This window comes from Papio anubis, chromosome 10 (genome assembly GCF_008728515.1).
Source record: "Papio anubis isolate 15944 chromosome 10, Panubis1.0, whole genome shotgun sequence".
NCBI lineage: Eukaryota > Metazoa > Chordata > Mammalia > Primates > Cercopithecidae > Papio > Papio anubis.
Window position 1 is genome coordinate 22,157,759 of NC_044985.1, and position 288,358 is coordinate 22,446,116.

Genomic DNA, 288,358 nt, shown 5'->3' on the forward strand with positions numbered 1-288,358 from the left:
GTTTAACAATAATTGAATTTTTATTGCGTATATGGTTTCCCTGAATAGATACTACATTTTTCTGTCTTCCTTGCAAGTATGTATGGCCATGTAATTAAGTTCTGACCAATGAGATAAAACCAGAGTTTTTATGTAGGAAACTACCAAAAGTTTTCAGGAACCTACTCTGAGACAGCTGACATATGCCCTTGTTTCTTCTTCTCTATGCTTTCCTTCATCCTCCTATCAGAAACATCATGCCACTATCTCGGACAATGAGGATGAGGACCATACCTGGAGATAGTAGAGCACTGAGGCAAGGAGGTTGTGTTCATGGGGCAGAGAGCCACCATACCAGCCCTGGAAAACAGGAGATGGCATTTCCAGACATTTTCACATGTCTGGCACCTGGACTGGGGTGGGTAGAAAACTGGGAGGTGAATGGGCATCGCTTTGTGGCCTTTTCATGGAAGGTGGCTTAGCCAAACTATCTTCTGGCTTTTCTTCTATCCCGCCAATTACTCCTTCTTCATCATCTTAAATGGACCACTTTCCTCAGCTTTCTAGCCATTTCCCAAGGGTCTGCCCTTTTGATCCTATGTATTTGACTCCTTCCTCTACAGTCTCTCCCCAGGTAAATTACCTCCGAAGGCTGCTAAGTGACCTAGCTCTGCCTAGAATGGAATTAAACACTTTTGCAACATAATTCCAAGCTTTCCTTCCTCTTCTCTCCCCAGAAATCCAACAGCACTTTGGAGTAAAAATATACATTGAAATTCCCCAGCTTTTATTTAGGCTCCCCTCTCTGAAATAACCTGCTTCTCCTTTCAGTCGTATGTGAACATGTGTGCCCAGTGTTCAACACGGTCAGTCCTCAATGAATATTAGTTTCAAGACAGAAATAAAATTCTTGTCTTTTTGGCTTGGTGAGAGTATTCAATATGCCCTGAAAGAACTAAGCAGCACCACTTCCTGCCTTCCTAATAGTTAACCTTGTGCTTGTATTTACTAGAACAGATATGATATTGTATTAGACTTGGTTGCCTGTCTGTCCTTTTTCCCTTATCCTTTGAGCAAAGATTACAAAAACGACCATCCCAGGGGTCAAATCATGCTGCTGACTGGTTTGGTCATCACAATATTACTAAACAATTAAATTGGAAGGATCTGGCAGCCACTATCCAATATCTCAAGACCCAGCCCTCTCTATTATCTTATTCTTGCTTTTCATATATTCACAAATAAGTTCCTGCCCCAACCTCCACTTTCCAGACCCTTAGAGAACAAAGACCAGTCCTTAATAATCACAGTCCCTATAAATGGGCACTCAATAAGTGCCAAGGGGAAATGAGATAAAACCTTCTTTGGTGTTTCTACCCTACCTAGGGCCTAAGCTGAAATAAATAAATAAATAAATGAAAGAAAGAAAGAAAGAAAAAAGGAAGAAAAGAAAAAAAGAGAGTTACAGTGTATCTCTGGAGTATTTGCATTTTAACAGATTTCAACACTGCAAAACCTTCAATACTTCCTCAACATAAGTATTTAAGAATAGAGCTCTTTTAAGGTACACCACAACTAGATACAGGTTGAGTATCCCTCATCTGAAAGGCTAGGGACCAGAAGTGTTTTGGATGATTTTTTCAGATTTTGGAATATTAGCATATACATAATGAGATATCTTGGGAATGGGACCCAAATCTAAACACAAAATTTATATTTTATATACACCTTACACACCGAGCTTGCAAGTAATTTTATACATTTTCAATAATTGTGTGCATGAAACAATGTTTGTGTACAGTGAAGCCTCAGAAAGCTAAAAGTGTCACTATCTCCCACCCACATGGACAATCAGTGGTTGTTTGGCATCACCATCTTTCCTAACTCTGAATTTATGTGCTACCGATAAGCAATCGTTTTCTTATACTTATTCACACATATATATTTAACAGTAAAAAATATGACACACCATTAATACAGTAGAAAGATACCGTGTTCAGGGTAACTAAGCAGCACCGTAGCATCACCACAATACCTGCATCAGCTACTGGAAACAGCAACAGCAAACAACGGCAGGCTTTCAGTTTCCACGCATGATGCTGTGTTTCAATTACAAAGGTTATTGTAGGTTATTGTACACTGTACTTATTTTTATATTTTTTTTAGGTGAGAAGAAACATCAGAGACATTTGAGGGGCCACGAAGTGAGTTTTCTAGGAATGAGGAGGCGTTCTGTTGGATGGCTTTTTAAAATGTTTTCTCCACAGTAATCTGCTTCATTTACAATAATTTACAATAATTTTTGTCTTAGAAGTCTCCCTTTGATTTTATAAACTGACATGATTTCTTGCTCTGTTATAAATGCATGTTGTTCTAGTCCTTCAATAAGATCATCACACATTTTCACCATGTCATCTATAGGCACTCTTTCTGCAGTGTTAATATCTTATCATCACTATTACAGTATCATGATTACCTTGATTCAGAACCATTTCAGCTATTTCACCATCGGTCAATAAAAAAACAACTAGAGCCTCCTTACCCATGTTAAAAACATTTTTGATATCCACTTCTTCCAGCTTACTGATAGATTCTGAAGGTAGCCAGTCTGGGCGACAAGAGCAGAATTCTGTTTCCAAAACAAAAAACAACAACAAAAAAAATTTTGTATTTACTCTTCATTGATCTAAGGATTCCCTGCCAACAGGGCTAAATCAACAAAATCACATTTTGTTGAAAGTATATGATATGAATATTATTTTTGATGAGAATTTCAGCTGGGTCATGACACACAGTTGTCAAAGAATAACAAAATCTTGCAGCCATCATCTAGCCCACCTTCCTTGTAGTGAGCACAAGCTACTGGTACAAAATATTTGTGAAACCAATCAGAAAAGATATCCCGAGACCTGCCTTTTTGTTAGAGTAACAATGGACTGGTAAGAAATTCCTTTTCTGAAAACAGTGAGGACACAAGCTTTTGCCTATCACATGTCTGCTACATTAGCACATCCCAGCACAATTGTTCTGTCTTTGGCATCCTTAATTCCTTTAGGGGCTGTCTCACCTGCTATAGACCATGTCTTTCTGGGACAGTCATGCCAAAACTGTGATGAACTGAAAATTGAAGGGAACTGTGTTTTATAGAATGTAAAGGGAACAAGTCAGTATTAAGACTTGTTCCAATGTCAGATTTTCATCAGCAATGACCTTGGCAAACTCACCAATGAATTTCTCTGCTGCTTTGTGATCAGCAGACGCTTTATTACCACAAATCTTTTAAAATGTAATGGCGTGTCTTTAGTTAAGTTTCTGCAACCAGCCTGTTGAATATTCACAGTGCCCTTCAATTTTCAGTTCGTCATGATAGATCTTCACTTGTTTCATGAGAACATACCATTAAGTGGCATGTGTTCACTCCTATGTAGATGTATCTCTACACATTTGAGATCTTTACTTTTAACATTGTGCAGTGTATTTCCACTTTTCATTAACTTCTCTTTCTCTTGTGGTTTCATATCTTCACTCAAAAAGTTTTGAATTTTGGAGCATTTCTGATTTCAGATTTTCAAATTAGGTATGCACAAACCCATTAGGTATGCTCAACCTGTATTGAAATAGTTCCAGTGCCTCCCTGAGTTCTTCACTGAACCTTGGGAAAACCAGAACAGAATGTGGGAGGACAGGGAGCAGGATCTGCTTCTGTCCAGTTTTGTAGAAGGAATAACAATCACTACTGCATGCCCAGTTAGCAATGGAAACTCTCAGTCAAATCATCACCTTCATCTTTCTTTTGTTCTTTAAAATGGTCACAGTGGTGCTCAGAAGTGTCTCAAAACACAAAATTACTTTTACTAGCCTTTTTTTTTTCTGTCTTCATAATCTGTTCCCATGCTAGCCTTTTTAACATTAACATAGAAGATGATCTTCCTTCCAGCATACATTTGAAAGTGGGGAATTTTACATAACCCAAATAAACTTGGTATATCTCATTATATTTAAAAAAGGAGAAAAAAAGAAAGATATACCATCTAGGAATATGAATACATTTGTACAATTGCTTTGAGATTCAGAGCGTGCATTTTTTAATACTTAATATCTTAAGTTGTTTTCTTCATTTTCACAGAAATAACTCTTCAAGTTCAGAGTTTATTTTTTAAACCACCTTTTTTGCAAATCAGTGGGATAAAATTACCATATCTTTCAGCAATATAAAATAGTTTTATAGTTTAGCACTCGAAAAACAACTCTCATCAATCACTAGCAGTAACTGAGGCACTTCATAAACCAAACAACTTAAGCTGAAATTGAAACATCACTGATTGGCAACAAAACAATTTTTGCCTTGTTAGTTTCTAGCATGTCTTCTCATCAATAGGTGTTAAATCTAAAGGAAAGTCAATCTTTGGCCCTATTTAAAATATTTCTAGGGCCTCGGAGGTGGGTGACAGAAAAATCCTGTACACTTATTAAAAACTACAGCTGTGGCTGGGCATAGTGACTCATGCCTGATTTCCTAGCACTTTGGGAGGCCAAGACAGGTGGATCACTTGAGCCCAGGAGTTTGAGACCAGTGTGGACAACATGGTGAAACTCTGTCTCTGAAAAAGCAACAAAAATTAGCTGGACATGGTGGTGCACATCTGTAGTCCTACCTACTCGGGAAGCTGAGGCAGGAAAATCATTTAGCTCAGGAGGTGGAGGCTGCAGGGAGCTGTGATTGCACCACTGTGCTCCAGCCTGGATGACAGAGTGAAACGCTGTCTAAAAAAAAAAAAAAAAAAAAAAGGATAACTATAAATGTTTTCTTGCAAATATTGCCTGAGGAAAATTCCTTAAGGTCATTACGATCTTTCTATCACTTTCCCAAGAACTATTTAGTGATTTTATTAAATATAAGTTGAATCTGCTAAATAATAAAAGTACATGCTGAAAAGAATACAGTTGTTTATTCCTTGCAATTTGGCACTATACTAACATCCAAACCAGATATCCCTGAACCCCCAAAAGAGGAAAGTCTTCTGTAATACTACTTTCTGCCAAAGTGTTTATTTCTGTCCGGCAGTTAAGTACAAAGTTATTTTTGTGGGGAAACATTGCTGAGACAGTATTCTACAACTTTATTGTTAGCAGATACCAATCTTCAGTATAACAAAAGCTGAACTCTATATGAACAAATTTAATTTTTAATCCATATTATAATATGTATACATGTATTGTTAATACACATTTGAAAGGAATAAAAGGAATGAATGGAATCATATTTTAAGTACTTTTCTCAAGCCAGTAAACAATTTGTTTTTCATTTCTTCTAATGGGAGAACAGCCAAGTTTACAGTCAACATCACTGGAGAAATACCAAGAAAGGGAAAGAAGCGGGCTAAATAGAAGATTTGCTATTAGTTTATTTATTCAATCAACAAATATTTATTTAGCATCTTCTCTGTGCCAGGAAGTGTGCTGGATGCTGACGCATTGTGATATCTAAAACTTATAGTCTAAGGAATAGTTTGTGATTCCATGAAGCTAAATAGTAACTTACGAAGGCCATTCCCCACATCTCCTCTAAGGTCTGAAGAGAAAGATTCTCAGACACATGAAATAAATGAACTAAATAGTAACTTAAGAAGTCCATTCCCCACATCTCCTCTAAGGTCTGAAGAGGAAAATTCTCAGATACATGAAATAAGTCTCATTTCCTCTCTGTCTGCAACCTATTTTTTTTATTATATATTTACCATTTTTTTCCAACAAAAAAAGTGAACTGTGGATGTAGATTACATTGAAACCATGGTCAAAGTGAAGCATTTCTGGTAGGTAGTATTTTTAGTTGGTTTTGTAATAAATTATAGAGGTGGTATTAAAAAATTGAACAGTTTATTAATGTGAACCCTCATTAGCATTAAATATTATATATTAGAATGTTAATAATTTATTAGTGTTTAAATTAATCATCAAATCACTTTACACAATTAAGTCTAATTAATGCAGAGAAATTTCAGAGGGAGGATGTTCTAAAATCCTCTTTTCTAAATTAAGGAAACAGCATGAGTCCAGGTTGTTACACTGCCCTTAAGAACAGCTCAATTATTGGGCAGAGGGGGAGTTTTATATAAAAGCATTTTCACTGTTTGGGTACAAGGATTGTTGGGGCTCAGGAACTAAAGTGCTTTCAGGGCAATCATTGTGGTAAGATGAGAAATCAAAGGGTCCCTTGAGTGGCTGTTAGTTTGGGAGAAAACCTCACAGGCAACTCGAATGTTCCTTCCTTTCTCTGTACTCAAGAGTTAAAAACTGCTGCACTAAACTCTAAACTCCTTGAGGACAGGAATGGTGTCTTATTCATCTCTGCATGCTGGTGGCCATAACTATATCTGACAGTAAGATTAACTGTCAGATAGACAAATAATTTCTTCAAAACATCTCAGGCTTTCTTTTTTATTTATTTATTTATTTATTTATTTTGAGGTGGACTCTTTCTGTGCCGGACAGGCTGCAGTACAGTGGCGTGATCTCAACTCACTGCAACCTCTACCTTCTGGGTTCAAGCAGTTTCCCTGCCTCAACCTCCCAAGAAGCTGGGATTACAATTGCACACCACCATGCCTGGTCGTTTTGTATTTTTAGTAGAGATGGGGTTTCACCACGTTGGCCAGGCTGGTTTCGAACTCCTGACCTCAAGTGATCTGCCCGCCTCAGCCTCCCAAAGTGCTGGGATTACAGGCGTGAGCCACTGCACCTGGCCGGGCTGTCTCATTTATTAAAACATTTTTTTGAGTGCCCACTGAGTGTCAGGTACTCTGAAAGTTAGAGGGTTATAAAATGAAAGACAGCTGCAGTTATCTGTTTCTGCAACTAAAAAATGGGAATGCTGTGAATACCTTCTTTGGGCTAAAAGGCATACATGAGATAAAGATAACTTAGTGTAGCGCCCACACATAGGAACCACTCTAGCGTCCACACATAGGAACCACTCTAAAATTTTAGTTATCGTCATGTCTCAGGGTGTTGCTGCATCACAGATGAAAATTATAGATTTGTTTCTTTTTTTTGACAACAGAGATGTGAGAAATGTTGCTTACTTCATCTGCCATTTCTTTAGGTGTATCTCTTGGATTATCTTGGGGAGTAGGGCTGGGACTAGGAGAATGCAAGAAGAGAACTAGGACCCCAAAAGTAAGGAAGAACCCACTGTCAAGGCTGTATAAGTGTAACTCTGCACCTCTAGGATATGGAGAAGGAGCACCTCCTCAAATTTTATACTCCAGGTGCCTCCTTGACTTCCAACCCTATTGGAGAATCTCCTTTATATGGATGAGTCACCTTAGAACTACTGAGAGTACACGTCTTTTGGAGTGTGGGAAGCTATCCCCAATGTGTGAAAGAAGTGTAATATGACCGTTTGGATTTTGAGCATTTAAGAGAAAACCGCTTATAATGGGTTAAAGAGTAGCCCCTCAATATTTATGTCACCTGAAATTTGTAAGTGTGATTTTATTTGGAAATAAAGTCTTTGCAGATGTAAGTAAATTAAGATGAAGTCAACATGGATTAGGGTGAGTCCTAAATCTAATATGATTAGAGAGAAAATTTGGACACAGAGACAGACACACAGGGAAAAGGCCATATGAAGACAGAGGTAGAGATTGGAATAATGCATCTGCAAGTCAAGAAACACCGAAAATAGCTAACAACCACCAAAGCCTAGAAGAGGCAAGAAAGAATTCTTTCCTAGAGCCTGTGAAGGGAACATGGCCCTGCTGACACTTTAATTTCAGATGTGATGTCTAACCTCCCAAACTGTGAAACAATGAATTTCTATTGTTCTAAGACAACGATTTTTGTTTTCTATTTTATTATGGTAGCCCTGGGAAACTAACACACTCTTTAGCCACTAGATGTCAATGCCCAGTGAGAGAAGGAAGAGAGTGGTCTGGATGTGTGAAGTGTAGGACAGAAACAATCATGACTTAGTGTTGTGGGGCCTCCTATTTCCCTGGGAGGAAGCTATACCTGCAAATAGAAAGACTGAGCACTAAGATCTGCACCCCTGGGAGCCAAGAGTGAGAGAGCTGTGACTGAACTTAGCACTGATCTGGCTAAGTTCAATCCAAAGATGCATGAAGTCCCTGGTGGAATCTTGTCATCAATGTCAAGAGCATGAAAGAGCATCTTCTGATAGCTCTACAGGGCCTGTTGCTCATCAGAAATAAGTGCCGGCAAGGACCTGTGGGAACAGCAGGTGTCTCCCTATATAAGTATGAAGCTGGACTAACCACTCTCCCTTCCTTTGCAACTCTAGGTGTGGCTAACTATACTCTTGGAGGTTCTGGGCAGTTTGAAGATGGATTCTAATTGTACTTTAGTTCTAGTCTGCAAGACAGACTTGAAGTATGAAAAGGAGGAACCACAAAAGGTTTTACAGAGAGATGACACCCACACTGAAGAACAAACAGGAGTTAGCCAAGAGATGAATGGCTGGAGAAGCATTTCAGGTGGAGGAGCTGACAAAAGTGAGGGCCTAAACTTGGAAGAAAGATGGCACATTGGATTTCTGAAAAGAATTGAGAAAAACCAGAGCATAGACTAAAGTGTAGGAGTTTCAAACTATGTAATGAAGAAGTAAACATGCCTATGTGGCCAGCTGGGGAAGTGATGGAGTTGGTAGAGATGAAGAAAAAAAAAAAAATACTGAATCCTAAAACCAGGGCCACAATGGAGGTAACTGAAACTCCAAACACATTTCTAAATCTAAATGGTTGTTTTTTCATTAGTACTATTGTGCCACCCTCCAATTGCATTGTGAGTTAAATGGGTGTTATTGGGCTAGCCTAGGAATTATAATACATATATTATATATTTTAAATAATGTTTCTATAGATTATTATCCTCCTGAATTCCAAACAACCAACTTACAAAGAAGCCCAATCTATTTCTAAAAGGCGAGCTAGCTATACTAGCTATCTGCCACATCCTGAAATGGCCTTGAACCTAGAGAGGTGTTGCAATTCAGTATAAATTATCCTCTGCTACCTTTGCCTTCTGAATTGCTGATGAGCAAATTCATCACTTTTCTTTAATTTTCACATGCTCTTTTTCATTGAGATAGCCACAAATGCCACAATCGATCTTGATAAAACTGATCTGGAGACAAGAATCAAAATATAATTAAAAGTACTCCCTTACTCTCATCCCTATTATGCAAAGCTGTAATAGTGCTGGGTAGCAACTAGACAGACAACCCCTTGCCACACCCTTACCATGAATTAGTGATCCTTGGAAAACTCCAGAGACAACTGTATTTTCATAGGAAAACCCACCCTTTCAGTTTTAGCATAAGGAAATGACAAGCCTGTGCTACTACACTCACCAGTAAAAAGCAATGGAAATTGAATAAGGATGACAGCGGCCTTCCTTGAATTCTCTCCCTGTCCATGAATTAAATCCTCATAGAAGTGAGACTCTCATCACCACACAGCCCCAGGAAAGGACATGACTGATTGAGTTCATATTATAATACCTGGTACTTCTCCTGCCTCTGGGAAAGAAACATAAAATAAAGATGCCTGTACCATCAAATACTCAAATATGTTCTTCAGAATTCAAGGACTTAAATTATTCATTCACTGGGGCTTTTTTTTGAAGGAGAATAAAAGAGAAAAAAAATACCCTAGTCTTTCTGTCACAAAATAAAATATCAGCCCTAATGTTCAAATTCACCCGCAGAACACAGTGTAATCCCGTATTATAACCAATTTTGTAAAAATTGAAAGTATATGCAAAATAAGATAAACAAAAGGAAAGGAAAGCAACTGAGTGCAAGAAAATAGCTCACAGCAAATGACATTTAGAATGAAAGATAGAAAACCCATACTATTTTGTTCTATGTTTAAATAGATCGAGAGCAGAAATGCACCAGAGACATTTGATAATCAATATAACATTACCCCAAGGGCACCATATACAACTATAATTTTAAAAACAAAACTCAAGGAAATGGAACATTTAAATCAGAAGAACTTTTAACAACAAAATGACCCAAAAAATGGTTTAATGTTCTTTTGTATCAGGGAATTCTTAACTTAAGGATTATTTTTCACAGACATTTTTTGCCAAGCAATGAGAGAACAGAAAAAAATATATATCTTAGGTCTTTCCTGTCACTGTAGCCTTCATAATCACCACAATTCAACATGACACCATAACTTGTAAGAAATTCTCCCCGGCATCCATTTAAGTGAACACTAATTGGAAAGTTCAGTGAACAGAAAAAGGCTGTGAACAATACATATTTCAACATGCTGTGCCCGATCCTGACCTTAAATGACGAGGAGGAAAAAATTAATTCAACACAGCCTCTGAATTCAGTCCTGTATTGTGAAATCATGATGTGGATTAGCTCCAGGAAAAACGCCAGGCTCGTGGTGAAACCTCAATAAAACATGGAAACTCCATGTGAATCAATCTGCTCCACACACACGGTTTTATAAAAGAGCGTCTGGATCCTCTGCACTGAAGTCAGGAACTCCACAGGTGAGAGGCAATGATAAGATATTGCTGAAAACATGAGCTTTGAAGCCAAACAAACAAGGGGTTCAACCTTGTCTCTATTTGTATTCTTGGGCAAAGAGCTTTGCCTCTCAAATTTGCTATCTGTAAAATGGGGCTCGTGATAACAATGTCATGAGCTATTGTGAGGAACAACCTTGATGTAAATATAGCACAGCCCTTGCCACATGATAAGTGCTGCCTTAATGATAGCTAGCGCATACTGAGGGGTTACAGCATGTCACTGAAAAACTTTTCTCTCTGACATGAGCCAAATATTATGATTATCCCCCCTTTACAGAGAAAAAAGCTGAGGCGTAGAAAAGATTAAGTAGCTTGCCTAGGGTCACATAGCTGTTGAGTGGTAAACTGACATTTAAACCAAACATTTTGGTTCTGGTTTGCACATGCTACTTCTCATGTAGTTTTATTGAATAAATGATAGAATAAATGAATAAATCATAGTTATTCATTCCTGAAAATTTGATAAACTAATCTGGAAGTGATAGGCAGAAACACTATACTCATAAAATAAGATAGTATACAATTCATAGCTACCTTCAAATCTAAAGCATCAAGTCCTACAAACAAGCGAAGACAAAGTTTTGTAAAAATCCAATAGGAGAGTCTCTGGTCATCATTTATCTATGGTACTGCACTGGAATATCAACTCTGTGGAAGCAGAAATCTGATGTGCTCTGTCTCCCGCACCTCAGTAAGAAGTGGTGAAAGGGTGAGTAGATGGATGAATGGGTGAATCAGGCAGTGCCAGGGTCCAAGACCCCAGAGCTGTCTCCTCAGAGGTGCTCCATGAAGACACACCAGCTCCAAAGCTGACCAGGTACGAGAAAGCCCACTGGGGCTCTGTGCGGACATAGCCACTCTAGGACTCACAGAGGCAAACCCTCTGTCCCATTGAGTGGGAAGAGACTGAGCAGGGTTTTCTCCAGCCACTAGGTAGCCTCAAGTACACATTTACCGAATAGGTAAGAGGTCTTCAATAATGGGCTTCTTCCACACATAGAACCAGAAACAAATCCAGAGTCTTTTTGAGGTTTGTGCAAAGTGCTATATGATAATACAATGAGGATCACCCAGCTCTTAACCACTATGCAATTCAACCCTGCCCTTCCAGAGCACATACCACATGCAAACTACAGAATTTGGAAGTGAACTACTGAGCAGAAAGTATCTTCGCCCTGCTGTGATGGAGCCTTAAGGAGATAAGATGTGGAAAAGATCTCACATATTGGGCAGTAAAAGATAGTGATGAGCTATAGGTTTTCTTGGTAGAAAAGAAGAAAGAAGTGAATGAATAACCCCAGAGATTTATTTTCCAAAACTATTTTTGTGTCACTAATATTCTCAAGAAAAAATAATTCAATTGAGATTGTGTGTGTCTGTTTGTTGTTTGGTTTGTTAGGTGTTCCATGACACTCCTTTTGAGGAGGAGAATAGGAAAGGTGTAAATGCAAATAAATCACAATAGGACCTGGTCCTTTTGAAAGGATTGCTATACAAGAGAACAAATTTATTTCAAGTTTGAATGTTTAAAAACCTAGATTTGCCACAAACATTTGTTGAAATTGCCTCATAAGACATCTTGCAGGACTCCTCCACGGGATTTGAAATTATGGAAGACGAAATCTCCTCTCACACACCCCGTCCTCCAGGTATTTGACCCCCAAAGGGGAGAAAATAAAAACTAACACTTAAGGGGTCCATATGTTGCCAGTAACTGTGTAATGCATTATCTTATTTGACCATGACAAATGATAAGAAAGGTTGTAGTATGATACCCATTTTAGAGAGAAGATAGGCAACTTGCTAAAGTTCACACAGCTCAGAATAGGGAAGAACTGGGCTTTAAAATAATCCTTGCTTTTACCCATTAATTATTTTCCATGCTAGGCTGCCTAGGAAGGGATGTTTGGCAATAATATTACAAACTAACGGAATAGCCAAAGAAAGCATAACCTAATTTTACCAAACTTAGCAGTCCATATTGTTTGAAGGATAGGTGTGACCCAAAGGCGACCAGGCTGTTGAGGCTCCTTTGCTTACCTTATACATGAACCCTATGTCATCACAAGGGGCAACAAGCCTCCCCTCCCCACCAAACTCACAAATGCTTCATGAGTCTTCTAGACTTCATGGATGGTTTTTTGGGGGAGAAGAAAGGGTCTCATCACATATCAGAAATCTCTAAAATCCAATTTGAGCATTTCTCTTTCCCAGAAAAAAATGCCTTTCCAGAATGTGCATCATGTCTCCACTCCCTATCTTCTACCTGCCAGCCCCAGCCCTTAGCCCTAGTTTCCTGTTCCACATGCCTCTTAATATTCCCTTACCTAAACAAAACCCTGCTCACTGGCTAAGCAGAGGAGGCTCAAAGGGAAAAACAAAACAAAACAAAACAAAAACAAAACAAAAAAACTAAAACAAATCAAAACAAACAAAAACCTGCCAAAACAACCAGGGGAATGAGGAGAGCCTTTGATCATCCTTTTAGAAAGCAGTAATGAATGTGATATTTGTAAGCGTGTAGTATGTGCTGGACATTGTTCTTGGCCTTCAGGATACAACCATGAACAAGAGAGCCTGGAGTTGATAGTCTAGTGGGGAGGATCCAGCCACCAAATAAAGTAAATTCATCAATCTCATCACTGCAAGTGTTGGTAAGTGGCAGGAGGGACAACAGTATAATCCTATGATCACAAGGACTAGAATTGGTGGGGGAGAGCTAGTTTACATTTTGTGGTCAGCAAAGCCTTCTTTGAGCAGAGGAATTTTTATCTGAGTCCAAACAGGGAGGGCACAGCCATGCAAAGATGGGCATTCAAAATAGAGAAATTAGTAAACACAAAAGCCAAGGGTCTGTCCTAAGAAGGAAAGGGAAGATAGGGTGAAGAGAAGAGAATCAAAAGCGTGCAGGCAGTACCTTGGGGTCCAGAAGAAGTCTGAATTTCATTCTCAAGAGACTCGGAGGCCTCTGTAGAATTTGAGCAGTGCTGTGTAGCATTTTTTTTTCTTTTTTCCTTTTAATTTCTAATTTTTTTACTTGAATACAGACATCATTTCAAGAGACTGAATGGCATTTTCTAAAGGCTACTCTGACCACTGGTTGTGGAATGACTGTGAAGGGCTATGGAGAAGGGGGAATGGACACTCCCACACTCTCACACTCAGGCTGTTTGGCATTTGCTTTCATTTTGCTCAGGTGCCACAGGGCTTAGATTAGAGTGATCTATTTCTATGAAAAAGTGGATATATTTGTAATATATGCTCAAAGTAAGGCAAGCAAATCTGCTGTGAGGGGTTAGGACAGGGGTGAAGGATGACTCTCAGGTTTTGAGGTGGAACGATACTGGGGGTGGGATTAGTTGGTAGGTAAGGCAAAGAGTGAGGGAGGGGAGTTGAGACCAGAGTTTTAAATACTCTATTTTGCTACAGAATTTGGACTGTGCTAGGCAGTGAAGGAACTATCAAGGGATATTTATTTGTTCTCGTATTTTTTAACAAACTTTTTCTGAAGTAGGATTAAGAGGAAGAGCTGGTTTTAGGGAATGCTCCCACCCAGAAGGGCATGTGTTTACTTTATTCTTTGCTGTTGTCATCTTGAAATTCTTAATAATTTTATCATTGATGTTGTGTTTTGTAAGTGAAATCCAATGGAACAATGAAGTACATGTAAGAGCAGAGGAGACTCACAAAATGTGCGTGTCCACCTTTCTTGTCACCCGCTTGCATATAGCATTCACGACGCCCCGTGAGCTTGGAATTTCAGTGGACCCAGGATGCACAGGAATTCAGGGTGTTGTAAGGTGAGTACTAGGTGAATGTGTGTAGAAACCAAGATTCCAAAGACTGTTGGTAGAATGTGTGCATTTCAAAACATGAAATAAAATGTACTTATTGTGTTACTATTGACGAACATTGAGGTAGCTTCCAGTTTGGGACTATTACTAATAGTGCCACTATGAATATTTTTGTACATATTGTTTAATGCACACATTTAACCATTTCTGTTGGGTATTTATTTACAAATGAAATTGCCAGGTCATATAGTCAGTTTTAGTTTATAACAGCCAAATAGTTGTTCTGCGAATTATATAAATTCTGCATTTCCACCAGGGATTATAAATATTCTACCTTTCCTTGTTCCTGCCAGCACCAATATTGTCCAGGTTTTAAAGTGTTAGCCATCCTGGTGGGTGTGTAGTGGTATTTCATTGAGGTTTTAGTGTATACCCCGTTAATCTCTAAAAAAATTTAGCACCTTTTCAGATATTTATTGGCCACATGTATATTCTCTTTTATAAAGTGTCTGTTATCCATGTTTTCCACATAGATATCCAATTTTATTAATTACTTACTTCTGCTTTTTTTTTTTTTTTTTTTTTTTTTTTTTTTTTTTTTTTTTTTTTTTTGCCAGAGTTTTGCTCTTGTTGCCCGGGCTAGAGGGCAGGGGCACAATTTCAGCTCACTGCAACCTCTGACTCCCAGTAAAGCCTTCCCAGCTTCAAGTGATTCTCCTGTCTCAGCCTCCCAAGTAGCTGGGATTACAGGTGCCCACCACCACACCCGGGTAATTTTTTGTATTTTCAGTAGAGACGGGATGTCACCATATTGGCCAGGCTGGTCTTGAACTCCTGACCTCAGGTGATCCACCCACCTCGGCCTCCCAAAGTATTGGGATTACAGACGTGAGCCACCGTGCCAGACCAATTACTTGCTTTTTCTAACTATTCAGTAGGAGTTCTTTATATATTCTATACTACTCTTCTTTTGTCAGAAAAATGTATTGTAGACATCTTCCTCAGTGTAGCTTGAATTTTCACTTAAGTGTCTTAATTTTAATGCAACTTGATGTATTCATACTTTTTGGTTAATCATTTTTCTGTGTGTCCCTTTGGTTGTTCTTTCACATTTATCTTCATGCCCTATATGGAACTGATTCTTCACATATGCCATGATAGAGGGACCACCATTTCATTTTGTTCCACATGGATATCCAATTGGCCTAGCACCATTTGTTGAAAAAACCACTCTTCCCCACTGCACAGCAGCACTATCTTTCTCCTAAATCAAGGGACTAAATATCTGGAATCTCTTTATGTGTATATCTATTGAAAGAGTTATTTTTATCACGCCAACTTCTCATTGTGTTTGCAATTTTGTCAATGATTCCATGTCTATTTATCTATCCTTTTCAAGTAACAGATTGTCTGGATTATATTCGACATCTGAAGTGTATATTATTTATAAAACATCATTTATAAAACATTTCGATGTTTCATAAATATATTTTTTAATCTATCATTTATAAAACATATTGATATATAGTATGATATATGATATATGATCGATTATGATACATGATTTATGAAATATTATATGATACATAAGTCAATATGTATTATTTATAAAACATATTGATATCTAGTATGGACTTTATTTTTCTTCTCTGATTGTCTTGCCTATCTCTGCCCCTCATCAAAGGTTTTTGATAAGCAGAAGAAATGACTCTTGTGGGATCTTACCAGTCTTTTAGTATCATAAATATCTTAGCAATGGTCTGAAGGATGAATTGGTAATGACCAGAACACTAAGAAGAGTGATGATAAAAGTTTACTAGGATCTTGATATTAGAAGTGAAAATTAAAGGATGTGACAAAATATAATCAAGAGGACACATGCTTGATTGAATGTAGGAGGAGACAGAAGAGGAGAAGTAAAGATAACCGTAAGAGCTGAGGCCCAGATAGCTGAAGGACTGGTGAAAACGTTCATTGAAATAGGAAAGAGAAGACCAAGAGTTGGTTTGATGAGTGGGGGAAAAGACACGTTTAACAGAGAAGTGGAGTCTAAAGGACTTAAGGAACCATAGCTGCAAGTGTCCAGCAGGCAATTGGAATGGTGAATTCGTGGTTGAGAGATCAGGGCTACACACGGAGAATTGGGTTTACGTGAATATTGATATGTTGTAGATTAAATGTGAACTCAAAGGGAGAATACGTGGAGAGAGGATAGGGGAAGAAGGGATAGTAGAAGACAGAGATTGAAAAAGCGACCCAAAGTAGAAAGATAAACAGTTGACAGAAGAAGAAGGGAAAGAAGAAGGGACAGAGCAAGGAGAGAGGAAGAGAAAGAAAAAATATTTAAATTTGAGTTAATAGAGAAGGGGCTAGCCATGTCTTTATTCCAATGCCAAATCCATGTACTGATTCAAGTATTCCACTAGAAAATTATTTTAGTGGGACATTCATGTGGCAGAGCCTCTGAAACTCTGCCTACCTCGTGCAGTGCTGTTCTGTGCCTAACTGCCACCTCCTTCTTAGCAGAAGAGCCGTGGGCTGATGGTAGAGTACGTTTTGGGCCCCTGTATTTTCCATCAATGTGTATGCATTTGAAATAACAGCAGGTGGTTGAGTACTAATTCCTAACATTATTACAGTGTTCTTCTGAAGAGGAATTAATGTATAAATTGATTGACTTGAGGATCAGAGAAAAGTATGTCACTCATTGTGGTAAATCATAAAAAATAATGTCCTGTTTCCTAATTGCTTTCAAAATTTTTTATGCAGTTGCTTATCTTTTTTATTACATTTAGTTAAATTCTATAATGCTGATGATTCACAAATAAAAAACATTAAATATTCCTGATGGCCTGTAGACAAGGTTAATTTACACCCTGGAAGCCAGATGAGGTGTTAACTATATTTAGGTTGCATTTCAGTGGTTTGAAAAGTAATTGTTTTACATTCCCAGAGCTTAAAAGGCACTTCCAAAAATAGAGTAGACTATCAAACACAAAGAGACAATAAAACACTTGAATTGTTGTCTTATCATTCCTTTCTATTCTATGATTTATCTAGCACCAATCAAAATACTTTTCGCCAAATAAACAATAATGAAAGGTAATATTTTGGATAAAACTTTATCATCATTGCTTAGAGTTTTGTAGCAACAGTTTTCTTGAGTCAACAACATTTAGAAAAAATAGAAAAAAATTCATTTTCTATTTTGGAAAACCCTAGTTATAAATTTAAATATCTGAACCAGATTCAGCAGTCATGCCCATTCTTCTACAGTCCGTCAGATCCTTTGGGTTCAGGACATGCTACCCCAAAATATGACACCTTGACATTTGAGAAAACAGTAGAAGCAGGAAGATCACTCTCATCTTCCCTTCATCCCTTTTCCCCTGAAGAGGGCTCTGAAAGTTAGCTGATCTTCCCCTGGTGTAGGTCGTAAAACCTTTATTCCAGAGGTACCCACCATGTACCTGGAGGAAAAGAATACCATCACTGAAGACACAGAAAAACAAAGAAGAATCTGAACACACAGGTCTTGCCAAGTTCCTTCCAGTGTATTACCATTGGATCATGCCCCCTTCTGCTGTTCAAACTTCGGCATGACTATCCTCCTTCATCAAGCTTACCATAAAAATATACAGTTTTCTCTCTTTCTTTGTGTCTTCATTTCTGAAGACTCCTGTGTCATGTAAAACTTCTATTTAATAAATTTGTATGCTTTTCTTTTATTAATTTGTCTTTATTATAGGGGTCTCAGTCATGAACCTGTGATGGGTAAAGAAAAAAATTCCATCTCCCCTACAGGAAAAATAAGCTGAAGGTAAGTAGTGACAACTTTTTGAGTGGCTTATACAAAAAAAGGCATTCCTTAACTTGGACACTGGAGGACAAATTTAAGCCAACAAATAAGTCCCTGATCAGCATTTTGCTCCCCTCCCCTTTTTACTAAGAATAACCTTGTCAAGAATATCAATAAGTGAGGCTGGACCTAGTGGCTTACACCTGTAATCTCAGCAATTTAGGAGTCTGAGGCCAGAGGACTGCTTTAGCCCAAGAGTTTGAGACCCCCTGGGCAACATAGCAAGATCCCCTCTCCACAAAAAATACAAGAATTAGCTGTCTGTGGTGGCAAGTGCTTGTGGTCCCAGCTACTTGGGAGTCTGAGGCAAGAGGATCGCTTGAACCCAGGAGGTCCAGGTTGCAGTGAGCCATGACTGTACCACCACACTCCAGCCCGGGAGACAGAGTGAGACCCTGTCTCCAAAAAATAATAATGATAATAATAATAAGTGAACATGCCACATTAACTTTCTGTGACACACACACATTATACTTGTCCAGAGTTGCTGTATCATGACTGATAGCTTGATTACTAGAGCAATTGTCTCGTGAGTCATTTATTATGGTATCTACTAGCCAAGGTATTTCTACATAGTTTAATAGTTTTCAAGAACAAAAAAATTGGAGTGTAGCAATAAAAATTATATTACAAAAGCAAAATAAAATAATTCTCTGAAGAATAAACCCAGAATTATTTTGGCACTAAAATGCTTATTGTTCCTTTGTCTTAAGAGAGGTTTTTCACTCATAAAACCTCAAATAACATGTGTTGTTATCTTTGTGCTTTTGAAATAATAAAAGTGGTAAAAGTCTTTGCTTGCCTTTCACAGTTATTTAAAAATGTATGTGTGTGAAGGGGAGTGGTGTTATGTGCTTAATTTATTTTTCTGTAGTTACCTTGATTAATAAAAGTCAAATATATTCAAGTGAGTCTTTCATATTTCAATATTAATTGTTTACAAAAATAATAATTAACTTTTTAATAGAGATGCTTGAACACAATCTAAGAGACACTTTGGAAAAGTATCTCAAAAGTCTGTGGTTTTTTTTTTCTTTTCTTTTTTTTTTTTTTTTTTTTTTTTGAGATGGAGTTTTGTTCTTGTTGCCCAGGCTGGAGTGCAATGGCGTGATCTTGGCTCACTGCAACCTCCACCTCCCGGGATAAGCAATTCTCCAGCCTCAGCCTCCTGAGTAGCTGGGATCACAGGCGCCCACCACCACAATTGGCTAATTTTTGTATTTTTAGTAGAGATAGGGTTTTACTATGTTGGCCAGGCTGGTCTCGAACTCCTGACCTCAGGTGATCCACCCACCTCAGCCTCCCAAAGTGCTGGGATTATAGGCGTGAGCCACCGCACCCAGCAAAAGTTTGTTTTTCTAGCCAGGGAATTAATCCTGAAAAAAATTCACAGCCCAGTTAGCATCACTCGTGACTTTATAGAATCTTCTATGTTTTCAGGAATGCAACAGCTTGAGTTAGATGAAAATTAAAATTTTGAGGTTGAATTCAGTGTACTTGAACACTGTGTAAATTCACTGAGCTCAGGCAACATTTGTTTACTTGAGAACTTTTCAATAAAGTCCTTACAATACGCTTATGGCTCCAAATAAGCTGTGAAAATCACAAATTCTAAAACTATGAATATCTTTTTGTGAAGTGGCACACTGAAATTAACACTACACTTTTTGAATAAAAGGCCAAGGTAGAAATGTCTCCAATTTTCTTGGCTAAGGAAATGCAGCTGAAGCTTTGTCTATCGTGTTGCTGGGTAGCAATTTCTTAAGGTAGTAAAAGAGTAACTTCCAGTCAAAGACAGAAAAAGTCATTCATGTTGAGCATGCTGGGAAAAGTCTTCCACTTCATTCTTCACTTTAACTTAAGAAACACCTGTCATGTTTCCTAATACTGCCTATTAGACTTTTCCTTGCTCTCCCTGAGAACACAAACTACATATTATTTTCAAATAAAGTATATCCCACCTGAGCTGTTTCCAACCCCCATTAATCTCTTAGAGAGCAGATATGAAAGTGAAAGACCTTTGTTATTTACTGATGATCATAATAATGACTAGCATGCATTACACGCTTACTATATGTCAAGCACAGCAGTAGCTCTTTGCCTATATTATTTTATTTAACCCTCACACAATACAACAAGTCGATTCCATATTTCATCATCTCTAGGAGGTCATCAGTGCATTATAATATTTTTAAATACACAAATTGAAAAAGGGGGAAAACACCATAAACTATAATGTAATCTTTTCTTGTCACTTCAAATTTTTATTCTATACTTGTTGAAAGAGTTCTTGTATCAAAGCAGTCTCTCCTTGCTTTGTAATTTTTCTCATCTATCTCAAGGGAGTTGCAATTTCTTCTGCCTTTGGTTCTATGGCTTGTTGTGATAAGCAATCCTTCTGCTGCGCCTCAGTAAAAAACATATAACCCAATTTCAGCTACTTGTGGGTATGTTTCTTTCTTGGACGTCATAAAAACACTTGCTTTTTTCTTTGCAAGACAATCTGGCATAATGATTATTTTTCTAATGATGAATATTTGCTTCACGAATATCAAATCTAAACACCACTCCTCTGTTTTTGCATATGCATTAACTTTTTGTCTTAAAGCCAAATGTATTGTTGAATTTATCTGAAGCCAATTTAAATGGCAAACTAATTCAGCACGTGCAGTAATGCAAATGCTCATAACTCAGGTGAGATAACGCTGACCAGTGATGACCAAGTGCATGTGTGATCAGGTGAAGCCAAGTACATTTCCACTACCACATGTACAATAGTGACCATAAATCTCCACTGACTGTATGAGATGTGAAAATGTAAAATATTGCGTTCCTTGGAATCTGTGCAATCTGGTGTATTCAAAACATTTTACAATTGTTAAGAAGCTGAGACAAAAATGTTATACAAGAAATCTGACACTCGATTGCACCCTCTAAATTGCTACATTTACACTAGTTTTAGGAAAATGAAGAAAATAGATCCATTCCCTTATCTTTAACTTTGCTATAATGAACTAAAGTTGGAACTCAATATAACTTCCACTTCAGGTCTGTGGATTTAACTTCAAACCTTTGCTGCTGCTGCTGCTTCTTGTGCTTTTATTAAATAATGACACCAGTCTTAGTACTCTGCATAAAGGGTAATGGTTTCAGGCTCGAGAGTTTATGATCTAAATTAGACAGGATAAAACCAGGAAAAGAGATGAGAAGAGATTGTGAGGAGCTGGTGTTGGTTTCAATTTGTTTCATTTTCACAGTGTCAATTTTCTTAATGCTTCCTCAGTTCACACTTCACATCTCTTTTGTCCCAATAATTTCTGAGATGCGTCAAGCAGTTAGTATGTTCCCTTTGTTACAAGTGAAGAAATCTGAGAAGTCTATCCCTACTCACACAGCTAGTAAGAGGAAGAGATATATGGTTCTAGCTCTCAGACTATCCCTGTATTCAGGACCATGTTCAAGAAAATCATAATCTTGTTGTTATATTTAATAAATGGATGAATACAATGTATCTGATCACACATAAAGTCTTCTGCGAGAGAAGAATTTGACCACAAACCGGATTTCAAACATTTGCCTTGAATTTAGTGAAAATGCAGCAAGATGAGATGCTTTGGAGCATGTGCTCTGTAGTCAGCCTGTCTTGGTCCATATGCTGGCTCTGCCACTAACCAGCTTCACAAGCTTGGTCAAGTTATTGAACACCTCTATGCCTCTGTTTTATTATCTATAAAGCGGAGATAATAATAGCAACACATAAGAGAAAATAAAAGGCTAAAATTATATCAATAAGATTTTGTATAGAGTTGAAAGAATGATGTTTAAAATAGACAAATTCTGAGAAATATGTTATTAAGGAAAAAGAGGAAAATATGAAATAGAAACTTAGAAATGATGAGTAAAGAAATTTTGAGGAAAAGAGAAGGTGCTCTTTATTGTGATTTTAAACTTGAATTGACTACCCATTCACCGTCAATTTTTATATAAGCTATTTTTCACCTACATATATCTCTAATCTTTCTAGGGCCCCTCAAAGGGTTATCACTTTCCAGATACCTTCTTTAGCTCTCTGAATAATTATTTTGTTTAAATTTCCAGAAACATATCCACATATAATTTCCATAGTCCCAGTGCTATTTGTTTATGTGCCTCAGCAAGTACATCTGATAAATGCACATTTTCTTTCCTGAAACCAGGCTGGCTTCTTGGTATCTGTGAAAACACTCGGGAGATAAACTGAGCAAATGAATGCCCTTTGAATTTCTAGTCTTTTAGTAATGGAGATAGTTACCACCCCTTTTCAGGACTTTTAAAAAGCATGCCCACATGAAAGTAGCTTATGGAAAAGTAATATCTCATTTGTGATGATGTTAGAGTTCTCCAAAAGGGTAATGGTGAAGAATAATTGTACAGCCGAGGTGAAATATGTTAATTCAACAAGAAGTTTGTTTTTCCAATAGGAAAATCTAGGCTTATTATATATCACAACGTCATATAACTACAGCTACTGCACAACACACTCTTCACAGTAATGCAGGGTGGAAGGATAGTGAATAATCTCAAGCATTAGGAAATAATGCTTTCATTTGTGGCGGACCATGGTAGCGCGAGCTTGTCTTTCATATTTCCTTTCTTTGAATAACAGAACCTCTTCTCTACTCCCCATGATTCGAAGGGTTTTCAGTCAGGTATCCCTTCCTTCCAGCCACCATATACACAATCACAGGAACAGTAAGAACATGATCGAGGATCATCCAACCAGAGGGCCCTTTCCCGCAGTCTGCAGTGGTTCAGGAATAGGAACAGGACCCAGGTCAGGCCAATCAGAGTCCTTCTTGGGAAATTTCGACTCAAGCTAAAGGAAAGATTCTATTTTTTGTGGGTTATAGTGTTAGAAGGATACAAGCTGAAGCTCCTTGTGGCCATATTAAGGTTTTGAGAGGAAAGCTATCTGGTGTAGAAGAGACTAAGGTGCAAAGGGAAGCAAAGTCAAACAAGGATGAGAACATGTGACATCTCCAAAGGACACCATTAACCTTGTACTACCTTGCACCCTTGGCATGCTTTTCCCCTTGAATACTGTAAGAACAATGCTCCCTGGGGTGGTCATAGAGAAGAGGAAAAAAACATCCAGGTCATTTTGAATACCTAGTTCCAGTCTTTTATAAGCAAGTTTCTACAGCTTGTCCTTCAAGCCTATAAAATACCCAATATCCTGTCCAGTTTTAGCAGCCAATTAATTCTACTTCCCTTTTTAGATATTTGAGTTGAACTTCCTTCACTTGCAACTGAAAGGGCACTGAATAGTGCAAACTTTCTATAACTTTACAAAGTGCTCTCATACAGATAATTTCATTTCACACACAGAGTTATGGTGTCTGTTTTATGGATGAGAAAACAAAGAGGTTAAGAATTTTTCTGCCTCTATCGTTTTTTTTTAATAGAAAGAAAAAGAGGGAAAAAGGATTTTTTTTATAGAATTTTTTTAATAGAAAGAAAAAGAGGGAAAAAGGTGAGAATTATATCTGGGATTTTTTCCATGTAGGTTCATTGAGTTTTCCTCCAGGGTATACTATGCCACATCTTTTCATCTCCAAATTCAGGTCAGATTTAGGAGAACATTCCTTGATCCTCACTAACTCACTGCTGATTCCAGCTAAGTGCTCTTCATTCCTCCCGCCCACACTCTAGCCTGGAGAGAAGCTTGCTGTTGAACCGCAATTGTATTTACCAATGCTTTCTAATAGTTAATATTTATTAACACTTACTATCTCCCAGGCACTGCTCTAAGCACTGAATTTGTATTAACTCGTTTAATCCTCAATAAGTATTTGTAAGATAGGTATGAAAATTATTTCTACTTAATGCATCAGAAAAAAGAGGCACAGAGGATTTTGTAACTTGCCTAGGTCACAATGCTAGGTAAGTGGAAAGTGGATTGGAACAGAGAAAATCACACTTCAGAGTCTGTGCCTTTGCCCATATGGTGATCACATTTTGTTCAGATGGTCTGCCTTAGACTCCTGAATATATTTTATATCACCTGCACACATGAGTACCCTTTTTAATTCCCACTCTTACATTTTGGGTATTTCCTATCCCATCATTTTTGTAGCCTGAGTGCATATGGGAGCTGATTGCTCCTCCTTTTTTTTTTTTTCCTCCTTGGCTCAGTCTTCCTCTTTATATGACTAAAAATAAACTAATACTCATTGCATATGCCCACATATTTGCAGCACTTGGTTCCACAAGCTGACAATAGGAGAAGAATGGGCCAAATCTGAGCTGACTATGTACTGAACTAATATTGCATAACAGAGACTACCCAGGGCACCCACAAGTAACAAAACTATTTTTAATATTTACTTCTCCTTTCTTCCTGTTGGCCTTCTAATAATATGAAGTACCACCCAAAATAAACTATTCTCTTTCTGAAAATTGTGAGGCTAGTTATCTGGTTTTGCTCACTGTATTGGGTAAGTTGCACTATATATGAAAATAGTTCAAACATCAAAAATAAATTTTGGTAAACTTAAAAAGCTAATTTACTTGGGTGATACAAGATGCTGACAGAATAAAAGGGAAGCTGGAAAAGTGGGCTTTAAGACAGAACAGGAAGGATCACAAAGCAAGAGAACTTGATGACCCAACCGTCTCCTGGGTCCAAATGCTAGAATTAATGAGTTCCAAATATTTTGTTTTGTGACTCAGTCAGCTCAAGATTCTAGGCAAGGACAGGCACAGTGGCTCACGCCTGTAATCCCAGCACTCTGGGAGGCTGAGGCGGGTGGATTGCCTGAGGTCAGGAGTTGGAGACCAGTCTGGCCAGCATGGTGAAACCCCGTCTTCACTAAAAATACAAAAAAAAAAAAAAAAAAAACTAGCCGGGCATGGTGGCGGGTGCTTGCAATCCCAGCTACTCGGGAGGCTGAAGCAGGGGAATTTCTTGAAATAGGAGGTGGAGATTGCAGTGAGCCAAGATCGCACCATTGCACTCCAGCTTGGGCAACAGAGTGAGACTCCATCTCAAAAAAAAAAAAAAAAAAAAGAGAGAGAGATTCTAGGCAAGTCCAGTCTGCTTATCTTGAGTTCTGTAGCTGGCTTTTACTCTAAGGCAGGGCAGAACAAATTATTTACTTTAAAATTGCCCACAAATGAACAAATTCCCCCAAAAGCAGCAGTAAAATTCAAATGGCTGACAGTTGTTAGGTGGCCAAACAACCACAGTAATGCTTACTCTATAGTACTGATGCTAGCACCACAACCTTGACCATGATTATTAATTAAGTTATTCTCAGCATTTACATTTAATGGTACCTAGAGGGGTGCTTTTATTCGGAACTTTAAGAAGATGACAAAAGGATTTACTGAGATCAAATAACTCAGTACTTGATAATGTTACCTAGATACATGTTAAAATGCAATGAAATGGAACGGATACATAGGAAGTTCTGCCAACCAAAACTTCATCTCTCTTGGAACTTATGATAAGCCTGGAACAAAGAGGTTAAGGGACTGGCCCAGAACAGGATCTCCTATCTGGGTCCCATCCTTTCCATTCTGGGATACCTATTTCTGTCTAATGGGCCCCACATCTTTGCTCTTGCACTTATTTAAAATCTCCACTTTTATCCATTAATCATTGTCAAGATTTGTCTTCTGACGAATACTTTTCTACACTTTGGTTTTGTAACATGGCAGCTCTCTGCCTCTCCAACGTGAATTCTCTAAGTCTGTGGCTGTTTTCTTTGATGACTGCCTTTTCTTCACAGGATCAGCAATCTCTGGGCTGCAGAGGTGCCTTTGAAAAAGGGAATTACTTCTTGTTTGGCATAACAACTGAACACCGATTCTCCTTTCCAAAGAAACACGGACTTCATGATAATTTCTGAACAAGACAATTCAAAATAATCAATTTTTGTTCACTCCAATCCCTTGCAGTGAGACCTCAGGGGTAGGGCACAAATATCAATTTTAAGTAATTTATGGATTACACTTCCTTCCTGGAAACTATTCTACTAATAAAATCAATGAAACAAATCAAAACCAGCCTTTCGTACTTGATGGTTAACATGGCTTCCCCTGGATGAGCAGGACAGCATTTACTTCTCATACCAAATGGTTAGGTCAAATTTGAAATCTCAACTTCTTTTGATTTTCAGGAATTAAAGCTTTCTGGAGTCTTTGTGCTACACTTGTTCGTTCAGTCCCAAACTTTAGACTTTTCTCTCTTCCTGAAAACTATCCTTAGGCTTTAGAAATGCAGCTGCCTCCACTCATCATCTCTGCCTTCCCCTCATATACCCTTCTTTCTCATGTTCACAGTGTCATGCCCACCTCCACATTTCTGAACCTCTCAACTAAGATGCTCATCAACTGCTTAGTTATCTTGACTGCTGCCACCTTCTTCTCTTCCAAGTTTTCCTTTGTCACCTACCCATCTATTTAAAATCCCTCTGCTAAGATATTCTATTCATGCAGCTACGACCAAGACACCCGTATCTTCCCAGCCATCTCTAGCTTCTCTGTCCTCCCTGACTTCTAATTTCTGGCTACTGTCATTCCATCAATCAACAAAAATTTACCAGCTTGCTTGGGGTAGTCTATAAATTGTGCTGGGAACTCTATGCAAGAGAAAAGAAGACTGATACATAGTCTCCGTCATCAAGTGTATATTGCAAATGTATTTAGGGTGAAAATATAAATGGAAATGATACAAATTTATTATATTTTTAGTCACTACCCTGTGGTGATACATGTCTATCTGGGGAGTTCAGTAGACAGAGACAGAGGGTTGGACTTGAGAATTTAGAAAGCATATAATCTAGAGGTTTCCAAATACAATTGATTATTAGAATCATCTAAAGAGGCTAAAAAAAGCAAACTCCTCAATTTACCGAATCAGTATCTCCAGGGATTAGCATAGTGTCCATACTATATATTTTTTATTATTATTAAATTATATAATACATTATAATTATAAAAATAATTAATATAACATATATAATTAACATGTAATATAAAACTAATATATAATTAATATACATATTATATGTTATACTGATATAGTTTGGATATTTTCCCCTCCAAATCTCATGTTGAAATGTGATCCCCAACATTGGAGGTGGAGCCTAGCAGGAGGTGTTTGGGTCATGGGGGCAGATCCCTTATGCATGTCTTGGTGCCATCCTTCCAGCAATGATTGAGTTCTCGCTCTATTATTTCTCACAAGAACTGATTGTTAAAAAGAATCTGGCACCTCCTTTTCTCACCCTTGCTTGCTTCCTTTCACTTTCTAAAATATGATCTCTACACACCAACTCCCCTCTGCCTTGCACCATGAGTGGAAGCTTCCTGGGGCCCTCACCAGAAGCAGATGCTGGCACTATGCTTCTTGTACAGCCTGCAGAACAGTAAGCCAACTAAACTGCTTTTGTTTATAAACTACCTAGCCTTAGGTATTCCTTTATAGGAATGAAAATGGATTAAGACAAATATATATATAATATATAGAGAGAGTATGTGTGTGCATATATATAGATATATATACACACAAAGACACATATGTATAATGCATGTGTGTACATTATACACACATACATTATATGTACACACATACATTATGAGTAAAAATAAACACCTCCCAAGTGATTTTCATGATAAAGCTCATTTGTGATCCAAAGTCTATTCCATTTTTATACTTTTAAAATCAAAGTACAAAATGAATTGAAGAAGTGTTTAAGTGCCTTAGCCAAATCACACAACCAGCTACTGACAAAAAGCCTTCTTGACTCACTGCCCCTGAACTCCTCCCATACTAGGGAGTTAGTGAGAAGATTTGAAACTTCATTTGAACCTTGAATTATGGATAGGTTTTACAGACATGAGGAAAGGTTAGACTATTTCAAGTGATGGTTTTTCCCACCTCTGCTCTTGTTAAACTAGGAACTATTAATGCATATTTATAAAGAAGCTAACATATACAAGGCATCCACCTGAACACACTGGGAGATATCACGATGAGCAAGCTACCATCCCTAAGTGGGAGCTTACCTTTGAAAGGATACCACCTTTCAAAGCCCCTTGTAGCATGGGGATCCCCTGCTAAAAGTTCCTGGGGAACTTTCTGAATATACAAATTATTTTTGTCTACCTTAGACTATGGAATCACAATTTCTGAAGGTGAGACACAAAAATATCTATCATTAACATGCTTGTCAGTTGATTCTTATGCACAGTGAATTCTGAGAAATACGTTAGTGAGGAATAAAGACCAAAAAAGCACAGATGATGCTTAAAATCAATATCAGAGTTTTTCAGCTCAGACATGTTGCTCCTATCTTATAACAAGGACAAAGCTATATATACAAAGTGCAAATTAATGTGTTTCTTCAACCCACTAAAGAACTGATGTTTCAGAGTCACCAACTAATCTGCAGACTGAGAAGATACAGTGCCCTCAGGGAGATACATGACCCGAGTATTTGCTTACCTGAGGCAGACAATATCAGATACCATATTAGCTGGTTAAAAAGATATCAGTATAGTCCCAGCTACTGGGAAGGCTGAGGCAGAAAAATCCCTTGAGCCCAGCAGTTCAAGCCCAGCCTGGGCAATATAGCAAGATTCCATCTATCAAAGAAAAAAAAAGTAACTAAAAAATTTTAGTGAATTTTTACCTAGAGGATGATGGTGAGCTAGCATGAGAATGCCAATCCCCAAAGGACTGCAAGTATAGGACCATGCTCTTGTAGACTTTGTCTGCATGAACCATGAACCCCCAGGCACTCACAGGGAAGATCAGCGAAAATCCTGAAAGTTATGGTTTAAATATATGTATTCTTCCAAAATTCATGTGTTGGAACTTAATCCCCAAAGTGATGGTATTAAGAGGTGGGGTCCTTCAAGGGAGATTAGCCCATGAGGGCTCCACCCTCATGAATGGGATTAATACCTTTATAAAATAGGCTTCAGATAACTGCCTCCTTCTTCCACTTTTCTACCATGTGAGGACACAGCATTAATCCCATCAAGATGATACAGAAACAGTGTGCCATCTGGGAAGCAGAGGGTAAGCCTCTTCAAGATGCCAAATCTCCCAATGCTTTGATCTTAGACTTTCCAGCCTCCAGAATGAGGAGAGATAAATTACTATTACTTATAAATTACCCAGTGTATGATGTTTCATAACAAAAGGAATGGACTAAGACACTGACAAAAATTGTCTTAAGGTGTTAGCTGAAGAAGAAAACAGTAGTTGCTTCCAAGACTCTCGCTCAATGCATTACCTGTATTTCCCCTACAAAACAAAAGTCTTAATCTGCAGAAGGAAGAGCAGCAAAAACTGTGATCTTAGGGCATTGGTGGAAATCCATTTTGGTTAGAGGACAGAATAGAAAACAAAGCAGGTAATACCAATGGGAGAGAAGCAGGAACATACACCAGGGACCCAGGGACACAGTGCCTAAGCCTGTTGCTTAACCGGAATATCAGAGAATAGCTTCCTCTCCAGCCACCCACCACCAAGTAAACAAGCATTAAGTAGAACTAATAGCTTAATTATGGATGAGAGGGTAGAAAGAAACAGATTATCACGTGAGCATACTGTGAAAGGAAAACCCCAAACTAAGGAGGTTGAAAAAATAACCTTTGGCATACCAGCTCACATCCTAAACACTAGCGGAATTATTAGAAAATTTTATCTGAAGTCTGGGAGCCCCGAGGGTAATTATAGTAACAACAAACTTCACATGCAGCCCGACTCCTGACCAGGTCAGCATAAACTCCATATTCAATGCCTACCAGCAAATAGTAGTAGAATAGCTACATTCTACAAGAGGTCTGTTTTTTAACAAAACATTAGAAAGCATTTAAAAAGCCAAAACACAAAGCAATAATCAGAAACAGATTCAGATATGACGACAATATTGGAACTATTGGACAATTTTAAAATAACGTTTAAAATGCATTTAAGGCTCCAGTGAGAAGTAGACAACTTACAAGACCAGATTGGTAAATCCAGCAGAGAGATGGAAAATACTACAAAAAAGCTACACAAAAATCAGATAGGCATTCTAGAAGTCAAAAACACAGTAAGAGATGTAGAATGACTTATAAGTCATTCCTCTAAAATGACTAGTGGCTAATCAGTAGACTCAACACAACGGAGGAAAGAATCAGTGAAAAGAATCAGTGAATTTAAATGTCAACCAATAGAAATCACACAAACTGAAACACAAACAGAAAAATAAAGTAAAAGAAAGAAAGCAAAAAAGAACAGAACACCTAAGAGCTGTGAAACAATATCAAGAGGTCTGATATATGCGTAACTGGAACTAGGTGGAAAGAGAAGAGAAGGAAGGAAATGGTGCAGAAGTACCTGTAGGTAAAATCGCCAAAAATTTCTCAAACATAATGAGAGGCACCAAACTGACCCACAAAGTACAAGGAACACCAATAGGGTATATATCACACAAGCAAATAAACCGAAAAACAACAGTGTACTTAGGCTTGTTATATCCAAACTGCTGAAAATCAAGGGCAAAGAGAAAATTTTGAAGGCAGCCAGAGTAAAAAAGGCACATTACCTAGAGAGGTATAATGATAAAAAGAAATTTTAAGGTGGAATTAGATATTGGCATATTCTCAAAGTATTTCTCCTCCAAAATATTTATAAAATGTTTAAATAAATATTTATCTATTATTTATTGATATTAACATATCTCCATAAATTCTTCATACTCCTTCCTCCAAGAGCTTTATTTTCCATCACTAAAATAAACCTAGTGACTCACTTATTAGCACACTTCTAAGAAACAGACTATGGAAAAGAAAAAATAGTAAACTTACATGAAGAAACCTGGAAGTTACCATCTCACCCACGTGACCAACGTTAATACCATCAGTAATTAAAAATAGTGATATCATGTATCCCCTCAGAGGATGCAATAAATAACATATTACCTGTGTGGCATTTTCCTCCAAAAATCTACACCCTTAGTCTAAATATGAGAAAGCTCCAGACAAATCCAAATTGAGGACCATTCTACAAACACCTGACCAGTATTCTGCAAAAATATTAAGGTCTTGAAAAACAAGAAAAGACTGAGGAACTGCCACAGATTAAGAAGACAATGGAGACACAGTGACTAATTACAATGTAGCATACTGGATTGGATCCTTGAACAACAAAAACAAAAATTACATTAGTAGAAAAACAGGAAATGTGAAGTAAACAATAATTTAGATAATATTATTGACAAATGTTAATTTCTTAATGTTGTCCATGTTACTAGGTGTATGTAATATGTTAACTTTAGAGGAAGCAAGATGAGGTATATATGGGAAACCTTCATACAATCTTTACAACTCTTTTGTAAACTTAAAATTATTTCAAAATTAAAAGTTAAAAAATCTCAACATAGGGTAAAGTATGTGCCATAAGGAAAACATAAGGAGATGTTCTGGCAGAAGACTTTACTTGAGGAATTTCCTGGGAGATGGTAATATCTGGATGGTCAAGGTTTTGGAGATGGGACTGCAGAAAGAGCATTTCTTCAGCATTTTCATTCTACTGACAAACACATCTCTTTTCTCTCCCATCTGTTCTGTCCTCCTTCTTGCTTTCTTTAGTCTCCTTCCCAATTATGTTGCAGATCAGAGAATTCTGTCTTCCTTGTACTGAGTTCATGCCACCAGGTTAAAAAATCACTAAAGATTTCTGGGAAGAGGTAAACCTCAAAAGAATGTACATATCTGCATCACTGAATTTTCAGACCACTTTACATTATGAAGATGAAACTTTTGACAACAGACTTACTGTGATAACTGTGAAGGTCAGTGGCTATGATGTTATTTCTGATAATGTACATACACGTGGCAATGCCATTTCTTTTTAGGTAGGAGACAAAAATCCCTTTGGTAAGTGAGATTTTTTCAAATAATGAAAGTTGTATATCTTGAACGCGTATTCCTGGAAAACTAAGGATCTACTTTCGGATGTAAATTCTCAAGAGAGCATGGAGCATGACTGACTTCACAAAAAAAAGCAACTTCTTAAATCCAGTATTCCCACTCAATGTTCATTTATTATTCATTTAATTATTCATTCAACATTCTTTGAGAGCTTGTTGTATGACAGATCAGGAGATACAAATGTGATTATCTTGACCATCCCTGAAGCTGTTAGTCCAGTGGAGTTCAAAGATATAGTTCAGAATCTAGATAATTTACTGATCTACCTGTCTTAACTTCTATAATGTCCCATTAAAAGGATTATTGTATATTATCTTATGTGATTGTACAATCCATGCACATTTTAAAAATATTTAATTGTTGGAAGCAGAGTGCAGAAGTGGTAGGGTCAAGGCTATGTGTTATCTTGAGTAAAATTGAAATCACCATATCTAACCTAAAACCAGAACAGATGTATTTTGTTCTAATCCTAAATCAAATTTTAATAACCTCAGATGCTTCATTTGTGTTTGATACATTTTGAGTTCTTGTCCATCCCTGATAAGAGTAATATGACTGTTGAAAGATCTACGTGCCTATTTATGGCTCTAAAAGGCATCATAATATCCATTTACTTTACTTTTTTAATATCCTAAAGTTTATCTACAAAGTTGAATGAATTTGAAGTTAATTTGGATAACTTTTTTTTCTGATCCAAAATTTAGTTCTGAATATTAGGTGAGTCGCCTGATCTAACAAATTCAAAGAAATTTTGAACACAGATATGTATGATATATTATCCTAAATATTCTAGCAGACCCACTAGTAAAATTTCTTGGACCGTTTCTTCTTAATATATGAAATTTTCTGAATGGCATAACCCTGTACTTCCTTCAACTAAGACTTGTCTAATGATCTGAATGAAATTCTTGCCTAGACTCTTGCTTTATATTTAGATCTATTTCCACTGGTAAACCTTCTTGATCTTTCAAACATGGGCACTTAATAGTTTTAAATTATTTTCCACTAACTGAAAAAAAAAAACTTTTAAAAGAGATTATTGTATATTACTAAAGAAATATGTTCATGTTCTAAGACTATTTGCAAGCAGATATATTTTATTTTAAAAAGACAAATTGTACACACCAGATACAGTGACTATAAAGCTAACTAATTCGTAGTTAGTGACCTATCTATGCAATTTACCATCTCTGAGACCTTAAACCTGTCTTACGTGTAATTAAATGAGTAATGTATGTAGAAGCACCATAACTTTCAAGCATCATATAAAATGATAATTTTGTATTATTAATACACATATTATTAGCATTAATTCATTCAACAAACATTTTATTTAGAACTCTTATTTAGAAACTAGGCATTATTTTTTTTAAGTGGCTTTTCCTAACCTTTTCCTCCCTACCTCCCCAGGCTAAATCTGGTTCATCTTTATCATGTCATAATTTGGCTCACAATCTGAAACATAGCAAGTACTCAATAAATATTTATTAAATAATTTCAGGCATTCTTAGCCTTCTACTCTCTTCTACTTCTGACAGTATTTTCTAAATTAGGTTGTGTTAAAGTTACCTGATAGCTCCCAGTTTCATTCCATATGACCTGTAGTCTTGAACATTTTCATTTTGAGTACGTTTAAACTTGGCAGCATTATTAAGGTAATTAATGTGTATTCATACTTTGAGTTTTATATCTTCATTCAAACTACATCTCTTTTTCAAAACTTAATTATGAAAGGCCCACCATATGTTTAAAAACCATTATGATTGTTTAGATAGGGAGAGACTGGTGCTCCCTCTGCTGGCTCTGAAGAGAAAAAAGATAACCGGAAAACCCTTGCAGAGTTAGACTGACATTCTGGCCAAGGCTTGCCACCCAAAGGATGATTTTAGAACTCTGAGATGCTTTACTGAATTGACTATATAACCTGAACTAAACTAAAATACCACACTAACACCTATGCTTGTCAGACATGAAAGAAATTAAAGAAAGTGGTGTCTTAAATTCAAGGTTAGGAAAGTTTTTTACTGAAAATAAATCTATATTCTAAAAGCCCTGATTTGATTATTATACAATCTATGCATGTAACAAAATTGTACTTGTACCCTATAAATTTCTATAATTAAAAATAAATAAACCAAGAAGAATAAAACATTAAAAAGCATAAAATAAAACTTGACAGCTGGCATTAAAATAATAGGTGTATAAAATAACAATGAGAATTTTTTTCTAGGTGTGAGTAGTTGTTAACTTTGCAACTCCAACATATTATGTGTGTAGGGTATTTTACAGTTGTGGCATAAATTAATGAGTATTATCTGAATTGATCCGCACAAATAAATGCTTGCAGTTAATAGGTCAATAATATTTCACTGTTGTTCTCTCCATTTGAAAGAGAGGAATGTCAACAATGATGCATAGCTTTTCCACAGGACCAGCAAAACAATCCCATGACCACTTCAGATATTAATGGTAGCTAAACTCTAATGAATGCTTACTATGACTAGACACTGTAACAAGGAGGTTACAAGCAATGCCTTCTTTAATTCTCATAACAGCCCTATAAAGGAGGCATGATTATGATTCCCATTTTACAGATAAGAAAATTAAGCCACAGTCACTTTCCAGCCCAAAATTCAGGATGACACCCCAACATCCAAGGTAAATCAAGTGAAAAATCACAGAAGCCAACTCAAACCCAGGTGATAAGTTGCATGGAAATCACACACACTGTGGAGTACCATGAAATACTGATATACTGAAGTTTGTTTTATAGACTAGAAACAAAATTTTTAGTGGTGAATATTACTAAAAATAAATATATATATGGGTACCAACCAAGGTATATTTGTGTTGCATATGTTTAAATATAAAGTAATATATACATAGACTCCAGATTTGAAGGAGGATCTCAGGTCCCAGAATTTCTTCAGCTCTAGTAAACATGGACACCTTATGCCTTGCAAAAGTATTATTCACTTATTAAATTTAACAAAAGCTAAAAATTCTTCAGATTATGTTTCAACTTTTTTCACATCAGTCCTGGGAGACTCCTCATCTCCTTTTACAACATAAAAATTAGCATGAATTAAAGTTTTTTAAACCCTCCCCTCACCATTGGGTACAAGCTTTGTATTTAGGCTCAACATGTTTTCTCTTTAGGTCTTCAAATAGACTTTGCTGAAATCTTGGCTTTTCAAATGACTTGAAATATCATGAGCCATGACAATAAAAATTTACATAACAGAAACAACATGAGACTGAAATCAAAGACCTCTTACTGATCTTAATTTTGGGCCACATCATCCCCTTTGCTTTGTAGGATTTATCCGCAAACTCCTCAGAGTTTCTGTAGGAAATGCTAAACTTTTTAACATCTCTAAAATGATACAGATCTCCACATTCTCAGAATACACAGAAATTTTCAGAAAAGGATCTTTCACAAAGTTAAAACTATCTACGATGAACCCAATTACCTTATGAAGTGATGAAAAGGCTTCATTAGCTGTCCAGTTTGCCATTTTTGTGCCCATTGTTTATCTAGCTGCATACACTACTGAGTAAACAATCAGCAGCAGTTACCAAACTATTAAAATAATAGGAAATTATGAGGCAAAAACTTCAAATTCAGAAAATTCCACCCATAAACTTAGCATTTTCTGAGTTTTGGGGAAGATACCAACGTAGTTAAATTTTTTTAGCAATACCCCAGTGTTCTAGGGGAGGCTCATTTGAGAACCACGTCTTATGGGATTCAGACTTTGATCCTCCACCATCATCTTTTCTTCCATTGCTTCCCCAAAATAGAATTCACAGGAATTGTCATTACAAAATATATATATATATATATATACACACGCACACCATGTTGAATTGCTTTTAATTTTATTTTGTATTTGAAGGAAATTGAATTAAATCAAGCACCAGTAGATTGGCTCAGAGAGGGCAAAGCATGGGAGAAAAAGGCACTGTTTGCCATACAGTTGGCTGAGAAGGAACCAGCTGAACCTTAAAGCATTGGTGGAGGTTGAGTGTGGACTGCTGTGACAGTGTAGAATCCCTGGCAGCCCCAGACACGGGAGGAGCTGCTGCTCCCTCCCAGGCTCATCTCCATGTATCTCCATGAGGTGCTCATAAAAAAAAGATGGGGGCACAGTGGGTAACTGGGGAGAGTCCCTGTTAGATGATACAGCCCAGGAGAAGGAGTAGAGTAGCCACTACTGGGAAAGCATGAACTGCAGCCTCCCTGCCCAGATCATCCTCTCAGAAAGAATAAAATCCTCAAGCCTCCGTGACAGAGGCAGAAAACCTTGTCACTCCCAGGCACAGGTTAGAAACCTATTGTTGATGACAGAATAAAAAAGAAAAATTATCTACTCCTGGAGGAAGGCCAGGAAACAGTCTTGGGCCCAGCCTCAGTATCTTATATGCATGCCATTAGAAGTGTGCTGTCACCACTGGGGAAGGCCAAGAAACTCTCTACTACACCAGGACATCACAGAATGTCCTCCTTCCCCTTCCACTACCACCCCACAACCACACCACCAACATATGATTATCATAAAAGACAGCAATTTCATTCCTATGTATTTACCCAAGATGAAGGAATAAGTGCCCACAAAACATGTACACAAATGTTTATAGCAGCATTATTTATAATTGCTAAAAAGAACCTAAATGGCAACTTCCATAAACTGGTGAATGGATGACAAACTGTGTTTTGGCCATTTGGTGCAATATTATTCACCAGTAGAAAGAAATGAATTATTGTTACACGCATTGATGTGGAGGAATCTCAAGTGCTTTATGTTAAGTGAAAGCAGGCAGATACTAAAGGTGATATGATATATGCTTCTCTTCTTAAAATACTCTAGAAAGGCAAAATTATAATGACAAAGAGTTCAATGGTTGCCTGGAGGTGGAAGAGAAGGAAATTGACTACAAAGAGGCACAAAATAACTTTCGGAGGGGATGTGAATGTTTTATATCTTAATTCTGGCAGTGGTTACATGCCTATATACATTTGTCAAGTCCATAAACAAGGTGAGTTTTATTTTATTTATTTATTGTGAGACAAGGTCTCACTCTGTTGTCCAGGCTGGAGTTCAGTGTCATGACCATGGTTCACTGCAGCTTGACTTCCTGGGCTCAAGCTATCTTCCCACCTTGGCCACCTAAGTAGCTAGGACTACAAGCACACACCACCATGCCTGGCTAAATTTTTAAATTTTTTGTGTAGAGATGAGTTCTTACTATATTGCCCAGGCTGGTCTCAAATTCCTGGACTCCAGCACTCCTCCTGCTTTGGCCTCCCAAAGTTCTGGAATGAGGCATGAGCCACCATGCCTGGCCTAATTTTGTTATATTTAAATTTTCTCTCAATAGACCTGACTAAAAATATCAAGAGATATAGATCTAGCCTCATTTCTGTCATAGTCTGAGTGATCTTTAAAAAACTTTAGTTCACTTCAATGACCTTTTTAAAAATTATTATTTTACTTTACGTTCTGGGATACATGTACAGAATGTGCAGGTTTGTTACATAGGTATACATGTGCCATGGTGGTTTGCTGCACCTAGCAACCCATCATCTAGGTTTTAAGCCCTGCATGCATTAGCTATTTTTCCTAATGCTCTCGCTCCCCTTGTCCCCCACCCATCAACAGGCCCTGATGTGTGATGCTCCCCTCCCTGTGTCCATGTGTTCTCATTGTTCAACTCCCACTTATGAGTGAGAACATGTGGTGTTTGGTTTTCTGTTCCTGTGTTAGTTTGCTGAGAATGATGGTTTCATGAAGTACCTACTATGTGCCATGCCAGGTTATGTCAAAGAGATAAGCTAGCTGTGCCCCTCTAGGAACACAGAGTAACAAAATATTTCTTAAAATATTGTCAGCACCTGTAATCCCAGCACTTTGGGAGGCCGAGGCGGGTGGATCACGAGGTCAGGAGATCGAGACTATCCTGGCTAACATAGTGAAACCCCGTCTCTACTAAAAATACAAAAAACTAGCCGGGCGTGGTGGCAGGCGCCTGTAGTCTCAGCTACTCAGGAGGCTGAGGCGGGAGAATGGCGTGAACCCGGGAGGCGGAGCTTGCAGTGAGCTGAGATCACGCCACTGCACTCCAGCCTGGGAGCACAGCGAGACTCCGTCTCAAAAAAAAAAAAAAAAAAAAAAAAAATTGTCAGCAATTTACAGATTAAACATGAAATCCTATGCAAAATAAAAATATTTAGCACTACATGGTAGTGAATTACATCATTTGAGAACTTGTGAGCTGTAACCCAAAAGGCTTTCAGAGGAAAATTTATAACCTAAAAGGCATTTATTGAAAAACAATAAAGATTGAAAATATATGTAGGAAATGGTTAAGAAACAAAATGAAAAGAAACAAACAAACAAAAAACCCTCAAATAAAAGGAAAGATATAAGCAAAACAAAAGAAACTATGCATTAAATTAAACTTAATGAATTAAGTTTATAGATTGCTTTATGTACAAATATCTCAGAGTCTTTAGTACATAATCTATACTGTTAATCACCAACAACTCATAGTATTCATCCCTTCCTAAACTAATTTGATCACTAAACTGCTGTGTGTGTGTATGTGTGTGTGTGTGTGTGTGAGAGAGAGAGAGAGAGAGAGAGAGAGAGAGAGAAAGAGACAGTAAAACGCCTGCCTTACACCTGATTCATAGACAAAAATTCAGAAAACATTGGTCTAATGGCTTAATTAAATCATGTAACTTTTCTGAACTCCAATTTACCTCTCTAGAAAAAAACTGAAATGTAAAATTCTCTCATTTGTATTCCTCAAAATCTAACTGGTTGTACAGAGGGGAGAAGACAGTAAAACCGATATAAGAGATCCACAAATAAAGTTACATAAAGTGGCAAGGACATCAGCAGGATAGTGGGCTAGGACTCTTCAGTGCTCATCTCATTGCAGAAACAACTCATTCAGCTATGCGTGCACAAAGATACTTTCACAAGAGATAAGAAAACCAGGTAAAAGTTTACAACGCCTGGGTGTAGCACAGAAACAAGAAGAGACATACTGAAGAGTGTAGAAAGGACAGTTTTACATTCCTATGTCATCCGTTTCCCAGTCCTGGTCAGCATAGCATGGAGAGAGATATTCTCCAAGTGGGGAAAGGAGAGGGAATTGACTGCATATTTTGCTTCAGACCCAAAACCAGACCTGCCCCAGTAAAATCCAGCACCAGGTAGGCCTCCATGGCCCCAGACCCCAGGGTAGTGGCTGAAGATGGAGGTTCTAGGCTCACCCTGGCACCAGGCTGGAGCCCACAGCCCCAGGGCCTAAGCATGCCAGGTAGAGTCAGTCTCTGGGTTGCCCCAATACCAGCCCAAGCTCAGTAGTCCCAGGCTCCAGACTGCCCTCAGCACCAGGCCAATCTAGGTGACCCCAGGTCCCAGACCACCCCCAGCACTGGGCTCACCTGCATGGTCACACGGTTCAGGCACCTGTCCTGGCATGAGGCTGCCCCCAACAGTCCTAATAATCAGGTCAGGACCCAAGGATGAAGCCTCCAGGCCATTCCTTACAGCCCCAAGATTCAGGCTGGTACTGGCAGACTGAGCCTCCGAACCCACCCAAGCATTAGGCAGAAACCTATAGCCCAAAGTGTTAGGCCTGCTTAGCAGACTTAATTTCTGGGCCTTCCCTAACACCAGGTTAACCTCAGCAGCCCCAGGCTCTAGACTGACCCTAGCACCAAACAGCCCCAGATAGGCAGGCACACCCAACCCAATGCCAGGACAATCCCACATAATCAGGTTCCAGGCTCACCCCAAGACCAGGCAAAACCCAGGTACCACAGGCTCTGGATTTCCTCCAGCACTGAGCTGGCCCCGATAGCAACCCTAGATTTCAGGCTCACTCCAACATCAGGCTGGTTCCCACATTCCTGGTAACCAAGCTGGTACACACGGACTCAGCTTCCAGGGTAGACCCTGTAAATACAGAATTCAAGCCCACCGAGTACCAAGCTAGCCCCTGTATACCCAGGTTTCAGACCTGCTCCAGCTCCACGTCACAAAAGCTATGCAAAGTAGATACATAGGTCACAAAAGTGATACACAAAAGATAAAAACTAAGAAATCAAAGGATAACACTAGAGAAAATTACTTAATCACAAAGGAAGACAGTAAGAGAGAAAGGAACAAATTATCTACAAAACAATGAGAAAACAGTTAACAAAATGGGAGTAGTTAAGTTCTGACTTAACAATAATTACCTCAAAAGTAAGTATATTAAATTCTCTAATCAAAAGACATGCAGGAGTTGAACAGATTACCAAAAAAGACTCAATTACATGCTGCCTGCAAGACACTTACTTTGCCTATAAGAAGGCACATAAACTGAAAATGATAAGATGGAAAAATATATTCCCATATTCCATGCAAATGAAAATGAAAGAAAGCAGGCATAGCTATACTTAGATAAAATAGACTTTAAGTAAAAAAACTAAAAAAATGGGACAAAGGTGGTTATTATATAAGATAAAGGGATTTGTTTATCAAGAGGATATAACAATTGTAAATATATATGCACCCAACATCAGAGCACTTAACTGTATAAAGCAAATATTAATAGATATAGAAGGAGAGATAGACCGTCACACAATAATATTAGAGGACTTTAATATCTCACTTTCAGCAATGAACATATCATCTAGACAGAAAATCAATAAGAAAACATTAGCCATACACTACACATTGGATGAAATGGACAAAACAGATGTATACAGAATATTTCATCCAAAAGCAGCAGAATACACATTCTTCTCAAGCACACACAGAACATTCCCCGGGATGGGCCATATATTAGGCCGCATAATAAGTCTTAGAAAATATAAGCAGATTGAAATCATATTGAGTGTCTTATCTGATCACAATTTCTAAAACTAGAAATAAATAACAAGAGAAATTTCAGAAAATTCGTAAACATTTGAAACCTAGAAAACATGCCCCTGAACAACAAATGGACCAACTAAGAAATTTAAATAATATATTGAAATAAATAAAAATGAACAGTACCAAAATTTATTGAACGTAGCAAAAGCAGTTCTAAGAGGAAAGATTATAGCAACAAATGACTACATCTAAAAATAAGAAAGACCTCCAAATAAACAACCTAGTGTTATACCTCAAGGAAATAGAAAAGGAAGAACAAAGCCCAAAGTTAGCAGAAGAAAGAGAACAAGAAAAGTCAAAACATAACTAAGTTAAATAGAAACGAAAAAAAAAAAAAGAAAAGAGCAACTCTTACGAGTTGGTTTTTTGAAAAGATAAAATCAGTAAGTTGTCAGATTAAGAAAAAAGAGAGAAGGTTCAAATAAAAAAATAGAAATGAAAGAGTACATGAACAACTAATGTCAAAGAAATTTAAAGGATTATAAAAGATTAATATGTACAATTATATGCCAATAAATTGGATAACCTAGAATAAATGCAAAAATTCCTTAACCTATGCAGTATGCCAAGACTGAATCATGAAGAATGGAAAATATGAACAGACAATATGAGTGAGAAGATTGACTCAGTAATAAAAAGTCTCCTATCAAAGAAAATCTCAGGACCTGATGACTTCACTGTCAAATTCTACCAAATATTCAGAGTTAATACCAATCTTTCTCAAATGCTTCCAAAAAAATTGAAGAGGGAGTACTTCCAAACTAATTTTACAAGGCCAGCATTACCCTGATATCAAAGCCAGACACAGATACTACAAGAAAGGAAAATTCCAGGCCAGTATCACTAATGAACATAGATGCAAAAATTTTCAACAAAATTCTAGGAAAAAAAATTTAACCACTCATTAAAACAATAATTCACACGATCAAGTGGTATTTGTCCCAGGAGGCAAGGATGGTTCTATATATGCAAATATATATATATGTGCTCCAAAACTATCCACAGAAATTTACAAATTCAATGTAATCCCTATCAAATTTCCAATGATATTTTCCACAGAAATAAAACAAATCCTAAAATTCATATGGAAACCAAAGACCCTAAAGAGCCAAAACAACCTTAAGCAAAGAGAAAAAGGCTGAAAGCCTCACACTACCTGACTTCAAAATATACTAAAAAGTTATGGTAATCAAAATAGTACCATACAAATCATAAATACAAAGACCAAGGGAACAGAATAGAGATCCCAAAAATAAATCCACACACTTAAAGTTAATTATATTTGACAAAGGTGCCAATAACACACATAGGAGGAGGACAGTCTTTAATAGTGTTAGAAAAACTGGATATTTACATGCAGAAGAATAAAATTAGACCCTTATCTTGGACCATATACAAAAATAAACTTAAAATTAATTGAAGACTTAAATGTAATACCTGAAACTGTAAAAGTATTCAAAGAAAACATAGGGGCAAGTTCCATTAGTCTGGGCAATTACTTTTTGATATGAACCTGAAAGCACATGCCACAAAAGCAGAAACAGACACATGAAATTACATCAAACTAAAAAGCTTCTGCACAGTCAAGGGGACAGTCAGTAGAGTGAAGAGTCAACCTGTGGAATGGGAGAAAATATTTGCAAACCATACGTCTGAAGAGGGGTTAATATCCAAAAATACGTATGGAAATCACACAACTCAGTAGTAAGAAAATAACCTGATTTAAAGTGGGCAAAGGCTATGAATAGACATTTCTATTCATAGAAAGAAAATGTACAAATGACCAACAGGTATATGAAAAAATGCTCAATATCACTAGTCATCAGAGAAACGCAAATTAAAGTCACAATGAAACAAGACATCATACCTGTTAGAATGGCTATTACCAAAAGGTGAAAAATAACAAGTGTTGGTGAGGATGTGAATAAAAGGGAACACTTATACACTGTGGGTAGGAATGTAAATTAGAACAGCCATTATGGAAAACAGTATGGAAGCTTTTCAAAAGACTAAAAAGAGAACTACCATATGATCCAGCAATCTCATTTCCCGGCATATAGACAAAGGAATTGAAATCAGCATGTTGAAGAGATATCTGTCCTCCCACGTTCACTGTGGCATTAGTCACAATAACCAAGAAATGGAATCAAGCTCTGCACTGGGGAAAAAAAAAAAATCAACCTAAGTGTCCATCAGTGGATAAATGAGTAAAGGAAAAGGAAATGTGTGTATATATACACATATATATACACACACACACATTTACTATATGTATATACTATATATATACTATATATTCACTATATATACTACATATATACACACAATATGTATACTGTACACACACACAAACGCACAATGGAATACAATTCAGCTATAAGAAAGAATGAGATCATGTCATTTGCAGCCAGGTGGATAAACCTGGAGGAAATTAAGTGAAATAGGAAGAGAAAGACAAATACTGCACGATCTCACTTATATGTGGCATCTTAGAAAGTCAAGCTCATAGAATAAAGAGTAAAAGAGTGGTTACCAGGGGGTGAAGGTCGGGAGGTGGGGAGGTGGGGAGGTGGGGAGGTGGGGAAGTGGGGAGGTGGGGAGGTGGGGAAGTGGGGAGGTGGGGAAGTGGAGAGATGGGGAGATGTTAGCCAGAGGATAAAAATTTTATTAGACAGGAGGAATGAGTTCAGGAGATCTTTTATACAAACTGGTGTCTATAGTTAATAAGAATGCATTTTATGGTAAAGAGTAGATTTTTAAGTGTTCTCACCACAAAATATAATTATGTGAAGTAATGCATGCATTAATTAGCTTAATTTAACCATTCTACAACACATGTATGTATATATATTTCAAAACAATATGTTGTACATAATATATACAATACTTATTTGTCAATTAAAAATTACATAAAGCAACAGAGAAATCATCGTAAATAAAAATTTAAAAAATGAATAGCTGCATTATATGGAAACATTCCACAAATGAAGAGGAAAACTGATCCACTAGAAAACTGAGAAAAGGGAAATGATTTGGGGATTCACAGGAAATAAGCATCAATTATATTTATATTTTTTTAAAGGAGAAAAAAAAGCAATGTTGGTAGACTCCAGTTCACTAAAATCAGAAATATTTATCAAGCACCTAAGAACAAGTACATGTCAAATGGGCTAAATGTGGTCTGTTTCCCTAATCACAACTTTACCAACTTGTGAATCAAGTTCATTGTTACAGTCCCTCAACAATAAGAGTCAAGCTACCATTATTATTCATTATTTTAATCTCATTTTTTCTCATACTCTTGTCAGTAAGATACCAGGTGAATTGAGCAGTGTCATTCTAACTAAACTAGTTCTACGTATTTAGGAAATTAACCTAAAAATCAAATTTTAACCCAACACTAATTGAAACATTTAATGGATGCTGCTGCCCCTAAGGAAAAAAAATAAATAAATCATAGTTAGGTAATAAAGGCATATTTAATTTGACTTTGACATGTGCTAAAAAAGAAAAAAAATAGAAAAACTATTTGCTCTCTAATGAAAATGGCTTCATAAAACTAAAAAGATTTGGTAATACTGAGCAACAGTGCATGAGAAACTGGTTATTATCAGCAGTCAGTGCCTAGTTTGCTAGTTAATGAGGTGAGAAGAAACCAAGAGTGGTTAATAATCCCATAAACTGATCATAATCAAATCATTACAATGTTAATTATGGAAGTAAGAGGATTGTACCATGGAAATAAGAATAAATATAAAAATCACTGCTTTTTTCCTACATGTGTTATAACAAAGCATATTTTTTTAAGGCTAAATGGGGCAAAAAGATGACACTCTTCGGCAGAGTTGTATTTTTCAAAAAAAATCAGGTTGAGTGAGTTTATTGACAGCACCTAAAAATATTTCCTTATTTTTCCACCTAAGAAATAAATTTTTGAACAATTGTTGAGATATTTTGTTTCCTAGATATCATATATATTCACAGGGCAAGTCATTAGTAAGGCAAACTATCTTCCAATCATGTTGGAAATTTAATTTTCTTTATTGGATTTAGAACTTGGTTCTTATTCTCTGACTTATATTTTCAAGAGATAAATCAAATGTTTTCATTCTACAATGCTGACAGAGATATTCTTGTTTGTTCATATGGCCCCTATGGATTTGTCTAATTACACATTTTAATAATAACCTAATCTCAGAACAACTGCCTCTTCTGTCAATCTTCAGAGCATTTTTCTTTTGGTGAGCAGACTATGTTACTAAGACTTAACTAAATAAAGATAACATATTTCCCACTATTCCCTGAGAAGATAAAAAGCTCCACAAATTTTTAAGTTCAAATTTACTTTTTTCTGAACATAAGTCAATTCATTCTTGTTACAAAAATGTAAAAAGCCCCCAAAAGTATACAGACCATAAAAAGGATGATTGTCATAGTCCCACAAATCAGAGGCAGCTACTATTAACCTGTATTTCTTCCCATTCTTTGTATTCAATTTCTTTAAATAGTTAAAATAATAGAAATATTGTAATTTGTTTTCACTATTTTTATTTAAAATTATTTAAGAGTAAGCAGTTTCCATACCATCACAGGCTGCATGGCATTATGTGAAATGCATCAACAATAGTTTATTTCACTATTACATTCTTAACAGATTTTAAATGTATTTCTAAATTTTCACCTTTTTTTTTTTTGAGAAGGAGTCTTGCTCTTGTCACCCAGGCTGGAGTGCAATGGCGCCATCTTGGCTCACTGAAACCTCTGCCTCCCAGGTTCAAGCAATTCTCCTGCCTCAGCCTCCCGAGTAACTGGGATTACAGGCACCCACGACCACACCCAGCTAGTTTTTGTATTTGTAGTAGAGATGGGGTTTCACCATGTTGGCCAGGCTGGTCTCAAACTCCTGACCTCAGGCGATCCACCCGCCTCGACCTCCCAAAGTGCTGGGATTACAGGCATGAGCCACAGCGCCTGGTCGATTTTCACTATTACATTACGAAAGATATCTTGGGTAGAATAAAATTGTAATAAAGAGCCCAGGCTCTTTATTGAATCTGAAACACACAGATTCAAATCCTCACTCAGCCATGTAGAAGTTTTGTTGAGAAGTGAAAGTAAGGTAAGCAAAGTGTGCCATGTGCTAGACAACCAATGAATTAAGGCTATTATTATAATGAAGCTTTTATAAATTTTATAGTATTTTGCTATCATAGATGAACTGAGAGATTGGATTTCTTAGTTTATCAATATAAGCATTTTTAAGAGTTTTCCTACATAGTGCAAAATTGCCTTTCTAAATGCCACTACTTTAAACTCTCACCAATATTACCTAAGCCTTAGCAACGTTGGGTTATTCTCATATTTTCTAATTCAATAGGTGAATATCCTATGTCATTTAACCTTTTATCTTTTCGAGTTCTAAATAACATTGCATGCTTTTATAATAAATTATCTGTTCATGTCTTTTGCCCATTAACATTCTGGAGTCATATCAACATATGTAACTGCTTTAAATATTAAGATAATAATAATTTGGCATATGTGTAGTTAATTAACTTTTAGTTTTTCTACCTTTAAGTTCTCTTCATAACACCCAAGATATTAAGAATTTTCATGTTTTCCTATAGTTGAATCTGTTATTCTTTTCTTTTATGAGTTCTTCCATCCTGATCCAGGAATTGGAAAATAATCACTTCTTATTTCCACCAGGACTAATTTGGTTTGATATTCTACATTTACCTTTTTAATCTTAATAAAATATATTTTGGTTTATGCTGTTAAATAAAAATGCAAATTGAATTTTTCCCCAAGTAGATAAACAATTGCCCAAATAAGATTTACTGAATAATCTTTCTCTTTCTCATTGTTCTACATCTCCTTTATGATGGATAAAGCTTTAGCACATAATAAAGTTTACTTTCATAAGGCATCAAAATTTATCAAAGACATTATCCATTATACCTGATCAGCTTTTGGAAACAGATCTCTGATTAAAGATCCTTGCTGCGACCCTCACCCAAATTATCTCACTTACCTATTGGGTTCAAGAGGTTTTCAAGACAATAAAGGAAGATGTATGAAGAACACAGAATAACTTTTAAGAAATTCTACATTTTAATTTATGGTCCGATTTTTTCTTTTACTTTGTCCACATCAAACTTATGTCATTAATGAAATGGAATGAGATAGAAATAGGTAACAGTTGCCTAGCATCTATAGTGTTCCAAGCCCCTTTAGCCCCTCAAACTCCATGAGGTAAACATTCTTCTCCTAATTTTGCAATTATAGAAACTCATTTAGTAATTTTAATTAACTGCCCAATACCACACAGTCAATAAGTAGCTAAAAATGGGATTTAAACCTGGATCACATTGACTAAAAAATTATGTTGTTTGAAAACGGCCTTTAGTTGGAAAGAAAAATACACATACAAACACACGCTCAGACAGATATTCTTTTTTCCCATGGTGTATAATATTAATCTTCAGCAATCACTCCAAAGGGGTATTAAATATTTGTCCCGTAGCATATACTGCAATTTGGAGTCTTTATACTTTTCAAGAGTAAGTGTACATTTGAAGTTGGAAGGATAAAGAGGGAAAAAGCTCATGGTTGGGATGAGGGAACCTGCAACAGAGAATATGGAATGTCCCATGAAAGGTTACACGAGAATGTTGGTTAAATCTCAACAGATCACCAGTGTCAATGAGGACTATGTTAAGAGCAAATAATACGAGTTATAACTTAAAGGGTGCAAGAATAGTGTGAAACAGAGTATTAATGAGGAATATTCCCTGTTTACTAATGCTACCAGTGATTGTTGCTTAAGGCCTTCAGCAACACAATCTAAGACGAAGGAGTCCAACAATCCTGATTATGACAGTTTCCAACATGAAATGACTAAATTAGACTGAATCTTAAAATTTCATTTTCTGCATCATGAAGAATAGGGATAGAGGTTCAGAAAAGTAAATAAACTATAGAAAATCATGTCAAATATTATAATAGACACACACAGAACCGAGCACCATGAAAACTAGATTAAAATAGGAGATGACTATAAGGAAGGCATAGCCAGGCTACAGGTACACTAGAAGTAAGAACAGGAAATCAGAAAATCAGTCTTCTCTCTGTATCTCACAGGGACTTCAGATCCTTTTTCTTAGCTTCTCCTTAGTTAACTGCATGCTGCTGTCTCTCCTGGCCTCATCCTAGACAAGGATGAAGAGCTGCTCTGCTGCTGACTGCAAAGTCATGATGTCATTCAGAAGTCTCCAGCTCATAATACCAGTGGCCCCTGCCACTTCAAATCCCATTTCCTCATTCCTTGCTTGACATTTTTGACTTACGCACTCCTACTGATTTCTTACTCATCTCGTTCTTCCTCTCTGCCAGCACTTTTCCCTCTATTTTGTATGCTGATGGAAATGTCGTTTACATTGTCATTTGGTGGAGATGAAACCCATGAATTCCCTGTCAGAATGGGGTGTGTGTGCACACATGTAAATGTTATATGTAAGACTGGACATATGGACTCTTGTTGTAATCCATATAATATAATGGATCCATCTTATTATATGAGGTGGATACAATTCTCAGTCCAAAACTTATGTTTTGCAAGAATTGTAACATATGTCTTTTTCTACGACTCAGCTTAATTTCTATTTCGAGTTCCTATGCTGCTGTAGTTGTAGAAATTCAATGTTAACCAGTTTATTCCCACACCCCTCTCTTTCTCCAGGATTATGCTAAAGTTGTAGAGGCTTGTACAGTGCCAAGAAATTGGAGTGAGACTCTTCAAAATCTTCCATTTTTCTACTCCAGGTCCATACTAGTTCCCTCCACACCAGTCCATGCCCTGGGGCCTGAAGTAAAAAGATCACATCCATGGGGCTTCCCTGTGGCTCCCAGATGGATTCAGCCTTCTCTGCCTGATTCTTTTCTTTCTAATTTCCAGAATCACACCCTCCTCTCCTCATTTCACGCCTAGCAGTGGCAACAGCTCTGCTGCTACAAGCCCCAAGTTCCTGAACTCTACGCGCTTGCCTACACCTTGTCATCAGTCTCCTTTGTAAATAATTTCTCCTCAAATTATCCAACTATTAGGGCATCATCTATTTCCTGCTGTGACCTTGACTGATTCAATTCTAGATGTTCATTGTCCACATAGATTCCCAGATATATTTTATTCTATCTGGTACCTGGTTGTCAGACCTCAAGATTTACAACATCCCTTGTGTTTGTCTACCTCCCCTTGCAGGTCTTGTCACTCCCCTGCTGCTTTGCTCATGCCACACTTTGGCTCAGAAATACCTGTTCGGTTGTCAAGGCTCTATCTGCCTGGACCTGTGTTATTCTCTCCCTCTCTGCATCCAAGGTTGTAAAATAAAGGGAGCTCCCTGTCTCTAGGGAAGATTCATGTCTGTGCACTTCCCACCCCTGCCCTGTCTATCTTATGCAACCCATACTAGGGGACAGGTTTGACTGGTGGGAGATGGGGAGAGGAATGAGGAGCATAAAATATTGGAGAGGAAATATATATGTCCTAACATATAGAAGTTGTTAATTTAGGTATTTAAACATTACCACCTTATAACAAATCCATGAAACAACATTTACATAGCCACTAGAACCATCCAGCTTGTGGGCTCTGAGAATAAGAACTTAGACAGTTCTTCTGCCAAATGCCAGGCTTTTCATTCATATAGCAAATTATACTTTGAAAAGCACATTGCATATAAAAACTTATTGAATCCTCAGATAACCTGAAGAGGGCTATAAAGTGTACTTCATTCTATAGATCAGAAACTGAAGTTTAGAGAGGTTAAATGGCCTGCCAAAAACTCACAGGCAGCTTTACAGTAAGTTATTTACAGTGAGTTATTACAATTGTAATCCCAATACTTGCCTCCCACCCTATATTACGGCTCTCATGAGATGACTGCAAGTGCTCTATAGCTGCACAATATTATTGTCATATGAGAATATTCATGAGAATATGTGTATAAACTTCTTCAAAGTCAAGCAATGCATCTGTGGGCTTAGGCCACCAGGTTGTGGCTGCCTCCAGGCTGTTTCCAGACTCCCCACTTCCCGCCCTCCCTCCACTCCATCTGCTGCTTTTCCGCCCCTTTCATACTCCCTGTCAATTTCCTGAATCACAGGTCCATTCAGAAGACTGTACGATGAGGGAAAGAGGTGAGGGAGGGACCCTCGAGCCCCAAGTGAACTGCACCGAAATAGTATGAGGTACATAAAGGAGAGGACACTACTGGGGGCATTGAATTCCCACAATGGAGCCAGGCTAAAGAAAATGAAGGGACAGCAAAAACAAAAGGAATTTCAATTTATTTCTGAGTCTAAGCACAGGAACTTGAGCCTGTGGACTGCAGTAAGGTGGATGGGCTAGGTGGAAATAAGAAACCCTGGGTTATGGGCTCAGATCTGTGGCTTGCTTACAAGGAACTTTGGGCAAATTAATTATTGGGCCTAGGTTTCCTTACCACTGAACGACTAGGTTATATTTGCAGTTTCTTCTAACTCTGATATGTGCTAAGATGTCTACCTGACACTGTAATATTGTGTTTTTCATTGAAGCATAAAATTGCATCATATGGTTCAGCTGCCATTTAAACTTCAATGTCAACTTTTGATGCTCTTGGGGAGTAGATTTTTAAAAAATAGTAACAATTTTAACTGTAAAAGTATTATTTTGAAGTTAATTTTACTCCAATTTCGATATAAGAGGAAAAAAATGACGATTTATTTCATTGTAATCACAGCAAATATTTCACTCATTTCCTCATTCATTTAGCCAACATTTTAGTTGGGGGACAGAGACAATACAGAGTGGATAAGGCTGCGGGTCTTTTTAGAATATAGGTAAACCCAGGATGGCATGGCAGGTATAAAAGAGCAAAAAGGGCAACTAGCCTGACTTTCCCATGAAGAATGAATAGGAGCCCATCCAAGACAAATGGAGTAATCTGTACCGTGTCCCAGCGAGGACTGGATATAGTCAAGGAATCATAGGAAAATAGGAAGAGTCTGTCAAAAGGACTGGATATTTTGATGACTAAATCATGAAATTATCTCATACACTACCTGTAATTGAGCTTAAACAATTCCTTTGCTATTTGTTACCCTTGTGAGGTTTCCAAATGATGTGAATCTTATGGCAGTGCCAAGTACTTGTCATATCCTGACTTGTTCTTAGAAGCAAACATGCCTAAAGTCACAGAAAATTAGATATGAAAAGGACCTAATAAATCAAGTATTCCAACCCATTCACTCAGAGAGATAAACAAATTGCTACTAGACTTCACAGCAGCAGAGCCGAATCTAGTTTCCAAATATCTGGGCTCCTAATGATTTTGTATTTTTTCTACTGAAACTCCTTGCACTTCCCGCCAACCTTTATGTAGAAATTCCAGGGAAGGAAGTCAAATATTCTCTGTCATTCTGTGAATCAGCTACCAATCCTTTAGGAAGTATGCCAGACCATAGAATCAATCATGACTATATTGCAGTTGTGCTACCATACACAGAGTTGTGTGCCATATAATTGATATTTTGGTCAATGATGGACAGCATGGGAAATGGTGATGGTGGTCCCATAGGATAACAAAGGAGCTGAAAACTTCCTGTTGCCCAGTGACATCATAGCACAATGCATTGCTCACATGTCTGTGGTGATGCTGGTGTAAACAATCACACTGTGTTGCAAGTCATGTAAAAGAATAGCACACACAATAACATATAGTACATAATACTTGAAATGTCTATGTCACTGGCTTATGTATTCACTATGCTATGCTTTTTAATCATTGTTTTAGAGTATACTTCTCATTCTTCTTATAAAAAGTGTTAACTGTAAAATAGTCTCAGGTAGGTCCCTCAGGTTGATATTCTAGAAGAAGTCATTGTTTTCATAGGAGATGACAGCTCCATGTATGTTTCTGCCCCTGAAGACCTTCCAGTGAGACAAGTTGTGGAGGTAAAAAACAGTGATGCTGATGTTCCTGACCCTATGTAGGCCTAGGCTAATGTGTGTGTTTGTGACTTAGTTTTTAACAAAAGAGTTTTAAAAGTTAAAAAAAAATAAAAATTTTTAAAATAGAAAAAACTTATAGAATAAGGATATAAAGATAATATTTTGTACAACTGTAATAATAGGCTCATATTTTAAGCTAAGTGTTATTACAAAAGAGTTAAAAGGTCAAAAAAATTAAAAGTTTGTAAAGTAAAAAAGTGACATTAAGCTAAAGATAATTTATTATTGAAAAGAAAATTGTTTTTATAAATTTAGTGTAGCCTACGTGTACAATGTTTATAAAGTCTACAGCAGTCTACAGTAATGTCCTCAGCCTTCACATTCACTCACCGACACCCAGAACAACTTCTAGTCCTGCAAGTTCCATTCATGGTAAATACCCTGTACAGGTGTACCATTTTTATACTGTATTTTTAATACTGTATTTTACACTGTATTTTTACTCTGTTTTTTCTGCATTTAGAGATGTTAGATACACAAATATTTACCACTGTGTTACAGTTGTCTATAGTATTCAGTATAGTCACATGCTGTACAGGTTTATAGCCTAAAAGCAATAGGCTATAGCATATAGCCTAGGTGTGTAGTAGACTATACCATTTAGGTTTGTATAAGTACGCTCTTAGGTTTGCACAATGATGAAATCAGTTAAGGATGCACATCTCAGACCATATCTCCATCATTATGTGGCTGTATTTATATGTTCAATATTTTGAAATTTTTTTCATTTAAAATAGTCTTACCTGGAAAGACTTATAAATGCAGACAGTGACTGAATATTGCAAAAATTTCCTCAGAGCTGACTAAAAAAGTGGAGTGGCAGTTGACACTGAACTCAGATTCCCTGTTCATTTGGCAAACATTTAATGAGCACCTAATATGTGCCAGGCACTGTTCTAAGAAGTGAAAAAAATGGAGCAACTGTAATAAGACAGTGTCCTAGGTCACATGGTGCTCATCTACTGAGTGAGATAAAGCATAAGCAACGAAATGCACATTACTAAAAAGTTGAACAGTAACAACCATATGACAAAGATTCAAAATACAGAAAGTGAAAATGTTTTCTAAATTCTAAAGGATTAAAAAGTGCAATAAGAGCAAACGGTATTGATTCTTACTTCCAGAAAAGACACTTGAATACATTGAAGCCTTTCGCATTCACCTTCCTCTGTCACAAAGTCATTCTTGGAAACATAGTGGGAAGAGGTAGGAGGCACTCTCGAATTTCTTCTGGAGTATCAAGAACCACCTTCCTATCTCTTCTCAGATTGGTTTTGAGAGACATCAAGCCTCATCACTTTCTCCTCCAAATACAAGGGAGATCTTGTGTTTTTATATTATTTGGGCAATGGTTCTTCTTTGCAATACCTGTACTGCAGTTTCTCCAGGAACAGAAAACAGAAGAAAACACTCTACCTGTTTTGTGGGATATATTTGAAGTGGAGGGGCCTCTTCTTTAACCATTTGATCCTGGTGACATATGGCTAGGGCATTTTCCATACCTGTAGGGAATCCTGAAGCTTTTAAGTGCATTGGTGGCCTGAGGTCAATGATTGTACATGACTCCCTTCCTTTCCCAAAACACCCAGGTTACAAAATGTTGCATTAAATTTCAGAAAGTTCATTGAACACCATCAATAATCATCTTCCTGAAGATCCCTTCAAAAAACAATCATATTTCTCTGCATTATGGAGAATGAGTTCTAACTGGCTTAGGCAGGGGGGTTGCAATCCAATAATGCACATGTTCAGAGGCCTCTTGGCAAAAGGACTTTGGGCCACCAGTCTTCACTGTTCAGGGAGCAAAATTCACAGGGATGACCAGCAGTACTGTTAACTGCTGTTATTGAAAACAAAAGAGGATACCATTTTTTTCAAATTTTATAAAGCAGTTTTAAATATATATATATGTAAAAATGGTTGCTCCTGAAATTCACAGAATAAATATAATGGAATCCTTAAAATATTAATTCTTAACTCTACCCATATATTAGAACTATAAAACTCTACAAATGAAATTAAGAAACTAAATAAATAAAGCAATATTCTATGTCTATGGATGGAAAGACTCAATAATGTTAATATGTCAGTTTTTCCTAACTTGATCTATAGAATCAATGTAATCCTAATCAAAATTCCAGCAAGTTATTTTGTGGATAAATACAAACTAATTCTAAAGTATATATGGAGAGGCAAAAGACCCAGAATAGCCAACACAATGTTAATGGTAAAAAACAACGTTGGAGGCCTGACATTGCCCAACTTCAAGAATTACTGTAAAGTTATAGTAAATAAGGCAGTGTGGTATTGGCAAGAGAATAGACAAAACAGGGTAGAACACCCAGAAACAGATCCACATGAATATAGTCAATGGAAATTTGACAAAGGAACGAAGACATTTAAAGAGAAAAGATAGTCTTTTTCAATAAATGGTACTAGGGCAGCTGGACATCCACATGCAAGAAAAAAAATGAATCTAGACACAAATCTTACATCCTATACAAAAATTAACTCAAAATGGATCATAGACCTAAATGTAAAATGCAAAACTATAAAACCCTTAGAAGATAATACAGGAGAAAAAATAGATGACCTAGAATTTGGCAATAACTTTTTATATATAACAACAAAGGCATAATCTAAGAAAGCAATAACTGGATTTTATTAAAATTAAAAATTTATGTGCTGGAGAAAGGAGGTGGAGCAATATGCCTGACCAAATATAAGCTTCTACTGATCACCACCCCTGACAGGAACATCAAATTTAACAACTATCTACACAAAAAATCACCTTCATAAGAACCAAAAATTAGGTGAGTAATCACAGTACCTGGTTTTAACTTTCTATCACTGAAAGAGGCACTGAAGAGGGTAGGAAAGATAGTATTTGATCACCAATGCAACTCCTCTCCCATGCCCTGGCATAGAGAGAATCTGTGTGTTGCGGGGAGAGAGTACAGTGACTGCAGGACTTTGCCTTGGACCTTAGTGCTGCCCCATCACAGCAGAAAGCAAAACTGGGCTGAACTCAGCTGATATCCATGGAGGGAGGGTTAAGTCAAGTGCTAGCCAGAGAGGAATTGCCCATCCCAGAGGCTGGAACTTGAGTTTCAACAAAGTTAGCCACCACAGGCTAAAGTGCTCTGGGGTCCTAAATAAATTTGAAGGGCAGTCTAGGCCACAAGGACCAAAACTCCTAGGCAAATCCTAACACTGTGCTGGGCTCAGAGCCAGTGGACTTGTTGGGCATGTGACCTAGTGAGACACCAGCCATGGCAGCCAAGGGAGTGCTCTTGCCACACTTCCCCCATCCCAGGCAGTGCAGTTTGCAGCAAGAAAAGTGACTCATTTCTTCTATTTGATGAAAGGAGAGGAAAGAGTAAAGAGGATTTTGTCTTGCAACTTGGATGCCAGCTCAGTTACAGTAGGATAGGGCAGCAGGGAGTGTCATGAGGTAATTACAATAGATCCTACCTCCTGGAAAATGTTTATAGATACACCCTGAGCCAGAAGGGAACCTGCTGCCTTGAACGGAAGCATCCAGTCATAGCAGGATTTATTCCCTGCTGACTAAGGAGCTCTTGGCCCCTGAATAATCAGCAGTGATACCCAGGTAGTAAGTCATGGTCCTTGAGCAAGACTTTGAGACATGCTGACTTCAAGTATGAAACCACATTTCAAGCTGTGGTGGCTGTGGTGATAGACTCCTCCTGCTTGAAAAAGGAGAAGGAAGAGTAAAGGGGACTTTGTCTTGAACCTTAGGTACCAGGTCAGCCACAGAGGGAGAGAACACAGGGTAGGCTCTTAGGGTCTCTGATCCCAGGCTTGGACTCTTGGATGGCATTTATAGATCTGCTCTAGGTCAGAGGGAAGCCCACTGCCCTGAAGAGTGAGTCCTGGGCTTCGCAGCATTCACCATAAACTGACTGAAGAGCCTTTAGGCCTCAAGGGAACATAAATGGTAGCCTGGCAGTACTCCCCATGAACCTGAAGTGGTGGTGGCCACAGGGTGAGGTTTCTTTACCTGTGGAAAGGGGAGGAAAGAGTGGAAAGAACTGAGTCTTATGGTTTCAGTGCCAGCTCAGCTGCAGTACAATAGAACACCAGGTAGCCTTCTAAGGTTTTTGACTCCAGTCTCTGGTTCCTGGATGGCACCTGTGAATGTACCTGGGGCCTGGAGGAGCTCATCTCCCCAAAGGGAGAAACATAGGCATGGCTGGCTTCACCACTTGCTGATTGTAGAGCTCCAGGACCTTGAGCAAACATAGGCAGTAGCCAGGTAAGGGTTACAGCAGACCTTGAGCAAGACTCAATGTTGTGCTGGTTTAAAGTCTAACCCAGCACAGTCCCAGTGGTGGTAGCCACAGGGGTGCTTGTGTCACTCCACCCCCAACTCCAAGCACAGAGAGACACTCCATTTGTTTGGATAAAGTAAAGGGAGAGAACAAAAGTTTCTGGTAATCCAGAGAATTCTTGCAGATCTTATCTAACACCACCAAGGTGGTACCTCTATGAGTCGGAAAGAACCACAGCATTACTGGGCTTGGAGTACCCCCTAATGCAGACACAGTTGAGATGACAACACCCAAATCCCTTCAAATACTTGGAAAGTCTTCCCAAGAAGAATGAGTACAAACAAGGCTAGACCACAAAGACTACAATAAATATTATAACTAAGTCTTTAATGCCAGACACCGAGAAAACATCTATAAGCATCAAGAGCATTCAGGAAAACATTACCTCACCAAACAAACTAAATAAGGCACCAGGGACCAACCCTGGAAAAAAAAAGATATATGATCTTTCAGACAGAGAATCCAAAACAGCTGTTTTAAGGAAACTGAAAGAATTCAAGATAACGAAGACAGAAATTCAGAATTCTACCAGATAAATTTAACAAAACTATTGAAATAATTTAAAAAATCAGACAGAAATTCTGGAGCTGAAAAATGCCAATGGGATACTGAAGAATGCATCAGAGTCTTTTAATAGCATAATTGATCAAGCAGAAAGTAGAATTAGTAAGCCTGAAAACAGGCTATTTGAAAATACACCGTCAGAGAAGACAAAAGAAAAAAGAAAACAAAAACAATGAAGCATGCCTACAGAATCTGGGAAATAGCCTCCAAAAAGCAAATCTGAGTTATTGGCCTAAAGAGGAGATAGAGCGGGAGGAGTACAAAGTTCATTCAAGGGATAATAACAGAGAACTTCTCAAATATAGAGAAAGATATCAATATTCAAGTACAAGAAGTGTATGGAAAACTAAGCAGACTTAAAGAAGACTACCTCAAGGCATTTAATAACGAAACTCCCTGAGGTCAAGGATAAAGAAAGAATCTTAAAAGCAGCAAGAGAAAAGAAACAAATGACGTACAATGCAACTTCAAGATGTCTGGCAGCAGGCTTTTCAGTAAAAATCTTATAGGCCAGGGAAGGGGGAATGACATATTTAAAGAGCTGCAGGGAAAAAAAAAAGAAAAAAAGAAAAAGAAAAAGAAAAAAACACTTTTAACCTAGAATAGTATATCTGGAAAAAATATCCTTCAAACCTGAAAGAGAGATCAAGACTTCCAGACAAGCAAAAAGTGAGAGATTTAATTAACACCAGACCTATTCTATGAGAAATGCTAAAGGAAGTTATTTAATCAGAAAGGAAAGGATGTTAATGAAATCACCTGAAGGTCCAAACTCACTGATACTAACAAGTACAGAGAAAATACAAGATATTATAATATGTAATTGTTGTATATAGAACTACTCTTATCTCAAGTAGAAAGACTATAAGATGAAACAATCAAAAATAATAACTAAAACAACTTTTCATGACATAGCAAAATGAGATATAAATAGAAACAACAAAATTTAAAACCAGGGGGATTAAGTTAAAGTGAAGAGTTTTTATTAGTTTTCTTTTTGCTTATTTGTTTGTTAATAAAATCAGTGCTAAGTAGTCATCAGATTAAAATAATGGGTTATAAGATAGTATTTGCAAATCTCATGGTAATCTTAAACCAAAAAACATACAACAGATTATGTAAAAAATAAAAAGCAAGGAATAAAAACATACCACCAGAGAAAATCACCTTCACTAAAAGAAAGATAGGAATGAAAGAAAGAAGGAAGAGAAGTCCACAAAACAACCAAAAAACCAAAAAATAGCATAAGTAAATCCTTACTTACAAAAATAACATTGAATGCAAATGGACTAAACTCTTCAACCAAAATACATAGAGTGCCTGAATGAATTTTTTAAAAAAGACTCAATAATCGGCCGGGCACAGTGGCTCACGCCTGTAATCCCAGCACTTTGGGAGGCCAAGGTGGGAGGATCACGAGGTCAGGAGATCGAGACCATCCTGGCTAACCAGGTGAAACCCCGTCTCTACTAAAAAAACACAAAAATTAGCCGGGTGTGGTGGCGGGCGCCTGTAGTCCCAGCTACTTGGGAGGCTGAGGCAGGAGAATGGCCTGAACTCGGGAGGTGGAGCTTGCAGTGAGTGGAGATCGTGCCACTGCACTCCAGCCTGGGTGACAGAGTGAGATTCTGTCTCAAAAAAGAAAAAAAAAAGACTCAATAATCTATTGCCTACAAGAAACACATTTCACCTATAAAGACACAGATAGACTGAAAACAAAAGGATGGAAAAAGATGTTCCATGCCAATGGAAAACAAAAAGGAGTTGCAGTAGCTATATTTACATTAGACAAAATAGAGTTCAAGACAAAAACTATAAGAAAAGATGATGAAGGTCATTATATAATAATAAAGGGGTCATCAATTCAGCAAGAAGACATAACAATTGTAAATATACATGCATCCAACATTGGAGCACCCAAATATATAAAGCAAATATTATCAGAGCTAAAGAAAGAGATAGACCCCAACACAATGACAACTTGAGACTTCAACGCTCCCATTCAGCATTGGACAGATATTCCAGACAGAAAATCAAGAAAGAAACATGAGACTTAGCCTGCATTACAGACCAAATAGATCTAATAGCCTTTTACAGAACATTTCATTCAACAGCTGCAGAATACACATTCTTCTCATCAGCACATGAATACATTAGGTCACAAAACGAGTCTTACAAAATTCAAAAAAATTGAAATAATATCAAGCTTCTTCTCTGACCCCAACGAAAGAAAACTAGAAATCAATAACAAGAGGAATTTTGGAAACTATACAAATATGTGGAAATTAAACAATACGCTCCTCAATGACCAATGGGTCAATGAAGAAATTAAGAAGAAAATTGAAAAATGTCTTGAAATAAGTGATACTGGAAATATAATATTCCAAAACTTATGAGATACAGCAAAAGCAATACTAAGAAGGAAATTTATAGCTATAAGTTCCTATCTCAAAAAAGAGGAAAAACTTCAAATAAACAATCTAACAATGCATTTTAAAGAGCTAGAAAAGCGAGAGCAAACCAAACGCAAAATTAGTAGAAAAAATGAAATAATAAAGATCAGAGCAGAAATAAATGAAATTGAAATAAAAAATGCAAAAGACCAATTAAACAAAAAGTTTGTTTTTTGAAAAGAGAAGCAAATTGACAACCCTTTAGCCAGACTAAGAAAAAACAGAGAAGATCCACATAAATAAAACCTGAAATGAAAAAGAAGACATTACAACTGATACAGCAGAAATAAAAGAATCATCAGTGTCTACTATGAGCAACTATATGCCAATAAGTCAGTAAATCTAGAAGATACTGACAAATTCCTAGACACCAAGATTGAACCAGGAAGAAATCCAAAACATCAAAAGATCAATAACAAGTAATGAAATAGAAGGTGTAATAAAAAGTCTCCCAGTAAAGAAAACCCTGGGAACTGACAGCTTTATTGCTGAATTCTACCAAACATTTAAAGAACTAATTCCAATCCTACCCAAAATATTCCAAAGCATTGAGCAGGGGATACTTCCAAACTCATTCTACAAGGCCAGTATTACCCTGATACCAAAATTAGCTAAAGATGCATCAGAAAAAATAAAACTACAGGCCAATATATCTGATGAATTTTGATGTAAAAATCCTGAATAAAATTCTAGCAAACTGAATTTAATAATATCTTAAAAAGATTATTCATCATGAACAAGTGGGGTTTATACCTGGGATGCAAAGATAGTTCAACATATGTAAATCAATCAATGTGATACATCATATCAACAAAATGAAGGATAAAAACCATATGATCATTCCAACTGATGCTAAAAAAGAACTTGATAAAATTAAACATCCTTAATTTTAAAAAAATTCAAAAAACTGGATATAGAAGAAACATGCCTCAACACAATAAAAGCCATATACAACAGACCCATAGCTAGTATCCTCCTGAATTGGAAAAAACTTTCCCCTAAGATCTGAAACATGACATGGACAGTCACTTTCACCACTGTTTTTCAACATAGTACTAGAAGTCCTAGCTAGAGTAATCAGACAAAGAACGAAATAAAGGGCCTCCCAATTGGAAAGAAAGAAGTCAAATTATCCTTGCTTGCAAATGATATGATCTTATATTTGAAAAAATCTAAAGATTCCACCAAAAAACTATTAGAAATGATAAACAAGTTCAGTCAAGTTGCAGGATAAAAAATCAGTATCATTTCTATATGCCAACTGCAAACAATCTGAAAAAGAAATTAAAAAGCAATTCCATTCACAAAAGTCACAAATAAAATTAAATACCTAGGAATTAACTTAACCAAATAAGTGAAAAGCCTCTACAATGAAAACTATAAATCACTGATGCAAGAAATTTAAGAAGACACAAAAAATGGAAAGATATTATATAGTCATGAATTATAAGAATCAATATTGTTAAAATGTCCATACTACCCAAAGCAATCTACAGATTAAATGCAATCCCCTATCAAAATACCCATGACAATCTTCACAGAAATAGAAAAGAAAAAACTCCAAAAACATATATGGAACCACAAAAGATCCAGAATAGCCAAAGCTATCCTGAACAAAAAGAACAAAACTAGATGAATTATATTACCTGACTTCAAATTATACTACAGAGCTATAGTAAGCAAAATAGTATGGCACTGGCATAAAAACAGACTCATAGACCAATGGAACAGAATAGGGAACCCAGAAAAATGTCCATACATTTACAGGAACTCATTTTCAGCAAAGGTACTGAGGACATACATTGGGAAAGTACAGTGTTTTCCATAAGTGGTCCTGAAAAAAACAGATATCTATAGGCAGAAGAAGAAAACCAGATCCCTATCTCTCACTATATACAAAAATCAAGCTGATCAAGTCAAAATAGATTAAATACTTAAATCTAAAACCTCAAACTATAAAACTACTACAGGGAAACATTGAGGAAACTCTCCAGGACATTCAGTTGGCAAAGATTTCTTGAGTAATACCCCATAAGCACAGGTAACCAAAGCAAAAAGGACAAATGGGATCACAGCAAGTCAAAAAGCTTCTACATAGCAAACAATCAACAAGGTAAAGGGGCAACCCACAGAATGTGAGAAAATATTTTCAAACTACCCATCTGATAAGAGATTAATAATCAGCTGATATAAGGAGTTGAAACAACTCTATAGAAAAAAAAACTTGTAATCTGATTTTAAAAATAGGCAGAATATCTAAATAGACATTTCTCAAAAGAAGATATACAAATGACAGATATAAAAACGTGCTCAACATCATTGATCATCAGAGAAATGAAAATCAAAACAGAGACATCATCTTACTTACTGTACACTTTCTGTACATTGCAGAAAGTACAGAAAGAGACTATATTTCCCCAGTGACTTTTATCCAAACCTCTGACAATAACAAATGCTGGCAAAGATGTAGAGAAAAGGGAAACCTCCTACTCTGTTGGTGAGAACGTAAACTAGTAAAGCCACTATAGAGAACAGTTGGAGGTTACTAAAAAAAAAAAAAAAAAAAAAAAAAAAAAAATGAAAAAAATGAAAAACAGAGCTACCATATGATCCATCAATCCTATTGCTAGGTACTCAAAATAAAGGAAATGAGTATATAAAAGTGGTATCTGCATTTCCATGTTTATTGCAGCACTTCACAACCACCAAGATTTGGAAGCAACCTAACTGTCCATCAATCAGTGAATGGATAAAGAAAATGTGGTACATATACACAGTGGATGATTATATACACATTTCAACCATTAAAAAAAAAAAAATGAGATCCTGTCATTTGCAACAACATGTATGGAACTGAAGGTCATTATGTCAAGTGAAATAAGCCAGGCACAGAAAGACAAACTTCACATGTTCTCACTCATTTTGGAAGCTAAATTTAAAACAACTGGACTAATGGAGATAGAGAGTAGAATAATGGTTATCGGGGGCTGGGAAGGGTAGTGGAGGTTGGGAGCTAGTGGAAATGGTTAATGGGTATAATAAATAGAATGAATAAGATCTAGTATTTGGTAGCACAAATACAAGAATATAGCACAAGGGTGACTATAGTCAATAATAGTGAAATATAGTCAAATATAGAACAAGGGTGACTATAGTCAATAATAATTTAATTGTACATTTTAAAATAACTAAAAGGGCATAATTGGTTTGTTTGTAACACAAAGGAGAAATGCTCGATATAATGGATACCTCATTGTCTCTGATGTGATTATTACACATTGCATGCCTATATCAAAATATCTCATGTACCCCATAAATATATATACTTACTGTGCACTCAAAATAAAAATTAAAAAAACTGCTCTGTGATAATAATTGTCAATAGAATAGAAAGAGAAGCCTAAAACCGAAAGGAAGTATTTGCAAACAACATATCTGATGAAAGACTCTTATCCAAAACATGCAAAGAACACATAAAACTCAACAATAAGAAAATAACCTGATTTTAAAATGAGCCAAAGACTTAACAGACACATCATAAATGAAGATATACAGGGAGCAAATAAGCAATGTCTTAATCAGGGAAATATAAATTAAAACATAAATAAGATACCACTACACACCCATTAGAATGGCCAAAATCCAGAACACTAACACTACCAGGTGCTGGAGAGCATGTAGAGCCATGGGAACTCTCATTCACTATTGGTGGCAATGCAAAATAATACAGCCACTTTGGAAGACAGTTTGGCAGTTTCCTACAAAGCTATATAAAATGCAGAATGTTGGCAAACTGACAAACTGTATCTGCTGCCCAGAAGGAATGCTGAGGGCAGTCACAACCCAGGCACGAGTGTTTCTTGTGAGTACGCACATAGGAAGCCTGTTACCAATAATATGAACCTGTGATCAATTAAGCAGCTGACCAATCATCACCTCTTCCCCCTGCTCTTTCTCCCCAATAAATACGACGGGCTGTTGAAGCTTGGGTGCTGCCTTTGCTCACTAGAAGCAGGTAGCTCTCTTCTTCTTCTCCTAACCCCTTCCTTTAAAACAGTTTCTTTTGTCTTAAGTTTTCATGTCTACGTTCATCCCTTCATTCAGTGTCATAATGACGGTCTCAAGTAGTAACAGTAGTAACTGTCATAGTGGCGGTCTCAAGTAGTAACCATGGCAGTCAGCCACACAATTGCACTCCTTGGTATCTATTCAAAGGAGCTGAAAACTTACTTCCACACAAAAACCTATACATGGATGTTTATTGCAGCTTTATTCCTAATTGCCAAAACTTGGAAGCAAGTAAGACGTCCCTCAGTAGGTGAATGGATAAATTATGGTACGTCCAGGCACAATGAATTGTTATTTAATGTCAAAAACAATTAAGTTATCAGGCCACAAAAAGGGAGGAAATACAAATGCATATTACTAAGCGAAAGAAGCCAATCTGAAAAGGCTACATACTGTATGTTTCCAACGATATGACATTCTGGAAAAGGCAAAACTATGAAGATAGTAAAAAGATCAATGGTTTTCAGGAGTCAGGGGGTTAATATAGTGTCATACTATAGTATTATACTCTGTATGGTATGTGTAATTAAAAATTTGTCCAAGCTCATAGGATGTACAACACCAAGAGTAAACCCTAAGTCAAACTATGGACTTTGGGTGATGGTGATGTGTCAGTGTAACCTCATCAATTGCAGCAAATGTACCACTCAATGGAGGATGTTGGTAATGGAGGAGGCCACACAAGTACAGGGGCAGAGGGACATATGAGATATCTCTGTGCCTTCTGCTCAGTTTTGCTGTGAATCTAAAACTGTTCTAAAAAAATGGTCAATTTCTTAAAAAGAAAATAAGTACTAAATGCTATAATGTGTATGAATCTTGAAATATTATGCTAAGTAAAAAGTCAATCACAAAAGACCACATATTATGTTATTTCATTTATTCAAAATGTCCTGAAATGGTACATATATAGAGACGTATCTAGATTAGTGGTTTCTATAGACTGGGGTTAATGAGTAAGGAAAAGAGAAAGCTAATGGCTATGTGGTTTTGGCTAGGAGGGAAGATTAAAATGTCCAAAAATTAGTGTTGATGGTTGCAAGGCACTGTGAGTATACTAAAAACCACTTAATTATACAGTCTAAAAGGGTAGATGTTATAAGATGTAAGTTGTATCTCAATCTGTTTTTTAAAAAGAACAGCTCTAAAAATATCTTCACAAGGATAGTTCTATTAAGTGTGTAGTCAATGATAAGCAACACTTAAGTATGACATTAAGGTAACTTTTTCAATGCATGGGCTCAACCCATTTCTTTTTTAAACATTTTGTTGGAGATGATTAGCATACAAAAAACTGCACATAATTAATGTACACAACTTGATGAGTTTAGAGATAAGTGTATAATCTTGAAACCATCATCACAACCAAGGCTATAAACTTACTCATCACTTCTCAGCATTTCCTCCTGCCATCTTTATTATTTTTATTTTTAATCATTTATAAGGTTTTTCTTTTGTGGTAAGAGGTCTTAACAAACGATCTACCCTCTTAGCAAATTTTTAAGTATACTATACATTATTGTTAACTATGGGCCCTGTGTTGTACAGTAGACCTCCAGAACTTACTTATCTTGCATAACTAAAATTTTGTACTCTTTGAATGACACCTCTTCCTTTCCCCTCTTCCTAGCCTCAGATGACCACTATTGTACTCTCTGGTTCTATGAGTTTTATTATTTTGGATTCCTCATAAAGGTGTTTTTATGCAGTACTTGCCCTCCTGTGCCCGCTTATTCCACTGAGCATAATGTCTTTTAGATCCATTCATATTATCGCAATGGCAAGATTTCCTTCTTGTGTAAGGTTAATCATATTCCATTATATGAATATACCACATTTTCTTTATCCTTCCATTTGTCTATGGACATTTAGAGTATTTCCATATCTTGGCTATTGTGAGTAATACTGCAATGAACATGACAGTGCAGATATATTTTTGAGATCCAGATTTCAATTTATTTGAATAAATACCCAGAAATAGGATTGCTGAATCATATGGTAATTATATTTTTACTTTTTTAGGAAACTCCATACTGTTTTCAATAGCGGCTGCACCAAGTTATTACATTAATAATATATTAATACATTCCCACTAACAGTGTACAGGGTTCCCTTTTCCCTACATCCTTGACAAAACTTGCTGTCTCTCGGGTTTTTAAAATAATAGCTTTTTAAACTGGTGCCAGGTGATATACTATTGTTTTGATTTGCATTTCCCTGACAATTAGTGATGTTGAGTACCATTGCATATACTTGTTGACTATTTATATGTCTTCTTTAGTGAAATATCTGCTCAATCTTATATATTTTGGACATTAACTCCTTATCAAATGGATGGTTTGCAAATACTGTCACCCATTCAGTAGGTTGTCTTTACTTTCTGTTGAGAGTTCTCTTCATTGTGAAGAAGCTTCTTGGTTTGATGTAATCCCACTTGTCTATGCTTGCTTTTGTTACCTATGCTTTTGGTGTCATATCCAAGAAATCATTGTCAAATCCAATATCTGGAAGCTTTTACTCTGTTTTCTTCTAAGAGTTTTGCTTCAGGATTTGCATTTAAGCCCTTAAATCATTTTGAGTTGATTTTTGTATATGGTGTGAGATAAGAATCTAAAGTCATTCTTTTTGCCAGTGGGTATCCAGTTTTCCCAATACCATTTATTGAAGAGACTGTCTTTTCCCCATTAAGTATTCTTGAGACCATGATCAAACATTAGTTGACTTTATGTGTATGGTTTTGTTTCTGGGCTCTCTATTCTGTTTCATTTATCTACATGGCTGCATTTCAGTAAGTACCATAGTGAATTTATTTCTGTAGCTTATTATATATTATGAAATCAGAGAGTATGAACAACTTTGTTCTTTATTCTCAAAATTACACTGGCTACTCAGGGTATTTTTTGGTTCCAAATAAACTTTAGAATTTTTTTTTCTATGGCTGCAAAAATTGTCATCAGGATTTTAATAAATATTTCATTGAATGTATAGATTATTTTGAAAAGTATACAGATTTTAACAATATTAATTCTTCCAATTCATGAACACAAACATCCTTCCATTAATTCATGTTTTTAATTTTTTCCACAATATTTTATAATTTTCAGTATAAAAAGTCTTTTGCCTCCTGGGTTAAGTTTATTCCTAAGTATTTTACCTCTTTTGACGCTATTGTAAGTAGAATTTTTTCTTAATTTCCTTTTCAGAAAATTCTTTGTTGGTGTATCATAGTGCAATTGAATTTTACATGTTGATTTTGTGTACTGAAACTTTACTGAATCTATTTATCAATGCTTATAGTATTTTTGTGGCATCTTTAGGCTTTCTACAAATAAGATGACATCATTTGCAATCAGGACAATTTTACTTCTTCCTTTGTCACTTGGATGTCTTTTACTTCTTTGTCTTGCCTATTTGCTATGGCTAGGACTTCCAATATTATGGTGAATAGGAGAGGCAAGCGTGGCATCCTTACCATGTTCTGGATGTTAGAGGGAAAGCTTTCAGCTTTTCACCATTGGTATGATGTTAGCTGTGGGCTAATCATAAATGACCTTTATTGTATTGAAGTCAGTTCCTTCTATACGTAAATGTTGAGTTTTTATTACGGAAGAGTGTTGAATTCTATCAAATGCTTTTCTTAAATCTATTGAGATTATAATGTGATTTTTACTCTTCATTCTGTTAATGTAAACCATCGTTGCATCCCAAAAATAAATCCTACTTTGTCATAGTGTATGATCCTTTTAAATGTGCTGTTGAATTTGGTTGGTTAGTATTTTGTGAAGATTTTTGCATCTATTTTTATAAAAGATATTAGCCTATAGTTCCTTTTCTTGTGGTGTCTTTGGTAGCTGAATGATGCCTCGAAAACTGAATTTGGAAATGTTTCTTGTTCTTTTATTTTTTTGTAAGTTTACGACAAATTGATATGTCTTCTTCTTTAAATGTCTGATAAAATTATCCCTGAAGCCATCTTGTTCTGGGCTTTTATTTATTGAAAGTTTTATTATTATTATTATTATTATTATTATTATTACTGCTTCAAAGTCTTTATTTGTTATTGATCTGTTCAGAAGTGCTATTTCTTCTTTATTCTGTGTTGGTATGCTGCATGTTTCTAGGAATTATACATTTCTTCTAGTTCGTTCAATCTGTTGATGTATAATTGTCAGAGTCCCTGTGATCCTTCTGATTTTGGTGACATCAATTGCAATATCTCTACTTTCATTCCTGATTTTATTTGAATCTTCTCTTTTGTCCTTAGTCTAGGTTTGTTAATCTTCGTTATCTTTTCAAAGAATAAAGAATGTCATTTTTTTTCTATTGTTTTCCTATTCTGTATTTCATTTATTTCTACTCTATTTTTTTCTTTTCTTCTGCTAAGTTGGGGCTTCATTTTTTCTTTTTCTAGTTTCTTGAGGTCCAAAGTTACCTTGTTAATTTGAGATATTTCTTCTTTTTAAATGCATATGTTTATTTCTATAAATTTCCCTTTCAGTACTGCTTTGCCTATATCCCAAAAGTTTGGGTATGTTTTGTTTTTGTTTGTTTCAAGATATTTTTTAATTTCCTTTTTTATTTTTATTTGACCCAATAGTTATTTAAGTATGTGTTGTTTAATTTCCACATTTTTGTGAATTTTCCCAGTTTCTTTCTATTATTGAGTTCTAGTTTCATTCCATTATGATCAGGTAAAATACTTTAGATGATTTTAATTTTATTGAATTTGTTGAGAATTGTTTTGTGATCTAGCATGGACTCTATGCTGAAGAATGTTTATGTGTATTTGGGAAGAATGAATATTGTGCTGATATTAAGTAGAATGTTCTATATATGTCTGTTAAGTCCATTTAGCCTATAGTATTCTTCAGTTCTGCTGTTTTATTGATTTTCTATCTAGATGATCTATCCTTTATTGAGAGTGGGGTATTAAAGTTACTTATGGCCAGGCTCAGTGGCTCACACCTGTAATCCCAGTACTTTGGGAGGCCAAGGCAGGCGGATCACGAGGTCAGGAGTTCGAGACCATCCTGGCCAACATGGTGAAACCCGTCTCTACCGAAAATACAAAAAAAAAAAAAAAAATTAGCTGGACATGGTGGCACGTACCTGTAATCCCAGCTACTTCAGAGGCTGAGGCAGGAGAACTGTTTGAACCAGGGAGTCAGAGGTTGCAGCGAGCCAAGATCATGCCACTGCACTCCAGCCTGGCAACAGAGTGAGACTCCATCTAAAAAAAAAAAAAAAAAAAAAAAAAGGCCGGGCGCGGTGGCTCAAGCCTGTAATCCCAGCACTTTGGGAGGCCGAGACGGGCGGATCACGAGGTTAGAAGATCGAGACCATCTTGGCTAACCCGGTGAAACCCCGTCTCTACTAAAAAATACAAAAAACTAGCCGGGCGAGGTGGCGGGCGCCTGTAGTCTCAGCTACTCGGGAGGCTGAGGTAGAATGGCGTAAACCCAGGAGGCAGAGCTTGCAGTGAGCCGAGATCTAGCTACTGCACTCCAGCCTGGGCCACAGAGCGAGACTCCGCCTCAAAAAAAACAAAAAACAAACAAACAAAAAAAAAGAAAAATTACTTACTAGTATTATGTTTCCATTTCTTCTTCCGATTACAAAATGTTTGCTTTATATACTTATATACTTAGGGTCTTTGATGTTGGGTGAATACATATTTATAATTGTTTATTTTTTAATAAAATTGACCCTTTATCATCATTTAATGACCTTATTTATCTCTTGTGTAATTATTTGATTTAAAGTGTATTTTGTCTGATACAAATGTAGCCACTCCTGCTCTATTTTGGTTACTTTTTACATGGAGTATCTTTTGCCACCCCTTCACTTTTAGTCTATGTGTGTCCTTAAACTTAAACTGGGTCTCTTGCACACAGTGTGTATTTGGGTATTACCTGTTTTTTTAAGTCCACTCAGCCATTTATGTCTTTTGATAGAGGAGTTTAGCCCTTTAAATTTAAAGTAATTAGTGATAGGTAAGAACACTACAATTAACTTGACATTTTGTTAATTGTTTTCTGACTCTTTTATAGTTTTCCTCTTCCTTTCTTCCTCTCTTGTTATCTTTATTGTGTTTTGATGGCTTTTGCAGTTATATATTTTGATTCTTTTCTCTTTATCTTTGATGTATCTACTGGAGGTTTTTTCTTATGGTTACAATAAGGTTTGAATTGAACATTTTATAATTGTGACAGTCTACTTGAAGCTGACAACATTTTAACTACAATTGCATGCAGAAGTTTACACTTTACTTCCCCACAACTTTATGTTATTGATGTCAGATATTCTTTTTTATATTATGTTTACATTAACAAATTTCTATTGTTACTGGAATTCTTAATAATGTTACCCTTTAACTCATTATAGTGTTAAAAGTAATTTACGTGTCACCATTACAATATTACAATATTCTGTGTTTATCTTTATATTGACCTTTACAGTGAAATTTATAATTTCATATGTCTTGGTGGTGCTGCTTAACTTCTTTTTTTCATTTCACTGTTAATCTAGTGCTGACAAACTCCTTTAGCTTTTGTTAGTTTGGGAAAGTCTTTAACTCTTCATCATTTTTAAAGGACAGTTTAGTTGGGTATAATACAGACACTCAGCATCAGCAATATAATACAGATTTTTTTCCTTTCAGTATGCTGAATATATTATCCCATTCTTTCCTGACCTGTAATGTTTCTTTCTTTTTAGTAACATGATTTTAAAATTTATTTTTATTTTTAAGTTTAAGCATCCTCTTTGACAATTCGGAAACATAGTCCTCGCTCACTCTTTGGATATACACACCTAAAACAGTTAAAAGGGATTCCTCAATTTTCAATGACAAAGTAGGAAGAAAGAATATGTTCTCGAGCAGCAGTTCAATTTTTCTGTACTCTTTTCCAAAAAATCTTACTTTGCTACCAAGCCACCCACCAAACTATTAGAAAAGACAATTTTTCAAAAAGCCAAGAAAACCCAGAAAAAGGAATAGGTATCAATCCAAAATTATCACCCAAAACACTGCCATTGCAAAAAAAAAATAGGAAGCCCAATTCCCATAGCTTGTTAGAGAAGATATTTAAAAAGAATTCAGAAAGTTAAGACTTGAACTACAGTGGAATAGACAGTTTGTATACTGTCACTATAGGCATGTATGGTGCGAAATGTGGATAATTCAAGAACTTTCAACTTGGGAATATATTAGACTTTCTCCTATTCCAGCAGAGGAAATAAAAACAGGTGTTGCTGGAATTAATATTAAAATTATCCTTACAAACAGAAGGTAGGGCAAAGGTAAAGAGAGGGAATGTGGAACAAAAGTAGTAAAGACAAGTCATTTTGTATCTAGACTCTAATGCCCAGGAAGGTTGAATAGAACTTAAATTCTTCTGAGCCAGTATCACTAAATTCTAGATTTGGCCTGAAACCAGTGGATCATATATAACACTAATAAATATCAAGTGCCCCACAGTATTTGTGGTATTAAAAATATTTTTAAAGTATTGTAAATTTCCATTCTGAAAAGCAGTATATGAAAATAACACTGGACCATCCAGTCAGTTACAGAGTATAGGGCTCCCTCCAAAGAGAACTGACTTGGCCGAAATTTAGGTTGGAAGGAATGTGACTAAGATGGAGTAAATTAGATCAGAGTCACAGTATAATTTTCATAAGCCTTCAACCCACACCTGTTGTAAGGAGTAGTTCTGAGGCACCTCCAACAGATTGCCTTAGAGGGATGCTTCTCAGAGACAAAAAACAGTCTCTAAGTTTAACTCTTGACCCCTCTTTTCATACCTAAAGCTTTGGGAAGAAAATAAATATTTAATTTTTAACAATTCAGAGATTTGCACACATTATATCTAATATTCTGTTGTTTCATTTTCTGAAGCTTCGGCTTATAATTTTGCTCAATTTACATTACATTAAAAAATGTACGAATGCACCTTCATCAGTAGTACCACATGAAAATATAAGACTTGTTCTTCCATATCTTCTACACAGGAAGGGTGAATGAATAGTGCCATAAATATCCTGCAAGTTTACTTTGTGTATTTGACAAAAGATTACGGAAAACCAATCCACTTCAATATCTTGAGCAGTCATTAACTAGTCTTCAATCCCATCTTCCCAAATGTCTCCATTAACATCCATAGCGTGAAACAGCCCATTAAAACATGGTGAGGTAGGATCAATGAAATGTTTGTAAGAGTCTGCTCTAGAGAAAGAACCCATGCAAATCCAACAGAAATATTGCATACAGTCAGTACATGTCATCTTATTACATTCATCTAATTTCTCTATGGGAGTTCCACAATGTGGCAGCTCTTTGAGTTCTTTTCTAACCCCTCCTTACTTTCCATCTCTTCCAGTGCCTTCTGAATCACCCTCTTATGATACCTTTGTTACAAAAATCTTTTATTGGCCTCATCTGCATTCAGGGATTTGTTTCATAAGTCTATTAATTTATCTGCAGTCACCTTACATAGAGAGACCCCAGGGTAGGTCAATTTGCCCAAGGTACGGAAGGCAAAATTGCAGCTGGAGCAGATGCCCATGGTGCAGCCAGGATTCTGCATCACAGGCAGCTGGCAGCATGAGCGGGGGCAGTATACCACAAGTGCCATCATGTCCAAAGTAGACTAGAGGAGAAGGCAATGATAATAGGCAAATAACTCTGGTCCCACTAGCTCTTTGACCTGATCAGGAGTGGCTATCGAAGGGCACTTTGGTTCTGGGTAGTTGAGGCATTGGACCTGACCATCTCTGATCTGGAGTTCAAAGTAGTCCTTCAGACAAGCTTTGCAGTATACATACCTGCCCTCCAAGAAGTACATGCATTCACTGCCCTGCTTCTCACAGAAACAGATATGGCAAAGGAAAAATTTACTATTAAAGCATTTTATGTGCTGAGCTTGATCAAAGTCCAAGATTTTCTGGATTAGACTTGACAGTGATTCCACATCCGCACAGCTCTCTCATCCACAATTTCCTCTTGGTCTACATTAGATCCAGCAGCTCCTCCAATATCTAGCTCTGTGTTAGGAGAGGCTTGAGTTGTCATTCTCTATACTTTTTTCTGAGAACCCACCGTGAGCTCGAAAGGAGAGACAATATTCACGTACGCTAGGATCTCTTCCTTAAGAAACTGTATCCAGGCAAAAAGGACCATGCTGGCATGGTGTTCTTCCCATAGGAAGTCTAAGTGCTTGCATAGAGCAGATAGCGCTCACAAATATCTTGAAATTCTGTGGCAAATCCAAATAGAACCTGGTTTCTCTACCTTGAACAGACTCTATTTTCTAAATTCATCTCCATCATAAATAATCTCCAGGGCCAACAATTCACCCTCCTGTGCTTCTCTGTCTTCTGACATTTAATTTTCTGAGGAACTGTTAGTAATGATCAGAAGAAAAGGATATTAACACTGCAATCTCTGTTTCAGTTCAGAGTGGAGTTTATGCAAATCCCATTTATTCTCCAGCTGGTGGAGCTGAGACTGCTGAAGGTGGATATGCTGGCCTGTAACATTTCTGCTGCAAAGTCTGCTGATAGAAGTTCCCTTCTATGTGAGAAGTTTCTTTTCTCTTGCTGTTTTTAAAATTCTGACTTTTATAACTTAATTATAATGTTTCTCCAGTATACCTCTTCGGGTTCAGTCTATTTAGGAATCTTTGGGCTTCATAAATTAGAATGTCTATTTTCTTACCTAGATTTGGAAAATTTTTAGTCATTTTTTTTTCTTTTTGAGACAGTCTCACTCTGTCTCCCAGGGTGGAGTGCAATGGCACAATCTCAGCCCACTGCAACCTCCACCTCCCTGGTTCAAGCAATTCTCCCATCTGAGATTTCCAAGTAGCTGGGATTACAGGTCCCTGCAACCATGCCTGGTTAGTTTTTGGATTTTCAGCAGAGATGGGGTTTCACCATGTTAGTCAGGCTGGTCTCGAACTCCTGACCTCACAGGATTCACCCACCTCCTAAAGTGCTGAGATTACAGGTGTGAGCAACCGTGCCTGGCCCATTATTTTTAAAAATAAGATTTCTTCCCGTTTCTCTTTTTCTTTTCCTTCTTGGACTTCCATAATGGGTATATTGTTTCATTTGATGGTGTCCCATAACTCCCACAGGATTTTTCACTCTTCTTTGTTCTTTTTCATTTTTGTTCCTCTGACTGTATAATTTCAAATGAACTGTCTTTGAATTCACCGAGTCCTTCTGTTTGATTTAGCCTGCTGTGGAATGAAGATTGCTAGTTAATTTTTCAGGCCAGACATTGTATTCTTTAGTTCCAGGATTTCAGTTTGATTCTTTCTTATGGTTTCTATTTCTTTGTTGAACTTCTCCTTTTGTTCATGTATGATTTTCCTAATTTAGTTTCATTGTCTATGTTCTCTTGTAGCTCCTTAAGTTTCCTTAAGTCTACTATTTTTAATTCTTTGTCAAATTTTTTTTAGATCTCTATTTCTTTATTGTCATTTACTAGTGTTCTATTGGGTTTCTTTGATGGTATCATGGTTGCCTGATTTTTCAGGATTTGTGTAACCTTTTGTTGATGTCTATGCACTTGAGGAAGCAGTCATCTCTTCCAGTTGTTACTAACTGGTGTTAGCAGGGAAAGATCTTTGCCAGTTAACTCAGTCAGAGATTCCAGGTATATAAACTGGCACAGTTCACAAGTCAGTTGGCTGGCAGTGTTCACAGGCATATGTGTCTTTGGTGGGCCTGCTGCAGGTATTTGTAGGGGGCAGTCCTGCTATTGGGGTTTGTGGCTGGCCTGGGCTGCCACTGGGGTCCACAGATGAATGTGGCTATCTTCAGGGTCTAGAGGAAGGTGGGGTCACCATCATGTTTACAGGTGGACCTGCTGCTGGGTCTACTGCCATGAAGCACCATTTACTTTCTTTGTGCCTTAGACAAATGACTAAAGCTTACTAAGTTTGTAACTTTTCCATCAGTTATGGAGATCATACTTAAAGCATAGTTGTGACAATTTAATATTATATCATAGATAAAACACCTGGCATGAGTTTTTGTCACTGTTGTAGCATAAAATTACCAAGGAATGATGAGGAAAGGCTAAAATAAATCCCATGATACTGAATTAAGAATCAGAGATATCAGTATAAACTCATGTTTACTTTAATATATTTGCAAATAGATTAGGAATAATTATTGATATGTATGTATGTATGCATGACTTAATATACATATACATATTTCTTAGCTTTGTGAGCAGAGAGGACTTAGAAGCAGGTATTCCAATATCAATCAGCACATCTAATATCCATATCTTAATTACTAAATACTATTCTCCAATAAAAAGAATAAGAACTCCCTAGAGAAATGGCTGATTCTAGGACCAGGGCAGCAAAAATACAGAGAAATCTGGACCATCTTGTAGTGCTAGAAAAAAGAAAGCGCTTTAACAACAACAAAACAAAGGATGGATACATAACAAAGGACATAAGAGCCAACCTGAAATATTTTTAAATGGACAAAGATGGAATAATTTTAACACAATAAATAGAGATAATACTGGATTATGACCACCCAAAATTAAATATCCAGTACATATTGATCTAAACAAATGATTAAATACATAAGTAAAATGGGAAAAATAAATGAATATTCTTTAGAAAAGAATTTTAAAGAAACAGAAAGGAAATTAAGGAAAAATAATATCACCATTACATACTGTGATACAGGCTGGGTATCCCTTATCTGAAATGCTAGGAGCCAAAAGTATTTCAGAATTTTTTTGATTTTGGAATATTTTTATTTTATTTACTGGTTGAGCATCCGAAATCTGAAAAGTCAAAATTCAGCATGCTCCAATGAGCATTTTGTTTTAGCATTGTCAGTGCTCAAAAAGTTTTGGATTTTGGAATTTTATATTTGGGATACTCAACCTGTGATGGCTGTAGGCAGGATCCATAGATGAATAGCATTCATGAATAGCATTTTAGCAAATTTGTGGGCGGATCTTTATAAGGAAAGAGTATATTTATATTTATATACTCTTCATATAGATATATATATACTCTTTACATATCTATATATATCTTTATAATGAAAGAGTATATTTTCTTAGCCTTAAAGTATTATGCTCAAAATATTTATCAATTACTGTGATGTTTTTAACATTTGTTCACAAATTCCTCGTAAGTTTTCAGTGAAGAAAGCTTATATCACTGGTAGTAGTCATGTTGATATCACATACCTCTGATAACATGATATGATGCTATCAGGGAATGTTTCACCTTCATGATATTCTTCTTGCCCAGAACCTCAGTCAAATAATGAGAAAACATTAGAAAACCCCAAGTTCAGGGACCCTCTACAAACACCTGACCAGTACTCTTCAAAATTGTCGAAGTAATAAGGAACAAAGAGAGACTGATTAGAGGAGACTGTGATGTCACGATGACTAATGCAATATCTAATATCCTGTATTTAATTCTGGAGCAGAAAAAAAGACATCGGTAGAAAAACTTGTGAAACCTGAATAAAGTCTGCAGTTTATATAATATAAACTGTATGCCAATGTTAAGTCTTAGTTTTAGTAAATATATCATGGTTACATAAAAGACTAATGTTAGGGGAAGTTGGATGAAAGCTATTCAGGCATTCTCTCATCTGCACAATTCTTCTGTAAATATATAATCATTTTAAAATAAAAACATTTTTTTAAAAAAAGACTGCTGTATATCCTTAATAAATAATAGCTATCATCATAGCTTTCTAAGATGACCCCTCTTCTATTGATTATACAATCCACTTTCCCCTTTTCTGAGAAAAAACTTCCTCCTTGGCCTCCAGATCCCTTTGGTTATAATGGTGAGTTTCCCAGAAATCACATTAGTAAATATGGTGCCTCCTACTACATACCTCCCATTCCCTGCCCTGTTATAGTTGATTGGACCAGGAATGGGCCCTTGACTGAAACTGAGTCAATGAGCCCCTTTCCCAGGGAATTTCAGATTCCAGATACATCTGTCTGATATATTGACTAGGGGAGAGCTTTTAGAAGCTATTTTCTAATATCTTGCCTGAGAAGCAAAGAAGCCATTCTATAGCAAAGGAGCAGAATAAAACAGACATGCCCTGAGAGGGAGATAAATCGGTAGAGAGAAGACTACTTGGGTCACTACGGAACTCCAGCCTTTAGTTCTGAATTCCATCTGCTTCCCTACCCTTAGATTCCATGAAATAACCACTTTCCCTGAGGCGCTTTAGGTATAAACTGGCTAGATTTGGTTTCTGTTAATACAACTAAAAAGTGTTAATATAACCACTTTGTAAAAAATGACATGCAATGCATCTAGACTCTATTTCCTCTTGTTTTTGCTTTTCAATAATTAAGGACAGTAATTTTTTAGTCATATTTTATATGAACTATCTGGTTAAATTACCTCTATGTTTACATGTATACCACACCGTTTCAATTCTGATCATTTGTTTATTCTATTTTCACTCTCCAAAACACCTTCATTTTATCTCAAGGCCCAATTCTATCTATACTTCAGGGCTTGATTAAAATTTCATCTCTTTCATGCAGACTTTCCTGTCACCCACCCAAAAAGAGAAAGAAAAAAAAATCCCATGTTCCCTTATCTGCACCGTTTGTGGCAATTATTTCTTTTTATTTGCATGCTTATTTACATATACTTATTCTCTTAGATATGAAGCTACTTGAGTTCACCATCCCTGTTCTTATTCAGGCACCATTTCAAGAAATATTTATATAATAATGTAAACACATACATTAATTTCAACTGCTTTAAATAAGACAGAAATGTAAGATATTAATAATATTCAACAGCATCCTTTTCCTGTACTTAATAAGAAAAAAATATTTTAAGTAAAGTTATCTCACACATACTTCTAGAAATATATTGGAAAATCCAAAGATGTCTTGTTGTTTTTTTGTTCTTGTTATTTTTTTTTTTGAGACACAGTCTTGCTCTGTCACCAGGCTGGAGTGCAGTGGTGCGATCTCAGCTCACTACAACCTCTGCGTCCCAGGTTCAAGAGATTCTCCTGCCTCAGCCGCCTGAGTAGTTGGGACTACAGGCACGTGCCACCACACCCAGCTAATTTTTGTATTTTTAGTAGAGATGGGGTTTCACCATGTTGGACAGGATGGTCTTGATCTCTTCACCTCGTGATCCACCTGCCTCGGCCTCCCAAAGTACTGGGATTACAGGTGTGAACCACCGCACTTGGCCTGATTTCGTAAACAGGACAAAAAAAAGTACTAATAAAATAAAAGTGAATATATTACACTATATTAAAATTAAGAATTTCTGTTTATCAAAAAAATGTAATTTAAAAAGGCCATTAAGATGGGATAAAATATTTGAATTATACATAAAAGACAAAAATCCAAATATTTGTAAATGTACAGATCAATTTTTTATTTAAAAAAGGACACATTCTAATAGAAATATGCACAAGGACTTCAGCAGGTTCTTCACAGAAGGGGATATCTAGATGGCCATTAAACTTACGAAAATGTGCATGACATCCATAGTCACCAGAGAAATAATGCCAATTAGCCACAGTGAGATACCACTTCACACCTGCTAGAAGAGCTGAAATGAAAAAGATGGAAGAAAACAAGTGTTGGCAAAGTGGGTGAGGAAGTAAACCAGTAGGCATTGCTATTATAAGTGTAAGCTGATGCAATTATTTTAGGAACTAGCTCAGCATGATGAACTAAAGCTGAACACAGGCATAATTTATGATCCAGTAGCTCACACCAATGCATGTATATGTGTGTACATCAATAGACATGTATAAGAATGTTTATAGCACCATTATTCATCATAGCCAGAACCTGGAAACAAATGTTCATCAACAGAACAATGGATACAAACACTGTGGCACATTCATACAGAGGCACATTAAATAGCAACGAGAATGAACAAATTATTGTTAAACTCAAAGTACATGGATGATTGTGTAAACATAATATTGGGTGTTTGTTTTTTTAAAGCAGGAACAAAGATGTTTCTACTGTGGCTGTCAACTTATGTAAAGTTCAATACTTTGCAAAACTAATCAATGATGTTAGAAGTCAGATTATGGTTATCTTTTTTCAGTGGCTAGTGCCTAGGATGCTGGTATATTCTATTTCTTAGTCCAGAGACAGGCAATACAGGTGTATTCACTTTGCAAAAACCCAGCAAGTTGTAAACTTATAATTTGTACACACTTCTTTATGATGGTTATGCCTCAATAAAATATTTTTAATAAAAGGTTTTTACACATTATTTACAGCAACAATTTCACTGCCTAAGGCACCATGCCAAAGAGTTGTGTATATATGAATTACATACCCTTTTAGTAGTACAAAAACTATTAAAATCAATACTTTTATATTACACATTTAAGAATTAAGAGGTAAAATTACACAGTGATTTATTCAGCAGTACAAATAGAAACAATAATAAGTGTTTATTGATTTTGAAATTATGGAGCCCTGAGAATTTAAATCAGAGTTTCAGTATGCTGAAGCAATTCATTTGTTCAAATCACCTTGGTATTTATGATTAGCTAGAATTTGATTAACCGGGGGTATATGTCATCATCTTGCAGTGTGAAAGTATCCCCCAAGTCTCTTTTTCTTTTCCTTTGGTGTATTTGATCTGGGGTGTTCCGGGACTGTCCTTAACATTATAAGCTCACTTGGAAAGGCAGATAATGCTTAAAATCTAGCCAAGTGGGTTATGGCTCCATTAAAACTATCAGAAGGATCAGCAGAATTAAGTAATAAGAATCTATCTAGGCCAAGAAACAAAATCTGCCATATGCTGTGGAAATCTTCTCCAGAAAAAAAGGTGCTTCCTTCCCATCTCTAATCCATAATGAATTTAAACCAATCCCTAGGACTTCAAGGCCTAATACAAAAACATTTTGTTAGGTCTCCCAGTTTCAGCGAGTTTTTTCAGTAATTAGATTTAAGTTCAAATAGACATTGGTAAGCCTGGAATAATCACAGAAGGCACTACAGGGCATAAAGCAATGTGGAACTGTGCACCTCAGAGTAGGGGTGGTTGCTAGTTAAGGAAAGGAAAGGGGAGCCCTTTAAATTGTACACATTTTTTGAGACTCAAAGATGTAAGTGATGGTTCAGGCCAGTTAACCCTGGCATGCTAAACATTTGCTAGTCACAACTCACCATCTTGCTCCTTCAAAATGGGCACTAATGTTATCAACAACCTTGCCATTTCACACACACCCTCAAAGAGTTCAGGCTTCTTCCTGGGTTTCATACTTTAGGGGGCTTCACAAATTCCTAACTCTCTCTCTCTCTCTCTCTCTCACACACACACACACACACACAGACACACACATACACACACATACACACACATACAAATATACATACACACACACACACAAGCATATCTATTAAAAAGCACATATGTGCCTCTGCCACTCAAGACCCTGTCCTTGATGCTGGCATCATGTCACTAGAACCCTGTACTGTTCAGTTTCCAGGTAATTGCTATTCCACACCTCTTGCCCTACAAAATCAACTGTGCCCTTATGTGGTGAATGTATGAAGACTGCACTAATTCCAGTATCGGAGTCAGAAGCTGACTCCCAGTTGCTGTGGACTGAATGTGTTCCTCCAAAGTTCATGTATTGGAAACAATCTCCAAAGCAAAAGTGTTGGGAAACGGGGCCTTTTGGAATGTGAATTGATTAGTGCCACTATAAAAAGGGTTTGAGGGAGTAGGTTCACTTTCTTCTGCTCATCTGCCATGTGGGGACACAGCAAGAAAGCCTTAACCAGATGCTAGCACCTTGATCTTAGATTTCCCAGCCTCCAGCACTGTGAGAGTATAAATTGCTGTTCTTTATTAAATAAATTACCCTGTCTGTAATATTCTGTTTTAGCACCACAAAACAAAGACACCAGTGCAGTCAGGAATCAAGTGGTAGAAGTACTTAGATAACAGACAAATTAATTTACTTGCTAAAATATTCTCAGCATAAATGCAATAGATTCCTGCCCAAAACATTATTTCCCAGTATTTTTTTCTTCCTGTTTCATTTCATGAATCTAGTAGTGCTCATGGTTTGCATAAAAATTTATAAAAATCACACACTGCAGATGAGGAACATGTTGAAATAATAAATAGTTGATATTACTTTTAAAAACATATATATATGTTGGTCTAGATATAACTTCTTTTATATTGGCAATTAAATAAACATTGAATGTTATATTTGCAAATAATTTTATTTTTATAAAAATTTTTAGTAAGATGTAATTAAATTTTCAAAAATTAATCATCAATCTTAATTTTAGTGGATATTTTGATTTCCTTACTTTTAATTGATCTTCTGCTTATAAGCTTTAGTGCATATCTTGAATATTTTAAAAGACAAGTTTTTGAAAACATGAAAATAATTTTATTTCTTATTTTTATATTTAATATAGACTTTTTTACTTAATATACATTTTTAAACAAAAACATATTTAAGTTTTATATGCTTTGAGTAATTATTTAATTTTACTTTTTATTCCTTTAGGTCATTATATGATACCCTTGATTATGAAAAAATTTCATCATGACAACATAATTTATTTTGTTGAAATTGAGAAAATAAACTTAAATTTTATGAGATAAATATATAAGATTTATGTATATCTTCATTTAATACTTTTTAAACTAACACAAGATTCGGATATCTTGATACTTAAATTCAGATGTCTTTGGTATTTTACCAATTTTTAGTTATGTAAAAACCATAGATGTAATTCACATATCTTTTAATTTGGTTTTATACATGCCATAAAAGTTATATCAGAAACAATTGGAAGATAAAATATATGTTATGTAATAGCTTTTAGTATGATTTATCACATTTAAATATTAGACATATGGCATGCAGGTCTCCATTTTTTTACCTTGCTGCAGACTTCACAAATGTAAAGGGAGGTCTGCAATAAGTCAGATAAAACTCTGCCACTTCATTAATACCATTTCTAGTTTTTAGTGTTCATATACATTCTCTGATGTCAAGATTATTTTTGAAAAAGTAAAAACAAATTAAAAGAATTATTAGGAGTTTTTAGTACCACAATCTACCGTAATATTATGCTAGTAACTTTTTTATCTTCCTAAGTCTTTTAATAATCAGAGGTGTTTTTTTCTGTTTTCAAATGTTAGAATCTGATCATCTTTTAATCAAACATTAGTTTATTCATAATCATCTGCATTTTTATTTTTTTATTTACAGGATACTTTATGTGCATAATATTTCCCAAATCCACCTAATCCTAAAAGGTCACATGGGCCACTTCCTAACACACAAATTTCTACATCCCAACCCATATCCATATTTCCTGTATCAAAATATCTAGGAGAGAGAAGTTTGTGTATCATTTTTTTTTCCTTTTTTCCCCTCTTCTCCCCTCCCCTTTTTAACGAACACCTGAAAGGATTCTCATCAAATAAGTCTGAGTAACAATGTTTTGTAAGGAAGCATTTTTCAGTGATGGATCACAGATTATTATTCAACTTCTCCCAGCTTGTTAGGCCAAACAACAAATGTAGGCCATCTCTTTTATGACCTAGAGTTGGGTCATATAATTTCTGTCTCTCTCTCTCTCTCTTTGATTCTCTCTCTCTCTCACCCTCCTCAAAACCAAATATCTTTTAGGACTTTTAGGAACATCTTACAGTTATTCAAAGCACTTTCACATCTATAGTATTGTCTTAATTTATTCTCAAAGCCAGGCTATGATAGAGGTGTTATTATCCTCAAGTAGTAGATTGAGAGACTGGACATAGAAGGGCTGGGGATCCTGTCAACATCATCATGTACCTAGGCAGAGATGAGACTAAATTAGGTCTCCAGTTCTCGTGTCAGTTAGCTCTTACCATATGACATACAACCACAAAAACTCAGTGGCATTCAATAAAGTGCATATATTTTGGGTTCAAGTACCTGAGACTGGGCTGGGGCAGCTCCTCTTGCACATCTCATACTGGAACTCATGCTAGAGGCACCTAGAGCATAACCTTCTCCTGGCACTGCAGAAGCACAGTGCAGAGGGAAGCAAGCCCAACCACTCATAAAAATTTTCAAGACTCTGATTACATTATATTTGCTAATTTCCCTTTGGCTTAAGCAAGTAATGTGGCCAAACCCAAGTCAAGGAGGCAGGAAGCACACTCTGGCTAAAATGAAGCCATAGCAAAGGAATGAATTGATTGTTTTACCAGAGCTAAGGAAAACTTTGCATCAGTTATTCAATCAACTTCACTCAAAGGCACAGTTCTTTTTACCAGAGTTAAGGCAAACTTTGCATCAGTTATTCAATCTACTTCACTCAAAGGCACAGTTCTTTTTACCAGAGCTAAGGAAAACTTTGCATCAGTTATTCAATCTACTTCACTCAAAGGCACAATTCTTTCTACTAGATCATACTAATTTGACCTTCAACTTTTGACATAGGCTTATTTTTATGGCTTACTCTGGTTATTTTAAAATTTGCTACATAGGAAAAATAAATTTTACAAATAATATATAATTAAAAGCTCATCACAAATTAGTGTATTGCCTTATACAAAAATGACAAATACCAAACAAATGTTTCAGTAAATAAGAGAATATATTAATAGTTCAGCTTGCTGATTTGTTGATTCTACCATAAAATAATGTTTCATGCTAAAAGTTTTATCTATTGTTTGACTAAATACTAAAGAGCTTTCTTTTAAGCAAATCCACAAGTAATAGTAGAATAGCCAAGAATTTGTACAGTTATGAAATATAATTAGAGAATGAAGAAAATGTTTTTAAATGTTAAATTTCTAAGTCTACACCTTCAGGTAATTGCATATCTTGAATTTTGAAATTTTCTTTTTCAAATAATGACCAGAAAATTTGTTTTGAAAGTCAGTTTCCTGTTATATTCTGTAGACAAATATTTTTCAGAAAAAAATTTAATATTAACATTTTAATCACTAAGCTGGAGTTACTAATAATAGAATTCCTCGAATGAACTATTGTTTTCAAAAGACACATATATACATTTTTTCAATTTAATTAATATTTAATCATAGGAAGCATGTTTTTAATTGGACAAACGGTAGACTCTGGCATCATGGAATTTGGGTTCCAGTAGGTCAGTTCAAATATAGTTAGAGCACAGGCATAAAACTGACTCTGTTATCAAGTTGCTTATGAAACATGTTGAAATAAAATTGATTGTGTTGTTAGTCAAAATATTATCTGCCCCTACACTTGGGAGGTTACACTTTCACCTTATGGAGTATCAGGCATAGTTATCTGACCAGAAGTGACCTCCCTGTGAATGCATTATACAACCCTGCCCTGCTGACTTTAGGCATATATATCTTGAGGTATACCTCCCTGCAGGAGGATTGTGTGTCCCTGTCATGGTGAACCCAGGACTTTTTTAATCAATGAAATACACTTGGAAATGACCTGGGCCACTGGAAGAAGAAGATTTGGGTACCACTGTATGGTTATGCCATGCTCTGTTCTCTCTATGATGAGGCTATACACATTTCCCATTGATACTGCTTCCTCAACCTTGATCACAAGCAGAGATGTAGAACAAAGTTTCAGCTGACCTTTGATAAGCCAGCTGTAATGTGAATGAGAAATGAATCCTTGTCTTTGTAAGCAACTAAGATCTGGCTTAACACTCTACAGCCTAAACTTATACTCTACAGCCTAAACTTACTGGTATAGAAATTGATCCCCAAAACGAGTGTTATCATAACACAAAACCTGAAATACATGGCATTAGCTTCACTGCTGGACAGTGGATAACCAGGAAACTTGTTTACAGTGGAAAGACATTACCCTTACCACGTAGTGGCAAATTGGAATAACCAGGAAGAAAGATAATGTACCAAATGAGCTTATGGCTTTAAGTGGAGAGATTGAGAGACATAATGTTAGGACCATGCTTTTGTTGCTATTGGCTGCATTTGGTAAGGTACTGCAAAGAAATGAACTCAGAAAAGGTCTGATGGCTTGTAAATAAGAGTCAAAGGAAATAAAGAGAGCACAGAAATTTGTGGGCCTTTCAGTTTTGAAGGATGCAACTGTTTTTTCATCTCCAACTGGTAAAACATTAAACCCAAAGAGAAAGCTTTGGGTGACAAAGGCCAATATGAAAAGAAGTTTCATGGGAAAGAAAAAATCAAGCATGTGACCATAAAACCTATTGTGAAACTTCTGAACCAATTAAGAAATCAACAAATATCCTTTCAGTTAGACAAACGGCAGAGGGAGAACATACCAAGGATGTGTCTTCTGTGAAAATCTCATCGGCTTACAATGTCCAGAATTAATATTAGGACAAGGAGCATGTATCAAGAAGAATTCTTGATGTAGGTATTGGTACGGGAACTAAATAAAGTAAAATAGAAAAAGGTCATGTAAGTTTTTGAGAGAGTTGTACTCAAAAGATCATCCAGTCTGGACTAAATAAGAATGACTGAGACATAAAGTAAGTCTTGGTCCTGAACTTTCTGTGAGTAGTATATCATTTGAGGTTAAGTCAGGAAACCAGAGCCACTATATGTATTACAAGGAATAAGGAGAGCATCCATTGAAGTACAGAGAAACAACAACAACAACAACAAAAAAGGAATAATGGATTTAATATGGGAATTAGAGTTTATGCAAACATTAGTGGAGTTGGGAAAGTAAAGGGATTGGACATAGAAGTTGAGAAACTGTTACTAACGATTTTATCTTGATGGGCTGGCATGGGAGCAGTGTGATACTGCCAAAGAGAAACTGGAGAACCTGGCAAAGAAGGAGCTCAGGGAGAGTCTTGTGTAAGCCTCAGTGGATCCACAAGCCAAGCTCAGGTGGGCTTGAGGCAGCTGTTGGTCATCGTGGCCAGCCATCAAGATGAGCTGGAGCAGTAGAATTACAACCAGAGACTCACCAGGCACCTCTGCAGATGATGCCTGATGACCATAACCTCCCAAGAATGATGTCCTCTACTCTTATCTACCTTCCAATCTCATAAAATTTCTTTTAATGGACCAACTCCATCTCACAACCATACAGAGAAAATTCTGAGAAATGTAGTTCCTAATTTTAGACAGGAGCCCAGGTGCTAAGTCAACAGTAGACAATTCAACACAGAAAGGAAGCAGGCTCAGAAGCTGCTGAGGGTGAGGGGAGGGCAAGGAGAGGATTTTCAAATGTGGCCAAAGATAATCATGAAAAACATAGGAATTCCCAGAAAATGGGGCTAAAAGTCATAGAATACAATGGACTGAAAATCTACTTACAAGAACAGAGTCTAGGCAACTAGGCTGTGAACTTGAACAATCCGCCCCCACCCCCGTGTGCCCCACCCAGTAGAAGAATCTTGCTTAATAGGATTTCAGAATATCTATGGACCAGTAACTGCTCTGTGCATCTCATTGTTCTCCTTTCCAAATAGAAGAGTTAACTGTCATTATCCTGTCCCTGTTCTTCCATCCAATCAGTGTTCAAGTCATTTTAGATACTTTTTGAATACAGTTTGACAGGTACCTGCAAACTGTAGCCTTCAGGCCAAATCTGACTGTCTCCCATTTTTGTTAAGTACAGATGTCTTGGAATGCAGTTCATTCGGCTATCCATGGTTGTTTTTGCCTTATAAGGGCAGAAATGAGTAGTTCTGACAGAAACTGTAGGACCAACCCAGAAAGCCTAAAATATTTACCCATCTGGCTCTTTGCAGAAAAAGTTTGTCAACTCACAAATAAGATCGATACACTGCAATGGGTGGCTATGTCTCTCAAGTCTCTCCTTTAATCTATTAGTTCCAGAGATGACTTCATAGTAGTATATAATAATCTTTCCAACTTCTCTTTACCACTACATATTACTCCATCATGTGGTTGTAACATAGCATTCAACCAGTCCTCTTACGATGGGCACTTGGGGTTTTCTGAGCCTTTTGCTGCAATGAGTAGTCTGTGCAAATGTCATCTTGTTTTTCCCTCCACTTTATTCAAAATAGGTTCCTAAAAGTAAGATTTCTGTGCCAACTAATAGATATTGCCCACTTGCCCTCTGCTTGAAATTGTACATTTCTTCATTCCAACCAACAATGTATGAGCATGCCTCATCCAGCTAGCAGGGATGCTGTCAAACTTTTGAATTTTGGCCAATCTCCCAAACGAGAAAAGAGATCTAAGTGTAGCTTTAAATTGCTGAACCCTTTACCAATGATGCTGAATACCTCTGTAAATAGTTAAGAGCCATTTTTATTTTTTTCTATCTTTACTTAAATCTCTTGCCATTTTTCTATAGGATTTATAGAATGTTTTTCTTCTCTATTGTTATAAACTCTTTGTATACTCATACTATTAAACTTTGTCTTTGATATACATTGCAAATACTTTCCTCATTTTGTCATTTTCACTTTCATAGTGTTTCCTTGTTTTTGCCATGAAAAGTTTTTTGATGTTATTATCTTGAATTTTTATGCTGTCAAATTATTAATATTTTTCCTTACCACTCTTGTGTTTTGAGTTATAGTTATGAGAGTTTCTCTTATGCCTAGGATATAGGGTTGCACCCATGATTTGTTTCAGTACTTCTTTGATTTAACTCAACTCTCTGGCACATTTGGAATTTGTCCTAGTATGCAGTAAGGAGAATAAGACCAATTTTCTCTCTCTCTATTGCCACCTACTTATGCCAACACTAATTTATTTAAATAAGTTCTTTCCCCCACTAAGATTATTTTACACTATATTTGCATATGTATTTGGGTCTAGTTTTTCTTTCAACCTTTGCTATAATGTTATATTATTTTAATTTATAGGTTTCATAGGATATTTTAATACATTTCAGGATTAGTCTACCTTTTTTATGGATTTTTTTAAAGGTTCTTATGTCTATTCTTGCTTCTTTTTTTTTCCCAAATCAACTTTATAGACAACTTTTCTAGTTCCAGGAAAAAAAAAAAAAAAAAAAAAAAAAAAAAAACTGGTGGCATTTTTATTCGGAGTATATTAAATGTATTAATTAACTTAGAAATAACTGATATCTGTGTTATGTCAAATTTTACTGTCCAAAACTTATCTTTTCTGATTGTTCAACTGTACCTTTGGATCTTCCAATAGTGTGTGTTATAGTTTTCTTTACGAAGGCTGTAGACATTTCATGTTGAGCTTATGTATAAGTGTGTCTGTGTGTTTGTTTTTAAGCACAAATTGGGTCTTTAATTTTATTATTATTTCAAATAATCTCTCTCTATATATATATATGTTTATTCAATTTTGTATGTCAGTTTTAATGCTGCAATTTTATTACACTATTGATTATAGTAATTTTTACATAGTTTATTGATTTTTTTGTCACATAATCATACCATCTGAAAATAGAGATAATTTAACTTAATGCTTTAACTTATTCTTTAAAATATCAACTCTTAATTACTGATTTTTAAATTAGATTACCCAGAAATAAAGAGGTCTGTTTTGACCTTTCAAAAAACTACATAAGAATCTGAGATGATATATTGGCTTTCTTTTCTTCCTTTGTTGTATTAATTAAATAAGTCAAATGCTAATTGAGTGGCAATTTATAAAATAATTTTACAGTGAAATCTTTAAAATACGTTAAAAGCTCTCAAGTTTAAAAAAATGTGTGACCTCAAGTTTGCAGGTTTTATCTATTACTTAATTGGAAAAGTTACAAATAGAAAACAGGATCATCTCTAGGCATAACTATCAAATGGTTAAAGTTCAAAGTTTTCCCTCACAATTTGTGACCCTTTCTTATATCTCTATTTCCCCCAAGGATGTTTGGTTATCATATTCACCCCTTATACTCTAAGAACACTTACAAAGAAAGCCACCCAACCTTGGATATCCTCTTTATTCCTGTCCTTCCTGGCTCCCATCTAACGTAGCAGAGGCTGAGCTGCTGTCAAAGTAAGAACTTTAAGCACTGCAAGCATAACCTGACTCTGTTTAATCTCACATGTAAATATGATTCCCAAAAGGAACCAAAAAACAAACAAACCAAAGCAAATGATATGGTTTGGCTCTCATGTCCCTACTCAAATCTCATCTTGAATTGTAACCTCCACGTGTAGAGGGCAGGAGATAATTGGATCATGGGGGTGATTTTCCACCTGCTGTTCTTGTGATAGTGAAAGAGTTCTTACAAGATCTGATGGTTTTATTAGGCAGTTTTCCCTATTCTTGCTGGCTGTCTCTCACCTGCCACCATGTAAGACGTGCCTGCTTTCCCTTCCACTATGATCATATTTCCTGAGGTCTCCCCAGTCATGCAAAACTGTGAGTCAATTAAACCTCTTTGCTTTATAATTTACCCAGTCCTGAGTATGTCTTTATAGCAGTGTGAAAACAGACAAATACACAAACAAACAAAAGCTAATGTGAATGAAGCACTGATGACTAAGTAAACTCAGAATGACTTTTCAGACTTTCAACAGAAATGGTATTTCTTTTCCTTTAGCTACCATTCTTTTAACCAGCCATAAGGAGGGTCATAGAGTTTCAGATGTGAAAAATATCCTAGCCTCTTTTGACTCACCTCCACCCCTTTCCCTTTACAGGCTTAAATTTTCCAACCAACAGCCCAATAACTGACAACAAAAATGGCTGGACTTAGGACAGAAGATCTGTTCTGTGACTTCTTCCTATCTCCTTAGTTATAATTGAAAATTTGAAAATAAGAACCTTTCAATTCAAGTGGGACCAAGATAGAATATGTGCAAAAATCAGTACCAAACCATTCTTGTGACTTCTAAAACATAGTAGATATTATGTGCTATCTATTGCAAGAATATGTTGATACATTTATGTCAACAATATCATATTTGACTTTGAAGGATACTACATTTTATTAAAAATCCAGAGATTACCAAGGGGACTTTATGATCAATGTCAAACTCTACAGTAAGCTTTGTGCATTCATTTTCTCTTGTATGTAGATATAGTTACAGGTAAAGGTTTTCTCCAACTTTGGGTAGAATCACTTTAAAAATTCAGAGTTGGCCGGGTATGGTGGCTCACGCTTGCAATCCTAGCACTTTGGGAGGCCGAGGTGGGCAGATCACTTGAGGTAGGGAGTTCGAGACCAGCCTGACAAATATGGAGAAACCTCATCTCTACTAAATATACAAAATTATCCGGGCGTGGTGGCAGGGACTGTAATCCCAGCTACTCAGGAGGCTGAGGCAGGAGAATCACTTGAACCCAGGAGGCAGAGGTTACGGTGAGCTGAGATAGCACCATTGCACTCCAGCCTGGGCAACAAGAGTGAAACTCCATCTCAAAAAAACAAAATAAAATAAAATAAAAACTTCCGAGTCAATAAATAAACTTAGAGAGTCTCATATATATTGTCAGTAAAGGTTTGGATGAGTTGGAATTTCCAGAACCCAAGAAATGAAAATGGAAGTGTAAAATAGTACTTATAAGGGAAAACATCAAACAGATTTCTCTTTGCCATGTATTTCAGCAAGTTTTAGATTTCCATTAGGGTCTCACTTTGGATTAAAGTTAAAAGTCATAGTATTAATGACTGAATCTCAAATTGTCTCTGAAATATAGTGATGGGTCCACCTAATGAAAGCACTTTCAATCACAAGGAAATCTTCCTTTAGGTTTCCTTCTTTGAACACTCCTTAATATTTAGCAAATATATGTGGTATTAGTGCTGATAGTATATAATATTTAAATATGTGTTGGTTAATAAACTCTTAATTCTTTGAATTCAGAGTCTGTGGTATTTCTCATGTGCTATCCACTAAACTTAATAAAGGTCAGAGAGAATAATGTGGTATTCAGTATATGTAGATTGATTTAGATCAGTAAGTCTTGTAAAATAACAAATATATTCAAATTATAGATGAAGACCCAGAATTTAATCTAGAAACAGAGATTCAAAGGACTTTTAATAAACTTTCTTGAGGCTAGGAATTATATTTTTCTTATCCTCGCGTGGTATTGTAGGAGTTCATAGCACAAGGATTTTTTTAAGGCACAGTAAATATGTGCTAAATAAATTAATGAGTTAATTTGGTTCTCAAGTTTGCATTTAGAAAATACTGAAAATCAGTAGAGACCTTCATGAATGTTATGCAGAATGGGAAGAAGGTCTTCTTCAGACATTTTCTTCTATGCTGCATAAGCACAGATCTCTGCTCCTGTTTTCCCTCTTTCTCAGATACGTGTAACTTTTGCAAGTTAACTCCACACATCTGGTAGCTGTTAAGTTTTAACTGACACTTTCCAGAAACTCTGGAATCACCAATGTCCCTTTAACAATCCAAATGGAGGGTCTGAATAGTGGACTTTAAGCACTAAACGAACGTAGAGTTCTAGTGTGGGGTGTACACGCACAGGTGAGAAAGTCAGCTTGAGATTCTGTCTCCAAACCTTACAACAGCCTAACGAGGTAGATACTATTATCCCCTTTTAAAGATGCAAACATGAGACTCTGAATGATGTTTCTCGAAGTGTAGCCCTGGACTGATAGCATTAGCATCACCTGGAAACGTGTCAGGCAGATGCTTGGGCCCATTTCAGACCTATTGATTCAGAGACTCTGGGGTGGAGCCCAGCACATCGTGTTTCAGCAAGAAGCCTGGGCGATTCTGGTGCATACTAAAGTGTCAGAATCACTGCATTAGAGAGCTTAAATGATTTGATTTGCCCAAGGTCCCACACAGATGGGAAAGGCAGAGCTGGTAACTGAATCCAGGCATCTAATGCCAGTATCTCACTTTATTTTACCTCATTTCCTCATGTTGGAGAGTCAGTCACCCTCTACTCTCTCAAAAGGCCAATCCTGTGCTAGAGCTGAAATTCAACAAGGAGAAAGATGAAGCCACTTCCTAGGAGAGCCTCACAACTTCAGAATGTTACTCTTAAAAATCAGTTTACATATAAAGTCCAAATAAGCATATAATCTTCCTGATGAAAATAGAACACATATAATGGTCTTTGCTATAAAAATATAGAGATCAGGAAGGACTTTTCACTCATTTCATTCTGTGCTTTCTCTAAAATTGTTATTTATAGATCTTAAAAATGACTTTCTTCTCTTTGTCTAATCTGATCCTGACAATGAGTAGATGTTTAAAAGAGGTAAAGTAATTCATAGTAGGATACATGTATTTTGTGTCTTAACAGCCATTTTCCCTTCCTTGACCTGAGCTGACCTATAAAATTCTCTGAGAACAACAAAAAAAAAAGACTCTGAAATGACTTTGTTGGAAGTAGCATAGTACATTGGTTAAGAATCTAGGTTTTGGGCCTGGCGCAGTGGCTCATGCTTGTAATTCCAGCACTTTGGGAGGCAAAGGCGGGCAGATCACCGGAGGTCAGGAGTTCCAGACCAGCCTAGCCAACATGGTGAAACCTCTCTCTACTAAAATACAAAAATTTGCCGCTGTTATGGTGAGCACCTGTAGTCCCAGCTACTCGGGAGGCTGAGGCAGGAGAATTGCTTGAACCCAGAAGGCCGAGGTTGCAGTGAGTGGAGATCGTAGCACTGCATTCCACTCCAGCCTGGGTGACAGAGAAAGACTCTGTCTCAAAAAAACAAAACAAAACAAAACAAAAAACTAGGTTTTCGAATTAGAATCACCTGGATTTGATCCAATTCTAGCAACTTACTATGTCCAATGATTTATTTAGATTTCTCGTGCCTCAGTTTTACCATCTAAAATGAAGATAAAAACTATACCTACTTTATAGAGTAGTTGTAAGAATTTTATGAACTTAAAACAAACAAACAAACTAGGTTTTGGAATTAGAATCACCTGGATTTGATCTAATTCTAACAACTTACTATGTCCAATGATTTATTTAGATTTCTCGTGCCTCAGGTTTACCATCTAAAATGAAGATAAAGACTATATCTACTTCATAAAGTAGTTGCAAGAATTCTAGGAACAAATACAATAAAGCACTTAGCACAGTTTCAGCACAGAGTAGATGCTTAATAAATGCTGGCTTATTGTTATTAGTGTTACTGCTATCATTAGCCATGTGAAAATACTACAGCTGAGCTCCAGGTTTGCCATTTGTGCATATAGTTATTTATTCAACATGTTCCTTCCCTTTATGTCATTCCTCAAGACGTTTTGTAGGGCTCCTTTAATTTTCAGTAGGTATTTCTTCTGCCTGTGTTTCATCTCCCCCAGGACACAAACCCACACATTCACACACCCACTCATTCTTATGACTCAGGTTGTCACAATCACATCCCAGAGTCTGGGCCTTTTTACCAAAGTTGATTACAGGAGTGAAGATAACTGCAGAAGATCTTTTCCCTGAAAGTGTCCTTGCCACCAATCATTGCTGCCTGTCATTTTTAGTGATTCTTTGATGTTAAGATGAACTATTTCCTCACCACGTACCCCTTTTTAAACAAAAATGCCACTGAAAATGGGTAACTTACTAAATCATCAGTGTAAATAAATTATTGAATCAAATGAAAGAAAAATGTAGATCTTGAGTGCATTGGATTCTTCAGGGAGAGGAAGTAAAAGTTCTCCGGTGGGTAACTGGAGGTGTCAAAAGCAAACCTGTGCATTAGACATTAGTCTGTGAAAGCTGACAAAGGCCTTTACCTTTTAAATCAATACAAAGTTGCAGAAGTGTCTTTCTATGTACATATTTTCACCTGAAAAATGTTAGCTCCATGATCTACCCAGGATCAGGGTAAAAATATCGAGCACAAATATCTATAATCATATACACAGCAGTGTCATATGGGGAACCTATAACTAGCCTAAACAAACCAGATAAATAAATAGAATGATAATAAAAGAGAGAGAATATATAATTTCACGTACATTTTACCTCCATAAAATCTTTAAACAGAACCAAATATACAAAGACTCTGAAAATTTAAATAAAGATAGTCAGTACCAATCTTTCCACCTATGCATATTAACCCAGCAACATTGGTCTAATTCATACCATAAAAGTACCCAACCTAGGCAAGTTCAATGCTAACATTAAGGAGACAATCGTGATGGTTAATTTCATGAGAGTCTCTTTTGACAGTAAGGAGTCTGGGTCCTCATTAAATTAGCTGACTCGAGATTCCCAAAGTTGCAAAATTAGCATCTCCACCCTCCCAAAGTCATCACCATGTAGCATGGCCAATTACAATCAACAAGCATCAGCATGTTTGGGATTTAAAAGCTGTAGTCAGTTGCTATAGATGAGTTGGGCATGTTTCCAATGCCTTCCTAAGTATGAAAATAAACATATATTCAATAATGACCTAATGGGAAACATTCAGTGAAGCATCTGACAACCAGTTCAGACTGGTACCTTTATCGCTTTCAGTTTCATCTGTCTCCCGGTCATACAAATGCCTAGGCACCAGTAGTGTTGTGGTGGGGAGGGGGCTGTGGCCCTTGCAGAAGTCCAGGTGTTTTGCCTAAACACTGATTATGACAATGTATCCAACAGTGGTAGGCATTCTATCTGCAAAAGCCTGATAACTCTATCAGACTCTGCTCGATCAAGCGACTCCAGAGTCCCCCTTTTCATCTTCAGCTTGAGGCAGATCTCAATGGGCTGAAAGAGCATGAGAAACCGAGATAAGTGCGGGCTACAATTACAGAGATATGTCTGTGCTGCTGCAATTAGAGTTGTGTCAGCGCTTCTATTAACCTTTGCATTGCCAGCATTTTCCCATTTGGAATTCCAAGTGAGTAATAGCATTTAAACTAAGAAGGAACACGAGCCACTGCCTGAGTTACAGACCCGTGAAAGGGGTGAAAATGGACAGCAGTGATAGGACAGTATCTATTGAGCTGCTAAACAAGCCAAGCAGGGATTGGGAAAGTTTATGAGAGTGGCTCCCACACCACTGTTCTTTTGTACTGTGATGTGGAAACAAAGGATAGGGTGGACTATTACTGTGTCACTGAGAGAAGCTGGGCACCAGTAAGATCTCAATAATTTATTGGGCCTTTCCCTTGCCTGTATTAGATTCCCTAACCAAATACTCCTTTTAAACAGTTTAGAATAATGATTTTCAGACCATTTTGAAATAAAATATACAGAATTTGTGATTATCCAATGAGTTTAATAACTCTTTGTATTTATGCCCATTATGGCATTCAAGCCTCACAATAATCTGTATGATGCATGGAATATGTGTTGTTATGTCCCATTGACAGAGATTGAAATTAAAAAGCAGAGAAGCTAGGTAAATTGCCCAGAATCACACAGCACGTTAATTGCAGGACCAACACAAACCCAAACCTATTAATTAATATCTGGAATAGATTACATTAGTTTTCACTGCTAAGGACTAGAAAGCTAGAGTATCTTTTCTTTTCCATACCACAAACCAGCCTTCAGTTGCTTCATCGAAAAAAAAAGAAAGAAAAGAAAAGAAAAGCTCTGGTTTTGAGAAAAGTTTATCATAATCTCCACGAAGAAGTATTTTTCAATTGTATTATACATAACACAGAATTTTTTTAATATCCTTCTCAAGCACCTAAAATCTTTTTCACTAAAATTATTGTTCACCCCTCTGTTATTCAGCTTTTAAACTGTATTAAAACTGAAAACAAGACAACGATCTTCTCCTAAAAACCAGATTCTGTCTCTCCTCCATATTTGATCTGCTTCAAGTATCCAAGCATAAAATTAAAATGAATGATACTGCCACTGTCTTTTTACTTACCCCCATCTGATTCTCTTGCCCCAAAAGCTTAGTCTTAGGAATGTAGAAATGGAACAAATTTGAGTTTGGTTATTATTTTTTATTAATAGGATTAAATATTAATTATGTTAAATTTTGTTTACAAATCTGGTTTGTAATGCTGTTTTCCCATCAAAACTTAAGGGCAATTTCAAGTCCATCTGGTCCAGTGATCTGACACTTCCAGCTGTGTGTCAAACCAGTTTGGATTGTACAAGCCTGGGTAGATTATCAAGAAATCTAAGGCTAAATTTCAAATAGCTTTGGGCTAACTTAGTGACTTCCAAACTTGCTAATAATAAAAATAACCTGGAGCTATTGTTAAAAATATAGATTCCCAGACTTTTCTGGAATCTACAGTTTTAAGATGTGCCTAGGTGATTACTTCTCTCAGCTGTATTTGGGAAACATTGTGCTAAATGTTCATTTTAAGTGGAAACCAAAACTAAAGCAGGGATTTTTATTGAATTTTTAAAAGATCTTAGAGGCTCCTCTTAAATCAACAAATTCAAGTTAATGTTTTTCAAGAAAACTTGGGAAAATAAAGACATTATCAAACATGGTCATCACCTACTGTATACATATTTCAAGAAGTTTTTGTTTCTGTAGGCATCGATTCTTTCTAAAATTTGTATCACCAGCAGCTAAGCCAGGTCTACACACTGTGCTTGGTATACAATGCTTAATAAATATTTAATTAAAGAATGAATGAAAAAATGACTCAAGTCTCCACTTCTTCAAGAAGTTCACACCCATCTTTCCAACCACCTGTGATATCTTACCTCTCTCTCATATGCATGTTATAAATACAGCCTACTCCACCCCACAATGCACTTGATCCCATTGTATTCAATTGTTCCTCTAAGGCAGCACATTGTGGTAAAAAGAAATATGACTTTTGGTTCAGGCACCCATGGACAAATTTCTTAACCTAGAATCAACATGTGGATATGATAAGTATTTTACAGAGTTGGTGAGAGGATTCAATGAGTAATGCCCACCAAGTATTATGTATGACCTCTGTAAAACTACCTAAGTCTTCTCATACTTAATATAGTGCCAACGTCACTGCAAGAGCTCGGTTTATTCTATTTTCCTTCCATTCTTCCTTCATTGAATAATCTACAGATCCTTTAAGATCAGGGACCAAGTCTTACACTTCTTTATATTCTTTTGCCGCTATCCTTTGTCAGTTATTCTGAGCATATATGTTCAAATAACTGTGAATTTAGAAAGATCAAAATGAAATGGCACAGGAAAATAAGAGTAGAGAAATAAAGAGAGAGCACTGAAAGAAAAAAGAAATACTTAAAAATAGTAAATGCTGGAAAGAGTTGTCTTCTCAATAATTATCCCAGGCACCATGGAACTAGCCCTCAGTGCAGAATTAGAGTTGACATCCTAAGACTGCCCAGCAGGAGTTGTTTCTCACAGCAATAATTGTTTGCAGTTTTGTTCGCTTCCAGTAACTTAGATTTCAGAACAAAGAGTAAATGTTTGATTTTCACCTACACTGCACAGTATTCTCTTTGCAATATAGTTTTTATTTGCTGAGGCTTTTCTGCTTATCTGCAAAGCTCAGAGTTTCTTTCAAATATAATTCATGTAATTTTTAATCTTTAAAGTCAAACGGAGATGAAAAGTAATACTATATACTGCATGTAGCCCACGATTCTCCACATTCCTGGCTCCAAATAAAAACTAAAAACAAATGGGAAGACAGGTTTTTGTTAATTTTTTTTTATTTTTATTTTTATTTTTATTTTTGAGACAAGGTCTCACTCTGTCACCCCGGATGGAGTGTAGTAGTGCCATCATGGCTCACTGTAGACTCGACTTCCTGGGCTCAAGTGATCCTGCCTCAGCCTCCTGAGTAGCTGGGACCACAGGCAAGCACCAACATGCCTGGCAATGGAAAAAATAGTTTTTCAGGTTGCTTTCATTAATTAACTAAAGTAATTTAGAGCTAAAAACCCAGCAGAAGTCTTTTTACAGATGAGGTCCAAACTGAGACCTAAAGAGGGTAAGTGAACCACCTAAGAACAAATCAATCAAAATTCCAACCAGGATGAATAATTTATATCTAAAGAAATTTATTAAATCATTACATTTTAGACCCACAAATGATCTTAGAAACACCCAAGTCTAAAATATCACTCTCAAATAGAAATACCCAATACAACATTCCTGATGGTGCTGTGTGAATATTACCTCTGAGAATTAATTACTTGTCACAATTAGACAGCCCATTCAATTTGTGAGATATTTTATTTTCATATCTAGCCGTAATATCTCTCTTTCTACTCTTTGTTCCGGATTCTGATATTTGAGAAACTGATAATTCTGCTTCCTTTTCTCTTTAATATTTTCATATTTCTTTTAGGCATTATACTCCAGATTTTTTAATAGTCAAATAATTGTATTTTATTATTTTTAATTTATTTTAAGTTCGGGGTACATGTACAGGTTTGTTACCTAGGTAAACTTGTGTCATAGGGGTTTGTTGTACAGATTATTTCATCATCCAGGTATTAAGCCTAATACTCATTAGTTATTTTCCCTAATTCTCTACCTCCTCCTACCCTCCACCCTGCAATAGACCCCAGTATGTGTTGTTCCCCACCATGTGTCCATGTGCTCTCATCTTTTAGCTCCCACTTATAATTGAGAACATGCAATATTTGGTTTTCTGTTTCTGCATTAGTTTGCTAAGGATAATAGCCTCCAGTTCCATCCATGTCCCTGAAAATGACATGATCTTTTTTCTTTTTTACGGCTACAAAGTATTCCGTGGTATGTACCATATTTTCTTATGCAGTCTGTCATTGATGGGCATTTGGTTGGTTTCGTATCTTTGCTATTGTGAATAGTGTTGCAATGAACATATGTGTGCATGTGTCTTTATAACAGAATGATTTATATTCCTTTGACTATATACATAGTAATGGGGTTGCTGGGTTGAATGGTATTTCTGTGTTTAGGTCTTTGAGGAATTGCCACACCGTCTTCCACAATGGTTGAACTAATTTACACTCCCACCAATAGTATATAAGCATTCCTTTTCTCCACAACCTCTCCAGGAGCTGTTATTTTTTGACTTTTTAGTAATAGCCATTCTGACTGGTGTGAGATACTATCTCATTGAGGTTTTGATTTGCATTTCTCTAATGATCAGTGATTTTACTATAAAATTTTAAATATTTCATGACCTTGGTCCCCTCCAGATATTCTGTAATTAATATTGATGAGGATAACGTAGAGAAAAAAAATTATGAGAACAACCTATATTTATTGAGTATTTTCTATGATAAGGCATTGTGACAAATGATTAGCATTTACTATCTCTTTTGTCCAGTGCTCTATCCACAGCACCTAAAACAGTGCCTGACATACATTAGGCATATGATGAATGTTGGTTGACTGAAGCCACCTTCATCAAACTCTTCAAAGGAGGCTTAATTATTCCTATCAAAGAGCCAATATATATCACAGTTGGAATTTGAAGATAGAGCATTTTGACTACATAACTTGATACATGCAATTAACCATTGTGCTTTAGGCTTACAAATGTTCTTTTCTCAAATTTATTCCATTTATTAACTATTACAATACGTCCTCACTTAATATCGTCAATGGATTCTTGGAGACTAAGTTTAAACAAAGCGACGTTCAACAAAACCGATTTTACGACAGGCTAATTGATATAAATAAGAGTTAAGATCCTGTGGCATATTTCTGGTCACAAAAACATCACCAAACTTCTTAATAAAGACCCACTTCTAATAGTAAACATTGAAATAAATGTTGTCTACATGTACATTTCAGAAAGATTAATAAAAATAAGATAATTACTTATCTAGGCCGGGCGCGGTGGCTCAAGCCTGTAATCCCAGCACTTTGGGAGGCCGAGACGGGTGGATCACGAGGTCAGGAGATCGAGACCATCCTGGCTAACACGGTGAAACCCCGTCTCTACTAAGAAATACAAAAAAGTAGCCGGGCGAGGTGGCGGGCGCCTGTAGTCCCAGCTACTCGGGAGGCTGAGGCCGGAGAATGGCGTGAACCCAGGAGGCGGAGCTTGCAGTGAGCTGAGATCCGGCCACTGCACTCTAGCCTGGGCGACAGAGCGAGACTCCGTCTCAAAAAAAAAAAAAAAAAAAAAAAAAAAAAAAGATAATTACTTATCTAATTTGTAGTGAATCAGTGAATCACAGCAGTAGTAGTGGTGGTGGGTTCAATTGAGAAATAAATATTTGCAAAGTGGGAGTTGTAATGAGCACCTCCAACCACCACACAGTCCAAAAAACCATAAATATGGTAAGCTCACTGAGTGCTTTCATGTCAAATTGTTTATTGTCCTGTATTTGTATGATTATTGCATACTTTACAAATTTTTATTTTACCATCATTTCTATTCATTCTTCATTTTCCAACCTGATTATTCCAGTTCAGCATCTCAGGTAGCTGGAGCCTTTCCTGGCAGCTCAGGGCACCAGGAGTGAACCAGCTTTAGACAGGACACCATTCCACTGTGGGGCACACACATGCACATACACACAGACACACACATAAACATACACTCTCTCAGACTGGCATCATTTAGACATACGTGTTAACCTAACATGCACAGTTTTGGGATATAGGAGGAAATAGAAGTACTTGAGAAAAAAAAATCCATGCAGACATAAGAAGAACATGCAAACTCCACACAGACAGTGACTCTGTCCCAGAATTAATTTTTTTTCATTGATGGCATAATAAAATGACTTTGCACAAAACAATGTTATTTGAGGATATGCTGTATAAGTAAAAGTTCTGCATCTAGAAGTGGACTGTATAGTATTCTAGAATTCTGTTCATGGGAGTTGATTCCTATAGTATACAAATAAGCTGTTATTTCTTGATCCCTGACCCCTGCAAGCTACTACTCTATTTTTTTTACTCCCTTTTCAGAAAAATCCTTTAGAGTTATCTGCCTTGCTGTCTCCAATTCCTCCTCTTCAGTTACTTTGTAAAACCACTTCATTTACTTTCTCCCCAAATCCTCCATGAAAATCGTTTGTTAGGCTCTTCAATGACTTTCACTATACTAAATCCAGCAGACCTAATTATACTTGACTTATCAGCCACATGAAACACAACTCATCCCTCACTTCTCTCCAATACACTTCATTCCCTTGCCATCCAGTACAACTTTCTTGGTCTCCTCGCACCTCACCGAGCACTCCTTCTCAGTCTCAATCCTCTTTTTAATCCAGAGCTCTTGGTGTTAGTTTGCCCCATGGCACAGCCCTTTTTGTCTATACTCACTCCCCTGTGATCTCATTTTTTCTCAGGGCTTTAAACACAATTTCAGTGCAAAGACTCTCAACTGTCACATTCCCGCCCATAACTCTCTCTCCACTGCCTTATTTTAATGTCCAACAGAGAACCAAAACACAATTCCTACTCCCAACCATTCCAAACCCACTCTACCCACAGCCTTGCCTGTCTCAGTTGATGGAAACTCTATCCTTGCTGAAGGTCAACACTCTTGGAATCACGTTGACACTTACCTTTCTTTAACATATAATCTGTCAGAACATCCTAAACCTCGATTGTTTTCTTTTTTAAAAATCTGATCATGTCACCCTTCCACTCAAAACCTTGCAATGGTTCTCCACTTCACTTACAGTAAAAGCCAAGTCCTTAACTGGCCTTTCATGTTCTGCCTGATCCATTCCTCTGTTATGTTAAACATCACCCTCTTTAGCTCACTTAATCCTCGCAAAAACCCTATGACAGTTTGTTATCCCTATGTTATAGATAAAGAGACTGAGGCTGAAAAACAGTTTTTTTTGTTTTGTTTTGTTTTGTTTGAGACAGAGTCTCACTCTGTTGCCCAGGCTGGAGTTCAGTGGCGTGATCGTGGCCACCAGGAACTGCTCAAATCTCTGCAACCTCAGCCTCCTGGGTTCAAGTGATTCTCCAGCCTCAGACTCCCAAGTAGCTGGGATTACAGGGATATGCCACCATGCCAGGCTAAGTTTTGTATTTTCAGTAGAGATGGGGTTTCATCATGTTGACCAGGCTGGTCTCAAACTCCTAGCCTCGAGATTAACCCACCTCAGCCTCCCAAAGTGTTGGGATTACAGGCATGAGCCACTGGGTCGGCCAGAAGTTAAGTATTTGATTTAAGATTAAAAGACTAGTGAATGATATAGCCAAAATGTAAACTTGAGTAGCGGTACTCTTTATCATTCCATTCACTGAACCAAGAAGAACTGACGTTCATTGCAAAACCCCAAGGAGGCAAAGAAACAGGTGGTACCCGGTACCCCTAAAAATGAGAGGTGAATGCAGGACTAAAAACAGGTAGAGTCATTGAAAATCTGATTAAAATTTCAATCTTCACTTTCCATAGACAGGCAATGGATCCTTCCTAACCTTGGAAGAGGAATTGAGACTTACATGGTGGTAAGGGTGGGCCAGAGAGATGCAGGACTGGGGAATACCGGACATAAAGAGCCAAATCATTCCCCGGTCTAAAATGAGATATTATTTTTCCTTGTATTTCCCATAACTTTTTCCATGAACATTTCAAAAACAATTTTTAGAACATTAGCATGGAGCAGTATAGACCTGGCTAAACAGCTTAGTCCAAAAATTAATGAAAATGACAAGTCTGCATTCAAAGACAAACTACTTAATGACTAATTTTTTTAATTGGTTCTAGGCTGAGACCTTTGTATAACAAGTTTCAGCCTAGAGAAAAATTTTTATGCTGCAGTTATGAACTGCTGATAATAGAAGATTTAATGGAATTTCAAATAGGCCATTAATTGTAACATGCCAATATAATAACAGGAAGATTAAAATATGACTAAACTAAACAAGTTCAATACAGCTTAAGGACTTTGTTTGAAATTAAACTTTCCCAAGTATATATTTTGATATCAAATCTTGAAAAATTAAATACTGAAACAGATAGCAAAAGGTTTTTGTGGCAAATTTCCATAAAATATTCCTGAATAGCTTACACTAACAACTTTGCAACCATATGAATTAGAAATTAGATCAAGCATAAAATAAATTGGGATAAGAGAGTTGTGGTGTGTGTGTATTTATAATGTCTTATCCTTTTCGAAAGACAATTTTGTGAAATGTGATTCTTCAGGGTAAATTTTGAGGTGTTTGTGACTTTTAATTTATTTCTCACAATATGGGATTGCAAAACAGTAAAAAGGATTGGATGGAGTATTGTTTTTGAGTATATTGAGTGTAAACCTTGGAAAAGACAGATGGTGTATAGAGAGATTTCATTCTGTTTGGGGAGAACAAAGAAAAAAATATGGTGGTAATAGCTACTGTGTTGTTTTTCTAAGGATGGTGCAGTGTTGGAGAGAATTATATAGATTCCAGCTGTATTTTGTATTACCATGTGTATATCAAAAAGACTTGCTGGTGGGTTGGAAATGAGAGGCAAAGAGAGGAAGAAATTAAAAATGATGAGCAAGGCCAGGCATGGTGGCTCAACCTTGTAATCCCAGCACTTTGGGAGGCTGAGGCAGGCAGATCACCTGAGGTCAGTAGTTCGAGACCAGCCTGGCCAATATGGTGAAACCCCGTCTCTACTAAAAATACAAAATGAGCCGGGTGTGGTGGTGCACATCTCTAGTCCCAGGTACTTGGTAGGCTGAGGCAGGAGAATTGCTTAAACCCAAGAGGTGGAGGTTGCAGTGAGCTGAGATTACACCATTGCATTCCAGCTTAGGCGACAAGAATGAAACTCCATCTTAAAAAAAAATAAAAAAAGATGAACAAGTTCCTGGCTTGAGCAACTGACAAAATTTACTGAAAGAAGATCAGTAGGGCAAGTAGATTCATGGGGTGTGGAATCATAAGTTCTCTCTGGGACTTCTAAAGTTTGTGATGCTCGTGAGTCATCCAACAGGTGAAATCAAGTAGGATGTTAAATATCCAAGTCTGGAGTCATCTCCACTAAACTATGGACATCAGCAACAGTGAACACAAAGTTGGTCAGATTCAACATTATATGAGCACAGAGTAGGTGGTCACCTTGAAAATGCTATGACGTAGTCACAAAAGTCTAGTAGGAAAGTGAGGAAATCTAGATTCTTGTTTTTCTCCTCATTCCACTATCTAGCTGTGGGATTCATTCTAACTTTCTAGAATTCACAATAGTGCCATTGTTTATAATATACACTCCCAATTCAGAAAACTGGGACCAAGTTCTAGTTGTGCCTCTTACCAGCTGCATAACTTCAGAAAAGATAAAATATTTGTGCCTCAGTGTCCTCATCAATAAAAGGGTGATATTATTATAACTATTTCATAAGATTGTCTTAGAATTAAATTACCATGTGTGTTTATACACACAAATACATACACACACACCATAACTTAAGGTTGTTTCTGAAACATAATAAGTGCTAATTAAGTGTTTGTTATTATTATTATAAGATGGATTCGATTATAATAACATCTTTCAGATTTTATCTATTAATAAGATCCTTTCTTCCAAACAATATTATGTAGAAACTCAATATGTAAATATATATGAGAAATAAAGAGGGTATGGCTATGGCTGGAACTTAGAATCCATATCCCACCAGCTTAACAGTTTCCCCTCCCTTTTCCCTGTCAATAGCCTCAGAGGAAGATCTAGGAAACTTGTCATCCTCTTTTCTGAAAACCACCAGACTAGATAATCTTTCCAAAGTGAGAGAGAAATAAATGTTTTCAGACATACAAGCAATAAAGAGTCTAAAAAGAGATCCTCACTAAAAGAACTCAGTGCTTTGGCAATAACAGTAGTGAAGCTGGAGCTTCAGTCCATCTTACTGGAGGGATGCTTCTTCTCTAGTCCTATGTTCCTTTCCATATGGCGGGTCTTCCACTTGCATCACAGCCCTGGACTTCCTCTCCCCACCCTACCCCCAGCTCACTAGTCCTCCTCTGAGAAAAGTATCTTAATATGATGGGAAAATTTGAAAGGAGAGATTGGGTGTAAGGAGAGAAGCCACTTCCTCTCTCCTTCTGCTTGGGAGCCACTTGTCTATAGGGAAGAACCTTATGCTGTGCTGCTTCCATATGGTACTATCTGGGCACATTGGCACCCACTGTCAGGGGGCTTTTGCTATCTTCCAGAACTGCCTATGACGTGGTTTTATAACCATCTAATTCTGGGTACTGGTATTAGAAAGTCCACTTGTCCACCAGTAGGCAATTTTTCAACTATCAGCTCTGTCGGTAACAAATATCACATTTGGGTTCCCATATGCCTTACACTTTTGTCTTATTTTTAATGGATTCAGAACTTGGATGACAAAATGTGTGCTATTTAGAAGACCCCCTTGACCTCCAATAGTGTGGGGCAAAAACAAAAACAAAAACAAAAACAAATCGGCGAACTCAAAAAAATCTGTTGGCAAATCCCTGAGATAAAGTTCCCGATCAAAAAAAAAAAAAAAAAAACAAACAAAATTTATCATGCTAAAGAGGTTGGATTTCATCCTGTAAGGAGTCAAAGGTCATTAGAACACTTTAAAGAAAAAATAAATGGCCAGATTGGTATGTTTGATTATTTTCTCAGACAGGGTCAGCATAGAAAGAGGACAGTACTGAAAACTGGCTAGCATCAGGTTAAAAAGAAAAGGCAGCATTTCTGAATGCCAAATTCACCTGCTGTATAACTTTGTATAAGGCTGTCTCAGATGATGATGTCACATTTTCCCAACCTACTATCTAATTTTAAACAGCTGGTCAGCCTGTTCCATAGATTTCATTAGGTCAAGCAATCAGATAAGCAAATCTTCAACTGCAATGGGATCTTTATCATGGTGTTTCAAAGATGCTTTACAACTTTCCATTAAAAAAAAAAAAAAAAGAATGAAGTAATGTTTCTCTTCTGACTTTCAAAGTTTACATTTTCATGATACATTGTTATTTAGAATTTTATTGTGAAATTTAAAAAGGCAAAATACTGATAATCACAGAGTGATAGCTTAAGAACTAAAATTTGTGGCTATAAAATAGATCATTTGTCACAAAATTAGCACAGTTTTAAAATTTTGATGCAAAACAAATGTATACTACATTGCAACATTTGTTTTTTCCTTGCATACAATTTTTTTTTTTTTAGTAATTGTGAGAATATGTCAAGAACCTAATAGTACCTCTTAGCTATAAGCTAGGCATTAAGCTGATACTTGGTTCCTTGCCTTTCTGAGTGCTCTCTTTTTGTGCCATTCCTCTGAGAACAATGCTTCCAGCAGAACTGATTTTGACATAGAAGTAAATAGTTTCTGCTACAAACATTTATTAAGTTCCATAGTGGGCTAACACTGTCCGGGGCACTGGGAATACTGTCATGAACAAGCAAGAGAGGACACAGTCCGTGGTTCGGGAAGATCAAAGTCACACACAAGCGAAAGCAGTAGTAGTAACGCCCCATCCTCAATTTCTAAGGGTTCCCCCATCCTGACCTCCCATCAGGAAATCCCCTGATGTGTACACTACCTGATGAGGAACTTTGTTGAGGAAACACAAGAAAGGGAGGGAAAGGATACTCACCCGGCTAGGCAAATCAGCCAAATCACCTGGGATGACAAACATCATAATCACAGATTGCCCTGCTTCAAGGAGGAGCCACTTGGTGACTTAAATCATTCAGCTGTTTCATTCTTAATCTTTGTTTTATTGTGTTTTCTTCAACACAGCTGCTAAGTACTCCCTTTCTTAGCAGGGAAAAGAGTGCAGGCCTAGCTATTTCTAAAGTCCAGTCATTAGTTCTTTGGAAACAAAATATATTAATACGAAACCTCTTTTAGTAATAAAAAGCCTACCCAAACTACTTGGAAGAAACAGGCTTGTCTGGCTTTCTAGCTGGGAAGTTCCACCAATGAACTTCAGGCACGGCTAGATCACAGTGCTCAAATTACGTCTTAAAGATTTGACTTTCCCATTCTATCTCTGTTTTTCTCTGGGCAGATTCTTCCCACATGTGGCAAAGATGACCACCAGCAGCTCTAGGCTTCCATCATCTTTACAGACAATACACCTGTACCCCGCCCTCCCCACACCAGCAAATTGTACCTTTCCTCATAGTTTCAGCAAAATTCCAGGGATTGTCCTCAAGAGAAATGCTAGAAAGAAAAAAGAAAACATAGGTATATCCATTTTACACAAAAGCCCTCTAATATTTTTAGAGACTTTTAAATAAAGAGAACAAAATTTTTTAAAAATCAAATTACAATGACAAAAAACTGTATAGATTAATGTTTTTTATAGATCTCCCTCTGGAGTTTATGGAAATGTCAATGGAATTAAGTCAGCTATTTCTTAGCTCCTTTCACTGACTCACTTCTTGTTGTACTGTTCAGAACAATCTGTGCCTAACTTTTTTGTTTAGGTTTTTATTTTCAGGATAATGCTCATAGGTTTTCCCAACTTGTTGTTTGCCATCCTCTCTTTCTAATTATATAGCCAACAGTGAAATTATGTAGACTAGTTACAGATAATAGATCCAAAGAGAGCCAAGTAAGACTTGTATCTTCTCAGAAAACCATAGGCTTTCTAGATCTAACGTCTTCTGGCTTCACATAGACAAGTCAATTTACTTAATTCCTTGATGCTTGACCTATGCTTTGCTCCAATATTTTTTTAGCAATGATTATCAAGCACAAAGCTGGAAATCTGTCTCTATGGGACTGGAACATAGAAAGGTGGTGCTGGGCTTTGAGAAACCTTCACAAAAGAGGACAAAGACCAGGCACTGTAAGGAAGATGAAGATTGTACACATTCTCTCAAGCTGGGCGGGTCTCTTGCCCGTGCAATTCTCTCCGGCTGTAGAAAAGTGGAGACTGTAGAAAAGTCAGCCCACTACCTGTGGCTAAGAGGAAAACAAATTATTCTCATATGGTAGGAAGAATGTACCTGTACTGTATCAATGGAGAATTACCTGGGCATGATCAAGATGAAAATAAATCTCATGGCAAAAACAAACAAATATTTAATGCAAAGTAAAAGGACCAAACTTGGAAGAAATTATAGCTTAAAAATGGCATGGAAATACCTCACAGTTGCTTTAAGCTATAGATGAATTTAATAAGAATACAAATTCAAAGGATTTTAAGAATGAACTGAAAAATGAGTTGATCAAACAACGGTTTGAGATCAAAAAGAAGTTTGTCTGTCTGAGAAAAAAACAATTAAGGATGGATAACATTGTTCTCAGGCCATAAAATTCATTGGCTCTTCTCTCTTCTTTCAAATAAAATACGGTTTAGGAGCTCAGGAAATAAACCAGACTCATTGTTTGAAGAGATTCCCTAAGATATCGCCTGTTTCCTGCTTTAAAGATAATACACCTTCTCTTGAAATTAGGAAAGATCAAGGCTTCATGAAGACTTTGGTGGAAACTTGGCAAATGCACATGTGTGTATGCACACACACTCGCCAGTGGAGAGGAATAAATATTTGAGACCTATTGAAGAGTTAAAGTCTTTATGTTCCTTCAGCAACATCACACAAAATGACAAGTATACGCTAATCATTCTCACTGTCAAACCCCTCAATACCATTTCCACCACTGCCATTCTCTGTGTTCCATGGAAAGCTGACCCCTGAGGACTCATCACCCTTGCTCCTTTGTCCTTGGGCTTCCAGTTGGGCAGGAGATCAGAAGGTAGGAGGAGGGAGAGGCCAATATGTTTTTCCTCCAATTTTTCCCTGCTGCTTTGTAGATCTCTGACAGTAGATAGAACACTCCACACTCTGCTGGTGTGAGAGGGGACCTTCTTCTCTGTGTTCATTGTCAGTTGACTCCAGGAGCGCTGTAGTGCCTGTAGCAGCTTCAAGCAGTTGTTAGTCTCTGGAATCTCACTATTGCTTATTTTTTTCTCTTAATCTCATTCCCACCCCAACAGTACTTCTTAATATGTCTAAATTTTAAGCAAACAGGGCAAATTCTGTTTCCTCACAGGATCCAAACTGAGTTGCAAACACAGATACTGACTTTGGCCAAATTGAGAAAAATGAATAATTTCAAAGAAGCAAAGAAAATTAAAAAGGTTCTGATAAATATAGAATTGTTCTTATAGGGAAATGGCTAAAGATAATAATAGTGAATGTAAAAAAGAAAAGAAGAAGGAAGGAGGAACAATCTAAGAGATTAGGGGGAAACTAACAGATAAGAGAGTTAGATAAAAAGGATCTAACATAGATACTGGGTTGTAAAGAACCAAACAAATACAAAAAGTTATTTGAAAATATGAAACAAGAATAATTTCCCTGAGTTGAAGGCAAATGCTGCAGACTGAAAGAACACACTGGATTTGAAAGAAATTTGACACACAGTAGTCAACGCCAATTCATATTCTAGTTAGGTGATTTTCCTTATGCTAGTTGTGCTACTATCAAGCATTAAGAAAAAGAATTCAAACAAAAAAGACCAAAAACGCCAATCACTATCACCGGGGAAGTAATCACACTGGCCTCAGATTCCTTGACAATTGGAGATTGGTTGTACTGATCTTCATGGTTCTGGGGGGAAATCACGGTACATTGTAATAGTCCTATTATGTTAAAAATAAGTTTTAATAAAACCTGGAAGGTAGATAGAATGAGATGACAGAATGGATGTGACTGCTAATGTCCTCCTTATTTATAGCAGGGAATCACTATTAAAACTGAGACTTTCCAATCGTTTTCTTTTTTTAGGTGGAGTTTCGCTCTTGTTGCCCACGCTGGAGTGCAGTGTTGGGATCACAGCTCATGACAACCTCTGCCTCCTGGATTCAAGCGATTCTCCTGCCTCCGAGTAGCTGGGATTACAGGCATGTGCCACCATGCCTGGCTAGTTTTGTATTTTTAGTAGATAAGGGGTTTCTCCATTTTGGTCAGGCTGGTCTCTAACTCCCGACCTCAGGTGATCCACTCTCCTCGGCCTTCCAAAGTGCTGGGATTACAGGTGTGAGTCACCGCACCCAGCCCCTCCAATCTCTTAACATTTGTGTTTTTCCAAAATTTCTTCCACAGTCTTAGAGGAATCTTTTACGTTGAAAGGAAAGAAAATATTTGTTTGAAGCTTACACTTCCATCAGGGTGTTTGAGAATATTTGTGTGGTGTGTATGTATGCATGTGTGTGTGTGTTCGGGTCATAAAGAAATTGGCTTCTTTTTCACTTTAAAAAACATCTGTAGGCCGGGTGCAGTGGCTCACGCCTGTAATCCCAGCACTTTGGGAGACTGAGGTGGGCAGATCACCTAAATCAGGAGTTTGACAAGCAGCCTGGTTGGCAGAGCGAAACCCCATCTCTACTTAAAATACAAAAATTAGCCAGGCAGGGTGGCACACATCTATAGTCCTAGGTACTCCGGAGGCTGAGGCAGGAGAATGGCTTGAACCTGGGAGGCAGAGGTTGCAGTGAGCTGAGATCGTGCCACTGCACTCCAGCCTAGGTGACTGAGCAAGACTCCAACTCAAAAAACAAACAAACAAACAAACAAACAAACAAACAAAAAACCCAAAAACTATAATAGGCCAGGCATGGTAGCTCAAACCCATAATCCTAGCACTTTGGGAGGCCAAGGCAGTTGGATTGTTTGATTTCAGAAGTTCAAGACCAGCCTGGGCAACATGGCTAAACCCCATCTCTACAAAATATAAAAAAATTGCCTCGGCATAATAACACTCACCTGTAGTCCCAGCTACCCTAGAGGGCTCCTTGAGCCCAGGAGTTCAAGGTGGTAGTAATCTATGATAGTGCCACTATACCTCAGTCTGGGCTACAAAGTGAGACCCTGACTCTTTTTCAAAAAAAAGTCATCTATAATATAATCATATTTTAAAGCATTTCTTTCCTGTCTAGTGGTCTATTTTTTAAAGAAACATGCCTGGATAAAGTTCATCTAATATTAACCAAGTTTCTTCCTATGTGGTGAGATTTAACTGATTTTTAAATCTCCATGTTTGTACTTTTTGCAGTGTTTGAATTCCTTCTAAAAATACACTTAGTATTTACAAGAAAAGATAGAATAATTTATTTTATTAAAAATAAGACTGTAAACAAGACAAAATATTAACCAACAACTATTAATCTCTTTATGGAAGGATATGAATCATTTTAGTGTTCTTCTTCTACTTTTTTCTAATTGGCAAATAATAATTCTATATATTTATGGGGAAGGATGTGATGTTTCAATACATGTATATACATTGTGAGATGATCAAATCAGTGTAATTAGCATACCCGTTACCCCAAATGCTTATTATTTCTTTGTGGTGAGAACATTTAAAATCTTCTCTTTTAGTTATTTTGAAATATCTAATACATTAACTATAGTTACCTTGCTGTGCAATAGAGTAGCTAAAACTTATTCCTCCTAGCTGTAACTTTGTACCTGTTGACAAATGTCTCTCCTTTTGTCCATTTACCTCCCCCAATCCAAGCCCCTGGTAACCATCATTCTGCTCCCTACTTCTATTTTTTTGTTTTAATTTTAGCATCAGAATTACGTGCAAATCTGCTCTCTCCTTCTATGAATTTGCCTTTTTTAGATTTTACATATACATAAGATCACATGGTATTTGTCTCTCTGTGCCTGACTCATTTCACTTAACACAATATCCCCTAGGTTCATCCATGTTGTTGAAAATGACAGAAATTCAGTTTATTTTTTAAAGATGAACAGTATTCTGTTATGTATACATACCACATCGTAAAAATCTATTCATCCCTTGATGGAAAGTTAGGTTGTTTCCATATCTTGGCTATTGTGAATAATGCTGCAATGAACATGAAAGTGCAGATGTCTCTTTGGCATACTGATTTTAATTCCTGTGAATATATACTCAGTAGTGAGATTGCTGCATCATATGGTAATTCTATTTTTAGTTTTTTAAGAAATCTTCATATTATTTTCAAAATGTCTACTAATTTATAATACCACCAACAGTATATAAGGGTTCCCTTTTCTCCACATGCTCACCAACACTTGCTATCTTTTATGTTTTTGATAATAGTCAGTCTACAATTGTGAGGTGGTATCTCATTGTGGTTTTAATTTGCATTTCTCTGATGATTAAAGATACTGAGCATTTTTTTCATGTATCTCTTGGCCATTTGTACGTCTTCTTTTAAGAAGCGTCTATTCAAGTCCTTTGCCCATTTTTAAATAGAATTGTTTTCTTGTTATTGAGTAGTTTGGTTTATTTATATATTTTGAATATTGGCTCATTATCCCATATGTGATTTTCAAATATTTTCTCCCAATCTGTGGATTGTCTCTTCTCTCTATTAAGCTTCTTTTACTTTTTAATAAAAGTTTGTTTCATGTCTTTGCAAAACAAGGTTCCAGACTTCATTTGATAATATACAGGAAAGTTCAATAATTTGTGACAGCATATTGCAGGGTAAAGAGTACTCAAGCTTTAGACTGAACCCAAGTTAAATATCAATTATCTATTGTTATGTAGTAAATCACTCCAAACTTAGGTAGCATAAAATGACTACTATTTTATATACTTATGACTTTGTGGGTCAAGTAGTTAGGCAATGTACAATGATAATAACTTGTTTCTGTTCTTTGATGTCTGGAACCTCACCTGACTTTGGGAGGCCAGGGCAGGGGGATCGCCTTAAGTCAGGAGTTCGAGACCAGCCTGGCTAACATGGTGAAATCCCGTCTCTACTAAAAATATGAAAATTAGCCAGACGTGGTGGTACGCTCCTGTAATCCCAACTACTTGGGAGTCTGAGACACGAGAATCACCTGAACCCAGAAAGCAGAGGTTGCAGTGAGCTGCGATCGCGCCATTGCACTCCAGCCTGGCTGACGAGAAACTCCGTCTCAAAAAAAAAAAAAAAAAAAGAGGCGGACAGAAGCTTGATATTTGCAGATGAGTCTCACATACCAACACACATTCATTCATACAAGCATACACACACACATACACATCAGTGGAAAGGGGTAAATGTTTGATATCTGTATACTGATATAAAATGTTAAATTCTGTATAATCTTTAACAAAGGTAACACAAAGATTGTGGAGGAGTTCAAGATTTTGTGTACCAATTAGAGATCTTCAGTTGCAACGAAAAAGGCTAGCACTGGCAAACTTGAAAAATAAAAAAGGACTTACAGGAAGGATACAGGTGGCTCACATAAGCAAAGTAACAACTGCCGAAGTGTGCTCAGCAAAGAACCCAGGGACGCAGGTAGCAAGAGTCAAGTAGCAGGAACTACTCTGTGGTTTTATTAGGTTACCTCTGTGGGGATGAATTAGCTCTCTTTTTCCTATCTTTATATCACTCTTTTTAAAAGTTAAATCTTGAAAAAGAATGTTTGGTTGGTCCTTATACTCACCCCTTGGCCAGGTGAGGACAGGGGACTTTGACAGTGAACAAAACTGCAAACATTGGGCAAAAGGTAACTCAAGAAAGGAAATCATGGTATTATATCGAGAAGAAAGAAAAGAATGCTGGACCACTAAAAATTAAATTACAGACCAAAATGTCTGGTTTAGATTTAATACATTTTATAGAAGGAGATATTTGCCTCAGATAAACCCAATAGCTAAGCTGATTTAAGATTATCCCATTTAATCATTACAGAGACTTATTTTAGAAAGTTCTCAGTACATCAGGTTAGAATAATTTTATATTATTCTCTTAGTATGTTACTTACAGTTATCTGTTTTATTGTTATTAAACCTGTCGTTTAAAAACATAAGCAGCACAATATAGTTCATTCCAAACTACACTTTCTTTCATCACATAATTACATTAGAAAACACTAAGCCTTCTGCTACAATGAGATAATACAATTCCTAGGTGTTCAAAGACACATGGCAAACAATACCTAAAAGGCAATGTTATCTTACAGTTAAATATGCCTACCTCTCAGGGTGTTACCACTGCTAATGTGCTTTTAGAATTCTGAAAAAGATGTACTATAAGAATGTCATTGATTGGCAAATCATTACATACCAAATACTTGGAGTAAAATAATAATAAGAATTCAAAACAAGATTGTGAGTATATTTTGAAATAAATTTTGAAAAATATACATGGAAATTAAAACCTTTTTTGCAAACTGCCATAACTGTTTTCCTTGATTATAATGAGACATTGGCAGAACTAAGTATTTGATATCTATAATAATTTAAGAGATGAAAAAAATGGCAGATAGGAGGCAGGACTAACTTGCCTCTCCACCTCAGATGGATAGAACAGCATGTGGGGACTCATACTGTGAACTTTTGCTCTAAAAACTACTACAGGAACATATTAGAAAAACCAACAGAATACAAGAGACCCTTTGAAAGAAGCAGGTTGCTGCTGCAAACTCTGTGAGACAGCCAAAACACTGTGAGTGCCCAAAGTGTGAGGGGGGTAAGTCCACCTTCTAACACACACCCTCACTGGGGAACCTGTCAATCCAGATCACAGGAGAAAGATCTAACCTTACCTAGATCTGAAACAAATGTAGAGAGCCAAGAGAAATACAAAAGTAGAAGAAGCAGTGGGAAGAGCCCTTTAGGCTCTGCCAGTCCTCAGGGAAGCCATTTCTGATTTTATCTCACAGGGTTCCTTAGGGAAGGCTGCCAGTGGAAACGGGGGAAGGATCACAGGGAGAAGGAAACTTCCAGAAGATCTTTGTAATAATTTTGACCAAACACAAATTTTCCTGGACACAACTGGGTGGGTGGGGGCAAAAGGGAAATGCAGATGGGAGCACAGAAGTCAAGGCCGGTGGGTAGGGGTGGGGCCTGAAAGCCCTGCTTACTTTCTTAGCAGAAAGGCTTGTAGCCTGGGGCTAGATCTCAGCCCTGCTCACAGGCTGGCTGGATATAAACTCGGTGCTGTTGATGCAGCACGATGGGAGTGAGACTGGTCTTGCTGGCTGCATGGGAGCTGGGTGATGCCTGTCACTGTTGGTTTTCCCCTACTTCCCTGGTGATCTGTATGAAACAGAAGAGGCAGCCATAATCCCTCTGAGAATATAACTCCATTGGCCTGAGAACCACACCCCCATACTCCAGAGCAGCTGCAGCAAACCCTGCCCAAGGAGAGTCTGAGCTCACACCACCTAAACTTGCCCCTACCTGATGGTCTTTCTCTACCAGCCCTAGTATCCAAAGACAAAAGGTAAAATCTCTTGGGAGATTCTATGGCCCCACCCATTGCCTGAGAAACCCAAATACTTATCCAAGCAACCTTAGGGCAAGCTTGTATTAGCAGATGCTCTCTCTTCTTCTTTTTTTTCTTTTTTGAGATGGAGTTTCGCTCTCGTTGCCCAGGCTGGAGTGCAATGGCACAATCTCAGCTTACTGCAACCTCTGCCTCCAGAGTTCAAGCTATTCTCCTGCTTCAGCTTTCCTGAGTAGCTGGGATTATAGGCATGCGCTACCATGCCCAGCTAATTTTGTATTTTTAGTAGAGATGGGGTTTCTACATGTTGGTCAGGCTGGTCTCGAACTCCCGACCTCAGGTGATCCTCCCACCTCAGTCTCCTAAAGTGCTGGGATTACAGGCGTGAGCCACTGCACCTGGCGCAGCTGATGCTCTCTTGAAAGCACCACCTCCTGGCTGGAGACCAACCAAGTGCTAGCAAAACTAGCATTTGAGAAAACCAGTGCACTAAATACAACTACAACCAAGGACTCTCACAGAGTCCACGACACTCCCCTACTACCTCCACCGGAGCAGGTGCTGATGTCCATGGCTGAAAGACCTGAAAACCAATCACATCACAGGACTCTTTGCAGACACTCCCCAGTACCAGCCCAGAGTCTGGCAGCCCCACTGGATGGCTAGTCTCAGAAGAGCAATAACAATCACTGCAGTCCAGCTCTCAGGAAGCCCCATCTCTAGGGGAAGAGAGAGAACAATGAGACAAAAGAATATGAACAGCGGCCCTTGAGCCCCAGATCTTTCCTCTGACATAGTCTACCCAAATGAGAAGGTAATACTGGTAATATGACAAAGCAAGATTCTTTAACACCCTCAGAAGATCACATTAGCTCACCAGCAATGGATCCAAACCAAGAAGAAATCTTTGAATTGCCAGTAAAATAATTGAGAATGTTGATTATTAAGCTACTCAAGGAGGCACCAGAGAATGGTGAAAACCAACTTAAAGAAATGAAAAAAAAAGTGCAGGATATGGATGAAAAAATCTCCAGAGAAATACACAGCATAAGTAAAAAAACAATTAAAACTTCTGGAAATGAAAGACATGCTTAGAGAAATGCAAAATACACTGGAAAATCTCAACAATAGAATTGAACAAGTAGAAGAAAAAAACTTCTGAGTTTGAAGACAAGGCATTTGAATTAACCAAATCCAACAAAGACGAAGAAAAATAATCAAAAAAAAAAAAAAAGAAAGAAAAAAAGAACAAAGCCTCTAAGGAGTTTGGGATTATGTTAAATGACCAAACCTAAAAATAATTGGTGTTCCTGAAGAAGATGAGAAATCTAAAAGTTTGGAAAACATATTTGAGGGAATAGTGAAGGAAAATTTCCCTGGCCTTGCTAGAGAACTAGACATCCAAATTCAAGGAGCTCAAAGAACACCAGGTAAATTCATCACAAAAAGATCATCACCTAGGCACATAGTCATCAGGTTATCTAAATTCAAGATGAAGGCAAGAATCTTAAGAGCTGTGAGGCAAAAGCATCAGGTAACCTATAAAGGAAAACCTATCAGATTAACAGCAGATTTCTCAGCAGAAACCCTACAAGCTAGAAGGGATTGGGGTCTTATCTTTAGCCTCCTTAAACAAAACAACTTTCAGCCAAAGAGTCTATTTCCAGTGAAACTGAGCTTCATAAAGGAAGGAAAGATAAAGTCTTTTTCAAACAAACAAATGCTGAGAGAATTCACCACTACCAGTGCCAACTGGTAGACTACACTACAAGAGCTGCTAAAAGGAGATAGACATCTTGAAACAAAACCTCAAAATACAAAAAACAGAACCTGCTTAAAACATAAATCTCACATGGCCTATAATACAATACACAATGAAAAAAAAAAAAGGTATTTAGGCAACAACTAGCATGATGAATAGAATAGTACCTCACATCTCAATATCAACATTGAATGTACATGGCCTAAAAGCTCCACTTAAAAGATACAGAATGGCAGAATGGATAAGAATTCATCAACGAAGTATCTTGTTGTCTTCAACAGATTCACCTGACACATAAGGACTCAGATAAACTTAAGGTAAAAGGGTGGGAAAAGATATTCCATGCAAATAGACACTAAAAGTGAGCAGGAGTAGCTATTCTCATATCAGACAAAACAGACTTCAAAGCAACAACAGTTAAAAAAGAAGAGGGACATAATGATAGAAGAACTAGTCCAAGAAGAAAATACCACAATCCTAAATATATAAGCACCTAACACTGGAGCTCCCAAATTTATAAAACCCAGAAAAGAAAAGAAAAGATCCAAATAAGCTAAATTAGAAATGAAATGGGAGATATTACAACTGATACCACAGAAATACAAAAGATTATTCAAGTCTGCTACAGACACCTGTATACGCACAAACAAGAAAACCTAGAGGAGATGGATATATTCCTGAAAAGATACAATTATTCTAGTATAAACCAGGAAGAAATATAAATTGTGAACAAACCAATAACAGGCAGCGAAATAGAAATGGTAATTTTTAAAATCACCAACAAAAAAAAAGACCAGGACCAAATAGATTCAGAGCTAAATTCTATCAGACATTCAAAGAAAAATTGGTACCAATCTTATTGACACTATCCCAAAAGATAAAGAGGGAATCCTCCCTAATTTCATTCTATGAAGCCAGTATCACCCTAATACCAAAACCAGGAAAGGACATAACAAGAAAAGAAAACTACATACCAATATCCCTGATGAATATAGATGCAAAAATCCTCAACAAAATACTAACTGATCAAATACAACAGCATATCAAAAAGATAATCCATCATGATCAAGTGGGGTTTTATCCCAGGGATGCAGGGATGATTTAACATACGCAAGTCAATGAATGTGATACACCACGTAAACAAGATTAAAAATAAAAATCACATGATCATCTCAATAGATGCAGAAAAATCATTTGACAAAATCCAGCATCCTTTTATGATTAAAACCTCAGCAAAACTGGCGTAGAAGAGACATTCCTTAAGGCAATCAATGCCATCTATAACAAACCCACAGCCAACATTATACTGAATGAGAAAAAGTTGAAAGCATTTCCTCTGAGAACTAGAACAAGACAAAGATGTCCACTCTCACCATTTCTATTCAACATAATACTGGAAGTCTTAGACAGAGAAGTCAGACAAGAGAAAGAAAAGGCATTCAAATTGGTTAAGAGGAAGTCAAACCATTGTTTTTCACTGATGATGTAACTGTATACTTGGAAAACCATAGAGACACGTCCAAAAAGCTCCCAGATCTGATAAATTAATTCAGTAAAATTTCAAGATACAAAATCAATGTACACAAATCAGTGTACATTGGTGTATAGCACTGGTATACACCATCAGAGGCCAAACTGAGAATCAAGTCGAGAACTCAACCCCTTTTACAATAGCTGCAAAAAACAAAAACAAACAAACAAAACTTAGCAATATAACTCTATTGGTCCATTTTCATACTGCTATAAAGAACTGCCCAAGACTGGGTAATTTATAAAGGAGAAAGGTTTAATTGACTCACAGTTCCGCATGACTGGGGAGACCTCAGGAAACTTACAATCATGGCAGAAGGTGACGGGGAAGCAAAGCACCTTCATCACAAGGTGGCAGGAAGGAGAAGTGCTAAGTGAAGAAGGAAGAGCCCTTTATAAAACCATCACATCTCATAAGAACTCACTATCATGAGGTCAGCATGGGGGAACTGTCCCCATGATTAAATTATCTCCACCTGGTCTCTCCTTTGACACGTAGGGATTATGGGGATTACAATTCAAGATGAGATTTGGGTGGGGGCACAAAACCTAAGCATATAATTCTGCCCCTGGCCCCTCCCAAACCTCATGTCTCTTTCACATTTCAAAACCAATCATGCCTTCCCAATAGTCCCCCAAAGTCTTTTTTTTGTTTGTTTGTTTAATACTTTAAGTTCTGGGATACATGTGCAGAATGTGCAAGTTTGTTACATAAGTCTACATATGCCATGGTGGTTTGCTGCACCCATCGACCTGTCATCTACATTAGGTATTTCTTCTGATGCTATCCCTCCCGTAACTCCCATCACCCAACAGGCCCCAGTGAGTAATGTTCCCTTCCCTGTGTCCATGTGCTCATTGTTCAGCTCTCACTTACCAGTGAGAACATGCGGTGTTTGGTTTTCTATTCCTGTGTAAGTTTGCTGAGAATGATGGTTTCCAGCTTCACCCATATCCCTGCAAAGGACATGAATTCATCCTTTTTATGGCTGCATACTACTCTATGGTGTATATGTTCCACATTTTCTTAATCCAGTCTATCATTAATGGGCATTTGGGTTGGTTCCAAGTCTTTGCTTTTGTGAACAATGCTGCAATAAACATATGTGCGCATGTGTCTTTATAGTAGAATGATTTATAGTCCTTTGGGTATATACCCAGTAATGGGATTGCTGGGTCAAATGGTATTACTGGTTGTAGATCCTTGAGGAATTGCCACGCTGTCTTCCACAATGGCTGAACTAGTTTACAGTCCCAGCAACAGTGTAAAAAGTTCCTATTTCTCCACATACTCTCCAGCATCTGTTGTTTCCTGACTTTTCAATGATCACCATTATAACTAGCATGAGATGGAATCTCATTGTGGTTTTGATTTGCATTGCTCTAATAATCAGTGATGATGAGCTTTTTTTCATATGTTTTTTGGCTGCATAAATGTCTTTTTTTTTTTTTTTTTTTTTTTTTTTTTTTTTTGAGATGGAGTCTCACTCTGTCACCCAGGCTGGAGTACAGTGTTGCGATCTCGACTCACTGCAAGCTCCGCCTCCCGGGTTCACACCATTCTCCTGCCTCAGCCTCCCAGGTAGCTGGGACCACAGGTGCCTGCCACCACGCCCGGCTAATTTTTTGTATTTTTAGTAGAGATGGGGTTTCACCGTGTTAGCCAGGATGGTCTCAATCTCCTCACCTCATGATCCACCCTCCTCGGCCTCCCAAAGTACTGTGATTACAGGCATTTTTGTTTTGTTTTGTTTTATTTTTGTGAAACAGAGTTTCACTCTTGTCACCCACGCTGGAGTGCAGTGGTGCAATCTTGGCCCACTGCAACCTCCACCTCTGGGGTTCAAGCAATTCTCCTGCCTCAGCCTCCCAAGTAGCTGGGATTACAAGTGCTCACCAGCACGTCCGGCTAATTTTTGTATTTTTAGTAAAGACAGGGTTTCTCCATATTGGCCAGGCTTGTCTCAAACTTTTGACCTCCAGTGATCCTCCTGCCTCAGCCTCCCAAAAATATCTTCTTTTGAGAAGTGTCTGTTCATATCCTTCACCCACTTTCTGATGGGGTTGTTTGTTTTTTCTTATATATTTGTTTAAGTTTCTTGTAGATTCTGGATATTAGCCCTTTGTCAGATGGATAGATTGCAAAAGTTTTCTCACATTCTGTAGGTTGCCTATTCACTCTGATGATGGTTCTTTTGCTGTCCAGAAGCTTCATTCCAGCACTAACCCAAAAGTCCAAGTCCAAAGTCTCATCTGAGACAAGGCAAGTCTCTTCCACCTATGAGTCTGTAATATCAAAAGTAAGTTAGTTACTTCCTAGATACAATGGGGGTGAAGGCATTGGGTAAATATAGCTGTTCCAAATGAGCGAAATTGGCCAAAATGAAGGGGCTCCAGGCCCCATGCGAGTCTGAAATCCAGTGGGGCAGTCAAATGTTAAAGCTCTGAAATGATCTCCTTTACCTCTATGTCTCACATCTAGGTCATGCTGATGCAAGAGTTGGGCTCCCATGGCCTTAGGCAATACTTAACCAAGGAATTGAAAGACCTCTACAAAGAAAACTACAAAACACTGCTGAAAGAAATCATAGATGACACAAATAAAAACACATCCCATGCTCACGGATGGGCAGAACAAATAATGTCAAAATTACCATGCTGCCAAAAGCAATCTACAAATTTAATGCAATTCCCATCAAAATACGATTATAATTCTTCACACAACTAGAAAAAACAACCCTAAAATTCATATGAAATTAAAACAAAAAGAACCTGCATAGCCAAAGCAAGACTAAGCAGCAAAAAAACAAATCTGGAGGCATCACATTACCTGGCTTCAAACTATATTACAAGGCTATAATCACCAAAACAGCATGGTTCTGGTATAAAAATAGGCATGTAGACCAATGGAACAGAACAGAGAACCCAGAAATAAAACTAAATACTTACAGCCAATTGATCTTCAACAAAGCAAACAAAAACATAAAGTAGAGAAAGTACACCCTTTTTAACAAATGGTGCTGGGATAACTGGCAAGCCACATGTAGGAGAGTGAAACTAGATCCTAATCTCTCACCTTATAGAAAAATCAATTCAATATGGATCAAAAATTTAAATCTGAGACCTGAAACCATAAACATTCTAGAAGGTAACATCAGAAAAACCATTCTAAACATTGGCTTAGGCAAAGACTTCATGACCAAGAACCCAAAAGCAAATGCAACAAGAACAAAGATAAAATGGTGGAACTTAATTAAACTAAAAAGCTTATACACAGCAAAATAAATAATTAGTATAGTAAACAGAACCCTCGGAGTTGGAGAACATCTTCACAAACGAAGCATTCAACAAAGGAATAATATCCAGAATCTACAAGGCAATCAAAAAAATCACCAGAAAAAAAAAAAAAATACAAATAATCCCATCACAAAGTGGGCTAAGGACATAAATAGACAATTTTCAAAAGAAGATATACACATGGCCAACAAACATATTTTTTAAATGCTTAGTATCACTAATTATCAGGGAAATGCAAATCAAAACCACAGTGCAATACCACCTTACTTCTGCAAGAATGGTCATAATTAAAAAATCAAAAAGTAATAGATGTTGTCATGGCTGTGGTGAAAAGGGAACACTTTTAGCCTGCTGGTGGAAATGTAAACTAGTACAACCACTCTGGAAAATAATATGGAGATTCCTTAAAGATCTAAAAGTAGATTTGCCAATTGATCCAGCAATCCCACTACTGGATATCTACCCAGAAGAAAAGAAGTCATAATATAAAAAGACACTTGCACATGCATGTTTATAGCAGCACAATTCACAATTGCAAAAATATGGAATCAGCTCATATGCCCATCAATCAATGAGTGGATAAAGAAAATGTGGTATAACGTCCCCACCCTGTGTCCAAGTGTTCTCATTGTTCAATTCCCACTTTTAAGTGAGAACATGCAGTGCCTGGTTTTCTCTGCTTGCGATAGTTTGCTCAGAATGATGGTTTCCAGCTTCATCCATGTCCCTACAGAGGACATGAACTCATTCTTTTTTATGGCTGCATAGTCTTCCATGGTGTATATGTGCCACATTTTCTTAATCCAGTCTATCATTGATGGACATTTGGGTTGGTTCCAAGTCTTTGCTATTGTGAATAGTGCCGCAAAGAACATATGTGTGCATATGTCTTTATAGCAGCATGATTTATAGTCCTTCAGGTATAAGCCCAGTAATGGGATGGCTGGGTCAATGGTATTTCTAGTTCTAGATCCTCGAGGAATCGCCACACTGTCTTCCACAATGGTTGAACTAGTTTACAGTCCCATCAACAGTGTAAAAGCATTCCCATTTCTCCACATCCTCTCTAGCACCTGTTGTTTCCTGACATTTTAATGATCGTCATTCTAACTGGTGTGAGATTATCTCATTGTGGTTTTGATTTGCATTTCTGTGATGTCCAGTGATGATGAGCATTTTTTCATGCATGTGTTGGCTGCATAAATGTCTTCGAGAGGTGTCTGTTCATATCCTTTGCCCACTTTTTGATGGGGTTGTTTGATTTTTTCTTGTATATTTGTTTAAGTTCTTTGTAGATTCTGGATATTAGCCTTTTGTCGGATGGGTAGATTGCAAAAATTTTCTCCCATTCTGTAGGTTGCTTGATCACTCTGATGGTAGTTTCTTTTGCTGTCCAGAAGCTCTTTAGTTTAATTAGATCCCATTTGTCAATTTTGGCTTTTGTTGCCATTGCTTTTGGTGTTTTAGTCATGAAGTCTTTGCCCATGCCTATGGCCTGAATGGTATTGCCTAGGTTTTCTTCTAGGGCTTTTATGGTTTTTGGTCTTACATTTAAGTCTTTAATCCATCTTGAATTAATTTTTGTATAAGGTATAAGGAAGGGGTCCAGTTTCAGCTTTCTACATATGGCTAGCCAGTTTTCCCAGCACCATTTATTAAAGAGGGAATCCTTTCCCCATTTCATGTTTTTTTCAGGTTTGTCAAAGATCAGATGGTTGTAGATGTGTGGGGTGGGGGGCGGCAGAAGGGATAGCATTAGGAGATATACCTGATGTAAATGACGAGTTAACCGGTGCAGCACACAAACATGACACATGTATACATATGTAACAAACCTGCACATTGTGCACATGTACCATAGAACTTAAAGTATAATAATAATAAAAAAGAAAAGGTGGTATGTATATATATGCAACATGAAATACCACTCAGCCATAAAAAGCATGAAATATTGGAATTCGAAGCAACCTGGATGGATTTGGAGACCATTATTCTAAGTTAAGTAACCCAGGAATGGAAAATGGTGCATTGGATATTCTCACTCATAAGAGGGAGCTAAGCTCTAAGGACACAAAGACATAAAAATGATACAATGGATTTTGCGGATTCAGTGGGAAGGGTGGGAGGGGAGTGAGGGATAAAAGACTATACATTGGATACAGTGTACACTGCTTGGGTGATGGTTGCACCAAAATCTCAGAAATCACCACTAAAGAACTTATCCATGTAACCAAACACCACCTGTTCCCCAAAAACCTACTGAAATTGATTAAAAAATCATTTAAAAGATGGAATAAGGAGCTGGGGCTGTTGGAATCATCTCGCCACTTTGTTTGCCTGAATGAAGTCAGGGAATGAGGTACAGAGATGAGATTCTGTGAGTTCTCTGGCAGGTTTTCATAAGGGTGGATAAGAACTCATGTGAACCCACAGAGTTTTAGAACTTAGAGAACCTAGAAGTAAAGAGCTCTTAGAAATCATCCAGGCCAAACTCTTCATATAACAGTTTCTTTCTTATCATTCATGTGGTTTATCAAAAGATAGTAGCAATCCTAGTCATGCCAATTCTAATTCACTACTTACCCAGAGTGGAAACTTTTACCAAAATATCTGGAAACAGTTTTAAATTTTTTTTCTCTACCAGGATGTCCACATGTTGAAGGAAGTAGGCAAAAACTATGATAAAAATATGAGCTAGTCCTTTGTCTTTTGAATGCCTTAAAAACACTCAAAGAATCTGTGAGCTGACAGGAACCCAAGAGGCTACTTCTTTATACATTCTACGTTTTGTTCTAAAAAACAATTTATGGCAGCTTTAGAAGTCAACTAGTAAAACCTTATTTCCCACAGAGGAACCTCCTCTGGGACATCTCAAATTGATATTTTCTTTTATTCTTCAAAGATCAAACACATTCACAAGTATCTTTCCCTTGCTAAAGCTGATTATTAGAAAAAGAAATCTCCCCTATATGGATTTACATCCTCTTTCCTAGAATGTACACTTTATTTAATACAGTCCACTTTTAGGACTTCTTTCAAGATCATAATCTGTCCACAATCTTCCTAGCAACCCTAGAAATTTTTCTTCCTATATCAAAGAAATGGCCTAACAGAATCACTTGTCCACTGTCAAAAGTAAGTTGCCTCTTCTGATTCTGAATCAGCATCAGAATCACTTGCTGTACCAATTCATAGGCTCCACTCCAGACCTAAAGTATTGGAATCTCTGAAGACATAAGACCAGAGAATCCACAACTATTTACATCCCAATAAAAAAATTAAAAATATAAATTTTTAAAAATTATGCTTTAAAAAGACCAGAGAATCTGCATTTTAAATAAGCATATTCTGATTCTTGCATACACTTAAATCCTTGAACTAGTGCCTAAAGGATAGGGATACAAAGCTAACACGGATTCAACCATCTTAAAACTAACTCCTAGAAAAATGTTCTCATTCTGCAAGAAAAAAAGAGCATCATTATCTGAAAGCTCCACAGTCCCCAAAGCAACACATTGACATAACTGTAGGAATCCAGTGCTTGGCTAGTAATTACTCAGTCTGTTGGGGGCTAATTGTTCAAGGGGTTGCAGTCTACATGGAGAAAGTACACAGAAACAGTGAAGAACAAACTAGCACCAGACCCCAAATGTTGGGGGTGGGGGCAGCCCTATGAAATGTTGCTCTGATTTTACTCCATGAATATGAACAATACTTCAACATACTTGACATTTAAGGAAAGCTTGTTTTATAATAAACTTTGGATTCTTGAGAGGCTTTTTATGAAATTTTGTCTTTAGTAGCACAAAGTAGGGTTAATCCAATTCTATGAGCCTTAAACCAATATTCCAGAGTGCACTTTGTTAAGAACCTATGATTGAGTTCTAGACTGACATACCAAATGTATCCCAGGATTTAATTCTTAGATGACTCTTCTTTTCTCTACCTACATTAACTGCTTTGGTTTTCTCATGGCTTTCAATATCACCTATACTCTGCCGACAGCTAATTCTCTAGTTCAATTCTCTTACCTGAACTCTAAATTCATACTCAATGCCTATTTGACATTATTGCTTAGATATCTAATATACATCTCAAACTAAATATTTCTAAAACTGAATGGTTCATCACTTTCCAAACCTGGTCCTTTTGAAGGCTTTGCCATCTTAGTTAACTGTAAATATATCTTTTCAATTGCTCAGGCTATAACTTCAAGTCATCTTTAATTTTTCATTTTCTTTTTCATCCCAAATTTGATTTTTCAACACATCTTCTTGGTTCCTTCTTCAAAACACATCTAGAATCTGACTTCTTCTCACCATTTCAACCTCTACCACTTGATCTGAGCCACCATCTTCTCTTGACTGAGTTATTGTGATAGATTTCTAAATGGTTTCCCGAGTTCTATGCTGTCCTCACTCCAAACCGTTCTTTACCACAAAACCCAGAATAATTCATTTAAAACTAAGCTCAAAGATATCATTCCACTGCTCAAAATTCTTCAGTGTTTCCTCATCTTACTCACTCAGGTTAAAAACCAAAATCTTTACTATGGCCTACAAGACCCTACATAAATCTGGCTCCCCATGACCTCTAAGATTTCATATCAAACTATTCTGCATCTGGCTCATGCTGCCCCAATATTCCTAGCTCTGGTATCCCAATGAATTCATCATATTCCGGCCTTAGGGGCTTTGCACAGGCTTTCCTCAGATATTCTCATTGCTTACTTCTTTGCCATTTTAAGTTATTGCTAAAAAATGCCACTTTCTCAGTCAATAATCCCCTGACTACTCTGTTTAAACCCTGTTTAAAATGTACTTAGTGCCTAGAACTACTGACTCTTTTTTTCTGTTTTATTTTTCTTTCATGTAATGTCACCTTCTAACTTTTTTTTTTTTTTTTCCTGAGACAATGTCTTGCCCTGTTGTCCAGGCTGGAGTGCAGTGGCACAATCTCACCCCACTGCAACCTCAAACTCCTAGGCTCAGGCCTTCCTCCCACCTTATAATTTACTTTTTCACTTTTATGTATTATCTACCTTCTTCCAGTGGAATATATAAACTCCATCAAAGCAATCACTTTTGTCTTGTTTTTTTATTTTCCCTCTCTCTGTCCCCACTGTCGTATTTCCAGTACCCAGAATAGTTCCTGGAACAAAATAGGTTTTTAAATAAATGTTTTTTGAGTGACTCAGTTAATAAATAAGTTTAGCTGGCTTTGTGGCCCTGATAGGATAGGTCGCTTAACCTTACATCCTGTGAATCCTCATTTGTAAAATGTGATTCATGATCCTTATTAAGGTCTCTTTCACATTCTGAAATTAAAGTGAGGCTCACAGATCCATAGTTATGGAAGAAAGCCCAGTGAAGTTCTGGGGCACAGCCTGACTGTTTGAAGATTATTGTAAACCAAGCTGCCATGGCCATGAGAAAGGCACCCAGCGGTTCCTGTGATAAAGACTGAGTTTCAACATAACGTGGTGTCAAGGAGAATCTGTGGTCGCACTACCCTCTCTAAAACAGTCATAAATAAAATCTATCTGATGATTTCATCTTTATATCTTTTTTCTGCTTTGGGCAACCCAAGTAGTGTTCACTGCCTCTACTCAGCATGATTTTGTAAATGCTAGCCACACTACAGAGTTTAAAGGTGTGAAATACCTAATTAAAATGAGACTTCTGGTGGGAATAGCTTTCAGAGAGTAGTAATATGACTAGACAATATTTGACAAAAAATGTCTGAGTCTAGGAGTCAAGGGAACTGGATCCTAAATCTGGTTCTGTCACTGTGTGACTTCAGAGAAGACTTAGCCTTTATGCCTCAGTTTTCTCATTTGTCAAACCAGGATTTGCCAGCCCTCAGAGAATAATTGTAGGGATTGCAAAAACTAACAGATAAAAAAGTACTTTTAAAGTTTACAAATGCATGTTTCATCCTTTAAAAGCACTAACGATGTATTATGTTCTGAAAATGACAGAGAATTAAATGTGATCTTCACTCATAAAACTAGGAGATACAATCCTATAGGTTCACAATTTACTTAACAGGATATGACATGATCACTGGGAGATATTCCAGAAAAGAGGCTGTTGACAGAGTGGAAAAGTCAGGCATATGCAATTACAATGTTGAATCCAATCATCGTCATAAGTTCAGGGTAGATATTTATGGATCATCATGGGGACCAGGAGGAACCTGACATTCTGAGTGGGTGGTAGAAGATTTTCTTTGGAGAGGCAAAGTTATCAAAGACAAAGTCACTTCCGACTTAAGAAGCAGATATTTTACAAGCTGTACAGTTCATCCATTTAACAGGCCCTAACATTTGCTGCATACAGAAATTAAGTTTGGTTGCCATGAGGGTATACTGGGTATTCTGAGTGCCACACCTGGTACCAGCATAGCTGTAATCAGGACAGATTACGATCAGGATACTTTTTTCTGGCTCCATAGATACTGAAAAAATCCATGTTTTCTTTTTCCAGGGCCTAACTCAGAAATCAAGCCTGATCAAATAAAGCACACATTCCCTCTGGCACTAAATTTGACTCGGCAGCGTCTGTACAGGGATCCTGGCAAGTAAGAGAATCATTTTTCTAAGCCATGGCCAGTCCCTGGAAGCGAATCTAATCATAGTATGGTGTTCCAAGAGGGGAAGTGAGAAATTTTCAGAGATGGGCAGAAGGGAAGATATAAGAATAATCATAACAAGATTCTAAGGGGGGAAAGCCATATTGAATTAAACTTCAATATGTTTTTGAAGTTTATCTAGATGATCTACAGCATCTCTGCAGTGCCCAAATAAGTGCCTATAAAAAACTAAATATATGTGTTAATTAATGAAAGAATGAAACCTAGTCAGGGTTGGCTAAGTATCTATAATTGTATTCATTTGGTTACAGAACCAGAACATTCAGCCTTTAGAATCACTGGGGATTGGCTCACTGCTGTGTGGAAACACAACTGTTATTTCCGAATGCCATCCACGTGGCTCAGCCACTGAGATGAAGCACCATTCAGAAGAAGCAAATGTGTGCTCTATGTTTCACCCAGTCTGATTTGGCCAAGATCACATAGATAGGTTCTACAAAGAAAGCATTATTGCCATTATCATTGAAATACAAATCTACTTTTGGAAGACAAGGGCCTTATAAATACACCAACTGAAAGATAAGCAAAGTGAATTTAAGCTATGTAAGTATGAGGAGATTCTTTAACAGAAATGCCCTCTTCTAAGTTTCTCTGCCAAATCTTCTTTCTACATTTAAATTCTCAAAACCTTTTTGTTTCATGTCCTTGATTTCAGTCCCTTCAATGACTTTAGCTACTCTTTAGTACTTGTACAGAGAAACTTCTCTTACATGATACAGTCAGGGAATGCAATATCCAAGCTCTACAATATTCTGGCTACTGAAAAGATATGCTTTTGACATACCATATAACATTTCCAACAGGTTTCCAACAATAATAATACATGATATTCTATTACATCATATTATATTATAATCATATATGAGTTCTTCTGCTGAATGTAGTATAATCTTCTCCTGGTGGCTCATCAAGTACTTTAGGATCATGGTTTGTCTGTTTTATTGATGCTTACAAAAGCAAAACAACTATGCCAAAGTGCTGGTGAGTGAAGCATTATATTGAATAGATTCCTGCTAAACCCGAGAACATCTTTGCCCTGAAACTACCTGGTATCTAGATAGCTCTTGGTAACCCTAGGCATTTACTATCAACATAACAAGATCAGCTCTACTTAGTTTCCCAGATCAAACAAGATCAGTTGTGCTTTATTTAGTGTATTGTTTAATGTCTTCCTGTGATTGTATTCATTTGTTTCAAGCTTTTTTTCATAATACACTCCTTCTTTTGTTTTCATTTCAGATTGTCTCCAGGCTCCAAGATTTTATTTTTTCATAGCAATTTCTTCCCCCGATGCTTATTTTAATGCTACGCACAATGAGTTCTTCAAAAACTAGCCACTAACTGGTACTTACCAGCTACATTTTGTGAAACAAAAATTATGGGAGGCCATTGTTTTAGGATGGAGCTCCTGCCCTAGTCCCTAACAAACTAGACCAAACCAAAATGGGGTCACTCATGCTAAATGGCACATAATCAAACTAAAGCCTTAAGAAATCAGATAGATCCCAAATTGACCAACTTTTCCTGAAAACGGGAGACTCCAGTCTACCTGAGTCAGAGTAATAAGGAAGTCCTCTCTCCTTGAACCTGCACAAAAAAAGTAACCTGATATTAAATAATCAGTTATTTTTATTCTTTTTTTTAGGTGGGGTCTCACTCTCTCACTCTGCCACTCAAGCTGGGGTGCACAGGTGCAATCATGGCTCATTGCAGCCTATAAAGGTTCAAGAGATCCTCTCCCCTTCCCCTCCCAAGTAGCTGGGACTAATTACAGGCACGCATTACCATGCCCAGCCAAGTTTTTATTTTGCTTTTTGTAGAGATGAGGTCTCGCTTCATTACCCAGGCTGCTCTCAAACTCTGGACATCAAGCAATTCTCCTGCCTCATCCTCCCAAAGTGTTGAAATTATAGGCATGAGCCACTGGGCCCAGCCCCACTCAGTTATTTTATTTTATTATTTTATTTTATTTTTCAGACAGAGTCTTGCTCTGTTGCCCAGGCTGGAGTGCAGTGGCATGATCTTGGCTCACTGCAACCTTCGCCTCCCAGGTTCAAGCGATTCTCCTGCCTCAGTCTCCCGAGTAGTGAGGACTACAGACACGCACCACTATACCTGGCTAATTTTTGTATTTTTATTAGAGACGGGGTTTCACCATGTTGTCCAGGCTGGTCTCGAGCTCCTGGCCTCATGATCTACCCGCCTCGGCCTCCCAAAGTGTTGGGATTACAGGCGTGAACCACCGTGCCCAGCTTCAGTTATTTTTATATTGCTCTTTTCCTTGTCCTCACTTTAAAACACCCACTGTTCTGCCATTGCCCAGTGGGAAGTTTACTCTATCTTGAAGAATAGAAGCTGCCCCAATTCATGAGTCACAGATAAAAGCCAATTCTATCTATAACTAAATTTGTTGTAATTTTGTCTTTTGACAACTTTATATGGCAAAAATAGCCAATGTGCTAAGTGAATAACCAAAATGTTCTTGTAAATAACATAAATTTGTAGTTTCCTTGAATACTCTGCAGAGCTCTGGGATTCTCTAGTGCTTCACTGACCACTGTGATATGAAGAGGAGGCTAAACTCACGTCACTCTGCACATCCCATATCCTTCAAGCTGAGGTACTCAATCCTAATCCTTTTTATTTATTGAGACAGGGTCTCACTCTGTCATCCAGACTGGAGTGCAATGGCTCTATCATGGTTCACTGCAGCCTCGACCTCTTGGGATCAAACAATCCTCCTGCCTCAGCCTCCTGAGTAGCTAGAACTACAGGCGTGTGCCCCATACCCAGCTAATTTTTGTATGATTTTAGAAGTGGGGTCTCCCTATGTTGCCCAGGCTAGCCTCAAACATCTAGTTTCAAGCAATCCTCCTGCCTCAGCCTCCCAAAGTGCTGGGGTTACAGGCAAGAGCCACTGCACCTGGCCCTTGTCTGTTTGATATAGTGGGCTTCTACACAAGATTGTGTGTAAATGTGTTTTATAGCATAAAAATAGTTTGACAATTAATAACATTGACCCAACTGCTAATTGACAGTGAATATCTCACTTCGGTGACTTTACTTGCTTGTTGACAAAGCTACTATTGAGCAGGGGCAGTGATATTGTAAAGTCCTTTTTTTTTTTTTTTTTTTTTTGGTGTACAAATATTTTTAAATGCTTACCAATGGTTCAATACTGAATAAAGTATATGTACTCCCAATGATTACTGTCCAAAGTAGCATTATGCAAAGCACTTAACTGAGCTTCCACCCTATGATTCTAAAAGCTAAGCAAAAATGCTTGTCACTATTTTGAAGATATGGTTTATAATTATTGGAGAAGCACGTTCACATGCGGTTTGACTCTTCTCCACACTGGAGTAATTACCCTGCATTGTAGCTGGACTCAGGGGATTTTGAATGTAGTAATGAATTGCTGCGAACCTTCCAAGAAATACAGAACCATATGTCTCGGGAAATGGGTTGGAGGCTGCAGCTATAGATAAGAATGTGGGAAGGGAATGCTAGTACTTCTAAAGCCAACTGTGTAAGGTTATGAATTAAAATTCATTGCTAATGTGGATGAAGCTGGAATGTATTTTTCCCATGATGTTTAGAGTGGAATTTGTCAGAGTAGCAGGAAATTGGATGCTAAACTTTATAAGTTGCTTTCCAGTGATTAAAGAACAGAATGTCCAGATTCTTAGAATCTTCATACTAGAAGTTCAAATTTATATGTAGCTTATATTATCTGGATGGCTACAATTGGAAACTCTCAGAAGCTTAGGCCAGATCACAAAAAGGCCAAAATATGAGAATAAAACCATTGAGAATTAAAATACCGAAGTTGAAAGTCGCCGACTGTAGAAGTTTCATATTCAAGAGATATTTTCTTTTTCCTGAGATCTCAATCCAGTCAAATAATCAAATGTAAATAAAAAATATGTAACTTAATCAAATCCATCTGTAGAAAGGATGGGATGTGTTTATAGAAGCCCAGTAATTTAAACCAAAGCTAGAAAAGGTGGTATCAAAAATAAAGATTTATAAAAATTTGCACTATCCAAGAAGAAGAGAGAGACTATAGGTCACCTGAGGGAAATTCTACCAATAAATAAGGGCGGTTCACCAAGCTTACAGCCTAGTGAGACAATATTCCAGATCTCAAGCTTTCTTACAGACTGGAGACAATCTTTCAGATCTCAAGAAAGAAAGAATAGATAAAATAGACATCATAGACATCTATAGTCAGTTGACTTTAAGTAAAAGAGATAATCCTATATCATCTGAGTGGCCCTAATTCAATCAGTTGAAAAGCTTTACAGCAGAATGAGTTTTCCTGGGAGAAGAAATTCTACCTATCAGCTTCAGCTTGACATATTTTGGACTTGTCTAGCCAGCTCCCACAACTGCAGCCTGGGTGACAGAGTGAGACCCCGACTCAAAAAAAAAAAAAAATCCTTAGTATATATTGTCTATTAGTTCTGTTTTTCTGGTTGAACTCTGAATGAACTTCTCCATTAGTTGCCTGACAAAGGCAAAGTCTTCATCAAAAAGAAAGTAAATAAAGAAAGAGGAAGACTAGTGTCAAGCAAACAGAGCATTAAATTTAAAAGAGTGACAAAGGCAATCCCTTGATGATGGTAACTGACTAAAAATCCCTGAGACAACACTTGTGAACCGTATACAATAGGATGTCTAACGTCCATAAGGGAAACAGGAACAGATACTTATAAGGTGAAGTTTACTCACACGTGTCAGATTAGTGGAAGTTAGCAGCTTGAGAGGAAGACAAAAGTCAGAAAGATTCAAAAACAATATTGACAGTAATTCTGAGTGACTAAGACAAAAGTTGCCCGGCAGTTCATTGGTGGAACCATAGAAGTCTGTCTGGAGTTCACTGTAAGCCCAGGAAGCAGGGACATCAATGAGACTGTTCTGGAGCCTTGACGTGCCATAATTATGGTTTTGCCTGAGATTACTATTAATATAAACTTCACGTTCTGAAGAAGAATCTACTCTCCATTACAAAAACCAAAGTAAAGAAAGTCTGAGCAACGAATGCTTCACCATGCTTTATTGTATTAGAGAAAATGAAAGTTTCTGAATAGCATTTTAAAAATGATCATGGTAATATGCCAAGAAGGAAAAGGTTTCCAGGAGGCAAAGGGGAATTAAAACATGTGTTGATAGAAAAATGTGTTTAGTTGATAGAAAGAAATTCAGAACTATTAAAGTTGTGCTGTGGGGAATAAAACTTTGGTACCAGAGTGACACCTTTGATATCTCTCAACTATCAGAGTCTATAAAGTAAAATCATGTTATTTAGATATCAGCCTCATGTTTTTGGCTCAACTTAGTCAAAGACTAAATTTAATGCAGCTTTAGATATAAATTAGATTGTTAGGGAAAGGAATGACTTCTGAAGTTCTGGGTAGTCCAGAAACCATCAAGTAATGAAATTAAGCAAGGAATTAAGAGCAGTGCATTCTATTGGACCTCAGGTAGGTTTATGAAATTTTGTTTAGGTGAGTCATAGATGTAGAAGTACATGAACAAGTTACAGATAGTAGTTATGGCTCTCAAGGATCAAACAAGCAGTGGCTTCAGAGCCTTCAAGATATTTCTTCCACATCATGATCTGAGGATTCTAATGAAAGTTGGAGATACAATGCCCTATTCTTTAGTATATTTTGTCTTACAGTAATAAAAAACAAATGCATTTATATGTGTATATAGGGAAAAGCACTATAGTATTACAAATTAGGCAGACTGAGACATGAGACATCCTGGTACCTTAGCAATTTGTATCAACAAGAAAGGAGCAGAAGCTGAGACTTTGAAGAACATAAGACATGCCAATCTTGAACAGCTAGCTTCTGAGGGACTAGCCAGGAATTCCAATGCCCAAAAATAAAAAAATATGGAAGCCCAATGCTGAGACCCCATCAGTAAGGGTCCCCATCAGTAAGGTAGGGAAAGCATCAGAAATCCATCTGATGTTGATTATAACTCCTGTCACAGCAAACTTCTTGATGGGAGCCAGGATCCACAGGAGAGAGGCTTGGTACAAGCCATATAGGGAGTTGGAGTCACAGCCAAGTTAATTGCAGCTTGAGGAGTATCTCAAGCCCAGCAAGGAAAGCATAGCAAATTGATGATCTGAATTAATTTGGTGGGTAACAGGGGAGAAACAAAAACCGTGCAACAAAAGGTTTATATGCTCCAGGAGCTTGGCAGGGCCATGCCAAGTACAAATTAGGAAGAATAGTTCTAGACTCTGTCTATAGGTGGTGCTAAGAAAATTGCTTTTACTACCTGACCTGGTTAGGCTCTGCTAGGAAACTGGAGTCATTGGGGGCAGCTTGAGAGGGGCATTTTTGACTTCAGCTGGATGGACCTGGAGAACACAAAAGTAAAGAAAATGAGTTCATTAAGGACAACAGGCACATATTTGTAACTACATAAAAAGAAGCAACACGAGTCCTATTTCAAAGCTATTATATATGTTGTTTCCAAGGAACCCTTGTCAGTGAGGAATCAGAGTTTTTAATGAATAGGGTTATGGGAGTTCTACACTACACATTTTCAGGAACTGTGCTCCTGAGCAGGTGAATGAAAAGAAACTTCTGCACATTTACTCAGCAAGATATTTGTTCAGTGTGGTAACAGGAATTGTTATGTTTTGAGCTCAGTAATAGTTCATGAAGCCTACTGGACAGTCATGGAAATGATGATCAAAGCAAGGACATAAATAATCTATACTTTATTTTTCCAGTAGAGTATGAAAAAATATCTCATTAGCCTTTGAAAAAAACTTGGGAAATAAAATGAGATGTCTGGGGCCAGGTGCAGTGGCTCATGTCTGTAATCCCAGCACTTTGGGAGGCTGAGGCAGGCGGATCACCTGAGATCAGGAGTTCGAGACCAGCCTGGCCAACATGGTGAAACCCTGTCTCTATTAAAAATACAAAATTTAGCCGGGCATGATGGTGCACACCTGTAATTCCAGCTACTGTGGAGGCTGAGGCAGGAGAATCATTTGAACCCGGGAGGTGGGGGTTGCAGTTAACTGAGACCACACCATTGCACTCTGGCCTGGGTGACAGAGTGAGACTCTGTCTCAAAAACCAAAACAAACAAAAACAAACAAACCAAAAAAACAGATGTCTGAAGAAGTCATCAAGAAAAGCAACTAGTCAAAAAGAGATTTTAAATAGCTATATAGTTAATGAAGTGGCTGAAGGTGTTTTTGTCGTTGTTTTGTTTTTTCCTGTTTCATTCCAACTAATCCCGCAGTGTTGGCTGCAGGATGTTGAATGGCAGGGTATCAATCAGCACTTTTCCAAGTCTGAATAGGCTGTCATTCTACTTTCTTTGGTAAGAGAAGACTTAAAGTGGATGGAAACATGTCTTGGCCTACCAAAAGAGCTTTATTCAGCAACCCAATCCAACTACTTTCCCCTTAGTCCGCAGATACAGTAAACCTGGACCTGGAAAACTTGGAATACATCTTCATCTGTCCATCTGTTACACTTGCAAGGAAAAAATTATGAAGTCACCCCTTATAAAGGCTGTCCTGATTCACAGAATATTCATTCAGTGATTTTTCTTTATTTCATTTCTCCAAGTTCCACTATTTAAAAACAAAAATTAAAATTAAAATATCCTTTAGTAGTTGGGATACTTTTTTTTAAGAGGATAGGTAACTTTTTCTATCTAGTTAATGGTTTGGGGATAGATAGGCACATCATTTCTGGATAAACAGATCTCCTCCAAAGAGTCAAGTAATTTCTGCAACTTTCAATTTTTAATTTAACTCTAATATAGCAGCCAATGGTTTTAGTGCTATAAGAGGTCTGAAAAGATTATCTTGCCCTATCCCCTATATTCTAACCAATAAACGATAAGTAGATACATGCCTTCATTTTATGGAGTTCAGTGCTATGCTCAGGTCTCACAGCAAATAAGAGGGTAGAGAATCCAGGACATGTGTGCCTCTTGTGGAGGGTCTTGATCTACCATACCATGCTGCTTCTCTTCCAGATCTGTGACTGATTTAAGCTATGTTATTATAAACCAGGCCATAGACATTAATTCAGTAACTGAGTTCTGTGAAATTTCCAAGCTAGATTAAGATGATTAAAGAGTGTCTTCTCAAAAACAACTTTATTATTAAAATTTAAATAGATCTTGTAGAGTAAGTGTCGGTAATAATACACATCTTTTTCCTCTTAATAAAGCAGTATGGCCGGGCGTGGTGGCTCACGCCTGTAATCCCAGCACTTTGGGAGGGCAAGGCGGGCGGATCATGGGGTCAGGAGATCGAGACCATCCTGGCTAACACAGTGAAACCCCCGTCTCTACTAAAAATACAAAAACATTAGCCGGGCGTGGTGACGGGCATCTGTAGTCCCAGCTCCTTGGGAGGCTGAGGCAGGAGAATGGCGTGAACCCAGGAGGCGGAGCTTGCAGTGAGCTTAGATTGCGCCACTCTACTCCAGCCTGGGCAACAGAGCAAGACTTCGTCTCAAAATAAATAAATAAATAAATAAAGCAGTAAATAATAGGAGAGTCATTGTTTATAATTTCTAATATTCTCATACCAATGCTTATAATCATACAACTTCTTCATATCACAATGAATATATTCTGGCTGGTGATAAAGTTCAAGTCAAGACTGTAATCAAAGGAAAAAAAATGAAATCACTATACAGAAAGATATGGTAGCATATGCTGGTGAAGTGTGGTAAAAAAATTTGCATGTGTTCCCTGTGTCTCTTGGTGGATGAGACTAGAAGACATGATAAAGAAGGATATAGGAAACCTAAAATGGGATATTTCCAAATTGGAATAATGGGCTTTCCACTGTGCTACCCTTATTCCAGAGAAAGCCATCATTCTCCACCAAGCATAAGTAAACCAAAACCCTGGTTTTCCGAGGTAGCAGATTACCACAGGGTATGCACTAAGAAGTGAGAAGTGGTGTTTCTGCAGATAGTCTCAAGATGGTTGGGTCGGTGGCTCAAGCCAGTCTTTGAGAAATCCTTATTTCCAATGGAAAAAATGGGGATATAGAAAATACAGTTTACTATCAAAAATATATATTGTTATAGGCTGGGCCCAGTGACTCACACCTGTAATCCCAATACTTTGGGAAGCCAAGGCGGGCGGATCACTTGAGGTCAGGAGTTTGAGACCAGCCTGGCCAATATGGTGAAACCCCGTCTCTACTAAAAACACAAAAATTAGCTGGGCATGGTGGCGGGCCCCTGTAGTCCCAGCTACTCGGGAGGCTAAGGCATAAGAATTGCTTGAACCCGGGAAGCGGAGGATGCAGTGAGCCAAGATCGCATCACCACACCCTAGTCTGAGTGTCACAGCGAGACTCCATTTCAAACAAACAAACAAAATACATCTTGTTATAAAATGTTATTAAAGTTATTGAAGCATATATTCCTGTGAAAAATTTTTAACACACATTTTATGAAACTAGAGATTTGTTTCTTTACATTGACAGTGTAGACAAAGACCTCTATCTGGTAAATTATCATCTCTAATTCCAAGTGTGTGTGACCATGCATATTCCTATCTTATTTTAGAATAAAGTTTTTTGGTTTTTATATTGCTTGTAAAACTGCAGGGTTTTTTTCTGTTTGTTTTCTTTATGTGGAGTTTCACTCTTGCTCAGGCTGGAGTGAAGTGCACAATGGCTCACTGCAACCTCCACCTCCCCAGTTCAAGCAATTCTCCTGCCTCAGCCTCCCAAGTAGCTGGGTGGGATTATAGGCACCCGCTACCACACCCAGATAATTTTTGTATTTTTAGTAGAGACGAGGTTTCATCATATTGACCAGGCTGGTCTCGAACTCCTGACCTCAGGCAATCCACCCAACTCGGCCTCCCAAAGTGCTGGGATTACAGGCAAGAGCCATCGCGCCAGGCCAGAAATGCAGATATTTTAAAACAAGATCTACAAATTGATTTTTCAGACACTGTGGTAACAATATTTAAAGGTAAATTAATATAAACATATGATTGATGATACTTAAAAAGACTTTTATTTTTCAAAAGTGGTAGTCTTTTAAATTTTACACTTGTAGGTAAGAATATTTCTGGAGAGCATGTCCAGACTGACTTATTTATATAAGTGTTATTTTATACACTGGTTTTTTTCCTAAAAGAAAGTAAAGGACATTACAAAGATACAAACAGTATGAATCTACGTTCAGATGGCTAGGTTAATTCAAGGAAATATTGTAGACAGTTGTATTTGTCAGTATAGGCTAGGTTATACTTTGCTTGAAAAACATATCTTAGATTAATAAAACAGAATTTTGTAACTTATTTACTATAAGTCTGTTGTAGGTCAAGGTGACTCTTAAGGCTAATGTCCTTCATCCAAAGACTAAAAAAATTGATGCTGCATTTATCACCTTCCAGTGGGTTTCAGAGCATATCATTTTTAGTTTTGTCAAAATTTTTTTAGTTAAAGAATTATTTAAATGGTATATGATACTATCAATTCTAAATTTTGTTCCAAGCCACAAGCATCTATTGATATAATGTTAGGATATATACTTTCTGTTTTCTGTTTTTGTGTTTTAGGGAGGATGATGCCTATGTATATTTGCACATTGAAATTGTTTCTAGAATAACAAATAAGTTCATGTCAATGCTTACTAAATTTTTTTGTGTGTAATTTTTTTGTTAAACCACTTTATTGAAGTATGATAGATATATGAAAGGTCATAAATATTAAATGTACACAACATGATGGGTTTGGAAGTAGGCATACACCCATGAAACCATCACCATAATCTATGCCGTAAATCTACACATCACCTCCAAAGTTTTCTCCTGCCCTTACTACTATTGTATGTGTGTATGATAAGAATATGTAACAAAAAGTCTACCTTATACATTACAGTATTGTTAACTGTAGGCATTATACTGTACAGTAGATCTCTAGAATTTATTCATCTTATATAATTGAAGCTTTGTACACTCTAATACTTTCCCATTAATACCTCCCCCACAGCCCCTGCCAACCATCATTCCACTCTCTGCTGCTATGAATTTGACTATTTTAGATTCATCATATAACGAAGATAATGCAGTATTTGTCTTTCTGTGTCCGGTTTACTTCACTTAGAATAATACCTTCTGGGTTCATCCATGGTGTTGCAAATGGCAGGATTTCTTACTTTTTTAAGGCTGAATAATATTTCATTGTAAATATATACCACATTTTCTTTATCTATTCATCTGTCAGCAGGCTTTTAGGTTGTTTCCATTTCTTGGCTATTGTCATGAATCTAGTAATACAGATATCTCTTCAAGATCCTAACATTAATTCCTTCGAATAAATATCAAGAAGTAGGATTATTGGATCATATGGCAGGGTTATTTATAATTTTTTGAGCAATCTCCTTATTGTTTTCCATAGCTGCTGCACCAATTTACATTCTCACCAACAGGATACAAGTGCTCCTTTTTTTCCCACATCCTGGCCAATACTTGTTAACTTTTTTTCATTATTAATAGTCCTCCTAATATGTATGAGGAAATGATCTCATTGTGGTTTTGATTTGCATTTCCCTGATTAGTGATGTTGAGCACTTTTGATATAAGTGTTGGGCATTTGCATGTCTTCTTTGGAGAAATATCTATTGTGATCCTTTGCCCATTTTTAACCAGATTATTTGTTGTCAGGCTTTTGGGGGGTTTTTGGTATGGAGCTGTAAGAGTTCGTTATATATTTTGGATACTAATTCTTTATACAGACCTATGGCTTGCAAATATTCTCTCTTATTTTATATTTTGCAGGACAGGTTTGTCTCTCACTTGATTTGTTTTCATTCACCGTATCTTCACAATATTTATATTTGCCACTAAGTGAGATTTGAAAAGCATGTTTACATGGTATTCTTGCAATTGTAAAATCCTCCCAGAAAAACTGAATTGTTTACATTATCATGCCTTATTCCCGCTCCCCGCCCCTCCGCCTTAAACCAATTCTATAAGCACTTAAATGATCTTGATAGGGATTTAAAGTGATTCCATCTCACACTAGTCAGAATGGTGATTATTAAAAAGTCCAGAAACAACAGATGCTGTTGAGGATGCAGAGAAAAAGGAACAGTTTTACACTGTTAGTGGGAGTGTAAATTAGTTCAATTGAAATTAGTTCAATTGTGGAAGACAGTGTTGTGATTTCTCAAAGATCTAGAGGCAGAAATACCATTTAACCCAATGATCTCATTACTGGGTATATACCCAAAGGAATATAAATCATTCTGTTATAGGCCAGGTGCAGTGGCTCACATCTGTAATCCCAGCACTTTGAGAGGCCGAGGTGGGCGGATCACTTGAAGTTAGGAGTTTCTGCGTTAGTTTGCCAAAGATAATGGATTCCAGCTCCCTCTATATCCTTGCAAGGGAAATGATCTCATTCCTTTTTATGGCTGCATGGTATTCCATGGTATATATTTTCTTTATCCAGTCTAACACTGATGGGCATTTGGGTTGATTCCATGTCTTTGCTATTGTGAATAGTGCTGCAATGAACACAGGGGTGCATATATCTTTATAATAGAATTATTTATTTATTTATTTATTTATTTTTTGAGACTGAGCCTCGCTCTGTCACCCAGGCTGGAGCACAGTGGTGCGATCTTGACTCACTGCAGCCCCTGCCATCCAGGTTCATGTGATGAATAGCTGGGACTACAGGCACATGCCACTACACCTGTCTAATTTTTGTATTTTTAGTAGAGACAGTGTTTCACCCGTTGGTCAGGCTGGTCTCACCACAGGCTCTCACTTATAAGTGGGAGTTAAATGATGAGAACACATGGACACTGGGAGGGGAACAACAAAAACTGAGGCCTTTCATATGGGAGGTGGGGGGAGTGAGGCCATCAGGAAGACCAGCTAATGAACACGGAGCTTAACACCTAGGTGATGGGTTGATGTGTGCAGCAAACCACAATGGCACATGTTTACCTGTGTAACAAACCTGCACATCCTGCACATGTACCCTGGAACTTAAAATAAAAGTTGAATGAAAAATAAATAAATAAATAAATAAATAAATAAATAAATAAATAAATCTAGTATTGATTTGGGTTGTTTCAGTTTGTGTTCTCCAAATAATATTTGTTCAAAATAAAGTAATTTAGAAAATGCTCTAAAATGTGAAAGACTTACAAGAACTTGAATGTAAGACAACATCCTTTTATTCTAAGGCATACTTTTGGACAAAGTATTAAGAGTCTATTATGTGCTTGGCATCATACTAAATAATAAGAGAAATACAAAGAGGCAGAAAGAGATCAGAAAGCTGGAGATGTGGGTATCTCACTGGTATCTCATACACACTGTGGTGTGCATGCCATTTTGACTCAGAAGGCAAGGGTTGGCTTTTCTCAAAGGGTGATATCATGCTGACTGCTAAATGAATAAGAAAGTGAACAACATGGATTTTGGGGGTAGGACATGGGTAGGTAAGGTGTGAATCATACCAGGCCATAATGGTCATAGCATGGGGTCTAGATTTATGTGTGCTAAGAAGCAGTTCTTGGGGTATTTTTAGTAGGGATGTAGTATGATCTGATCCATATTTTTTAATATTGCACCCTGTCTTGTACATAGAAAATAATAGTATCTTGGTGGCAGAGTGGAAGGAGAGATTAAGTAGGAGGCGAGGGTTTAGTGTAAGTGGGAGCTGAGAGAAGGAGGCTTGGATCAGTAGAAGAGATGAAGAGAAATGGACAGAATTCCATAAAGAAATTCTAAAGACAGGTCGGATGCGGTGGCTCACACCTGTAATCCCAGCACTTTAGGAGGCTAAGGCGGGCAGACCACCTGAGGTCAGGAGTTCGAGGCCAGCCTGGCTAACATGGTGAAACCCCATCTCTACTAAAATACAAGAATTAGCTGAGCATGGCGGTGCACACCTGTAGTCCCAGCTACTCAGGAGGCTGAGGTAGGAGAATTGCTTGAACCCAGGAGGCGGAGGTTGTGGTGAGCCAAGATCATGCCACTGCACTCCAGCCTGGGCGACAGAGCCAGACTCTATCTAAAATAAAATAAAATAAAAAAAAAAGAAAGAAACTCCAAAGACATAAGGTACTAGGAAAATATTTGAACCTCATATTGCTTTTCTACAGATTAGTAAGAAAAAGACTGAAAACTAAAAGTAAAATGAACAAGGAATGTTAACAGGCAGTTTGCAGAAAAGAAAATAAAAAATGCTTCTAAATATATATTAAGCTGTTCAATTTCACTCCTAATAAGATAAATGAAAATGAAAATTACATTGAAATGTATATTTACTAAAGATTAGCAAAAAGAAGAGAGTTTAATAGAATATAAACTTGGGGAGGGTAGAAAGAAATATTCTCATACATTTCTGGGGTGCATATAAATTAGTATACTCTCTGTGATGGACAATTTGGAGGTATCTATCAATATTACACATGTACTTATTCTTAGACCCAGAAGAGTCTTCTCATTCTAATTTATCCTAGAGATAAACTTTATTCTATATCCCGTAACAGATGCTGTCGGTGCTATGCTCAAGTTCATCAGATCTGCAGCCTCCTATCAATGACTCTCAGAAGTTGGTGTGTATTCACTTCAGCTATCTCACTCTTGAGGTTAAATAATTGTGAGGAGTGTGTTTTTCTTCTTTCTCAGGTTTCCTCATTTGAGCTTCCCATAAGGTTAAACTCCAGTTGCCCATGTCAGTACCTTGGCTCGATACCGCACCATTGGATGATTGCCTTCTTTTCCCTGGATCACTTCCCTCTTCCTTTACTGGTTTTCCCAGTACTTATGAATCAATTACTTAAAATCGAGATTTGTTTCTCGAGAAATTGAACTAAGACAATCAATCCGAGCTTTTTCTCTGAATGTTCTTTCTACTTTTAGATTCCTAACAGGGGTGCTACTGGCATTTGGGTAGCATATGTCTATGTCATATAATCCTGCCACTACCTTTCAGGATGTTTAGCTTGTCTCTTCTTTGGACACAAAATTCCACTAGCTACTGTGACAGCCAAAAACTTAATACATGCATTTCCATATTTCCACGTGTCTTTCTCTCTCCCCTGGAAACAGAGCTTTTCCTATAGCCCTCTCAAGTAGTGCCAATATCTTCTCTCAGATGCCACATACCACTAAGCCAGTCGGGGGCTCCATACTGCTTCCAGATCATTTTCTCTTCTTCTTCCCCTAAAACTCCAGCTTTTAATATCATATCTTCCCATCATAATATTGCTATGATTCACTGTGTTTCCCTTGACCACTCCTCCTTATTCCTTAAAGATTTAGCCTTTAGTTGACTGACATTTTATCAAACGCTATTCCTATAAAAATTCTTGATAATTGTAATATTCATGTGGATGATTCTTTCAACTCCATGACCTCTCAGTTCCTTGATTTTCTCTCTTCTTCAATGATCTTATCTGTCCTTCCTAAGGGAACCTCCAGAATCTCCTACCAAATACCTACCTATGGCTCTGCATCTGTGCCCACCTACCGCCTTTTCTGTTACTGTAAATGAACACCCTGTGCCTATCCAGACCCATATGTCTTCTAGTGTTCTAATCCCATACTTTCCTGCCCGCTGAAGGACATAATTCTAGCAATTCATCTTGCTCTATCTGCATCCTAAATTTTCCCTCTTTACAGCAGTCAAATATGCTGCAATTTTGCTCATCTGAAAATGATAACATGCTCAACTGGTTTTTATTCTACATCACTGGCTACTTTGTCACAACCTACTTTGCTAGTTTTGTCTTGTCTCTTTGATTCTAACTATTGGAGTGCCCCCAGGGCTAAGCCCATGAACTTTTCTCGATCTGTGCTGGTTACATTGTGATTTTGTTAATCTCTGTGGCTTTCAATATCACATATAAACTGAAAATTCCAGAATTTATTTATCCAGCTTGATCTCACCTCTGAATTCCAGACTTATATATCCACTATCCTTTTTGATAGCTCTATCTGGTACCTGATAAATAGTTCCAACTGGAAATTTTAAAAACCAAATTTATATCCGCCTATCCAAACGTGCTCACTCAATGATCCTCTACTCAGGAAATGGCATACTCATCATTCCAATTGCTCACACCAAAGTCCTGGCATCATTTAATTTCTCTTTCTTTTACACTCCACATCTACTTTATCAACAAATCTTTTTGGCTCTATATTAAACGTATAAATAGAACTCGATCACCACTTACACCTCCATTGCCCCCAACATTCTAGTACGAACCATAATCCTTTTTTTAAAATTTCAATAGCCTCCTGATTGGGTTCCTTATTTTCATTTTCCCCCACAGTCTAATTTAAGTATAGAAGTCAGAGTGATCCTTTTAAGACTTAAGTCAGATCATGTTATTACTTTGATCAAAACTCTGTATCTTATTTGGAATAAAGGTGAATGTTCATACAATTGCTCACAAGACCAGATAGATTCTAATCCCTCAGACACCATTCCACATGCCTCCTCTTTAACCTCTGAATAAATAACTGGAGAATGGAGACAGATTCCACATAGATTTTTGGAGGTAGAACTACTAAGACCTGCCAGTGGATTCGATGTGGTAGGGTTAGGGAAAGACAGCAATAAAACATGGTAAACAACTCCTGAGGTTTTGGCCTGAGCACCTGGATAAATGATTATGTGTTAACTCTCATGGGAAAGACTAGGGGAAGAAAGACTTGGGCCTACCTAAAGTGCATTTGTAGGACGTAGTTATAGCAAGTAGATAAGAATTCTGTCATATACATGTTAGGTTTTAGATACCTACTGGACATTTAAGTGAAGATTTTGAGTATGCAGCTATGACGTCCAGTAAGAGAAAACTAGGTGAGTGTATTTCATGAAATCTATAGAAGATGATGCTGTTACTAAAAAGATGCCATGTTGAGAGATTTTGATGCTGCTGAGAGATTGAGGAAAAATTGAACAGAGGTTGACAATGAATTAGATACATTCAGGTCATTGGTAACCTTGTGAAACCGTACTAGTGAAAAGATGGGATGGGTTAGGGACAGAATAGGAGGAGTGAAATGGAAGAGAGTTTATACAACTAATATGGTAGTAGAAAGTTATATTGATTCTGATTGAATCCGTTTTTAACCATCATTGTTATGATATAATTAACATACCATAAATTTACCCATATAAAGTATACAGTTCAGTGGTATCCAGTGTATTGAAAAGATTGTACAACTATCACTACTATCTAATTCCAGAATATTTTCAAAACTTCCCAAAGAAACCTCACATTCATTAGCAGTCACTTTCCAATCTCCCAATCCCTGCCAACCACTGTCTTCTTTCTGTCTCTATGAATTTGCCTATTCTGGACATTTCATGCAAGTGAAGTCATTCAACACACGGGCCTTTGTGTCTGGTTCTTTCACTTAGCATGTTTGCAAGGTTGCAGTGTGTGTCCATGATTTATTCCTTTCTATGACTAAACATATTTGATTATTTTATGTATATCCCGTATTTTGTTTATCTGTTCATCAGATGATAGACATCTGGGTTGTTTCCACCTTTTGGCTGTTAAAGATAAGGCTGCTAGAAGCACTCATGTATGAGTTTTTGTGCAAAAATATTTTCATTTCTCTTGGGTACATCCTAGGAGTAGAACTGCTATGTCATGTAGTAACTATACGTTTAGAAATTTGAGGAACTGCCAGACTTTTCTAAAGTGGCTGCACCATTTTATATTCCCACCAGAAATTCCAACCAGATTCGGGTCTTTTAAAAATATATTCCATCTCTACTTAGCTTTTTGAACATTTGGAACATAGTCACAATAATTGTTTTAGTGTCTGTCTCTGCTAATTATATCATCTGTGCCAATTTTGGGTCCGTTTTGATTGATTGGTTGCTCTCCCCATTATGAGTTGTGTTTTTCTGTTTCTTTGTATGCCTGGTAATCTTTGATTGCATGCATACTTTGTGAAGTTGTTGGGTGCTGGATACTTTTGAACTCTCATAAATCTTCTTGAGCTTCATACAGGTATGATGCTAAAGTTACTTGGAAACAGTTTGATCTTTTCAGATGTTGCTTTTATGATTTGTTTGGCAGGTTGAAAGCAGTTCTCAGGCTAGGGCTAATTATTTCCCACCACTGAGGCAAGACCTTCTTGAGTACTTTATCCAGTGCCTGTGAATTATGAGTTTTTCCAATCTGGCTGGTAGTGGGAACAGACACTATTTCTGGCCCTCCTGGCCCTATGTATGTCATGGCCACAGGTTCTGTCTACTTCCTCCAGATGGTCCTTTTCTAGGCCTCATGTAATTTCTTCATAGTCATGATTAAAACTCTTCTGAATACTTGACGGAGATCTTTCTGTGGACCCCCAGGCTTCACTCTGCACAGCTCTCTCTCTCTCCTCTGTCACTCTCTCCTAAGAAATCTCACTGCATTGATCTTCCTGGACTCTCAGCAACGTTGCCTCAATTCAGAATCATAACTGGGCTTCACCTCTGTTCTCCTACCACATGTCATGACCTGAAAACTCTCTCAAATTAGTAAGCTGGGGCAACAGTAGTTCTCATCCCTTTTATTTCCTGTATTTCAAGAATCACCATGTTGATTGCCTGATGTCTAGTGTCAAGAAAACCATTGTTGCATGTCCTTTGTCTGTTTTTGTTATTGTTTAGTTGTTACAGGTAGGAGGGTAAATCTAGTTCTACTACTCCATCTTGACCATATATTTTTTTCTAAATCAGAGATAGCAGGGAGGACTCTGAAATGGCCCATCATCAATGCCTTTCCTTCCTTATTTATGATGAGAATGAGGGCTTTGACTCAAATCATTTCTATGTATATTTACATAGCTGTTTCTCAGATCTTAAAAAACAGATGGGGCAAGCACTGATACCTCAAATAGATTTCTTTTTTGGAAACAAAATATTCCACTGGGGAATAGTCATTTATAGTACGGGATGCTAGCCCAAGCTTTGTCCTGGCAGAGTTTACAGATCCAAATGTCTGCACAGAGGCTTGACAGATGTGAAGTGTAGGCCAGATGTAAAATGTGATGAACTGAGAACATGACAGTGAACTGGAGAGGCAGGCTTGGTCCAAAGTCCTTCAAATTCAAAAGGATGACAGCAAATGAAAATGCCCTAACTTTCTGACTGAACTTAATCCCACTGTCTGCATCCAAAACTCTGACCACCTGCCTCGATTCTAAGATAGTTTTTATTTATTTTTCACCAACTACAAAAAGCAGCACTGAATAAGATTGTTTTATTAAAATATCTCGTACAAAAATATCTTTAAAAGAAGAGCAACACATACTAATTTTTGTATAGTGATATTATTATTAATGCCTATAAGTCCTACAAAGGAGGCTCATTGTCTCCCAAAAGATGATTAACTAGGAGAATGCAAAATGACAGATGAGGAAATAAATGTAGTTTTACTGAAGCAGTAAGTATTTTAGCAATCTCAGAATGTGTGTCCACAAAGCTTAGCAATATACTCATGTCAAGGACAGTAGTTACATCTCTTTTATCTTCCCAGCAAAAAGTAACTACAACCAGTTTCACCTGTTTTGCAACTTGCTTTGGTCAATATTTTCTTTAGCTGGGAAGAAAGCTAACTGACACAGTGGAGATGGAAAACTGGTTTTAGAAACCTATTGATATAAGTTAGAAGAGACATATTTGGAGAGCTGGAATTAACATTTTAAATACAACAATTTCTAGACTTTAAATAGTTATACTTTGGTTTACAGTTTTTTAGAAATTAAATGGTAGCTAAGACTATCATATTAGGAATTGAAATATGAATGATTCTATAGACTGTGACTTAGCTGTGATGCTCATAAAATTCTAAGTCCTGCACCTACTTAAGGTAGTCCATACAAGTACAAACCCAGAATATCTGAGTCATGTTATGAGTGAAATATATGTTCCTACTAATATTCAATCAGAGTTACCTTGCCTTTTAAAGGACATCAAAGGATTTCAACATACAAAAGTCAGATATAAAGTGTTAGTGTATATTTTTTAACACCTAGTAAAAATAACAATGGTATTAATTGTATGAAGAAGAAAGGCCATCTTGGTCAGGTCGTCCAACCACAATACTTAACAGGAAGATTAGCTTCTCCAACATAAACACTTACTTACACACACCACTGCTGTGACAATCACCACTGACTTTCACTGTAGAGTTTATGGATCTTTAAGATTATATTTCATGACTGAACTGCATTTTTAAAAGACTTTTCCCAAATAATGTATGAAAAACCAGACTTCTTTTAATTATTGTTTGTTGTAACAACTTATATTAAAAAGAAGTGACATTTTTCCAAGTAGGTTTTGTTGGATCAGTGGTTTTCAATTTGGGGCTCATTTGTCTCTCTCATTTTTTCCCCCAGGGGACTTTTGGCAATGTTGAAAAATGTTTTGATTGTTATAACTAGACAAGTGGGTGCTACTGGTAGAGATGCCACCAAAAATCTTACAATGCACAAGACAGCTCCCAACAACAAAGAATTATCCAACCTCAAATGTCAATAGAACTGAAATTGAGAAATCATGTTAGATCAAGACTCTGTGATGTTAAGCTTCCATATAAATTCTAGTTGAGAAATACCTTTGTGGTAACTTTTAAAATTACAATTGTTTCAAGAAAAACAGCTAATTTAGGCTTATTTACTATTTCAAAACAATAACTTCTTATTTGCTTAGCATTTTATCTTTAAAAAAAATTTTTTTAATAGAGACAGGACCTCTCTATGCTGCCCAGGTTGGTACTGAACTCCTGGGCTCAAGTGATCCTCCTGCCTTGGGCTCCCACAGTGCTGGGATTATAGGCATGAAACACCATACCTGGTCTTTTTTCTTTTCTTTTAGCCTTTTATCTTTTGCACAATCTTTTCATATGTTTCATCTCATTTTCTCCTCATAGATTTGTGGTGAAATTATCTTTTTTTTCTGTTCTGCTATCCAGGGCACTGTTGTGCAGGACAAGAATAGGATTCAAACAAGTGATACTGATTCGCATTCTGAATGAAAAACCCAGTGCTCTTTTGCTATCCTATCCTACAGTAGTGACACTCCTGTTAAGGACACTATATGAAAAGAAATGTAAAAATAAACAAAAACAAATCATTGTGCACCTCTGGGAATGTGACCCCAGAAGATAGGTATCATATGCTCTAAGAATGGAGGAAGCAGGAGAGACATAGGTTGGATATGGGAGGTGAGGAGCAAGTATGGCGAGTAAGAGGTGGAAAAAACAATGACATTACTAAAGCCATCTGGAGAAGCACAGGCAGATTCCTAAACTGAATGTGACTGCTTTCCTGTGAAAATCATTCCTTCTCCCCTAAGCAGGGTAAGACCCTTATGAAAACACAAAATGCATGAATCTGCTGAATTCAACTAGAAAAACAGAAACCACACTTATTTCTTCGAACAAAGAATGTGATACAAGGAATCTGTTGCACAGGTGATGAAAAAACTGAGAAGAATCCAGGGGAAATTCTTCCCTGGAGAAGCAACCACAGGAAACTATTACACTTTTTAGTAGGTGGCAGGAGGAGGTGGTATTGTCAGATCCCAGCGCTGATTTCATGGTAGGCCTGTCCAGCAAGAGAGGGAGCCTTTGGGGAGAGAGCTGCTGCAGGGGATGGTGCCTAAGGCAGAAAGAGATGGGGAGATACATTGGTTTTTCCCACCCTCCAGTCACCGGACAGTGCTCCCTGTTAGCCTAGCCCAGTAGGAAGCCAGCTGACACAGGGGTCTGGAAAACAGCCTACAGAAGCCAGCTGAGATAAGGAGAGAGAAGGGCAGGGGAGGAGTATCTTCCAAGACTAGCAGGCTAGTCATCACATGTCCCGCGGAGGAATGCCAATGGAGGAACACCATGGATTGGTTCAAGTGATCAAGTAAATATTCCAGGAGCTTAATCATGTTTTCTTTCAAAATAAGATGTTTTAAGTCTATCTTGGACCAAACAATTAAATAACTAAAATAAAAATCAAACTCAGAAGAGAAAGAGTATTTGACAAATGAAGCCCTGTACCTTTTTGTATAAATATCCAGGCCTCGTAGGGTTAAGTGATTATCACAGAAAGAAAAGTTTTTTTTTTTTTAATAGAAAATAGAAAACAGCTCTAATAGGTGGGATTTTGTCACACCTGTTTTGCACACAGTAGGCTCCACGGTCAAAATAGAGGAAAATTCTTGCTGAGCTTTTGACGACATGAAAATAAAGGCATTCATCACCTTTCCTCTCAAAATTGCACACTGTAGCAGAACACCATTTTTAAAAAGCTAGTCTAATTTCCTTTTTGGGGAAAAAAATGAGAAAGGAGACTAAAGAGACAAAAATATATAATTGCAGATTCTCCCTCTTAACTAGATCACTGTGTACCCAAAATACGTGTAATTCAATTCTAAGAAATATATTGAAATTGCAGAATCACTAGTATAGAGACCTCAGAAATCCTGGAACAAAAAAGCCAACTATTAATGGCTATTTCAACTGAGTAATGGTTAACATTTAGAAGAGATGTAATCTGGGGTAATTGCTGGGGATACTTTGACTTTCTTGTATATGTTCTTAATCTGCATAAATCTGCATAAATGATCAGAAAAGCCACAGAGAAGTGTAGTAGGGATGCCACATGTAATTGAGTCATAAAAGGCTCCTTTAGAGAAGGAGACACTCAAAGCACAGGGAAATGTAACAGGCACCTTAAGTAGGAAAATGTGAAGTGTGATTTCTGGTAGCTGTCCTACTTGGGACACAAGTGGCCTTTGCTGGTCAGTCCCAGAAGGCAGGGCAAGACTGAAGGACCCAATATGCAGTCCCAGACCAGGGCTTTGAAAGGGGCTCCAGAGAGCCAGATGAAGCTGCAGCCTTGAGAGAGTCCAGTTATCATTTCTACAGGGTCAAGCAAACAAATGCCACAGTCCAAAGCGGCAGTCGCCTGGGGGCAGGGTCCTCAGAGATGGAACAAGAGCTTGAAAGGGAATCTAGGGGCTGGTGAAACTCTTGAAATCCAGGCAGGCCAGCTCGCTTTGGGAGTAAGGGGAGTGTTTATCTGACAGCTACTGGCAGAAGGTGAGGAGCCAAGACAGAGGATCAGGCAAAGAAGCCCATTAGGATATAGAAACTGGGCAAGAGAGAGATTTAAGTGATGATGGGGGTGAGGGGCTTGAACTGTGTCATAGAGACGTGTGTAAGTGTTTGCTTCCCTCCCAGTGGCATTTTTCTAATCCTTTGAGGCTCAAGTTCTCACGGTAGGTGCAGTGCCCAGAGCTCATAAGCCTTTCCCAGTCTTACCAAATTGTTTGAGAGCTGGACAAGAAAATGCCCTGGCTCTAAAATACAAAGCAGACTGTAAAATGAAATTAATAAATACTTCAAGAGGAAAATTATATGAATTCTTTTAATTTTTCATAACAAAACATTGTGCTTTTCATGTGGGATAGGACTACATTTTCCAGTGTTTGATAGTGTGTGGGATGAGGCCTCTAAAAGAATATGAAGGGTTTATGTAACCCTTGAATTGGTCTTTCTTCTGCTTGGCATAGTTTGGGCAGGGGAGGTTCAGTGTGTTAAGACTTCAGCAAGGTTGGGCAAAGACTGGAAGGCAAAAGTCCAAATCACACATAGCCAGAAATGTGGGGGAGGGGAGGAGAAGAGACTGGAAGGAAGGGTGTCTGGGACAGTTGCAGAGGTTGGGTTGACTAAGTGCTGAGAGATGCAGGCACAGTGCCCCTGGAGATGGTGCAGTCTGGTTTCTAATTTTGGAAATGTTCATACCAGGGTTTCCAATTCGGCAGGCAGGCTAGCAGTAAAAGACTGAAGTGTAGGAGAACCATCTAGAGGCCGGTGGCCATTCAGTGTTGTGTGGGGGTATAAATACAGAATTGACAAAGTAAGACAGGGCTTAGTTTCTAAAGCAGGTAGGCAGCAGAAGGGAAGCGATGACTGAACAGGAGAATCTGGTTCTTCTGAGGCACCAGACCAGTGGAAAATCAGTGAGTCAAGGAACACTGAGGTCCAGAGGTTCCAAGGCTCCTGGGTTTACTTAGTGTCTGATTGGCTACAAGGCAATTTCAGGAACACCACAGAAGGTCAACCAATGAGAATGGACTTCTAGATTGCTTGTCTGGGATCAGGGCCTAATTCTATTCTATATGCATCCTCGTTGGGAGGAGGGGCACCAGAGTCTAAGTGAAACAGGGAGTGATCCAATTGGAGATTACCCTGGAGACAGGACCCCTTTGTGTGTCCAGAGAAATAGGTATGGAACTGCCATTTCTTGAGTCAGGTTCCAAGATGACTGGGGTGAAGTGGCTCCAATTTAGGAGAAGGACACAAAGACAGGAAACCACCCAGTAGGCACTGCAGGGGCAGATGTTTAAACAAACTCTTCTAGCCAGGTACGGCCCTGATAGGGAGGAGGGTGTGTCTCTCTGAGGAGACCACAGACCCTGATGGGGAGACACTATGATGACTGAGCAGAGATAAAAGAGGAGGAGACCTATCAGTTGTACCTCTAGAGCCAATTAGGGCTGATGCAGATGCTGGTGGCCTCTGGCTGAAGAACAGAGTGGAGAGCTTTAGACTTCCCCTGGGTCTGTATCCAGGGTCCAGGGCCAACCACAACTCCTCTTTCTCTGTTACCTGAGAGCAGAGAAGGGGCAGGGCCAGGGTGCCAGCAGGAGAGAGCTTAGCTGGCCAAGCTGAAGAGACAGGTCATTAGGGACTAGATCATGGCAGCAGCAACTGCCTGGATCCTGGCAGAATAAAAGAATTCCAGCAACAGTAAGCGACTTTGGATAAGAGCCCTCAGCTGATGCCTGGAGGGATGCTGTAGGAGTTTTGGATAATCTTGTAGAAGAGATCATTTTTATTGTTTTTCTTTTACTACATATGAATAGAAGACCTGCAGGTAGCGTAGCCAAGACTTTCTTAGATGATATATTTCCCAGCAGAAGTACTGCTATTTCTAATGTGTGAGACACTAATGATACAGAATCTAGGAACTACTAGCATTTCAAGAGCCTCCACCACATTTAAAATCTAATTCAAATGAATATTTAACTGAACGGCTATAAAATGTAGCAGTATGCCAACCATTCAACTTATTTTTCAAATTTTTCACAAGAAAAACAACAAAAATCATCTCTCCTATAGTAGACCTGACAGATTATCCAAAGAATCAAAGCAGTAAATTTATGAACATGTATTTAATTTGGAACAAAGAAGCATTCTGAAATATTTGACATAATGTGACTGGGGACATAAAGGTAAGGCTGTTGGCCGGGCACTGTGGCTCATGCCTGTAATCTCAGCACTTTGGGAGGCCAAGGCAGGAAGATCACTTGAAGCCAGGAGTTCCAGACCAGCCTGGGCAACATAGTGAAACCCTGTCTCTACAAAAAAATAAAAAAAAAAAATTAGCTGGACTTGATAGTGTATGCCTGTAGGAGGCTGAGACGGGAGGATCCTCCTTGGGCCCAGGAGGTCAAGACTGCACTGAGTTATGATGGAACCACTGCCCTCCAGCCTGGGTAACAGAGCAAGACACGGCAAGGGAAGGGAAGGGGGAAGGGAGAAAGACAAAAGAAAGAGAAAGGAAAAAAGGGAAGGGAAGGGAAGAAGGGAAGAAGGAAATGGAAGGGAGAAAAGAAAAGAAAAAAAGGAAAAGAAAAGAAAGAAAAAGAGAAAGGTGAGAAAGAAAAGAAAGTAAGAGGAAGGGTACCAATGAAGGACTTAAAGGACTTAAAAATGGTCCTGTTCTCAGAATTCAGGGTAGGCCCTGTTCTGAGTTTTCTGAGAATTCTCTGGGAATGATTTTTGAGTGAGTACATCAAATGTATGGGTCCTTTTTTGCCATAGGCATCATTAGACAAGGGTTACAGGTATAGTTGTTTGAGTTCTGAAGTTTTTTGCAACCTTAAGAAGTCAGTATCATATAATATAAAAGTACTACAAAACTAGGAATTCACAAGCAAGATGAAAAGCCAGAGGCAGAAAAACGAAGACATGAGAAGAGAGAATGAAATTACGTGTACAATAATTTACAAGCTATTAATATTAAACAAGGATTTAGTGTTTCCTTCGAGATAAAAGGCCTCATATTTATTACAGTGAAAAATAATCAGCAAATGAGTTGTCATTTCTTTCCACATTGATTCCAGAAACTAAATGTCATTCTAATTGTATAAGTGTTAGCTTGTGAAAGTTGGGACTGAGTTTGGTTTCCTTGAAGAAAATTTAGGAAAGAAGGGAATGATACTTAGAAAAATACGTGGGATGCCAGGCATGGTGGTGTGCATCTATAAGTTCCAGCTACTCAGGAGGCTGAGACAGGATTGTTTAAGTTCAGGAGTTTGAAACTGCAGTGAGCCATCATCGTGCCTATGAATAACCACTGCACTCCAGCCTGGGCAACAAAGGGAGACCCTGTCTGTTTCTTTCTTTTTTTTTTTTTTTTAAAAGCCTCCACCACGTTTAAAACCTAATTCAAATGAATATTTAATTAGGTTTTATTAAATATTCAAATGAATATTTAATAATTTAAAAAAAAAAAAAGAAAGAAAAAGGAAAAGGAAAAATAGGGGAAATCAGCTTACTAGCAAAGAGCTTGGTGGACTGCATTAAAACTTGTAGAGGCATTAGCAAAATCCCCAGAAGCAGCGAGCCCAACAAGTACATCACCAAGGATTCATAAAGTATTGCATGTTTGCTAACAAGCATATTCCTTGCTTTTTTATCTCTACATGGAAGATAATAATGGATTTGTGAGTTTTGTATAGCTTAGTTTTTGACAACTAGAATTGGAAAATTATTGTATAAAGCAGGTGGTGGTATGGAAGGCAGTGGTGAGTCCATCGTGCCTACACAGCCATGAAATGGGAGCATCTGTGGTGTTTAATTTAGAAGAGGAACAAGATGCTACAGTCACTAAAATATCAAAGTGGGAAGCTTGATTGGTTCTTTAGGCAGAGCCTCATAGGGTTGGGTCATGGAGATCCAGAGTCTGAGGCTCATCTGTGTTTATTAAACTCAGAACGGCTGTTCCGATCTTCACTAACTGCTGACATAATTATAGGAAGTAGAACTTCCAAGTTGGCCATATACACTGAGTATAAATAGTTTCCTATAGAAAATCAACAATAAGTAGCAAAATAAATATGCAAAAGTTATATGCATATTTATTCAGTAGGCTTTTAGGCAGGACAGGTTGGGTGATCCTAATGGTTAATGCCTTAAACAAAGCAAGCCTGATACTGGCCTAGCAGAGGCACACTGCACTCTACACTAATGATAAAGCTGTTATTTATCTATTTTAAAAATTTACTTATGGCAGCAGTAAATGAAAGCCTATCATCTCTCTCTAGTTTTCCAATAGGTATCCAGTAAGTAGGAAATCAAATTAAGAAGGTAGTTCTTTAGCAGACTGGTAATAAAGCATCAAGCTTTAATAAGCTTAAATCCAAGCTTATTGACCATAAAACCATCTTCTACTTTGCTAAGCCGTTACAGTTTTGTTAGCATTACTTACAAGCCATATTCACTCTTACTATCATTTTATTGGTGGGTAAAGTCATTGAATACTGCAAGCAAGAGAGGAATTGTGTGTCCTAACACTTAAGGATGGTAAGGAGATCAAGCCTAGGGAAAAGACTCTATGAGAATACCCTGAGGAGCAATTTGACATCCTTGTGGTGGAAGTTTATTGAATCAGTTCCCAACTTTAGCCCAGTCAACTGTGAAGGGTCAGCATTATTCTTAACTTCCAACTGGAAATGTACTTGATGAACTTATAATTTAATTCTTTGAGTGTATTATATTTACTAGGTGTCTTAAAATTTTTAATTAGTGGAAGAGAGGGGGGTGACATACTACGAAGGGGTTGAAAGAGCTAAAAGCCTTAGTCAAAAATTACATGTAATTTTTGCTGTATGTCACATACTATAAAGTTAACACGGTTGCACAGTGAGTATAGCAAATAGTTTTAACTGTTCTTTGCTGGTGTTTGGAGATGGTAAAATGTTTACACTAATATTTCCTCTCTCCACCAACTCTTCTCCACTCCCTATACTCACTTCCACTTCTGTTTTTTAACTTTTGGAGTTTCTTGATCTGCATAAACATTCTATGAACTCAGCCCAAGGCAACTTTGAATTTTATGGTTACACTGCTAATTTTATCTTTATCTGAAAACTTTTGGCACAGATTTTGTTTTAAAGCACGTTTTGTAAATAAGTCAATAAGATTGCTACTGTAAGGCCACACATGTAATCCCAGCACTTTGGGAGGCAGAAGCGGGAGGATCACTTGAGTCCAGGAGTTTCAGCCCAGCCTGGGCAATATGGTGAGACTCCGTTTCTACTAAAAATACAAAATTTAGTCGGACTCATGCCTGTAGTCCCAGATACTTGGTGGCTGAGGCACAGAATTGCTTGAATCCGGGAGGTGCAGGTTGCAGTGACCCAAGCTCACGCCACTGTACTCCAGCCTGGGGTACAGAGCAAGACCCTATCTCAAACAAACAAAAAGAAAAAAGAAAAAAGAAAAAGAAACAAAAAAGATTGAAATGAGGGGATCTGACTGTCCAGTATTCAAATCCCAGTAAACTTTGGATGAATTACTTCCCATTTCTAGTTTTTGTTGCTTAATTTTAAGATGGAAATAATTTCTACCTTGAAGTTGTAGGAAGGTTGTTGAGAGAATAGAGATGATACAAGTCTATGCTTAGAATACTCAGCACATAGCAAAATAATAAATGTTTTCCCTCCCCCACCTCTTTTCTTGGAAAGCCAGGTAAGCAATGAGAAGTTGATTTATGGCCGGGTGTGGTGGTTCACGCCTGTAAATCCCAGAACTTTGGGAGACAAAGGTGGGAGGATCCCTTCAGCTCAGGAGTTCGAGATCTGCTTGGGCCACATAGCAAGACCTCATCTCTACAAAAAATTAAGATTACCTGGGCATGGCACACACCTGTAGTCCCACCCACTTGGGAGGCTGAGTTGGGAGGATCACTTGGGTCTAGGAGGTCGAGGCTGCAGTGAGCTGTGATGGCACCACTGCACTCCAGCCTGAATGATGTCCATGCCTGTTCAGGCAAAGCCCGAGTTGCTGGTTCCCCAAACTTCTTTAAAGAAGTTTACTCCTGGTAGCTCGATTAAGTATCTTTGTCCCATGACCGTGGGGAATAAAGAGTTCAGTTGTAACCCCCTTTTTAAACTAAATGGCCGCAGAGACAAGGCAGTCCCATCCTCTCTTCACACATTTGTGCAAGTGCAGCTTTATTTCCCACCGTGCAGCCCCAGGAGGCCGCCTGCTCTTCTGCACTCACTTCCTAGGCATCCCTGGCCGCCCCTCGGCAGGCTCTCCTTCTGGCCTGAGACTTCCAGCTAAGACTTATCCCCTCCACCCGAAAACTGCGCCATGGGGCACTGCATCTACCTGGAAAGTTCTCGATTTCCAACTGGAGCCTGTATATTGCTGGTTGTGTCTCAGCAGTCCTTACAGATCTGGGCTCACAACGGGAGTTTAGCAAAAGTTCTACCCTGGCTTCCTGGACCCAAGAAAATCCTGTGTGCACATATGGCCGCCGCCTTTGGCCTCTCCCGCGGATTAGACCAGTTAGGAGGTCTCAGTAGGCTTTAAGCAGGACAAGTTTTACACTTGGCCAAATAAGGGTCAAGCTAAGCAAGGCGCCTCCGCACGCCTAGCCAGAGCGGTGCGGGCTGCGGATCCTGCCCAGCCGGGAGCCCAGTGCCAGGCGGCCGCGGTCTCCCAAGCGCGGCGGCAGATCCGGGCCCGCCCGGAAGTGCCCGGCCCTGGAGGAGGGAGCAAGAGCCCGCAGGAGCCCGCGAGCCGCCGCCGCCGCCGCGCGCACGCGCCCTTGCGGGCTGGGGGCCGGGGCAGGAGTCGTAACTCGGAAGCCGGAGCCCAGACGGACCCGCGGCGGGGGGGTGGGGGCTGCGCGGGGGCGGGAGCGGCGGAGGTGGCCGCCCCTGGCGGCGGGTTTGTTTATCCCGGGGAAGAAGTTTAGGAGCGGGAGATAGGGAAGGAGGGCGGGTCGGGAAGGAGGGATGCCGTTCGGCGGAGGCGGCCGCCACAGGGACTTGCCGCCATCACCCCTGCCGCTGCCACCGCAGCCTCGGGCTCCCAGGGCCGACGCGGCCGCTGCCTCTGCAGGAGAGGAGTCTCCGCCGGGACTGACCGCTGCCGCCCCGCACGTCCAGGTAGGCGCCCCTCCCCCTGCCCCTGGTCCCGCGGCAGCCCCGGGCGCTTGCTCCCCTCCCCCGGCTCGCCGAAGACCGGCGGCCTCCAGCTCGTGCCTCACTGCGCCCTCTTCCCTCTGGGTCCCGGACCCCCGCTCGGGCGGCGAGCTCCGGCCTGCTCTGGGGTCTACCTCCCAAGCCGCCGGACCGCCCTTCCCTCGCGCGGCGGCGCCGCTTTCCCCGGGGATGCCCCCAATCCCTCCTTGATTTCCCAGCCTCCGGCTTCCAGGATCCCCTTTCGTTTTACACCCGGGCCTCGCCCCTTCTTTTCCTCTGGTCTCCCTCCTCGTCTATACCTGTATACCTCCACACCTGCTCCTTTTTACCTGAGTGCTGCCCAAAGCCAGAAACTGCCTCCTCTCCCACCGCGCAGCGTCCACTTTCATACCTCCTCATCCCAAATACAGACACTTGAAACTCTCATCCCTGGTAGCCCATTTTAGGCAGAGTTCTCAGCTCCGCAGACCGCTCAGTACCTCCACTCCCATGGTCATGCCTTTAACCTCGCCACCTGCTTTCTAATACATTTTTGCTCACTTATACCAGAGTACATCAAGCTAACCGAACGGTTCGGGGTCCAAGTCTTGAGAAAGCCCACTTTTATTCCTGCTGCTCTCCTTTTTCCTAATTCTTTTTGAGTCGATGTATTTGTATACTGATTCAACGTAAAAGAAAAGGGATGGTAGCATTTTCTCTCTCAAAGCAGTCACAGAACCCAGTAGAAATAATATTCACCGTCTGCTTATCCTAACTTTCGCTTCTCTTTCTTGACTGAACTCTGTCATTCAGTGATTCTTCCCAGGCTTCTGATGCTTTGTCTATATTTGAATAATCTTGGGCCTAGTTTGACCCATTGTAGTACTCACTTTCCTACTTGCAATTGAATTCACTGTTTCTTGGACTGGAAACTGACAAGGTAAAAGGTTCATACCTTGGAAAATTACTTCTCTCCTGCCACAATGGGATTGGTGGAATATTTCAAATTATCATTTCATCATTCTTGTGAGAAATGTTGCCTAGTGGTTAAGAACTCTTCTCTAGAGCTCAAACTAGTATAGTTACCAGGGTGTAAATCCTTGCTCTGCCATCTACCAGCTTTGGCTTTGGAGAAGTTATTTAATATTTCTTGGCCTCAATATTCTTACAGCTGTAAAATGGGGTTATGTATTACCTCATAGAATAGCGCTAATAATTGCACAAGTAAATACAAGTAAAGTACTTAAAACAGTACCTGGCACAGGGCAAATATCTGATAAATGTTATCTTTATCATCACTCCTTGGTTTTACTTGATCTGACTTGTGGGTAGGTTAATTCCAAGATAGGAAAGTGGGAATGGAAAGCTACTGTCTTTTTTTTTTTTTTTTTGACATTTAACATCCTTTTTTTGACATAGATAGCATTTATAATTTGTTATTGTATAAATTAATTCCTTCTGATTTGAAAACTACAGGGTTGTAGCCCACCAGTTGCAAGTCAACTGACTGCCAAGCTACAGATAGATCAGTCTTTATTTCAGATGTCTATTTGGAACTTCTACAATTTTACCTTTGTTTTGAGAATAAACAAAGTGAAAGTACTGTGTATAATAGATTCATCTACTGGAAACTGAGATTTTACAGATGAAAATGTTAGTACTGTAAGTTAAATACTCAAAACTGGTGGTATTCTTCGTACTCATCTGACCTTTATCTTCAATCACTACTCGAGATAGAGCTTTGGCTTGGCTTCATTCAGAAGGCTGGTGGCCGTTTTCTCTTCATGTGTTACATTCATTCATATTCACATGTCTTCTTGGCTTGGTGTTTACAGAATTTTACTCACTTAAAAAAATGCTGACAGTTTTTGCCACATTTGCTTACCTCTTGTGCGCTATTGCTTGTTTATTACATTTTTAAAGGACTCACATTAAAGGATCTGAATAGATATTACTTACTTTAGTGTTGTTTTAAATAGTAAAAGTTTGAAATCACTATTTGCTGTCCTAATTACATGTAAAAATATGTACATATGTAACTATCAAAATAAAAATGTTTTTCCATTTATAGTTTAAAATCATTCTTGTGCCACGATGGAGCATATTCCATACTTGGGGTGACACTGTTTTTGGTAATCCTGTTCCCTGACCTAGAATGACCTTTGCTCTTTCTCCTGCATATCCAGGTTCTACCTGTATTCCACCTCTCTCTGCTTCCACCTAGTTCCTTCCAACATTTCGTTTCTTGGCTTTCCTAATGTCTATATCTGCATTTTTGGCCATGAATTTTTTATAAGCAGTGCAGATTGAAGAAAACTTCCCTAGAATCAGACTTTTAAAGTTTATAGAACTTTGAAAGGCTGGGATAAAATTGACATTTAGCATCTACTCTATGCCTAGCACTATTTCTTTGGTTTTGTAAATACTCTTTCCAAAAATATTTAATGAGCATCTACCATGTGCCAGGCATTGGGGATACATGAGAGTGGCCCTTCTGCACCATGTTTCTGGGTGAAAATCAAACCCTAATGCTCTGAGGCATCTAAGCTATGTAATGAATTATCTCATCTCCTATGCACCTAGAATGGTACTAGCTATGTACCATTCTTGAGAGAACTGAGGAAGTGGTTACTCCAGTCAGTTTTTGTGAGGCTTAATTTCTGCAAAGCCCTAGTTGAGAAAAGCTCCTGTACAGAGAAGAGTAATATGCAGTCTCTGCTTTTTTGTAATTTATATTCTAATGTGGCACTGACAGGCAGTTTATATATATTAACTTTTTTAAACCCCGTAATAATTCTTTAAGAAGACTTTTTTATTCCTATTTTACAAATGAGGAACTTGAGAAACAGATGACTTAACTTCTGCAAAATCAGACAATTGAGAAAGTATTGCAGCCAGGCAACATAGTTCTCATCGATTACTCTTTTGACTCTCACACCTTTCACTTCCTTGTTGATTTACTTTAGAGAAGACTCACTTCCTTGTTGATCAGAGAAAATTCTTCACCTTTCTGAATATCTTATTTATTTATTTTTATAAATGTAAGCTTCACAGCAGAGTTTCCTTCTCTTTTCATGTTGTTTAGTAAAGAAAGTAAAGGAGATGTAACTCTTGTAAAGCACCTCGTCAAAAGTCTTATGTCAAGCCTTATGTATGACTAGATATTGAAGGTATTTACATTTAGTGGTCAGGCTCACTGTTTTGTTTGCTTACTTGGATTTGTTCACTTAACGAAAGTTTATTAACAGCTCATCTGTGCCAGGCACTGTGCTAGTCTCTGGTGACATGTGGTAATGGAAAGATATTACTTGTATTCATGGAGGCAGAAGTCTGTTTGGGGAATAAAATAAAGAAAAAAATTACAGGCCAGGTGCAGTGGCTCCTATCTATAATCCCAGCACTTTAGGAGGTTAAGGTGGGCTTATCACTTAAGGTCAGGAGTTCGAGACCAGCCTGGCCAACATGATGAAACCCCGTCTCTTCTTAAAAAAAAAAAACAGCTGGGTGTGGTGGCACGCGCCTGTAGTCCCAGCTACTTGGGAGGGTGAGGCCGGAGAATCTCTTGAACCCTGGAGACAGAGCTTGCAATGAGCTGCACTCCAGCCTGAGCAACAGAGTGAGACTCTGTCTCAAAAAAGAAAAAAGAAAAAATTGTAAAAAGTAATTAGCTACCATTACTGCTACAAAGGAAAATCATTGTAAAGAATGAAGGCCCACCAATCCATCAGGGAATGCTTCTCTGAAGAAATGACTTTTAGACAGAAACCTAAAGGATGAACTTTTAGTGACCCAAGTGATGTTGGCAATTTCAACTTTCTAGAACTGACAGACCCAGTAAGAACTGAACCTTAGTACATGCGGTTGGTTGATGGGGAATAGACTGGAGCAGATCACAATGGCCAAAATCCATGCTAAGCATTTTGTACTTAATCCCAAGAGCACTAGGAAGCCACCAGAGAAAACAGCTGAATAAGTTACCCAAATTTTTGCTTTAAAAAAATCACTTGGCTGCTCTGTAGAGAATAGGTTGGAAGGAGGCAAGTATAAATACAGGGAGACTAGTTAAGTCATTGCCTCTCAAGCTTGTCTGTGTTGAAGGACCAATTTTGTTTTAATTTTCAATTCATACTGGTATTTAGTAACACACAATAAGATGTTTGCTGTGGCAGTGTCAAATTGCTGTAAAAGTTCCTAAATGCTTTCTCTAGGTTTCTATATTTATTTCATTTCAGACCAATAACAAAAGTTTGTGGATCAGTGTCAGTGCACAGATCACAATTTGAATAGTATGGAGATTAGCTGTTATAATAATGTAGTCAAGAGTTGATGGAACCTTGGTTCCGGATGGCAGTGATAGAGGTAAACTACCCTGATTTGACAAATATTTGGGAGGAAGAATTATATAGATATAATAGATATAGAGGTGGATGAGATTTGGGGATCCTGGGGAGAGGAAAAGGCTGACTTCCAGGGCCAGTAGTTCTTGTGCTTAAGGTGGGAGTACTGGGGGAGGAGCAGTTTTTTATTTTGTAGTTTCAGGGAAGGGGGAGGTATTGGTCATTTTTCAATTTGAGGCTTGTTAAATTTGAGACTAAGACACAGAAGTAGAGATGTCTAGTAGCAATTGGATGTATAGGTTGGAGCTCAGCAGAGAGGTTTGGACTGGAAATAAATTGGAAATAGCGTACAGTTTATAATTGATTTCTTGGAGTGAGGGATGAGATTGCTTAAGGAGAGAGTATAGAGAAGATAAGGGGGCTTATGAGTAAGCCCTGTGAATCTTTTGCATTTGAACTTTGGTAGAAAGAAATGGAACTAAAGAGGCTGAGAAGGAAGAAGCTAGAGATTGGAGGAAAATTTTGTTGGTATCACTGAAGCCAGGGCAATAGACTAAAAAAGAAGGGAGTGGCCGGCTGAATATTTTGAATGCAACTGGGAAATCAATCAAGTGGCAAACTAAGGAGCATATGCTGAATTCAGCAACAGGAAGAAAATTTTATATTTCTGGTAGTCAGTCCACCCATAAACTGTTTGACGATGAATTTTGTATTGATCTGCTAAAACTACAATCCTAAATTAAAATATTAAATCTATAACATGAGCGTTATCTGTCTTCCTGAGTTCAGACATGTTTTTGTTTATCATTTGGCTGTTCTATAAGTATCTAAAACTTTTCACAGCTTATTCATTCATAGTATGTATTTCTTAAATAGTCACTATTTATCAGACACTGAATACTAGACTTCTAGGTATAGGATTAGAATTCAGAGATTAGGGACCATGGATGATTAAACAAATATTTGTTTTTCTTGTGTGATGAGTGCTGTCATGGCAATTTATTCAGGTTGCCTTGGAAGCACAGAGCAGGGGCATCAAGGGAGGCTTTCTAAGGAAAGTGACCCTTGAGCAGAGTGTTTCTGAACGTCGAGTTACATAGGTGGAGAGGGCGAGTTAATCATAGGTGGCAGAGGAGTTTAAAGAAATGATACTTTAAGTAATTTGAAAGTCTGCAAAGGCAGAAAATGGGGCTAGATTACATGGGTAGTAGGTTGGAGAGGTTGGCCGTACCATTTAAAGGTTTCTCACTTGAACTTGTATCTTTTTTGGATTTGTTTTTTTGATTAATATCCTTACCACCCATACAGTCAATAATTGTGGAGGTATCTTTTTACTATCTTTAAGAATGAAATATTTCTTCGTTTGAGTATTTATTGCCCAAGATAGTGTTTAATTTTGCTAGTTAGCTTTACATTATATGTATGAAACCCATACTTACAGATTCATTCAATAACTGATAGCATACTTAAATATTTTAGTTATATTCCAGTGACTTAGTATGGAAGAAATTTTATGTAACTTTTTCTCTCAATTTTAAGGAGTTAAGGAAAGCCTTGCTAAGGATTGGTGAAGATGTACTATTAAACCTTGGGTTTATGGTCAGTGATGGTGTTTTTGGGCTCAGTAGAATGACAGCCGTCCCCTGATAGCTTAAATGTTATTTTAGGTGGTTGTATTACATCAAACAGTCTACAAATCCCTGGACTTCTCTTTTGAACCATGGGTAGAATACAGTTTATAGACATGGATAAACTTTTTGAAGAATACTGTAGTTGGTAAAAGCTTAATTGGCAAAGGCAGTGTCTCATAGAAAATAATGGGATAGAAAGGAAAATTATGTTAAAATTAATTTTATTCTTTAGTTTATTTTATTTTTATTTTATTTTATTTTTTTGAGACAGAGTCTTGCCTTGTCACCCAGGCTGGAGTGCAGTGACATGATCTCAGCTCACTGCAACCTCTGTCTCCCGGGTTCAAACAATTATCCTGCCTCAACCTCCCCAGTAGCTGGAACTACAGGCATAGCCACCATGCCTGGCTAACTTTTGTATTTTTAGTAGAGATGGGGTTTCACCATGTTGGCCAGGCTGGTCTCAAACTCCTGACCTCAAGTAATCTGCCCGCCTCAGCCTCCCAAAGTGCTGGGATTATAGGTGTGAGCCACTGGGCTGGCCAAAGTGAATTTTAAAAACACAGTGAATGAAAAGTTCTAGAAGACATGTACTTTGTTTTATTTTTGGCAGAGACAGAGATCTCGCCGTATTTCCCAGGCCTGTCTCAAACTCCTGGCCTCAAGCGATCCTCCCACCTTGGCTTCCCAAAGTGCTGGATTACAGGTGTGAGCTACCCAACGCAGCCATAGAAAGAATATACTTTAAAAGGGGGTCAGCTTTTTCAAAACCTGTTTCTGAAATACCTTCTTGAGTTATTGTGGAAACATCATTGTGTTATTCTGATCTGCTAGGGTGGTCTTCCTGAAATTTCATGTTAGGAAAATTATAACTTTAAACATTTCTTTTTCCTAGTTCATACTGGCTTTAAAATCTTTTGTTCTTGCCTTTTCCTTGGTTTTAAGTTTTGTATGTCTTATATAACAACTGTATGCTTTTCATGTATTTATTATGGCTCTTACAGGTACCCTTTTAGAGGCCTTTTATCTTTATGTTGAACATAACTATAGCTCCTGTTTGGTATTCTTTATACCTGCTTATATGTTCTAAAAGAGGTCAGAATAATTATTAGCATTATATTCTGAATTGTGTAATACATGAGACTAAACTTTACATAGGTAAAAGCTAGCAGATTAAAATGATTTTTATATTCTCAAGTATAAAATTTTTGCACCTCAAAGCATCATTGAGACAGGTTAGATATACCTGAAGTGAAAGTATGATGAAGTTACTCATCTCTGCAAGATGGATATATTTAGAAAATACTCCCCTTCCCCCAGCACCCACACTTCTTTGGAGTTGGTGTGTTTGCTTTCATCCTATATTAGATAAATAAATACAAATATTTAGGGTTAACAATTAAAATCAAAGAGGTGTTTTTATTTTCTGCAGAACTGTAAGGTTAATAGTATACCTAAAAAGTAGTATCATGCTTTTGAAATATTATTTTATAGGTGTGAGCTGAGAATAAATTAAACAAAAATAACGAATAAAATATAATGTTTTATTTATTGACAAAGAAAATACCATTGTTTCCTGTTTGGGTATGTTTTCCGAAGCAAATTTAACAATTTTTTTCTTGTGTAAAATACATTTGTATCTCCCCTCCTTGAACCCCCCAGTTAAGTGATTTTTAAAAAAAATATATTTTATGTTTTTGAAGCTGTTTTAGGTTCACTGAAGAAGTTGAACGGAATAACAAATAAAATATAATGTTATATTTATTGACAAAGAAAATAATATTATTTCCTGTTTGGGTATGTTTTCTAAAGCAAATATAACAATTTTTTTCTTGTGTAAAATACATTTGTATCTCCTCTCCTCAAACCCCCCAGTTAAGTGATTTTTTAAAAAATAGATTTTATGTTTTTGAAGCTGTTTTAGGTTCACTGAAGAAGTTGAGCAGAATCTACAAAGATTTTCCATATATCCCCTGCACCCATACAGACATAATCGCCTCCATTATCACCATTCCCCACCAGAGTGACCCATTTTTTAAACTGATGAATCTACATTGACCCATCATTATCATCCAGAGTGGATGGTTTACATTAGATTCACGGTTGGTATTGTTTAGTATATTCTATGGATTTGGACAATTTTTATGACATCAGTCTACCATTATGATGTCTTTTGCAGGGTACTTTCACAGCCTAAAACTCCTCTGACCTAGGCCTGTTCATTCTTCCTTCCTGCAACCCCTGACAGCCATTGATCTTTTTACTGTTTTGCCATTTCCAAAGAGTGTAGCCTTTTCAGATTAATTTCTTTCACTTAGTATTATGCATTTTAAGTTTCCTCTGTGTCTTTTCATGGCTCAATAGCTCATTTCTTTTTAATGCTGAATAATATTTCATTATCTGGATGTACCACAGTTTATCCGTTGACCTACTAGAGGACATCTTTGTTATTTACAAGTTTTGCAGATTATGAATAAAGCTGCTATGAACAACCTTGTGCAGGTTTTTGTGTAGACATAAGTTTTCAGCTCTTGGTAAATACCAAGGACCATGATTGATGAGTAGCATGTTCAGTTTTGTAGGAAACCACCCCGCTGACTTTCAAAGTGACTGTACCATTTTGCATTCGCACCAGCGATACGTGAAAGTTGCTGCTGTTCCACATCCTTGTCAGTGTTTGGTATTATGCTGCTGTTGGTTGAAGTACTCTATAGATGTCCATTATGTCCAGTTGATTGATAGTATTGTTGAGTTCAAATTTGTCCTTACTGATTTTCTACCTGCTGGATCTGCCCATTTCTATTAGAGGGGTGTTGAAGTGTCCAACTACAATAGTGGATTCATCTGTTTCTCTTTGCAAATCAGATTTTGCCTTACGTATTTTGACGCTCTGTTGTTAAGTACATACAAATTAAGAATTATGGAGAATTTACCTCTTTATCACTTTATAATGCCCCTCTTTATTCCTGATAACTTTCCTCAAAGTATAATTAAGTGATTTTTTAAGGTAAAGATTGCAGTAGTCTCAAGGTGTTTTTTAAGCTGTCATTTGGATATATTTTTTAATGTTTTAGTAGGAAATTCCTCTGTAGTTTTTATAATATAAGACAAAAAGTGAAATAACAGTGAGTGTAAATTTGTTCTGAGATTGCCAAGGCAAGTACAAAAACAGGAAGCTACCAAATACCTAAATGAATTTAATTTCATTTAATTACACTTTTTTGGTGACAACATTTAGGCTCAGTTTAAACCTACTAACCATTTAGGAATTACATCGAGTTTTGGTAGAAAAGCTCAAGTGGGGCATGGGCACACACTAAGCAGATTTGGTCATTTCTGATTGCATTTAAAGTGCAACCTTTATCCTGCATGTAGATTTAAAAATAAAAATAAAAAAATAAAGTACATCTTTTAAAACATGAAAATACTTTTTCCTGTAAGCATTTTATCAATGGCATTTGAGAACTGCCTTGAATTGTGGAGTATCTTGGTTTGTGCGTTAATATTGTTGATTTTATTTTCTCGGGTGTCTGATTTATTTTTACTGTTGTCTCGCTGCCTCTCCGTACCCCAAGGCTTTTATCAACAAAAATTTCATCTTTAAGTAGTTTAATGAAACCAGTATTTTTTCTTATGAGAGTATACCAGGTGTATTCGCACATGGGCCTGAGAAACTGACAGCTTTCTACAGTGGTAAATATAACCTTTACATCAAATTTCCTCATAGATTATTTTACTAAAAGAGAAGAAGTACCCTTTGTAAAGCACTTGTGCCAGACAGACACTGTGCCGAGTACTTAAGACATTTTATCTCATCTACTTCTTATCAGTAACCCATGAGGTATAGATAATATCGTAATTTTTTGAATCACAGTTGCTATCAATTACCAGATGGATTATTATTTTATGTACCCCAGAGAGAGAGAGCACTGCGAATTTTAATTGTAAGATGCTATCAACTTCAGAAATGTTAAAATGTGACAAAATAGCTGTCTTAGAATTAGTGAAAGGTGGAATTAGTGCTACCTTTTTTTGTGGTTATCACTTAGGGTTCTCCAGACAGCTCACCTCCCAAAATGATGTGAAGTCAAGACAAATATAGGTCTGCTTTACTCCAGAGCTCTCCAGGCATCAGAGCATAGAGACTAGGAGCATACAGCCAGCTTGCCATTTAATAGCTGTATGACTTCAGGGAAGTTACTTAAAGTCTTAGTTTTCTTTTCCGTAAAATGGAAATAGAAATGACAATGGTAAAACCATATAGTTATGAGAACTGAATGAGTTGTATATACATTTATAATGTGCTTTCCATGAGGTTAAATGCTCTGCACATATATTGGTTAATTAAAACAGTATTGTTGTTTCTGATCTAAGTAGATGCTTTAAGCTTAAAAGGGAGAGGAAAAGAGCCTTATCAAATGGTTCATTGATGTTTTGTGCACATAATAAATATTAAAGTAATTTATTGATTTGTCCTTTAAAATTAATGTAAGATTGCAGTCTTGACAATTTTGACATCTAAATTATATTTTTATTTTGATAAAAATAATACTGTATAAAAGTTTGGGTGAAATCTGCTTTCCTTTCATCTCTGTTATGACATATTTAGTCAGAATATTGATGTGCTATGATGGATATCTTGAAAATAACCTGTGATACAGTTGGGATTCCTGTCAACCTCATAAGAAACTGATTCGGAAATTTTTTTAAAGGGTTTCAGTATTATTGACGCATGTTTTAATTTCAGTTAAAATACACTGCCTTTTCATTGCACGGTGTATAGAGGAAAGATAATACTGAGACAGTTTTTGTAATAGCTTTATGTGCAGATGATTTTGTTGGTTCACTTTGAGATTTAAAATCTTGTCATTTTTCTGAACCACAGTTCTATACAAATAAAATAAAATCTTTTCATATACCCTGATAACAAAAATGGATTAAGACTTCCTTTGAACTTCTTGCTTTTTCCCTTATTCCCACTTTTGCTTTGTTTTCATTGTTTTGTTTTGGTTTTTTTCGGACTCACATTATTCATTTACTTCACAAATAGTTATTGACCGACTGTTAAATGCCAGGTCCTGTGTTTACAGTGATGAATTGGAAATAGCCCTTGACCTGGAAGAACTCACTGTTTATTAAATGTCTAGTCATTGAGTATTTAGGCATGGTGACGAGGACTTTCTATATACATCTTTTGATTTAATCCTTGTAACTACACTACTAAGATAGGTCAGTGCTTCTCAAATGTTTCTATTAATAGATGGCAGAGAAGAGGAAACTCTTGGGGAATCAAAGGGAGGTGACAGTCTAAGTGTGGTAATGGTGATGGTGAAGGGGGAGAGCTTTGATGTTAAAATTCTTTTCAGTTTAGTGTTTTCTCTTACAAATGATTTGAGGCCTTGGTGGCTGTCACCTGTAATCCCAACACTCTGCAAGGCCAAGGTAGGAGGATTACCCGAGGCCAGGAGTTCTAGACTAGCCTGGACAACATAGCAAGACATTGTCTTTATAAAAATTAAAAAGTTAGACTGGACATGGTGGCTCACGCCTGTAATCCCAGCACTTTAGGAGGCCAAGGCGGTTGTATCACCTGAGGTAAGGAATTTGAGATTAGCCTAGCCAACATGGCGAAACCCCATCTCTACTAGAAATACAAAAATCAGCCAGGTGTGGTGGCACACGCCTGTAATCCCAGCTACTTGGGAGGCTGAGGCAGGAGCGCTTGAACCTGGGAGGCGGAGGTTGCTGTGAGCTGAGATTGCACCACTGCACTCCAGCGTAGGCGACAGAGTGAGACTCCATCTCAAAAATAAAAATTAAAATTAAATTAAAAAATTAGCCACATGTTGGTGTTGCTGTGCATGCATGTAGTCCCAGCTACTCAGGAGGCTGAGGCAGGAAGATCACTTGAGCTCAGGCATTTGAGGAGGCAGTGAGCTATGGTCTTGTCACTGTACTCCAGCCTAGGAAATAGAGCTAGACCCTAACTCAAAAAAAAAAAAAAGAAAAGAAAAAAAGTTGGCTTTTGCATTCTGTTAACATACCTTTCTTTGTTTTGATATAAACAAATTTTTAATGTAAAAAAATTTTAATTAGCATGAGGGAAGATTCAAAAAAGTATCCTGTTCCCATTTTAGGGTAGAGAGAGTATGATACTGGGAGCAGGATTTTATTACACACTTCAGAGCATCAAGGGTGCTTATTTATTTGTTAATTTTTTTTTTTTTTTTTTTTTTGCTTTTTTAAGTAAACTTTTGAAGTATAACATGCAAAGACATGCACATATCATCATACATCATGTATGGTCTTTTATCCTGGCTTCTTACTCTAAACGTACATATATGGTTATGTGATCTGTGAACCCGAATATGTGAGACAGGTCTCAGTTAATTTAGGAAGTTTATTTTGCCAAGGTCGAGGACCTGCGCTGGGGTAACAGCCTCAGGAGGTCCTAATGACGTGTACCCAAGGTGGGCAGAGCATGATTTGGTTTTATACATTTTTGGGAGACATGAGACATCAGCCAGCATATGTAAAATGAATATTGGTTTGGTCCAGAAAGGCGGGACAACTCGAAACTGGGATAGGGCTTCCAGGTCATAGGTAGGTAAGAGACAAATAGTTGCATTCCTTTGAATTTATGATTAGCTTCTCCAAAGGAGGCAATCAGATACACATTTATCTCAGTGAGCAGAGGGGTGGCTTTGAATAGAATGGGAAGCAGTTTTGCCCTGAGCAGTTCCCAGCTTGACTTTTCCCTGAGGAATGTACCTTGTAATATAATCATTGGGTCATATGTGTGCTTTGTTCAGTTTTAGTATAACCCAGTGATTTCCAAAGTTGTACCAATGTATATAACCTCATCAGCAGCAGATGAGAGTTCTAGTTGTCCCATATACTCTGGAACATTGACTTGATATTCTCTCTCATATATTTAGCCATTCTGGTGGGTGTAACATGGTATTAAGTTGTGGTTAGGCTATTTTCTCAAAGTAAACATGATTCCTTTCCGTACTCCTACCCTTGGTCCCCTCTGTGCACAACAGAGACCTGTGTATTTTCGTAAAACCCATCAGATGATTCTGGTCGCCTTGCCAGTTGGTAAGAGGCAGAATATACAACAAATTTAAGTATAATTTAAGGAAAATGAGATGGTCGTGAAAATTATAGCTCCACAGTGTAGTTTATTGGTTTTCTGACAAATAGTGCACTTCTGACTTGCTAAATATGGATGAGTTTTAAGATTTTGCAGGCTGGCGAAAAGTTTTATAGGCTTTTTTATTTTACTGAGTGAGTTTGCAACATTGGCCCAAAGCTCTAATTACACAATGCTGGAATGTGCTTGTTCTTACTTGAACATCTACCCAGATTGCAGGTTGTGTTCATTCATTATTCTGTGGGGTTTTGCTACAGTTTAAAGAAGGGAAACACTATATGAGCAGATGTTTGTCAATTTTCAGAACTTGAAAAAAGTTGACAAAGTAACCATTTCCTCACAGCATCCTGTGTATTGTTTTATATTTAATTTCTTGTGTTTTTCTTTTAAGTTTCACAGAAGTGTTGCTAAGCTGTATTTTTTGTCATTTTGTAGTGAAAGCGCAAGAGTGCAAAAAATATTTTTCCCTTGTATCCTTTTCAGTGTTAGGATTGTAGTTAATCTTTTCTCATTCCTTAATCATTATAGTGTTATGCCCAGACCGTTTGTTCCCCAAAGAAGACCACCAGAGTCCAGTGTCAAAGCCAAGCGGCAAGGATCTTTACTACAAGTTCGAACCTGGTCCCTCCATTCCACAGCATACAAGAGGGCCCCGAACAATGCGAGTGTTTGCTTTTTATAGCCCGAAAGTTACAGGGGAACAAAGAAATTCTTTTGGTTCCCGCGCTTTCAGTAAAACCTTGAACGGCTGTCTCCTTATCGGAGACTTTCCAGGTGGTGTTTGTACTGGGCTCAGGGAGTTTGAGAGATATATGGCGATACGTGGTGGGATGGGAGGATGGGATGTGTTTGTACTAGGCTCAGGGAGTTTTGAGCCCGGGGCGGAGGAATGTGCCCAGCTCCTTTCATTCTCCCCTTCTTTTCAGGTATCTCTAGAGCCAATCTTGGGTCTTATAAGTCTGATTCTGTTTCAGCGTTTACAGGTTGGTATTGGGCTCTGAGGACCATGAGTTGTACGGTGTCAAATCTCTCCCTAACAAATTGTAAAATTCTGTTAACAACACAAGGTCCTACGGTAAGCAGGAATAGTAGACTTAGCAGGGGTCCAAGGAAGGGGGCTAACAGAAAAAACATAGAGGAATTCCACCATTGGTCTGCAGCTGAAGCAAACTGCCATGTTTTTACTTCTGCGCTTAACTTGCGTAACTGTTGGACCCGGTCCTCTACAAGCCCTGATTCATTTATGTAGAAACAACAGTCTTCTTTCAGAAACATACATGTACCACCTTTTTCTGCAGTGAGTAGGTCTAGGGCCCTCCGGTTCTGCAAGGTTACCTGAGCTAGGGACGTGAGCTGCCGCTGAAGGGAGGCAAGGGACTCAGCCGACTCCATAGCAACGGCAAATTGTTGGTACAATTTGTTGCTTTCTATGAGGGTGTGACCTAGGGCTCCCCCCGCCAGTCCGGCCGCCATGAGGGATGCGGTGAGGGAGATTCCCGCAATGAGGGGGAGAAATATGGCTCGTGCAGGTCTTGGTCTAGGGACTGGGTGAATAGCAGTACTAGTCCAGTTACCGGTGTACCCTAGGAACTCGCCAGCAGTTAGTAGAGTCAACCGGGGAACTAATGTGACAGGAAGACACAGTAGGTTGGCAACAGAGGGACACGTTCCATTACACCAGAAGAATATGCCCGGCGGAACCTTTAGGGTGATATTAGGGGGCATTGCAGTGATGCTGCAGAGGCTGGAATTGGTTCCTGAGAAACAGTAGGGAAACTTCTCCTGACTGGGGTTTAGGTATAGGGGCACGTTTAGGATAGGAGCATATGAGAAGTTTCGGAGGTTGTTAGCTTGGGCAAAGGTAGAGGATCCCCATGGCAGAGGGACAGCAGTTAGCGGTGGACGCCCTAGAGTGGCGCACAGAAAGCAGCCAGACAGGCTGTGAAGTCCTGTAAGGTTAGCAAGTTCTAGTCCTTCTTGTAATAACTTTAACCAGGAGAAAGGACGTAAGTCTTGTGTTAGTCTGTTTTCCTGTCGTTGGATATTCCCGTGGACCAGGGGCAGTACTTGCACTAGGCCTTGCCACAGATAGAGGTGACTGCTAGGCCATGTGGAGGAGGGGGAGTAGTATACAGCGCCATGTTGAGGCGTGGTCCAGCGGGAGTTCCAGGGGTCTCTTAACTATCCATGTATATGAAAAGTCTCTATCCCGTCTATGATGGAAGGGCCACTTAGGGTCTAACTGTTTTCTCTCTCCCCAATAACGGGGTCTAGGGATGTTACAATAGCTATAAGGACAGCCGGCATTTTGGTGCCACCAATAGTGTTTACAATTGTATTTAGTCTGATCAAACTCAAAGCATATTATTGGTGTCCTAGGTTTGGCTATTTGAAAACCAGTAAAATTTAGTAGAATTGGGCTGTTGCACCCTGAGGAGGGGCAATCAGCACTGGCCAATAATTTCCCGGGCTTATGAGGTTGTCCAGGGTGGGTTCGGTTTTCATAAAGCCAGAATCTCCAGACAAAGGGATTAAGAGCTGGTTTTGTGATTTCCCCAGTGGCCACTAGGGCGACTAACGTTAGGGTTAGACTACCTAACTGCATGTTTGCAGTGAGCTATGCTGCCGGCGCAGGGTGAGTTTTAAGGGGTTGTTCCTAGCTCTTTCCACAGTCTACGTGTCCGGTGCTTCAGCCGCCGCCGTGATTGGTCCCAGAAGTTCGGAGGTTGGGTCCACTGGCTTGACGTGGGTGTAGTGGATCCACGACGTGATGCCTTCTACCCTCAGGGCGGTGGGTGTGGTTAGGAGTACCTGGAGTGGTCCTTTCCACCTGGGTTCTAGGGTCTCTTGTCGGTGTCGCTTGACCAGGACCCAGTCTCCCGGCTGGTACGGATGGGGTGTCGGCGGGGGACCGGTCTCATATAGTTCCTTCAGCTTGGGCCAGATTTCTTGATGAATTTTTCTGCAAGGCTTGTAGGGAAAATAAGAGTTCAGAGACATTTTCTGTTTCAGACTTGAGCAGATCATCTTTTAGGCTGGGAACTAAGGGTGGGGGTCTGCCATACATAATTTCATAAGGGGTAAGGCCCAGTCTGTAAGGGGTATTACGGGCCCGGAACAGAGCGTAGGGGAGAAGGACCACCCAATTAGCGCCAGTCTCCTTAGTTAATTTAGTTAAGGTCTCCTTTAAGGTCCGATTCATCCTTTCTACCTGTCCTGAACTCTGGGGCCTATAAGCGCAATGTAGTTTCCAATTTGCCCCAAGGATGGAAGCCAAATCCTGACTTACCTTAGCGACGAAGGCTGGCCCATTATCTGACCCTATCTGGACGGGGAAGCCATACCTGGGGAGGATATCTTCCAGGATTTTCTTTGCCACAATCTGAGCAGTTTCCTTTTTGGTGGGGAATGCTTCAGTCCACCCTGAAAAAGTATCTACAAAGACAAGTAAGTACCGATACCCGTATTTTCCTGGCTTTATCTCAGTAAAATCTACTTCCCAGTAGATACCGGGCCTGGTTCCCCTGAGCCTTGTTCCCGTTGCAGCCTGGGATTGGGGGTAGGCGTTGTTAAGCTGGCAGACTTTGCAACTTGTCACAATGTTGCTGGCCGTCTCGGCTGTGTTCTGAATTTGAGCTTAGAGCGTCTGATCAGGTCTATCATCCCCCGAGCACCCAGGTGGGTGGTTCGTGTGTTCTAACACTTTTTGTCCTAATTTTTCTGGTAGGATGGTTTGGTCATTAGTATCAGTCCACCACCCATTCTGGATCTGTTTCAGGGGAAGCTTGTCAATCCACTGGAGATCTTGTTCTGAATAATCAGGGAGATATGGCAAGTCCCGGGGGCCCGGGTCAGGGAGCTGGAGTGCAAGGAGTTGGCTGGGAGCCTTCGCCACCTTCCTTGCAGTTTGGTCTGCCAGAAAGTTGCCTTGAGCAGTTGGAGTAGTTAGTTTCCGATGCCCTGGGCAATGCACAATGGCTAACTTTTCTGGCCTCCATAGGGCTGTTAGCAGGGCTAGGATCTCTTGCTTGTTTTTTATCTCTTTTCCTTCAGCCGTCGGTAACCCTCGCTCCCTGTAAATGGCCCCATGTATATGCGCCGTTGCAGAAGCATATCGGCTGTCTGTATATACCGTCAGCTTTTTCCCCGCCCCTAAGGTAAGAGCTTGGGTGAGCGCTATCAGTTCGGCCTTCTGGGCCGATGTCCCCAGGGGCAGGGGTTCCGCCCAGATTACCTCAGTCTCTGAAGTAACTGCCACTCCAGCGTACCTCTGGCCCTGATGCATGAAGCTGCTCCCATCAGTGAACCAGATGAGGTCGGCGTCAGGAAGTGGGCAGTCCTGCAGGTCTTCTCGAACTCCGTGCACCTGAGCTAGTATCTCGGTGCAGTCGTGGAGTGGGGCGTCCAGGTCCGGGTTGGGCAGCAGCGAGGCAGGGTTTAAGCTCGTTGGGGGCAGGAAAGTTATCCTGAGAGGATTTAGTAGTAGTCCTTGGTAGTGGGTGAGCCGGGCGTTACTCATCCATCGATTAGGTGGCTGTTTGAGTACACCTTCGATGGCATGTGGAGTAACGACCCGCAATTCTTGCCCCATGACAAGTTTATCAGCATCCTGCACCATCAGAGCCGTGGCTGCAATCATTCGGAGACAAGGGGGCCACCCGGCAGCCACTGGGTCTAACTTCTTTGACAGGTAGGCAGCTGGCCTCCGCCAGGGGCCTAAGTTCTGACTTATTACCGCCTTGGCGACACCTTTATTCTCATCTATGTATAAGTGGAAGGGCTTGGTAACATCAGGTAGTCCCAGTGCAGGCGCGGAGAGTAGGGCGGTTTTAATCTGTTGGAAAGCCGACTCGGCTTCGTCTGTCCACTTAAATGGCTGCTGCCCCCGTGTTGCCTGATATAAGGGTTTAGCCAGTTCTGCGAACCCAAGTATCCATAGTCTGCAAAACCCCGCTGACCCCAGGAATTCCCTCACTTGTCGGGTGGATTGTGGCCTGGGGAACTGCAGAACAGTTTGTTTCTGGGCGTCTGTTACCCAGCGCTGCCCTTCTTTAAGCAGGTATCCTAGATATGTTACCTCTGGCTTACAGATTTGAGCTTTCTTTGCCGAGGCTCGGTAGCCTAGATTTCCCAGAGCTTGTAAGAGACCCTTGGTCCCTTGGATGCAAGCTTCTTGGGTCTCAGCAGCAATTAGGAGGTCATCAACATACTGTAGTAAGGTTATTTCAGGGTGTTTGCGTCGGTACTCACCCAGGTCTTCATGGAGGGCCTCATCGAACAGGGTAGGAGAGTTTTTGAATCCCTGCGGCAGTCTGGTCCATGTCAGTTGGCCACTTATGCCCCTATCAGGGTCATTCCACTCGAAGGCGAAGAGCTTTTGGCTCTGTGGGGCTAAAGGCAAACTGAAGAAAGCATCTTTCAAATCTAAAACAGTGTACCATTGATGTTTAGGGTTTAGGGGACTTAGGAGGGTATACGGGTTAAGCACAGTTCGATGTATGTCCACAACCCTCTTATTGATTTCTCTTAAGTCTTGTACAGGTCTGTATTCTCCACTATTAGGTTTTCGTACCGGCAACAATGGAGTATTCCAGGGTGAGTGACATGAGCGAAGGACCCCTTGGTCAAGGAGCCGGCGGATATGCAGGGCAATTCCTTTCTTGGCCTCTAGGGGCATCGGGTATTGGCGTACCTGCACGGGGTCTGCCCCAGGCTTAAGTTCAACAAATAAGGCAGGACGGTGTTTTGCTAGACCTAAGCCCCCCGTTTCCGCCCAAGCTTCTGGATATTGCTGGAGCCAGGTTGTTAGGTCCTGGTCAGGGGCCACTTGCTCCTGGTGGAGCCGGTACTCATCTTCTAGGGTTATAGTCAGGATGGACACAGGTCGATTGTGGGAGTTGGTCACGACAGGCCCCTCAGGGAGGAAATGGATCTGTGCTCCCATTTTAGTTAGCAGGTCTCTCCCCAGTAGGGGACAGGGGCTCTCAGGGATGACCAGGAAAGAATGGGTTACATTCTTGGCTCCGAGGTTTACTGTTCTTTGTGTTGTCCATGGGTATTTCTTAACTCCTGTGGCCCCTTGTACCCACGAGGACTTGGAGGATAATTTCCCATTAGTTTTAACTAAGACTGAGTGCTGTGCTCCCGTATCGACCAAGAACTGGACTGGGGACCCCTCCACTTGCAAAGTTACCCTAGGTTCGGGGAGGGGATCCGAACCCCGTCTTACCTAGTCTTCATCTTGAGTGACTAGTATGGGTGTAGACCTAGGGGGTCCCTGTCCTCGTTGCTTCTTTTTGGGGCAGTCTGTTACCCAGTGGCCAGCCTCCTTGCAGTAGGCACATTGGTCTTTTCTCAGATTATCATGCCTGGGGGGCCGCCTAGGTTGGGTGTACTCTGGCTGTAGATGCTCTTTCTGTACTACTGCTGCCAGGACCTTGGTCATTTTTTCAGTGGCCTTAAATTGCCTTTCCTCTGGAGTATCTCTGTTATTGTAAACCTGCTGGGCTATCTGAAGGAGGTCTTGAATCCGCTTTCCTTCCAAGTCTTCTAATTTCTGGAGTTTTCTTTTAATATCTGGGGCTGCCTGATTTACGAAAGACATTACAACAGCTGCATGACTTCCTGGAGCCTCTGGATCTATGGGGGTGTACTGTCTAAAAGCTTCCATTAATCTTTCTAAGTAGGTAGCTGGGCTCTCTGTCTTTCCCTGCAGAATAGAATATACTTTAGCCAAATTAGTGGGCTTGCGAGCAGCTGCCCGGAGACCTGCCATTAGAGTCTGGCGATAAAGGTGTAGCCGTCCCCTACCTTCTGCCGTGTTGTAGTCCCACGCCAGCCTGGTCAGAGGAAAGGTCGCGTTTATGAGGTCGGGGTTGGCAGTCGGTTGACTGTCGTCCCCCGGGACCAGCTTTCTAGCTTCTACCTGTATTCTCTCTCGCTCTTCCGTGGTAAACAAGATTCGGAGGAGCTGCTGACAATCATCCCAAGTGGGCTGGTGGGTGAACATGACACTATCCAGTAAAGCCAGTAAATCTTTGGGGTTGTCTGAAAACCGAGCACTCTGAGTCTTCCAGTTATACAGATCACTGGTGGAGAATGGCCGGTACTGGAGCCTGGGGATTCCTGTGTCATCTGGGGGTCCTATTTCCCGAAGGGGTAAAGCCACTGTGGAGTCAGGTGGCTGGGGGGGCTAGTCCGCGAAGTGCGCCCTCGCGTCCGCCCCGCCAGCCCTTCAAAGTTACTTTCCCTTTCAGCGGGCCCGTGTGTGTCGGCCGCCTCCCGTCCACCTGCTCCCTCCCGCGGCTCAGCCCGGGGGGTTGGAGCCTGGGGCCCGGAGGGGTACGGAGGGGGTTCTGCGAACAGTGGGTCCCTGCTGTCAGGTAGAACAGGATTGGGGGGGGGCAGTTGGTTGCTTGGATTTTAGTGGTCGAGCAACCAGTGCCTTACAGGATTCAGAGGCTAATTGGAAAGGGGACAGCCAAGGAGGCGGGTTTTCAACAAGGTCCTGCCATATGAGGATATATGGGATTTGATCTAAGTGGCCCGCACGCCCAGGTAGGAAAATCTTGGATTTTACCCTAGTGATGACAGCAAGTCGGAAGGTTCCTTCGGGTGGCCACCCCACATCAAAGGCAGGCCATTCGGAGCGACACAGAGTAATTAGCTTTCCTTTCCTGATTTCCATACCAAGATCATGGCCCCTTGCTCTAACTTCTTTGAAATAACTTGTAAGGAGAGACAGAGGAGTGCTCTGGGTATTACACATCCTGTAAAGATTTGTAGTCTCTTCCTGTAAAGGAATGTGGGTTAGAATCCCTGTAAAGGAAATCTGATCTGACTTATTAATGATATCTAGTCGCAGGCGCACTTCGGCAGCCTGGGAACCGGGGCAGTTCAGATCGCGAGCGTGCACCGGAAGCCGGAAGCCCGGGAACCGGGGCCGCAAGCCTGCACCGGAAGCCGGAAGCCCGGGAACTGGGGCCGCAAGCGCGCGCTGGAAGCCTGGGAACCGGGGCCGCAAGCGCGCACCAGAAGCGCAGTTCAGATCGCGAGCGCACACCGGAAGCCGGAAGCCCGGGAACCGGGGCCGCAAGCGCGCACCTGAAGCTGGAAGCCCGGGAACCAGGGCCGCAAGCGCGCACCGGAAGCCAGAAGCCCAGGAACCGGGGCCGCAAGCGCGCACCGGAAGCGCGGGTCAGATCATGAGCGCGCACCGGAAGCCCGGGAACCGGGGCCGCAAGCGCGCACCGGAAGCGCGGGTCAAAGTTAGCTGCCTGGGTCGCGATCGCACTCGGGCGACCCAGATCAAAGACAGCTGCTGCCCCGGGAACGGGGGCAGTTCAGATCGCAAGCGCGCACCGGAAGCCCAGGTCAGAGTTAGCTGCCTGGGTCGCGATTGCGCTTAGGCGACCCAGATCAAAGACAGCTGCTGCCCTGGGAACCGGGGCAGTTCAGATCGCAAGCGCGCACCGGAAGCCCAGGTCAGAGTTAGCTGCCTGGGTCACGATCGCGCTCGGGCGACCCAGATCAAAGACAGCTGCTGCCCCGGGAACCGGGGCAGTTCAGATCGCAATTTAGATCAGAGGAGAGCCAGGGGACGTCTCCCACCGGTCTCCACTGGCCGTCCTATAGTGCGTCCGCCAGGACTGTGCCAGCTCCAGTTTCAGACCTCACGAGTCACAGATTCAGATTCAGAACAGACACACAGACACAGACAGACAAACGGAGACAAGCCAGCTCACCTATCAGTAGATCGATCCTATCAGATCCGTTGACCAGGGGTCTGGTGGGCTTGGGGAATCCCGGACGGGCCCCCAGATGTTATGCCCAGACCGTTTGTTCCCCAAAGAAGACCACCAGAGTCCAGTGTCAAAGCCAAGCGGCAAGGATCTTTACTACAAGTTCGAACCTGGTCCCTCCATTCCACAGCATACAAGAGGGCCCCGAACAATGCGAGCGTTTGCTTTTTAGCCCGAAAGTTACAGGGGAACAAAGAAATTCTTTTGGTTCCCGTGCTTTCAGTAAAACCTTTTACGGCTGTCTCCTTATCGGAGACTTTCCAGGTGGTGTTTGTACTGGGCTCAGGGAGTTTGAGAGATATATGGCGATACGTGGTGGGATGGGAGGATGGGATGTGTTTGTACTAGGCTCAGGGAGTTTTGAGAGATATATGGCGATATGTGGTGGGATGGGAGGATGGGATGTGTTTGTACTAGGCTCAGGGAGTTTTGAGCGCGGGGCGGAGGAATGTGCCCAGCTCCTTTCAGTAGATTATGTTAGAATCATATGTAGGGAAGTGTCATTCCTGTACCTTTTGGGAATAATATTTGTTGATTTCTTTTAAGATATGCACATAAACTCTTAACTCCAGATAAGCCCATAGTTTTCCCTTTCTACATTTTATATGCCTAACTTTTTACAGCTATTATTTTTATAACTGGCTTCATTTCTTACTGCTGCAAACTACTGTTTTAAGGTAGAGCAACCATTTGATAAATACTTCTGCTCTACATATTCAAGTATTTACTGATTATTGCTAGTCACAGAACTCTTGGAATTATTAGCTCATCATCAGAAGAGCTAAGATGTCATTCATTATTTGTAAGATTTTTATTTTGAAATAAACGTGTTTGACAATAATTAGCTAAAAAATAAACAAACAAAAAAACCAAGTTTAATGAAAGCATGTGCTTATGAAGCTGCTATTCTGCTTTTAAAAATTTTCTATAGCATTGTTCATCAGCTCAAATAAGCAGACAGTGGGTGGTTAGATTGATAAGGGGTGGAGGGTTTACAGGATGGTTGCGGTAAAAGAACAAAGGAGTGAAATGTTAAGTATGCTTGCTAGAGGGTGTTTGAAGTGGTGATGCATTGTGGGTTTGAGGTTTGATAAGGAAGGAAGTGAAGCCATAATGGGAATAATGACTTAAATGGGAAGGGGCTAAGGAAGTATTGGTAATAAGAGATATTGAGGGATTAAATTGGTGACAGAACACGAATAAGGTCTGTTGTAAAAGATATACTGAGGTTTATTTTCAGAGTTGGTCAGGCTATTGTAGGTAATAAGTTTGTTTGGAAAAGACTGCTATAATATTATGTGGGTGAGATCATTCGGGAATGTCAAGGAATTTCATGCTGGTAGGTTGCAAGTCCACAGGGTACACTCATCCAAGGTGATGATAGAAATAGTGAAGAAAACTATGGAGGGAGACAAGTGCTGAAGTCCTCAATAAGGGAACCTAACTATTAATAGAAGAGGTGAGCCCATGATAGCCAGGGAGAAGAGGGGAAGAGGGTATTGCATTTGACTCACACAGTTGCCAGTTTTGCAAGAAGGCTGGAAAAGTGGTCTGGAAACAACATCAGGGAGTTGAAAGAACTCTAATTGCTCCATACTTCTTTGGTCTAGATCCTTCACAGGTGTAAGAAAAGAGTATTATTTGAGCAGTTCTGGTTTATCTGCTTTAATTAGGTATTTACCTCTTTGACCTTATTGTCATAATCTTTGTTTCACCAATGCCTGACCTATTTAGGTACTTAATAAATGTTTGTTCTGTAAATGCTAGACAAATTGAAATTGTGCCAGTGTCCTGGAATTCTAGAACAAAGAACATTGCTTAGACATTTAAAAAAGTGATTTGAAAACTAGTAAAAGAACTGTTACTTTAACACAGTTATATTTTCAAAGTATGGAATTAAGTACCATAACTATAATGAGACATGTTTGTGTTTACAGGCATAATACAGGAAATAAATTACGTAATTTTTTACATAAATAGGTGGATGACAGTTTCTTGATGGATTATAAAGGGTAGTTGGGATGTTTGGGAGAACATTCTTGATTTTTAGAAGTTGGCAGGAGGATATTGTGAAATTGATGCGTATCTTTTAGAACTTTCGACAATTATTACACCTCTGATGTCTGGCTGCTTTTTACTTTGTTGTTTCCTTTCATTGGAGCATTAGACTTTTGAGGACTGAATTGTAGCAGATTAATTTTGGGGCAAGATGGGTAAAGAAATCTTCAGTAATTTAAAGTAAAAAATTTCTGGCCGGACACGGTGGCTCACGCCTGTAATCCCAGCACTTTGGGAGATTGAGGCGGGAGGATCACGAGGTCAGGAGGGCGAGACCATCCTGGCTAACACGGTGAAACCCCGTCTCTACTAAAAATACAAAAGATTAGCTGGGTGTGGTGGTGAGCGCCTGTAGTCCCAGCTACTCGGGAGGCTGAGGCAGGAGAATGGTGTGAACCCAGGAAGCGAGCTTGTAGTGAGCCAAGATCGTGCCACTGCACTCCAGCCTGGACAACAGAGGGAGACTCTGTCTCAAAAAAAAAAAAAAATTCTGACCTAGGCCGGGGTGCAGTGGCTCATGCCTGTAATCCCAGCACTTTGGGAGGCTGAGGCAGGCAGATCACCTGAGGTCAGGAATTCAAGACCAGCCTGGTCAGCATGTGGTGCAACCCCGTCTCTACTAAAAATGCAAAAATTAGCTGGGTGTGGTGGCTCATGCCTGTAATCCCAGCTACTTGGGGGACTGAGGCAGGACAATCACTGGAACCTGGGATGCGGAGGTGGCAGTGAGCTGAGATCTAGCTGTTGCACTCCAGCCAAGGCTACAAGAGCAAAATTCTGTCTCAAAAAAAAAAAAAAAAAAAAATTCTGATTGCTAAATGAAGAAGGAAGAGAAATAATGAAGGCAAATGACTCTATTATGATTTTGTAAAAAGAAAAATAAGACTCAAAACCTTGGAAGTTGGGGAAGCTTTAATGAAATGTTTAGCCAAATTGTTCTGAAACAGAAGAGGTTGGGGAAGAATGAGAGAAGGGAGAGGGAGAGAACATAGCTTTTATTATAGATGAATGTTTTAGAACTAAGGTAAATTTGAAAAATGCCTAGAGTTAATATTAGTAGGTCCAGAAATGGCAACTAACTGTGCAGGAACTACCCTAAGTGCTTTATAGACCTTATCTCCTGTAATACTCAATATGACCTTTCTGAGTGAAGAATTATTCTCTTTCTGAAAATGAGAAAACTAAGGGCCGGAAAAGGAAAGTAACTTGTTCAAGGGTATAAAACCTAAGTTTTTGTTTAATTTACAAAGTTTTATACACAGACTTTACAGATATATTTCAGTGAGTTTCGAAGGAGGTATTTACCAGTGTAACAACAGCCAAATCAAGATATAGATCATTTCCATTACTCCAGAAAGTTCCCTCGAAGGTTACACAATTCGTAAGAGACATGTTCGACGTCAGTCTGTCTTCTTCCAGCTGCACCTCCACATTGCTCGTATTAAAAGGCAGATGAGAGCTGCTGGAGGTAATCATTGTGAGAAGAGCAGAGTTAATAGCTGGTATATACCTGATGGAGAGCCAAGCAATAAAAGTTTAAACAGCAAGACTAAAACCTCAAAAACTATATTTGGACAAATTTAACTCTGCTGTCCTTCATAGTTCCCAAGATTATTACTACTTTGTAAACAAGTTCTATCTTTGAGTTTTATATTGATACTCATGAATAATTTATTGAGTGCTTTCTGTCTACCAGACACTGTACTAGGTGTCTTCTCTACATTCCCATTCAATAATATGCCAGTCATTTGAGAGAATTACCATTTGTTATTCCCATGTTATATACAAGAAAACTGAGACCCAGAGACCTTACACTGCTTTGGGATCGAACCCAAGTCTGATATCAGAAACTAAACTTTTAACTGTGATGGTGTTCTCTGGATCATTCTGTAATGCTAAATTATTTTTGATGCTTTATTTTAGAAGGCATTAAATTATGTACTGTTCTGTAAACATCTAATTCTTTACTAGTGGTTGACTTCTTATCCAGTCAGCATGTCTTTGCTTACTGTCTGTCACGTTCTATACTAGGCAGTGGTTGCATAAAAATGGAAATATAGTGATCTCAAGGAGCTTAGCGTATTTGATGAATTGGAGAAGTCATAGTGTTTTCACTTAAAAATTCTGGATTCATTTGCTGGGCGTGGCAGCGGGCGCCTGTAGTCCCAGCTACTCGGGAGGCTGAGGCAGGAGAATGGCGTGAGCCCGGGAGGCGGAGTTTGCAGAGAGCCGAGATGGCGCCTGGGCGACTGAGCAAGACTCCGTTTCAAAAAAATAAATAAATAAATAAATTCTGGATTCAATTTCTGATTTCTTGGGCTTAAAAAAAAAAAAACTCTGTGACCTTTAGTAGTGTTGCTTTTCTGTGTTTCAGTTTCCCTATCTGTAGAACAGAAGTAAATACTTAACAGGTTTGTCTAGAGGATCGAATGAAATAATGTGTGTGAAGAATAAAGTTTAGGTGGGAGGATCACTTGAGCCCAGGAGTTCAGGACTGGCGTGGGCAACATAGTGTGAGCCCATCTCAAAACAGACATAAAATTACGCAGGTATGGCATGCGCCTGTAGTCCCAGCTACTTGGGAGGCTAAGGCAAGAGGATTGCTTGCCTGAGAGGTCAAGGCTGAAGTGAGCCATGATCACGTCACTGCACTCCAGCCTGAGTGACAGAGTGAGACTCTGTCAGAAAAATAAAATAAAAAATAAATTTTTTTAAAAAGTAAAGTTTTAATGTGTAAAGCAAACTCTTACAGATTATTGTACTATTAACTACAATACATTTGATTAATTCTATGTGGGTAGCATTTTTTGTGAAAGTCCCAGGTAGCTAAGGAGTAATTTTTACCCAGGAAAATGGTATAGGGCCAAAGGGTGGTTAGTGAAAGTTTTACAGAAGAGGTGACATTTAAGATTAAAATGCAATGTTGGTGCTTAAAGAGATAAGGTTATATTATCTGCCACTTATTAGTTGAAATATCCTTCTCCTCTATGAGCTGAATAAAAGAATTGTGTTACTATAGTTTATACACTAGAGCTTGAATTAAATTGACTAAAAATTTTGTTATATCAAAACTGTATATTTTTGTATTCCATAATGTTTTATAAAAGACTAATTATGCATAGGTAATTTCTGATTCCTTCTGTCTTTTAAGAACTTTAAGCCATTGCTGAAATTTGCAAAACTTTGTAGGCCAGTACTCAAGTAAATTTATTTTTAGAGACTGTAGTGAACTTGGAGGTACTGCTTTGGTATTACGAGTATTTGGATGATCCTGTTCCTTTTATCATGTTTGTGTTGCTTAAAAATACATACATACCTGCATACATACATGTACACAGACATACATTTGGTCACAACATTTGGTTTCAGCTATTTGTAATTTTTACCAAAAAAGGTATGGTCAGGTTTGCTATTTTGTTTATTTACTTAAGCACATTGGAAGTTGTAGAAGATTTTATCTGGAGGACCTCTGAGAGCTAGTTCAAATTATGAGGTCAGAGACTGTCTTTGTGTTGTCCTTCCTTACTTCCACATGGCCTACATTAGTGTAGGTTCCCCCAAAATACTCAAATGGGTCAATGAATAAGAAAGTGAACAAATGAATGAATGATTTTTTTTAAAAAAAGAAGAAGCTGTGCAAATTTCCTTTGTGAGTAGTCACCTGACTGCTAGTCTGGCCCATTGTAGTTTACTACCCTGTTTATATATTACTATAATTTAAAATCTTATCTCTTATAACTGTAGTTATAACTGTAGTTATAAACTGTGATGCTAACTGAATACAGTTGATTTTTTAAAATCCTAATACTGTGTAAGACTGTTAACATAGGTACAATGGGCTTCCTTTTTTCTTACATGCCTTGTTTATACAATATTATTAATACATAATAGAAAAAATTGTACTTGTCACAACTAGCATGCTATATAAATGTAGTTGTTTGCAAATGATGATTTTAAAAAATGGTTTCCAGAGATCCAGAATATCTTTAATATGTTATGCTGTAGAAAAAGTAGTCAGGTTCTGCAGTGACCTATAGTTTGTATTTTAAAAGAAGGTAATTGCAGTGTGAGGAAATTATTTGGTGATGTTGAGTAAATTTTACACTACAGTTTATGAATCTGTATTAACTTATGGTAGAACTGGACAGAACTTAGTAATTCTTGCCTCCAATTCTGTCTGTAGCCAGAAGCTCAATGATGTGCCAAAGAGTACATAGCCTGAACCATGAAATGGGTAGAAGTAGAATCCAGGTATCTCAGCACATGGACCCCAGAGCTTTTTTTTTTTTTTTTTTTTTTTTTTTCCTTTTTTACTATTGCCATGGAAAATGACATTATGCCTATATCTAGAAATATTGTTAGATGATTTCTTGCTTTTAATCTTTTCTTTGAAAATACATTAAAGCAACAGAAATGAAGTGATTTTGTGGGATTATATTGTGGTACACAGGGGTTCACTCTTAGTTTAATTTTCAGTTGTTTATTTTTTGTGGGAGAACCCAGGCAGTAAGTGACAAGGCAGCAGTAAACAGAGGCTCTAAATCTCCTCTTTTATAACAGCATGTGTTATTAGCTTTTAGGAATTACCAAGCAGAAAAAGAGTTGTTCCAAAAATATCTGGAAGTCTTTTGCCTACCCTTGTAAACTTTTCATATATCTATACAATGTAATTAAAACTACCTCCTTGCTTTCAGTGTTGGAGGATGTTGTGGATTTCAAAAGAGATTCCCTAACATTGGAATAAGACCCCCCAAAAAAGAAGTTGAAAGTAGTCCAGTTCCTCAGGATAGTACCCAAGTAAAATGGAAGACTTATTCAGAGATGGAGGACAAATGAGCAGCTGGGGAAATGGTGATGAGTTTTTTGTGTGTGTTAGTGAGGTTGATCGCTTCCTGGTTCAGCTTTCAGACTAGAACCAAGGTTCTTAATGTGAGATCCCAGGACCACCTGAGACTTCGTTAGAAATGCAAATTTGGGAACCTGACCCAGACCCATTGAACCCTTAACATCCAGACTGAAGCCCAGCATTTTGTTTAACCAGCCCTCGAAGGTTATTCTACTGCACACTTAACTTTGAGACTTACTAACCTAGAAAAACATAAGCCTTAAGGTCTACCATTGTTATCACTTAGAGTGGGGGACTGTTGGCTTTAGGACCACATGAAATTACCAGTATTCTGCTTTTGACATACAAAAATGTCAGTGTCATGTAATTCAACCTGATACAATTGACTGAAAAAACACTATAGAATAGCGATTTCTCTTATGACTGAAGGACCCAGGTAAGTAGACTATAAGGTAAATGAAGGTATTTGTTCATCTCCACCCTTTTTAAAAAAAACTGGGGTTCTGTGTAAATATATTACCAATGCCAATTACTTCAGTGTACCCATCCTCTCCTTCCTTTCCCCCAGCTCTGTTGGCTTCCCCCTTAAATAGAAATATATATAAGAAGAAGGAATATTTTTTCATGTCCTTAGCCAGTTTTTTTTTCTGAGGGTTCAGCTGTTGCCATTACTGCATCTTTAACCACCCACTCTTCTTGCCCCTGCAACATTCTTTTCAATAGCAGTGGTGTCCAGCTCTGCCACTTAGTCTAATCAGTCTGCTGAAAGACACAGCTGTTTCTGTTTCAGAGAGGAGCCTAAATTGACTAAAATTTAGTACAAATTTTAGTCAACTTTAAGTAAACTGGTTTTGAATAATTAAAACTACAAGACGGACTTTCTGTTTTCATGTGTAGGTCAAAATGAGCTATTCCATTAATTCTCTCAAAACGTGTAACCCCCTTCCTTTTTCATTTTATTTTTAAACCAACACTAAGTGTTGTGCTAGGCTTTGCCTTACAGAAATGAATAAAATAGAGACGATATTATACTTAGGTAATACTGCAGCCATGCACATAAACTTTATAGTAAAAGACAATAAATGAAGTAGGCTAGTGGGGGTGTATATTAGTCCATTTTCATGCTGCCAATAAAGACATACCCGAGACAGGGCAATTTACAAAAGAAAGGTTTAATTGGACTTACAGTTCCACATGGCTGGGGAAGCCTCACAATCGTGGCAGAAGGCACGTCTCACATGACAACAGACAAGAGAGCTTGTGCAGGGAAGTTCCTGTTTTTAAAACCATTAGATCTCATGAGAACATCACGCAAAACACCCACCCCCATGATTTAGTCATCTCCCACCAGGTCCCTCCCACAACACATGGGAATTATGGGAGCTACAAGATGAGATTTGTGTGGGGACCCAGAGCCAAACCATACCATTCTGCCCCTAGTCACTCCTAAATCTCGTATCTTCTTCACATTTCAAAATCAACCATGCCTTTCCAACTGGTTTTGAGTAGTTAACCCCCAAAGTCTCAACTCAGAAGTCCACAGTCCAAAGTCTCATCTGAGACAAGTCCCTTCCACCTATGAGCCTGTAAAATCAAAAGCAAGTTAGTTATCTCCTAGATACAGTGGGGGTACAGGCATTGGGTAAATATAGCTGTTTCAAATGGGAGAAATTGGCCAAAACAAAGGGGCTACAGGCCCCCATGCAAGTTCAAAATCCAGCAGGACAGTCAAATATTAAAGCTTCAAAATGATCTCCTTTGACTCCATGTCTTGAATCTGGGCCATGCTGATGCAGCATCCTATGGTCTCAAGCAGTTCTGCCCCTGTGGTTTTGCAGGGTACAGCCTCCCTCCTGACCGCTTTCAAAGGCTGGTGTTGAGTGTCTGCAGCTTTTCCAGGCGCACGGTACAAACTGTCAGTGGATCTACCATTTTGGGGTCTGGAGAGTGGTGGCCCTCTTCTCACAGCTCCACTAAGAGGTGACCCAGTAGGATTCTGTGGGGGGCAGGGGCGGGACTCTGACTCCACGTTTTCCTTCGTCACCACCCTAGCAGAGGTTCTCCATGAGAGCCCCACCCCTGCAGCACACTTTTGCCTGAGCATTCAGGGTTTTCTATATATCTTCTGAAATCTAAGCAGAGGTTCCCAAACTTCAATTCTTGACTTCTGTGCACCTGCAGGCTGAACACCACGTGGAAACTGCCAAGGCCTGGGGCTTCCACCCTCTGAGGTCACGGCCTGAGCTGTACCTTGACCCCCTTTAGTCACAGGTGGAGTGGCTGGGACCCAGGGCGCCAAGTCCCTAGACTGCATAGGGCAGAGGGACCCTGGGCCCAGCCCATTAAATCATTTTTTCCTTCTAAACCTCCAGCCCTGAGATGGGAGGGGCTGCTGCAAAGGTCTCTGACATGCCATGGAGACATTTTCCCCATTGTCTTGGAATTAACATTCGACTCCTCATTACTTAGGCAAATGTATGCAGCTGGTGTGAACTTCTCCTCAGAAAATGGGATTTTCTTTCCTATCACATTGTCAGGCTGCAAATTTTCCAAAGATTTATGCTCTGTTTCCCTTACAAAACTGAATGCCTTTAACAGCACCCAGGTCACCTCTTGAATGGCTTGCTGCTTAGAAATTTCTTCTGCCAGATACCCTAAGTCATCTCTCTCAACTTCAAAGTTCCACAGATCTCTAGGGCAGGGGCAGAATGCCGCCAGATCTTTGCTAAAAAGTAACAAGACCCACCTTTGCTGTAGTTCCTAACACTTTCCTCATCTCCATCTGAGACCACTTCAGCCTGGATTTCATTGTCCATATCATTATTAGCATTTTGGTCAAAGCTATTCAACATGTCTCTAGAGAATTCCAAACTTTCCCACATTTTCCTGTCTCCTTCTAAGCCCTCCAGACTGTTCCAGTCTCTGCCTGTTACCCAGTTCCAAAGCTGGTTCCACATTTTCGCGTGTCTTTTCAGCAGCACTCCACTCTACTGGTACCAATTTACTATATTAATCCCTTTTCACACTGCTGATAAAGACATACCTGAGACCGGGCAATTTGCAAAAGAAAGATTTACTTGGACTTACAGTTCCACATGGCTGGAGAAGCCTCACAATCATGGCAGAAGGCAAAACACATGTCTCGCATGGTGGCAGACAAGAGAAGAGAGCTTGTGCAGGGAAATTCCGGTTTTAAAAACCATCAGATCTCATGAGACTCATTCACTATCATGAGAACAGCATGAGAAAGACCCGCCCCCATGACTCAGTCATCCCCCACCGGGTTCTTCCCACAACACATAGGAACTATGGGAGCTGCAAGATCAGATTTGGATGGGAACACAGAGCCAAACTGTATCAGGGTGGTAGAAGTGTTTCACGTGAGCTGACTGGCAGTCAGTAACTGATTTGTTTTCCAGATAATTGACATACTGTGTTATATACTGCCTTTTTCCTACTTAATAGTGCTTTTTTGAAAAGAGAAGTTGTGGCTGGGCATAGTGGCTCACACCTGTAATCCCAGCACTTTGTGAGCCGGGATGATTGCTCAGAGCCAGAACTTTGAAACCAGCCTGGGTAACAGCAAGACCTGCATCAGTACTGAAAGTAGAAAAAACAAACAAAACAAAAAAACAATTAGCAAAGTATGGTGGCACATGGCTGTAGTCCCAGCTACTCAGGAGGCTGAGGCAGGAGGATCACTTGAGCCTGGGAAGTTGAGGCTGCAGTGAGCCTTGATTGTGCCACTGCCCTCCAGCCTGTTAGAATGAGAACCTGTCTCCAAAAAAAAAAAAAAGTTGTAATTGTATCAATTTTTGCGTTATGTAAGAGAGTAGAGAGAATAAGATATCATCCATTTTCACCTTCACTCCCAGTTTTATTGTGCTTGCTTTTACTTGTATAAGTGATTTCTGTAATGTTCTATATGTTCTTTATTAGCTCTAGATAGTATTACCTATGTTTCTGAATCATGGTCTTGTTCCTTTCCTTACTCCTTCAGTCTCACAATTTTAATTAGTTGTTAATTTTGCATCATCAAGGTATTTGCATTTTGTTCTGACTATAACTTTTTTTACTTTTTAAATCAGTTCTAATGATTTTTAAGTCTAGAAATAGATGATTATATGAATACTTACTATGGAACAAAGTGGAATGTCTCTACAGTATGAAATGTAATCCTCTGTACATGAAAATTTCATCAATTGAAAATTTTTCAAGTGGAAAGTTCTTGTGGATTCTCATCTGATTGTTGTTGTTTCCTACTCTTCCTCTGAGGTTATTCAGCTCTACTGTGTCTTCACTTCCGTGTTTTCTTCTTCATTTGGTTAAAGCTGTGGTCTTTAAAATTAGACATTAATGTAGAAGGAGGCACACAAAATAATTTAGAGGAGTATCAGGATTTATTAGAAATTAAATTATGTGTTAATTTTTATCTATAATTTTTAATTTTTATTTTGGTGTGTTTTACAATACATGTATTAATATAGTGATGTATATATTTTATAAAACTATACTGAGTATATTCAGATTTTTTTTTACTCATAAGGGTGTGCCATACAAAAAAATTTAGAGTTTAATTGGGTTCAGAATACATTTTAAATATAGGATGTCAGACTTTTCAAGTACGTGTTATCTGAAAATGTCCTTTATTTGGTCCTCATTCTTGAATAAATTTGAGTATGGATTTTTTTTTTTTTTTTTTTTTTTGGAGATGGAGTCTCGCTCTGTGACCCAGGCTGGAGTGCAGTGGCACAATCTTGGCTTACTGCAACCTCGGCCTCCTGGGTTCAAACAATTCTTCTATCTCAGCCTACCAAGTAGCTGGGACTACAGCACCTGCCACCACACCTGGCTAATGTTTGTGTTTTTAGTAGAGACAGGGTTTCGTCATGTTGGCCAGGCTGATCTCAAACACCTGACCTCAAGTGATCCACCTGTCTCGACTTCCCAAAGTGCAGAGATTACAGGCAGCAGCCATGGCACCGAACCTGAGTATGGAATTCTAAGTTTAGCTTTTGTTTTCTTAACAGCATTTACCTCTTGCCTTAATATAGTATTCAGATTTTAGTCTGACTTGTTCCTTTGTAGATAACATAGAAGTTTTAGGATTTTCTTTTTTTAATGGAATTTTGGAGTTTTATCCAGATGTGTCTAGGTATAGATCTTTTTTCAGTAATCATTCTTGGCAGTTGATGAGGCCTGTCTATGAACTTGTGTCTCCCTTCAGATTATGGAAATAATCTTGTGTTTTTCTCTTTATATATCTCTTGCTCCTAGTCGTACCTTCTTTAAGAGCACCTGTCAGGTCAATACTGGACCTCCCCAGTCTGACCCGCAGTTCCCTGATTTCTCATATTTCCTATATTTGTGTTTTTAATCTGTCTCCTTAGAAGTCGTCTTTATCTTTTATTTTCTACTCATGCATCAGTTATGACCATATTATTATTTATCTTGCACGTTAAACTTATTTTGTCATTTATTTTTAATCACGAAGTCTTTGTTTCTGACCACTTTTTCAAAGCAGCTTGTTCTTGTTTTATTCAATTGTACTTTATGAGAAATTTTTTAAAAGTATATCATTCAGTTCCCTGAATTGTCTCCATTTCTGTGAGAGTTCTTTGTTAATTTTTTTCTTCCCAAAACTAATAGATAAAAGAGAAGGTACAAAATGGGAAGAAAAAAAATTATCCTTGGCTTTCCGTTCATAGGATGAGGGACTGTGTTGCTAAAAGATGGTATCTGGCTGTCATGGTCTTCAGTGCAGTTGTGTAGATCTGTTTCCCCAGCATCCTCTTTCTTGAATGGAAAGGTTATGGACACATTTGGTATAAGTGGGCAAGGTGTCTCAACATGATGACTTCTCTGAAGTTGCATGCGTAAGTTGGGAACTGTCACACATGTCCAACTAAGGAGGGCTTTATTTTGTGTGGGAGGGTGCTCTAATACTATTTAATTTCTATTAGAAGTTATCTTTTCTCCTTTTTCTTCACATCTCATTCCTAATGTCTGCTATGGTATTGAGAGTTAGTCCAAGCTATATCCTGTTTGTGTCTCAGGAATTGGCACTCTCACAAGAAACATACCCAGACAGGTGGCCCTCTTCCTTTAGAGGGCAATTGTTGGCTTTGCCGTGATGGTAAAAGCTACAACTGCCACCCTTGGGGAAGGGTAGAGCCTCAGCTGTTTCATCTAGCCTAAATACTGTTTCTAAAATAATTACTCTGAGGCTTGCCTCTTGACCGTTTCCTGTTCTTTGTGTACGTGATGAAAGGTTAATTTTTCTTTGGGCCTCCTTAAAAGAAACACGGATACTTACAGTATCCTGGATTGTGATTTATCTCCCTTTATATATCTGCTAATTTATTGCCATTCCTCTGACTTGAATTTTTAAAAATGTCTGATCTACCAGTATCACACCCTTTCTTATTTTCTAACGTTGTTATTGGTTTTTTGGGTTTTTTTTTTTCTTTTTTTGTAAAAATTTGTTGTCATCTCATTGAGTATGGTGTTGGGAAATAAAAGAGATTGATAAATGTGTTCCTTTCACTGCCTTGAACTGTATACATTTTTCTCAAAGTTCCATCTTGGGTGCAATATATGACTCAGGTATCTAGAAATCAGAAAATTAATAGAAAAACTGTATACTATTGTCACATATGAATTGACAAGACGGTATGACTCCCTTTTGTTCTGGGTTTTTAAAACCAAGCATTGTCTGTTACTTACATTCTGGAAAGGACATGTCTTAAAGAATTTAGTGTAAGCTTGGACTCAAATCCAGTCAAGTGCTGCCAAATTTTAGTGCTAGGACTTTGAGTAGGTTACTTTGCATTTTTGCAACCTCGTTTACTTATCTGTAATATTGGCAGAGGCAGTTATTATCTTCCTCTTAGAGTTAATTTGAGAATCAATTAGATAAATACTTAAGTCTGGCATATTGAAAACCTTTAGAAAATATCTGTTCTCATTGTTTTTAAATTCCCTCTTTTCAGGAAAATGTTATTTATACATTTTAGATAGCCCCTTCCTTACAGGACAGATAAGTTTCTGCAAAGTTGACTGTGAAGCAGATTATTATAAAACAAATTTCAAAATAGTTCTCTTTATAATATCTGGGGAGAAAAATTATGAGTTGAAAGCTCTTGGTGAAGAAGTTTGTTAGTGGCTTGCTGGAATGAATAGCAAGTATACTTGCAGAGAGAAGTTAGCTACTAGAAATGGTTGTCCCTCTTAGGAAGCACCTGCTGAAATAGTAGAGCCCTTTGCATAATTGGGCTCATAGGAAGCCAATAAGTAATACCCATCTTGTATCATTTTTCTGTGTGTACTTCTATAAAGTTATAATGAATATGATGTATTCTTTATGGCCCTTTTGAATATGTTTTTGACCACCCCATTTCCATACTGTTCTTCATTGTTACCTTGGTCATAAATGAACTGTGTGTGTGTGTGTGTGTGTGTGTGTGTGTGTGTGTTTCTGGACTCTTTTTTTCTTTAATCAACTTCTCTGTTTTTCCACCAGTACCACTCTGTCTTAATTACAGTTGCTGTATTTTAGGTTTATGTTTTCTACTTCTAAGTCTTTCAACTTTGTTGTTCATGATTGCTTTGGTATTCTTGATCCATTTGCATTTCCATGTAAGTTTTAGAATCAACTTGTCAGTTTCCACAAAAAGCAGCATTGGGATTTTTATTGTTATTACACTGAGTTTATATGTTAGTCTGAAAATATATACTTTTTTTAAACTTTTAAGTTCAGGGGTACATGTGCAGGTGTGTTATATAGGTAAACTCCTGTCATGAGGGTTTGTTGTACAGATTATTTCGTTACTCAGGTATTAGTCTAGTACCCATTAGTTATTTTTCCTAATCCTCTCCCTCCTCCCACTAATAGGCCCCAGTGTGTTGTTTCTTGCTATGTGTCCATGTGTTTCCATCTTTTAGCTGCCACTTATAAGTGAGAACCTGTGGTATTTGGTTTTCTGTTCATGTGTTAGTTTGCTAAGGATAATGACCTCCAGCTCCATCCATGTTCCTGCAAAGGATGTGATCTCGTTCTTTTATATGGCTGTGTAGTATTCTGTGATGTACTACCTTTTTTTAATCCAGTCTACCACTGATGGCATTTAAATTGATTCTGTGTCTTTATTGTGATAGTGCCGAGGTGAACATATGTGTGCATGTGTCTTTATGACAGAATTATTTATATTCTTTTGATATATATCCCAATAATGGGATTGCTGGGTCAAATGGTAGTTATGTTTTTAGGTCTTTGAGGAATCGCCGTACTGTTTTCTACAATGGTTGAAGTCAGTCTGAATATATTAAAATCGATGTCTTTACAATAATGAATTTTCTAATTCATGAATACTATATATCCCTTCATCAGTTTACCTTATCTATACTTTCTCTTAATATCTTTTGTAGTTTTCAGTGCAAAGATTGCATCCTTCATTAGATTTATTTCTAGGAAGTAGACTTTTAAATTATACTTCGGTATCTTTTAAAATTTTTGTTTTCTGATTGTTGCTAACATAAAAATATAATGGATTTTTATATGCTGACTTTGTATACAGCATCCTTGACAAACTTCATTGTTACTCCTGTTAGTTTGTCTGACTCAAGCATGTTATCTGTGAATGGTGACCATTTTCTTTATGCCTTTCCAATTCTTATGCTTTTATTTATTTATTTTTACCTTAAGGTACTGGATAGGACCTCTAATACAATTTGAATGGAAGTGGTAATAGTAGTCTTGTCTCATTACCATTTCTCAGGGAAACCTTACTGTAGGGTGTGTGTGTGTGTGTGTGTGTGTGTGTGTGTGTGTGTAAGACACTTTTAAAATTAAGGATTTATTCCTAGTGTGTAGCATTTTCATCCTGAATGGGTATTGAATTTTATCAAATGCTTTTTCTGCAACTATCAAAGTGATCTTTTCCTTCCTTTTTCTGTTAATGGGATAAATTACATTAATAAATTCTAATGTTTAATCTAGTCTAACAGTTGGAGTATTTTGGCTTATGTATAAAAATGTAATTATAAATAATATAATTATATATTTATTTACAATCTTTTTTCTCTCCTTTTTAAAATCTATTTTATTTTTAGTTATGCTGTCTTTTCTTGTAGTGGTTACTGTAGAGATTACGGTGTACTTCATGGAGTAACTTGAGCTACTACCAAGCATTATTTTTGCCCCACTTCCCCAAGAATGCTAAAACCTTACTTAGAATACCTTTTTCCCTATAAAGAACACTTTTTACTCCATTTATCCCTCATGGTTTTTACATTACTGTTGGCATGCATTTTAATTCTATTTATATTTAAGCCCCAAGACATTACAATTTTTCGTTGGCCAGTTTTGGAAAATTCTTACTTATCTCTTCAAATATTGCTTCTCTCTTTTGCTTCTGTGACTCCACTAAATAGGTGTTAGACTCTTGCACTGTGTCTCACGTTTGCCTTTGGCTCTTTGTAATACTTATATTTTTTTCTCTGGTTTAGTGAAAATATCTTCATTGATCTTTTAAAAAGTTTTCTAGTCTTACTTTTTGCTGTTTAGTCTATTCAACTTATATTAAGTAATTTCAGTTATTTTCCAGTTCTAGAATTTCCATTTGATTATTTTTAAATGAAATTATTAGTAAAACTCCGTTGCCTGTTTTTTTTTTTTTTTTTTCCTCCTAGCTTTGATTCATAAGCATCTGTTTTTTGGCAGCCTGATAATTTTTGATTGAATAACTGTAAAAATTGGGAAGGCTCCAGATGATAATCTTCTTTTAGACAGGATTTATTATTTCTTTTCTTAGACATGTTAGTGTGGGAGCTGATAGCTTTTATCCAGTCAGGGATTAAAGTGAATCAAGACTGTTTTAAGGCTATTTGTACATTTGATTTGTCTTCATACAGTCTAGCTTTACTTTACAGGTGTTTCAATTTAGTCTTAAATTCTTGGGACACTGTGGCAAATCTGAACTCTAATCCTTGTCTCGTTTGCAGTGTAAGATGTCTGAAAACTTTGCTGCTTGAATTACTGTTGCATGCAAAGTCAGCATTTGGCCGAAGTCTTAAAGAACACCTCACCAGGATCTTAACCCCTTGGGTATCCTATTTTATCTCCAGCGCCATGAGGCCAACAGAATCTTTGTTGATAGTTTCATCCCATGGCAGTGGCTCTGTCTGGGTAAAGTATGGATTCTCACTCTTGCATTGTGGTTACAATCCGCAAATATTCTTGAGGAGAAAAGTGGTGGTAGTCTGTCAGCCCAATTTATTTATTTTTATTTTTGTTCGCTTTTTTTTTTTTTTTTTTTTTGAGATGGAGTCTTGCTCTGTTACTCAGGCTGTAGTGCAGTGGCATGATCTCGGCTCACTGCAAGCTCTGCCTCCCGGGTTCACACCATTCTTCTGCCTCAGCCTCCTGAGTAGCTGGGACTACAGGCGCCCGCCACCACACCCAGCTAATTTTGTTTTTGTTTTTGTTTTTGTTTTTTATTTTTAGCAGAGATGGGGTTTTACAGTGTTAGCCAGGATGGTCTCGATCTCCTGACCTCGTGATCCGCCCTCCTCGGCCTCCCAGAGTGCAGCATGAGCCACCGTGCCTGGCCTTGTTTTCGTTTTTTACTTCTGTGATGACTTGAAATGTCAGCCCATCTTTAGGTTGTTCTCCTTTCTCTGGAATCTTGTGACCTTTTGTCCTGATTGCTTGAGCAGCTCTAGATACCTTTAAACATACTTATTTTTATTCGAGTTTTTCTATTTCTCAGCAGAATTTACTTTACCTGCCAGTTATTCCATTATCCCCAGAAGCAGAACATCTCATGATAGCCTCTAAGTACTTTTCTCATACGTTGTTTTGATCATTACCAGCCTTATCTCTCCTGCCCATCTTTACCGTCAACTGTCATCAGTAAAGTTTTACTTACTGTTTCTATTCAGTACTCACGTTGTGGTAAGAGTGTGTATATGTATAAAATTTCCTATTATCCACTCAACAACCATAGGGCAATGAGGTGCTATAATAATTTAATAAACAGAGGAGAGGCCCAGTATCTATAAGATCACAGAATTCATGGCAAAGCACTGATTCACACTGATCTCAGTATATAACTCTTGCTATTAAAATCTATGCTGTTGTTTGTGGTCTTCCTATAATCTTGTTTGCTTCCTATAGAATACAGCTCAGGAAATATCTTCAGGACATTCTTGCTGTCCTGAAGTGCTTCATTATCACTCTGTACAGTTCTCTCTCATATTATCATATTCAAAATATCTCAGTGTCTGTATCCTCTACTGTGTTATAGTTTTTGCCAAGAATAGGGAATGTGTTTTGTCTTTGTACCCCAGGGTTCATTAGTGCATGATATATCTAAGCATATAATAAATGTTTATTATATTTCCCTAAAGTCATTGTATACTTAATTTGAATGGATTTAAGAAATGTGTGTGTGTATTACTATTTTATCACCTTTATAAACACTTATTAGAATCTAATTATACTCCCTGGTAACAGTCGTAGCAAAACTGTTGAACTATATGTTAAGTTACATATTATATTAACTCTTTTTCATCATGTATATAAAGTTGTTTTGACCTCAGGCAGTATTTTGTTATGACATCCTGAAGCAGTTCAGAGGACTTTTAGCATAAATATGGTGGTATTTCAAAATTGTAAAGTAATTTACCATTTGTTAATTGTAGAATTAATAAACAAAAATGCTATGTGTGTAATTAAATCACAGTTGATTAAGCTACCTCCTAGAAGATGAATGAGCTGATTGCAGATAACAATGAAAGACATAGCTCATAAACATCAGTCTCATTTTATAACTGTATAAAATTTTGATAATACTCTTTAGACAGCATGATTTTTTTTAACCCTACTTTCCTGGGTAATTTATATATTTTATTGGTCTAGAAGCCTGATAGCTAACACACTTGATATACTGCACAGTTGAAGACATTTGTTAAAGAAACTTAATAGTTTTTCCTTTGGGTGATTAAAAATAACAATTAGTACTTTATTCTCTATTAGTGGCTAATTTGGACTCAATAGTTACAGAAGATGTTTTATCGAGTTGACCCTCTGTATCCACCGATTCCGCATCTGAGGATCCAACCAACTGTGGATCAAAAATATTTGGGAAAAAAAAATTAACAATACAACAATTTAAAAAATTCAAATAAAGCAGCACAGTATAACAACTATTTACATAGTATTTACATTGTATTAGGTGCTAAGTAATCTAGAGATGATTTAAAGATACCAGAGGATATGTGTACATCAAATACAGTTATTATGCCATTTTATATAAGGGACTTGAACATCTGTGAATTTTGGTATCCATGGGAGTCCTGGAATCAGTCTCCCATGGATTGTTGTAAACAAAGGGACAACTTTGATTACTTTTCAATCACAAAAGAAATGTGTATATATTTGCATATGGACATGTATGTGCAGGTACTTTTTAAAAATGAGGTAAAATTCATACAAAATTTATCATTTTTTTAAAATAAAAAGTACAGTTCAGTAGTGGCTTAGTACATTGACAGTGTTGTGCAACTAGCATCTCTGTCTAGTTCCAGAACACTTTTATCAGTCCCAGAGGAAACTCCATAACCAATTACTTACCGTTTCCCCCTCCTGACAGGCCCTAACAACTACTTATCTGCTTTTTGTATGTATGGATCTGCCCAGTATTTAATACAATGTGGCCTTTTGTGCCTATCTTCTTCACTTAGCATAATGTTTTGAAGATTCATTCATGTTGTAGCATGCATCAATACTTTATTTCTTTTTATGACTACATATTATTTCATTGTGTGACCAGGCTTAATGGCTCACACCTGTAATCTCAGCACTTTGAGAGGCTGAGGTGGAAGGATCCCTTGAGCCCATGAGTTCAGGACCAAACTGAGCAACAGTGAGACCTCGTCTCTATAAAAAATGAAACTACCTAGGCATGGCAGTGAGCTGTGATTGCATCACTGTATTTCAGCCTGAGTGGCAGAGCAAGACACTGTTTAAAAAAAGGAAAATTCATTGTGTACATGTACCACTTTTTAAAAATTCATTTATTCCTTGGTGAGCATTTGGACTGTCCATCAGTGGATGGATTATTAGCTAGTAACCTTTTGGCTATAGTGAATACTGCAGCAATGAACATTTACGTCTCAGTCATTTGAATACCTGTTTCCAGTTCTTTTGGATACATACCTAGGGGTAGAATTGCTGGATCATAGGGTAATTCTGCGTTTAATATTTTGAGGAATCCTTAAACTTTTTTCCACAGCGGTTAAACCATTATACATCTCCACAAGCAATGTCCACGGATTTCAGTTTCTCTACATTCTCGTCAATGCAGGTGATTCCTCACTTGGTTTTTTTTTTTTTTTTAATTTAGCCATTCTAGTGAGTTGTTTTTTTTTTTTTTCCTCCAGCATTTTTACTGTGATCCATACATTTGCAGATTTCTTTGTTTTTAACCTACTTGGACTTGATTGAGCTCCTTAAATGTATATATTATTGCTTTTCAATAAATTTAGGAAGTTTTCAGCCATTATTGTTTTAGCTATTTTTTTCTGCTTCTTTTTTCTTTCTTCCCCTTCTGGTACTCCTGTTATGTATATGTCAGTATGCCTAAAATAATGTCCTACAGTTCTCTGAAAATGTTCATTTTTCTTCATATTTTTCTATCTGGATTGTATAAACTCTATTGATTTGTCTGTAAGTTCACTAATTCTTCTATTAGTTCACATCTACTGTTGACTTCCTCTAGTGAATTTTCATTTCAGTTGTATTGTTCAGCTCCAGAAGTTTTATTTGGTTCTTCAAAAAAAAAAATAACCTTTACCTTTTTGTTGATATTCTTTTTTTGTTTTGTTTTGTTTTTGTTACATTGTCATCATACCTTCCTCTACCTTGATTATGGTTTCCTTTAGTTCTTTAAACATATTTATTAATGGCGATTTGGAATGCTTTGTCTGTTAAATCCAACATGTAAGTGTAATCACAGTTTCTGTTATCTGCTTTTTTCCCCAGCATATGGGTCATACTTTCTGTTTTTTCATGCCTTCTAATTTCCTATTCAAAGCTGGACATTTTACGTAGTATATTGAGAAATTCTTGGAACTGGTTTCTTCCTTCCAGGGCATGCTGTTGCTTCTTGCTTATTTTGTTTATGGACTGTTTTAGTGGAGTCTATTTAGTGCCCCCCCACCCCCCAGCCCCACACACACACAGTGTTAATTTAAGCCTCTGATGTTGCACCTCTGGGGAAGCAGCCTTGGGTATTCCCAGTTATCGTGGGTGATAGTGTTTGGCGGGGCTCTCTTTTTGCCTGACTACACACATCTGTTAAGGTCCATTAATCTAGTGCTAATTGCACAGTTTTCAACAATGCCCTGGGGCATTATGTTGTTCTGTAGACTCATCAAATTTGGTTTCCTTTGAAGAAATAGTTCCCTAAGTCAGTGCTTGAAATTTCTTCTGAACCCAGGTGGACTCCTCTCAGCTGTCTCTTTTCCTGTTTTTTTTTTTTCGGGCAAATCAACTGTCCAGTTTAGCCTTTGTGTCTGTTGATTCCTCCAGTCTCTTCTCATTTGCCTCTCACAGCCTCTACTATTTTTCAGATCATGCTTGCATGTTTCCTTGCAAATGAACTTTGTTTCTCTGGGAAGAGATTAAAAGCAGTCTGCTTTATGGTCCACCTCTTTCCACAGGCAAACATCTCCAAGCCCAGGCTCTGGAGTAAGGAGTAAGGAACAATGGTATTTCTTTCCCAGTGATATGTCTACTGTAGGAGCTGAGCTGGAGGGAGGCAGTAACCTCAGTTCTTCTTATCTTCACGCTCCTGGTATGGAACCCACAGCTTACAAGTCAAGACAACAGTGATTATTACCCCGACAGCACCATGCCCAAAGTAGAGCCTCCACCTTTCCAGCAGTGACTGATTTGAAGAAGGGAGCCAGCCCCTTACCTCTTGGCTACATTCACGTGGAGTATCAGCATTAGGTAGCTAGAGGTGTAGCAGGATGAGCCAAACAAACAAACAAAACCCCTCAGACACCAAGTTGAGAAAGGAAAGGACTTTATTCAGCCGGGAGCGTCAGCAGACTTAACGCCTCAAACAACCGAGCTCCCCAAGTGAGCAATTCCTGTCCCTTTTAAGGGCTTACAGCTCTTAAGGGGGTCCGCGTGAGAGGGCCCTGATCGATTGAGCAGGCAGGGCGTACGTGACTGGGGGCTGCTTGCACCGGTAATCAGAATGAAACAGAACAGGATGGGGATTTTCCTGATACTTCTCCATTCAGTGTCTGGAATCTATAGCTAACACAAGCACTTAAGTCATGGGTTGATTTTTAACTACGAGGCCCAGGGTGTGGCACCGGGCTGTCTGCCTGTGGATTTCATTTCTGCCTTTTAGTTTTTTTGTTTTGTTTTGGTTTGGTTTTTTTTTGAGACGGAGTCTCGCTTTATCGTCCAGGCTGGAGTGCAGTGGCATGATCTCAGCTCACTGCAAGCTCCACTTCCCGGGTTCACGCCATTCTCCTGCCTCAGCCTCCCGAGTAGCTAGGACTACAGGCGCCCGCCACCACAGCCAGCTAATTTTTTGTATTTTTAGTAGAGACGGGTTTTCACTGTGTTAGCCAGGATGGTCTCGATCTCCTGACCTCGTGATCCACCCACTTCGGCCTCCCAAAGTGCTGGGATTACAGGCATGAGCCACCACACCCGGCCTGCCTTTTAGTTTTTACTTCTTTTTTCTTTGGAGGCAGAAATTGGGCATAAGACAATATGAGGGGTGGTCTCCTCCCTTAGAGGCAGGATGAGAAATGTTGACATCCTTCCTGTCACAGGAAGACTTTGACTGGACCTGTTGGAAGAGGGAACATAGTGCTTATTGCTACACCAGTCTGGAGTGGAGTTTCTGACTCCTTGAGTTGGGACAGAGCAGGTCCTGGTTCAAAAACACCACAGACTCTCACTTTTCTCAGAGTCTCTACTAAATTTTCTTGAATAAATGTTTCTTCATTTGTTCTCTGCTTCTAGCAGTGTTTTTATATTTTTCAACAAATTTGCTGGGCAGTGTGTCCATGGAACTCCGTAAGTTGTCATGCTGAAAGCTTTTTTCATTAATGGTTCAGTCTTTGCTGTTTATGGGGGTCTGTTCACATTTTCTGTTTCTTCTTGAGTCAGTTTTGGTAGTTCCACATTTGTGAATTTTAATTTTTTTTTGTTCTGTTACTGATTTATAGTTTCATTCAACTGCAATCAGAGAAGATACTTTGTATAATTTAATTTTTTAAAAATTTGTTGCGACTTGTTTTGTGGCCTAGGGAGCATATGTTCTATCCTTGAGAACAATTCGTATGCACTTGAGAAGAATGTGTGTTCCACTGTTGATGGGTGAAATGGCTATTAGGTCTAGTTATTTTATACTACTGTTGAAGTCTGCTATCTCTTTATTGATCTTCCTGGTTCTATGCATTATTGAATGTTGGGTATTGCTGTCTCCAATTCTTACTGTAGAATTGTCTGTTCTCTCTTTAATTCTGCTAGTTTTTGCTTGATATAGTTTAGGACTCTATTATGTGGTGTATATATGTTTGTATTTGTCATACTTTCTTGATGAATTGACCCTTTTGTCAATATATAATATCCTTTGTCTCTTGTAACAATTTTTGACTTAAAGTCTGTTTTGTCTTATGGTAGCATAACCAACCAACTCTCTTCTGCATGAAATATCTTTCTTCATCCTTTCACTTTCAACCTGTTTTTGATTTCCATAAACATAAGAACCCTTAAAGATACTCTTCCAGTCTTTGCAGATTGCCTATCTGTTGGATCACTTCTTCAGTGCTTAGCCAGGCCATTTACAACTCTGCCTTAGTCTTCACTTCCTGTTGGCTCAGCACTGTGAGCCAGCTTAGGACCTTCTTACCTGTTTTCAAGATGTGTTTGCCCCTGGCCACACCCATGGCTTTGTAGATTTCCTGGGATATATGGGAGCTTTTCAAAGCTTTTATTCCCCAGCTTCTTCCTTCCCACACTTTTTTGCCTGGTCATTGCTTGTGCCAACTCTGATTCCTTCTCTAGGTGGCTATAACTAATACATTTGCCTCTTAATGTTTTTGATAAATGCCAGATCCCAGAATGCTGTCCCCTACCTTGGGGAAGCTCCAAGGCAGGTGAAACTGGCCCTTCAGTCAGTCCTTCAGGGAATTGCCAGACTGGTCAAAGTACATAATGACAATATGTTTTAGAATAAGATCCCAGTTGCTCCCTTTGGTACCAGCACCCTATACCAGGAATGAGGGCAAATGACTTTCTACCAGCATCCTGTATCAGGAATGAGGGTTGATGACTTGGGTGGACCACCAAACTGGGGGAGGGGGCCATAGTAAGCAGATGTGTTAAAATGCCACAGCCCTTTCTCACTGAAATTCGGTAGCTTCTTTCTTCACTAAGCATTCCCTTAGCTGTTAAGTTTTTGATTCAGTTCCAGAATTTCAAACAAGCTGATTCTGACCATTTCACCAGCTATTCATTTCTTTTGTGGAGGGATGGAGTTTTGGAGCTCTCTACTATTTTGTGACATCTCCATGTATATACATTATTACATATCTATGAATTTCTACCTATATAGTTTAGGGATTCATAGATATTTTTAAAGAATGTCAATAAATTTATTGGTATGATAATCAGCAATTCAGGATATAGGTTACTTCTGGTAAAGAGAGGAAATGTGATGGTGGTAGGGACGCACCAGGATGGTGGGTACGTGATTGTTTGACATGTGATTCTTTTTATGTTTTCTGAATACTTGAAATTTTTATATAAAGTTAGATAGTTGTATGTGTCTATATGACATATATAAAACATTGTGACACTCAAGCATTTTGTTGAAGTAGAAAGTCTTGTATATGTTTATTCGAATAACAAATCTTGCTTTCCCTTTAATAAGTAAAAGTAGGAAATATCACACTTGAAATGCTTAAGACTATACGATGGGATAGGGAAGAATCTTCTACTTATTTGTTGATGTGTATGGATTGATTGTCTTGTGTTTTTCTCTAGATCTTAGTTTCATTGTACCCTCTCTGCAAGCTTTTTCTGGAAGAATGAGAATAGGAAGGCCTGAGTGTTAATAAGTAGTTGATAGTCTACTGTTTTTATTTTCATTTTTCTTCTTATGAAGAGGAGGAAAGAAGTAGAATCCTGGAAATAGCACTAAAGTGGACTTTGGGAGATCTTTGTCTTTGTTCTTTGTTCTAGTATTCATCTAACAGTGTAAATTTGGACAGTTCTTATATTCTGTGCCAGTCCGTTTCTCTCATCTTGGTCCTCATTTGTAAAATAAGAATTGGAACAGATCAGTAAGGCCTGTTTCAGCTTTGTAAAATCCGGAAGGGCACCATAATTCTATGGAAAGAGCATTGAGTTTGGAGCCAGGCAAATTTGTGTTCAACTATTTTCTAATTACTTAAACTCTAAAGTAAGCTTTCCAGAGTGTCTCTTTTCTCATCATTAAGATGGGGTATTAACACCCATCTCACAGAGCTACTGAAGAATAAACAACATATCTGATATCTTGTAAAGAGCTCACACATACACTCTGTTCACTCAGATTCTCCATACCCTCATCTTGTAACTACATCATTTGAAGGAGTAGCTGGAGAGAAAACAACAATGACAAAAAATCTTTGTAGCCTTTTATGTAGCTTGCTTTTTTTTTTTTTTTGAGATGGAGTCTCGCTCTGTTGCCCAGGCTGGAGTGCAGTGGTGCGGTCTTGGCTCACTGCAGCCTCCACCTCCCAGGTTCAAACTGTTCTCCTGCCTCAGCCTCCAGAGTAGCTGGGATTATAGGCGCCTGCCCCCATGCCTGGCTCATTTTTGTATTTTTAGTAGAGACAGGGTTTCATCATGTTTGCCAGGCTGGTCTTAACTCCTGGGCTCAAGTGATCCGCTTGACTCAGCCTCCCAAAGTGCTGGGATTATAGGCGTGAGCCACCATGCCTGGCCGTGGTTTGCTTTTATATATGAATTACACTTGAAGTGTATATGAAGTATATTTTTATATATGAGGTATGTTGTGAATTATACTTCAGGAAGATAATAACTCTTCTAGAAATATTGAAGAACTTTCTCTTTACCCTCCGGAGTTTCTAAAACTTTTTTATTTATGTATTTTGTTAGTATTAAATTATAATAGTATCTTTTTATAAAAGCTTAAAGATTCAGGTTAACGTTTTATTTGATTTCTTTCTTTTTACCTTCTACCCCAGGATCTATTACTTAAATAATAACATAGACACAAGATATTACATATTTGTTGTGGTCCGTATGAGTTTGAAAATAACCATGTTTCCCACTACCTTTAAAAATAATTACTTGTATTTCTGTATTAATTAAAACATAACACATTGATAAAATATAAATAAATAAAAATAAGAAAAAAAGCTCATCACCCAGAGATAGCCTTTAATATTTAGATGTATTTGACGTTATCACTGAAATGCCAAAGTGCAACTCAGTGCCTCCACCTGCCAGTCTGTTTTTCTTTATGCACCAGTACCTCCATATACTATTTATATTTATAAAAGCAATGTCCTGTTAGGCATTCTGTTTGATTTTTTTTAGATATATAACATAATCCTGAACACTTCTCCCTGTCATTAAGAAAATTTAATACACTCTTAATGGTTGCACATTTTCCATGTATTATTATTACAGAAATATACTGTGCTCAAAATTATCTTTTTCACAGTTGTAATCATTTTCCTAGGATGTATTTATAGGATGAATCTGACAAAATTTCTTTTGATACTAATTATAAAATTGATCTATAGCAAAGCCTTATCCCCAGTATAGTGACATCTGCTTCTCTGCAATTTTGCTGGCTGTAGGGCTTGACAGTTTAAAATAATCTTGGACAATGCAATAGGTAGAAAATGATATGAGTTCTTTTTCTATTTCATTGATTACAAGTGAGGGTAAACTTTTTCTTTTTCTTTTTTTTGGTAATCATTCTTCTGTGAAATGCTTGCTCATCTCATCATTTTTTTGTGTGTGTGAATGTTTTTGAAATCAATGCAAGTTGCCAGAAATCATATAAATGCTTTCATGGAAATCAAGTAACACCCTCTGCATTTTTATACTTTTAGAAATTGGTAGCTTGTATTTTAGCATCATTCCCTTCTTGCCAGAAATCTCACCAGGAAATAATAAGGGAGATTATTATACTATTTGTATTCCCACAAGAAAAGTATGAGAGCACCTTTCCTTACACTTTCACTCATCTTTTGGATTGTTCCTAGTTTGATAGGGAAAAAGTGGCTTTTTAATTTAGTTTTAACTTTTATTTTTCTAATTATAAGTTTTTTTCCTGTGAGTTATTTACTTATTGTTTTATTTGTACAAATGCTTCATATATTAAGGAAATTAGTTTTATGTGCTATATGCATTTCAGATATTTTTTCTTGGTTTATTGTTTTTGAAATTGGTCATGATAGTTTATTTTATCAGGTTTCTTTACAGTCACTGGCAAAAGTATTGACCAGGACACATCCTTCTCTTATATTACTAGAGATTTTTCTAACAGATAAGTCTAATAATCATTACTCTTTCAGTACATTTATTTAGTTAACTATGAATTTGCCTAAAATAAATATTCAACTTTTGTTTCTGCTTCTGTTTCTACTCCCAACTCTGTAGAAAACAATAGTGGTCTGTCTTGGAGAATGTTCCACATGCTTTTGAAAAGAATATGTTTTCTACTGTTGATGGGTGAAATGGCTATTAGGTCTAATTATTTTATACTGCTATTCAAGTCTGCTGTTTTTTAATCAATCTTCCTGGTTCTATGCATTATTGAATGTTGGGTATCGCTGTCTCCAAGTATTATTGTAGAATTGTCTATTCTGTCTTCAATTCTGTTAGTTTTTGCTTGATATATTTTGGGGCTCTATTATGTGGTGTATGTATGTTTGTACTTGTCATACCTTCTTGATGAATTGACCCTTTTATCAATATATAATATCCTTTGTCTCTTGTAACAATTTTTGTCTTAAAGTCTGTTTTATCTGCGGTAGCATAGGGTTCTCCAGACTTCAGTACTTATATTGTCATGTAATCTTCAAACCCTCTTGCACCTCAAGAGTGCACTGCTTATGTAGCTTATTCTGATTGTGCCTCTTTCTTTTATTAAATTACAAAGCAGCAACATCTGGTCACTAATATCCTGATTAGATTATGAAGAGGTAATTGTGCATCCCATTGGATATAGTACGAGCTATAGTACAAGTATAGTACAGCTAACTGGGAGGAAATTTTATGACATAGTACATCTCGGTAAGAAGCACTCTGTTAGGGATGAAAGTCTTAAAAGAGAACCTGATAAGATAGACGTAAACTTTCGTAGAAAGTCTGTATTTCTTCTTACAGAGCATTAATTGCCTGTTACATTCCATTCTGTGTTTTGCTTGATGAAAACTTCTGTAGTCTGACAGATGGGTAACTAGTATTTATAGTTCTAACTTTGCAAACCTTTTCGTTTTCATGACGATGTCAATAAAAGGGTGAAGGAAGGTAAGCCAGATATTAACTGATGTCATTATGTTTCCAAGATATTTTGTGATTTTGTGTATATGCTCTTACTCTTAAACTATACGTTATTTTAAAATTTGTGATTTTTTGGAGAACATGTCTTTACAAAATAATCTTATCTATAAATACTATGTTTGTTTAGATTTCAAGTGTTATATGTTACAAAAACTTATTTTATATTTCTTAAAATCATTAAATTTATTTAAAATTGTCACATGTTCCTTCATAATCTAGTTTGGGATAGTAATTGTTTCATGTCTATTTAAATATGTCTTCCCTCTTGATTCTGTCATTTAAACTTTTTAATCAGTACATCAGACTTCTTTCCTTTGTAGGTAAGGTAGTCAACTGTGTGGGGTACTACGTAAATCCTAAAAGACTACAATAAAGTGGCAATGTCTCGGGAACCCACCCCACCTCTACCTGGAGATATGTCTACTGGTCCCGTAGCAGAAAGCTGGTGTTACACACAGGTACGTGCTCTTAAAAATCCCTCACTTTATGTCACTTATAAATTTTACAGTATGTTGAGAATATTATTGTGAAACACTTTGCCATAGTTATTAGAAGTGTTAGAAGACTGGATCATAGGCTGTTGAACATGTAACAAGTTAAAAGTATTAGCGTCATCATTATAAAAGTGGTTTTCTGAATCTCTTAGGTTAAAGTAGTAAAATTTTCCTACATGTGGACCATTAATAACTTCAGTTTTTGTCGAGAAGAAATGGGTGAAGTGTTAAAAAGTTCAACATTTTCATCTGGCCCAAGTGACAAAATGAAATGGTAAGATTTTTGTTTGCTTTGGATTTTTGTTTTTTGTTTTTGATGTGATCATCATCTGCTCATGATTTTGTTGTTGTTATTGTTCCTGAATGAGTATTAATATAATTTCATATTAGATTGGTAATATGTTCCTAATCATGTGGGGAATTATAAAGAACTGTGAGGATGTTGACAGGAGTGCTGTTTGTGATATTAACACATGATTTCAGTATTCTCTCTCTCTCTCATGCTTTTCAAGTATTATATTCCTCCATGTGAGCTTATTGTTTTATTTTAGGTGCCTGAGGGTAAATCCAAAGGGATTAGATGATGAAAGTAAAGACTACTTGTCCTTGTATTTGCTTTTAGTCAGCTGTCCCAAAAGTGAAGTTCGAGCAAAATTCAAATTTTCCCTTCTGAATGCTAAAAGGGAAGAAACAAAAGCAATGGGTAAGTGATTTGCAAACTGAGTGAAGACATTTCTGTAACTACATGTTGTGACTTCTTCTGCACCTTTACCTGGAAAAGTCTGGGACTTTTTTCCACTAAAATCTGCTTAACCTGAAACTTTTAATTTGACCATTATTTAAATCCAGCAGAGAGCTATAATTATTTTACTGAGTCTTAGACTTTGTAAAACATGTAAAAATGGTTAATAATATTACTTCTTCATGTCCTAAAATGACATCCTAGTTGTCACTTAGAAAAATAGTTGCTGTTAGGGCAAGGTGCCTGGTTCAGTGCTTGGTATATATAATAGGTGCTCAGGAAACATTTCTTTCTTGCCTTTTTTTGCCAGGTAATAAAATCTGAAGAACAGTGAGAAAGAGATAGAGTGCCCTGATATTTTGTCACTAGAATTTTTTGAGCAGTAGATTGAACACTGACTGAAAGGAGCCGTTTTTCTTAGTTTCAGGGCCTATTAATTTCAGTCCAAAATTCACATATATAGCCAGCTGAAATGCAGTAGCCTTGAGCTCCATAATAGAAGAGTGATGTAGGAAATGTACATTGTGTATGGCAGAAGAATAATATTTTCTAGAAATGAATCACAGAATCAAATAACTTGATTACAGAAAATTCACATTTACATACATTTTTAAATAATATATTGCTAACATAATATATATTTTCACATTGTCTTACCTTAAGATAGTGGAGTATTTCAGGTAGATTGATTACTAATTTTCCACTTCCATTTTATTCTTTGTATAATAGATGATGAATACTTTCTGTAGAGGATCTTGTTTACTGCCTAGTATATAGTTGTTATAGAGTACCTTAGGCATTTGAAATATTTACTTCAGATATTTATTAAATCTATTACAAATTACACGAAAAGCATCTTTTGGACTTTTATGAAAAATTCTTTTTAGGGGAGAGGAGGTTATGTCTGGAGACTTAGGAATGATAAAGGACTTTATTTAGCTTTTTCACAGGTTCATGAATTTTTCTATAGTTGGATAAAACTTAAATCAGTGGGATGGTTATGCCAGGAAAGCTTAAACATGCCTTGGTATTTAGAACATCCGTTTTTAAAGGGAGAAGCAGGAAATAAGATGTATGTTTCTTACCAGATTCTGATATTAGATGATAAGTAGTGTGCCTGTACCAACATGTTTTGATCCTATTTCATTGTCTTTTAGGGCCTAGATTGTTAAAAAGGTCTCTTCCTTCTCCATGACATTTGATCTGACTTTTCTATTTGAGATCCAGAAGTCTGAAATTGAGCTCATTGACAATGGCCAAAATTGAGTAGGCATGTGAAGTTACTGTGTCTACCCGACTTAAAACTCTTACGACATTTGATTTATAAACACAAATATCTGCAATTTTTATTATGGATGTATTGGCAAGTCCTGTTTTCACACATTTAACTGTGTTACCATGTTTAAAAAGTCTCTTGGATATTTATTTTATTTAAACTCTATTCTGTTTTCCACCAGAAAGCCAAAGAGCATATCGATTTGTGCAAGGGAAGGACTGGGGTTTTAAAAAATTCATTAGAAGGGACTTTTTGCTTGACGAAGCTAATGGTCTTTTACCAGATGACAAGCTTACCTTATTTTGTGAGGTGGGTACATCTTTTATTCTAAGGAACCCCATGGTTTATTTAGTGATATGGCAAAAGTATAAACTGGATTAATAACCCTTTAAAAATTAATTGGTATAGTTCATCAAGTTTCATTTGTAAATTTTTGACTAGAAAAAGCTGTAGAAAATTCTTGACTACAAATCAGTGTAATGACCCAGTCTGGAAACATGTCATATTTCTAGCTATAATTTGTGTGTACACTTATACTACAACACTACATCCTTCTTCTCTTGAAAAGACTGTGAATGTGAATATGTGAACGTTCCTAAATATTTTCTTCATTCTGAATAACTGACATATATTGTCACTTTTTAAAAAAAATTTTCAGATTGATTGTATTCAACATTATTACTGAGAGTTTATCAGTTTGAACCCAGAAGTACCTGGAAAACATTGAGAAGCTTTCTGATTGTTCAGGCAGTTGGATTAATCTAATCAAATAGCATTCTAAGAAATAGTTCTCAAATTTTTAAGATATGTATGTGTCTATTGACAAACTTATAAGGTGTAATTATGTGCATAGAATGGCATATTTTGAAAGTTACTACCATTGCCTCTGCCAATAATGTACACTTATGATTTGTCCTAATTTGATGTTTGGATTTGCTTTTGTCATGTTATCGTTAGGTAGTTTTATCTATATGAATTTTTGAGATTCACTTTTGGACTGAATTCAAGGATTATATTTTTAACCAGTACAGTTTATAGAGAATATACATCAGTAACAATTTTATCAAAATGTTTAAGGCAGTTGGTAATTTTCATAAGAAATATAGTTGAAAAGATTTTTATCAAGTATTCAACAGTAGATATATTTCAACAGATTATCATGGACAGATGAGTGTGTTAGGAGTATAATAACTTATTTAACTGTAAGTTAGCTGTAATCTTTTTACAGTAAGTGTATAAGATTTCTTGACAAGATTACAAACTCATTGTATGACATTATGTCAGAAGAATAATTGAAATATGCCCCCAGGGACTATATAATTGCGTCTTATTTTTTACTTAGACCAGTTAACTGTATGATGAATTTATTATGAATACAATTATTTGGTTGACAAAGCACATAGCACAAGTCTTATTAAATAATTGGGAAGAAGACAGTATTTGTTGCTAATTGGCAGATATTCTAAGTAGTATGCTAAATAAATATAGGTTATGCCATATAAAATTTTTAGCATCCTTACTGTAGAGTCTTCCAGAATTTTAGCAGTTATCCTAAATTTCAACATGTAAATTTTTAAAATGTTTATTTAGAACAGAAAGGATCTTGAAGACTATTTAATCCAATTTTAACAAAAACAAAAAATGACCAGCTAAAATAGTTTTAGAAATGAAACTTTTTAGAAAATACTTTTTTTTTTTTTTTCAGAATTGAAATAGTATTTACAGATATTTTCCTAAGTACACTGTGCTGGAACCTAGACAACCAAGAAATTCAGAAATAAGGCTGAAATTAAGTTTAAGATTTGTTTTTTGTATGCTTGGTATCCATATGCTACCTGCTTAGTGACCCCCCAAAACAAAACCCAACATGACATGTATTTTAAATTTAGCATCAATCAGATTCATTTTTGGATCCCGAAATATACATCTTTTTGCTGATATAGATAATTATACCCTGGGCACCGTATTTAGCATAGGTGGGCAAAAGGTACTTTTAACTAACATTCTTCATGCCCTCCATTGTTTCTTCCACCCCGCTCACGGATGCCCTTCCTTCTACAGAATCTCCAGCACTGCTTGCAGAAAAGGAGGAAGCATTGCACTACCCTTCCTAAAGAACTGCCTCCTCCCCCTCCCCTGCAAGTGGTGCTGTAGACAGGTAAGGCAGTTGGGTGCTACCCTTTTTGCACAAAACATAACTTAATCTTGCAAGTTCCCTACAGTGGTAAAAGTGGCCAGAGATAGAGATTGGTAGCAGTGTAAGCAGCTCTGCCCTCTTTTCCCAAAGTGACACAGAAAACAGGAATTGAGAAATAAGTAGGAAAACTAGAAAACTGGTTAGTTTAATTTATCTTTTGAAATCCAACAGATTTTAAATACTCTGATAGTCTACAGACCCATGCCATTTCATGATATGCAGGAAAAATATATGTACAGATAAAATATATATAAACAAGTATTTCATGAGGTTTAACTAGCTCATTTTTAAGGACACATCTTTTATCCCATCGTGTTTATCTTTTGCTAAGATAGTGTCTTAGTCCATTTCGTGTTGCCATTAACAGAATACCTGAGATTAGGTAATTTTAAAATAACAGAATTTTTATTGGCTCATGGTTCTGGAGGCTTTGAAGTCCAAAGTTGAGGCTACATCTGGTGAGGTCCTTTTTCTCACATCATAACATGGTGGAAGTCATCACATGGGGAGAAAGAGAAGAGGTGAGGGGAAGAGTGGGGGTTGATGGAGGGCAGGAGGGTGTGTGTGTGAGAGAGCAGGCCAGACTTGCTTTAATAAACCCATTGTCTCAGTAAACACATTAATCCATTCATGAGGTTAGAGTCCTCATGACCTCGTTACCTCTGAAAGGTCTCACCTCTCAAGAGTGTTGCGTTAGGTATTAAATTTCCAACATATGATCTTTGTGGAATACATTCAAATCATAGCAGATAGTCTTTCTGTTTTAAAATAATTATATATGATAGTGGGTGGAAGTTGGGATTTATTTTCTAAAAAGCCCTTTCTTGGCAAAATGAAAAGTTGACTACCCTATTTCTGTCACCAGATTTTTAAAAAAATGACACCAGTCTATGAAAGTCAAAAAGTCTAAAACTCACTATTCTGGAAGATATTCATGTGAAATTCGACTGTTAAAAGTTTCTCACTTTGGAGCCAGTGTGGTGGGTGTTTGACTAGTTGATTAAAATGGCAAAATTGTAGTACTATGCAGCACTGGAAATTCCTGGCTTTTAGAATTAGTTGGAAAATTCAGATTTCAAAAACTGGAACCAATAGTTAGCTCTACATTGGAAGAGACCCACATTTTTCAGGATAGTCACAGATTAGATCCCTCAAATGTTCCTTGTCACTCCAAACTATATTCTTTGAGTTGAGCCAAAAGCAAATTTGAAAAAGGACTGTCAAATGACTTTGAGGTTTTGCTTTGCAACTTGTAACAATTTTGAGGATTGCATATTTGCCTTTTTTTTCTTCTCTTTTCTTTTTTTTTTTTTTTTTTTTTTTTGTGAAAGAAGCATAAATTTGACCTCAGAAAAGAATCTCAGCCTTTTTCCTGAATTTTTTATTCTAGGTTCCATTCAGTAAGAGTATTCATTACCTGCATTTGAGTATGTAATAGATAAAACCAAATTTTTAACATTTTCTTAAATATAGGTATCAAGAAAATCGGAATCCATTGCATGTGTCAATTTTTAATTAGATCATTAATTTCTGCTCTATAGTCTCTTGAATACTCTTTGGAGTATGAAGTGTTAATTATGTGTCTTAGTTAAAATTTGTGGTTGCTGTGATAATACTATGTAGATAGGTATGTCAATAATACAAATCTTCTGAATTGTTCTTGCTTATACAGAATACAAATATAATATCAATATCTGTGATAATATTGTCTTTATTTTTTAATCCTTTTATTACCTGATTTTTTTACCAAATTTTTAATTAAGTTATTTTGAATTCGTTAAGAGACAGTAAATAGAATTCAAGAAATCATTTCTGAAATTAAATACATCATCACATTTTGTAACTCTGCTGTATAGATCATGCAAGCCATTGAACAGATCCAGTTTTTTCTCTCTAGAAATTTCAAGAGCAGTGCTTGATATGAACAAATAAATGCTGTTAGGGTCTAAAGAGCTGATCCCTTACGAAACCTTGAATATTAACACTAACATTTTTTGTGTCTATAGCATTAGGTTATAATGTGTAGTAGAATAGGGCAGTTGGGTAAGGATTAGTGAAACTTTTTTTCTCTTTATAGTTATTAAAATTTTAGACATAATTTGATTAAAAACTTGATAAGATAGGAGAACCTTTATTGGCAGATTTATTTGTTTATACAATAGCTTGTGGCTCCCATACTTAGAGAAACATCTCATAAGATTGTTGTAATAAGTGCTTTTTGATCATAATTGTGTTAATGTTGCTAATTTTTAAAAATATCAAAAAAATATTGCACAAAGAGCCATAAAGAAAGGAATCTGGGCCAGGCTCAGTGGTTCACGCCTGTAATCCCAGCACTTTGGGAGGCTGAGGCAGGTGGATCACAAGGTTGGGAGATTGAGACCATCCTGGCTAACACGGTGAAAACCCGTCTCTAAAAATACAAAAGATTAGCCAGGCATGGTGGTGGGCGCCTGTAGTCCCAGCTACTTGGGAGGCTGAGGCAGGAGAATGGCGTGAACCCGGGAGGCAGAGCTTGCAGGGAGCCTAGATCACGCCACTACACTCCAGCCTGGGCAACAGAGCAAGACTCCGTCTAAAAAAGAAAAAAGAAAAGAAAGGAATCTGGAGATTTAGGAGTAGTCTTCCTTTCGTACAAGCCAGCACAATGTGGTTTGGAACACTTTGTTTACCTTGTCTTTAGCACGGTCTGAAGTCTCTTTATAAAATAAGGTGAATAGATTGGATGATTTCTATGACACATATTATTTCAAACGGTTAATATGTAAATTTAGGGCAAAAGTGGTTAATAAAAATATCCTCAGAAAAATAAAAATTTTCTGGTTTTTCTTTAGAAGTGTATGTTCCTTCACATGAGATACATGTTTGTATGTTTCGATGTATTGGGACTTCTGAGACTTAATCTTCTCCAAACATTTTACATAATTAGACTTTGTGTTAGCATGTTGGTAGTTTAGCAAGTTTATTTCTGATTCTGTTTTCTGCATAGTTTACTGTATATATGTGTGTCCTTATTTATATTTTACTTAATAAAAGCCTGATGAAATATTGTTAAATTAATGCAGCTATCTATTGCTGCGTAACAAATGATCCCAAAACTTAGAAGTTGAAAACAGCAATAGATGAGTAATGTAGCACTTTTTGTTTGTTTGTTTTAAAGTCATTTACTTTGAAACATTTACTTACTAGTTAAGGTAGTGTTTTCTTTAAATGTATTTTTTACATGTATTAAATGTAGTGTGACATTGTTAATAGCATAGTAGAATTCGTTTTTTAAAAAAGTGATGTGCAGCCAGGTGCAGTGGCTCACGCCTGTAATCCCAACTCTTTGAGAGGTCAAGGCAGGTGGATCACTTAAGGTCAGGAGTTGAAGACCAGCCTGACCAACATGGTGAAACGCCTTCTCTACTAAAAACTACAAAAATTAGCCGGGTATGGTGGTGCACACCTGTAATCCCAGCTACTCGGGAGATCTGAGGCAGGAGAATCACTTGAACCCAGGAGGCAGTGGTTACAGTGAGCCGAGATCACACCACTGCACTCCAGCCTGGGCGACAGAGGCAGACTTTGTCTCAAAAATAAAAAATCAATAAAGTTTTTTAAAAAGTGGTGTGCAAGACTTAGTAGTGTTTTAGGATATTCAGTATGTAGTCATCTTTTATGGGAAATAACTTAATCTATATTATATTGGAATCTCCATAAAAATAATACGTAATCATACCTACTTTTATTGATTATTAAGTAAATAAGGGTCTGCAAATTGAACTAAATTATATTGCTCTTGCTGTTCATCTTCCATAAAAGATTTTCATGAACTTTAATAATTACAATTGCTTTTGTGGAAGTTTTTGTACCTTAACATTTAAATCAGTTTAATATGTATTTAAATTAGTTTTACTAGAAGTGAAACGTTAGGAATAACACTTTAAACACTTCTCAATTTGCATATCATAGACTGTAATTTTATCACCTTTTTTATACTGTAAAAAGTCATTTTGACTTCTAAACAAAATACTATGTTTATGTACATATAGTAAAATTTAGATGTAGATAGGTTTGAAGTGTAAGAAAATAAAAAAGAAATTTATTTCTCCACCTCACAAAGGTGTATTCTTGTTTGAGTTTTTATATCATATTGTGGCTTTTCTATTGAGAAGTATTTTTGTAATTAATAAGCATTCTGACCAATTGATAAGCCATTTATTTACATAAATTGAAAAAGATCTATATTATTTCTAATTTTTTCATTTCTCTCCTTTAAATTGTGTTTTTAATTTCAGTTTCTAGATATTATAAATTTTGATTAGGAGTACATTGAATTATCCAAATAATCTTAAACATAAAAAAATTTGAAGTATAGACTTAAACTAATTATTGATATTACTTTGTGAAAGTGTTTTTCTTGCTGTTCCTTTTTTATTAGGTGAGTGTGGTCCAAGATTCAGTAAACATATCAGGACATACTAATACAAATACTTTGAAGGTGCCTGAGTGTCGTCTAGCAGAAGATTTAGGTAATCTCTGGGAAAACACAAGATTTACAGACTGCAGTTTTTTCGTGAGAGGACAAGAATTTAAAGCTCATAAATCTGTGCTTGCAGGTACTTTCTACTTATGGGGTAATATAATACATTTAAAAAATACATTTATGCATAAAATAATGATGCATAATCTTGTTACAGCTCGATCCCCAGTTTTTAACGCCATGTTTGAACATGAAATGGAAGAAAGCAAAAAGGTAAACATGGCTTAAAGGCTAATATTTAATTTATATAAAGGTAAAGTAGTTGGGTGTATGTTTTAAAAGTAGTAGTGCAATGTTCTCATTGTCATACTGTGATAAGCAGGGAAAATTTTTACAAATAGGAAAAAATGTGTTCTATAATAGAATAATAGATGTAGCTCAATGTGGATGTGCAGTGAATATTCCAGGGAACAGCTATTTTTTCTGCCCATCTGGTAGGTAAATTAGATAGTTACTATGCAAAAGGATAGTTATCCAAAGGACTCTTCTGGTCCATAGCTATTTGAGAAGTCTCTGTTCAAGGTATATATTCTGCCTTTGTAGACTTTATGGATTGAGTTTTGGAGTCTGTTTTCTAGCAACAAAAATAACATAGATGACATCAGTATTATTGTATACCAACTGTAATCAGGATGTTACCTACCTGACTCCCCCAGATGTTTCTCTTGTCATCATGAAATGTAGTTATGTTAGAGATCAGAGGTTAATTCTTTGCTGTTTGCATAACTTGTGGACCGTACGGCTCCAGCTGGACAACTCCAGAGTTTATTCATGTGGCTCAATTTTATTCTTTCTGCAGAACTAGATGCTGCAATAAAATAACTGCTTTCTTTCTCAAATTTTGGTTTGGGGAGATGCTGTGATCAGCCTTCTGATCACTTCCAAGTTGGGAGACATCAATGATATCATATACTGTTGACATCAAGGGGTCAGAAAAATTTGCTGTCATTTAGTTAGATATTTAGCTTTATTGATCTCAGCAAAGAAACTAAATACAAAAACATGCAGTAAAAAAGCACTAGTCCTCTTTGGACTTGACTGTTTTTCAGGTAAGCAAGGAAGTGCCAGTATATGATAATACATGCCATTTTTGCAAATGGGAGAATTCTGAGGTAGTGGGCTTTGTTGTTACCTCTAGTAGCTTGCCCTACTTTTGATTAATTCTGGGAATAGAACTGTTTGTTATAGAGTCTTAGGTGTTGTATTAGGACCTAGGGATTCAACAAAGAAAGGATTAATAGCCAGTGTCCTTTAGAATAGTGGTCAGAAACTTAACACAGATGTGTTTTATTTGGTTTATAGTTTTCTGTTTGTTTACTTGGTTTTTTTTTTTCTTTAACTGTTTTTAATTGAAAACTTGGGGCTCCTTTTTCCACATGGTGGTGCTTGGCTTGGTCTGAATATCCGGATATGGGCTGTCCAGCTGGCCACGGTTCCCACCTCTCTGATAGTGTATGCTTTTCCTCTTGGACTTGTCCACTTCACTTTGCCGAAGTACTTAATGAAGATGTACCTACCTCAATTTTAAAGTAGAATTTAGAAATATCTGTATATGTGTATTTGAGTTATACACTATTTTAGTATAGATGTAGGGCTTTTAAATTACTGTCAAAGATTCACTTTGGTTCATTTGTGTGTGCATTTTTTTTAACTTTTTTGTGTTGTTTTTTGATATCAGAATCAAGTGGAAATAAATGATTTAGACCCTGAAGTTTTTAAAGAAATGATGAGGTTCATTTACACAGGGAGAGCACCAAACCTTGACAAAATGGCTGACAACTTGTTGGCAGCTGCAGACAAAGTAAGTAATTAGGTCTTAAGAAACCAAAATATACCCTCAAGCTTGATTTATATAGAATGCTGTCATCAAATGCAAACTCCACATAACTTGTATTATTTGTAGATGGCTCATGAGAGCTTTATGAAATACCATACAGTAGGGTAATCTGGAAATGAAATTTTTTTTTTTGAAGTCACGATGTGAAAGCATCTTGAACCAGAAAGAAGTGATTTTTTTCATGGGAGAGTAACCTGTAAACTCAGTCGTTTTGAGTGTATATGGACTTCCATTTAAAAGAACACACACAGTGGCATATGTAATTTTCAGGTATTTTTAGTCTTGAGATGTAGTGCATGACCTTTTTTAAAAAAAGGAAAAAATATTGGATATTATGTAACTTGATTCTCTCCATGTAGAGATGGTTTTTTATTATGACAGCATAGAAAGAGCAAAAACAATATTAACAATTTTATAATACTTTTTTGTAATGATTTTTTTGAAGGCAGAGAAACTGCAGAAAACATCAGAAAAATGTATAAGCCAATGGTTCTCAATCATAAAAGCACATTCAGTATACAAGTTCACATATGCGTGTATGTATGTATATATGTACTTATGCATGTGTTATGTGTCGATGGATGGTATATGTGTATATATACACATCATTTGAAAAATGTTACTATTGGGGAAACTGGACCAAGTGTATATGGAATCTGTTTTTTCTGACAACTGCACATGAATCTGTAACTGTCTCAATAAAAACTTAAAAACACCATTTACAATAGCAGCATCGTTAGTACTAAATACATAGATATACATTTGAAAAAAGAGGTTTAAAACCTGCACATTGAAAATTACAAAGGTATATTGTGTGATGCTGAGGTTTAGGGTGTGATTCACCCCATCACCCAGGTAATGATCATAGTACCCAATAATAGGTAAGTTTTCATTCCTTGCCCCCCTCCTTCTCTACCCCTCAAGGAGTCCTCAGTGTCTGTTGTTCCCATGTTTATGTCCATTACACAATATACCTCTGTAACAAACCTGCACATGTATCTCCCTGATTTTAAAATAAAAGTTGAAAAGAAAATTACAAAATATGCTAAAAGAAACTCAGGAAGACTTAAATAAGTACATAAATCTTGTCCATGGACTGCAAGTCTCAATATTGTTAAAATGTCAGTTGTCTTTAAAATTGATAGTAGAGTCACCATATTCCTCTCAAGATTCTAGCAGTCTTTTTTCTTTCTTTTTTTTTTTTTTTTCCCCAGAAGTTGACAAGCTGATTTAAGATTTTATGTGTAATAACTTTGGGGAAAAAAAGAATAAAGTAGAGGACTAACACTACTTGATATCATGACTTACTATAAAGCTTTAGAAATTAAGACAGTGTGTACTGGTGTCAAGATACACAAATAATGGAACAGAATAAAGAATATGAATATGAAAATAGACCGTCGCATTATGAATATTTAATTTTTGACAAAGATGCAAAGACAGTTTAGTAGAAAAAGGATAATCTTTAAACAAGTGGTACAGGAACAATTGAATGCTTACATGTGTACCTCAAACCATACATAAAAAATACGGCAGGCCTTGCATGGTGGCTCACGCCTGTAATCCCAACACTTTGGGAGGCCAGAGTGAACGGATCACTAGAGGTCAGGAGTTCAAGATCAGCCTGGCCAACATGGTAAATGAAACCTTGTCTCTACTAAAAATACAAAAATTAGCTGGGCATGGTGGTGTGTGCCTGTAATCCCAGTTTCTTGGGAGGCTGAGGCAGGAGAATCGCTTGAACCCAGGAGACAGAGGTTTCAGTGAGCCAAGATCACGCCACTGCACTCCAGCCTGGGCAAAAAAGCAAGATTCCATCTCAAAAAAAAAGTAATGCAAAATGGATCATAAACCTAAAAATCTAAAACTTCTAAAACGAAACATAGGAGAAAGTCTTTGTGATGTTAGGTTAGGCAGAGATTTCTTAGCTGTGGCACCAAAAAATCTGTAAAAGAAAAAAATGATAAAATAGACTTCAATAAAATTACAACTGCTTTTCTTCAAAAGACAATAAAAAGATTAGCTACAAACTGGGAGGAAATATTTTGCACAGCAGATATTTAATGAACAACTTTTATTCAGAATATATTTGACTTTTGTATTCAGACTATATAAAGAATTCTCAAAACTCAGTTATAAGAAAACAATGTTATTTCTAAAAGTAGACAAAACATTTGAGCAGACATTTTCTGAAATAATGTCTGAAATACATTAAAAGATATTCTAGTCAAGCATGGTGGCTCACACCTGTAGTCCCAACACTTTAGGAGGCCTAGGCTGGAGGATCACTTGCGCCCAGGAGTTTGAAACCAGCAAATGCAACATAGTAAGTCCCTATCTCTACAATTTTTTTTTTTTTTTTTTTTTTTAATTAGCCTGGTGTGGTGGCATGTGCCTGTAATCTCAACTACTCAGGAGGCTGAGATGGGAGAATTCCTTTAGCCCAAGAGGTTGAGGCTGTAATGAGCCCTAATTGTGCCACTGCACTCCAGCCTGGGCAACACAGCAAGACCCTGTCTCAAAAATAAATGATACTCAACATCATTAGGTCGTTAGGGAAATGTAAATTCAAACCATCATGAGATATTCCTACATATCATTATAATGGCTAAAAGTACAAAGACCATACTAAGTGTTCTCAAGGATGTGGAAGAATAGGATTCTCATATGTTAAAGACATGGAAAAAGTAGGGTTCTCATATGCTGCTGATGGAAATGTAAAATGGTACAACCACGTTGGAAAAGTGTTCAACAGTTTCTCAGAAAGTTAAACATAAACTTACACTGTGATCTAGTGAGTCCAATTTTAGGTTTTTACCTAAGAGGAAAGAAAGCATATGCCCATACAGGCACTTGTATATGACTAACAGCTTCATTTGTAACAGCCAAGAACTGGTAACAACCCAAATATTCATCAGCAGTTGAATGTGTAAAACGTATTGTTGTATATCTATGTATGATGGAATAAAAAGGACTGAGCTATTGATAGGCAATAACATTCATTATTCTCAGAATAATTATACTGAATGAAGGAGTCAGACAAAAACAAATATGTAATATATGATTTCATTTATAGAAAACTCCAGAAAATGCAAAGTAATCTATAGTGATAGAAATCATATCAGGGGTATTACCTAGGGTGGGGCGAGAGGGAAAGATTACAAAGAGGTAGGGGGAAACTTTGGGGGACGATTGGTATATTTACTACAGAGTTATGATGGTTTTATGGCTGTATAAACTTACCAGAGTGTGAACCTTATGTGTACTTTATTGTGTGTCAGTTATACTGTAGTAAAGCTGCTCAGCATGTTACATAACATACACTAATAACTGCAAGAATGTTTAGTGGTTGTAAATATGATTTATTTGACATTATAATGAATTCATTCTTCAATACTGAGTGGTGGCAGCATGCAGTATACTTGGTGGTACACATTAGTGTTTGAAGTAGTAGAGAAGTATATTTATTAAGAATACTGAGTAATAAGGTAGCTTTTTAGAATAAATCCTACTTTAAAAAATACACTTATGCAAATTGCAGTTTCCTAAACAAAATTAGTCTTTTTTCTAAGTACATTCATTTATATTTTCTTCATATTAGGTTAAAACAGTAACTTAAAGAATTTTAAAATAATTGTAAAGAATAATCTACTTTACCTTTATTTTCCAAGTTACAAATGTATCATGTATTCAGGAACTTAGTTGGAGTAAACGTTTAATGGTTATGTTTTCATTTTGGATAGTATGCACTGGAACGGCTGAAGGTCATGTGCGAAGAAGCTTTGTGTAGTAACCTCTCAGTAGAGAATGTTGCGGATACCCTTGTCCTTGCAGATTTGCACAGTGCAGAACAGTTGAAAGCACAAGCCATAGACTTTATTAATAGGTAAGCTATGCTTATATTTCAGTGGGCATGACACCTTCAATATTTTTTCACCGGACTTTTTTTTAAGTATGTTTAAATCTTCAATGCAGGTGCAGTGTACTTCGACAACTTGGGTGTAAAGATGGGAAAAACTGGAACAGCAAGTAAGACGACATCAGTTTCTGACTTAAAGTTGCTCTGCATAAGTGAAATTAAATGTTTGCATAGCCTTTTGTTCATCTACAATAAGTATGAATCCAGATGTCATATGAAGCAAACTGCCAGTTATTAAAAACAAACAAACAAAGACTACTTAGTGGATTCCTGAGGCTATGCTCCCTTGTAGGTCAGCTTCTAATGCAACCTCGGATAGATGCTGTAATATCTTAAGTGCATAATGCCATGTGGTATATAGCAGAGTCCAGGTATTGCTAGAGATCCAGTCCGTGCCCCTTCAAAAAACATTCCAAAAAGTGTGGGAAATAATTCATTTACTCTTATGAGGAATGTTACCCTCCAGATTTGCTGAGAAAGCCTTTTTGAAGGCTGACTCACTGCTTCTTAGGTTAGCCAGGTACCTTGAGTAATATGCTATATTAGACTAGCTTCCTAATATTCCAAAAATGGTAACAATTTGATATTCCCTTTTCCCTAGTGAACCTATAAGGAGTAGGATAGTTGCTATATCTTCTAAGACTGGATCTTGTGAATATGAGCATACTCTTGTGAATATGAGCATACTATTCTACTTTTTTCCCTTCTCTTATTTTTCATGACTTTAATATTCTTTGTAATTATCTGAAATCAAAATGGGGAGTCAATAGGTTGAAGTGTTTGCTTCTGATTTTGATTAGTTTTGCTTATAAACCCTTAAATTTCACTTCCTCAAATTATCAGAAGTTGATATAAGAAACTGGGAAATTTTTTTTTTTTTTTTTTTTTGACGGAGTCTCGCACTGTCGCCCAGGCTGGAGTGCGGTGGCACAATCTCGGCTCACTGCAAGCTCTGCCTCCTGGATTCATGCTATTCTCCTGCCTCAGCCTCCCGAGTAGCTGGGACTACAGGAGCCCGCCACCACGCCCAGCTAATTTTTTGTATTTTTAATAGAGATGGGGTTTCACCATGTTAGCCAGGATGGTCTCGATCTCCTGACCTCGTGATCTGCCCATCTCGGCCTCCCAAAGTTCTGGGATTATACAGGCGTGAGCCACCGCACCTGGCCAAATATTTTAAAGAATGAAATGAATTAGTTTATTGACTTAATTATTTCCCATTGCTTTAATCTGTTTTGATATATGTGAAGTTGTTTAACTGAGTTCATCCTATTAGTTTGTAGATTCTGTTTTCTGAAAGTAAAAAAAAAAACAAACTTTAAAATTATTGGTTGTCTTGTATAATATGTTGATCAGTGTATGCTAATATGATATCATCATGGTATTTGATCCTAGAGAAAAATTGTTTTGCGTTTAAAATATATTAGCATCAAATGTCAGTTTGGGATCCTTTGTACTTAGCCATTTTCAAGCTCTAGTTTTACTCTTAAGGAAATACTTTACATTTTATAACTTTTTCAGTTCAAAAAATAGCTTGTTTTGTACCCCCTTGGAGAAGCTGTATTCATATTCATCAATAGATATTTATTAATAAATGAAAAAGGTATAATAGGTATCTATGTGATTCTAAACAACTAATTGAAATTTTGAACACAATGACACACTGGTATTAGGCTGATGCAAAAGTAATTCCAGATTTTGGCATTACTTTTAATGGCAAAAACCACAATTACTTTTGCACCAACCTAATAATTTGATGTTTGCCAACTTAAAAAATTGTTTTGTTAGTATCAGCTACTATTTAGTTCAGCAAACATTACTCTAGTATCTTCTGTGTGTCAAGTACAATGCTAGGTAGGGTACTGCATATAAAAATAATTTCAAGAGAAATTCTTGGTCCTGAGAAATTTATCTAATATAGATAGATATATAAATATATCATTTCATTATAATATGCTAAGTAATACAATAGAAGAATATGTACAAGCACTTGACTAACCCTGGAAATTTAGAAATGGCTTCCTAGAGATTGCTGAGTCTTAAAACACAAATAGGAGTTAGCAGAACTAAGAAGGAAGTAGCAAGCATTGCAGACAGAAGGGACAGCATGAACCAAAGTATAGAAGCGTAAAGTAGTAGTTGATCATTCTTTTGACAGATACTTATCTTTTATTATCCAGTAAATTCCCAAGTTACAGTGCACAGTATAGAGAATACAGTGGTGAGCATGACATATATTTTCCCTGCCTTCATGGAGTTTATGGTCTAGCAGCAGATTGATTAAACAGGTGATTGCAATAAAGTGTGATGATAGAGAATATGTAGCATACCCTTAGGAGCATATAGCAGAGACTTAATCTAGGAATCAGAGAAAGCCTTTTCAAAAAATTGTTATGAAACTAAATACCAGAAATATTGTAGAGGTTACCATGGTAAAGAAGAGGGAAGAGAGGAAGAAAAGTACACCCCAGAAAAAGGGCATGAGATGTGCAAAGTTTTAATAATGAGAAAGAGCAGTATACTCTGTGTGTGTGTGTGTGTGTGTGTGTGTGTGTGTGTGTGTGTGTGTGTGTGTGTGTGTGTTGCGGCGGGGAGGTAGGTAATAAGAAGCAGGAGAAAGTAGGCAGAGGTCAGATCCTGAAAGGCCATGTAAAATAACATTAGAATTTTTAGATATTCAGAGTAGTAGGTGACCAGTAAAGGGTTTTCACCCAGAGTGGGACATGATTAGTTTTGCGTTTTTAACAATCTCTGCATGCAGGGTGGAGAACGAATTGTGGGGAGGTTACGGTGGCGATAGTAGTTGAGAAACAAGGTTGAATACAGGTAGGCTAGTTGAAAAGTTATTAGAGTAGTTCAGGCAAGAGATGAGCGGTGGAAATTAGACTTGATTGGTGACAGTGGGGCTAGAGAGAAAAGAAAGTAAGAAATGTTTTGAAGGGAGAATCTAGTATTTAGATATGACTTGGATGGTAGATGGCATAAAGGAGAGAAATGAGGCAAGGAAGGGTAACTAGATTTGTTGCTGGAGCATTTATGTACTGTTATTGTTTGGTGAGAGCATAGTGTACATAGGGTACAATAAGTAGTTCACTATCAGAGTATAAAATGCCAGATCATGGAAGGGGGGGTTGGAAGTGTGGGTAGAGTAAGAAACCAAACATAATATGATGCTGTATTTGTCTTTCTAAAGAACTTGGATATGAGCAGTGGGGAACAATGAAGAGGGCCTCATATATTTGTGTTACCAAGGTAACATTATGGAAGCTCGGTTTGAGAGGAGCAGGAGACTAGAAGACCACTTAGGAGTCTGTTGTCATAATCCAAACGTGAGATGATGTGGGCCTTAAACTGGGATTCAGGACATCTCTGAAGCCTTTCAGACCTTAAAATAAGGTTTTGATGATTGGAGAGGAGAGTCTATGGTGACTCCCAGATTTCTAGCTTGCATCACTGGATGATGGTGGAAGTTTTAGCTGACTGGAAAGGTAGAAGGAAGAATTTGGGGTTGGGGAGAGGGATGATGAGCTCTCATCTGACAGTCCTGAATTTATGGGTCTTGAGGCACATCCAAGTGAGAAAACCAAGTGGTTGGGAATGAACTTTGTGTGGAGCCCTAGGATTTAGCAAATCAGTAGTTAACATCATTGAATTTCATAGTTAAAATTGTGAATAGTGGATGAGATAGAATGAATAATGAATGTTAAGGGAGAAGAGTAGAGTTCAGTATTTGTAACTCAAGAGAAAATCTGCCTTATAAGAGGCATATAAAAGCAGAGAAAGGGGCTCTTGAAAGAGCTGGTACAGAAATGGTAACAATGAGAGTTGAACTGTGAAGACCTATGTCGCATACTTTAAGGGAATAGAACTTCCAGAAAAATTTAATAGTTTCAGTTGCCACAGAAAATACCAGTAAGATAAAGATGGTATTTTAATAAAAGCAAATGATTCGAATACCTAGGTAAAAGGTGTCCAAATATTTTGAAATTTGCAGTGCAACAGTACATTTTGAAAAGTACTCTTTAGTAAACATCTTTTTAATTCTATTTCTCAGCCAAGCAACCGACATAATGGAAACATCGGGGTGGAAGTCCATGATTCAGTCTCACCCTCATTTAGTAGCAGAAGCCTTTCGAGCACTAGCATCTGCACAGTGTCCACAGTTTGGCATTCCACGCAAACGGCTAAAACAGTCCTGAAATCTTCCATGAACAGTTGAAAAATGGAATTGACTTTTACTCCTCCAGGTCCAGAAGGATTCTAATACACAAACCATAAGCAAGAGTTGTTTCTGTTATTTTGTCCACAGAACAGAAGCTGAAAAAGCATATGGCTTGCATTTCAGGTGGATAATTTATGGTTTATTCTTCAGCTTTAAATTAGACTGATAAATTCACTTCAAGGCCTTAAATTATCTTCAATGACTTCTCTTGTTCATATAATACTTTAATTTTTTTTTATTGTGCCTTGTCATTTTGACCAAGGCTATGCAGAATTGCACTAGCTCCATAATGCAGTAATATTGATAACTGAAGATATTAAGTTTCAAAAGGATCTTCCATTATTTTGCAAAAAGAAAAATGAATTTTATAGGGTTTGTCCTATGCTATCTCAAAGTTTAAAACTAAGTTCTCTTTAAAAGCACTTGTATTGGAGATTACCAGTAATGTCTCCAGTCTAAGTTCTATAAATATGGGAGAACCCTCTTACCTTCAAGGTAAGTTACGGCAATACACTGCTTCAATTCTAATTTATTTTTCATTTCAGGGGGCAAATATGCAATGAGTTGGCCCAGATTTTTAGTGACATTTGTGATGTTTGTCTTGTATGTTAACTGTCCAACAAACTGTGGGTTTATTCTAAGTTTACAATGATTAAGAACTGATTGAGGTTAAGATTTCATGAAGAAAGCATGTATTGTGTGGAAGTAATTTTTTTTTTAATTTATACTGACCTACATTTATATGAAGAATTCTGTACATGTTAAAAGTAAGGATGACCAAATGTAAATTTAATGAGTGGGCCAATTAAGAAAGATATATATGCACTTTTACTGTGTAACTTTTGTATGCTGAATGGTACATATATTTTTTTGCTTTTGAGGGAATTATTAAGGTATAATTAATTGTGTCTTAACTTTCGAAAGAAATTTTTAGATGGAGACAACTGGGATGTTTATGATAATAGATAAGAAAGGTATCCTTGATTGTAGTTAAATTGGTTTGGATTACAGATACTCATTATTGAATTGACTCCTATTTTCTCACATTTTGGAAAAGACACCTGAACAATAAATGAATCCTGGATAGTCAACTCTCCTTCACATAGTGAACTGATACTTGCCTGTGGGAGATGCATACCAAAGGAGAGAACCCTTAGACTATGTCAGGTCACACTAGGAACCTCCCCGCCTCCCCGTTTTTCTTCATTGTGTTTCAGTTACTGTACTAACATTGTGGATGATACTGAAATTCTGCATAATGTGAACAGGATAAACTATTTATAAACTGATTTTCATGGGCCAGTTCTTTATTATAAATGAATTTTAGCTTTAAATACATATACACGTTCAGTGGTTGATAGTTGTGTTCTCAAGGGAGGTTTGTTCTGGTGCATTGTCCTGGAGAAGCAGAAGTAGTCAGTGTCGGGGCACCACATCTGACTTACTGTGGTGGTGACAATGTGCTTCTTAAGGGCACGATTTATGTTTGACCACAAGGGAAAAAGTGTGTCACTGGAAAAAAATGCATATACCTATGTTTGCAAACATAACTATTCTTCAGATAAAAATCTGTGTAATTTGTTTATTTAATGTTTGAAGTCAGGACAAAAGAAAAAATGAAGCTTGAGGTGTTTTCAAATAGACCTTATTTTTGCTATCTCTTTGTTAGGTGTTAACTGAAGCAATTTTAATGTATCCAGATTCATCGGGATTCATATTTACATTGAAAAAACTCAAATAACCTTTTGTTATCCACAACAACCTGGAGTTTAAAAAGATCGTATTTTCACCTGTCTTCATTACTTTCTATGTAGTTTCATTCTTTGTCGTGGTAACTTAAATTTGAAATTGGAAGAATCTCTTGGGATAGAAGAAAGATTCTTACCTGGTGATGGACTTCATCCTTCATCCTGTGTAAGGGTATTATGGGAGGTAGAAATTCACTTCCTTAAATCCGTCATATGATTGAGCCTCTTAAGTTTGCAATATTATAATTTTAAAAATCACATACACACATACATATGTATACATTTCCAATTTAAGATTTTTCGAGGATCTTATAAGAAAACAAAAATTCCCTCAGGCTATAGAATTATGTTGTCATATATCAGAAAAGTACTGATGTATCCATTTATATCCAATGCACACCACACCGGCACATTGTGAATTAATTCACCGCTTGAATCTATATTTCTAACCACAGTGACTTCAGTAAAAATACCATATAATGAACATTTCAGCTGCTTCTTACTTACTCGAGAGTTTATTGCAAATCTTAAGGATTTTATTATAAAGATTTTTTTTTTAGTTTGGTAGCACATTTTGTACCAAAAATGTCAAACACTGTGCTGTAAGAATATCCATGTGTGTAGAAATGTCCACTTTTCAGATAATATAACGCCTACCATTATACTAACAGAATCATATGGTAGTTGATTTATTTTTTTATTTATTATGTATATTTTTGGTATTGTGGGTTCTTGAGGCAATGATAAAAACACTTAATGTATTCTGACATGAGTGCTCTAATAGCCTCCTCCCCCTCATTTTTAAGCTACATACATTACTTTCAAAATAGGCATAGATATTCTGTCCAGCCTTTTGAACTATTAGCCTGTTCCTGTTTCCCTTTGTCACCTTAAGCAGGGCTTTTTCTGAGAAAGTAGTGAATGGTTTAAAATGTTACATACTATAAAAATAATCATTGAGTAACTGTTGTTTAGACCAACACTTAGAAATACTATATTTGTGCCTTTTCATTTTTTAATTTTAATGTGTGTTGATATTTGGAGCACAAATAATGAAGGTGCCATAATATGGCTTGCCAATGTTACCTCCTTGAATAGTCACGTGTCATTGTCTTGAAATGGTAATTGGAGAACCTTGCATGAAATAATGTGATCATTTGTGTGTGTGTGTGTGTATGCGTGTGTGTGTCTGTGTGTGTGTAAATACCTGTATTTGTTTGGGACTTGTGTGTGGTATGTTAAAAAGAGTGAATTTCTGGAAATAGAAATCAGTTAAATGTTGAAAGTTCAGGTTAGCAGAAATATTTCATTTAAATGTGCTTTACTTTGGAGGACAATTGATTAACAGAGCAAATGATAATTTTCAAAAATGTGATCAATTTACTGCATGATGAAATGTGAAAACAGTGCCTTTTTAGGACATCAGTTATAATAAAATTGTTTTAAAATATTAACAAAGATCTCAAAAAGTTGTCATGAACATTATTGTTTTTTTTAAAACTGGATCTAAATAAGAGCTTAGATGGCCAAAATTAGAATTAATAATTTACCCGTTTAAATTTTGTGCATAAGTTTAAAATCTTAATCAGAATTCTTTATAAAATGTGGGTCATAGATATGACCCAGTGTTACTAAAATAGAACAGGGATTGTGAAAATCCAACTCAACATACTTAAATATACTTGGCTTAGAGCCAAGCATACTTGACGAGGTGAATTATTCTGACTTGGACATGCATGCTCTTTGATGGATAAAATAAAAATATTCAATGTATTCTTACAAAAGAAGGTGGGTGGGTGAGTGGATTTGTTTTAGTGTTCTCAGATTATAAAGACAGCACTTTCCGCACACATGAGTGTATTTTACAAACCTTTTTTATACAAGTTAATGAGCTCTACTTTATTTAAGTGTTCATGGAATGATGTAAATTTTAGGTCCAGTTGAACAAATATTGAGTGCCTAACATATGCAGGACTAACTCCTTACTAGGAATGAAATCACACAGTGTCTTCTGTTTGCAGTATGTGAACTTTATGTTTGAAAAGAAATTCTTATATTTAAATTTTTCTGTTGTCAGAGTTTATCATTGTATACTGTAACCCAGTAAATTTTGCATTCAGTTTTAAAAAATGAAGATGTAACTTACGTGAGTCTCATTTTTGAAAATGAAATTCCGCAAAAATTATTTAAAGATTAGTTCTTGGGGAAATTGATTTTCAAGATTCAAGTGTATAAAAACATATTGAACTTTTCAGCCTCGTTTTTAATTAGCTGATGTTAATGATAAGATACATAATACTTGTATCTTGTTGCTGAAAATATTTTTTGCATTTCAACATGAGTTAAAATAAAGTTGTTACTACTTATTCAGAATTAATCGGCTATCTTGTGTTTATTTGAAAAATACATACTCTTTTTTAGATTGATACGATGCTTTGCGAAAGAGCCATGTATTTGATATGATAAATCATGCATAGTAATTGTCTTTTCTACATAGGTAAGCTCTTATTTTTTGGAACCAATTGAAGACATTCTTAACTGTGAAATATTAATATGCATTTATTTTAATATGTATGAACCATCAATACTGGATGACTTATTCTAATGCTATGTACGATTAATGTAACACTTAGAGATCACCTTTTCCCTGTCATTCCTATCCCGTCTTAATTTCAGTTATCCTAGACAGTTTAATCATTTGATGCTATCAAAAAGCAAATTGGGGAAGGATATTCCTGAATCAGTTTAACAATAGTAACACATTTCGTACTTTAAAATTATGGCCAATGTGGTAGTAGAAAGGCACAGTGAAAAGCCTTCCATGTACCTCAGACACACATACATGTACTGAATTTTCCCTAATAGAATAAAAGCGGGTTGAAAAATTTAGAACATCATCTATGCAAGTATAGTAAAGTAGGATAAGTGGTTAATAATATTATAAATGTTACTAATGAACTTTGTGTAACCTTTTGCTTCCTACTCTGCCGCAGCCAGTCCCCTTAATAGTTTGAGAACATTGGGATGTGGTGTCTCCATCTACCACCTCAGAATCATTTGTTCTAAGAGAAGACGAAGAGTGGCATTTGCTTTGATCACTGTTTTTAAATAGAATACACATTGGTAGAAATCTTTCACATAATATGTTGTTGCTTTTGGGGGGGCTGTTGGGAAATACCAGAGAGGTCTGCATGCCTCTGCAGTATACAGTGGCAAGCAAAAGGTTTGTCATTCCTGTTGTCCTCTTGTGCTTCCTTTCCACCTCTCCCTGGCTCTTCCCCCACCCCCTTGTTCCTTTTGTAAAGGATGCAGGTGTAGTCTTTTGCCAGCCTGTGACATAACACCTGAACAATTTCTATGGTATCCTACCCATTTGCTGAGATTCAAACCAGGCCTTAATCGATAACAAGCAAAGAGAAAAAAAGGTGGGATTTGTAAATAACAATTACAGCAAAAAAAAAGTGCACTGAGAACTCTGCTATTCTGCTCTAAAATAGATACATTGCCATAAGCAGAGGTTTTTAGACTGTTTTTATAAAGTCCTAAAATAATTGTGATAGTCATTATAACAGGCAAAGATGAAAAATGAGAATGACATGCAATTGAAAAAAGGTACTAAAGTTAGATGCATTAAATTTGATCAACACCAGAAATGATAAATCAGACATTTGAATCAGTAGAAGACAAGGTTGAGAAATGTTCCCAGATTATAAGGACAAGAATAGAGAGATGAAGAAAAAGACAATTCAGTTTAATTTATATTAGCAGTTAATTAAATGGAGTGCCTGGCACTGTGTAGAGCTGTTTACAGTGATAAAGTAGAAATGGTCTGTGTGTTCATAAAGTTTATTTTCTTGAAGAAGGTGCAGTCATATAATAGTAGGGGATAATTGTGATAGGAATACAAGAGGAGCCCCTAAACTGGGATGAGGGTGGGAGTCCCAGATGACTTTTCTGAGGAAGTGATGTCTAAATTGAGATTCAGTGGAAACTAAGCAGGTTAGTGAGGGTGTCATCCAGCCCATTATTTGAAGTCTTAGAGGCTGACCAAGGTTCATACAGAACATTTATAGAAATGAAAATGAACATGACTATATCCTACTGTGTAAAGGGAAGAAAGGACTAACACAAACCAGTAAGGCAGGGATACAGTTTATTACAAACCTTATTAAAGGAACCTGACTTAACCTGGGAGGACTGAAGTATTTCAGATAGGGGTATTTCATGCTGATCAACAATCTGTCAATCTTTACATAGTTTGGAGGGGGCTTTTCCCATTAAGGGGAGAGTTGAGAGAAAACATTGAAACAACTTGAAAATAAATTACATATGGTAGAAGGGAGAAAGAGGAGTTAAGAGTGGCTTCCAGGTTCCAGGTTTTGCATTTGGCTAACTGGGTGGAGGGTAGTTCTGTTCACCGATAGAGTAATCACAAGAATGGGAATATTTTGGGGAAAAAAAAAAATTTCATTTGGAGGCTGTTGAACTTAGGGTTCCTATGGTGCATTCTGGTTGGATATGTGAATCATAAAAGTGATCTCAGTTATAAACGAAGTAATCATCAATACACAAATGATAATCTGCTTATGTAGGCTGAAAAGAAGGCAGCTTAGGGTAGAAACATAAAATTTTATCATTATGCTAAAAAGGATGCATAATGAGATTAAATCAGGAACATTTCCCTCCAGGAAGTTGGAGAGGAGAATGTTTCAGGAAAAGAAATGTCTAACAGTGTCACGTTCTGCTGAGTGGCCAAATAGGAAGTTAAAATGTAAAAGATTTTTCAAAGAAGAAATGAAAGGAATCTTTGAGGAAAGAAGTAGAATCTGAGTGAGGAAATGGATTCTCCAAGTATAGGAGAAAGTAGGCCTATATTTGGAAATTTTATACAATTGTCTTCCTAGGAGACTCAAATTTAGAATTTCATGCCAGCTTTGTAAAATGGCTAGGAAAATCTAGAGATAATCCACAGGATATATGTACTGACAGAAACCATCGATGGGAAATAAAATCCCAATCACAGTGGCAGAAAATAAAATGGAAAAAGTCTAGGAATTTTCTTGAGACTTACGGACTCTACAAGGAAGAAAATATCCCACAAAATTTTACTGGAAGATAGGAGAAAAAAAATGAATACTACATAAAGTAGAAAAAATAAGCCATACTATCATGTACCGATATTTAATAAAAATATACTTGAGGAAAATATAAGACAAGAATATAATGATAATATTTGTCTTCAGATTATGTACTGGGGTCGTTTGTTCCAATGTACTGCATTTTCCAAGCTTTTCATAAAACAATGTATTACATTATTAATAAGAAAAAAGGTTATATATTTTTAAAATGTACACGCTGGGCAAGTCAGTATATCAAAGCTATCCAGAATGGCAAAGATGGTAAAATCAAAAACAGTAAATCAGTGAAATCATTGACTACACCAAGCTTGGGAAAGGTAATATAGGTCATGTGGTTGATTTGGCAGTTTGTATTTAATTCTTACGCAGACCATCATTACTAATGAGATGTTTATAATCATTTGGAAGTAATGTGGCATGCAATTGCTAGGATAATGTAAATTCCTCTTATTTTGAAAAGACATTTTCCGGTCAGGTGAGGTGGCTCATGCCTACAATCCCAGCACTTTGGGAGGCTGAGGCAGGCAGATCGCTTGAGCCTGGGAGTTCAAAAACTCGTCTCTACGAAAACTGCAGAAATTTTTGTATTGGGGGGTATGATGGCATGGGCCTGTAGTCCCAGCTACTCGGGAAGCTAAGGGGGACGATCGATTGAGCCTAGGAGGTTAAGGCTGCAGTAAGCCAAGATCACATTACTGCACTCCAGACAGATTGAGACCCTGTCTAAAAAAATTTTTTAAAAAAAGACACTTACCGAGTGTGTGTGTGTGTGTGTGTGTGTGAGAGAGAGAGAGAGAAGGAGTGAGAACTGTTAACATTCAAGCATAAAAGAACTTAGCACATCGAAGTCTTGATCAAATCCATTCCTCTTGGGATTTAAGGTTTTAGGCTGAATGGACAAGTGTCTCCTGTTAGTAATAATTACACAATTGAGCCCTTATTTGGCATAAGATACAGTGATGCCCAAAAAAATACAAAAATAGACGTGTCCTTTAGTTCACCTTGCTGACAATTAGAGAAACAGTTATTAATAATGATCAATCTTGCTAGATATTTATAAAAAACAGACTTTGTTCATTTTTTCTGTTGGTGTCCATTTTCTGTTTTATCAGTGTGTCCTCATTTAGCTTTATTACTTACCCTTTGTTTCCTAGCTTCTTAAGGTGAAGACTTAAATCATTGATTTTTATGTAGTTCTTTTCTTATAAACATGTAAAGTTTTTAATTTTTCTCTAGCTGCTGCTTTAATTACATTCTATAATTTGTTTGTTGTATGTACATTATCACAAGTTCAAAATATTTTCTAATGTGCCTTGGGATTTATTCTGTGGCTCATGGGTTTACCTTCTATATTTGGGAGAATTTTCCTAGCTATCATAGTTTTATTGATCTCTTAAATCTGTGGTGGTCAGATAATATACTCTGTATCATTTCAATCAGTTGACATTTATTGATACTTGTTTTATGGCACAGAATATAGTCTGTGTGAAGGTTTTATATGCGTTTGAAAAAACTTTTCTGCAGTTAATTGTTGTGTATTATGAATGACGATTAGGTAGAGCTGATTGATAGTACTATTTAAATCTATATGTTTACTCATTTTTGTTTCCTTTTTTCCAGCAATTACCGAACAATGGTGTTAAAATCTCTAACTTTATCCATGGATTGGTTTGCTTCTCCCTTTAGTTCTGTTAACTTTGTGTGTATTTTGAAATTCTGTTATCAAGGGCACACATATTTAAGTTTGTTTTGTCTTCTTGATTTGTTGATTTTTTTTAATTTTCACGAAAGATCTTTATCAATAGTGAGACCCTCTTCATTTTAGAGTTACTTTAATGATTACTGTTGTCACATCAGCTTTTTATACTCTTTTAAAAGTTATCTTTCCCCATTCTTTTACCTTCAGTTTACTTCTCTCCAAAGTGTTTCATGTAAATAGCATATAGTTGAATCTTGCCTTTTATCCAGTGTGAAAATCTCTGCACTTGGAGTGTTTACTCCATTTCAATTAATGTGATTATTTTTAAGTTTGGGTTTAACTCTTCCATCTTGTAATACTTATTTATTCCATCCATTTTTTATTCCCCTCTTTCTTCTCTTCTGGTTTATACTGAATGAATTGCACTTTAACATTTTCTGTTTTATCTTGTATATTCAAAATTTCACTACAATTCCTTTGATCTGTTTTCAAGTTGCCCTAAAGATTACAGTAAGTACCGTTAGCATAGTCTATTTCAACTAATATGACACCTCACATCCAGCAGTCTAATTCTGTTCAACCTTTTGTGCTTTTATCTGCTTATATTTTACTTCCACACATGATATAAAACACAAGATACATTTTTTTAATTTAAAATAGGCAAGAGTTTTTAAAGTACATTTAAAACATATACATACGGAGTGTTTTTTGTTGTTGTTGTTGTTGTTGTTGTTTTTGAGAGGGAGGCTTGCTCTGTTGCCCAGGCTGGAGTGCAGTGGCGCGATCTCTGCTCACTGCAAGCTCCGCCTTCCGGGTTCACACCATTCTCCTACGTCAGCCTCCCAAGTAGCTGGGACTGTATACAGGCGCCCGCCATCACGCCTTGCTAATTTTTTGTATTTTTTGTAGAGATGGGGTTTCACCGTATTAGCCAGGATGGTCTCAATTTCCTGGCCTAGTAATCTGCCTGCCTTGGCCTCCCAAAGTGCTGGGATTACAGGTGTGTGCCACCGCGCTTGGCCTCTTTTTTTTTTTTTTTTTTACAAAAAATGTAAATTACATTTACCCAAATATTTACCCTTTTAGGGCTCTTTGTCCCTTCTTTCAGATCTTTATTTCCTTCTAGCATAAATTCCATTTAGCCTGAAGAATTTCTATTAGCATTTCTTCTAGTGAAGCTTTTGTGTGTCTCAAATTGCTTTTATTTCTCCTTCATTTTTTAAAACTTATTTTTTCTTTCTAAAATGATCAGAAAGAATCCATTTTTAAATGACCATTTCACTGGATATTGAATGCTAAGTTGATAGGTGTTTCCCAACCTGTCCGTCCCCCGACCGACCCCCCACCCCCCCGCCAAGACTTTAGAGACGTTTTTCACTGGGTCCTGCTCTGTGGTGGTTTGCACTGTGTGTAATATGTGTTCTTCCCCTGCTTCATTTGCTTTTAAAATTTGTTCTTTATCTTTGATTTTCAGCAGTTTTACTGCAGGTATGATTTTCTCTGAATTGATCCTCCTTAGGATTTCTTGAGCTTTTTAGATGTATAGGTTGATGTCTTTCATTAATTTTCAAAAATCTCCAGTCATTATTTCTTTAAACATTTTTTTCATACTCTTTCCTCTCCATCTGTGACTCCAATTATGCATATATTAAGTCATTTGATGTTACCTCATATATCTCAGATGCTCTGTTTTGTTTTGGTTTTCTTTTTTTCATTCTTTAACTGTTTTGTTTTTCAATGTGGGTATTATCTATTGACCTATTTTCAAGTTCGCACATTATTTCCTAAATTGAGTCCAGTTTGCTGTTAAGCTCACCTAATGAGTTTACTTCCAGAGTTTCCATCTGATTCTTTCAGTGTTCCAATGACTCTACTAAAATTTCTTATTCTCTTCATGCATATTGTTCATCCTTCCACCATATTCTCAACATTTTTATTATAGTTTCAAATCTTTGATAATTTCAATTTCTAGGCCACAGCTGGGTCTTCTACTATTTCCTATCGTAACCATTTTATGGATGTTGTCAGGCTTATTCGCATGAAGTTATTTGTTCATTATGTTCCCTTTTTGTTAACCTTTTAATGTTTGTAGGACATGAAGTAATAGCCCTTCTTCATTTCTAATTTTGGTATTTTTTTCCCCTTTCTTGATTGCTCTTGGTAAAAGTTTATCAGCTTTAATCTTTTCAAAGGTCAATTTTTTTATCTCTTGATTTTTTTTCCTGTTGTGTATTACCTATTTTATTGATTTCCAACTTGACTAATTATTTCCCTCTTTTTCATTATGCTGTTTAATTTGTCCATCTTTTTCCTAGCTTTTTAAGTTAGAAGCTTAGATCATGGATTTTACACCTTTATTCCTTCTTGACATAGCATTTAAAGCCATAACTTTCCTCTAAGAAAAGGTGAAAGATTTTACACCTTTATTCCTTCCTGACGTAGCATTTAAAGCCATAACTTTAAGAAAATCTTTTAATGGCATCTTACAAATTATTTTTATTGTGTTTTCATTATTGTTCCATTTCAACCATTTTCTAACTTCCTTGTGATTTCTTTTATCAATGAGTTATTTGGAAGTGTTTTAGCTTAATTTCCAAATAGCTGGAATTTTTCTATATCTCTCATTTTTAATTTTTAACTTAATTCTCTGGCAGCCAGAGGATATACTGTAGCCATTGATATTTACTGATGCTTGTTTTAGTACTCAGCATGTAGTTTATCTTGGTAAATGTTTAAATGCATTGAAAAGAATTTAACTGTCAGTTGTTTTCTGTAGCAACCCACAAATGTGTGTTAGGTTCAATTGATTGGTAATGCTATTCAAATCTTCTCTACCTTACTAATTTTTGTGTGCTGTTTTCTATCAGTTACTGAGAGAGGGAGGCTGATCTCACCAACTATAGTTGTTGAATTGTTTATTTCTCCTTTCAGTCCTGTCCATTTGTTTTACTGTTTGACTCTTTATATTATGTACATGTACTACTCTGATAACAAACAAAAATTGTTAAGCTGATGGGAATACCCAAGTGAGAGGGAGGGCATAAATATACAGGAAACAGGCTAATGGGTTGTGTATAATTTCATGCACATTGTGATGGTATTCAATAAAGTAAATAGGAGAAAGGATAGTTACTCTTGTCCATTTTAACAAGAGGGAAGGAGAGTAGGATCAAAGTAGGTTATGGTAGGTTTCGTTAGTGGTGGCAAATATCCAGGTCATGATCGATGAATCTGACCGGTCTGTAGCAACCTCAATTCTTTCCTCCTCAAAAGAAAGAATTCTACTTAGGGTCAGAAGGTAGAAGAAGAGACCAAGGCAAGTTTCACAGCAGGAGTAGAAGTTTATTAAAAAGTTTTAAAGCAGGAAAAAAAGGAAAAGTACACTTGGAAGAGACCCAAGCGGGCACTGTGAGGGTCAAGTGTGCCATTTGACCTTTTGACTTGGAGTTTATATGTTGGCCTATTTCCAGGGTCTTGAATCCCTTTTCCCATGATTCTTCCCTTAGGGTGAGTCACCCCTACGGTGACCTGCTAACGCTTTGGAGGTAAGCATGTGCAGTGTGTTTACTGGAGTTGTATGCATGCTTGCCTAAAGCATTCTTCCCATTTCCAGTGAAATACACCTGGAAGGTTATACTCCACCATTTTGCTTCTTAATGTGTATGCTCGTGCCCACTCACCCCATTCCTGAATATTTTATTGGAAGCCGCTGATTACCAATTTTAAGTGTTTTTATCTATTGGGAGATTGCCTCTCCCTGGCACTGGCTGGACCAATTATCATTTTAGTATGACAACTGCCAGACCATCAGGAAACTGCCTCCTCTGGCACTGGCTGCAACCAATTGTTATTTTAGAAAGCCAGTGTGATAACTGCCGGACCATCATCTGATGATCACCTCTGACATTTCTGGTGGTGGGGTGGGGGTGGGGGTAGGGCGGTTGGTGGGGAACCCTCTCCTGCCTCACTCCTACCTGACTAGCTACCTACTGTAACAGTTATATATATATATGGTGGTAGGAAACAGGTGTTCTGGTTCTGTTTTCTCTATGAAGAAATCAGCATGAGAGTGAAATGAAAACACAGACTCAAAATGCTTTTTACCTGAGAACAGCGATAACGATAAGATTTCTTTTTCATTTTCAAAATTTTCATTAACTTTCTTTTAGCTATTTTTGTTGTCATGTTGTTCCTTATAGCCTGATATGTTACTTCTTAGTTTATTTTATCTATATTTCGTTTTAGAGTTTCTCCTTTTCTTCCACTTAGTCTCAGGTTTATTTTCTGAAAAGACATTTGTAGGCTTTCAAAGGTATGTTCTTTTTCTGCTCTCTGAATAACTCAAATCAGCTTTATTTATGACTATCTGAGAGCTGTTAGCATCTGAGGGAAAATCATAATTGTCCATGTCATCTCTGTAATTTCTGAACCCCTTCTGAGCTTTGGATGGTATATAGTCAAGATTTCAAACAAGCTTAAAATCCAATAGGGGATATAGAGCAAAGTCTCCTCCTGTGCATAACTTTCTGTCTTAATGAGCCAGATAGATATGTTTTGTGCCTGGAGGAAGGATTTGGTAAATCTCATATAGTGACTAGAGAGAGCTGCATAGATATTGAAGGGACACTCAGTCTAAGTCAGATGATTAGGACTTGGGTCAGCCAATCAGCTGTATTTCCCTGCTCTCAGCACATACTGATTTAATCAAAGCTATTCGGAATCAATGTCTGCAATTGAATCCTTCACTGCTTACTGTGTAATCTTGGTCAAATTACTTATCCTCTGAGTTTATTGCCTCATCTTTAAAAATGTTGATAACTTTACTATCTCATAGGAATGTTGTGAGGATTGAATGATAGAGTAGATGTGAATGCAGCTATCTTTTTTTTTTTTTTTTTTTGAGACAGAGTTTCTCTCTTGTCCCCCTGGCTGGAATGCAATGGTGCCATCTCAGCTCACTGCAACCTCCACCTCCCGGATTCAGTCGATTCTCCTGCCTCATCCTCCTGAGTAGTTGGGATTACAGGCAAGCACCACCCATACCCAGCCAATTTTTGTATTTTTAGTAGAGACGGGGTTTCACATTGTTGGCCAGGCTTGTCTCGAACTCTTGACCTCAAGTGATCCCCCCCATCTCAGCCTCCCAAAATGCTAGGATTACAGGCGTGAGCCACCACGCCCGGCTTGTGAATGCAGCTATCACAACTGGCAAACATACAAGTACATTCTGACTACTGGAAAAAACAGCTCTCAGTTGCCCTCCACCACCAACTGACACTTGGTAGTTAACATAACAGCCTGGTCAACATGACGAAAACCCATCTCTACTAAAAACAAAAATTAGTCGGGCATGGTGGCACTCGCCTGTAGTCCCAGCTGCTTGGGAGGCTGAGGCATGAGAATCGCTTGAACCCAGGAGGCAGAGGTTGTGGTGAGCTGAGATCACAGCACTGCACTCCAGCCTGGGAGAGAGACAGGGAGGGAGGGAGGGAGGAAGGGAGGAAGGAAGGAAGGAAGGAAAGAAGGAAGGAGAGAAGGAGAGAAGGAAGGGAAAGGAAGGCAGGCAAGAAATTGTTCTTCAGAGAGTCAAGACTTTTCGCCTTTCATTGAGGCCACTGGCAATCAGTTTGAGGTTCTGACGTGGGAAGTGTGAAGACAAAATGAAGATGACACTAGCATAAGAAAAGGGAAAGAGGCTGAGATTGGGAATAGGAAGAGGATAAAGCAATTCCAGGACAATAGGTGCTGAGGTCCCATCTCAAGTTCATGACCAGGAGCACGGAGGGTAGGAGCAGACCCAGTATTGCCCAACTGTGCTGATGTGGCTAGCATGAAAATGTAGGTTTAGAGTGAAACTAATGAAACTTCAGCTTCAAGGCTCATCACTGCACACATGAGCTCCTTTAAAGGCTCTGGGAGGGATTCTAGTAATGCAATTGCATATTCATATATTTTCATAAGATTTACAATAAAATATTTTGACTGCAATTAAGACTTCTGCCTCTATTCACTCCCCAAGTTTCTGTCACTCTTCCCCTAGTGTTGGGGAGGTAATGGAGTGGCCACAGGCATTATGAGGTTCCAACTAAGGCAACTGAGTTGGACGTATATTTCTGCTGTGTTTTGTTGGATCTACGCATGTGCATGTGGGGCACACAACAGGTTCTAGGAATAATCTTGCCTACCATGCTAACTCTCTGAAACCATGTAAAAAAGGTGAAAAGCTAGATGTTCTACATGATATAAACATGTCCTATTGCACCTGGCATTGAAGTATATGGGTAGTTAAATAGAGAAACAATGTTTGAAATATATGGAGCCAAATGGCCTGTGGGAAAGCCTTCCAACTCTCAGATATGTAACGTTTCAAGAGGTAAATTCAGTTCTCGTTGATACCTAGACAAAATGGAAGTTGTGTTCTGTAAGAATATATTCAGAAATGCACATATATAATTACCAATGCATAATCATATTTTTCTTTTTTGATGGAATTTGTGTGAAATTTATCACAATTTCTATGTATGTAGGGCACAAAACCTGTATGAGTACTCCTAACAGCTGTACAGCTTCATGACATGTGAAGTAATGTTTTATGCATCCTAACATACTGCATCTCATTACCAGTAACAAGTTGTGAAGGCAAAAGTTTTTTTTAAAAAAAATCAGATCTATAACAAATTTCATCAGCCATGTTTCAGACTAAATTTTATTTCCATTACCTTTTTAGAGATTAGAAATTGTCAATATGAGGAAGTGTTCAAAGGTTTTATGCAGCCCACAAATTGTGGGAAAAGAAGAAACATAGTGTATATCAGACAATTAATAAAACATTGTGTTGTTTACACTGATTTTCTGATGTCTGTGTCAGCTTTTCGAGGTTTGTAATTTATTATAATTCCTTTTCTCATTTGAAATCTTCACTTTTCTAATAAATTTTTTATAATTATTTAGTTTTTTTATAGAGGCCCCCTAAAAATGTATAAACTTCAAACCTCACAATGCCTGTAATGGGCCCTGACAGTGAGAAAATGCAAGATAGGACAGGTTTTCCGGAAAGGGACATCAGTTCACTCCTAACACTCTGAGAGCACCCAGTTTATTACTAAACTGGAATGAATCATTCTACAGATGGGACTACTCTCAGAAATTGACTTATTTGCTTTTAGTACCTAGCTGTGGACTCTTTAATTCTGCATAATGGATCAGCTGCATCCTAGAGCAGATGTTGTCCAAAGCCTTTGGGTGTCTTTGTGCTTAATGACTTTCTCTTTCAAATGAGCATGAGACCTCTCAAGCCTTCCTGTTTCCTTCTAGCAATATGGGGCAGTCAGGACATAGGACCTTGCGACACCAAAATAAAAGTTTGTGATGTTCTCTCTGTTACTGCTCCAAGGAAACACTTTACCTTAATTCACTCTCTCTCTCTCTCTTTGAAAAAAAAATTAGGGTAAACCAAGGAAATCCCCTTAGAAGTTGGGCTTAATTTTTTTTCTGAAACAGAACCAGGTGCACTGTTTCAGTGATTACAAATGCAATATTAATATTGCAGATATTCACAAGGTAATATTTCAAATGCAAACTCCTATTAAGAATGTGTTCAATTTATTCTGTTACTAGCCATCAAGAATCTGGGTAAACTTCTATAGATCTTGTCATTAGTTACACATTGAAAATAGTAAGGAGTAAACTAGGTTTCCACTGTAATTTTTTTTTTCTCATGGAATTCTAAAGAGCAAGCCAGTCCAATAGATTGATTTACCATAGGATTAATTCTCATTTAAGGGACAGTTGTCATACTGCATTGGGTAGTTTCCTCTGATCTTTTTTTAGAGTTTTGCACTTACCAATCTCTTACTTTCTAAGGCCAAGTCCCTTGATGTTTCCCTAGGAGAAAAATGACTTTCAATACATAGATGGTAAAGAAAAAGGTGGACAACTTCAAATCAATTTAAAGAAGAACTAATTATTTCAAATTTGACTTGTATCATTTTATATATATATATTTATTTATATTTTTATTGTGGTTGAAACAAGCTGTCTTTTAATAAGATGACCTATGTTCTGTTTCTCAACTCTCAGGAAGTTGACTTCCTGAGCTGGGGAATGAAATGCTGGAAGAACAAATAGATGAAGCTGCAGCATCTTGCTCATCGGTAAATTCAGTGTTCCTCACAGCATCTCTATGCCTCCTGCCTGGATCGGGTATCTGCTCATTTGTGTGTTCCAATTGGGCAGCATCTCATTTCTTCCCTTTCTCTCCAAAATTTTTCTTCATTTTATTTTTTGTAGAAAGGCCTTTAAGTAATGGCTATCTGTATTCCTTTTGGAGCTGTTGGTATAATAAAACATTTACCTCCATATTTCATCTACATTTAGGTTTAGTGATTTCCTATCTTCTTGGTCAATGCTTTTACCTCTTAGGGTTCTGAGTCTGTTCTATGAAAAAGATGCTCAGAACCTCTCCCAAAATTGCGTTGGTTTAAGTGACCTTCTGCTTACAGTGTTCAAACCTTTTTTTTTTTTTTTTTTTTTTTTTTTTTTAGCTGATCCTTACTTTTTCCCCCTCAATTTCCCTGTTCTTTATTCTTCTCCCTGGCCACACTTCTCTTGCATTTTGTTGTCATTCAAGAAAAGCTGGAGAGAGAAAAATTACCTGGTAATTCTTTTTTTTTTTTTCTTTTTGAGACGGAGTCTCGCTCTGTTGCCCAGGCTGGAGTGCAGTGGCATGATCTCCGCTCACTGCAAGCTCCACTCCCCAGGTTCATGCCATTCTCCTGCCTCAGCCTCCCGATACCTGGTAATTCTTATCCTCTCTACTGGGAGGATAAGGTGGGGACTCATTCCACCTTGACAAGATGACTGCTGATGACATCAAACAAGAGGACAGCTTCTGCCTAGAGACCACTGGGATCTAACGATGGGTTGCAAACAATGGTGAAATCAGAACATCACACTTACTAGGAGAGAAGACTTTGCAAGTCACTTATTTCAGACCAATAGAAGTGAATTATCATTAACTTAGAGTAAGAGGGAAGTATTTCTTAAGTTTCTCTTGTAGTGAACTGGAGTTTATCTCTCTGCTTCTGGGAGAGGTACCAATGTAATCCTGCTTGAAATGTCATTTTGAGAAAATATTCATTCATGGTGCAGAAAAGTTTGAAAACCCTTGGATGAGATAGTATATCTCTCCAACCACCTGAAATTGAGATTTAATCTGCATTTTTATCTGTGTTTAATGCACATTCCTCACTTCATCCCCAGGGTTCTCCTTAATAGTTTATTTCCTGAGTCTTCCTCCACTTACTCTAACCAGGGATATATCTTCAATGGTCCAAATGACAACAAAATTTTGTGTTTTTCTTGACTCTTTGATAACACACTCAGTGCCCTTCTCTTCCTCTTAAGTTACTCTCTGAACTCAAGGCTTAATTTATCAAATTACATCTCACTACAATTTAGGTCCTCCATTTTCTTAGATAGGGAAGATCACCAGTTACACCAACTACAATTATTTTTATACCACACCTTTTACAAATAAGCTTTACAATACTATAGAAACTTGAAAAATTAAAACAAAAACCAAGACAAAATGTGACAATCATTAAATAAGACGTTTTTGAGATTCCAGTTAGCCAAGGCAAAAAGAGAAAGCTAATAAATTAACATTATCCAGTGTTAATGGATAGTATACATTACCAAAGGAAGGTGTCCATTCCTCAAATAGCATTTTTCTAAATTTTGATTTCTTAATGTAATTGATAGATTACAACATTTCAATAAACCTAGCATTTCCCATGTTCTCCAATATTCTCACATATCTTCAGAATCCTTAAGGGGCATATGTTCCAAGACGCCCAGCAGATGCTTGAAACCGTAGATAGTATTGGACTCTACATATTCTCTTCTTTTCCTATACATACATACCCGTGACAAAGTTTAATTTATAAATTAGGCACAGTAAGTTTGCTGAGGATAACTAACACAGGAACAGAAAGCCAAACACTGCATGTTCTCACATATAAGAGGGAGCTGAACAATGAAAACACATGGACACTGGGAGGGGAACAGCACACACTTGGGCTCTGTCATGGGGTGAGAGTGGCAGGGAAGGAGAGCATCAGGATAAATAGCTAATGCATGTGGGGCTTAATACCTCGGTGATGGGTTGATAGGTGCGGCAAACCACCATGGCACACATTTACCTATGTAACAAATGGGCACATCCATGTATCCCAGAACTTAAATAAAATTTTAAAAAATTAGGCACAGTAAGAGATTAACAATAATAACCAATGATAAAATAGGACAATTATAACAATATGCCAGCACCACTACTGTAGCCATTATTAAGTAAAACAGGTTTATTTGAACATAACTGCAGTACTGGGACAGCATATCTGATAACTGAAATGGTTTCTACGTGATTAATGGGTGGGAGCGTCTACAGCACAGATAAACTGGACAAACAGAAGATTCACATCCCAGCTGGGCTGGAGTGGGATGGTGTGAGATTTCATCAAACTACTCAGAATGGTGTACGATTTAAAACTTATGAATTATTTATTTCTGGAATTTTCCATTTAATATTTTTGGACTGAGGTTGACCACAGGTAACTGAAATCACAGAAAGCAAAACCGCAGATAAGTGAGCTGGAGGTGAGGGACTACTGTAATAGTAACTATTAAAAATGGACATTTTTCTAGGTCAGAAATAGTTAAATATTGCCAATTTCTTGTCAGTTAACCCCATATCTCATGGAGTTTAAAAGATCAGTTATATAGAGAAAAGTTTCTCCCACCCCATCTCCATCTAAACCTAATGATCCTTTCAATGGTTTATTGTATCTTCTTCCAGAATATCTTTACATCAATGTAAGCAAATAAAAATATCTATTCTTTATTTTTTTCCTTTTCTTGGAAAGAATACACCATATTCACCGTTATAGGCCTTGCTTTTAAAAAAATCTATCTTATATATCAGTAGCTTTCTGTCACCCTCCCTCCTCTTTTTTTTTTTTTTTTTTTTTTTAATAATATAAGTATTCCATTGTAAGAATGTAACGTGAGATACTTTACCAACCCTGACTGATGACTTTTCAGGTTTATAATATTTTTTGTAAGATGACTACTGATAACATAAGACAAATGTTTTGCTGTTTATTATAAATAATGTTGTAGTGAATAACATTGACATTATGTCTATGTATGCAGATTGTATGATTAAGATAAATTCTCAGAAACAGAGTTGCTGAATCAAATGGTAAATATATTTGCAGTTTTGATAGTTACTGCCACATTGCCTCCACACAGCCAGTTTGTGCTCCTACTGAGTATGGAATGAAAATGCCATTTCTCCACAGCATCATCAGCAAAATGTGCTGTAAAATGATTGAGTTTTTGCCAATATGATAAGAGGAAAGTAGTGTTTTAGTTTGTATTTCTATTATTATGAATAAAGCGTAGTATTTTTTCATTTAAATATCATTTGTATATTTTTCCCCTAAAAAGTTTATTCATCTTTTTTCTCCTTTTACTGTTAAATTATGGATCTTAGTCTTATCATTTTCTGGGAGCTCTCTGTATATTAGGGAGATTAGTACTATGTTTCTAATATAAATTGTAATTATTTTTCCCGTTATTCACCTATATTTTGACTCTGCTTATGTTTTTGTTTTTGTTTTACCAAAAGCAAGATTTTATTTTTATGGGTGTGAACATATATATTTATCCGTTTTTTCTTTAATAGAGTTTAGATTTTGAGTCATAGACCATACTCCAAGGTTATAAAAGATTTTGCTAAGTTTTCTTCTAGTATCTTTATTTTTCAAAAAAGACATTCAACTATTTGATTCCTCTAAAATTTTTCATATTATAGAATGTAAGATTTGGATCAACATTATTTCTTTCTTAATGTGGCTAATTTTTCCATCATCATTTATTGAAAAGTCCAGCTTGTCAGCCTTGTCAGGTGGCATTTCACACGCCACCTTAATTTAGGTCCGTCTCTAAGTATTTCTTTTGTGCGTTGCTTACTCTGCTTGATCTTGCACCTATAACACACTGTTTTCATTATGGAGAATTTATCATCGGTTTTAACATCTGGTAGTCCTAGGCCCTTTCCAATGCTCTTCTTTTTCAGAGTTTTAGAATCACCTTTTTAAAGTTATTTAAAAGTATCCTGTTTGTACTTTTGGTATTACATTTCTAAATTAATTTAGGGAAAAGTAACATTTCTGTGATGAATCTTTCATTCAAGAATACCTTTTTATTTGCTTAAGTCTCTTGACCTTCTGAAACTTCTGAAATGCTTGCCTCACATAGGACGTATATAGTTCTTGTTATTTTCAGCCCTAAGCATTATATCATTTTTATTGCAATTAGAATGAGATTTTTGTCTTCTGTGACATTTCCTGCCTTGTACATTTTCTGATTTCATGGTATACATGAAATCTATTGATTTCTGTGTATTAATTTTATACTCTGCTGCCTTATTGAATTCTCTTACTGCTTGTAGTAGTTTTCTAGTTTATTTTTAAACTCCCCAAATATTAAAATCACATAATCAGAAAGCAGTGGTGGTTTTATCTCCTCTTTTTCATTTCATATAAGCAATATATGACTATATTATCATTGTATAAATATGTCAAACAACATAGAAAGATTTTGAATCACAAACTAGAATCTTTCCTAATTTCCACAATCAACTCTCTTTCCCAAATGTAACCACTCTTCATCTAAAGCTCTACAGACCTACTTCTATTTCCTTTATCTACATAAAACAATACATAATTTTGTTTTATATTTTCACATTTGGAACATACTTTATATCCTATACTTTTACATAGTTGTCTTTTAAAATATTTTTTGAAACAACCACAAACCTACAGAGAAGCTGCAATCACAAAACAAAGAACTTATTTTACTAATCACTTGAAAGTTAACTACTGACCCAATCCTCCATAACTCTGAATACTTTAGTGTGAATTTCCAACATACGAGGATGTTATGCAATAAAATCATCAAAATCAGGTAATCAACATCAATGCATCGAGACTGTATATATTGGTTAGGTCAGGGAAACAGAACCAATAGGATATGTGCATGTATGTAAAGGGATTTATTATAAAGTATGCACTCCCATGACTTTGAAGTCTAAGTCCCACAGTCTTCTGTCCGCAAGCTGGTATAGTTTGAAGACCTGAGAACCAGAGGGTTGATGATGTGGATTCTAGTCTGAGTCTGAAGGCCTGAGAACCAGGAGCATCAAGGGTAGGAGAAGATCAACGTCCCAGCTCAAGCAGTCAAATAAAAAAGAATTTGACCTTCTTTCACGTTTTGTTTCATTCAGGCCCTCAGCAAACTGGATGGTACCCACCCATATTGGGGAGGGTCATGTGCTTTACTCGGTCCACCTATTCAATTGCTAATCTCTTCCAGAAACACCCATAAATAACATTTTACAGGATATCTGGGCATTCTGTGGCCCATTCTAGTTGACACGTAAAATTCACCATCACACCATCTAATGTAAGACCCCATTCACATTTCAATGATTGTCTCAATGCTCTTTATGGCAAAAGGAGCCAGTTCAGTGTCACATGTCATAATTAGTTGTGATGTCTGTTTACCTTCCTTCAGTCTTTCCTTGACTTTCATGACCTTGACATTTTTGAAGATTACCATTAATTATTTTATAGAATGTCCCTTAATTTAAGTAGGTCTGGTTTTTTTCCCCTCATGATTAAGTTTACGTTATTACCCACAGGAACACAGGGACATTGAACATTTTTAAGTGCTGTTAGTTATCCATATATCTTCTTTTATGAAGTCCTTGTTCAAGAGTTTTATCTACTTTAAATGTTTTTATTTTATTGTATTATTTTATGATTAATTTTTATTAATTGGTAGTTCTTTTTATATTCCAGCTATAAATCGTTTGCCAAATAGACCATTTAAGAAAATCTTAGTCTGTGATTTGTCTCTGTTTTCTTAATGGTAACTTTTGAAGCACACAAGGTTTTACATTTTGATAAAATATAATTTTTCTATTTCAAAACATGGTTAGTAACTTTTGTGTCCTGTGTAAAACAATTTTTGTCTACCCTACATTCATGTAGACATTTTTTTCTGTTTTCCTTTAACACATCCAAATTCTAGATTATACATATGGCTTATGACTCATTTTGAATTGATTTTTGTGAATGCCATTGAGTAAAGTTTCAAGGTTCTTTTATTCTTTTTAAATTTAGAATGGATATCCTGTTCTGTTGATCCTAGTGCCATTTTGTTGACAATACTCTTCTTCACCCCCATGAATTGCTTGATACCCTTCTGTCTTTGTTAGGGTAAAATTCACATAACATAAAATTAACCAATTAAAAGCATACAGTCCAGTGGCGGTCAGTGCCTTCCTGTTGTTGTGCAACCACCGCCTGTATGTACTCCATAAACCTTTCATTGCTCCCAAAGGAGACCTCATGTCCATTAAGCAGTCACTCCCCCTTATATTTCTTTGTTTTAAATCAGTGAGCTGATCAATATGTTCAGGTCTTGATTTTGTTCTATTAACCTATATATCTAGTTATATGCCAGCAAACCAAGTTTTTGATCACTGTAGCTTTATAGCAAGTCTTGAAATCATGTTGTAAAAGTTTTCCAACTTTATTATTTTTCAATATGATCTTGGCTACTCAGAGTCCTTTGTATTTCTCTATAAATCTTAAAATTAGCTTGTCATTTTCTGTTAAAATAAAGCCTGGTAGTATTTTGATTCAGAAGGCATTAAATTTATAAATAAATTCAAACTTTGAGAAGTATTGATATCTTAACGATATTGAGCCTCTGAATCTATGAATATGTTATATTCACACACTTGTTTAAGGCTTCTTTAACTTTTCTCAGGGAGTTTTTACTTTTCAGTGAATGAAGCCATTTAATCCTAGAGTTTTCTTTGTGAGAATGTTCTAATTACACATGATTTTAAAAATAAATCTAATGTTATTCAAATTTTCTATTTCTTCAGCACATTTTCATAATTTGTGTTTTTTAAACATATTTCTCTAGTTCATGTGTTATTCAATAGTTGGTATTATGTTGTTCTTAACATCCTCTTTTTATCTCTTCAGTGTTGGCAAGCTGTGTCATAACATTCCCTTTTTATTCCTAAAATTGGTAATTTGTGTTTTATCTCTTTTCATCTTGATCCAATTTTGCTAAAGGTTTATCAATTTTATTAATATTCTCTAAAAGTGAATTTCTTGTTTTGGTAACTTTTCTATTGTTTGTTTTCTATTTCCTTAGCTTTTATTTATCTTTATTATCGTCTTTTACTTACTTTAGATTTGACTTTCTCTTCTTTTTGTAGCTTCTTAAGGTGAAATCAATTGAGCCTTATTTTACGGGCTTGCATACAATGTTTCATCTTGGTGAATGTTTCATGTACATTCTGCAGTTGTTGGGTATAGATTTCTATGTTCAGTATAGAAACAAACCTACATGTTAAGTTGGTCTATTCCTTAGACACTTAATACATATACAATTTATTTCAATACGTGGTAACAGGTGAGAATCTAATTTTTTTCAAATATGTACCGCTTGTTTTAATACCTGTCACAGTTGATTTGAAATGCCAGCTTTTTCATATCATTACTATCCTCGACTTCTATATTACTTCTTGGGAGTCACATACACAACTACCTAAGAACTGCCATAAACAACCAGTCTTACCAATAATTTACTGGAAGTGTATTTTATTTATTTGTTCATTCATTCATTTATTTATATATTCAGGCAGCTCTGTCGCCCAGGCTGGAGTGCAGTGGCGCGATCTCGGCTCACTGCAACCTCCGCCGCCCAGGGTCAAGCGATTCTCCTACCTCAGTCTCCCAAGTAACTGATATTACAAGCATGCATCACCTTGCCTGGCTAATTTTTGTATTTTTAATAGAGATGGGGTTTCACCATGCTGGCCAGGCTGGTCTCGAACTCCTGACATCATGATCCACCTGCCTCAGCCTCCCAAAGTACTGGGATTACAGGTGTGAGCCACGGCACCCAGCCCTTTAGGTATTTTATAAATAGATAATTCATGAACACCGTTTCTCTTTGCTTCTCTATGGGATTTTAACCTATTATATCTATCTATATATATGTGTGTATATATAATATGTATATATGTATATGTATAAAATATGTAATGTAAACATATATATGTTTAAATATATGCATATTTTATATATTCTACCTTATATATATTTTAACTACAAAATTACTAGATATGTTTAGGGCCATGCTAAAAGCCACAGCAACCCAACTATATAACAAATCACTATGAAATCAATGACAGGGACAGTGCCATTTTAGAGAAACCATGATTTTGCTAAATAAATGCTCAACCTATAATAAGTAATTTGAATTGGCTTGAATTGCTGACATCTTTTCTTAACTCCTGGAGATAATACTAGTCCGAGTGCTGGGGTCTTCCTGTGACTGAACTGTGAATGAGTTTGTAGCATGTTCCCTTGGAAGAACTTGTTCTTTTTAACTTGGAACATCCCTTTGAGCTTAGCTAGCGGTGAGTAGAAAGCACTATTCTCCTGAAAGAGATGGTGTGAGTAGACCATGTTGGTTGTTTGGGTGTGGGCATGTGGTAATGGGCTAACAAATACTTTCTCTGGCCTCTAGGCTTGTCTTTTCCTCAGCCACCTTGGATAGAATTAATTATTTTCTCTTAGAATGCTTAGAACTTCTCTCTTAAGATGTTGATCATGTACTGGTTTGTCCTATTATTTGAAGACATGACCTAGTCTACCTACCAAAATGTTCCTTTCTAGGCCAGAGGCCATGTCTTTATCATAATTGTAGGTGTCACTGAGCCTGTTCCTCTGCTTTAGCACTTGGGAAGTGTAAAGATTAAGCCCTTGGCTGGGCATGGTGGCTCACGCCTTTAATCCCAGTACTTTGGGAGGCAGAGGCGGGCGGATCACGAGGTTAGGAGATCAAGACCATCCTGGCCAACACAGTGAAACCCCGTCTCTACTAAAAATACAAAAATTAGCTGGGTGTGGTGGCGTGTGCCTGTAGTCCCACCTACTTGGGAGGCTGAGATAGGAGAATCACTTGAACCTGGGAGGTGGAGGTTGCAGTAAGCTGAGATACCACCACTGCACTCCAGCCTGGCAACAGAGCGAGATTCCTTCTCGGGAAAAAAAAAAAGAAAAAAGATTAAGCCCTCTAGATCACCGGAAGACGGGGTCAGAGACACAGTGCTAGGGCTGTCAAGCACAGATGCTGCTTTCCTTCCTCAGAGAAGGGTGTGGCCTATATGATGATGCATTTGGCTCCAGAACCAGCTCAGTCTGAACCTTCTAAACAAGAATGCCAGGATTGTCAGAATTATTGTAGACTGGGCAATGGAAGTCCCAAGTTTAAAAGTCAGTGAGAAGGCAAGTATTCAAGGTGTTTTCTGCTCAGGATTACTAACCAGGTCAGAGAGTGTCACCAACAGCTGTGCACCATCTGTGAGTCCAAGCTGCAGAGAGAAGCTCTCCTAAACAGGCTGTATCTGATTCTGCTCCATACTGCTGCCTGGCTTCCCTTAATGTCAGACTCCTTGGCTAAATAAATTAGGAATTTCAGGTCTGTGTATGTAGTCTTTTCTAATCTGCATGAAATGCCAGAAAGAAAATTGAAAGCACTGTGGTAAGGGAGAGGAGAGAAGCTGTAAAACAATGAAGCGTGCCAAATGAGACTACAGGGAAATCCAGTTGGATGCCTAGACAGACAGAGTGTGTACTTTCTCTACTTATCTTACCAGATGAAACAGTGGCGGTGGTTTTTGGTGGGGGAGATGATTGTAAATTAGGGGAGAAAATTGGACCAAATAGCTACTTTGCATTCAGCACACAGTAAAAAGTATACTCAGAGGAGCACTCGGTTTTAAGAACCAATTGATCAAGGCACGTTTCGGCTGTGAGTGAAGAGCCACATGTGACCAAAGCTGTGTGCAACAGCAAAGCACAGCAAACCGTGGCTGCCAAGACTTCCGATTACGCCATTAATAAACTTCATGTCCTTACTTAAGTAACTCAAACTCTCTAGCACTCTTTCCTATTCTACCAAGGGAAAGCTTGAACCAGGCTCTTTTACTTCATTTACTTGTCACCTAAGTGTTAAACACAGTGCAAAGACACGAGCAGACTATGATGAGCAAAACACAAGAGTCCCCGCTCTTGAGGTCACATTCCAACCTGGAGAAAGTTCAGTATCTACCTTTATACACAACCAAATCCAATAAAACTTTATCAGATTTTTTTTATATTTAAAAATCCTATGACTTCATGGAGGATTTGAGATTTATAAAAGTAGCTTGAAAGTTAAAAGCACAGTACTAATGCAGGTTTTATCGTCATCACCCCAAAACCTGAAAAAACCTAATTTACATTGAATGTGCAATTGATTCATGGTTTTGTTTCTCATGAGGAAGAAAAAGTTGCAGACAGTATGTTGTAGCAAAGATTTATTCAGAGAGAGATGTACCTCTGCTTATGGAAAAATAGTTTATTGTTCATTTATCCACTCATTGCTGGATGTTTTAAACAGATTTGTATAAACTTTGGTCACCATTTGGATACAGTTAGTGGTGGTTTAGCTACGGAGTTCCAAATATACCCCCTTAAATAAAATTATCTCCCATGGCAGAAAAAGTTATGTATGCTCTTGGTGTGAGTATAAATAAGTAGTGTTAGAAGGCAATTTGGCAGATGCAACCAAAATTTGTACCAAAATGTTGAAAAGGAGTATACTTTGTAACCTAGCAATTCAAATCCTATTCAAAGGCAATGTACACACCAAGGCATATATATAAGGCTATTTGGTGCAGCACTTTTTAAAAGCAAAAAGCAGATATTGTCTAAATTCCAGAACTACAGGAATAGTTAAAATGCTGGGCCACTGAAACCAATGAAATACATGTAGAGATTCAAATGTAAAAATATCTCATGGCACATTACTACATTTTAAAAAAAGCAAGTCACAGAATAATATATAATCTTTTTTGCTTAATTTATGTAAAGGAAGCTATACATATGTCTATATATACTAAGCTACATCCAGTGGTTACCTGGAAAAAAGAAAAGAATTCTAGTGAAAGGTACAAGAAGACCTTAGTTTTTTGTTTTTGTTTTTTTTGACTTATATAGTTTTGTGTTTCTTGAATCTTTTAACATGAGAATGTTGTCTTTTATTACTTGTGAATGATTTTCATTTTAATAATTAAAATATAGAGGAAAATAGAATCATGATTCATGTTGTCTTGTTCTGTCAAATTAAATACTGTGCAAGAATACAATGGTTAAGAACATGAACTTTATATAGTCAGACTAACCTGTGATCCAAATCTGCTCCTAATACTTATCAGCTAGGTGACTTTGTATAAGTCACACAACTTCTCTGGTTCTCCGTTTCTTCAGCTGTACAATAAGGATAATAAATGTAAATGAGATAATTTGCAGAAAGTATGTAGCACAATATTTGGTACGTAGGAATTATCTGAAAAGCAGTAGCTGCCGTTCTTCCGCTTGTCTTTTTAGAAATTATTATTTATATCACCATCATCATCACAAAGTGATTTTAATTAAGTATACACATGAACTTTTAAAACTCACTTTGCCAGTGTAGTTATGTATATGCATACTCATATGCTGTGGAGAGGTCCTATTTCATTAATATGTTTAGAATGGCCACTTTTTTCCATTAAGTTCCTATGATACTGAGTCAGTGAGCCATGAGCTATACTGAAAAAAGTCCCAGTCCCAAGGAACTGACTTTTTGCAGCATTGCCCTAAGCTCTGGGTAGGAGGGGCTTCTTCCTTGGGCTCTGTATGTTAGAGGACCCACATCATCAAGTCTCTGAGACGCCAAATTATATACCCTACATCCTTGAAGGAATAGTTACTTGAAGATTTGTGGGTTTAGTCACTGCCAACTTTGGAAACAGACACTAATTTGGAGTTTGAGGAGGATTTGGGTGGCAGGACCACTTGATAAGAGAAAAGGCAATTTAGTTAATTTACCCAATCTTCCCTCTCTGATATTATGAGTGCTCCAGATTTTTGTCTAACAAAGTATCTTTTCATAGTAGTGTTCAGCATCCATTTTCTTATTTCTCTTCGTGTTCTAATTTGTGATTCAGGAAGAACCCGTGAATTAACACTGTGCTACACTGCACATGGTAACTGAGGAACATTTTGTAATATATAATAATTCAATAAGTGTATAAATACACACACATATAAAATATATAATATACAGTACATATATACATTATATCATATGTAATATGAATAATATATATTACGTATCTATCTAATGCCAGAAATTTGATATCACCTCTTTACATTAGCAAACAAAAGGACATTGAAAGCTAGAATTCTTAAGTTTTAATTTTATACGAACAGTAATAAAAATCAATAAAACACAAATATTAAAAACAGCTTTTCTTTGTTTTTTAAATGTTGTTTTATATTTTTAATGGACAAATAATAATTGTACATATTCCTGGGGTATGTAGTGATGCTTCAATACATGTAATGCAGAGTGATCAGAACAGGGTCATTAGCATATTCATCATCGCAAACATTTGTCATTTCTTTATGTTGGGAACGTTCAATGTTTTCCTTTTAGCTATTTGAAACTATAATTTTTAACTATAATCATCCTGCAGTACTATAGAACACTAGAACTTATTTCTCCTATCTGGCTATAATTTTGTATTCTTTAACAGATCTCTCTTTCAAAATAAAAGTTATCAATGACAAGCCTCCGAAAATGATGCTAACATAGCTGATAAAGGAAAAGGTGCACAAGCCAAGAATTTGCTCCAAATCTATCTTTGTACTTGGCACTCTTTTGTGTAATTCTTTTGTGCTCATTACTAGGAGGCATGGCCTTTACTGTGCCCTTATCCATGACATTATTGGGAATAGTATATAGATTATATGTAATATTTTCTGGTTCGTTTAAAATATGAAATGTTTTGATTAAACCTCACAGCATCTCTTGGACACATAAAGAAATACAAGTTGCACCAAGAGAGTGGTGCAAAAGATGCTCGAAAAGAAAATTGTAGTCGTCACAGAAAATCAAAGTAATTTATAATTAGTATAAATTTTATAATTAGTATAATTTGTGCACAGTTATTTGGTATAAATGGATGGATACATTAATAATGCTAGAAAAAGTTTACAAAACCCTAAACAAATTTGTTTTACTTTTAAAAGATTTAACACACATGCATATTATATGTATATAATATATCATAGTATTTTAATTATAAAATGTATTTTTATAAGTAATAGAAACTACATGTGAGTTACACAACAAAAAATGACGTATCAATAAAATATAAGAAAATTAGAAGTTGGAAACAAAAGTGACTCTAAGGAGCAACAAATAATGTGTGCAAATAATCCTGACACTAATTTTTAAGAAGACTCTTTTCTAGCTTGTATAGATTCAAATATAGTCCTGATTAGAGAGAGATTTAAACAAATCTTAAACATGCTACTATTTTTAGTTTTTCAGTAATTACCCCAGTATTGAAATAATTGAAATAAGAACTTAAAAAAGGTAAAATGGCTTTTTATACTCTTTTATATAATGTCAAAACTGTTATATAAGTGACAGCATTTTTTATGATGAAATTAAATGTATTATAGCTCTTTCTGTGATAATGGTAAATTTTCACATATAAATGAATTATAATGTTTGAACATGATCTATAAAACTCATGGTTCGTATCTGAATCTAAGTATTGCTTTAAGCATTTTGATGAAAATATCAGTTGCTTTTGCCTTGGCAAAGCAAAATTTCTCAAGATTAAAGTTTCTAAAAACTACCTAAGAACAATAGCAATTCAAACAATTTGGTCTAATTTGGCAGTACTATCTATAAAATATGAATTATGTGAAAAGCTTGATTACAATTTTTTTTTTTTTTTTTTTTTAAATGGAGTTTTGCTTTTGACTCCCAGGCTAGAGTGCAATGGCGCGGTTTCAACTCACTGCAACCTCTGCCTCCCAGGTTCAAGTGATTCTCTTGCCGCAGCCTCCCAAGTAGCTGGAACTACAGGCATGTGCCATCGGGCCCGGCTAATTTTTTGTATTTTTAGTAGAGATGGGGTTTCACAATGCTGGCCAGGCTGGTCTCGAACTCCTGACCTCAGGTGATACACCCGTCTCGGCCTCCCAAAGTCCTGGGATTACAGGCGTGAGCCATTGCCCCTGGCAACAACAACATAATTAGTGCATTTTCTGAAATAAAGGCAAGACAGTAAATTCTGTGAAATAATTATATAATAATTTATGAATTTTGTATGTCTTTATTTTATTACTCATCCTAGCATCACCAGCCTTTCAACAGAATACCCAGACAGATCATCTGATATTTTGCCAACTTTCAGTTAAATAAAAACCACAGTTTTCCAATTCCTATAAAAAATTTGTAATAATGAAGGTGTATTTGTCAAAATAGGAGAACAGACCATATTTGGCTTAACAATTTGTAGCATGAAATATAACTTTGAAATAACTGGACATATGCTACTTGGGTCTCCATTTGTGTTCTTATCCTGAGCCCTGCAAATTTTAGGGGTGGGCTGATGTGTTATACTTACACAAGTGACCCTTCTACCCATACAAGGCGCAAATAATCATTAAGTGTTGCTGGTCTTACCACAGGGGAAGTAAAGCATCCTGCAGGAGTGAGGAGTGAGGCATTGCTGTTTTTCTACAGAAGCACCGCGGCGTTTCAAGCCCTTCGGCTTGATTCATGATATTCTTTCTGTCTAAGTGAATATAGAGAAGGAAAATACCTCTCCCCTACATTCATCTAATTCCCTCTTCATGTGCCCGTGTTGTGGTGTGAATTGTGTTCACTAAAAAGATATGTTAAAGTTCTAACTCCCCGTGCCAGTAAATGTGATCTTATTTGGAGATACGGACTTTGCAGACCTAATCAAATTAAGATGAGGTCATACTGGAGTAGGGTGGGTCCACCCTCTAATAACTGGTGACATCATAAGAAGACTATGAGAAACACACAGAGACCCAGGGAGGGGGCCATATGAATGAAGAAGGAGGCAGAGACTGAATTTAGGCTCCCACAAACTAAGGGATGTCAGAAAGCACCAGAAGCTGGAAGAGGCAAAGAAAGATTCTTCCTTACAGACTTCAGAGAGAGCACGGCCCTGAAAACACATTGATTTCAGACTTTCAGCCTCCAGAACCATGGGAGAAAAAATGTCTGTTGTTCTAAGTCACAACAGCTGTAAGAAACCAATGCAAGTATCACTGTATTTTAAGCCTGTGGGCCTGACTCATGCGTGTCTTTCAGAAATGCCCTCTCCTCTATATTCACTTAGATGTTCCATATTTCTCCTCTGCATGCCATGTATGGCTTTCAGGAAGACTTTGCTGGCAGTGCAGGGCAGGTCTAGCTTTATCCTACCAGCAGCCCAGGGCAGGTCTAGCTTTATGCTATCAGAGGGAGTGGGCTATAAGTAGAATGTGACTGGGCTGATGGTGATGCTGCTTCTTATAGCCTGGCATCATATTGGTTTTCTCCTGCAGTTGAGAAGAGTCGTGTGCAAGCCTGTGGCAGCAGCAAGTCCTCCTAATATGTCCCTGGTGTCAAACTGACTCATTAGACTGTGGTAGCTGTGGTTGACTCCTGGTTTCTCCCAACTCCACCCTTTTGGCAGGCAGCAACCCTGGCCAGCAGCTGCTCATGGTCTAGGAAGGACGGCTGTCTTAACACTCATTCATCTGTAGAGAGCAGCCTTTTGGCTCAGCGGATGGATCCACCAGATGCTCAGCTTCTTTTCAATTCTGGAGTCTGAAATCCCCAGTGCCATCTACCTGGCATCAATCTCAGGTGCAGCATTTTCAAAAGGACCCTGATGTCAGCAGCTGCTTGTGTGGGTAACACTAGGTATAATCATCCACTTATGTTCTCAGATTAAGAGTTGATTAGGCCAATTGTATCCGGATCATTTTCCCCTATGAACAATGGCAGCAGAATGGCACACTTTTCAAAAATTTAGTCTAAAATACATGAAAAATATACTGTTTTCCTTTTTCTTGGAAATGGGAAAATAGATTTGGACTGAGTTCCTGAATTATATTTTCTCTCTCTCTGGGTTTCAATAGCAAGCCTAATGTAACCGTGTGTAAAAAGAAGTATTTTAATTTGGAGGGAAGGAGTTTGCCCTCACAACAAGTCGACATTCTTTTTTCCATAAAACACTTGAGCTTGAATATGCAAATGATCCCCATATAGGCATAATAATTAGTCATTCTTTCACAAAGAAATAATTTATGAACATTGTAGTATATGACAGACAGCATTAAGGTTCATCAAGATTCTTTTGGATCTCTCGGCTTGTCAAAAAGCAAATGTTGATTTTGTGGCCTTGCTGGTAAAACACTGGACTCTTTCTCTTGGTGCACAATTTAGTCACCTTCTATAATTTGCTTTGAAATGAGCAAGATCTGGCATAATATATCTTCTATTTAATGAGCAATATTACAAACAAGATTAAAAGAAATGGCTATGATGCTTTTGTCTTTGCAAATTGAATTTGACAAGAGACTACTACAGACAAGTAATGAACTTATTAGATACGTCACGGGGACAGAGCATCATACTCTGGAAGGGCAGAGTTTTCTTTACAAACTTTAGTAAATGTATGGGAGAGCTTATCATTCAAATACTAACAATTACAGAGATTCTAGGATGAATTCCAATAAGCTCATGTGGTTTAATTTTAGATGCAAATAGAAAGAAATCATTATTCATATAATTTTTGTTGTTAACTAACCTTTTGGAGTAATGTTGACATAGAGTTGGAAAATCTGTACATTTAAAAAGTGCTAGTGTTTAGGGTTACTGCGTTAGTCTGTTTGGACTGTTATAACAAAAATATCCTGGACGGGGTTGCTTTAACAACAAACATTTATTTTTCACGGTTCTGGAGGCTGAGAGGTCTTGAGGTGCCTGCAGATTCTGTGTATGGTGAGGGCCTGGGCCTGCTTTCCGGTTCACAGACAGCCATCTTCTTACTGTGTTCTCACAGGGTTGAAGGGCAAGGGGTCTCTCGAGAGTCTCTTTTTTTTTCTTGAGACGGAGCCTCACTCTGTCGCCCAGGCTGGAGTGCAGTGGCGCCATCTAGGCTCACTGCAAGCTCCGCCTCCTGGGTTCACGCCATTCTCCTGCCTCAGCCTCCCAAGTAGCTGGGACTACGAGCGCCCGCCACCACGCCCGGCTAATTTTTTGTATTTTTAGTAGAGACGGGGTTTCACTGTGTTAGCCAGGATGGTCTCGATCTCCTGACCTCGTGATCTGCCTGCCTCGGTCTCCCAAAGTGCTGGAATTACAGACGTGAGCCACCGCGCCCGGAGAGAGTCTCTTTTTATAAACTGTGATTACCCCATTTATGAGGACCTCACCCTCATGACCTAATCACTTCCAAAAGCCCTACCTCTAAATACCATCACATTGGGGATTACGTTTCAACGTATCAATTTGGGGGGCCACAGAGATTCAGTCCATAGCAACTACTAATGTTAATAATAGCAGCTACCATTTACTGAGTGGTTACATATGGTAGCCGCTCTATTTACCGCTTTCTATTTAATCCTCCCTGCCATAGAAAAGAGATAAGTAGCATTGTTATTCTCATTTTCAAATTAGCAATGTGAATGTTTTAACCATAAACTTGTCCGAGATCAACAGTTAGAAAAGAGAAGAGTCAGAATTCCACCTGTGCCCCATGACTTGAGAGTGTGCACTTTTATTGACAGGTTGAAACATCTCCCAGTGGAAGAGGAGCATTCTGTGTTGAGAATTTCCATTGACGAAGTCAACTGAGTGGCCTGATTCCCTTGGACCAGCAATCTAGAGCTAGGGAAGATACAGCCCCAAGGAAAAGGCACAGCAGGCACTTGGCTCTCCTCTTGGGCTTCTGCTTTCTCTGAGAAAATGAAGTTTGAGGCCTCTGGAAACACTGCATCTCCCTCCAAAGGAAGGTTGTAGGTGTATTAATTAATATGATTTTAATTCGACACTCCCCTAGGCAGATAATTCTAAATGATGATCCCCAAATTATTTTCAACACCCTTCTTTTTACCACCCACTGACCTCCAAATACTCACTTTTCCAGTCTCTCTTGAGCTAAGTGTGGCCCTATGACTCACTTCCAGCCATGAAAAACAAGTGCAAATCTGTTAGGAGTATGTTCTGGGGCAATTTTTGCTCTCCTGATGAAGACAAAGAATGTTGATACACTGAACCCACCCAAGTAATCACTTACTTTATTCTTGTTCTAAAAGAAAAATAACCCCAACTATTAAAGTTACTGTGAGTTGATTAGTTTTTTTCTACTACCAAATATATTCCTAACTGCTACAGCTTTAAATGTTTAATCATATTTAAAATATTTCTTACTCAGATTAATTAGGTCAACAGTCAGGTAAGGTAATTAGCATAATATTATCATCATTTTAAAGGCAGGGAAGAAGGGGCAGGCATGGTGGCTCACATCTGAAAATCCCAGCAACTCCAGGGCCTGAGGTGAGAGGATTGTTAGAGACCAGGAGTTCAAGACCAGCCTAGGCAACATAGAAAGACACCCATCTCCACAAAAAATTTAAAAATTGTGCCTGTAGTCCTAGCTACTTGGGAGACTGAGGCGGGAGGATCACTTGAGCCCAGGAGTTGGAGGCTGCAGTGAGCTATGATCACACCACTGCCCTCCAGCTGAGTTACAGGGTGAGATCCCCATCTCCAAACAAAATAAAACAAAAACGATAAGGAGAATACAATCTAGGGTGACGCAGCTACCCAGTGTAAGAGCTGAAGCTGGAATTCAGGCCTTCTAACTCCTGCCTGGGTGCTCTTTAAAACACTTAGTGAAGAGGCTTGAATGGTAACCATCAGGGATGTGGATGCTGTGGGTTTTTTCCTCATCTTTTCCATTAGACCCGCATAGAACTCAAATATCACTGCAGATTGATTTCAAACAGGGAAGGAAAAAAAATTCATTCGATATCCCCTGAAAGATGAAGGGAATCATTTACGGAATAGAGAGAGTTAGATTACCAGATGTAATGAATATGCGAGAGAATTCTTCAAACACACAGAACAGAGAAACGGGAAAAATGAAAATAAACTTCTATTATGGTAGTGAATTGGCTAAAGAATTAGCACAGGGAAAGGGGAAAAGAAATCTTCTAAATATTTCAATATGCTCATTTTATTCAAACCTAAGCAAAGAGAGCTTAATGAATGCAGCCTGAGTGGAGAGAGAGAAATGAAAAAGAGAGAAAGAAAAAATAATAAGGAGACAGGAAGAAAGGATGAGAATCTGAGATGACTCTAAACTGGAGCGACCATGTAGATTCCTTAACTGGAGGAACCAGGAATCAACATACATAATATAGATTTCCACCTTTTCTTCTTCCTATCAAGGAATCTAAATGGAGTCTTCAAAAGGTTCCTGTTTTGGGAGGGGAACAACACACACTGGGGCCTGTTGGGGTGGTGTTGGGTAAAGGAGAGCATTAGGAAAAATAGCTAATGCACGCTGGGCTTAATACCTATGTGATGGGTTGATAGGTGCAGCAAACCACCATGGCACACATTTATGTAAGAAACCTGCACATCCTGCACATGTACCTCAGAACTTATAAAAATAAAAATACTAAAAAAAAAAAGATCTTGTTTTGAGTCCTCTCACTGGCATTTCGAGAAAGTTGAATGATGTTCTACATTGATGGCTGCAGGCAGTCACCCTTGCGATGTAGACAGAGGCTTTTTTGGCAAAGGTGTTAACTCCACATAGCCTGATATCTAGCTAGCTTTGGCCCAAGGGCATTGAAATTTACATTTAAAAAGCAAATGTTCAAGAGGCATAAGTGATCGCTACTCAAAGACATACCAAATCAGAATGCGCCATAGATGTCTAAGCCATAAGATGGGTAGAAGACAGAGTTTGGGTGTGCAGGCAGTGACACAAGTTTGAAGCCTGAGGCTTTGATTAGCAGGCCCAACTGCAGTGCCATGCAAGAGAGGGTTAAAGGTATTCAGATGAGATGCACTACCTGGCTCAGAGGACAGAGGGATTGTCAAAGAAAAGTTCACCCAGACCTATCCAAAGTGGATTTGTTTTAAAATCGTGTAATGGCTCTGATCCCTGAAAGGTCTCATTTATGACACAAGTCGTAGTTACCATTTCCACATCAGTGACTCACAAAAGTATGTCCTTGTCTGGTCCTTTCCTTTGAGCTATATTCCTTGGTTTCTGCTGCAGAACAAATAGCTTCAGAAGCTTAGTGGTTTATGACAATGCTCACAGGTCTGCAGATCAGCTAGGCAAGGCACTGCTCAGCTGGATTAGGCCAGACCCAGGCTCCAGGTTGTGTTTGGATCAATAGCGCATCTTAGTTCTAAGACATGGGCTGGAGGGGCAGTGGCCTGCTAAAGCATGCTCTTCTCATGAAAGATCACAAGAGGACAAGCCAAACATGAAAGCATGTTAAAAGTCTCCGTTTGCATCTTGGCCACTGATCTACCGACCAAAGAGTTTCAGGGCCAAATTTAAAATCAACAGGTGGGGAAACACACTCCTCCCACTAGTAAGAGGCACTGCAAAGTTACATGGCAAAGACTGTGAGTGTAAAATTCTATTGCAAGTGAGTGAAGAATTGGAAACAAAAATCCAACATGCCACAGAGCTCTAGCCCCATTTATCTAGGTGCCTAGGAGAGACAAATGCTTTTGGATATCTCTAAGTCACTTTGAATTCAACATGAGAAAACCACACTTAGGATCCATCTCCTCCTCACTCCATACATGCACGCACAACCCATTCCTCCTTCAGCTTCTCCTGTCTTGGTGGATGGCACCACCATCCATCCACCTACCTGGAAAAGCCAAACCCTAGAGTCATCCTTGACATCCCTCTCTCCATCACTCTTACTTAACTAATCAATTGCCAAGGCTTTTTGATTTATTTCCTAAATATCCCTTGAGTCCATCCATCTTTTTCCATTTCTGATACCACTATCCTTTGCTCAGGCTGCTGTCCGCTTTTGCCTGGGTTCCTGCAGTACATCCTGTCAGGTTTCTTTACATCCATTCTCACCCACTTCTATCACAGCCTTTGCACTTTATACAGTGATCATTTTAACAATGCATATCTATCTTACCATTCTTTTGTTTAAAGTTGTCTAGTTGCTACCCATTATCCTCATGATAGCTACCAAAGTCTTAAACATGGCCTACAGGACCTGCATGATCCAGCCTCTTCCTAATTGCCGTTCCATTCTATAACCCACTCTCTCCTTGCAAGCTGCACCCTGGTAACATTATGCTTACTTCAGTTCCTTCTTGGCTCTAAGCTCCTCTGACTCAGGGCCTTTACCTGTGCTGTCCTATCTTCTATCAAGCTTTTAACCACATTCTTTGCCTATTTGACTTTGATTCGTTCCTCCTATCTGAGCTTAAATATCTCTTTCTCAGAGAAGCTTTTTTCACTCATAAAGACTATGACAGATCTTTGATTGTTCTCTCTTCACAACATACTTTTCCTCTTTGGCCCTCAACACAGGTTTTATTGTTATGTGATTGCCCAGGAAGGAAATCCATGAAGGAATTGGCTATAGAGGTGCTGGGCATGTGGGAAACAATTGATGGAAGCCACTGCCATCCCTGGCACTGGAGGGGATGAGGGGGAGAGGCGGTGTCATCAGAACCCGAGAGCTGGAGAAAGCCTGGTGGGTGATGGGGGGAGAAGTAGTGAAGGAGAAAAGCATCCCTTGGCTTTTCCCTTCCTCCTCCCCTCTAATCTCCTGCCAATGTCTTCTGTTGACTGAACCTACCAGAAAGACAGAAGGCAAAGGAAATAATAGCAGAGCAGGGGAGGAGCAGAAAACAGCCCTGAGAACAAACAAGCATAGGCTCATGACTGCAGGTTACATACTTGTTTATGTGGTTATTTGTACACTATCTGTCGCCTATACCAGACTGCGCCAGGGCTGTGTTAATGTTACTGGTCACTGATTCCTCAGTGCTTTTTACCGGGATTGGTCCTTAATATTTGTTGAATGGATGAGTGAATGAGAGATCTCTAAGAATGGAAAAATAGGTATCTATTAAAATTCTGGTGGGCACTATCTTGAGAAGGCACATACTTTCTCCCTCTACCTCTCCCTATCCCCTTTCTTTTCCAGAGGTTTCCAGTTAGGACTTATCATCCACAGTTTTGTTGTTGGTGAAATGACAAAAGTATGAAATTGTGATGCTAGTTGTCCATATTCAAACACATGCGCGCACACACACACATGCACACACACACACACACACAGAGTTTCTTTCTTTTCCCTTAGCCACAAGGGCAGGACCCTGTGGAAGGTCTTTTGTAGTTTGCAGAACCTGTTTGTGACACCAAAGAATCTGTGGGAAACCAGATGCCAACCTGTTGTTTTCCAAGGGGAATATTAAATAGCATCTGACAGTCTCTCGTCTGACTTTGAACAAAATTTTTTAAAAATCAAAGTGTTTATGTCTATAACCATGTCACCAAATGATCGAACCAGGTTATTTGCAAATGTGTGTGTTTATTTATTTATTCATTTTTGAGATGGAGGCTCGCTCTGTTGCCCAGGCCAGAGTGCAGTGGTGCGATCTCTGCTCACTGCAACCTCTGCCTCCCAGGTTCAAGCAATTCTCTTGGGTAGCTGGGACTACAGGCACATGCCACCACATCTAGCTAATTTGTATGCTTTTTAGTAGAGATGGAGTTTCACCACATTGGCCAGGCTGGTCTCGAACTCCTGACCTCAAGTGATCCGTCCACCTCAGCCTCCCAAAGTGCTAGGATTATAGGCATGAGCCACCGTGCCTGGCCCAAATGTGTTTTTGGCCCTATTTTCAGAATCTGTCATGAAAGTCTTTTAGACTGTTTGGGGGAAGCATTGATATTTGGGGTAAGCTATCACTTGGAAATTACAACTTTAAGGAGAGATTATTATAACCATAGCCACGGATGGGACGGCAAGTGGTGGCCAGAATCTCAGAGATAGTGAGACAAGTCTCCAGGCGTTATTGCCAACTGATTCTAACTGCTATGTAAAACTGTGTAAGAACCTCCCAGGATCCCTGTTCTTGGTGTTGGTAGGAGAGTAAGGCAGACAAAGACCAAGCTCATGGACCCATGAACACTTCCATGCTTTTAGTGTTCTTTCCTTGATACCCTTAGTGACTAGTGTGGGAAAGGCAGTGGTGTTCCTCAGACATCTCAGTTGCTTCCTCATATTTTTCAGCACCTGCACAGGTAGGCAGGGTTACAAGACTGGTTCTGGCTCAGGGACTGTGACTGGAGATGACGTGTGTCATTTCCAGGCCAATGCATAGACAAGCCACCATGGCACCTGAACTGAACTTGTGTTGAAATGTACAGCTTGCATGGCTGAGTAACACTGGAGGGAAGGTGTTCTAGAGAGTTATTTGGACCCACAGCAGACTTTGTATGAACAAGAGACCTCTGTTACGTTAGGCTACCGAGATTTTGAGAGTATTTATTACTATAGCATAAGCTGGCCTGTTCTGACCAGTAATGTGTGGATACAGTAAAAGAAGGAAGATTTCTAAAGCTTTTGTCTGGTTGTATTTTTCTGCCTTTTCTTCTGTCTATTCTCTTTCCTTTGAGAGTGTAAGGAGTCCACTGGGGTGTGTGATATTATTACATACATATTATATATATATGTGATATTATATATTATATATAATACATATTTTATATATAATATGTGTTATATTATATATTATAATAATATCAAATATGTTATATTATATATTATATATAATATAATTATTATATATTAGCCCATATAATTATTATATATAATATAGGCTAATATATAATAATAATTATATATTATTATATATCATTAAAGGAAAGAGAATAATAATATATTAGCCTATATTATATATTAGCCTATGTATTATATAATATATTATATATATTATATATAAACCTATATATATAGAGGTTTTCATCCTTCCTGGCTCATAACTCCCATAGCCCTTGTTACAGGCTTTTCTTATAATGTTGGGGTGATTTGAGCCTGAGAAATCGGCCTCAGAAAATAGAAGCTTTCTCTCTGATTTTCTCCTGCCTTCGCTTCACTTGCTCCTTTGTTTTCCTCCAAAGCAGGACTCTAATCTTCCCCCACCTATCCAAAAAGAAATTTTATGACTTAGCTTGTGTGATTGTAGATCATAAGACCCCCATTTCAGAAGGAGCCCTGCCCTATACCTGGGAGGAAAGAATGCTGCATAAAGAGGCCAAGAAAAATCTGAACAGACAGGCCTTGCTGGGTTCCTCACTCAACCTATTAGTATTAAGTCATAACCTTTTTATCATATCTCATTTCTACACTGTTGTCAATTATGCCTATCCAATGAAGCTCCATTAAAGGCCCAAGAAGACAGGGAGCTTTCAGATAGCTGAACACATGGAGGTTCCTGGAGGATGGTGAGCCCCGGAGGGTGGTGAGCCTTGGAAGCTCCACACCTCTCCCCATACCTTGCCCTGTGTAATTCTTCATCTGTATCTTTTCTGATAAACCAGTAAATGTGTTTCCCTGTGTTCCGTGAGCTATTCTCACACATTATTCAAATCTAAGGGGTGGGACGTCACAAGACCTCTGATTCATAGCCAGCCGGTCAAAAGCACAAGAATAACAACCTGGGGTTAGCAATTGGCATCAGAAGCTGGGGGCGGGGTAGGGTAGTCTTAGGGACTGAGATCTCACTCTGCGTTCTAATGCTATTTCCAGGTAGGCAGTGTCAGAACTGAGTTGAATTAGACGGCACCCAGTGGTGTCTGCTGCAGAGTTGACTGCTTGCTTTTTGTGGGGAAAGCCCCCCACATATTTGGTCACAGAAGTCTTCTGTGCTGATTCATTGTTAATGTGGTTGAGAGCAGAAGAAAAACAATTTTAGTTTTTCCACTCAAAGGGTGAAAAATAAGCCTAAAAATTGAGTTAATTTGGAGTTTGGTTGTGACAGTCTTTATTTCCAATATATTGAATCTATGTCTAATAATAAAAGGAAGAACTCTCACTAAAAGTGGACAGGCCGAATTCTTTCAAAGCCATTGAACTTCTACTATAGGATACCGCCTATAGAACATTCCTGGGCGGAATCTGCAGGCATCATGTGAGGTGGGAGGGGGTGTTAGAAGAAGGCTCCTTATGCTTCAAATTACATCCCACCACTACTCAAGAAGATATATTTGTTGGACTAATAATATTTTGTCTCTGTTAACATTCAACACTTAAATGAATACTTAGGAACACACTGAAGATGCAAAAATGAAATATCCTCTTGAGGCACTAAAGGAGTTCACAGGGTAGTGCTTTTTTTTTTTAAATTATTTTATTTTTTGACACAGGGTCTCGCTTCTATCACCCAGGCTGGAGTGCAATGGCGTGATCTTGGCTTACTGCAGCCTAAACTTCCCAAGCTCAGGTGATCCTCCCACATCAGTCTCCAAAATAGCTGGGACTATAGGAGCATGCCACCATGCCTGATGAATTTGTTTTATTTATTATTTTTAGTAGAAGTGAGTGCCATGTTGCCTAGGTTGGTTTCGAACTCCTGGGCTCATGATTGGCCCTCTTCAGCCTCCCAAAAGGCCAAGATTACAAGCATGAGCCACCATGCCCAGCTGGTAATGCTCTTATAGTCACAGCAAGACATTAAAACCAGTGTCAGTCACAAATAAATAAGTCAGGGTTAGATTTCTAGGCTGTACAACACTAAATCTATTTCATAACACTGTTTTATTTCTCTTGTATCCCTTATCACAATCTGAACTTTAAAATATTAGCTAACCTTCCTATTATCTCCTGCCGCCATTAGAGTGTGGCACCACAAGAGCTAGGAGTTGCCCGTTCATCACTGTATCTCCAAAGCATAAGAGGGTCCCTGGTACAAAGCAGATGCTTGATAATATATTTGATAAATTAATGAATAAGTGAATAAATGAAATAAATGAATGACAAGATGGAAAAGTGCTACTGTCTGCACATATGGACTTGCTTTCTGGGGAAGTCAAGGCTGGATGGAGTTCAAGCTTGCTCACAGAGCAGGGTGAGAATTTTGGGAGTCCAGGGGCCTGACTGACGGGGAAGGTGAGAGAATTGTTCTCAAAAACAACATTTGAGAGTGGAAAAGGAAAAGCCACCGTCACGGTTTTGCCTTACAGCCAGCGCTAGAAGTTTGGCCTGGTTACATGGTTAACCCTAAAGAAATATCTAGAACCACCTCCTTAACACTATCTGAAAGTTCACATCTTCTGACCGAGGGCACAGAAAACCTCTGGCTATAGAGTATCAAGCAGGGAAAATTTATTTTTTAGGGGTGACAGGAAAAGTATTCCATGACGCTCTGTAATATTTCTGGATATTTCAGACAGTATGTGGTTTTTTGAATGTCCTATGTACATTTTGATGGATTACCCAATGACTATCTTATGAAGAATAATGGAGACACATAAATACATATGGGCTACATCTTGGCAAAATAAAGTAATTCCGAAGTAAATTCTAAGGATGTTCTGAACTGACACCCCTTAAGCACAACCGAATGTCCTGGTGGCTTTGCCTCCCACTGGGGCTTTCTGGCTCTTTTTTGACCCCAGCGGCTGCTGCAACTCTGTCTGAGTTCACACAGGAGCAACATGATGATGCTCAGACCTCGCCGAAGTGTCTTGCTGAAGAGTTGGGAGATACTTGAACTATTCAGAGGTCAACTGGAAGTACAGGGCAGTCAACACAAACCAAAGAGGCAAATTTTGGCCAGTGAGACATGGAAAGGGAGAAGAAATACATTCTTCTTTCTCCCCTAGACCCGAGTCCCAGTCCAGCTGGAACCCGCTCGGACGAGCGTCCCTTGGGATCCAGCACATGGCAGCCAGCATGGGGTCTAAAGTCCAGGCTTTCTGATCCTTAACCAAAATGTCTTATATTATATTTCCCTGCTTGATTCTCCAGACCTCACCCTGTTGAAAAGCACATAGGGAGGTCACACATGTAGCTACCTGGGAACCCAGGAAAAAGCACTATCTAAACATTTTGACTTCGAAATGGGTAGAAAAGCTCAAATAATTTTTAACAATAGTTTTAGTTTGAATAAACCTCAAATTTCAGATATGATGGAAAGCTGCTGCCTGGAAGATAACTTCAATGTTCCATTTGAGCTGTTTTTGTTCTGGATGCTGTGTCTCATGACACAATGTTAATGGTTTGACTTGAAATCTAGAGGTATCACACAGCAGTCCAGGTACTTTGTCACAAACTATTGAATGCAAAGTATTCTCATACTTTGAGAACCAAGAAAAAGAACGCTAACTTAGAATAATAAGAGAAGGAAGAATTAGTAAAGAAATCTCGGGTTCTTTCAGGATGAGGAGTCAGGACTCCACAACTTTATTTTGCCATTTAAAATGTTGTCCAGGGCCAGGTGCAGCGGCTCATGTGTGTAATCCCAGCACTTTGGAAGGCTGAGGCCGGTGTATCGCTTGAGCCTAGGGGTTGGAGGTTGCAGTGAACAGAGATCACACCACTGCACTCCAGTCTGGGTGACATAGTGAGACCCCATTTCTACAAAAAAAAAAAAAAAACGAAAAAGACAACGAAGAAGAAAATTAGCCAGGCATAGTAGCACACACCTGTGATCCCAGCTGCTTGGGAGGCTGAGGCAGGAGAATCACTTAAGCCTGGGAGGCAGAGGTTGAAGTGAGCCATGATCATGCCACTGAACTCCAGTCTGGGTGACAAATTGAGACCCTGTCCGTAAATAAATAAATAAATAAAATTATTCAAATGGTCACATTTTCAAGTACGTTCCTTTATGGGGGTGTTTGATTGACATTCACTTTAAAAGAGAAGGGGTGGATTAGGGATGGTTGGGGTTGGAGTGGATGAGCTGAACTAAAGGATACCTCTTGGGGAACTGAAAATCTGATCTCAGAGCCCTTTTCGTGTCCTTAGAGAGAGAGGACAAGATGGAGACACAGAGGAAGTTTATTGACTACTTTCTTGATGTGAAATAAAAGGCATCAGGGGCCATCACTGAACAAGATTGGAGATAAGGGTTCCTCCCACCAAAAAAAAAGCCAGGCTGCCTCTAGCCCAAGTACAGTGAGCCTCTGCACAAATTGAAACATGGCCCAACATCTCCCACGGACCTGTGTTGCTGCTTCCCTCAGGGGATGGCTACTCTGCTGGTCACATCTGTTCTCTGACGGGGACTGCTGCTAAAATCCCATTAGCTTAGGGAGACAAACAGCGCTCTTGGTAACCCTCCCAGCACAACTGAGATGCACCATGATGTGACTTTTAAGTAGACCTGACTATATAAACTTGGGGAGAGCAGAAGTACAACACAAACTGAAACTTACAACTGCTACCAGGAGGACCAATCTCACTCAGTCTAACTGCAATGTCTTTTGAGAGGGCCCTTGTCATCTTGGTCCTGACCTGTAGCCATATGATAGGGATGACTCAAAATGCCTGCATCTCAGGAACACACCAAGAAACCCACTTTTCTTGGCATTTCCCAGGCGTGTTCATTCAACTGTGCAGCAGCTCACATGGAAACCACAAATCCCATCCCCAGAGCAAGGTACCAAAGAGCAGTCTCGCCCTCCCCATTGTCTTTGGTCCTCCAGCACAGAGGTCTTCCAGGGCAGAGAACAGGTGGAGATAATTTATTGGCATCTCTCAATCACAACTCGTAATTTTATTGATTTATTTATTTTATTTTATTTTATTTTATTTTATTTTATTTTATTTTATTTTTTTGAGATGGAGTCTTGCTCTGTCACCCACGCTGGAGTGCAGTGGTGTGATCTCAGCTCACTGCAACCTCTGCCTCCCGGATTCAAGCGATTATCCTGCCTCAGCCTCCCGAGTAGCTGGGACTATAGGTGCTCACCACCACACCCGGCTAATTTTAGTATTTTTAGTAGAGACAAAGTTTCACCATATTGGTCAGGCTGGTCTCAAACTCCTGACCTTTTGATCCGCCTGCCTTGGCCTCTCAAAGTGCTGGGATTACAGGTGTGAACCACTGCACCCAGTTATAACTCACGATTTTCAAGCACAGGACAAGCTAGTCCTGTTTTAGGATGAAGAATTTATTTAATACTTCAGGGACACACTTGTCTAAAATAGTCAACTTAAACTTTGCTACATAGTTTCCTTAATATTTTAGTCTTAAGTGGTTATATTTGCTGCATGCAAAGCTTCCCTAAGGGCAGTATTTGGGTCCTTACCTTACATGTGCATGACTGAAAAGGACTCTTTCCAGAACATGGAGAAGTTAGGGCACAAAGAAAAATCAGGGTTTCTGAACCAGAACACCAGCAACTGCACAGAGCCATAACATCAGATGCCCAGCTTTAGAAAAACTGAACCCTCAGTCCCTTCTAGGAGTAACCCAGATTCACACCAATGAGGACAGCGGGGAAAACTGTCATCAAAGGTGGCTCAATGGGATTGGTCCCTTTCCAAACTGTCAGACCCCAGTTCTGGCTCTGCATTTGATGATTATATTTGGTACCCAAACTGGTTTATATTTCAGACTTTTATGCACTCAAGTATTTACTTCCTTATAACAGGACTAGTCTTCCAGATGTAGAGAATAGCTGTCTAGCTCTGACATTAAGTACAGAGTATGTGTCAGTTCTTTATGTCTTTCTACTTACTTCTGCTCTTCTTAGCTACAGTAAGATCCATGCAATTACAAAACATAAAAAGGTTTATTCTCTCTTAATCCGTACTCAGGAAAGGATCTGATCCAGCTGCCTATTAGTGGATGAGTTTTGAAAAGAGAGTAACTTCCAAATTCAGCATCACCTGAAAAATGTCCCCCAATCTCCTAAAGCGACAATCCACCAAGCTACTCCCTGATTTGTACAAATGGACATTTTCCTCTGGCTGCAGAACTTTAGAATTGGCAATCTGACCATTTTAAGCAAATCTATACATAGGATACAGTCTCTCCTACTTCATCTCAATAAAAAGTCTACAAAGCCATGGTTCCCTGGATTTCTATTTCTCACTTTTCTTTCCTGGGCTTCAAACTGGTTTTTCCAAAATTTATCTGTGTGCCTCAAAAAATATTTCAAAACCATGTTCACTATCTTCCATTGTAAATAGGCTTCTTCTGAATAACTTATATTAGGTAAAGGTTAAACTAGTCACTCATTTGCCAAGTTTCCTAATTCAGCTTAGACGTCTGTCTCTCATTACTCTCATCTATTCTGTAATCAAGTCCAGGCATTTCTCCTTGCTGACTATAAATATCTCTTGATGCTCTTTCCTCCTCACCTCCATGCCACAGGTGTTCACCACGCCTCCCGAGGAGTATTCAGCTGAGTGATGATTTACCGTGAAGGTTTAGTACATGAAGCTTAGGAGTCACACTGCCTGGGTTCAGATCTGACCTGCCACATTCTGTCTGGTCTTGGTCAAACTATTTTATGTCTCTAAGCCTCACTTTATGGAGCTATAAACAAGAGATCATATTAGTATGATGATTAAATGAGATGATGCGTGTAAATGTATTTATAATAGTGTGTGCTACATAATAAGTATTATCCTAAAACTCCATAAAGTCAAAGGGCTTGTTTGTTTTATTCACCACTCCATCGCTGCTGCTGAGCACAACAGAATGTGCAGTATATAACAAGTGTTCAGCATTGTGGGATGAATGAATAAGGCTTCATGATACACCTCCAATTTATTCTCCACAGCTTTTCCAGAGTATGGCAAACTGTATTATTGTTCAAAACTGTTTCTGCTCATCCTTCTGGGAGGATATTCTACTCTGCTCCAGTGTCAGGCTTAGCTGTGTGAATTGCTTTGGTCAATGCAATGGGAATTTTGTATCCTGGGACATATCTGAACAAAAGCTATAAGCACCTGCATGTAGTCTTCTAGGTTTTCTTTCCCTCTCCCATGAGACCAGCAATATTTCAAGTAGAAGTCGCTCTATCAGTGGGTCCTGGAGTAAAGTCAAATGAAACTGAGCTAAGGTCTAATAGTATCAGACATGCAGAATAAGTAAGAAATAACCCATCACTGTTTAAAGCCACTACAATTCTGGGCTTGTTCTCTCTTCCTAGCTTATCCTGGCTGATCATTCAGAAAATGTGTTTCTCTCCATTAGCTACAAAATAAGAGTGTAATATGTTCAGTGTGACATACACGATTCTTCATCATTTGTCCACAAATCATCTCCTCAATCTACTCCTGCCTGTCTGTTCTGAGACATTGTGTTCCAACCACACAATTTTTTTTTGTTTGTTTTTGAGACGGAGTCTCACTCTGTCGCCCAGGTTGGAGTGCAATGGCACAATCTTGACTCATTGCAACCTCTGCCCCCTGGGTTCAAGCGAGTATCCTGCCTCAGCCTCCCAAGTAGCTGGGCCTACAGGCACCTGCCACCACGTCCAGCTAATTTTTGTATTTTTAGTAGAGAGGGAGTTTCACCATGTTGGCAAGGCTGGTCTTGAACTCATGACCTCGTGATCCACCCACCTTGGCCTCCCAAAGTGCTGGGATTACAGACAAGGTCTTGCTCTGTTGCCAACGCTGGAGTGCAGTGGCGTGATCACAACTCACTGCAGCCTTGACCTCCTGGGCTCAAGCCATCCCTCTCACCTCAACTTCCCAAGTAGCTGGGACTACAGGAATGAGCCACCACTCCTGGCTGATTTTTAAATTTTTGGTAGAGATGGGCTCTCCTTGTGTTGCACAGGGTGGTTTTGAACTTCAGGACTCAAGCAATCCTCCCACCTCTGCTTCCCAAAGTGCTTGGATTATAGGCATAAGCCACCATGCCTGGCCTCACACAGATTTTTTTTTAACATCTCCTAAACATTGATCTGAAGACCTGTTTCTACCTCTGTCTGAAATCATCTCTTTCCTTGATGCTTGCACTTAAGGAAAACAGAACTACCTTTGGCTCTAGTTAGCTTAAGGCAGGCTATGTAGCAGAATATTAAACAATTGACAGAATCATTTGAAAGACTAAGGGAACTAACTATAGATTCAACTTCCAGTAATGATTCCCAACGCTGCACCAAGAGCCAGGCTGACAAGGGAGCTGCTGCTTCAACCATAATCAGAAAACTGCCTTCCGAGCCTAGAGGCTGCCTCTATTGCTGCCAGCTGCTGAACTGTGCTACTTCTGTTATGATTGGCACCAGCAAAACTAGTCAATTAATCCAATTTCATACTCAAGTCTCTCATAAATGTGTATAATTGGCAAAATCCAAGTCACACCCAGACTGCCAAGTTGCAAGGTTGAGAAATGTTTTTCACTTTCTAGGCTCTGTAATGCAGAAAGCCATCCTAGAAAGAAGTTGTAATAAATGCTGAGCAGATTGTTCCACATTCTCTAACACACAGTTTATTAATTTTTATAGTGCTTCACCCTCAAAGAACTTTCATGAACCTTGTCTTATGAAGACCCCTTGAGATTTGTAGAACAAAGATCCTCATTCCCATCTCTAAAATAAGGAATCTGAGACTCAGCAAAGTCTCATGGTGAAGCCAAGACTAGATTTAGTTTTCCTTAATCCTACTCCAGTTCAGTTCCTCTCCCATGACACTCAGGAATCAAGTTACACTAGAACCCTAGGCTCTGAGCATTTCAACCTGTAGAGTGACGACTGCTGCTGTTTCACTGTACGAGGTGGTATCATCAGCAATGCAGGAGTGCTCCCAGAGGAAAATCTGCCTCCGACGGGGTGGGGAGAGTCAGCTCCAGGGAAAATAATTAATCCTTCAGTCCTCTGATTCCAATTAGGATAGCGCCTCTCTCATTTGTTATCTTTAAATGAAGTGAAGTGGTGCCTCCTCCTCGACTTACTGTGAAGTTGGTGGGCAGGGGGAGCAAAAATATTTTCCACATTTTTATTTTCACTGGAAATTTTCACTGGCAGAGATAAGGCTTTGTGGGCCGATCATACTCCTAGTAAATCCTGTTTGCTGTTATAAAAATCCGACTAGAAAAGAGAATTATTGATTTCCCTGAGAAATAATGAGAACCCATTAATGTATGCATGGCTGTATGCATTCAGAGTTCTTGTGTGAGAGCATTACTCTAACATTTTAGATGGGCACTTGTAGAAAATGATTCAGTTCCAGATCAAGGAAGAAATAAATTTTAAAATTCAAGGGTCTGGAATATTAATTTTATAGCTTCAAATCTAGAAATTGTTGAATCCTAGAGTGTTTCAGCTAGAGGAAATCTCCAAAATCATCTGTCCAGTGTATTTCAACCAAATTTAGAGCAAAAAATCCTTATTTCAAATAAGATGTTATGGAGAAACCTCAACCAGAAAAATAAAACTCTTCTAAATGAAAAGAGGCAAGAGGGCCAAACCTGACGTAAGTCACTTTCTCACAATGTTCCCACCCACCAGATCTCCAAAGAACCAAGGCTTCAAAAACAACAGTTCAAAAGCCACAAACATTGTCAAGCTGAAGGCCAACTCAATGCAATAGAAATTGCTATGAAGCAAAAAGGGTATTCCCAGACAAGGCTTTATTGGAGCTTATGCTCTGGCATGATGAAGGCAGCACAAGAGAGAGAATTCTCTGGCTGACTCCCGGAAAAGAGCCAATAGGGATTATTATTTATTAGGCAAAGTGTAGGAATGGATATTGTAAACCAAAAATAAAACTCTAAGGTCCCCAAACCATCTGAATGGGTCCCTCCTCTGGCCAAGGGCATTCCAAAGTTAACCTGAAAAACTACTTGCAGGCTGTGATGGGAAGGGGGAGCCAGACATGCCTCGTTATACTCTCCTCCCTTTTGGAATTACTAATAGAACAGACTCTTTCAGTCTGATAAGAAGCATTTACAATCTATTCTCTCTGAAGTCTGCTACCTGGAGGCTTCATCTGCATAATAAAATCTTGGTTTTCCCAACCCCTTATTGTGACCCAGATATTCCTTTCCATTGATAATAACTTTTTCAACCAATTGCCAATCTAGAGAATCTTTGAATCTGCCTATGACTTGGAAGCCCTCTCTTCCAGTTGCCCTGCCTTTCAGGACCAAACAATGTGCATCTTACATGTATCAATTAATGTCTCATGTCTCCCTGAAATGTATAAAACCAAGCTATACTCCAACCACCTTAGACACATCAGGATCTCCTAAGAGCTATGTCATGAGCCATGCATCAGTCATATTTGGCTCAGAATAAATCTCTTCCAATATTTTACAGAATTTGACTCATTTTGTCAACAATATCAGGGATAGGGTATGCAGGGTGGGATGGGCAAAGCACCTGAGGGGTAAGGTATGAAGGTCAGCATATCTAGTTGCCATGGATATCTTGAATAACGAGCCATCTGGTGGTATGGCCAACAGCAAGAAGACTGTAAATCAATTATTTAGCATTCCTGCCCAAGGTGGACACTCTACAAACTTGGTTCACAACAGTGGTTCCATCATGGATCTCCTAAGGCCAGTTTCTGAAATCCTTTAAGTAACAAGCATGGTTAAACATTATGAGAGCACAGAAGAACAACATAGACTGACTATTTTCTTCTCATGACTATTGATGGGTGTGTTAGTCTGTTCTCACACTGCTATAAAGAACTACCTGACACTGGGTAATTTATGAAGAAAAGAGGTTTAATTGACTCACAGTTCTACAAGCTATACAGGAAGCATGATTGAGAGGCCACGGGAAAGTTGTAATCATGGCAGAAAGGTGAAGGGGAAACAAGCATGTCTCACCATGGTGGCTCAGGAGAGTGAAGAAGTAAGCATCACATGCTTTTTTTTTTTTTTGAGATGGAGTCTCACTTTGTTGCCCAGTCTGGAGTGCAGTGGTGTGATCTTGGCTCATTGCAACCTTCACCTGCCGGGTTCAAGAGATTCTCCTGCCTTAGCTTCCCGAGTAGCTGGGACTACAGATGAGTGCCAATATGTCTGGCTAATTTTTGTTTTTTTGTTTTTTTTTTTTTTGAGACGGAGTCTCACTCTGTCGCCCAGGCTGGAGTGCTGTGGCCAGATCTCAGCTCACTGCAAGCGGCTAATTTTTGTTTTTAGTAGACATGGAGTTTCGCCATGTTGGCCAGGCTAGTCTCAAACTCCTGACCTCAGATGATTCACCTACTGTGGCCTCCCTAAATACTGAGATTACAAGCATGAGCCACCACGCCTGGCTGGTGTCCCACACTTTTAAATCAATCAGATCTTGTGAGAAGTCACTATTGTGAGAATAGTAAAAGGGAAAATCTGCCACCAAGATTCAATCACCTTCCACCAGGTCCCTCCCCCAACATTGGGAATTACAATTCAACATGAGATTTGGGTGGGGACACAGAGCCAAACCATATCAATGGGTATAGCATCAGTGAGGTAGTGGTGTGGGTTTGTCATCAGTGGGAAAGCATGAAAGAATGCTCAAATGGGGGTGAGCTGAAGCCAACTCTACCTCTACTCAGCGAATTACCAGCCTTAGGATTAGAACCCAGGTCTTCTTATTTCCATTGTTTTCCCTTGAAAAATTCCTTGGACAAAGTTCTTGTTGGTGACTTCTTCAGCTCCCTTTTTGCCTCATCCCAAGCATTCACACTTGCTTCTCACAGCAACTTAAGGATCAGCTGGGATGATTCTATTCATGTGGGTCTTGCCTCCAGGCCCAGCCACTTTGCAAGGCAGTAGGGATGAACTGAAGACAATATATTATCTTTGACCTTAAGGGGAAACAGTGTAGGTGAGTTGTTAAATGGGTGTTAAATCAAGTTTAGCCTAAAGCTGCCTCCTGACATATTTTAAGTTTGGCCTAAAAACTTCTCCGTACATCATGAACTATATCCTAAATGAAATTGTATATAGAGCTATAGCCTATTCTTGTGCCAATCACTGAGTTTTGGCCAATCAAATGTGGCCAACTGTTCAAATCGTGTTCAAAAAAAGGCAAATGCCAATGCCAAGCTGCAACCAATCTGGCTGTTTCTGTACCTCACTTCCTTTTTCTGTATGTTACTTTCCTTTTACTGTCCATAAATCTTCTTTCACCACGACTGCACTGGAGTCTCCATGCCTGCTCTGGCTCAGGAGGCTGCCCGATTTGCAAATTATCCTTTGCTCAATTAAACTCTGTTAAACTTAATTCAGCTAAAGTTTTTCTTTTAACAGGGGAAGACCACAGATAGCCAGGGAAATGAACAAATAAAGACATGGATTTTACAGAAAATTCTAATTTATCTGGTACAGTGCCTGGGTCACGACTTTTGTGCCTTATTTCCAGGGCCTGGATATTTAGAGGGACAGAGCCAGGACAAGCTATCCTTTTTCTATTCTGCCCTTCTCTGTCTTCACTCAACAACAGCTCTGTTTTGAGAGACAGAGCTCTCAAAACAGTGGCTCTCAAGGTTAAATTCTAACAGTGGCATGCATTTCATAAAAATTATGTTAATTTACAGAATTTTTACAAACTAAAGTTTACCTCCCAAAGTGTTGTTTAACCTTTGATGTCTACCATTGTTTGTCTGTCACTGAGAGCTAACAGATGGCAAACATAACGAATATATAGCAAAGGAATATTTATGCAAAACTTAGAAGCAACTGATCCTACTCAGGTTTGCAGCTTGTTTCTTTGTGGACCCGTGGGCTCACAGGTTTATGCTGCATCCTTACAGTGCAGGCTGTCATAATTCATATAATAATAAAAAGAATAGCAATGTTTATGCTTATATATACTTAGAATATCTGTGCATTATTGCTAAGAAGCTTGTAATAGCAGTAGTGTCCGGGAAAGAGAAAATGTCTTGGAGTAAGAGGTGGGAGAGAAACTGACTTTTTATTGTATATCTGTGTTTATGTGTTGACATTTTTATCATGTGCATCTCTTCATTTTTCAAAGAAATTAAAATTGAAATACGTGTGCTTTAAATATCTCGGTACTGGTATCTCACTCCACAGATTCTGATTTAATTGGTCTGGGCTGTGAGCTGGGCATTGGGGTTTTTAAAAACTCTTTACTGGCTGGGTGCAGTGGCTCACACCTGTAATCCCAGCCCTTTGGGAGGCTGAGGCAGACAGATCACTTGAGCTCAGGAGTTCAAGACCAGTCTGGGCAAAAAATACCCATCTCTACAAAAAACACAAAAATTAGCCAAGTGTGGAGGTGTGTGCCTATAGTCTCAGCTACTTGGGGGCTGAGATACAAGAATTGCTTGAGCCCCAGAGGTGGAGGTTGTAGTGAGCTGAGATCATGCCGTTGCACTCATCTGGACAACAAGGTGAGACCCTGAGAAAATTAGAATATGTAACCAAGACTAAGAATCATTGCTCCAAGTTATTATCAGAAACTTTTCCACTATTATATGTTGATAGTTGTAAATTGTTTATGGCAGTCATTCCTAGCTTTTTTGAGAAGGGCCTCTTGAATGTCAAAAACATTCACAGTACCTTACGCCAAAGCTAACACATATTTAGTGTGTGTTGATTGAGAAAATACCAAATGTCAGAAAGTTACTATGAATTCATCTCAACAAAATTGATGCACATTTGGAAAATCATAGCATGTATATGCATATAGGTAGGAAGCAATACCAATGCTCTCTATAGGTAATTCTTATACTTCTCATATAAGATGTGTACAGGGATTTCTTGTAAAATACTTGGTTTCCTAGAAGTTCACAGCCCACAAGGTAGAAACCTCTGAATTTAGGAATTGCTTTTCCTGGACAAGACTGTAGAGAGATATTTAGACCTCCTGGGCAGTAGACAGCAAACAGTAAGCATTTTCCTAGTGTTGACTTAAATTCTGCTTGTTTTTTTGTTGTTGTTTTTATTGTTTTGTTTCCATTTCTACTCATGTACCAATATTACCAAGAACATAGTCCCTACCACTTGCCAATATTATAAGACATGTCTAAATACACAGCAGGCTCTTCTCTCTTGGTGACTTTGCTGGGGCTATTGACTTTGTTTAAAATAATAGCAGAGAATAAAACCTGCTTCTTTCTCACCTAAGCCTCCCACATCATGATGACACCCTGCTCAACCTAGCTTTAGTGGAAATCATCTTTGCACCCATTGTTCACATTGAGAGGTAACTAGCCCCTTAAATATTAGGAGCCAGCCTGACTTTTCTCTTTGAAGGTAAAGATCAGGAAGTCTCTCGGTTCCCTGGTATTGGAGGTCAGTGGGGAGGGACTTAGTGGAGAGGCACTATGGGGAGCTTCTGAACTTCTCTTTGTAAAACAGCAATATGAATATCAGACTCTCATCAACAGCTCATTAAAGACAGGAAAATTGCCAATCTTGAATGCTCTGAGCTTTGCCGTCCCAAATTTTTTGTAGTCATGAATTACATTTACTCTTTTTTTTTCTTTTTAACCTCCAACCAATGATAAAGTTTCACTCAACCAAAATCTAAGGAGAACTATTAAGTATATTGTATTTGGCTTAGATATATCACCATGCCGTAGTATGGTTTTAACTAAGCTGGCATGGTTTGCATGGTTGGCACGGTTTTTACTAAGCTATACAAATTTTTCTGTCCGTTCTGAATACTATGGATTTTTGTCCTCCCTTGTGAATACCTGACTCTACCTTAAAGTGAAAAACAACTAAAGAGACAGGAAAGCACTTCACTCTTTAAATATGTAATAAATATAGGGTTCAAGTTCTACCCATTTCGTAAGCAAGTAAGATTCCAACCATCAATCAACCTGTAGTAACTTTTACTTAATTGTATTTTAAAGGCATATAAGGTGAGAGCAGTAGCAGAAAAAAAGCCGGTCTCACCTAAATAGCCACATCATAGTCAGCAAATAATGCCAAAAGATTCACCAGAATTTGCTTCTAAGTCTACACGAAAGACGGCTTTTTCTTCCACAGTTTCTTCTTTGGTTGTCCCTTAGCCATCCTTGTGAAACTCTGTGTCTATTTAACAACGTTTTCTCTGCTTTATTTTTATATTCTTGTTAAACATGATCACAAAAGTAATATATGGTTATCATAGAGCATTTGGGAAGAAAAATGTATATTAAAAAACCTTAAAATCACCTATACAATTCAGAGAAAACCATTCAACATTTGGTTGAATTTCCTTTTCTCTTTTTCTCTATGTAAAGTATGTGTGTGTTTACACAAATATACACATGAATTTATAAACAAAATAGGAACATACTGTATACATATACATTTTTGTATTGTGCCGTTTTCTCTTAAAATCTATTATCAGCATTTGTTTCCCCATTCCACAGGACCCCTTCTCCGTTCTTACATTCAGTGCCCCAATTTCCGACCTCATTTCCTCTTTTCTGGCTTGTTACAGCAGCCTCCCTACTGGTAGTTTTCTCAGTCCTCACTGGGAAATCCATTCTCAATGGCTACAGTCAGAAGCATGATTCTACAATATGGCACTAATCACATCATTCTCCTATTTTAAAAGCCTTTGACATGTTGCCTCTCCCCACAAAGTAAATTCAAGTTCCCCTTTGTCTCCTCATCACCTTCCCCTGCTTACTCAGGCTTCTCAGTCACATCCAGTTGTGCTCTCCCTCCATATATTTTATGCTATTGCAGCATTTCTCAAAGTGTGGCTCACACCTGCTTCAGAACCACAGGAGAACTTTGAACAATGCAGAGTCTTAGGTCACACACCAGGCACCCTGAATCAAAAAATCTAGGCATGGTCCCTGGACTCTGTACTTTTTTCTTCTTTTTTTTTTTTTTTGAGACAGAGTTTCACTCTGTCAGCTGGGCTGGTGTGCAGTGGCTCCATCTTGGCTCACTGCAACCTCTGTCTCCCGGGTTCAAGCGATTCTCCTGCCTCAGACTCCCAAGTAGCTGGGATTACAGGTGTGTGCTAGTATGTCTGGCTAATTTTTGTGTTTTTAGTAGAGATGGAGTTTCACCATGTTGGTCAGGCTGGTCTCGAGCTCCTGACCTCAAGTGATCCACCAGCCTCAGCTTCCCAAAGAGCTGGGATTACAGGCGTGAGCCACTGCGCCCGGCTGGCTCTATTTTTAATAAGCTCTCCAAGTACTTTTTGAATATCCTAAAGCATGGAAACTTCTTTTCTAAGGCCACCTAAAAGAAAACACTAAAATTGACTGTTTAAAGGCATTTCCCATCAATTATATACTTGATTTGATCCTCCCTGCATTGCTCTGATTTTGGTTATATCATTATTCTACTCATTAAACTGACAAGAAAACATGCAGATGATTAAAAGACAGTAAGAGGTTTGTCCCATCCACATAACCAGTAAGGTCTGCAGATAAGATTCAAGTCTGCTTTCTCCAAATCTAGATTCGATGAGCTTTCACTTCTACAGTAACCAGCTTCCCACTTTGCTCTGAAAAGAGGGTGCTATGCGCCCTCTGGAAGCATTTGATCATTCTTTAAGGGAGATATCACAGGTGCTCTTACCATACATATTTCCCCCTACGCACATTTCCCGTGCATGTGGTTGGTGAGCTTAACCTTAGGTGCTTAACCTAAGATTATCTGCCTAACATCTTTCTCTTGGCCTGAGCAAGGGGCAGACTAGAAGTGCCAAGGAGTTGGTGACTGGAGCCAATGACAGATGGGAGCTGGGGGATAAATACTCCAGCTTCCTTACCTGGAATGTAGTGAGAGGGCTCTGAGATTTGTATTACATTGTCTCCTTAAGTTCCCAGAAGAGTTCACAGTGATATATTGCTTGGTAAAACCTCCATTTATCTTCTTCCTTCCTTCCTGTCTCATATTCTCACTTTCCTCCCTAACTTCCTGGGATCACCTTCCGAGTAAACCATTTGAACTTATCCTAGACTCAAGGTCAGGCTCAGGGAGCTCAGTTTAAGACCAAGACCCAGCTTAAACAAGGATTTTGAGTTCCAAAAGATAGAAACACAAATCATAATGATAACAATAACAACAACAAATATTAGTGATCCCAGAGGTGAGAAGCCCAGGCATAGACTTGGCTTCTGGTAGGGCCAGCTGAGTGGATGGGAAGAATATCAGCCTTTCTCTCTCTCTCTCTCTCCCTGCCCCCCCGCCCCCTTCCACTGAGAGGCTCTAGCTCTGTTTCCCTGCCCTTCCCCTCTCTCTCTTTTGTTTTTCTTTGTAAAGATTTATGCTCAGAAATTGGTATTGTTCTAAGCCATGCTGGAGCCTGAAGCAAAAAGAAAAATGATTCCCCATATACATCTTTTTATACATTTTTAAAGGTTAAATTTTTTCCAGGACTAGATTTTAAAAGTATTAGTGATGAACATACTTTAATTAACATCAAATGATAATAAATTCTGTTTTCAGTATAAATAAAATATTTATACTTAAAATATTACTACAAGTTTTACTACACTCACTTTTTAGTTTTTTAAATATTTTTACAACTACTTTAATACTCTGGAAAAATTAATCACTGAGAAATATGGAAAAACATGTATATAGAAGGTTAAGTTTTCCTTTAGCCTCAAGCTCCAGTGTGGCTTAGCATGATGCTGTTATTTAAAATTTCAATATTTTGTTCATTATAGATTATTTTCACCACTTTTTATTATTTAATGTCAATTTAAGCCATTGTCTATCTTTATTTGAGGGTTTTTATTTTTTAATTGGCAGACTGTTAAGTTTTGTGCCCAAGGCCAAGGCCTCACTTGCCTCACCTTATTCTCAAGCTGTGTATCAGTTTAGGACTGAGGTGGGACCCTTCTCCAGTACTCTTTTACTATTGCTGTTGTTAAATATCACGGAGGGATCCTGGCCCTGATTGGGTTCCATTTCTTGCCCTTCACCCAATAACTGTTTACAAGCAGAAAAAACCCCATGATTTGCTGGTACCTGAAGAAGGGAAGATGCCATGATTGACAATCCCTCTAGCACCACAGGGAATGAGGTTGTAGCAGTTTTGTAAAGAACTGGAAAAATCATACATTCACCACATGAAACATTTCCAAATGACCCTTCTTATTTATCTTCCCCCCAAAATTTATACATTCTTAATTACTGTTAACATCACATTGTATTATATTTAGTTGTTTGTTTATCTCTCTGCATTGATAGGCCTTGAACTCCTCAAGGGTAAGATTTGAGGGGATGTGTTCAGAGGACTAAATGGGATAAGGTGGGTAGAGTGCTTAGCAGAGTACCTGACATAGAACGTATGCTTGATAAATATGAGCATTGTTGTTACTCTTTTCTTCTTTAATTCTTGGCCCTTTGGCATTATTTGTTGAATAAACAAATTGTTTTCATACAATATGTTTTTATCTGTGCAAGCTACAAGTCCCAGGCCTGGTGGTACACTAAAAAAAAAAAGTAAGTACTCTTTGCTCATTACTGGTTCAACAGAACCGCCCACATCCCTCGGATGGCAAAATCTCTCCTAATTAGCCCGTTCTCACACTGCTATAAAGAACTGCCCAAGACTGGGTAATGCATAAAGAAAAAAAGGTTTAATTAACTCACAGTTTTGCATAGCTGGAGAGACCTCACAAAACTGTCTGTCATGGTGGAAGGGGAAGCAGGCGCGTCTTACATGGCAGCAGGAGAGAGGGTATGTGAAGGAGAAACTGTCAAACACTTATAAAACCATCAGATCTTGTGAAAACTCACTATCACGAGAACAGTATGGGAGAAACTGCCTCTGTGATATAATCACCTTCTACCAGATCCCTCCCTGTACAAGTGGAGATTATGGGGATTACAATTCAAAATGACATTTGGGTGGGGACATAGAGCCAAACCATATCACTCTCCAGTGATTGGGTTCTACTGCTAGCTTGGCCACTGTCTGTCTATCATTGGTTAGCAGCTTAGTCCTCTGCTGATGAGACTATTGTATCCTCCCTGTGAGACTGTTACTCTCCTCCATATATCTGGACACTCACCACTTAATTGGCATTAGGTAACCAAGGAGATGAGATCTTTCCCTATCAAATGATGTTTGAATGTTTTTGCATAGAGCTGATTATTCCAATAAAAATATTTTATCCCAGGACTCACTCCTCTTTTTTTTTTTTTTTAAAAAAAAAGACAGGGTCTTATTCTGTCACCCAGGCTGGAGTACAATGGTGCAATCTCTGCTCACCTATAAACTCTGCCTCCCAGGTTCAAATGATCCTCCTGCCTCAGCCTCCCAAGAAGCTGGGACTACAGGTGTGTGCCAACATGCCTGGCTAATTTTTGTATTTTTTTGAAGTAGAGATAGGGTTTTGCCATGTTGCCCAGGCTGGTCTCAAACTCCTGGACTCAAGTCATCCACCCACCTCGGTCGACCAAAGTGCTGGGATTATAGGTGTGAGCCACCACACCTGGCTGGACTCACTTCTTTTGAGGTGCAGACTTTTCTACATGGGGACCAGAATTATTTAAATGATCATGTCCCCTTATGACCTAAGTGTCCATTTATTCCCTTGCTTTTGTACTCTGTATTTAGCCAAACAGTCCTCAGAATACTCAGTAGTGGATCCATTAACAGAGGTAATGACTAGTACATTGCACTAAGCCAATTTTTCCCGGTGGAATTAGGCATGCTTTATCCGTGGGATTACTCTCTACACATCCAGGGCCACCAGGCAATCCAGTGCCTGAGGCTACTCTCCTGCAGCCCAAGTGAGATGAAGACAGTCTGAGTTTGCCTTTGAGAAAAGCAGGCTGTATGCCAGGACAAGTCCTGCTAACCATCTTCCCACTCAAAGGCAGCTGTACTTTCTAGAATTTGCCATCCCGGGGGAACTCCCCTTAGTTTTCTTAGATGTATGATAAGTGAGGATATTTTAAAAACCAATTGTACTTCCATATGCTAAAAGCCAACAATTAAAACTTGAATTTAAAAAATAATACCACTTAAAGTATAATAAAAATGGGAAAATAAAAAATCCTTAGGGATAACTCATATCAAAGGTGGATGATAACAATATATTGAAAATTAAACATTGCTAAGGAAACATAGAGAAGACCTAAATACATGGAGA

At 37.8% G+C, this 288,358-nt stretch overlaps 2 protein-coding genes, 1 long non-coding RNA gene and 1 pseudogene across 7 annotated transcripts; 2 read left to right on the forward strand and 2 right to left on the reverse strand.

Moving 5' to 3' along the window:
• Positions 1 to 70,337: 70,337 nt before the first annotated feature.
• Positions 70,338 to 73,387, reverse strand: LOC101025780 (annotated as a pseudogene).
• A 23,843-nt stretch (positions 73,388 to 97,230) lies between these two features.
• LOC103876203 lies at positions 97,231 to 157,569 on the reverse strand. The gene is made up of 4 exons (XR_635329.3): positions 157,220 to 157,569; positions 134,054 to 134,130; positions 106,445 to 106,494; positions 97,231 to 97,252 (listed from the first exon to the last, which is right to left on the reverse strand). It is a non-coding gene; the product is annotated as an uncharacterized LOC103876203 (long non-coding RNA).
• An 84-nt stretch (positions 157,570 to 157,653) lies between these two features.
• On the forward strand, positions 157,654 to 231,806 carry SPOPL (speckle type BTB/POZ protein like). Of its 5 annotated transcripts, none has more exons than XR_635332.2 (12): positions 157,664 to 158,004; positions 208,794 to 208,931; positions 209,120 to 209,241; positions 209,519 to 209,670; positions 211,167 to 211,294; positions 217,606 to 217,783; positions 217,865 to 217,920; positions 219,386 to 219,508; positions 223,288 to 223,430; positions 223,520 to 223,573; positions 227,518 to 227,808; positions 229,355 to 231,806. XR_635332.2 is itself a non-coding variant. In XM_009182139.4 (12 exons), the coding sequence occupies exons 4-12, from the start codon at positions 209,641 to 209,643 to the stop codon at positions 227,660 to 227,662; spliced, it is 954 nt and encodes a 317-aa protein (XP_009180403.1). In that variant the 5' UTR covers positions 157,756 to 158,004; positions 208,794 to 208,931; positions 209,120 to 209,241; positions 209,590 to 209,640; the 3' UTR covers positions 227,663 to 231,806. The 5 variants fall into 5 exon arrangements, 4 of the variants coding, with proteins under 4 accessions (XP_003907486.1, XP_009180403.1, XP_009180402.1 ...); XM_009182139.4 differs by adding an exon at positions 213,047 to 213,143 and having other exon boundaries at positions 157,756 to 158,004; positions 209,590 to 209,670; positions 227,518 to 231,806; XM_009182138.4 differs by adding an exon at positions 213,047 to 213,143 and having other exon boundaries at positions 157,757 to 158,004; positions 227,518 to 231,806.
• Positions 178,199 to 179,850, forward strand: LOC116269146 (uncharacterized protein FLJ40521-like). Its single transcript, XM_031651197.1, has one exon. It carries the CDS (start codon positions 178,991 to 178,993, stop codon positions 179,549 to 179,551), a length of 561 nt encoding a protein of 186 aa, XP_031507057.1. The 5' UTR covers positions 178,199 to 178,990; the 3' UTR covers positions 179,552 to 179,850.
• Positions 231,807 to 288,358: the final 56,552 nt, after the last annotated feature.

Coding starts and splice junctions, on each gene's coding strand:
- LOC116269146 (XM_031651197.1), top strand. CDS start 178,991: ATGATATCTAGTCGCAGGCGCACTTCGGCAGCCTGGGAACCGGGGCAG.
- SPOPL (XM_003907437.3), top strand. CDS start 208,854: ATGTCTCGGGAACCCACCCCACCTCTACCTGGAGATATGTCTACTGGT. Junction 217,784..217,864: donor TCATAAATCTGTGCTTGCAG/GTACTTTCTACT, acceptor ATCTTGTTACAG/CTCGATCCCCAGTTTTTAAC. Junction 217,921..219,385: donor AAATGGAAGAAAGCAAAAAG/GTAAACATGGCT, acceptor TTTTGATATCAG/AATCAAGTGGAAATAAATGA.